Source organism: Lampetra fluviatilis, chromosome 7 (genome assembly GCF_964198595.1).
Source record: "Lampetra fluviatilis chromosome 7, kcLamFluv1.1, whole genome shotgun sequence".
NCBI lineage: Eukaryota > Metazoa > Chordata > Hyperoartia > Petromyzontiformes > Petromyzontidae > Lampetra > Lampetra fluviatilis.
This window is the reverse complement of record NC_136281.1, coordinates 7,588,418-7,809,266: the sequence shown is the minus strand read 5'-3', so window position 1 is coordinate 7,809,266 and position 220,849 is coordinate 7,588,418. Positions and strand designations below refer to the sequence as shown.

General features: G+C 42.2%; 3 protein-coding genes across 6 annotated transcripts; 2 read left to right on the top strand and 1 right to left on the bottom strand.

Moving 5' to 3' along the window:
• Positions 1-2,185: 2,185 nt before the first annotated feature.
• Positions 2,186-17,740, bottom strand: LOC144933521 (ribonuclease T2-like). Of its 3 annotated transcripts, none has more exons than XM_078858366.1 (11): positions 17,667-17,740; positions 15,432-15,496; positions 10,519-10,606; positions 9,988-10,051; positions 9,360-9,430; positions 9,115-9,172; positions 7,759-7,823; positions 7,549-7,662; positions 6,334-6,382; positions 5,864-5,938; positions 2,186-4,632 (listed from the first exon to the last, which is right to left on the bottom strand). In XM_078858366.1, the coding sequence occupies exons 3-11, from the start codon at positions 10,584-10,586 to the stop codon at positions 4,441-4,443; spliced, it is 756 nt and encodes a 251-aa protein (XP_078714492.1). In that variant the 5' UTR covers positions 10,587-10,606; positions 15,432-15,496; positions 17,667-17,740; the 3' UTR covers positions 2,186-4,440. The 3 variants fall into 3 exon arrangements, with proteins under 3 accessions (XP_078714492.1, XP_078714490.1, XP_078714491.1); XM_078858364.1 differs by having other exon boundaries at positions 17,549-17,730; XM_078858365.1 differs by having other exon boundaries at positions 17,560-17,730.
• Positions 17,741-27,269: 9,529 nt separating this feature from the next.
• Positions 27,270-211,119, top strand: PLCB1 (phospholipase C beta 1). Of its 2 annotated transcripts, XM_078858354.1 has the most exons (34): positions 27,270-27,579; positions 34,835-34,912; positions 68,599-68,667; positions 133,614-133,754; positions 136,483-136,562; positions 137,243-137,296; positions 139,434-139,509; positions 140,184-140,284; positions 145,290-145,456; positions 148,408-148,554; positions 161,328-161,485; positions 165,196-165,278; positions 166,632-166,716; positions 167,200-167,389; positions 172,532-172,630; positions 175,091-175,156; positions 179,706-179,776; positions 180,340-180,424; positions 182,072-182,156; positions 182,498-182,622; positions 182,992-183,146; positions 184,239-184,403; positions 184,862-184,961; positions 185,975-186,079; positions 186,924-187,030; positions 187,469-187,637; positions 188,776-188,823; positions 189,311-189,530; positions 189,684-189,873; positions 195,387-195,463; positions 196,925-197,023; positions 197,404-197,461; positions 198,854-198,940; positions 201,043-211,119. In XM_078858354.1, exons 1-34 carry the CDS (start codon positions 27,481-27,483, stop codon positions 201,277-201,279), a joined length of 3,876 nt encoding a protein of 1,291 aa, XP_078714480.1. In that variant the 5' UTR covers positions 27,270-27,480; the 3' UTR covers positions 201,280-211,119. The 2 variants fall into 2 exon arrangements, with proteins under 2 accessions (XP_078714480.1, XP_078714481.1); XM_078858355.1 differs by lacking the exon at positions 188,776-188,823.
• Positions 211,120-216,564: 5,445 nt separating this feature from the next.
• LOC144933262 (ankyrin repeat domain-containing protein 63-like) lies at positions 216,565-218,690 on the top strand. The gene has a single exon (XM_078857945.1). The coding sequence runs from the start codon at positions 216,905-216,907 to the stop codon at positions 217,649-217,651; it is 747 nt and encodes a 248-aa protein (XP_078714071.1). The 5' UTR covers positions 216,565-216,904; the 3' UTR covers positions 217,652-218,690.
• Positions 218,691-220,849: the final 2,159 nt, after the last annotated feature.

Below are 220,849 nucleotides of genomic sequence, written 5' to 3'. Positions count from 1 at the left end.
TAAGCAACACAAGCTTCAGTAATTACTGTAGTGCCCACTACAGTAATTTTGTTTCTTGCTGTGGTTGTCCCACCTGATGACGGAAGCTTGTGTTGCTTCCGAAACGTCGTTATTTAATTGAGTTGTTTCTACTTTTTTATGTTTTCACCTACGTGACTTTACCGAAAGAATCAAAGAGTATGGATCCTTGCAGTCACGAAAACTTCTAATCTAGAACTGATGTGTAGAATTAATGCAAACCAAGAAATGTCATGGATATAGGTAAAGGTTCAGCCCTGGTTGGACGAATCTTGCTTGCTCACGCCACCGTTGACGGGCCTTCACAAGATCGAGCACTCGTCTTTCCAGGGGTTAGTCCACACGAGATGTACACCACCAAACGAGTGTCATCAGGACTATAATTTAAAAAAATGTTATTGTAGATTACTGTACTGCGAATCGAACATGGTGCTAAATTGCTTATGAAATAACAATATGGACTCAAAACGTTTACACGTTATTGAAAATTAACAATCTGCAAATAATACGTTTTTTTGGGTTAGATTGCGTAAATGTGTTGTTAAAACCCGCCACCACCCGACACAGCCAACTAATAAGGGTTGGCTCTCCAACACACCGGTGTGCTGCGCTAGTGACGAATTGGCATGTTCTGTTTACGTGACAACCCTTGCTATTTTTATATTCTTGGTTCTTTCGGTAAAGTCACATAGAAGGGAAAAAATAAAATACAAAATCATATATAAAAAAATATTGTTTAATATTTTTATTATTTTGTTTTATATTATTTTTTTTTCTACGTGACTTTACCGAAAGAACCAAGAATATAAATCCCTGCAGTCACGAAAGCTTTAAATCAAAACCCTTACTAGTTGGCCGTGTCGGGTGGTGGCGGGTTTTAACGACGCATTTATGCGATCAAAACCCCCAAAAAAACCTCTTATGGATTGGTTGCGAAAGCCTCCGTGTTAATGTGCAAAGAGCATGTGATATTGACTGCCATTTAATTCACCTGTCGACCCTCACTACTCATTCTCCACACTCATGGATGGCAGATAAAGGACGTGTTGAGCCGGGCTGTCCTCGAGATTTAAATACTGAGATGAATTCAGTGTAAAAATCCATGTACTACTTGTGTACGTATTTCCCGCAGCGAAAGTGGCCACGTAAAACTCCGTTAAATCACCATTAGGCGCTATTGCCACGAGGGGCTATTGTTGCACCACACGCTTCATTACAGCGTATTAGTGGCTATCAATATAAAGGCGCTCTGTCCAATTGAACGGCAATTAATGCGCCCCCTGCTTGTTGTTCATTGTATCACAGCCAGTATCTCCTGAACTACCATGGTAAATTGTATTGATGCCCTCCCGCTACTATCCTTAAGGAAATAATACTGGTAAGAACCTCCTGGTTACACCAGCCCACAGGGGATTATTGTCCGTCCGTCGTGCAGGGAGGGGCTGGGTGGGGAGGAGAGTGGGGCTGGATGGGGAGGGGAGAGTGGGGCTGGATGGGGAGGGGAGGGTGGGGCTGGGTAGGGGCTGGGTGGGGCTGGGTGGGGAGGGGCTGGTCACCCCGTGGTGCCCTTATAAAACTCAACGTTTAACCTACTCATACCGGCTTGTGCCCGCCCTCACAGTCGGGAATATTTGCAGAATACACCACGCCGCCGTTGACCCTTGCCATTGACCGAGCAACCCAACGTTCCTACCAGCTCCCTCCGCAGAAATGTGTTATCCATGTGATTGACTGGGGAGTGGCGCAGTGGTTGACAGGCTTGGCTCTGAACCTGGCGACTGGAATTCGATATCCAGCCATGGCTAACTTGAGCGGTGAGTGGTATCTGAACCGGTCTTGGGTACCCCCCCCCCTCCCAAACCATACCGACCAGTGTGGGGTCAAGTATGGTCACACCACCCCATGACCAACACGATTTTACGAGGCCATCATCCAAAATAAAATAGATTGAAAATACATAGAAAAGTATTATCTGCAGAGTTTAACAGCATTAGTCACGTATTGACTGGCTAATCGCCTTCTTGTGTTGATAGTTGCCTCTGGTCATGGGCAGCAGTGTTCATTCCAAATTAAAGATTTGAAAAACAATAACAGTATTTTCAACTTACAGTATTGCACACATTACAAAGAATGTATGCAAACTTATGAAATCCAGTCCACAAGATACGACAATCAATCATTTTAATCAATTCTCACCCCAATTTCAATCAACTCCAAATTTAAGCAAAACACAGTAATATCAATAACAGAATTTGAAACTTATAATAAAAAAAATTAAAAACACAAACTAAGTTATGAAACATAACTTTGGACAAAACACAATCATCGTTTTTAAGCCCTTAATTTCACTCGGAGCAAAATGCTCATTTTGAAAAATGCTAATTTTGCTGCGAAATGGAGCAAAATCCCAACAGAAATTTAAACGTATTTATAAAAATACAAGGCACATATGCAAACCACAGAGTGCACAAAATATCCTCATCAATATTTTTAATTCCTTAATTTTAACTCAAAAAGCATTTTCCAAAAGTCCCAAAATGAACAAAACACACCAACAACTGCAGGGGCAATGCAGGGTATAAGTTTCCCAAGCAATGAAAAGACATTAAAGTGGAAGGTCCAAATATGCAGAACACTTCTTAAAAGCAACACACTTGCATCGCTTTCATTTCTTAAAATCGGTCCAGTATCACCGATGAAAATTGAATGTTACACAAAGGCACAATGCGCTTGATAATCGCACTCCGAAACGATGGAATTACTGTACCACCGTTGTTTCATTTAGAGATGTGCTCAGCACTGAATGTGAATGCAAATGTTGTCCCCTTCGAATGTATGGCGAACGGCACCAAAACTTAAAAGTTACAGGTACAAAGGTCGATCTGTAACAAAATGTCGAAAGATGCATCTGCATTGTTGAACCTCAGAATGTATGCACCCCTACTAATTATAACTGGTTTAATCTCACACTTATTCTTCTCCTTTCGAATGGTACGAAATTTGTCATCAACTTTTTATGTCGTCGAGCCAGCGTAGCCTGCTGAAAATCCGAAACGCTGCCGATGCATGATCCTTGCAGGCAGTGGTGGTACCGTGTGGTCTGCTGCTGTTTAAGATCGGTGCCCACATCAGTATTGGGAAATTTAACGTTCCAAATGTATTACAAAACAAATGGAACCGTCTGATCTCGTACATCTGCTGAGTGCCGCTCGTCCCATGGCTCTCCACGGGACTTCCGTGTAGTGCTGAAGTCAGAGAGACAGCGCCACCTCATGGTGGTGAGTGTTCTGCAAATGTTGTGTGTGCCATTTACTTCCCAACGCATGTTGTTTTCCTTGCATGTGCAAGATTTATAGCAGAAATATTTGTGCGTGTTGTTCAATAAATGTGTTTATATATCGATTACACATGAAATTAATATTGATCGTCTTGATTGTTTGGTTATTGATTCACTGATTATATTTACATTTATATCATGACAATTTAAGTTAGATACAAATCCCACAAATGAGTTTTTAGAAAAGTGTACAATTTAAACTTTAGCTTCATGCATAAAAAGGTAAAACATGACTATAATAATTACATTAATGGACCACTGAGATGACTGGGTATATCAAGTAAAACTTTTAAAGTGAATGTTGTACACATTAATAAAAAAAAACTGAAACAAGTAAACCCGTAAAAACAAAGTTTTTCACTATAAATCCTTTATATGCGTGGCATCGGGGCGGCTAGAGTCCTCTCGTCCTCTGGCAGCATTAAACAATTGGTAATTAAATATTGAAAAAAATTTCCCTAAACAGTGTAAAATTTTGGAAAAAAATTTCACGAAAATGCATTGTCACGCACAACGAGTCTGTGTGCAAAATGTCAGCTCGATTGGATCACGGGAAGTGGGTTAAAAACGACCTAAAGATTTGCACGGTCCTAAGCAAGCAAGCGAACTTAATATAAAGGATTTAAAAATGGCAGTGGTTAACACACTGTGCTCTTATTATGGAACCCGAGTTCAATTCCAGGCCGTGGGCTAACATCAGCGGCAAGTGATATCTGAACTGGCCCTCTCTACCCTTCCCCCACCCCGTCACCAACCTGCACTGACCAGCGTGGTGAAGTATAATAAAAACAACAATCAACAGGACAGAAGAGGCCTTCATCCACGAGAAGAGTGACAAACGAATGTAAAATAAACGTGAACATTTTTTCTCTCTCGAAAATATAAAAAATTGTCAGAGTATTAAACCAACACAAAAAAATTAATGACATGAACATCAAATCTTGTACCTCACGTTGAACAAGGGATAACGCTCTAATGTTGAACATCAGGCACAACAATACATTTCATATTGTGTATATGTTCATCAAGTAACCCAATGCACCAACCTTAAAACGAAAACTCCTTTCAAGCCTACACACTTGCATTTAGAATTTACCAATTAGGGGGTAGTGGATGATCTTTGCAGGATCACAAACAATATCATTGCTTGGGGTGACACTGTTGGAGTAGCTGTTTGGCATAGGAATGCCAGCTTCGGCATGCCGAGAGCAGTTCACAAGGGAGAACTCTCGGCTCCAACACATCTGAATCTGTCCCAGCAGCTGGGTGTTTTCCTCCTGGCAGAGAAAACACAACCACGGTAACACACAACAGTTCAGCAACGGTTCAGATCAACAACACTAAACAAGCAATGACCGCTCCTCTAACTTATTGTAAAGATGAAAACAAAGATGCTCATGCCCACTGCTGGTGAAAGGGCCTCCACTAGAATGAGCTCTAAAGAGGCCCTGCAATACACCTCCACGCTGACAAAATGTCTTCGAGAAGGTGGAAATGAACACACTTTACCCCACACCACACACGACCTGCCAATCGACATCCTGTGTTGTACCCATTCATACTGCTGCGTGGGCAGAGGTGAGGGGGGATTTAAGAAACTTGCACCACCATTGTGACACCACTGCCGTGCCGGGAGATTGAAGTGGTGACCCGAGTGTGATAAGCCGTTACACTATGGCAGCATCCCCAAACTTATTGTAATGTCAACAATATTTCTTAACATTTTGGCTTTTAATACATCCGGTATTCCTATTTATCCCCAACAAAACTTCATCCAGACATTCGCATCGCGTAACAATGAAGGCAGGGCCATGGACTGGAAACCGGAAAACCTATGCTGGCCTCTACTGAATGCCCCATTCTTAACCACAAATATAAGATATGAATGGGAGTGGTTTGCTCTGGTGGTCTGTCTACTGATACAGAGTGTACAACCCTCACAGATGGCATTAACACAACCATGTAACCAAATGCAGAGTAACTGAACAAATACACTGAACGCACATTGGAGACAATGACATTAAATCCACATAGAAACCTGTAAAACTCTTGGTGACCACCAGAGGATCCACCTCAGCACCTTAATCAGAGCAGCAACTCAGTGGCTTTCACATTGACATCACCACCCCGAGCCGTTTAGCCAAATGAATACACTTTTTGCATTCATAACCAAAATCAAATACCAGTCAATCTTCGCTCAGTGGAAGGTCGCTCATTCTCCTCTGCTCCCCCCACAGTCTGGAACTCCCTTCCCCCATCTAACTGTGCTGTCGACTCCATGCCCCTGTTCATGTGCAGGCTCAAGACTTTCCTTCTTTCCCTCTGCCTATGGCTGGCTGACTGCCTCCCTCTCTTTTTTACACGACATAAATCATTCTACTCCTTCAGGACATCCTCGTAAGGTACGGTTTCATTTGAGATGCTCGATAAATACAAATCGTTTAACAACTTTTAAACTGTTGTTACCACACGGATACCATTCTTTACAAATAACTTCTGTTGGCTTACCTGGGGAACTGTGAGGCACTGCAACTTAGCCTTGACACCAAAAGCTGTCGAAAACGCTTCAAGGATCTGTTCCTCCTGGTATAAAAAATAATTATTTTATTTAAATAGTATCAGTCAGGTCAATGCAGTATGTATATTTTCTCACAATAACATAAGATTTCATATCAGAAAATCATATTTTTAAAAAACACTTATTTTGTAACCCACTTTTTCAAGATTAAAAGTTAAACTGAAAAAAAAAATTTGAGTGATTTTTGGAGTCAATGAAATCTTTCAAATGTGTTGAAAGTGTTTAATATAATTTTATAGTAGTCACATCAATCATATTTTTGAGGTTAATGATATGCTCGTTTTATCCATCAACATTTCAACCTATTAAGCTGTGAATCAAAGAACTGCTGCGGCAAAGTAAAACCAATGCTACTGCTTAAAACGAGCATTCAACAGTGACTTCAGTATATTGATCTTACCTTGTAGAAAACTGTGTTCGATGGGGTCACACCAGCATCACTTAGAGCTCTGAGAACAAACAATAAATAACACAATATTACCTTTTTTATACCAGACTTGTAATAGTCCAGATATTAAAAACAAACAGCCTGTTTTTAAGAAGCATTTTGAGTTACATAAACAAAACAAAATAAGTGCAATGCCTGCTCGGCATCTACCAACAAATCGTAAATTTGTATCAATATTTGTGCTTGATACACATCAATTCGTACATGTTGTACATCATGGCTTATGTGGCTTCTGCGGCCACTTGAGGCCGCTACATTCAGCACAGACTTTGAAAAGAGAATCGTTTCTTGAATCAAATGAATCAAAACACTTAATCAGGAAAATGTGTTGAATCACTCGGAGGCCAGGAGCTGATTGTTTTAAAATACAGTTGTACACTTTGGGTGAAATTCGGCACCTCAAACTGCATATACAACACCAAAGTGGCTCGCAATTGAAAGCTTGCGAGTTAAAAAAACCCTCGCCAAACCTCCTACGCATTTCACAAGTAGTGCTAATCGCATATCTGCATTTCCCATAAATATGCTAAATTCCTCTTGATATGCAAATTATTTTGTCAAGACGCTCTTCGCTCCTCCATCCCAGGATAAATAGTCGCTCCAAGCCTGGAGCATGCCATTCAGACTGTCTACTTGACGGACCTGTTCTCCACCTGAGGACGGCTGCTTGCGTTGTGGCCGAAACGTCGTGAGAATAATTTTATTATGTTTTATTTTTATTATTTTATTACTTCCCTTCTACGTGACTTTACCGAAAGAACCAAGAAGATGAATCCCTGCAGTCACGAAAGCTTTAAATCGAAATTTAAAAATGCTGGTTGACAGTTGATTCAGACCATCATTCCTCCAGGGTCACTAAATTTAGCACCACTTTGTAGGGAGGTCAAGTCGGTCATCCTCTGAATAGACTCACCCCTGCCATAAGAATGTGAAACTTCCACCACAGGCTCAGGGCTGTACACAGGAAACGTGCACTGCCTCAAAGGCAAATTTTAAGCAAGAAATCACTTAAGCCTAATTTTTACTTTTTTTTTAACTTGCCAAAAACAAACCTGACACTCCAGCTTTTCATTTAAAATAATCAGATTTGCCAACAGTTCGCAGAAGAACTATATATCATCGTTAGCTCACGATATTCCTGGCTGCGGTGCGTTTTGGCGTTCTTACTTGCTGATGTCAAGCTTCTGGTAGAGCTCCATGGTCTTGCTGAAATAATTGTGCTGGGAGTTAAGGGCCTCGAGGGTGGCAGCACAAGTGCCATGCCTTATCCATTCATGTTTCCTGTAACACAGCAATTCAACAGTGCGCTCATTCACTTAAACTGCATATTAATTTGCATTATATGGACATGCTTTCCATTCTTAATGGATGGATTACCAAAGGTCGGTGCCATTGGTCTTCTCAAGGTCTGGCCAGAATTGGTCCAATTGTGGCAGCAAATCCTGTCAAGCAAAATAACACATTTCAATGATTTTTTGTGATGGAATTATATCATCGTCGTCAGCAGCAGGCACAGCAACATTTAATATATTTTTAGAAAATGTGATTTGTATTTTTTATTCATATAAATGGAGTTCAATACAACAATTAAAATTCTACAATGTTTTAAGTTCAAATTGTTTTCAACATGGTCCAACAAGAGCTGCTTTATAAAAATGCTTCACCTGGATGTCATTATAACACATGATGTTATTACAATATAGGTCCAAGTCTCTCTCGTAGTAGAAATCACATTTCAAGAATGGAAATTTTCTTGAAATGTCCCATAAAATGTTCACAATTTATTTATTCCATTCATTTTTGACAGCACAGGAGACCCTTGAATATCGCGGGTGTTACGTTATTGCAAAGTGCCACAAAAGTGAAAACCGTGATATTCAATACTTAAGCCTTACCTAAATAATGGAGTTAGGTACATGATAACCAAAATTAGACATCACAATTTAAATAAGTACTGTACTGTATGCCAAATAAACCAAAAACAAAATTACTGAAGTAAACATGTAAAAACCATATACAAACAAAACATTCCAAGACAATAACACTTCAATATAAATACTGAAGAAATACTTAACTTACCGATGATGACGACGATCCAAACCAGGTGTATGTTTGTCTACGACGGTGAGCACGCTGCACTACGAACTTGGCTACCAGTTTGATTCCCGCTCACGCCAAATATACCGGTGGTAAATTCTAAATGCAAGTGTGCGACGATTATTTGAACCAGTCCTGCGCCTCCTCTAGGTCGACTCAGTGTAAAATGAGTACCTGGTGCAGTGTGTAAACATCACCACTGGGGTGAAAAAGGCGGCCGGGCATCGCGCTGTGCCTGGCCAGCCTTCATAGGTGCTCGCATATAGCGCTTGCCCCAACAGTCGTTAAGGCTATACTGGGGGTCTGTCTTTGTCCGCAAGATGCTTGCATGGCAAAGGCCGAGGTGCAACCGACTGTCCTCAGGTCCCTCACCCGCCCCACACCACAGTACCAGCCAATGATACAGTACTTCCGGGTACAGCATACCCGACGAAAGGCCAAAACTAACCCCCACGATATTTAAATCGGTATACAAAGAGGTTTCCCACGATAAGTTGAAATCACAAAAGAGGAGCCCGGGATATTCAAGGGACTCCTTGTAATTTCTCCCCCATTATGAACTACAAAATAAATCACTTCATTCGCCATTAAAGAGTTTTTAGGCCTATTAAAGGATATGCAAGTTATTATTTATACCTCAATTTCTTTGACATCAAAATGCCACGATTTGTTGCAGAAAGTCCTGTGGTTAGTCCTGTGAGCAAGAGAAACAAGTAAAAGTTATTTTTAAAACTTTCCATGTCCTTTATACTTTTCAACCTTTATAGACTGAACATCGTTTTATTCCTAAACATCCATCAGCAAATGCTGTTATTCGGTTTATTGGCCTATAGATACTGAGAATAAATATTTGGACTAAAATATATATGCAAGAGACTCACCACAGGCCGTGGATTGACCAGCTCTTCACGGAACTTGGAATGGTGCAGTTGTGTTTTTCAGACCACTGGGACTGAGGTCGGAAAAGAAAACCACAAAATCTATTAAACAACGCACGAGAGAAAAGTACAACAACAAGCCCTCTCAATGCCAGCCTATGAATAATGTATGCGTGCAATGCATCACGGCGATGCACATATAACAACTCATCATTGGTCATGATTAGATCCACTGCTGGATGAAGGCCTTTGATGTAACAAACCATCCAGCACCAACACATGAGCATATTTCATCGCTCCACCTCTGTGGTGGATGCCATCTTGGGTGCCATCCTTCTACTGGCTCCCAAAGTTACTCTAATGGGATGATTTGTGATATGAAATGTATACAAAACTGCAATGTGGGCATCAATTTAAACATGCACATTTTCTGAATGTAAAGCATCCATTTGATGTTAAAATAATCGTACAGGAGTTGCATATCACACTCAATATTAAATATCAATACATATTAGACAAATATGCCGTTTCTAAGGAACGTTAATATTTAACAATAATTCCCTTTCGGCTCCTCAAAACAGGCACCATCCCAATAATCAGAGATCGCAATACCATACGTAAAAGGACTTGCCATACAAAAACTCTGGGGCCAGTGCTGTGTCAGAATGAGCTGGCTCCAGTCTTCATAACGCCTCCTGAAAAAGTGTTGCATATTGTGAACCGCCAATTACAAAAAACTGTGATTTCTTGCTCAAGATAAACATTTAGGTGGGTGCTCATTTCCTGGACAACCTCTTGACTTCCCCACAAAGTGGTCCCTATTTTATCGGCCCAGAGCAACGATTGGCTGAGTGAACCCCTACCCAGGATTTAAACTCACTACCATTTGATTGGCAACAACAAAATAATGCCCCCCCCAATAGTATTGATTATAAATTAGATGAAAGCATATTCTGCATTCACTTTACATTGGGCATATTTGTCTATGTATTCTCCTATGCTATCATTTTTTTTTATCTTGAAAAGGCACAGACAACTTGTGCATTTGCAGCTCAATTGCTTCCAGTTTTCCCAGGTCACCTTTGTAAATCAAGACATTATATCTTCAGGCACCCAGCGGGTTAAATAAAGGGCTGACTTATAAAAGCATCAGGGCACTTACGCATAAGAAGGCGCCGAAACAGCAGCAATGACAAAGATAGCAGCCAACAGTTGGATGTGCCCAGCCATGGTGAGATGTGCAGTATCAGCTGGAAACAAATACAGATTGCATGAGTCACGTATGTCCCATGGAAGCAAACCTTACATAAGTTGCACTCCGTATCAATCTTCCTTCATGAATGCTATATACTTTGTTTATCTTAACTTTTTTAGTAAATACAACACTCCAGATTAGCTATCCATGCATACAGTGAAAACATGACACGCAGACTTTCATAACCAATATTATTCACGATCAGGTTTTTGGGTTACATTACGTCAATGTAAATGTGTCAGGGAGGTTGCTCTACGATACATTTGCATGTATGCGATCTCACCGAAAAATGTAATCATGCATCGTGAGAATACTTCAAAAGTTACACTGCATTACTGTTGATTTTATCTACCAGTGCATTTACCATATCTTGCAAGCAACTGGGATATACAAAAGTTTGGCTTTGAAATATGGGTCAGATTTTTTTTTTACTCATTAACTTTATCCAATTTTAATCATGCTTCATTTTAGACTATGAAAAAAATACTGTTATAAAGCACATAATTACACGATTAGTACCCAGCTGTAAGGGGCATCAGAGCAGTGCCGAGACTAATTGCTGGGGATTGTTGAACAAACAGCCTTCCTAGCTTAGATTAATGGTCAGTGTGATTACACAGCTTTAAATTGCTACAGATAACCAGACTGAAATGCAATCAACATGGATGTGAAATCACACCCAGGAACAAAACTGGTGAAAACACTGGCCGAGCCATAACATGTTAAGATCACATTAGTCCACACCGTCTGATAGCAAACGAATTAAACTTTTAAAAAATTCCTAACTTCATTTTGTTGTAGATTTGTTTCCGCATTTATTCTAATTGTCCTGTCTGCAACAGATTGTGAAAATCTCTTCCCTGGGCCTGTCTCTGACAAAATAAGTTAACTCTGTGAGATTAATGAAAGGATGGCGTTTTTTGTGAAATAATTGAGAACCAGTTTGGAACCATCAACTTGCTCGACTTGAAATCCTGGTTTAATGACAGGCAGCTGCTTGTATTTGAAGCTGCTTGGATTGGAACCCAGAAACTCAGTCGTGCCAGCTCAGCATTTTGACCGCAGAAGCATACGACCTCCTCCATAAAAAACGAATGGCCAAAACATTAGATGCTCCCATTTTAATATAGATGTATTCTTCCAAATGACAGATACGATCTTAATTTTAGAACTTTCGTGACTGCAGGAATTATTATTTGTTTCTTTCGGTTAAGTCATTATATTACATTACATTTCGATATTTTACTAGGTTATTTAATTTTAGTGTCCTTCTCCTGATTTTCAGGCTTGCTTGCCGTGTCATCGCACTTGCAGCACCACGTTTTGTTGTCCACTCATTGATATGCTAATTTTTTCTCTAACCCCCCTCCCTCTCTCTGCGTCCGCCCTCCTCTGTCTATTTAAGGCCACCCCACAGAGACGACCACCTCTCTCTGTTACCTGTGTTGCTCTATGTATCTTGGTGATATCTGTCTGCTAATATGTCTGTCTATAGTTTTCTGGTTAGATTTTATGTCGCTATTTCATTATACCTGATGATGATTGCTTGTGTTGCAATCGAAACGTCGTATTCTATTATTTAATTTAATTTATTATTTTATCTTTAGACGTGACTTAACCGAAAGAAACAAATAATAATGACAGATACGAGTTTCATATTTTTACTTAGGATGTGATGCAATACAATGTAATTGGGAGGTGTCTAAACAACTATTTTAAAGACGCCGTGCTATTGCGGTGCACATCTATTAAAGTAAATGTGGTGGGTGATCAGTGGTGAGAGTTGTGAGTTTACTTTGTTTACCAGGTGAAAACTCAAGGAGACCATGATAGTTTCGTTTAAAAGAGTAAGCTGGGACATGTTTGACAATAAGGAGTGGTGTTTGCTATGTACGACCCCACTTGCTATGTATAACCCCACTGAGTTAGCAGACAGGGCAGAGTATTATTACGGTCATTACATCCACAGAAATAATCAGGGCGGACGCTCGATTTGTAACGTGCAATATATGCAACTCGTGGCAAACATGCTGTCGCACGGGCAGTGGAAATGGTGTAATGGAGAGGAGTAGTCAGTCATCGGTGAATGAAGAGGAAGAAATGTTTCCAGCACTGAAAGGGGCTGTTGCAGATATAATTCGTTCAAACATTGTCACACGTGAATAAACTACGACTGTAAATAACCAGTTGTACGTGGATGACTACATGGCAGTGGTTGGCACCCACTGCCCAAACCACGGTAAAAGCATGTAATTACATTCATTTACAGTATGTTTTTTTTTTATATGCTATTGCAGGGTACGCTTTTGTAGGTCAGATGGCATTGAATGCCGAATAAGATCATAGGGGGAGTGGTGTGAGACTCAGTAATTGATGGATAAAAAGCGGAAGGGCTTGAGGCGGCAGGACTTAAGGGAAAGCATTTTGCGATGCACGTTTACAAGGGCAGGAAGTTCCAGATCAAGGGGCGTATAAGGAGCAGCCTCCAAATGAGTGGTGGATGATTGAGTGATGCTTAAAACGCTTGTACATTATGTTCACAGGTCGAAACACATCAATAAAAAGTTGTATATGGCTGTTCTTGTGACAAAGTTTATGGGAAAGTGTGACAACACAGCTCGTTGGGTTTGTGTTGATGGCTGTATAGTGGTGGCTGGTGCTCAATGTCCAACCCAAATAACATTTTCTAACTTACATCCCCTTTGTCAAAGCACTGCTGCTTGAAATTCTCACCACACAATGTTCGTTTCATGGGTTGTGAACAAACCACTTCAGCTCATTTTTATAGTCATAACTGTTTTCATCTACCTATTAAAACAGCCAAGCCCATGTTGACTGAACTGGTAAAAGAATACAGGCACAATAATGGCAAACAGTTTCCTTGAGTAAAGTGAGGCCAATGTAAGTACCTGCTATCAGGAATACATGCCTGTAGATGGTGTTTCAGGTGTATATCATTTTCAGCATGAGGAATATTTTCACATTTGTCCCTCAATTATGAGCTTGCTGAAGTAGTTTAAACCAAATCAACCATGCAAAACTAGCTTAATAAAATCAACGTAGAAGACTGGATGATGTTACAATGGCAGGTTAGTCTGTTGACATAATCCCACAGAGCATGTGGGACCTTAACCAAAGCCACACTCAACACTTGAGCGACCAAATAATTTCACGCACTGAAGGCTGCATGGGGGCATCGATGTACGTGTTGGGGTGCGATTTCTCGCATCAGGGTTCGTCATTTATAACATAACAGTATTTTGTAGACGGTTTGGAGTCATTTATACTTTACATTTATCATCCTGACCAGCTGCAGAAAGCACAGTTGGCAACGCAGCAGATGCAGGCTCGAAATTGTGAGCACACAAGTTCAAATCCTGCCCATGGCTTACTCAGCCATTATTGCTCCGGGGTGTATAAAATTAGTATCATCTGCAAATAGTCCTTGGTGGTAACCCCATAACAGCGCGTTTGGCTATGTACGCCGTGAAAGACGTTCAACATAAATACATAAAGTGGTTGTCCTATGTTTGAAACTGCTCTATACATTATTAACCCGAACTCAACATTTAACCCATTGTGTTCAAGATGATCAACAAAGAATATGCAAAGTTCAAAATCTTATTTCAGCATGTACATGTTTTAATCGTAACATCATAGAAAAGGGTTTGTTTTGGATGTGTTCCATCAGTACATTGTCCAAGCCAGTAAACCCTGGACCGGTTTCTGAATGCTGTGGGTGTAACATATTACAACTGCATTGGCTACAGCCAGAGGGAACGCTACATCGATACCACAAACAGCACAGTATTATAAGATTTACCCAGAAAAGCATCACCGAGTCTCAGGACTCATTTTAAGAAGGGTCCTGGCATTCGGATATTTGTCCATTTCCATTACTGGATGTTTGGCTTCATGTACGAGACCATTACCATATACAGTATTACAATTGTATAAGTGCAACTACCGTTTTACTTAGTCTCATATCCATTTTGGTGATGTTAAGTTTAATCTAAATTTGTTCAAATCAAAAAAATGTGTAAAGCCCTTCAATTGTCTCGATAAAAAGCATACCTCGCTTGCAAACGAGGCAATACTGTTTCACCTGTCTCAATGGGTTTATTTCATCTCCTAGCTAAAGTAGACCTTCTCCAATCCACTTAACAACCCACATTGGCCTACAACACCTTGATCCGTCCAGATAAGGGTGCATTTGAAGGGCATTTATCTATATGGGCCGAAAGTGCGCAGTATGCAGAGTCCAACTGCTCCAGTAACTTCCTCATTTTTGCTGTAAAGTACTTTATCACAATACAGTAAAGATTGCATATAATCACACCTTATTTAAGCAACACATCGTTACATATTACAAGTGGTGGTGGGAGGGCAAATGTAACTTCTGGTAAAAGCACACATGACCTCGGATATAAGCACAGTTTGGCCTTGGGAGTGTTCTTATAGCCAACTTCCACCGACTGTATTCCACTTCTGGTTTAAATCCCAAACCTAAGAACCCAGTGACTAACCAGCACACGGCCATGACTCGCACTCTCGACGATTTTGAAGCGTACGCGAACCTTGCGTCCTCCTCCCCGTGTATAAACACCTACCTTCTTCTTGGTTCTTTCGGTAAAGTCACGTAGAAGGGAAGTAATAGAAATAAAACATAATAAAATCAAATTCTCACGACGTTTCGGCCACAACGCAAGCGTTGATTTTATTATGTTTTATTTTTATTATTTTCCTTCTACGTGACTTTACCGAAAGAACCAAGAACATGAATCCCTGCAGTCACGAAAGCTTTAAATCGAAACACCTACCTTTCGCCGGGTCACTGTTGCGAATGAGACTTGTTGTCCTGGATCTCCAGAGTTCTCTCGCTCGCCTGGTGAAACAGAATAAACGTGAAACGCGCCGTACAACTGGATGTGCGTTACTGCCACGAACTTTCAAAGTCGACAGACTGCGCGAGCCACTTATATGGGTGTTGCCAACCTTCTATTGGCCTGGCCATTCATTATTATTATTATTTTACAACGTCTGTAGGCTGTACAAGAACAAGGAAGTTCAGCATGCGGTTTCGTTGCAAAAGACAAAAAAATACCAAAGCGTTTTGCTTACTACCGGACGGATGCATCTTCTTCGTTATCAAGTCTCGCACACGCAACGCTGGTACACACACAAACACGCCGCGCGTGTAACATCACCAAGCCGCACGTTGTTTGTCGCAGTGGGCTACGTGCGGTGCGAAAGAAGTTCAACATACATGGAACGTCGGAAGCAACGTTGGGCCAATATTGGTGGAACTTGCTAAAGTTGGTCTCAACAAACACCCCGACGCTGAGCTAACGTTGGTTTAACCACATGCCAACGTTGGGCCAATATTGGTGGAACTTGCTAACGTTGGTCTCAACAAACACGCCGACGTTGAGCCAATATTGGTGAAACTTGCTAAAGTTGGTCTCAACAAACACGCCGACGTTGAGCCAATATTGGTGGAACTTGCTAACGTTGGTCTCAACAAACACGCCAACGTGGGACCAATATTGGTGGAACTTGCTAAAGTTGGTCTCAACAAACACGTCGACGTGGGACCAATATTGGTGGAACTTGCTAAAGTTGGTCTCAACAAACACGCCAACGTGGGACCAATATTGGTGGAACTTGCTAAAGTTGGTCTCAACAAACACGTCGACGTGGGACCAATATTGGTGGAACTTGCTAAAGTTGGTCTCAACAAACACGTCGACGTGGGACCAATATTGGTGGAACTTGCTAACGTTGGTCTCAACAAACACGCCAACGTGGGACCAATATTGGTGGAACTTGCTAAAGTTGGTCTCAACAAACACGTCGACGTGGGACCAATATTGGTGGAACTTGCTAAAGTTGGTCTCAACAAACACGTCGACGTGGGACCAATATTGGTGGAACTGGCTAACGTTGGTCTCAACAAACACGCCAACGTGGGACCAATATTGGTGGAACTTGCTAACGTTGGTCTCAACAAACACGTCGACGTGGGACCAATATTGGTGGAACTTGCTAAAGTTGGTCTCAACAAACACGCCAACGTGGGACCAATATTGGTGGAACTTGCTAACGTTGGTCTCAACAAACACGCCAACGTGGGACCAATATTGGTGGAACTTGCTAAAGTTGGTCTCAACAAACACGTCGACGTGGGACCAATATTGGTGGAACTTGCTAACGTTGGTCTCAACAAACACGCCAACGTGGGACCAATATTGGTGGAACTTGCTAAAGTTGGTCTCCACAAACACCCCAACGTTGAGCAAACGTTGGTTCAACCACATGCCAACGTTGGGCCAATATTGGTGGAACTTGCCAACGTTGGTCTCAACAAAAACGCCGACGTAGAGCCAATATTGGTGGAACTTGCTAAAGTTGGTCTCAACAAACACGCCGACGTAGAGCCAACGCTGTTGGTTCCACCACATTACGTCGGCCCAACGTACACGAGGCGACGTTTAGGGGGAGGGGGGGAAGGGCAATGTCCCTCCATCATACTGCCAATGGCGTAGTGCTGAGTGGTCACCGAATGTTGTATCGGGTACGACTTGCAACAAGTCGAGTTACCGTGACTGGCAAGCGCGGTTTGGCGTTACACAACTGCGACCCGCATTGCAAACGAAACGGCTAATTTGTCTAATGCACACGCAATCACCGTGACCTCGCGTTGTTGTTACGTGTAAAGTAACACCGTGCTCACTTTAAAAAGAAAATAGTTACATGTGGACCAGAACCATGACGAGGTTAGCCGTACAACAACAACAAAAACCCCGAGTAGTCGTTGTGGCCCCAACAAGAGACGCACCAAAAGTCGCACGCCGCGTCCCCGGATTTAACGGCGTGAAACGATGGTGGCCGGACTCGTCTCGGAAAGGCGACAACTCACGTTACATCCTCAACAAACCTTTCTCTTACTCTTGTTTTTTTCTGGCGAGGGCTTGCTGTGCTTGCCTGCTTAGGGCGCGCCGACGTCTCGGGGAGAGAAAGTGAAACGTGCGGAAAGAAATGGCTCCCGGACAAACCAGTTGTTTGGGTTGATCCGATCTCTTCCTCCCAGTGTCGCACACGGAAGCACGAGGAGGCTTCGTCAGCTGCGTGCTGACTGGCGGTTGTTAGTTAGCCACGCCTCGGGGTCGTCTCTGCCGTGCCGGGCCCACTCATTGGTTTGCTGGATGTGGTGGTGGTGGTGATGTGTGTGTGTGGGGTGGTGGGAATTGGGGAAAGTTTGCGTGCTGTGGGCTGCGAAAACTCCGCTGCCGCGTGACACGGGTCAAACGGAAGCAGGGATGAGCACAATTCAATCTTAGAGAGAGGTATTCTTAGGTTTTTTTGGTAAAGTCACGTAGGTAAAAAATTTATAAAATTAAAATTAAAATCACGACGTTTCGGAGGCAACACAAGCTTCCGTCTTCAGGTGGAACCGTCACAGCACGATAGCTGTATCAAGTGAGAGAAATTCAAAGAAAACAGTATTTGTATATATATACTGGTTGAGGGTGGGAGGAGCCAAGGTAGGCCCTGAATATTATTATTTTTTTAGAGAGAGGGTCTTGACCTTTGAGCCATATCTCACGGAGATGGTCCCTTGCCTCTTAACATCTGGAAGTTCACCGGCCAATGATTCAAGTGAGCAAGTGTGGCCCATATCTTGAAAGAGAGGTTTCCTGGCCTGGAACATCTCTGGCTTTTCACCGGTATTGATTCAAGCAAGCAAACAAGCCTAATCCTGGCCCATATGTTAAAGAAAGGTTCTTGCCATTAACATTTTGAAGTTCACCGGCATTAAATCAAGCAAGTTTGACCCTGACACATATCTTTCACATCTGGAAGTTTGACCCTGAACCGTATACCTTTAACATCTAATAAGTTTATCCAGCACTGATTTGAGCAAGCCTGATCCTGGCCCATATCTGAATCTAATTTTATGAAGCGCATTCACTCACCGGCATTGATTCAAGAAAGAAATCGTGTCTGCTGATGAGATTCTGTAAGTCAAAACCGGTCCAGAATCCATGTTACTGAAATTTACTCCCAGAAAGCCCGTGGAACCAAGAGAAAATCACTTTTTTAATGTGGAGATATATGGAGACATTAGATGCATATCTGTTTCGTTAAATAGGATGGGACATACAAAAAAACACTTCGATATATCAAACGCTGTTTTTATTGAAAACATTGACGTACACTAAACATATGGAAACTAAACATCGATAGACTTTCCATGTTTTCGGTGGGTTTTTTTTAATTCACTGCAGGAAAGAGCGACGTAAACATTCTAAAGAAATGTTGCTAATCAGATAAAGTAATGAATTACATTTCATAAAAAATATGATACTGGCTGTTGCAATACCAACACGACAACCACCCATCATCGTTATCAACTTTGTTCTGTCAACTGCTGGATGAAGGTCGCGCTGCGCCACGCTTGCCGTTTTGTCACGCTCCTATCGATGCCAACTTCCATGTTAGCTCCTGCAGATGAGCTGATCTCATTGTCACTTATCTCCCTGGTGGACCGGTGGTTGTCCTCTTGCGCGTGCATTGCCCATTTTGGCTCTTGTTTCATCACCAGTCTCGTCCATCTGCCGTCATTTCTACGAGATGATCCCTGTACACTTTCTGAATCAGTCAATAATATCATGTCATTTGGAAATTGTTTCTGATGCATTGTGCGTGTTCCTCTGTTTCTCGTTTTAATTCCGAGAATACGTACAGCAGTGCTTATTTGCACACTCTTCAGTTTCTGTTCCATTATATTTCATGTTTCGTTGTTCCTGTTTCCGATCCATATATAATGTAATGACAGATAATATGAAATGATTGAAAAGCGTATTAGGTTACTTTGGTATGTTTTTCATGATTAAATTAAGTTTTCCCTAAAGCGGTACACGCTACAATATATTATGTTTAAACTATTACACTAACTGCTGACCCTGATATTCAATGCCAGCCCTGATCATTTTACTTTCAGTTTCGTTGTTTAAGCCATAAGAAATAGTGAATCCACTGTTGGATGAATGTCTCCCCAAGCTGTTTCCATCTCCCACAATCCTACAATGTAACAACCCAACCCAGCATCTGCACATTAACGTATTTCATCACTCCTTCTCCTCGACGGGTAGCCTCCGAGATGCATTCTATTCCTTAGAATTATATTCCTTGGAATGCGTCTCAGAAGGCCATCATTCCTTCTCGCGATGTCTCCTGCCCAAGCTCACCTTTCTGAACAGTTAGCAAATAAGTAGGGCGAGGCGCATGAATGACATTTTATTTTCTATTTATTATAAATACATAATTCACTCTGTTAAAAAAAATTATACTTGATAATACAATATTCGTATTTTACAGCTGATGGACAATACATGTAATATTATACACAGCTGATTGTATTCGTGTGATCTGGAATGCGCACTGTTAAAAGTATGAGTTGATATATAACGTGTCATGCTGTCCGCACGGCCTTACTGTCGTACCTGGTAAACAGTGCGCTTAACAATACCATCACCAATCACATGAATGCAGAGACGAACATGAAACTGGTTTCCTCTTACAGTACAGTATAAAGAAAACCCTATGACTCGCAAGTTGAGAAGTTGTTTGACTTTGTCAAATACAGCACTCGTGCTTTTTTATAACTTTTCAGAGCAAAACTTGGAGGAAATAATCAGCTGAGAAAATCACAATCCCGACCGGAAGCGGCTTCGAGGTGTAATGACATTAATAGTGTTGGCCGGCATGATGACCTCATCCTAATCCTTTTCTATTATGAAAAATAAAATAAAAGTATTTATTACACAAGGCATTAGTCGAACGACCTTCTGGTGGTGCTTTACTTCAACAGCATTAATTCGGCACAAGTAAACTCTGAACCGGTTTCGACATGAGTTTCTCATCAGCAGTTAGGATTTAATCTTAGGATTTCTTGAACCATTGCTCGCCAACTGCTAGATCTTAAAGAGAGGGTCCTTGCCTATAACATCTGGCAGTTCACAATATTTGAATTAAGCAAGTATTCTAAAGAGCCACTGGATGTCGTTAACTGGTCAAATGGCTGCTTGTACTGAATTCATGCTGCTGAAACTGTGCACTCAGAGAAAGACGTTGGCCAACAGGTAGTCTTTGTTCAGGAATAGAGTACTTGTATTTTGTTTATGTGGCGAGACAGAGAAATCAAGGCGACGGCAATGGTGTGAATCCACCGTTTGATATTTTCCCCACAATGACCCTCGCGATTTTTCTGTGTTTATTCAATCATGTCCATGTTGGCGAGAGTAACATGCAGTACGGTACACTCCTGTAGGCACCACACATGAAGAATTGTTCAAAATAAAAGTTTTCATAGAGCCATTCACACATTCTTTGTGGCATCACTGGGGGGCGTGAATTGTTGCGATTCAATTCACAAGCCAGCTCGATTGCAGCTGCCAGGTGGATTTGGACCGTAAGAGATTGCGACGGCTTGGGGAAGGAACTTGATCCAGCAGTGCAGTGACTGGTGATGATGACGACGTTGAGCTGCACGTACATTTGTAATCAACAGAGGGCAGCACAGTGCTGCGGTACAGCACTGATGAAGCCCAATATGTCTATACGACATCTCGTCCAGTGGTTCTGAATCGGGGGTAGGCGGACCCCCTGTGAGGAACGTGGCAATGTCCCAGGGGGTACGCGTGGTGATTTATAAATGGGACATTATATCACGCATGAGAGTCATTGGTGAATAATCATGTATGAATCTGCGGATGTAGAATAACGGATTCATTTAAAATCCATATGGTAACCATATGGTCACCTAGAAAGTAAACAACAATATAATAGATGTAAAATATCTTTATAAACTCATAGATCGGAAACAATGTGGTTTCCAAGAGTCACCAGCGAGCGTGAACCAATCACGGCGTGCATGCAGAGCGTCCGTTGAATTAATCATTCGCTTGCCAGTTAGGAAACCTCACAAAATGGACAATTTGTTCAAATATTGATGCTCATTATTCATGCATTCGTTTCTCAGAACAATGTTGGGCCAGGCAAGGGGGGTAACTCGTTCGTTCTTTTCTCAATCCGCTTGTCCTGGCGAGGGTGTTGAGTCGGGCGTTCCAGACCTCCCTTCCCATGGCCACACGACGACACCACACACGACTATACACAGACACCAGCTCTTCCTGGGGAATTCCCAGGCCAGCCGAGCGACATCGTCCAGCCAGCGTGTCCTGGGCCGGCCCCGGGGTCTTCGCCCGGTGGGTAATGCCCGGTAGAGTTCCAGGGAAAGTTGTGGGGGGGCATCCTTACCAGGTGCCCGAATCATTTCAACTGGCTCCACTTTATCCGGAGGAGCAGCAGCGGCTCGGATCACGGAGATTGGTGAAGCGCGGCAACCCTGCGGAGAAGCCTAATTTTGGCCACTTTGTATCCGCGATCTCATCCTTTCGGTCACTACCAAACGCTCATGATCATAGGTGAGGGTGGGAACGTAGATCGACCTGTACACCGAGAGCTTTGTTCGAGAACTCTGCTCCCGCTTCAGTGCCCGCAACATTGCGGACGCCGCACAAATCCGCTGGCCGATCTCCCGCTCCCACTTACCATCACTCGCGAAAGAGACCCCGATGTACTTAAACTCGGGGTCTCTCCTTAATCCACTCGCTTGAAACTGAATTCAACAAAAGGATACAGTAGCCAAAAAAGATTGAGAAGCACTGTGCTGTAGTCTGTACATTGCGTTCATAACGCATCGTTTTAATCCCTAACGTGTTGCCCACAAGTTTTCGGCTCGTTAGACACACTTACCTGTTGATGTAGTGGAGTATTTATGCGATATAAACTCAATTATATGTAATCTCGTATAAATGTCGTAAATGCCTACGCCTATGAGCAAAGGTTTCAAACAACACACAACATTTGTAAAAAGCACATTTTTTATGATATCAGTGCCGTCACTATGAAAATACATTTCCATTCGGAACTCTCAGTTAGCAGTGCACTACCCTGTGGCAGAACAATCCCGGAATAAGACGCCACAGAATTGATGTCGAAGCCATTTTATGTGCGTCGTATACTAAACCATAAAAATATATATTCAGAAAAAAAAATTACACGCATTGCATTTTATGGCTTTGTGTGTAGGCATTGGTGACCTGGCTCCGACCATACAGCTCTCCACAATTCAGACACCAGATTTAATTAAACACCGGCGGTTGATGGGTTATATTGATGCAATGGATAACGGATCCGAGTCAAGAGTCTCATAAGTTGATGGCAATTGAGGACGAATGCTTAAAGTTAGGGCTACACATCTCTTCGCGGGTCAAGATTAAGATTCAGAGTACGGATGCTGGCCCAGCCGCGCCGAACCCGGCCATGAATGACCAGATCGTCGTAAGCGTTTAGCAGCTCATTTATCTTGGTAACCTGCAAGACTCGCTCAGCGGCTCTCGAGCAGAGATCACGCGTCGCATCGGATTGGCAGCGAGCTTGCATTAAGAATGGCCTTTCATGTGTCTCACGTCAAATGCATCGCTGCGTTCAGATAAAATTGCGGCTGTACGTGTGATCGATATTGTCGGTGCCGATTCATGCATCTGAGACATGGACATTAACTCAGTGCGACTTTGACCGCCTACAATCATTCCACATGCGCCACAAATTCTAAAGTGGTTTTGAAAGAATAAGGAATTTTGAGTTTGCTCGGTGGACTTGTGTTGCTCACATCGGCACGACATTTCAGCAGTGAAGTCGTGCGCTATTTGGAAACATCGCACGGATGGATTCTGCTACTCCGAATCATTCGGTGCACGTGTGGTTTGCACAAAACGGAATGCTGCTTAAATCCGGATAAAATCGGAGGTTCTGTTCGTTAGCACTCAGACTCAGGCGAAAACATTTGTGGAGGGAGCAGGTGGAGCGGTCGCACACTCCAGGATTAAGTTTTCTACTCATCTAAAGAGCCTTGGCACCATACTCGAAGAGAATGTTTTTTGATCACCACTTGCAAAATATAGTCAGGTCCTGCAATTTTCATATCAGACTCTACGACATATTTGCGACGTAGCCAACACGGTGGCGTGTCGCATAGTATCGACAAAGCTCGAATATTGCAACTCCCTACTCTACAGGACGTCTGGCAAAAACATTACAAAGCTGCAGGGTGTACTAAATTCTTTGGCACGTGTCATGAAGGGTACTGCAAGATCCGACCATGTCCTTCCAGTGGCCACCAAGCTGCATTGGCTTCCAGTTTCTGAACAAATACATTATAAGGCCGCACTCAATACACACAAAGTGCTTGTGACAAATTAAGAAATACCTTGCTGATCTCGTAAAGGAGCATAAACCATCACGCGAACTCTGGTCATCCTCGCAGCGGCTTTTGGCTAGCCATCAAACAAAGACGGCCACTGCATCGTGAACTTTCATGTGCACTTCTGCGGCCGTCTGGAAAGCTCTTCCGTCAATATTAGGAAGCTACTGGAGCTATGCAATTTTAAATCTCGATTGAAAACTCGTGTCTTTAGAACTGCTTTTTTGGTGTTTAGTTTGTTGTCCTTTCTGGTCGCCCACGTAACACCTTGCTGACTGTGCCAGGACGAGCAGGGCAATATGATCTCTCCTGATCGCCAGCGCATGGACTCGTTCCTCCGATCGGCGATTGTGCAAGGCGGCGACGGCCTCGAAAGACGACGCGGTTTAGTGAGTGAGGTAGCTAAAATCCATGGTCGAAGGTTTACACTCAGCGTTTAAGTCATGCTGGCTTGAAGTCTCTAACATGGATATGATTAGTCACCGAAGTCAAGCGATCACCTTCAATAAGCTACTTTGGATGCAGACATTACCCATATAGAATCCACACTGTTGTCTACTTTGGATGCAGACATTACCCATATAGAATCCACACTCTTATGTCTACTTTGGATGCAGACATTACCCATATAGAATCCACACTCTTATGTCGAAGCCGCTCCAGAGTTTGCTTGCACTTATTCAAGGCTGCAGAAATTAGGTATTTCCAGAAGGCCGTACGGCCGATTGGTTGTGTAAGATATATGTTTTATATGTTTACGTGGAGAGACAAATATATGAAGGAGACATAACTATTTTGCTACATCGAGAATGCATTCGTCATGCATCTAAAACTGTAAAACTCTTCATTTGTGTGCAGCGACTCAAAACCAATGTCCAGCTTTGCAATGACCGACTCACACCACTGCTGACAGAATGACCTCAACGATAGGGAGCTGTAGAGAACCTCTGTAGACGGAATTTGGCCTACTCCTCCACATATCCTGGATAGGTGGGAATACTCACACGCGAGGTGCCGATTGACGAACTGTTGCGTACCCATTTATACTACTAGATGGACGAGCCGAGGGGGGGAGGATTCAAGAAACTTACAGACTGATTTAACTGCCGCGCCAGGAGATCGCACAAGCGGCGACTTCTCAATTGCAAGTCCAACGTTGCCCTTAGCGATTATCGGCTACAGTATCTCGTGCAGTGAGTGACTAACGTGGCATATACGTAGGATTGGCACAGCTTTTGGTTACAATTTTTTAACACGAATTTGTTCAGTGGCTCAACCATCGTGCTATCTAGGACACATTAAATATGTCATCGATGTGCAGCACTCCCTATTATATTACCGTATTGACATATCCAATTGTTTCCAGCGCAATGATAATGTATAAAGGACTTGCCAATTATCTCGGCAGAGGGCGCGATTAGCCAGTGTTCTTTTATCTTGAGCAGCTGACAGATGTCACTTCTGCGTTCCCATAAACGCAATTACAGATACAGCCGTTAAGATGCCGCATTAGAATGCAAAATAGATTTCTTTATTCCAGACTTACATCCAGTACAATCTATATCGCACAATGTTCTATATATATTCGACTGACAATCGACACATACAAAAATGACCCACTTTTCCATTAAATGTTCTGATTGCACGTTTACTCCAGTTTTATGAAGGGGTTTTTCGTAGAATATTGTCCATTTAATAAACTAAAATTTAATTGAAAAAGAGCTGACCCATTGATACATACTCCACTCATCTATAATGGCCCTCTTACTTTGTTCTCAACAGGTGATTGAGTTGGCTTCGTATCTTTCGAGGATGGTAAAATATTCAAAATCGCATATTGAGCTTGGTGGGACACACGCAAAGAGACTTTGAAATACAAGTTTTCTCTATAATGTATCCCTATTATTTTAGACGGATATACATATTTAGAAATGCTTAACCGTATACTATGGCAGATTTAAATGAGTATTTTTAGAGATACAGCGTCGTATTTGATAATCTATATTTAACAAAAATTTTCTTAAAAAAAAATATTTTATATTGCGATTATGATTTGCGAGCAATTTTGTATTTGTATTGTCTGTTATTGTTTATTATTTATTGATTTTGTACTGTGACTTGTCGATAAGCGGTGTTGTTTTTGTTGATGAAGCCCGATTTAAGAGCTTTTTGGCTCACAGGGTACTTCAAAATAAACTAAACTGTATACGAAGATGTATATTAAACATTCCTACCGTGTCCTACCAAGGTAGAACAAACAAATGATGTGGGTGGTAATGGGTAATATTGACATGCGGTAATTGCAAACATTAACATAATTGAATATGATCGTTGAAACACGCGAATTATGTTTGTGGGTTCTAATCGACTTAGTTTTGAAATGTATTGATAGTCATAGAGGCTATAGTAGTTACGATGCAGTACTTTCTAATTTCAGTGGACTCGTAATGTTGTAACGGAGGAGGGATTCTCGCCTTAAGATATTTTCCATATTTTCCCAAGCACACACACCTCTACAAATATCTCCTGTATATAACCTAAACATACTCTAGGGACAAGTTCTGTCAGCAAACCACTCTACAGCACCACGTCCAGCCGCCTTTCTCACAAGTGACGATATTTAACACACCGCACCAGATACTGTGCTTATTTGAGGCTTTAGCCAACGTAGGGGAGGACCATGACCGGTTCGGATAATTTGTCACCGGTATTGGGTGGCCTTAGCGCGGGAATCGAACTCTGCTCGCCGAATTCGCAGCGCAACGCGCTAACCAGTGTGCCACCGGCTCCGCACAGGTCCACCACACACACATACCATCACAAACACCATCACAAACACCATGACAGCAGCAGCATCATCATCATCAGGACAATACAAATAATGATGGCGAGCCAAAATAAACACCGGGCCGCTGTTACGGTAACTATTTCGGGACTGAGACGTGATATCCCATTGAAATGCAGAAATCAAAGCATGAATCAAGCGGCCACCGACAGGCCCCGCTCACACACAGGTGTGCATTACAAGTCCAGGTGCACCACCCCGCTTAGCGTGGCGCGCGCTTTGATAACGACAGAACCTACCTACGCCGGGCTCTCTATTCCGTGTTCAATGAATGCAAACCTCACCAGCGGCATTACACAGCGACAACTGCCGTCGACAATGCACCGCCGATTGGAGCGACTGCGAGGTAGTGTGTGAACAACGTCAAAGAGGAGAGAGAGAGCTGGGGGAGCAAAATCACAGGTGGCGATTAATATTCATTGCGCGTAGGCGCATCATGAATATTAAGCGCGTTGTGACGAGCATGGTGGCGAGCGCCTCTGTAAGAGCGCTCGGGCATCCGAAGTGCACGACAGCCTCCTTCACTCGCAACCAGCCGTCATTGGGAGCACATCCTCCCCCCTCCCCACCCCGCTCGCTCTCTCTCTCTGCCCTTTATCTCTCTACAGCCCCAGCTCTCTCTCTCTCTGCAACTCCCTCCACGCTTGCTCTTTGCTCCTCGCTTGGCGGCTGCTGCTGCTGTTCGCCCGCTGACATGGCCGGGGCTCGTGCTGGTGTGCACGCCCTCCAGCTCAAGCAGATCGGCGTTCCAGACGCCCTCAAGAAAGGAAACAAGTTTATAAAGTGGGACGACGTGAGTAGCATTAGCCACCCACCCTGCCACCACCCCCCCTCCACCCTACTTGTCCGTTCTGCTGGCCGTCGCTGTACGCGACCTGAGAGAGAGAGCGAGAGATGTTGATGATGATGATCAATATCCCACGCCGTGGTGGCTGTGTGTGTGTGGTGTCTGGTGGTCGGTGTTGCGCGCTTCCGTGCGCTGCTTGTTGAACAACGCTGCCGCAGCCACACGGGCCAACACGCAAGCCAGAGAGGTGTGTGTGAGTGTGTGTGTTGGTTATTTTGGCGACGACTGTTGCGCTCGGGTTGACTTTGTCAAGAAAAACAACATTCCAAGACGAACCTTGCTGTCAGCTGATTTTGACACCGGTTTTTTTTGGCGCTCTGCTTGTGCCGGTAGTTTGTTAGTTTGTTGTTTTGCCCGGCGCGACAAGTGTTTGTCGACAGGATTACATGGCAGTCCGTCCCAGGGCGATACGAGGCGACCTTTTGCTGCGCGTGTGTGTGTCTGTGTAGCCGACCTTCATAGGTGCTCGCTAACGGCACTTGCCCCAAAAGTGCCTTCAGGCTATACAGGGGATCTTTGTCTCTGTGGGTAGGTCCCCCCCGTGTAGCCTTTAGAGCCCTGGGGGGATGGGGGGGCCTTTGTCTATGTGGAAACACAGAAACAAAGGTCCCTTCTTACAGACTGTTGGGGACAAGTGCCCTGAGCGAACACCTTTCCTGAATGCCGGCACGGCACACGAGCGCGTGTGGGTGACCAGCGCCACGCCCGCGCGCCTTTGTCTCCCCAGTGCTGATGTTTACCCACCGGCCTAGGTACTCTTTTGAGGCTGAGTTGACCTAGGGGAGGCTCGGTATTAGTTCGGATAATCGTCACTTGGTGTTGGCCGTGGGGGGTCACGCAGACGCACGCGGTAGTTGAGTGCTGAGCGCACTGCGCAACACACCCGCACCATGACCAACAACATCAGTCGCGATTCTCTGAACCGCTCCTGGGCCTCCCATAGGTCGACTCGGCGTTAAATGAGTTCCTGTTGCGGTGTGTAAACATCGGCAGTGGTGGTGGGGGGGGGGCGACAAAGGCGGGGTCCAGGCGTGGTGTTGTCCATCCCACATCTTCGTGTGGCCGTACCGGCCTTCGTAAGGTGGTCGCGAACTGCACTTGCTCCATCAGCCTGTTTAAAAGGCTACGTGGTGAATCTCGTTTCGTTTCGTTGTTTTTGTTTGTTTGTGGTCATGGACGTGACCGGCACGCGGTCGCGGTCGATGTGTGCCTTTGCTCGCCGTCATTCATTCGAACTGAATACAGCGACAATAAATCCATAGCCGCGATTGCATTATACCAGACCGCATCACGCACCGCGGCGGACGTAAAGGGTTTGCTCCGCTTAATGATTGTGCCCGCCTCCGTCTCTCGAAGAGTCCTCTTATTATTTGGTACACTTCAATCGCGCTGTACGCCCACGGTGATGTACTACTGCACGGACTGCCCGCTTCCACATTTGCCCTGTCCGTCTTGGCACCGCCAGGCATTTGCTGCTATTCTTGTTCAAGTGTTGAACACACAGTACGCCGGGATACTGTGGACGCCAATAAAGGCTATGAATAGGCCAATAAGCATTGTGCGCGCGACAGCTTTGCCTTCAAGCCTAGCAGTGGATAGAAAATTACCGATGGTGATGGACAGACGTGATGAGTGCAGACGACCGTGCCCCTTCACGAATAAACCGTTACCAGGGCCACGTGCTGCGCACGCATCACGAGTTCACGGAGGTAAACGTTGCTGACCAAATGTGAACCTGTCTTACTTAAGCGGAGCTATCCATCTCTGCTGAAAACAAGAAGGCGATTATCCAAAACGTCGCCTATTTTACATAGACATTTCTCTTTATGGCAGTGCCATCGACGAACGCGTTGCATTGTTCATAATTCGTGCTCATGAACCACTTGCCAACGCATTGTCACTGCACGCATTGCGAGCAATTGCCTCGAAACTTGGGACGGTGCTGATTGTGCGTCGATCAACGCGGCTCAGTCGTGGTGTTAAGAGACCCTTTGCAGGGGAAACCATGGCTTCATCAAACGCTTCGCATGACCAGGGGTGGCATAACCAAAGAAGCAGCTATTCTGGTTTCGCAGCCCGTTTCTCAAGTGCTGTTGTTGTGCTGCCAGTGGCATCTTTCCATTCATCCGAGGAGCGGCCAGATAGATGCCTGCCGCCGCGCTCTATGCAAGCGAACACTGCCAGAATGTGTGAAACCTCTCTACAGTATTTATATACCGTGCTGTACGTACAGGGCTTAATTTCTCTATCTCCCCCCCTCTCCCCCCATGCCGAACCTCCCGAAGCCCACGTCAGGAGGGCCGGGAGTATTTTCCGGAAATTAGTCCCGGACAGCTCCAGCTGAAATGAAACCCTGTGTGCATAGGCATATATACTGCATGTCTACTGTATAGGCAGACATTTCCATTGCATGTGACCATTTGATGTTTCAGAAATTGAAATGCGTGGTCGTTGCCCTCGCAGGAGTGTGAGCTGCAGGGCACCAATGGCATTGGTCGGAGAGGGGTCGATGATTTGTAATGCCCGCGACGGCCAACACTTGGCACGTGACGTCACAATGCACTGAAAACAAACTTCCGGCGAATTTGTGAATGCCGACTTTAAACGTTCAGAATGCCTCTAAATCGTGCAAGGATGTCATGCGCACACAAAGCGCTGTTTATTCGGCAAATCCCCATGAAATCTCAAGTATGCCATTCTGAGACTGTATTTCTTCGTGTAAAAAAACGAAAGTAACCAGAACAAATGTAACTGCCCAGCACTGATGTTTCCAGAAACATTTTTCGTACTACCTTTCTACCCCAACGGATGAATTTCCCAAGCACATGATCTCAACGCGATCCACCAATCCTGCCTCTCTGTTGGTGTTTTTATAGGCACACGTCACCACACCCGCTCATTTCCTTTGCACCGATGATGAATTTCATGAGAAACACGCCCTTCATTATAGTAATGTGAATCATCAACTGTCATTATCATCAGCCATGGTCAATCCACTGCTGGATGAAAGCCTCCCAAGCCAACGCCATCTCTCCCAATCCCGTGATGTAATAATCCACCTCGCACCAGTGCACAAAAGCGAATTTCTATACTCCATCTCCTTGCGGGACGTCTCCCATCTCGAAAACATTTCATCCCTCGGCTGCCAATTCGTCATTATTCTTGGCCATCAATGATATTTTTTTCTGTAATGTTCCCTGACTACTTATCGAGGTGAGGTTTTACATAGACAACGAGGTATTGCAATATCAATATGCAGCATCATGATTGAGGCATGCTTATGCATTGTTACTGTAATACTCGGCACTCGATGTTTTGAATAAAATAAAATTAAAAACGAGTTATTTTGGAGCGGTATAATCTAGTTATCATTTGTAACATCTTGTAATATGTGGATCTATGTCTGAATAATATCTGCACCATCCTCTTCTGTCACCGTAGTTTAACTATGTCAAGGGCCTTGAGTGAAGATGCTCTATAAATATAAAATAAGATATATGGATGTAGACAATTGTCATAAAAAGGAGCGTAAAATGCATTAGAATAGATGAGATAGCATTGATAAAGTAAGTACTATTAAAATGAAATAATTGTAGTCAGTAACATTGTTTAATGAATTCAGGTACAACATTGATGCATATGATGATACTGATGCATACACCATCGCATTGATAGCCTATACACGGAATGTGACTCATTGTAAGTCAACTAAACGAGCATTAAAATAAATATTTTCCAAGCCATTCTCAATCCGCCATGATTGAAGGCCTTCATATAGGGGGATTTTGACCATACTTCATCACAATGGTCAGTATTAGTTGGTGAAGGGGAGGCCGGATCGGCTCTGATATCACTCACCACTGATGTTAGCCGTGGCCGGGATCAAAACTTGGGTCGCCAGGTTCATAGACAGCGTGCAAACTACCACAACCTCCACTTCACCTCAACCCAGCAGTAAGTTACTGCTAAGATAAAAAAAAGCATAAATGTCATTGCCGCTTACTTTAATAAGTTAGAATTCTATTGTTAGACTAGGTTAATTACATCCCCAAAGGACAACAGCAAAATGTCCCACTCCCTGAAAATCTCAGACAAATACGAACGTGATTTGTTTGTGTTGTTGCCATGACTTTGTTTTGCAGTATTTAATTAAAAAGGGAATGTTTTGTCATCCGCGATTGCTAGGACCTGAATATGTACACTACTGTGACTGTTTTTAAAGGGAACACGACTACATCACGCACACATGACATTTTTTTCACAACTACAAATAAATGAGAATAAGAAATACAGCACATGATCCTTGACTTGTTTCCATGGTTGAAGGGCACTTCGACGTTTTTGAAAGCCAAAAATAATAGGGTGAGAGTGGCTAACGTGTGATGGCTTTTCATCTGGAAATTGAGTGAAGCGCATTCTACATGTTCACGTAAAAAATAATATACTTTAAAGGTTTAGTTGATTATATCCCGTGCTGTAATAGTTAATCCAACTGGCCTTGTAATCCAGAGGTCGCCGGCTTGTTCTTCTGTCCACCCAACGGTATAAATGGTACGCCACAATTAGTCGATCAGCAGATCGCGTGTGATAGAATAGAGCGCCATTACTCTGACCTCTTCCAAGACATCTGGGCAGCAGGGAAGAGCAGGATAAAATATCCTAAAGGGACTGTTTTAGAGCTCCCTCTCGTGAGGGCCTTTCTGCTAGCAGTGATGTGAGCAGGTTATTCTTGGGCTGAACCTTTACCTACAGCACGTTATATTTTCATGATGATTAAATGAGGCAGTTTCTGTAACTATTCATTCGCCCCCCCCCCCACCCCTGGTGATCTGAAGAATCGTAGTGCTTCAGGATCACAATTTAATTTAATACACTTTTTTTATTGTGGTGAATATAGCGGCCACTAGTCATGTGAACCAATTTCTTACAACGTATACGAATTAAATACCTGCAACATCAATAATTCCACCCGCACACTTGGAGGCATGTATAGCAAAGCTTAGTCGCTAATATTAATTGATAAATCAATGCAACATTTTCTGAATGATCTGGCATGCATGCATAACATAAACTCTTTCATCCAATAATCGACAAACGGTCACCATAATAATTGATTCAAACTAACAATTACAGGTAAAAAACAGACTACATGATTTGCAATGAGTTAACATTTCAAGAATGCATAATGTAACAAGCGCTAGTGTGCTCACCATTTACTTTATCGGTTCAGCAGAGCATGCTCCAAATACATTGTAGCCACACAAAGAAAGCTTATCAACCTCGGTAAAATTATTATCAACGTCGGTTTTCATGGAAACTAAACACAGGTCAAAGACAAGTTGATTTATTTAGCAAATGAGCATTGAAGCAGTGATCATGTTGGAAATTACACATTGTAATGTTGTGGGGGGGGGGGTCTTCCATTGGACAACCCACTGTTGACTTCCCCACAAAGTGGCACTAATTGTATCAACCTCGGATGGATGATTGGCCAGGTCAACAATCGACCAGGATTTCAAACTGCTCGCTCTAGCGCTTTAGGAAACGCAAGGGCGCGATTGAATAATAAAAAGTGTGTGTAATGCATATAAAATATGTATTATAGTGCATATATAGGCAGTCCGTCAGGTGTAATCATGGGGGATTCATATAGCTTGTGATGTTGGCTTCAGGGTTCAATTGCCTGACCTCGGATGCATTGTGGCTGTATCACCTAATGTTGTCACAAGACTTTGAGCTTGCCAAAACAAAAAAATAGCTTCACTCAGCCCTTTTTATATATATTGGCGTCATACATTACCTATACATTAGGTCTGTAAAGCAGCATTGACGAGCATGGCAGTCTTAATCACAACATCAATTGATGTATAAGCATAAACAATACATTAAGCCCTCCCAATGCTGCAGTCGTCTCACGATCCTCCAATTAACATCTCATAAGAATTCATATTATTTGGGTCTTTCGGTAGAGCCACGTGGATAGAAAAAATAATAACAATAATATCACGACGTTTCGATCACAAGACGGGCGAGTGAGTTAGAAAGCCCCGAAAGACCCAAAGAATATGAATGAAAGAATATGAATTCCTGCAGTCACGAAAGCTTTAAGTCAAAATTTATCTCGTAAGAATATTCAAATGAAGCCGTTGCTCAATTTTCATATGTATGTAAAATCGGACTTATGTGAGGAAAATTCACTATTTTCGTAATACGTATTTGCAAGATTAACTATACAGTATACCACTTTAAGCCTAGTTGCCGAACCTGTTTTCGCGATGTTGGATGTATTCAAGTAATTGCTGTAATGTGAAAGTATTCAAATAACTTTCAATTGCCACTAATCCATGCAATAAGCCAGCCCCACTCTGCCCCCTTCCATAGCTTCATCACCTGTGACCATCACCTCTCCATAACCTTGTTGGTTTTTAATTTTTTTTACGTAAATTATCAAATTTATTATAATCACTATACTGTCTTTATAGACATACAAACAAAAAAAAAATCCCCAAATATTTGTTTTATGCCACGTTATCGCACATTGTTCTGGAAAATGTAATAAATATGTAAATATCATCGCCGCTAAACACAAAATCACGAACTGATTATGATCACTCAAAATGCACCTGACCTCGTCAGACCTCGGATGCAAAGCAGGTTGAGCCTCGTGAGCGCTTCGATGGGTATCCACCGGGGCTTGCAGGGGTATTGTCGGCATGGTCAGGGTATGGCAGTATTGAGTTTCACGTTTTGTATGCATGGCTTTACTCTGGGTTCTCTGGTTTCCTCCCACATTAAACAAAACATTTATTAATGGTTTTTGCCAAAACATTGCTTTTTCAGGATCCTCCTCAAAACGTATTGAGACTCAATAAGGCTTTCTTTTGCTAAATAATTAACATATCAGTATGTGTGCTTACCCATTTCCTTATTTTGCCCACTCACTTTTATTTTTTTTTGCTGTACCCGACACCTCCATCTGCAATAGTCTCTTTCAGTGTCCAAACCTTAATATTTACATTCTGGTGGTGAAAAAACTTGTCGTTGATAGTTGCTGGAAAAAAATGGGTGAGGAATTCAATGAAATGTTTGCTTTATTATCATCATCATCATCATACAGTTTGGGATGAGAGAAGTTCAGATCGTGTTGCGGGGCTTTCTAACTCGCTCGCCCGTCATGCATCCTTTCACTTCTGTTCCACAGGATTCGACTGCAGGTGTGCCTGTCACACTCCGAGTGGACCCGAATGGCCATTTCCTATACTGGTTGGACCAGAACAAGGTAGGGGGGGGGGGTGTGACAATGGTGTAAATGATACCTCTAGATGTGTGAAATGATAACGCTTTTGTTTTGTTAACTAACCACCACAGCAGATTATCACCAAAACACACGTGCTATACAAATGTCAATATGCACATTCAAATAAGGCAATTTCCATACATTACCATTGATGCTGAGAAAAGCACGTGACTGCTAGAAGTTCTTTGAGCGGTAAAGTGAAGCTATTTACAATCTGTGCAAATGTTTTTTTTAGAAACAAGCCAATTATGGCATTTCAAGTACAAACTGGGATGCATGTTTTTTTACTGCAGTTATAAAACATCATCTGCAGTAAATATGTTCTGCTGATAAAAATCTCGCACCTCTCAGTGCAACATACAACTGTATGTACTTTGACCCCATTTGTGCATTGCAAGTGATGCTTTATAATACTTTAAAAGGGCAATTGAAGGCATTGGTGTACGATTAGTGTATAAATGGTTCGGTTCATAATGGGATCTCATCTGAACTAAATGGAAAAAAAATAACATCAGATTGGAATAAAATTAGACAGGTATTTGATTGTGACGTGTTTCAGATCATAAATCTGATTACGATTAGCTTAAAGAATGTTGATCAGATCTGATCAGTGCAGAGTTGTATTTAAGTTAAAATTGACAAGTGAGTTCCATCAAAATGAAGTCACGGAAATATATACTAAGCTATATTGGACACCTCGCTCCTTATACAGTATATATAAAATGATTCAACACATTCGTCAATACCATTGCCTTAAAATAAATAAATATTGGCCACATGTCAGGCATATTGCACGTGATCATATTTTTACGTAGCATTTTTGTATTGCACATAATCGTTTTTATTTTAAAACTTTTAGAAATAATTGTTTAATCTCACTATCAAGAAGGGCCATTTCCACAAACATTGCCGATTTTCTATATATACTTTAAGGCCACATGGTGTTATTGACGAATGTGTTGAGTTTTTGTTGATTGTGCTTGTGCACCACTGCCAATAAAGCATCCCCACATTATTTGTATATACATACATAATGTATTACTATAAAAAAAAATCAGTCGTTGATTGTGTAAAGTTGCACGTTAGTGGGATGAGTATTGGGACTCATCACTTGTGCTTCTCCGCGTTGCAAATGGGAGTGGTTTGTGGCAATTTCCAATTCAGCATTCGGCATTGACATTACGCGTGCAGAAAGTAGCTACCTTTCGATTTAAAGCTTTCGTGACTAGCTTAAAGAATGTTAAAGAAAGAACCAAGAAGAAAAATAGCTACCGTTTCATGGCAAACAAGGTTAAGGCAATTCTCTCCATGTCGAGATGGTCACCTGTCATGTGAAGGTAATGTATACGCTGCACATCTTTTGTACGCAATATTAAATGTCTTGAGATAAAATTATATGCGGCAATATTAATATAACCCATTTAATCTGTCAAGAGAAATGTGCATAATGAATATATTTCTGTCTGTTTAAATGAAATGGAGGAAGGTCATGGCAGTTATGACTTCCCACTCAAATAACGTTGTATAATCCTTCACCTGGCAATGTATTGATGAAGGGCTGAACATTACTTTTATTACTATGCTTATATGGCATACAGTGTAAAGAAATGGAAATGATTATCATAATTTATAATGTCAGCAATGATAAATGTTGTCATGCATTTCAGCAATACCAAGTATCACAGACCTTACCCGCTCAAATTATAAAACAATGTATTCCACCATCTTTTCCCACATTATCGTAAAATAAGATAAGTCATAAACAATAATGACCACCATTGAAAGGTGCAATTATATAAAATGACCCTTGAACATCATGATTTTCATCGGGAAAATAATATTGCCATGATTCCTATCAAGACAGCATTAGGCCAATCTACGAAAATATAGATCTATCATTTTTACTTGTTATTGTTGTCTTTTTAGAAAAAATGTAAAAATGTTGGTATGTGAATATTTGTTGTACTTATGTTTGCATTTTAAAAATATTCTCTGTACATTACAAATTGTGCTGTATCATGTAGTTTATAGATTTAGACGTTTCGGACACTTTACCTTCATTGGCATGGTATTAGAAAACTAAATTAACTTGGATTATCAATTATAACAGGGCCATTGATACATCTGCTTATTTAATATTATGTTGCAATTTAATCTATCAACCTGGGAAGGAGTAGTGGGTCTGGTAGTTAGCACACGATGCGCTACACTCGCGTTAATTGCCCAGCCATGGCTAACATCACATATTCTCAGTGATTGTTTTAATTGAAGAGTAATAGTTATCTCTAAAAGCAATGTAAATTACACTATTTACAAGGTGAAGTATTTGGTGATGCTGCATTGATAGTGGTGCAAAAGCACAAACAACAAAAAACTCAACACATTTGTCAATAAAAGTGTGCCCTTTAAAGGGAAAATGATACAATATGCACTTCAGGCAATTGTCCTTCTTCATAGCGCATGTGCTATGAAGATTTAGTTTTTTATGATTTATATTTGGGATAAGATTGCAATTTAAACATTTTGGATTTAACATTTTTTAGGACCATTGCAGATATAATGAGGGTTTTGGATCGTATACATTACGTGATAATTTAACGCGTCTTCATGATAACACTGGTGACGTCACCCGATTCCATGTGACACTAATTTGACAGGAACAAAACAAATGTGATGTAATATGTGGCGTCATTCCCTGTGATGTCATACATTCTGATGAAATCAAAACAAAGAAAACATTTTATCATACAACATTTCTGGATCGAGGCCAGATTTTCTGATATATATATTTTTTGGATTCATCTGAAAATCAGGAACATCCCTAGTACATGCCTAAACATTGGCGATGGTGCACAATCGTATAGAACGAAAACTATAACTAATACATGCCGTTATTTATTTTTTTAAACCTCGGTTTAAACAAAAATATATCCAGAGTGCCTCAAAAATTACATTTCTAAAACAACATCTTGTATGATTCTCTGTGAACAAATGAGAAAACCCAGACTATCCCCTGAGGTTTTATTTTAACAGACAGTAGTTGCCAGGGGCCAGTTCTGGGTTGTAAGGTGCAAGGCTGAGATGTTTTAACCCCACAGTCAAAGATTGCAGCCTGTAAACCGTGAGCAATGTGAGTGGAAGCATTGTTATGCAAGATAAAAAAACACCCATCAACATTTCGATTTAAAGCTTTCGTGACTGCAGGGATTCATCTTCTTGTTGGTTCTTTCGGTAAAGTCACGTAGAAGGGAAATAATAAAATAATAAAAATAAAACATAATAAAATAATTCTCACGACGTTTCGGCCACAACGCAAGCAGTCATCCTCAGGTGGAGAACAGGTCTGTCGGAAAGACAGCGTCTGAATGTTTTCCCGACAGACCTGTTCTTCACCTGAGGACGGCTGCTTGCGTTGTGGCCGAAACGTCGTGAGAATTATTTTATTATGTTTTTTTTTATATATTATTATTTCCCTTCTACGTGACTTTACCGAAAGAACCAAGAAGACCCATCAACATTGTTTGCATTTTTTTATCGTCCACATTGTACATCAGTTTGTACAGTATACACACATGGTGCATGTGTGCATCTGTACGCTAAAGATTAATGTGACGACGACACACCCTTAATTTGCTTCCTGACAGTGTCAATAGTGAGCTGGGGGTAAAAAGTTTTTAAGGAAAGGTTCAGTCCCGGAAATTACTTGCTCGTGCCACTGCTGGTGGAAGTGACTCCACTAGAGGAAGCTCACAATAGCCTCTCGAGATGGTATTTTGGCCTAGTCTTTCACACTGGCCAAACATATTGCAAAAGCTGGGAGTGCCCACACTTTAGCCCCCAAGACAAAGATACCCCATATTGCCTTAGAGATGTTTTTTTTGACACATGCTGTTAGCTACCGCCTATGACGACTGGCACCTGGCACCGCACACAAGGGACGTGGGTGGCCTGAACCATGCCCGGCCGCCTTTGTTTCCCCAGTGGCGATGTTCACCAGGTACTCATTTGAGACTGAGTCGACCTAGGGGAGGCCCAGGACTGGTTCAAATAATCGTCACTGGTTCGTTGCCCAATGCGCTAACCACTACTCTACTGCCCACCCCCACACACATGCTGCCTATCAACAAACTGTTGTTTACCCATTAATACTGCTGGGTGAACAGAGGCCGGGGTGGGACGGAGGGGAGGGGTGATTTAAGAAACTTGTACCATTGTTTCAACTACTGCGACCTCTGGAAGAGGTCAGAGTACTGGCACTTTATCCAACCACACGCGATCTGCCAATCGATTAATTGTGGTTTGCCCATTTATACTGCCGGGTGGACATTACTTCAACTGCCTCGCCGGTAGATTGAACCAGCGACCACTGCATTACAAGTGCAGTGTGCGGACCATTACACCCAGCGTTCTGAATGCGAGGGGCTTTGGTCACGAATCCTATTATCCGGGGAGATTGTTTGTGTCGTCTAGGCGCCTGTCTGTGGATAAACACAGAAAATATTATGATTTCGCTCCTGCTTCTGGGTTTTACTCCTCTTAACCACAGAAAACAGCAGATAACAAGATGAATTTGTTGCTGCCAGGAGATCACTTCTACTGACTCATTATCATCGGATAACTGTGGATGATTGGAATATTTTTTCACCACTTCTCGATTACGGTACTGCTCTTATCTGCAGATGAGTCCAGAATATCAGGGTCATACATTAAATGTGCAAATTGCATTTTCCGCAGAGAGTTTGAAGTGTATGGAGAAGAGTAGGTACTCGGCACATGGATACGATGTGTTTCACAATACAATATTGTGATAATGAGTGTGTGTTTGTTTATTCTGCCTCGGCATATAAATCACTTTAAACTTGCGACACGTATTAGGCTTGGTGAAAAAGCCCACTAATTTATTACAATAATACAATAATCACATGAAACTATTTCAATGTATCGAGAACCTGTTTTAAAAATTAGTTGTTCTCCGCCAACTTTAATTGCAGGATTTAATTCAATTAAATATTGACTCATGATTAATTCAATGTTTTCGCTTTAATGCGGCTGTTTTTGTTGTGATTTATATTTGGTTATGTTTTCATCTGATTTATAATTTATTCATTGTTGTACTTTAGTTTGTGTTACTGCTTTTTTTATTTTGGTGACCGAGGTCGATTTTTCTACGTTAGACTCCTGGTCTCTGTGTTCACAAAATAAACTTGAAATAATTTAACTGAATGACCATATTGTTCGTATTTTCACATTGCTTTTTATTTCTCACTACTGAAAATGAACATACAGAAATGTATTCATTTCATTGAGACACTCTTTGTCATTAATGTTTTCATTGTGCAGAACATGAACATTGGCCCTGCCATTGATTGTCAGGAAGTTCCCACTTACAATGGTGAATACAGAGATCATTAATCTAGTGTGTCACAACACTGGAAACTCAGTTGTTATTTCCCTAACCGCAGTTGCCATACGGAGCGAGGAAATAAGTTAAATTGCAGGTGGCTAGTTGGAGTTTTAATTTGTGTTGGTATCGCTGATATACTTTTTTCTTCTGATTTAATTTTTCTGTACAAGTGTTTTGATACACTGCAAATCGCACTTCTTAAAAATGGACATTGATTGATAGTTACATCGCAGGATCATGAGAGGTGTGGCCAGCTTGTAAGAGGCCTTACACCAGCACTGGATTGAATATTTGTAATGATGGTGATCATGATGAAGTTTCATATATTCTCTCTCTTTGATAAAAGTGCAATGTTATTGATATTCACGTAGACTTCTAGTTGGAGGGGAGTGGTGGCACACCGCTTAGCACATTGCGATATGAACCCAGCTACCAACATCGATATTAAAAAAAAAATGTGATTTTAAATGAGTTTTGCACGCGATATAATTTTCTCTTTTTACGTGTGATCTATTCGTGTTATGTACATTGTTGTTTGGTCCACTACAATGGCATTTATGAACGGAATTAAGCAGGGGATGAGGAAAGGACTAAATATATATTTATATTCTAATTGGTACATACTTTATAAAACATTGTATTATAACATGTTTTCATAAGCCATTATGAAAACGGTGCAATATTGCCGCTTCCATTAACTTAAAAAACAATGAGAGTTAATCGGTGAATTGTTCTTGTCAATGTTAATATTACAATGCAAGGAAATGTACAAGTTGCAAATGGTTCAGTACTGTGCAGTATCATATCGTGATCCAAGCATGGTCAATCCACTGCTGGATGAAGCCCTCATGCTACCGCCAACCCTCATGATCCCACGATGCAAAAATCTATGCAGCACGTGACTTGATTTTATTGCTCCATCTCCTCAATGGACTTCCTCTCAGACACGTTCCAGTCCTTGGCTGCCGTTATTTATAGCCAATTATTAAATAAATTTCCAAATCCATATTGGTTTTATAATTTCTCAGTCTATCAGGCCAGGTAGAGAAAAATCGGAAGAATGGCTTTAACAATAACTGTAATACGTTACCTGCAAATTGATTATCCTTCCTCGCATGAAGGTGTCTTTGCAAACTGAACACCATTGTTTTGCAATGTTTTTGAAAATCCACAATGAACATATAATTTCTACAAGCAAAAATATGCGGATTAAAACATATTTTAAAATATATATATTCCTTTTAATGCCAAAGTGTTATTGCCAAACGTGTTATTTTGTTATTTGCGTTGGTGGGCAACTGCTAACATATCAGGATCACCAAACAATTTGTTTAAGGTTATCTCTAAACACTGCCCAGCTCATATGTGCACAATGTTGTTACTACCCGAGGCTACCTCTTATGTCAAGTTACATCCCACTCTGGATATTGTATGGAGTAATTACATTATTTCACAGTGTGGTGGTGATAAACGCTTACCACGCATACTGGCGGTTTCAAGCGTGAGTGATGCACTTATTTTACTGTTATCTTTCTTCCCTTTGGATCAAATGAACAGGATAGTTTCTCGAAGAGCCATTGTGTTTTCAAGCCTTTATCAAAGAGTGAAAACTGTCTAACTTCGTGATTCTCCGCATTGTAGGCGAGGAAGAGTGAGGTCCCCTTTATATTCTCGTCTGTAGCTTGGCTCTTATTTTACATGACAACGCTGCGATTTCTCCACACTACTGTATATGACTACATCAATATAATTCCTTTACTTGCAACGTAACATGTTTTTGAATGGTATACGTCGGCTTTCACGACCAATTTTGTGATCCATAATTGTGTGTTTTTTTTATTTGAGTTAGATCATCGCGTCAGTGTATAATGTCCGTTTTTGTTTTAACTTAGCCTCAACCATCCGACAGAGCCAAGCAAATTAAGTTATCACGTGATGGACACACACCAATTGATTCGGTTTATCACCATAATCGGAGGAATGTTGAAGAACGAGAAACGCCTGACTTGATTAGCTCTGTATGGTGGTGAAGATATATAGTCACAAATGGTGTCACACCTGCACGACATAACCCAAAAGAAACCAGTTAGAAATAATGATGTTTCCTCAAGACATATTCACATGGGGTGCCACGGTGACGAGGTGCTAACTACCTCGCCTGGTATGCAGGCGGTCATCGATTCGATCCCGACCGTCAAACGCCTGTATATTTGGAGTTTGCATGTACTCCCCGTGGTCGTGTGGATTTTTCTCAAGGTTCTCTGTTTTTTCCCTCCACATTTCAGGAGCAATTATTCATTTAGATTATTTGGCTGCCGTCAATTAAAGACGTGATGAGATGCCACTTCGTTAAGCTATTATTCATGGCTTGGTCGCTTCTGAAAAAGAGCTATGGACCTTGCCTGGTAAAATAAAAACATAGTTTAGTTGATACATGCAGGTAATTATTGTAAAATCATGAAAGATACAACTCTGAAATAACAGAATATTGGAATAATTAGTGCAGTATTGAAGTAGCTGGGATTCGTAGACATTTGTATAACCAAGGGCCCATTCGTACAGGCAGGTGTAAGTTTAAGAGTTCAAATCCTAGTTGGGGGTTGGCTCAACCCAGACATGTCCAGGGTTGATGAAACGAGTACCACTTTTGCAGGGAAGGCAACAGTCGTTGTCCTACGAATACACTGGTCCCTGCCATCGGAATGTGAAATTTCTACCACTAATCAGGGCTGTGGACAGGCGCACTGTCTTCAATGCTCATTTGAGCAAGACGTTACTTAGACTTGTTTTTTTACGGCCATTTGAACCAGTGGCCCAATTCACATACATATGACTTTAACGTTTTTGTAAAATTCTGTCAAAATCCAGAAAGTCTGCAAACGTGATTGCACGAAACGAATTTAACTAATTATTTGCCTCAATTCACCAAGCAAAATGGCTGGAGCTTCATTCCTCAAAAAACCTAAAAACGTCAGCCAATCAACAGCTGGAGGAGTTTCGATAGAAATTTCGGCCTCGCAATGAAGACATCGCACACCCATGCACCACGCTGACCAAACCGCGATCTGTCCATCACGCACAAACAAAACAAAGACAATGATCCCCCTGTATAGCCTTCACGGACTTTTGGGGCAAGTGCTGTTAGCACGCACCTATGAAGGCCGGTCCGGCACACGAGGGGGGTAAGTAGTCAACATCACGCCTGGCCGCCTATGTCTCTCAGCGCTGATGTCTACAGATCGCACCAGGTACTCGTTTGAGGCTGAGTCGACCTAGGGGAGGCCCAGTACCGATTCTGGTGGTGGCCGTGAGCAGGAATCGAACCCGTGCGGCCGGTTTCGTAGTGCAGCGCGCTCACCGCTACGCCACAGCTCCCCATCACACGCGAACACGCACACACTCTCTCTACAATTAACGCTGCAATTCCACACCTTGGTGTCGAGCAGAATAACAACAACAGGCACCATTCGCCACTAAGTGGTGGTGACATAACCACAGCGCCTGTGCCAGGCCCGGTACACTCAAAGAGTGGAGCAACACACACGCGCGCGAGTGATTCATAATTGGGCTTTATTTTTTGGTTCACATCGTGTACATATGATGTCAGTTCGAAGTACAGCCCTCTGCCACCCGATAAAGCCTAGCAAATCAAGTTGTCACCTGGGCAAATGCGGCGATTGATTTTGGGGTTTCAGCAAATCGGAATTTTGATAAGGAAAGCGAAATTTTTTACAATTTTGTACGACGTTTCTTTGAACATTACAACCGGCTTCGCTAAAGTTTTGTGCCGCTCTGCAAAAGCTGCCAAATCCTGGCATAAATCCAAACATGACCGAGCGCTCCTTTTAACAATAATGCTGACGGCAATAGATAATGACGTTATATGACGATGAAAACAATTCGAACACGATCGTGGTTATAATCCAGTAATGATAATGTTTGTGGTGCTGCTGTTGCAGCTGATGATGATCCACCAACCGTTGCCTCCAAAGCACTGGGTTACAGATGTGTGCACACCGTCTAGACCCGAAAACCTGTTCTATATTTAGTAATAGGTTTTTACCCTTTTAAACTGGTACAAAACTGACACCTTTATTCAAGGCATCATGTTTGCAATAACCACAACACAAGTAGTAAAAAAAGCAAACAAAAAGAAGCAACTATGATAATGATAATAATATGCACTGTCCTTGAAGTTGATTGGTCCACACCCGAGACGGCTTTCTTTAGAGCCTAGTCCCCATTGGTGTTGGACCAGATGACACCAGAAGGCGTACAACTCAAACACAGTGCAATATCTATATTCGTTTGGAAATTTTGAAACAAGTTGTCGACTGGAAGGCGACAGGCAGCCACGTGCATTTGTGCGGACGAGGGCAACCACGCATTCTCAGCACGCTTCCCGCAGCCACTCTTCCGGAACGTGATTGATCCGATTCTGCACGGTGAAGGAGATTTACCTCCATCACCGGCCATGCCCCCTTAACCCTGCCCTCTTTGGGCAAGCCACTCTACAATCGTGGCGTGAGTGGCGGTGGAATGGATGGATTTTCGTGCAGAATTAACTGCACGTCAATTGCAAACTCGTGGAATGGATCCGATTTTACGCCAAAACGGCTGCGACTTTGCCACGTAGTGGTCTTCGAATGATGGCCATTTGAAGACCACTACTGGAGTTTAGATTTTAATGGAGAGTTGTGTGCAAATTGGTACGCATCCTGTAATTTACATATAATACATAGTGTGGAATGCAGTATAACCTGCATATTGGCTTAAATGTACAAATGTGCATTCGTTGCCAACTTTTTGGCAACAAAAATGTGTTTATTTATAGATGCAGTGATACCAAAGCAAACAAAATACCCCCCAGAGGGGCTCTGTAGAACTCACGCGAGTGAGAGCTCTTCCGCCAGCAGAGGTGTGAGCAAGTCATTGAAAGACTGCACCTTTACTAAAGGGAGTTGGAATGCCAAAGTTGTGCCATTCTTAATGGTTACAAGGTACAATACTGCATTTACTATGGATCATTCCTTTACCTTTTCAACTAATTTAGGCCATAGAAGGGTTTAATATAACAAACCGTAAACGAACTACACGAAACATTTTCGCCGATGTCATGTCACTATTCAAAGTACATCGTGTTGAAGCCAATTCCTCACAGGGCTTTGCGATGACTCGCAGGAACCATTCATCCAGCAGTGGATGGGTCATGAATGATGATGGTAATGATGATTGTATTAAGATAGTGGTCTGGGCATGCAAAAGCCCTCGAGTAAACGACAACAAATTCATCGCAGTCGGGTGACCTGACTGTGACACCAAGCGTGGGCTGTGTGTTGAAAACGGCACAGCATCACATGTGCGGAATACTCAATGCTAACACTGCGCCACCATGAAAATATACGATGTAGATGAACGTCGTAAGAGGAAAGCAATTTTGCGTGGAGCGTGTCGCATACACCGTTTTGTTGCTCATGTTTCCAAAGGAAATAAATTACGGTTGTAAAAAATATACCATCCCCTTAATTAAGTGTAAAATGTAAACGCCGACTCAGCTCTGCTTGTTGCTCTATAAGCGTCTGAGCTGGAAAATACTGTATACAGACCATCGTGAAGTCGTTGCATTACCCTGTAGGTTAATTAGAAAATTACAGGAATAAATGTAACACACTATCAAGCAGCATTTTGCACTCTAAAGAAGGAATGAGCTCCTGAATTATACATTCGCACATTTCTTCACAGAAAGTTAAAAATGCGAAATAGCGATGATAGAAATGTTTACATTTTATGTTTGTTGAGATACGTCTTATACGTCGTAATGTTGACGTCAATATTATAGCCGAATTGAGTCCTGTCGTCTGCGTCGATGCTTTTGGATAGACATGGATAATAGAATAAATTTGATGTAACGTTTGGGTCACTCCCCTCTTATCCGCAAAAAAAGTTGTGTATAATAGGATTAAGTTCATGCTTCTGGGAGACCACTTCCAAATGACTTATCCACGGATAAGTGCAAGATAATAAGAAGATGTGGGTGAACTGTCTGTGAACCACGGGCAAACACGCATAATGATATTTTGAGCAGTTTGAGTGCAGATAATTGGAAAAGCGGATACTGTGAGGCTTGGATAACGAGTTCAACTGTACATTTAAGGTTGTAAAACAATGCAGTCAAAAAAGCCACAACTCAAGCGGCACCCTTTTATCAAACATTTAAATTCTTATATGAAAACGCATTTACAGACACTGTTAGAGTCACAGCTTAATTTCTCACTTGCTAATTTTCTGGTTGCTGATAGACCGGAGAAAGACATCTGACATTGCAGTGACAGGTGGTAGACTGAATGTGGTGTGCATAAATATATTCCGAGTTACCAACCCGGACAAACCCCTGCTGAAATAAATCCCTGGATACATCGGAGTGTCGTTCTTGTTCCACTCGCCCAAAACACTTTGTATTTTCAAAATGTTACTTGTACCGTAGCGATATAATCTTGTGCCAAAGTACATGTGCACTTACACATTTATTTATTGATTTGTGTGGCTGTTGTTTAAGAGTAAAACAATAAACATACACACTAACCGGCACTTCCCTTCTAAAATTAAACAAAAGCAACAATCCGTTTGCATCGTAATCTGTAGGCGTCGCAGCATGGGTTAACAACGCCCATTCCGAGAACTTAATGGTTCATTTCGTCTATTGGACAAACGTCTGTTTTGGCTTTTCATTCAAATTGCTTACACTGGAGAATCATGTCACAACAGCTCTTATCACTTGGGTTCTATTGAAAATATAGCCTAAAAAAACACATAAAAGGCTTTGCATAACTCTGAAAGTTATTGCTTTCAAAAGTCAAGCATGTTTGCCCTGGTGGGTTGGTGTTTCAGCTGTACGCAAATTAAAGTAGCATATTTTATTCATTTTTTTACATTACCAAGTTCTTTATTCTGAAGCTACCTTGAGTAATACTGTAACTGTTCGTATGCCAATGTAAGACTATTCATCTAGAAACAAAGTGCTGTCACCAACTATTATTCACTCCATCTCTCTAACCTCTTTCTGCGATGAATAAGGATCACTGCCCAAAACGTCGCCCATCACAGGACATGATATTCATATTCTTGGTTCTTTCGGTAAAGTCACGTAGATAGAAAATAAAAATGAAATTTAAAAGGAAATAAAAATAATAAATTGAAAATAATAAAAGCAACACAAGCGATCGTCATCAGGCGATCGAAACGTCGTAGGTTTTTTTTTATTATTTTCAATTTATTATCTTCATAAACATTTTTATTTTATTTTTATTTTCTATCTATGTGACTTTACCGAAAAAACCAAGAATATGAATTCCTGCAGTCACGAAAGTTTTAAGTCCGGACAGGATATATACTCTTTGGTTCTTTCAGTAAAGTCACGTAGGTAGAAAATAATAGATCACGACGTTTCGATCGCAACACAACGGATCGTCATCAGGTGAGACAATCACAGCAGGGAAGCTTCAAATCCAGGATATGTTAAGGTTGTGATGCGGCCCAGTGGTCGCGCGTCTACCGTCGTTGCAGAGATTCACGGTTTATAGCCAGTGGTCACCCTGATTACTGATTATAATAATGACTGCGAGTATAACGACCCAAGTGATACTACCTGCCATCTGTTTTACAGTGGACGTTAAAAATCGCATGACATTCGCAAGAGTAGGTCATTGTGTGCAGGCGTCACGGTCAAAATTTGCCGAATTAAAAATATACTCGTAAAATTACTCCATTGTGATTGTACAATAATCACCCCCCCCTACTGGCAGACGAATGCCCCAGGTTTCTCTTGCAGTTATCATTTGGGACAAGCTAAATAAACATGCATTTTTCCTCTGGTGCAGTCTTATTCATGTACGGGTTACGTTTTTTTTATTTTGGCTTGAATAATACTGTGTTGAATGCCACTTGTGATTGCCATTATTATAACATGGTATTTTTTTTAAGCTCAATACTGAGGTGATGAACTCTATCAGGTTGTAATCTGATGGTATATTTCACAGCATTCTATGAATGTAAACAGCGAAATGCAGCATCTTATTGTGCAACTTTAATCATAGCCGCCCAGAGGTTCCTGGAGTCTCGGGCAGATTGCCACATGGTGTCTCCTTATTCATTAGCGACACAACAACAGGCTTGTTGTGACGTCCGCTTTTGTTCGAGGCCAGGGGAAATTTTCCCCCTTTGCCCCTGCCTCTGGATGGCCCTGACATGAAATGTGATGGGCGTTTTGTTGATGCGTGCCATTCTTTTGTCTAATTATTTGACCACAATGCCTGGGAAACCAGAAACCTAGCATGGATTTCTAGATGGAGAGTCATAGCCCATGACCTCTAAGAGATACCGTCTAACTAATTTGACATGGGACGTCCAATTTGTCATGAACGTATGTTACCCAATAATAAACACACACTCACGCACTCAAATGTTGTATTTGACTTCTTTTAAACATTCATGAAACATAATATTTAGCCCTTTGTCAATTGAATGCTGAATACAGGTAGTATTCCGACATTGTGTTGGTCCTGGGAGTTGTTTGACTGTGCTTCATCACGCTAGTCAAAGATGGGTTGGTGAAGTCATGTTCCCAAGTTCATAGTGCAATGTTATCCCCATTGCACCTTGGCTACATTGCCAGCACTGCATAAATAAATGTACTCATGTGAGCGTATTGTAATGATATACACGTGTCTGAAGTATTTTCGCGCCCATGACTTGCAATAAAACGCCAAAAGCCCAATTCATGTCCAGGTGGATAAACACCCAAATTATCCCTGCCAATGTATAATTTTTCCCCACTTAAAGTAGGAAAGCAGTACGTTACATGAACAGAAATCAAACCCAATGTGTGTTAAGTCGATTTATCTACAATTAGTTTATTTTTTCCCACAAGCAAACAAATAGCTTAAAGCTGTGATTGCACGTTTGTTGTACGCTACACAATATTTAACTCGGAGTCTAGATTTGACTAACTCAGAATATTGGTGTTATTTACATGAAAACAAATCGTAGTCTAAATATGTGGCTAAATATTACAAATATTACTTGAGAAATTCCAATACAAATTTGTTGTAGTCATTAAAAAATGTATCTACTATCTGTAGTGGCACGAAAGTTTAGTTTTGTGCTGGAATTACAGTTCTTGTCCTGGAGTATTTTATATAACTAACCTAATAGCCATGACATCAGATAATACTATAAACTACCTTTATATTTCCTTAAACTTTAAATCTGAAATTACCAGTACACATCTGGAATTAATTTGTTGTAGGACTAAATTTTGACTTAAAGCTTTCGTGACTGCAGGAATTCATATTCTTGGGTCTTTCGGTAAAGTCACGTAGATAGGTTCAAAGAAAATAACAAAAAATAACAAAAAACGATGACGTTTCGATCGCAACACAAGCGGTCGTCTTCAGGAAAAGGGGGGTTAGCTTCAAAGGCAAACTGTTTAAAGAGGTTTAAAATGGGCGTAGCCCAAATATCAGCAGCCAATTATAATGTAAGTGGTGGGTAGCCAACCCGACGGTGGTTGGTTTTCCACCAATCAAAGGGCTGCCAGGTGAAAATTAGCATGTTAAAGAGAGATTAGCATGTTAATGGCAGATCGCAGCGCCGCAACCAAGGGATCGGCGCGCGAAGTGACTGTGAGAGTGCAAGGTTTGAAATGGGTGTTAAACACAACTAACATCAGAAGGTGGTAGGATGGGAACATCATAGCCAATTATGACTTAAACTGGTTGATAATGTCCTTCCAATGATTGCTCAGTTTGTACTGTACACTTTCCTATATGACCTTGGGTTGTGGTCAGTATTGATTTACAGAAACAGAATCGATCTGAGAAGACACTGGTATTTATCCTTCTGAATGTAATTATTTTGAAAAGGTCTTTGAGTTCATGCACTGGCTTATACTATTGAATGCAAACTTACTAATGTACATTACACGTGTGTTTGACGTACTATCATTGACGTAATATGCTCCATGGGCTCAAATAAGTTGATATGCACCAGAGCTTTGAAAATAATGACAGTGAGCTCTGAGAAAATGCTTTCCAGAATTTGAGTAACATTAATTTTGGGTTGATAATAAATTCTTTCACCATTCACTTAAGGTTACTCATCGCCTGATTGTTAATTTGACCATGGAGATTGTCATATTGACGAGATGAACACTGTGACGTGATTAATTGTACTATTATTATCATCCACATTTTCCAGTTTATACTGTATTACCTTATTGACATGAGGCACAAGTTTGGGGTATGTCTTACAATCCAGAGAACATTGTATTTCTGTAACATTCATATTTCAGTGGTGAGGAAAATTAATACCAATTGGTAATCGCCACATCATGGGAAGTTAGCAATGGATCCATCTACAGCAGTAGCAGAAGATACGGTCAATGTACTGATGGCCTCCCCACTTCCACAAATCTCCCAATCCTGCAGTGTAATCGCCCATCGAGCACAGGATCTGATATCATCGTTCCATCTCCCCTGTGAATGTCCTCTGGAATGCATTCCATTATTTGGCTGCCACTACCATCAACAATGGATACTCTACAGATAATACGGGCACCGCGGTGGTGAGATGTAAACTACCTTGCCTGGTATATAGGAGGTCGTGGGTTCGATCCCGACCCTCAACGCCTGTATATTTGGAGTATGCATGTTCTCCCCCATGGTCATGTGGATTTTTGTATGGGTCGTCCGGTTTTACCCTCCACATTTAGAAACATGCGTTTAGAGTATTGGGCTGCTATAAACTTCCACATGATAAGCCACTTCGTCGAGCTATCATTTGTGGCCAGGTTGCTTCTGAAAAAGAGCTAAATAGCTCGGTGGGCCTTACCTAGTAAAATAAAAAAATGTTTTCGTTAAATCGATTTAAATACTGGTCCCGCCATACAGAAGTAGAATTCATATGATAGTCTTAGGGCTACTGAAAGAGATCAGAATCCATTAATTATTTGGGCATTGGAAGATTGGTAAGTGATGTCTGCATTGGCATGCTAATCTCTGATTTTACATTAACAGATTAAATGTCTCACTAACACAGCCGCCGTTGCTCGTGTCCTCGAGGTGGCGGCGGCTCTGCGATCTTACATTGACATGCTAATCTCTTACATTGACATGCTAATCTCCAGAGGTGTGGACTCGAGTCATGTGACTTGGACTCGAGTCAGACTCGAGTCATGAATTTGATGACTTGCGACTCGACTTGGACTTGCATAACAATGACTTTGTCCCACCTATGAGATGTGGACTCGAGTCATGTGACTTGGACTCGAGTCAGACTCGAGTCATGAATTTGATGACTTGCGACTCGACTTGGACTTGCATAACAATGACTTTGTCCCACCTCTGCTAATCTCTGATCTTACATTGACATGCTAATCTCTCACAATACAATGGCCACCTCCGTGCCCTCATCGTGGAGGTAGCTCTCCGATCTTACATTCACATGCAAATTTCTCACTTTAACATCACTAGCTCCACCCACTTCGTTTATGACCCTTGGGCTACACCCATTTCAAACCTTTAAAACAGCCTGCTTCAGCAGCTTTCCCCCTATTTTTTTCTCCTGATGACGATTGCTTGTGTTGCGATTGAAACGTCGTGATATTTTTTTTATTTTTATACACTTTATTTTCATTTTTATTATTTTAGTTTTATCATTTTTTCTATCTACGTGACTTTACCGATTAACCCAAAGAATATGTCAATCTTTTATAATGATAACATCACATTAATGACTAGTAATTAACATGCTTAAATATTGTTGCTCTTAAAATTTAAAGTTTTAAATGGCATTACAATCTCACGTTATGAAATTGTAACAACAAATAACAGATGTAATAACGACGTCTGGGTGCGATGTACTTTGTTCAGTATTGTGTGAGGTACCAGTTCTGTAAAGTTGTGATATGTGTTTTGTTTGGGAGCTCTTCCCTTGAGTATCAATTGACAAGAATGGTTCTGGATGGTGGGACACCGGTGAGATTGACTTAAATCCCACGTGCACTGCTCTCTCACCCTCTAATTGGTATAATTAAGGCCATCACTCAATTGGAAGTGGTGGTGAATGTATTCTGAGCATTGTGCAACAGTAGAAAAACATAGCGACATGTCTACTGTACAGACGTACAACAGGACACATCGTATCCGTCACCTTATTCGTATCTGCGGAGCCTGCATGGTTCTTGAACACTCATATTAACCATTTCCATGGCCTGCCTGTAATACGCAATGTTTTTCACGTGTCACTTGAGTACATACTCGGAAAACATCGTGGAAAACAGGATCTGTGATGTTCGAACCTCACATCATCATGGATGAGAGAAGTTCTACCATGTAGGATTCAGCACAGTACAGTATCCTGTTTCAGGCAAGCAGTTACTCGACATGCATGGTCACAAATGACTGGGGTGGTTGCACAGCCTTTTTATTCATGAGCAAAAAAATACATGCTGTGTATTTCATTCATGTGGAAATTCATTTTTCAATAAATCGAATTTTACTGATGCCATATCCATGTAACAAAATAGCATAATCCTCAATGTGTTTATGTATGTATGCTGTGAACTTCTTTCGCACCATACGTAGCCAACCGTGATAATCGGAGCTTTACTATAATGAAATATTCTACCAAGTCATTTAGGTAAATGTCATAATTGAGTAAAAACTAATATTGTTAGCTATTGAACATTTTGTGGCATTTCATGGCTGGTCACCTGTTCAGTCTTGGTTCGTAATTTGAGGCGTCAGCATTTGCATGAAAGCGTAAAGGTAAAGGTGCAACCCTATAATGTCTTGCTGTTGCTCCTGCTAGCAGACGGGCCCTCATGAGTGAGAGCTCTCGTGAGCCCCTTCTAGAAAGTATTTGGCCTACTCTTCCCCACTGACCAGACATCTTGGTCGAGGTGGGATTGCCCACATTTGACCCGATAAGAGCATGCAGCGTGCCGATCACCTGTGATGAACCCATTTATACTGCTGGGTGAACAAGAGGCGAGTGGAGGGGATTTAATAAACTTTCCCGGTTGTTTCAACTGCTGGGAGATCGAACGAATTAAACTGGCCACTTGGATTGCAAGCACAGTGTGCCAACCATGACACCACGCTTAGCATCCCGATAAAACATTCCTAAAACATAGGCTCTAAAAGCCAGTCCTGTACTCAAGATGTTTGGCCACCTTGGAAGAGTAGGCCAAACACCCTCTGGAGGGTCCCTCTCGAGCTTCCTCTCATATAGGCGTATCCACTGGCTGTGGCATGAGCACACTATTGTATGGCTACGCAATTTTCCTTTTTTTTACTGTATTGAATCAGTTGAATGTTGACTGTTATGTAGTTGATGAATACAAATCACCATTTCAAACCGTGTGGTTTTTTTCAAAGCCTTTACGCAGTTAAAATCCCCTTTTCAACACAAGTGCAGTGCTGCACACGCGCTCATGCTCTGATGTACAGAGTGGCCTGTGATAGCATTGTAATTTAGCAAAATAGTTTCAATAATCGTGTAGCGTTTGTTGTTGTTGTTGTTGTTTTAACATAGTGATGAAAAAATCCATACCCTCTGGCCACCAAATTGGATGAGCAATCACTGCTTTCACGTGAATACAAATGACCCTACGGTTTACCAGAGAGCAAGAGACGTGAATAGTGACAGAACGGGACTGCACAGACCATTGACGTCATTAAATTAGGTGGCTTTATTTGTGAATGACATGAATTATGTCATCAATACCAGTAGCAGTGGAGGAAAAGAATGGATTTACCCGCATATTTACCGAGCCTCTCTTTGAATCGAAACGACAATAGCTTTTTGGAGGAATCTGAAAGAGAAGGGTTAGTATTCTGCAGACACACTCGCTCCGCTTTTACGTGTACAGTATAATAATGAACATTTTGCCATTACGTGCTGCACTAAAAGGGTACTGCGCACGTTTGCAGATGCTTCTGCGGGGGAAGAGTCTATTTTCTATAATAATGCATGCTTTTTTAGTGTGCCTGCTGCTTTTTAACCAATTGTTAATACTTCGCAAAGCTCACGGAGAGATTAAACCTTTATTTTTTTCCTGGTATCTCTCGTATACACGTTTATGCTCACGTTTGTTTGTTTTCAGTCGGTGCGTATTACTTGCTGTGGTCTAATGGATCAGAAACACGGATAATTCTTGACTTAAAGCTTTCGTGACTGCAGGAATTCTTATTCTTGGGTCTTTCGGTAAAGACACCTCGATGGGTTCAAAGAAAATAACAAAAAATAACAAAGACGACCGCTTGCGTTGCGATCGAAACGTCGTAGTTTTTTTTGTTATTTTTTGTTATTTTCTTTGAACCCATCTACGTGGCTTTACCGAAAGACCCAAGAATATGACCACGGATAATGTGAAAGAGAATTGAACAAAAATTGAAGAAAATATGAGTACATGAAGAAGTATCGAGCGATGGAAGCTGGGAATTGCACCGACAGACGAACGGGAAACGCACAGATCAGAGACCAAATGTTAATTGGCGATGAAGAAAAGCAAGTTGGCTTGGGCAGGACACATCGTGGCTAAAAGGGGCAATGTCTGATGGATGAGGCTGGTGACAGAATGGCAGCAAAAGCAGGGAAAACATGTCTTGAGAGGATGACTACGATGGAGACATGCCAATAAGATTAGCTCGCGTACAGGAGCAAGATGGACAGTGGCATCGTGGGAGTGTGAGGGATGGTGATGACTTAGAGAAGTCTTTATCCAGCAGTAGATAGGCCATGGCTGCTGGTGCTGATGATTATATTTCAAGCAACCTTTGTTGCAGTACTGTAGTTTGAAATCCTTCATATTCTTGTTTTCGTACCACTGTAACAGCATGCATAATGTAACTTTGTAAGTATGTATGTTGAACTTCTTTCTCACCGTACATAGCCAACCATGCTAATTGCGATTGCAGTTCGGTAGAACAAAGAAGTATCCATTCTGTTATGGAACATACCTGTCACCAGATAAGTAAACTCTTGAGTGAAATAAAATTCCTTTGCTAAAAATTCATTGCTAATCCCATATTCTAAGAATACATTTTTCCTTGTGGGATGCCTTTGGTCTCTAATTATATTCTACCAGGTTCAAAGCGTTTTTCCAAGATGATGCATTTTTGTTCATAGATTGCATTGAGCAATTCACACAGTTTTCCCGTGCAGCAGAAGTGTTATTTTTACATCACCATAATGATTTAGAAATCCAGTACTATGTTACTTGATGATGATGACGATGCTGATATGCAGTATTTACTTTTTTTAAGGAAAAACAAATCCGACATCTTTATATATCATCATCATCATTAGCCATTGTCAATGAATGAAGGCCTCCCCAACCCACCACCTTTCACGATCCTACGATGTAATAATCCAACTATAACCTGCACACGAGCAGATTTCATTGCTCCATCTCCCAACTGATTCGTTCCATTATTTGACTGCCACGCCTGTTAACAATGGTTAATTTGATGATTGACATTTTTTTGATCTCTCAGTTGTTTAGCAAGAGTACTTACATGCAAAAACAATGTCTTCATCAAAATCAAGATACACTAAATATGAGCTTGGGTAAACAATGAGCTTTTAATGATTTATATGTGCTGATCTCTCAGTGATTTGCTTATTGAAAATGTGGAAAAAGATACGGTATTATAGACCAAAAAATATCCATAATATACAATCACAAAGCAAACATTGTGTGTCATTGCCGAGTACATTATATGACTGGGCAATGCAATGATTGATTCTCATTCTAATACATACTTGTGCACATCTGTGAATATTTTTTTTTAATCTTGCGCAACAAATACGTTACAAAATGTGAAATTAAATTTAGTATGTATCTTTCACACCGTACGTAGCCAACTGTGCTAATCAGAGGTGTGAAATGATTCCCTGATTGCATGTGCATCCATATGCTGCTTTGTGCTAGGATTGCTTTTTTTCATCGTCAACAGTTACAACAATAAACACACATCAGTGTTTTAATCAAGCATTCTTATTTCAGTGGTTATGGGTGCTGTGTCAAATTATTTCCATGCATTTAGGGCGAATCCGATTTTAACTGGGGACAAATGTTTGGAGTAGGTTACATGTTAAGACGTTATGGAAAGACCGTGAGAGGTCGCTTAGTATATAAACTATGTTGCAATTTTGACAAATTAAAGAAAGTTAATGTAGTTATGTAAAGAACAGCTTGCACAAGCTTCTGCCCCCCCCCAACACACATATCCTCCCAATCTCCACCTCCTCCCCCACTTCTCCCTTACCACCTCCCCACCAGTATATAACAGCCTATAAATGAAACGTGCAAATAAAACAATATGAAGCAAAATCTTGGTGCATGCTCGTTTCAAATTATTTAAATGATAAATAAAGCTTCGAGGGTTATTTTGCATGTTTTTACCATAACCAAGCAAATGTGAAATGGAATTGAGAGTCAAATGACTTATCATCAAAGTCATTCTCTATCCACTGCTGGAAGGCCTTCCAATGTCCATCTCTCAAGTGTCTTGCAAGTGATCAGGAACGGAACTCACACTGACAAATCAAATGTAACAATCGTGCACGTTGGGAATTTCGCTGCGAGACAGAAAGCGGAACAACATAGATGAGCACAAGTGCGAGTATAGCATATAAGTACAGTACGACAACGGATCCTTCAGCTGACCACCTTGCACCGCTGCAGCTGCCCATGCCAACCTGCTATGCGTGTGGTCACAACTGCCCCAGCAACATCCAGGTTCAAACCTGATTATCTTCTAGGATTTGATTAGATCAGGTACATTCTGGATTATTTGGGCATAGCTGCTGCTGATGAAGGATCAGCTGAGAGTAGCCTTTAATCAGATTGACGTGAACACCAACCGACCAGCGAATGCGATTTGGGAAGATCTCGCCGGCCAACTGTGCACAGCAGCAATGGAAGCACTGGGGCAAACTAAGCCGGGAAAACACTTCATTGACAAGCAAATATGGTGGTGGAACGAAGAAGTTCAGCTAGCAGTGAAAGAGAAGAAGCTAGCTTTCAAGAAGTGGCGCCAAACGCTCGCAGATCTGGATTACCAACAATACAGAAACTGCAAATCGGCAGCGAAGCGAGTAGTTGCAGCGGTGAAATTAGCTCAATACGACCAACTGTATGTCGAACTGGACACCCCAGAAGGTGCCTATAAGATCTATCGACTGGCAGAGGCACGCCATCGTTCGACTCAGGATATTGGTCAGGTCAAATGCATAAAGGATGAGAATCACAGCGCTCTCAGAGACCCGCCCGCCATCCTTCAACGCTGGAGCGACTACTTCTCTGGAATCTGCAACCAGGAATTTCCCCACCCACCGATTATTAGCGCTGAACACGTCCTCGGTCCGGTTTCACCTATCACCATCACCGAAGTGGAACAAGCTATCAGGAGAATGAAGAATGGGAAAGCGACTGGCCCGGACGATATCCCTGCTGAGGCCTGGAAGATCCTTGGCAGGCAGGGTGCTGCCCTCCTTACCCAGCTCTTCAACACCATCACGAGCACCAGTGAGGTCCCAGAAGCCTGGTCGACCAGCACGACGGTTCCAATTTGGAAGGGTAAAGGGGACGTGGCAGAATGCTCGAATTACAGGCCAATCCGGCTCCTGTGTCATGCGATGAAGATCTTTGAGCGAGTTTTGGACACGAGGATTAGAAACATCATCACCCTATCACCCAACCAATGCGGCTTCGTCAAAGGATGTGGCACTACGGACGCCATATTCGCGGCGAGGCTCCTGCTGGAGAGGCACAGAGAGAAGAACCAAGCTGTGCACGTGTCGTTCCTCGACCTTGAAAAGGCATTTGACAGGGTCCCCCACGACCTCATCTGGCACTCGCTTCGATCCCATGGAGTCCCTGAAACCTACGTGCATTGGGTGCAACTCCTATACAAGAACGTCACCAGTGCAGTCAGGTGTGCAGTGGGCATATCACCGCCATTTCCCATCAGCGTTGGAGTGCACCAAGGATCGGCCCTGTCACCACTCCTGTTTATCCTGTGCATGGACACGATCACTGCCGACCTGCACACGCCCCTTCCATGGTCAATTCTCTACGCGGATGACGTCCTCCTCTCAGATGAAGAGAGAGGAGAAGTGGAAAGACAAACGCGCCTGTGGAAGGAACGTTTGGACGAAAACGGGATGAGGTTCAACATCAAAAAGACGGAGTATATGGAGTGTGGCCCCCAAACCGACGGCACCATCAGTGTTGACGGAGAAGATCTGAAGAAAGTGACGGACTTTAAGTACCTGGGCTCCACCATCAGCTCAGATGGTAGCATCACGACTGATGTGAGGTCACGAGTCAATGCGGCGTGGATGAAATGGAGGCAAGTCACCGGAGTCCTCTGTGATCGGAAAATTCCGGATAGGCTGAAGGGAAAAATATACAAGACCATCGTCCGACCGGTGGCACTCTATGGATCCGAGTGCTGGCCAGCCACAACTGTACACGAACAAGCTCTCCACACCATGGAGATGAGGATGCTCAGATGGAGCCTCGGGCTCACTCGATGGGATCGTGTCAGGAACGAAGACGTTCGGAAGCGACTTGGTGTGGCCCCCATTGCGGACAAGATGCTTGAGGCAAGGCTTCGGTGGTACGGCCACGTGATGCGAAGTGAAGAGTCATCAGTGGCCAAGACTGCCTTGCGTATTGAGCCAGAGGGCCGCCGTCCACGCGGGCGTCCGAAGAAGCGATGGATGGACCGAATAAAGGAAGACATGAAGACGGTCAACGCATCCCCTGAAGATGCCCTGGACCGAGCCAAATGGAGAAGACAATGCCGAAAAGCGGACCCTGCGCCACAGCGGGAACAACGCTAGGAAGAAGAAGAGCTGCTGCTGATGATGATTTAACACATTCCTGCGGAGGGAGCTGGTAGGAACGTTGGGTTGCTCGGTCAATGGCCAGGGTCAACGGCGGCGTGGTGTATTCCGTAAATATGCCCGACTGTGAGGGCGGGCACAAGCCGGCGTGAGTAGGTTAAACGTTGAGTTTTATAAAGGCACCACGGGGTGACCAGCCCCTCCCCACCCAGCCCAACCCTCCCCACTCAGCCCCTCCCCACCCGCCCCTCCCCACCCAGCCCCTCCCCACCCTACCCAGCCAGCCCCTCCCCTCCCCACCCAGCCCCTCCCCACCCTCCCCAGCCAGCCCCTCCCCACCCTCCCCTCTCCACCCAGTCCGACCCCTCCCAGGTGGTTCCTACCAGTAAAAGTTTTTATCCTGTGAACACAATAGGCCCCTCATTATGGGAATGTGGAAATTTCACCTTGTTTGGAGCTGGCATTGGTGATGACAGTCACTCGATGCTTTTTATGTGAGCAAGAAAACACTGAGTGTTTTTTTTATGGGATTGATTGGCAAATTGTACGTGATTTAAGTAATATGAACAAACTGCCTTGTATTTGGTTTAACACGTGGTAGGCTTTTGTGACCAATATCATCCATAACACAGAATTGTTTGGGTTAGATCGCGTAAATATATGAATGTGTCGTTAAACCCGTCACCACCCGACACAGCCAACTAGTAAGGTTTGTCACGTAAACAAAACGTGCCAATTCGTTACTAGTACAGGTAGTCCCCGACTTACGATGGAGATGCGTTACGACGACCCCATCGTAAGTCGAAAATATCGTAAGTCGAAAATGGCCTAGCCTACCCAGGAGTCTTAAAGAATGGTGATAATTTAGCAAAACAGAGCAATTTACAGTACCGTACTGTATAAACTATATATTGTATGTATTTATTAATTACAATACCGTATTGCACAGTAAAATTTAAAGTAAAAAAACAAGATAAATTCTTAGCCTACCTATATGAACTGCAATTTCATAGAAAGCTTTTTCAGGAAACAATCCTATCTGCTATAAAAACGTTTAACATTCATTGAACGTATGTATCGTGATAACCAGAGGTGGGACAAAGTCATTGTTATGCAAGTCCAAGTCGAGTCGCAAGTCATCAAATTCATGACTCGAGTCTGACTCGAGTCCAAGTCACATGACTCGAGTCCATACCTCTGGTGATAACCCTAAAATGAAATCGCTAAAACTACGTATCATACATGTATTGAACGTATCGTAACGTATATTGTACTGTACCCACCAATATTCGCACTAACACTGAGACAACTTAACTCCGTCGACCGCTGGTGAGAGTGAGAGGCATCACCACACGAGGCGGGAGATGCGTACAGTACATCCCGGCAGCGTCCCAACGTACAATATCGTACCTCGTACGCTGCTGCGTTTGCCTGCCGCGCGAAATGTAAAATATTTTACAATTTTGTCATATCGCTATCGCCATCGTAAGATCAAAATATCCTAAGTCGGACCATCGTAAGTCGGGGACTACCTGTACAGCACACCGGTGTGTTGGAGAGCAAAGCCACAACATTTACAATCTGAGTACTGTTCGACGTTTCGCCAGATTAAACGCATTGTAATAACTTGTAATAAGTAATTACTGGTAATGAGTAATTTGAGAAAGACCTATGACTTATTAATTGAAAAATGAAAGTGGCTTCAGTCGCATTTCAGTTGCCACATGATTTGTCTTCAGAATTTAATTATTGGATTAGAACATTTAACATGTTCGGTAGCTTTATGCAGAAAATAAGCTACCTAAGACGATTGTGTCCATGTGGATTCACACTCAAACTTACTAACATGGTTACAAAAATACATAAAATATTATGTTAATCGTATTACATTTACATGTAAACATCTCTCATAACAGTCCGTTGAATGCCTTAATCAGTTTTCTTCTTACGTTCATTCTGCGTTAACCCAGATTTCTGCTGGTGTATAGTAGCACAGTCCTGGTGTAATAAAAAAATAAATTGTGTATTTTCATGCACAAGCATGTAGCGGCAATATTTAGATGCTTTACTTCACTCAATGTCAGCCACGTGTATAAAATATGACGATAGTCACACTAGTGTTTTTAACAATTGGAAACTCAAAAGGTGGGTAAAGTTATCTGCTAGCAAGACTGCTACGGAAACTATCCTTTATGTTGGAATGCTCATAAAAACATGTTTCTCACTTGAACTGTCACCCAAAGATCAATACATTGGCAACTGGAGTTGGAAAATATGATTTTCCTTTGGATATGGTCATTAAGTCATTTTTGCTCAGTAACGCTGCCATGTCGGTCATCGTGATTGTGCTTCATGCCTCTCCGAGGTGTTTTCAGGCGGTACCGCATGTTCTTCCGAACAATGTCCGACGTTCCGCTCCATCTACAGGAACTTAATTAAATTTAAACAAAAAATACCTTACAGAGTTATATTGTTGTGCACATCTAGAATTGGAATATTTAAGTTAAGATTCAACTGAAGACTAAGTTGGAAAATGTCAATACAGCAAATGTATATTTTATTAGCGTTTGTGTTCTTTCGTTGAATATAGTTGCTTTAATCCAGATTGTGTAGCCTATGGGTTTTCATAAATTCTCAATTGGCATGTGCAATGTCCTCATCAGCTATAATATTGCTTATCAATCCCCGGTGTGGCCAAATTATGTCATTCAAATGTTCAAAAAAATAACACTTAAATTTAGCTTTTAAAATGCATTCGTGGTTGCAAGGTTTTATTACATATGTAGTGAGTCCAACTGAGTCGCAGACGTTGTTCTTTAGAGGCAACACTTTTATTGTAATATCAACACGTTAACACGAAGGGGTAACTGCCCCTTCACCAGATACAGCCTCGGGTGGTGACCACCCAGCTAACGACTCTATGCGTAGGAGTTACAGCTACGAAGGGTCGGGCCCTCACTTGGGTCCCCGACCACGCGTTGATGCCTCGTAGGACGTAGAGCTTCCAGCTTGTAGAACAAAGAACCCCGGTCCCTCTCAGGGACCCGCCTTATATCCCCCCCACCCCCCCCTTGGGGCCGCTCTGCCCTCGGCCCCGCCCGCCTTCTCGAGCGTTCCAGCTCCCCCTCGACCCCTCCTCGGGAGCTCTTCCTGGACACGTGATCACCCCTAGCCCCCCCACCTGGGGCCTTCTCTATGGACACTCCGGATCACGTGTCTACGGGGTCAACCAGAGTGCCATGGCCCGGGGCAACCCTGCCCCTGGGCTGACACTCTCCCACTCCCCCTTGTGGGAGCCCGCACCACACGCTATGCGTGGTGCCCGCGCTATCCCAGCGCTCACCAAGCCCCGCTAGGGCTGGTACTACACCCACCGACGGGGTGTACGCGATGACGGTGCATCATGTGCCACGGCCCTCCCGGGCCGGCACCACGCAGTGACATCCATGATGTCACTACACATATAGAGTAATGGTTGTTCTTAAGGGCCACTGTATTTTGGAATTAGCCTGAAATATTTTTGAAGGGCAAGGTAAGGTTTGGGACAAAGTAGAAAAAAGGGGACTTTTGCTGGAGGAAAGCATAGCAGTGAACAACGTTCCTTTACCAGTAAAGCAGATTTGTAATCAGAAGGACACTTTTCTCTGGAGAGTTTAATACAGAGTGTATTAATTTACTTACGCAAGTCCATGGGGCTTTTTCATGATTTTTTCTTTATCTTATAAAGATATTAGATGTTAGATTGTTGTTGAGCACTACACACACTGAGCTGCAGTAGCTTACGGCAATGCCCAAAGCTTTCTGGACATACAACATTGGATTTCACGCAGACAAAAAATATGCTATACAAAAAGCAGACTCTACGCGTAATGGACAGGTTAAAGCCCCAAGGTAAACATGACCTTTGAGGAAAAACACAAATGTAAATGCATGGCACTCCATCTGTTATGCCTTCTGGCAGAAAAGTGACTACGACAGCCATTGTCTACGATATTGAAATCCCAATAGGGTATCTGACATTTAAGGAGCATATTCACATTACTTTTCCTATCCATTGATTTATTTTATAATTAAACTCCTGCTGCGAGGTTGTGAGATTATCAACAAATGAATTATCTGCAATAAGAAGGTACAACGATCGTTTTCGTCCGTCTCAGATATTCAGGCTGTGCTCATCTCCTCTTTAGAGCCCTGAGCCAGTAGTGGACATTCCACATTCCTATGGTGGGGTAAATCTGTCCGTAGGACAACCAGAGTTGAATTTCTCATGAAGTAGTACTTATTTTATCGACCCCCGAGGGATGAAGATGGGCTGCATCAACCCCCAACCAGGATTCGGACTCCCAACCTTTCAATTGCGAGTCACTCGCTCTACCACTGAGCCCACCTGCCTAGAAAACAGTTATTTCGTTTTGCAGGTACAGAGTTCAAAGGAAGTTTAATGAATGATGATCGTAGTGCCGCTGGATATTGTTTATGTAGCTGTGCAGAGCGTTTCTAAGGAAGGACCTCCAGCACCGTTAACATTAAAGACATGAAATGCATATTTTTGTATTATGAATTATACCACCATTCAGAGTGTTGAGTCAGATTGAGGATTTGGTTGGCAATTAGTATAGAATAATATCGGTGTCTCAGGTATAGCCTCATCTGAATGAGCAATGTGTTTTTCAAAGCTATAATTGAATATAAAATCCCATAATCTGTCAGTATGACGTCTATGAAATTCATTTTAATAGCATGCTTACATAGCTTCCACTGTAACTCTTACAGTTAGTTGATCGGCAGGTTGTGTGCGGTGGGGTGAAGTGTGGGCACTCCCACCTCTTCCAGGACATCTGGCCAGTGTTGAACAGTCGACCAAAATACCCTCCAGAAGTGTTCTCTCGAGTGGGGAAGCCTTTCTGCCAGCAGTGGCATGAACACCTTCGATTAGCACCGTTGGCTACGTACGGTTCAAAATAAGTTCAACGAGCATTGGCAGGGCTTCACCTTTACCTTTTGGGTTATGGAATCCACTAACGTATTACGTATTTTGTTTTTTATTCATTGCGACTCTTATTACACCACCCTGGTTTCAGGGTTCAGCGTTGAGCACGGAACAACATTATTGCACAGTTCACACTACCTTTGCAATGGGTTTCAAGAAGGAATGGTGACTTGATGAAATAATTGTCACCCAAGGAAAGTACATTATTGCCGCTGGTGAAGTTTGCTGCTTGCTTTGGAGGTTTGTTTTCCCTTGGCTCTCAACAGAATCCCCTTGCTGCCCTTTTCTATGTACTTCCCGGTGAGACTTTGGGTGCTGAGTGAACAAATCTCACATACAGTCCTGGGTACTTTGACTTCAGGGTGTCTGAGCACAACTCTTCAGAATCATCACAGCCACTCACCTTGCCTGTCCTGCATTTTCAGTTGCTGTTGCCATTGATCATCTGCCCAACTTACACTGTTATTCCTCTACCGTAGCGTGCTGCCTGTACACAGCTGAAACCGACTTCTCATATGCATGTTGCAAAATTTGACTCCAAATCTAGATTTGAAGTTTTCGTGCCTGCAGGGATCCATACTCTTTGGTTCTTTCGGTAAAGTTACGTAGGTATAAAACAAAATGAATTAAATCATGACGTTTCAAATGTTGTCTGCCCGTTATTAACACACACACACAAGTACTCCGCAGGAGGATGGCTGCAGGCAGCAGCGCATGGCCATTGTTTGAGGAAATTTACAGCCTGAAGCCCCAAACCAAAAACCCGCACCTGGCTCTGTCAGTTTGTTACACAATCTCAGTCGACCAACAACCCTGCCTTCACTGATATAGGGTACTATTTATTATGTTGTTTTCCCATCAGTTGTAGTCGATATGCACGTGCATTTAACATGTTTGCCACTGTACTGTATTAAATATGTCCGACGTATAGTCCTTTATTTATAGCCTTGTGCGAGCCCCTTCAAATTAAAACTCTAAATGTTAACAAAGATTGGCAAATGGTTGAAATCCGAGGTAAATCAGTGCCTACTGAAGGTTTCCAGGTGGTTCTCAGAGGTCAGTGTGCTGTGCTGGTACGACTAAGATCAACTCCGTGTGTCAGCCAGCTAGGATTAAACCGGTTCTTAAGCAATCACGTTAGATTTGAATTTCGATTTAAAGCTTTCGTGACTGCAGGGATTCATCTTCTTGGTTCTTTCGGTAAAGTCACGTAGAAGGGAAATAATAAAATAAAACATAATAAAATAATTCTCACGACGTTTCGGCCACAACGCAAGCAGATTGGTGTTCATTCAGACACTGTCTTTCCGACAGACCTGTTCTTCACCTGAGGACGGCTGCTTGCGTTGTGGTCGAAACGTCGTGAGAATTATTTAATAATGTTTATTTTTATTTTCCTTCTACGTGACTTTACCGAAAGAACCAAGAAGACGTTAAATTTGATCGAGATATTTTACTTAATTTGGCTAAATTCCAGCTCTGAAAATATCAGTCGAATTGTCATGCGACAAACACCCACCGCAAGAGAAGTGTTATGGGAAGGTTTGCACCCGACTGTGTAAATTATTGGATGCACAAGGGTCACACTGCTCTGCAATATTTCCAAATGGATTCACTGTCACAGCACAAGACATCGATAGCACACTGGAATGTAAAATTGGGGAAAAGTTACGATGAAAAAAAGCATTAACATTTTTTTTTCATGGCATTCATTTCAGTGGGTTTAGAAAGTTTATTCTATCAGCTGGGTTGGTGATTCAGCACGTTTAATTAGGACGTAAATAGATTTTTGGAGCAGAGAGAATACATGTAAATGTGTTCCCGACCTCTTGGAAGTAAAAGGAATAATTATTTATTTATTTGATGAGTTATCCAATCTTTATCACCAATGAAATAACAATATATAATATTAACAATGAATAACAATATATAATATTAACAATGAAATGACAATAGAAAATATTAACAATGAAATAACAATAGAAAATATTAACAATGAAATAACAATATATAATATTAACAATGAAATAACATTATATAATTTGAATAATGAAATAAATAGCTACAGAACAAAATATACTGAAATTAAATGGTTTCGATTTAAGACAATGTGAAGAAATTTGAAACTTTAGTTCATGCAGCGATATAAACATTAGTAATGTTTGTACTTGCTGTTTAAATGTATTTTCTTTGAGATATTTGCACTTTTCCCCCATCCGTCCCCCAGGACTGTTTTGTATGCTACATCTACCGGAGAAAATTATATATTATTTTAGTTTTTCAATAAAAAAAAACGAATTGCAAGAAACTCAGAAAAAACTACCACTGCAATTTATATGCCATTAAATTATAAAGTTTAAAACTGTATAATGATGTGGAATGCAATAAAACAGTTCCTGAATAAATAATTACGGTACAAAACTTTATCTGCACTTTGCATTTAAAATATTCGCAATATAATATATATAATTACAATACAGTAATGTAATTCGCAATTTAGCAAAATGCCTATGACGAAAACTTCCATGATACACCGATGCCATCATATTTCAGAAACTAAGCAGGATTGAACCGAGATAATGCTTGAATGAGTGACCACCATGCATTAAAAGACTAGTGTCCGTTAGAGTTGTGGGCATTAAAGTGCAGTGCAGCAAAATCCATTGTGGCTTTGAACTCCCCACCACCTTTGCACTGCACTGACCACACCAGGCACAGGGAAAGCCCTCATTCAGCAGTGTATTTACAAAACGGGCTGTACACACGTGATACGTGCTCGAGCGTAATACTATCACACACAAGTTAATATATAATGTCAGCGATATTGGCCTTTCTTGATAAGTGGAATCACTCCAGCACGTCGGCGAACTCTAGAGCTACGTTGAGTGCTTTGCCAAAACGTAACTTCATTAAGCTTGCTGCACCTTGTCAGCACTCAGCGGCTCTCTTAAATTATTATACATCCGTAAATAATGGGGGGGCTGTAATGAGGATATAATAGATTGTGCCGGCAATGAGAATAAGGTAGGATGTGAATTTAATAAGTATAACCTAAGAACGTCCCAAAGGTGATTAGTTAATTGGTAACAAGCTGCAGGTCAGTCAGGAACACAACATAGCATCCTGATTGAGGTGCCATAGCCGTTTATTATTGAATGTTGTGTTTCTAAACAACCTCAGGCCATGGAAGTATAGTTTAATCCCCTCTATACTGTGCACGTGATTTGCTCGCCTGACCTGTTCACATGCTGCCTGCCCTTAGTGCAGGTCCACCTTGATGTTTGTTGGGGATAAGTCTTCATTTAGGCAATGGGATTATCTCACAGCAACGAAATCTCAATACAGTAAATAGAAGATAGAATTATACAACAGCTCCAGAGTAGAAGTTACATTTGGCTGGTATTGCATTGACCAAATGATAAGTGTATGTACTGTGTATCAGGGGTCCCCAAACCCTGGGCCGCGGACCGGCACCAGTCCGTGGCCTGTTAGGAACCGGGCCGCACAGCAGGAGGTTACTGTGAGTCCACGCGTGACCCGCCCATGATTTTATTTACCACTTCCGTCCGTGCCTCTTTCCCGCACTGCGCACTTGTCGCAGTTTTGGTAAGCCCACAAGCTCTAACCCCTAGCCAAAATGAGTAAAAAACAAATGTCGCTGGAGAGCTTCTTTGAAAAGGGCGAAAGACCCAATGATGACCAAACCCCCGGTCCGTGAAAAAATTGTCTTCCACGAAACCGGTCCCTGGTGCCAAAAAGGTTGGGGACCGCTGCTGTATATAATACATTTTTATTATGGAATCCCCTATGTTGATTCCCTCTGATGTTAAGCACACTAGATATGCAATTCAGAGGTCACGATATTGACGATCTCCTGGTGCAGCAGATGAAATAATGGGCAAGTTTCTTACATATCCCTGTTTCAGGTTCACCCAGCAATATAGTCAATCGGCGTTTTGCTTGTGGTCAGATAAAGTGTGAGTTCTCGCACCTCTTTCAAAAATATCTGGCCAGCCGGGAAGGGTAGACCAAAATACCCTCGAGAGACGGTTCTCTCAGGCTCTCTAGAGTTCCCTACGGTGGAGGCTCTTCTGCTAACAGTGGCATGAGCAATGGCTGCCTCTTTACCTATTAATAACAGAATCCGCTAAAGTATTAAAGTGAATTGGTATTTATAAAAGTTGACAAATAATTAGCCTTTTTGCATAGTCATGCCGTGATTTAATAAAGCCCTTGATGTTCTTACAGCTCACGGTGAATGTTTACCTTGTATGGTGCACAATTTCCAGTGAAAATGTCTACTTTCTATATTTTTTGCTGTTAATGTAATGAAGCCGTTTCTCTATTACATTCCAGGAGACGGAGTGTCTGGATATCACCAGCATCAGGGATACGCGCACAGGAAAATCCGCACGGACTCCAAAGGTAAGATGTGCTAAATTCAAGGGCAGATAACTGCCCTTGTCCTCACTTCTCATGCCTTCTCCCCAGCCCACAAGAAGCAAATGGCACGCTGACAACCAGAGCTTTATTCCCCCTGGAACATTCTGGAACACTATTCCGGAATTATTTTAGCACGCCATATCCATCTCATCGGATTATAGAAATACAGGGTACAATAATATAGGATATTATATTCCAATAATGTAGGATATTAATATAGGATATTATTGTATGGATCGGTGTACCTTACACTGTGGTGGTAATGCCTTATGTCGATAATTCATACTCCAAGGCAGCCGAGCAGTGATCCAGAAAATATCGAGTGACATTAATCCCTGCTGACCATAATTTGTGGTCAAAAATATAGATTCCAATATTTATTTACTTATACAGTATATGAAATGTTTGACTATTTATTTTCTTCAGTTTTTATTTTTTACTTTTTGGACAATTCATACACTCAACCAATTCAATTGCTTTCATTGAGAAGCAAGTTGGAGCACATTGAGATGAAGGTTACTTGTAAGGTAGACCTGGGGGAAAATGCAGAGAGACAACATTCACAGTACACAAATGTATTGCAGAAAACAAAACACAAATGTCAATAAAACAAAGTGAGCACGCGTACATCTAAAGAGTAATAAGGTTTCTGTCAAGATTAACACCTTGTTTTCTAGGAATTGTGACATAAATGTGATACGTTCTTAATTTTTTCTTAATTTGTGCCCAAATTAAGTTGTGCCCATGTTGTTCTGCATGGGATGAGTTCGGGACAGACCAGGTCACAATAACTCGCTGGAACAGCATCCTCATGTCATGTGCTGCATATATGCCTTATCACAGCTTTAGCAATATTGACTTATTACAGGTCAACAATCTAGCTATATTTAAAGATTCTCTTTTCACCACTAACTAATTTGCAAGTACTCCTTAATGATAGCAATTACGAACACAGAATGTATACATACATTACATGTACTCGCACAATTACACAATACAGGCTTAAATTTCATATTTTCTCATATATATTTAATATATTTGCCATTACATCGACATAATTAAAAGAATACAACACCATTTTTATTATACATTTTCATGGGAATTATTACAATGTACTGATATTTGTAGACACAATGCTTTCAGTGTTGAATTTTTATCAAAGGAATGCCAAGGAACGTGTTTTTTCCCTGGTTTTAAACATGCTTGAAAATGTGTACCTTTTATTTACTTTGCGTGATTGGCTCAGACCTGGACGTATAGGAGGAGGCAGTGCACATTCCTCTTTACCGTCGTTCAATTCATTATTATTTGGGTAAAGCCACGTGGCAACATTGCCCCCTTCCAACAGGCTAATGCCCACTTGCTGCGTTCACCTTGTTCCGCATAGGGACAGCTGCCATTCAGGGGCATCCCATCGGTAAAAAAAAAATCCTGCCCTGAAATATTGACGACGTTATGAGCACGTCATAAATGCCAGTGTGCCGTTGTTTGCTGTTCTAAGTTTAGTGTCTAAAATAGGATCATGAAGAAACGTATCGCCCATCTTTATCACATGTTGCTGTAAATGTTCGCCTGTATGTAACATTAAAACACTATAGCGGGTGACAGTTTTATAATGCAATTGCATTCCTGTGTTTAAAAATACCTTCTGATTCAACAGTTAATCATGAAGCCAACTCTCTTTTTAAGTCACTCCAATTATTAATAGCAAAGACCGAAAAGAGAAATGGTGCTCTTTGCATTTAATGTTAACATCTCTTACACACGCTGGATAATGTGGCCACATCTGCTAAGAAGGAAGAGGTTACAAGGTTCCATGCAGTTAAAATTGGACCTGTACACCGGCTGGAATGACTCCAAATCACAGCCAACTTTATATTCTTTCTTTGACAAAACATAATGTTTACCCTGACCATAATAACATTCCTCTAAGACTTTGCATAAACTGTATGGATGTGTTGGATTTAAGCATATCTTGCCAGAATGTGAACAGTCTCAATACTGTAAACAGTAACATTGTGAAACATATTGTAAACAGTTTCTTTTTGTTTCGTACTTTTTTATATTTAAAGGATTTGGTTTTTAGTTAAGTACATTTTCATGGTACAAAAATATATTGATTTGGTGTCTACCAGTAAAATGAACGTGCACTCTGAAACTTGTGATTAGTATATAAATACTTTTTGATTTAAAGCTTTCGTGACTGCAGGGATTCATATTCTTGGTTATTTCGGTAAAGTCGCGTAGAAGGGAAATAATAAAATAATAAAAATACAAATAAAGAATTTTATTGTTTTATATTTTTATTATTTTATGATTTCCCTTCTACCAAAAGAACCAAGAATATATAAATACTATCATCATCAGTCACGTTCTATCCACTCCTGGATGATGGCCTCCCTATGACCGCACAATCCCATCGTCTTCTACATATATGCTACTCATAGTTGCTCCATCTCTGGGGCCCATTGTCCATCAACCCTTTCTTGCAATGTATCTTGCCCAATCCAACATTTCCTAACAGTGAAAACGATATTATCAGATTCATGTGTTGCGTTTTCTTTCTCTCAGTGTATTTTCCAGTAGCTGTCTCTCCCTAATTTTTCTAGACTTTCAGATTTTGTGCCATTTTCTCGATAAGTTTAAATGTAGCCAATCCACGTGTGTAGTTTGTTGTCCTTCCCCCACACCTCCGATTGGCACAGTTGACTACGTACGGTGCGAAATAAGTTCAACATGCATGCATATATACATATCAGGTGATAGTCACTAATTGAAAACTCTCCGTGTTGGGCGCATTGGTTTGTTGTTTTCATTAAGAAAAATTTCCAGAAGCACTTTCAACTGCTCTCTCATACTCAATTAAATACATTTTCATACAATGGTCAAGCGGGATGGTATGTGATAATCACTTGTTTTTGGTGAGAATCATAATGATATGTAATTGTTTAATTGTAGAAAAATAGTTACTAAATCTAGCATGTTAGCATGGCGGGTCGGCCTCTTTATTGTCTATTGTTCGTTTCTCTGATAAGAGGCGAATGCATCTGCTGGGATTCTTCCCATCAGTTTTGTCTACTGTGTTTATTTTAAATGCGTTTAGGAAACATTCCAAGATTAAATTAATTGATTCCTGTGTTCGTTTGTAACACACGCAGATGATAAACAAATAAAAATGACACATGCACTCAGAGAGGAAAATAAAAATGAGTGTGATACAGAAATAGAAACATCACTTTGTGTATCTGCACAGTAGTTGTGTCGTTATTATTGTTGTTTTTCCAAAAAGGCAATGTTCCAGTTTACAGTAGTATCCACAGGTATTATACAACATATCACCTAGCAACTACTCTAGGGGGCTTCAATTTTTGTGGTGTTCCGTAGGTGACAGTTTTAAACTGTGAGCTATTTTGTAAAATGTAGCCTATTTTTGCAATAAAAAAAATAGAAATTGCAAAAAAGAGATTTAATATTTTCACATAATAAGCACAATACCATGTTGGTTCCTTCACAGAAGAACTCGTAATACTACCATTATGTATAAGAAACCCAATATATTAATTTGCTTCGTGATTAATTGTAAATTATGGTTTTAACGACGTCCATTTCACTCGACATTAGTTGCAGTGTTTAAGGTGGAGCTAAAACCCTTAACAGGGGGGCCCAGGGTGAGATAAGGGCTCTCGTCTCCCACCCCGTATTGCCATACGCAAGAATAAATAGAAACATAATATTGGCGTAATTCTTCATTTTCACGTGAAACCGACAGCATATTTACATCGGAGCCTTTGCACGAGTAACACAATTAACGCATAAAATGAGGGTGATTTTTTGCGCGAGGTTGTATTCACGGCATTGCCATACCGGCACAACGTCTCGTAAGCACCTTCATCCCCAATCCCACTCAGGTCACGGGGAGCGCGAGCAGCAGCGCGAAATGTGCGGTGTGCGTGCTATAATAATAGTGAAATGTGCGGTGTGCGTGCTATAATAATAGTGAAATGTGCGGTGTGCGTGCTATAATAATAGTGAAATGTGCGGTGTGCGTGCTATAATAATAGTGAAATGTGCGGTGTGCGTGCTATAATAATAGCCAACGGCTTGGGGAATCGTCCTCCAGGTGCGACAGAAGCCGCCAAGGATTCCGCACACTTTCCTCGCCGACGATGTCCGTAAACGAGATGAAATTGCATATCCTAATGCACGGTATTTGTTATCCCACACAACGCTGTTTATAAAATGCAAGGCTTTATATCGCATCATATTCTTCACCGATCAGACCAGCCGCGATCAATCAACTTGCCTTCCTGAGCTGTCGGCATCTCTCACCATCCTGCGTGGTAAACTATTAAGCTACTACTATATTTATTTGACCAACTAAGGTCCATTGAGCTATATAGCTCTTTTTCAAAAGCGACCTGGCCACAAATGATAGCTCAATGAAGTGGCTTATCATGTGGAAATGTATAGCAGCCGAATACTCTTAAACGCATGTTTCTAAATGTGAAGGGAAAACCAGAGACCCGGAGAAAAAAAATCCACGTGACCACAGGGAGAACGTGCAAACTCCAAATATACCAGGGTCAGGGTCAGGAGCGAACCCAGGGTCAGGGTCAGGATCGAACCCAGGGTCAGGGTCAGGATCGAACCCAGGGTCAGGATCTAGTTTAGACATCTCTCCACGACCTGCCAAATGACTAACTGAGAGTGCACCCATTCGTGCTCCTGCATAGACAGAGGGGTGGGGATTTAAGAATATTGCCACATTTGAACTGCTGTGCCAGGAGATCGAACCGGTGACCTCTACATTGCAAGCCCAGTGTGTTTATCATTACACTGTGGCAGAATCCTGTGCGTACTTTACGTAGCTTTTCAATAGTATTAAATAGCAGACATGCAATTACATAAACATGCATGGTATAGGTTTAATGGCTGATTAGTGGCATAAAGAATATAGATAATTATTATTGAGGAAATCCACCAACTATTCCAAAAGGTGGAGGTTTGTATTGTTTGTTGTTTTACGATGAATACCTCACAATAATTTTTGATATTTCTCTCAAGTAAAATTTTTTTGCTTTTGAATTCCTGCAGTATTTAATAAATTGGCCATTTATACGTAATATATAAACATATACTTAGACTATATTAATGTATTTTTATATTCAAATAAGTGACTACATTTGACCGTTCAATGATAAATTGTTTGAATGTTGTATTTATTTTTAAGGCAGCACAGGTAGAAATGTAGTTTGGAATTCCTAATGAGGGAAAATAATCTTAAAGTCCACAACCCTGAGTCCAACACTCCAAACAGCTCCTATCTTTCTCTTGCAGAATTTCCTCATAGCACCAATACTTTGAGCTTGTGAGGCCTGCATTCTAACGTATCAATCACTGTGGAAATTGGGGGGTGGGGGGGTAGCCTTTTTATGCACACATTCCTCTACGCATGGGGACCTTGTTAAAATTTTGAGCAATATTTTTAATGTGAAGTTTAAATTCACCATTTGTACAAACACTAAAGTCACCGTTTACCCACAGGTGTGAAATGCATGATAGAAAAATACTAAAATATTGGAACGAATGGTGGAAACTAAGTATGTACTTTGGCATATAATGGGCATAATAATTGCAGAGAAAATATTGTGTGACTAAGATGTCCATTCTATTACATTAATATAAATAATAAGGTTGGTTATTTTATTTTCACTATTTTATTTATTTATGTAACTATCAAACAGTGTTGTTGAGGCATTTAGCTGACCATTACCCTTCAGAGTTTATTAAATCAACATATTGCTTTTTAATCAAATGTCAGTAAAAAATTTTTTTTATAAACAAATGGCTTGAGTTTCTGGTTCAAAAAGTGTTTTTTTAATCGCATGATTCCTCACCTTGCTTGTAACAATCTCTTTGCTGGAGCCAAAATGCAATCTCCTTGTCAGTAGCAACTGCTGGTACTACACACCAGATAACATTGATCATACTTGGGGACAAAAGTTAAAATATATTATTTTACTGTGCTACGGAGTTCAAGACTCATGCTCAGAAGTTTGAGTTCAATTTCCAGTCAGGGGATGAGTGCAAATCATCCCTTTGGGAATGAATAAATTGAGTAGCACTTTATTGAAAGCCATCTGTGGTTGTCCTTTGAGAGCACATGCTTGTATAGAATTTCCGCTCCTGGCTCGGGGCTGTCCGTGGAGATAAGCGCCACACAATAGGGATACTCTGACTTTTCTTTTTACTTTGAGTAAAGTGAAGAAACACTATCACCAAACAACTTCGTCACATACTTGGAAAGAGTGATGGATGCCATTCAGGACGGCACAGTAATATGTGTGCAAGGAGAAAGAATAAATGACTTGAGATTTGCGGACGACATAGATCTGATGGATGAAAGTTGCTTAGTAGTACTGCAGGAAAGTGTCCATACGCTGAATAAGTCAAGAAAGGATGCAGGACGGAGGATTAACGTGGAAAAGACAATTGCAATGGTGTCAGGAAGGGAGGACATTGAGAAAGAAGTAATGATAGAAAGCAGCAAGGTTGTGAATGTGAAGGAGTTTGTATACTTGGGAAGTCTACTGACATGGGGCAACGACTATAAGAAAAACGTACGAGTGAGGATTACAAAATGCTAAATGAGTAATGGTGGATTCAATAACATCTGGAGAAGCAACATGCGTGTTCAGTTCAGCTTTGTATGCCTGCGAGACTTTGACATTTAAAAAGACTAACAGAGAGACGATATTGGCACTCAAAATGTATTGCTAGAGAAGGATACTGCATCTAAGCTGGACCCAAAGATTGACCAACGTGGTAGTAAGAAAAATGTTGCACACAGAAGAAGGCCAGATGCAGGCAGTGATGATAATGTAATTGGGACTATTTGGACACATATGTAGGATGGACAATAACAGAACATTTTAAGTGTGCTGTTTGGAAAAATGGAAGGAACCGGAAATAGAGGAAGACCTAACAGAAAATGGCTTGACATTAGAGGCTGGTGCCAGAAAGATGTGGCACTCCTTGAGCATATTGGCACAAGGCAGGGGAAAATGTAAACAAATGTGGAAACGTGCAATGGACACCTACGGGGCTATCTGCCCATGGGTCGCAATGACGATGATGAAAGTGAGAAGCCATCACAAAGCATGCACTATATTATGTGAAGTGACAGCCCTCCTAGAAATGCTCGCTCACTCCACTACTGGTGGAAACACCTCCACGAAAGGAGTAACCGCTCGAGAAGAGGTGGTAGGTAGTACCCACACCACACTTTACCCCACCACCACACACTACCTGCCAATCGACTACCTGTGGCGTATCATTTGTACTGCTGGGTGAAGAGAGGTGGTGGGATTGAACCGGCGACCCGTATATTGCAAGCGCAGTGTGCCAAACATTACAACATTGCAGCATCTTATTTGAAATAATGCAGCACGGAGCTTTGTGGCAAGGCAACATCGGGCATATGTGTGCAGGCTTGGTCAACTGTGTTTCCGAAATGAAACATTGTGGAATAGAGCAATTCTAGCTTGTCTTCATTCTCTGATAAAGTAATTTTTTTAGTCCATCTCATGTGATTTCCTACATGCACCGTGAATTATCCTTTAAAATAAAAAAAATAACAAACTGAGATGAAGCTAAAACATAGCACTTTATTACATTTTCTGGTGAGGTAAATTTCCTCGAATAAAATTGTAAATAATAGCAATTCACATGGACAAAAATATCAAGGTTGGGGTGGCCTTTATATTTAATTTAATTCACAACGTAAGTGACCGGCAGAGCACTGCAAGCAAATTGCATATTCCAAAATGCTTTACAATGGTACGTACGTTGAAAGAAAATTCAGATTGAGTTGGTGTTTATTGGTGCCTGTGGGTGACGAGCACAGCGTGGGGGAGGTGGATGCCTCATCTGTTTTTATTTTATTTGACGTCACTAAGGAGTCACGGGGTTCAGTCGGGTGACACAGTCCTAGTGAAAACTGACAGTGCAAATAATGGTATGGCAAGATAAAATGCACGCGTGTGTGCTTTCCACTCGCACTGTGGACAGTCAGCAGCAAAAAGTAGATTCTGTTTTAACCAAGCCACTTCCTTACCTCTGGTCCAATTGCCCTGAAAGTCAACCTGTTTTGCCTCATTCTACCCCTCTCTCTCTCTATCTAAAGCCAAAATCTCACCCCATTTTTTGTATCTAATCATAGAATTGTTAGTAAAGATAATGGAGCAACTCACAGCCTTTCACCAATCTATTGCTGGATAAAGCATTCCACATACCATGTCAGTTATGGGGCATATTGAACTATACTTCACCACACTGGGTCAGTGCTGGAAGCAGAGTTGGGGCGGGGTGGGGGCAGAACTGGTTCAGATATCACTTTCCACTTTCTGCTTGGAAATTCCTGTAAGTATCGTATGCTGTACCTTCGAATCCACCCTGAATGATTACTTACGTGAGTTATTCCCATGTTAAAACATTTATACATCTGTGCGTATGCATAATTTATCTGTCCGTATGCTACAGCAGAGGTGTAGAGAATTTCAACAGGCCCTGCATCTCTCTGATTTATTGACCCGGTCAAGGCCTATGATAACATCAATAGACCAGGGCTCTGGATTATTCTTTGTGCTTTTGAAAGTCCCAGACCGTCTGCTCACAATCAGTAAAGACCTTCAATGGTGGGCAGGCCTTGGTAAAGTTGCATGGCCGGGTGTCGTAACCATTTTCTGTTCACCTTCGGATGAGACAGGGATGTCCTCTCACCCCAACATTATATAACATTGTCTTTGATCATGTAGTTTGAAAAGGTTTCCATGGATGTAACAGTGGAATTTCCATCTGGTATAGATACAATTGGAGGCGGATCGATGCCTGGGTGTGGTCAAGGGATGGCTCCCTATTGGTCAACCATATTATGTATGCGGATGATCTGGTGATTGCTGTCCCCTCTGAGAAAGAGTTAGAGATGCTCCTGCCGAATCTGGAGCATGCTACTAATATTTGGGGCCTTATCATCAGCCCCACAAAAACAAAGCACCTATCTGGGTATTTTATGTCATCAAATGCTCCCCTCCCTCAACTCCCCATGAGGGAGGGGAGCTTATGACTAGCTCCGGTTTGGCAGCCGGGGTCTCATTCTGAATCAGTCGAGCGACATTATCTTTTCATCAGCTGCATAACACTGTTTGGAAGCTGCCTTGCTTGTCGCTTCATGCAGTTATGCCATTCCTTGCTTGCAAAATGTGGAGTCCTCTCAAGGATAATCTGCTGGTTTAAAACATTCCAGGCTAGCCTGCCTACGACCCATCCTGGCTTTAACCATACTGGATTGTGTGAGGAGTTCACATATCCTGAAAGATCTGGACACAGTCCCATGAGTGAGCTCCTCTAGCAAGTGAAGTTGTATTGGCTGGCTCATGTACCCCAAATGCCCAGCCAACACATGACCAAGCAGCTTCTGTTCAGCCAGATAGATGGGGCCAAAAGGACGTGGCATGGCTTAGAGAAGAGATGGAATGATGCGGTACAGAAGGATGTGAAGCCGAGTGGACTAGCCGATGACTGGTACCAGCAGTGTCAAGATCAGCCTCTGTGGATGAGGTTCGTTAAGGATTCTGCTGGGGAGTTGGAGGCAGTTGCCCTCCAGCAACAACGGAGGGCAGAGAAGTGACGCTCACAACAATGTGCGGGGCACTGGGTAAATTAAACGCAGACAGTTGGCAAAGTGGGGCGCACAGTTGGTGCATCTGCCAGTGATCTCAGTCAACCCATGGTCTGTTCCATGACCTCCTGCCAGCAGGCCTTTGTGGTCTCAAAGTGCACCTAGCATGCCGCAGGTGCCATGATAATGTCACCACCACTTAGTGGTGAACCGCGGTTGTTATAATGCATAATTGTGTGAATGAGCATCTCATATTTTGGTTCTCCTGGTGGTTTCAGCGGTAGTCATGCTGGTCCAAGTGTGCCTGGTAGTAGTTTTGGTATGCAGATTGGCAAGACCCATTGGTCTTCATCCTGTTAGAAAAATCATATTTGTTTCTAAAAAGGAAATCGCATTTCTAGTCCAATAATCATAAAAATTGCCTAGCTATGCTCACCACTAATGCCTGGAAAATCAAACTCAGGTAGCCAGATTCATGGTGTGGTGTGCGAACCACCACACCTTTTCTCCACTCCTTTGTTAACGTATACACATTGTTAGTAGTATCACTTATCCTACCAACCACACAGACATGCATTTAGAGGAATAGGTTTACTTTTGAATTCATGTCAGCTCAAATGCATGTATGCTTACGTTATAATAATAACCTATGCAATCATTATTGTTGAGGGTTTACTCGAATGTTACCGTGCCCTGAAAATTAGTCTGTGCAAAAGATATAAAAGACAATGCAACCATGCGTTCAAGTCCCATGATGAGCCAAGCAATGAGCCAAGGAATTGATATGACACCTGTTAAGCTGCCATGCTCTGTGTTGGTCTAAAGTGGCATATATTGGAGGTATGTGGGGATTCAACATCAAATGTCGTTTATTGAAAAAGAGACGTGTCGGCCTCACGGTCACAGCGGAACACAGATGAGAACACAGACTGCCTTTGCAGCACCATCTTCTACGGGAAATAGATTTTCTTTCATCATCCGCCACATCAATTCGTGTGCCTCCACCGATATTAAATTCTTTCACTGGCTCTAACCGCAAGGACTATATTGTTGATAGAGTCCCCCCCTTCCGCCCCCTGCTTATTGGAATACACACAAGTATCCTTATGAATTCTGCAATAAAAAGATTTTAGAGGGCCCGTTTTTTCGTTATTTTTGCTAAAAATTTACATTATTTAAGCCAGTTTCATATTTCGTACACCTCGGTTTGCTTCTATTCAACAGTAAACGCTAACCAAAGGTCTCCTTAATGCGTGTGCACCCCCAACTGTGAGTGAAGGCAGATACTTTAATAAAATATTGTTTCTCATAAACCATTGGCCAAAACGAAGTTTTCTTTGAGGTCAGAGAGCTGTTGTCCTTAAATGCTACAAGCTGTTTTGCATTGCAAGAGGCTTCAGCGCTGCAAAGCTGGGGAGCTTAACAAGGAACGTGTCTATTGGAGAATGTGGGGCTCTGCAGTTGAGGGCATTCAAAAGGGTTCCCTGAACCAGAACGAATTTCCATTTGGTCACATCCCAATTGGTGTTGTCCTATATATGGAATGTTGCACTCTGATTCTCTCGAGGGAGATCTTATTACAGATCACACTTTTCAGTGGATGTGTTTCAGTGGGAGAATTTTTGACATGTACAGAGACGGTGTCCACAGTATGTCAGATGAGAACATTTGAAACTGTGACTCACTGTGATGGCCTGGAAATACGTACTTTGTTAACGTTGTGCAATACCACGAGATCATGGATAATGTTTCAGCACGTTTATACCCAATGTTAATTTGTATTCCGCAAACACTTGCACTACTGTGCGCCAAATTACAGCGGAAATACATTTCAAACGTTTGGTAGCTAAGATCGCTATAATGGCGGAATGTGCTTTATAAAATTACCATAATAATTTCCATTTCACATAATGCAGATATATATAATAATTGACTCAAACGGGCACATTGCCCAAAGCAACACTTTTCCTATATCCCATAACTTTCCAGTTATCCAGTGGAAATTACGTTTTTCAACAGGAAGATACATTCCAATATTGTGACTAAAATGCTCTTGCTGACGCAAGTGAACATCTGACGTAAATTTGTCTTTTCCACTGTCCAAATTGCGTGCTTGCTTTATCCATACTCTGTAAGGATAAACAATGTAATACATTTGTAAAACTAGAAGTCATTTCAGGATTTTAGCAAGAAAGTTTGAAGAATTAATCCCCATGATTTGATAATTTAATGAGTAAGTTGAAAGCATAGAATAATTCATGAGCAATCATTATAATGATGACTGACCCCATAATCCTGTAACGTCATGAACCCCGGATTATTATTTCCGCAGCGTTCACTCTCAGTATCCATGACGTCGCAGGGAACTTTTTATCTTTCTGTGTACATCCTCTCTTTGTACTCCAAACACTTTCCTTCCTCTAACATTATAGGATGCATTGCAGCAGAGGTCTATTCCAGCATGCATTTATCTATATTACTATTCTGTATGCACTGTACAATAACAATAACTGACAGCCCTTGGTCAATCCACTTCAGGATTAAAACCCCCGTTTGCTGTTTGGTCAGAAGGGTTGTTCGATCCTACGAACCCATGCTGGTCAGTGTGATTTGATATCACTTGTCACTGATGTTTTCCATGGCCAAACATCAAACTCAGCTCACCAGGTTCATAATGCAGTGCAATAACCACTACACTACCGGTTGACTGCATATACTGCATTTAAATATATATTCATATCATTTGCTTTATCTAGAATTTGACTAATATTATACCTATGGTTATTAGTAGAAAAACTGCATTCTAAATCCAGCTTGCTCAAGTGATTTTTTTTTTGGCCACTAAACTTTCCAATAGTCGGTTCTTTGTAAATTTTTATCTAAAAAGGATTTTTTTTTTACCAATCTGCGAGCAAAGAGGAAAAAATGCAATTATCGCGCATTGCCTACAATTACCCGATACAGGAACATGGACAGAAACTGAAAAATAGTTTTTTAAAAAAACATGGAGAGAAAAAGGAACACGTGGATCTGAAAATAAATGCAAATTAGAGAAATCATATTAACTGTTAAGGTAAATAAGTGGGCTTGGGCAGGATACATCAACAAAAGTATGATGGCTAATAAACAAAAATCGTGATGGAATGGCAGCCAAAAGGGAACGTGCCTTAGAGGACAACCACCATGGAGATGGGTCCATGAGATCAATGCTAAAGGCCTTTGTCCAGAAGTGGATTGATGGTGACTGTTGATAATGATTATTGTATTTAAATAATACACTTTTTTATCAGTCCCATATATTGGCATTTTTGTGTTTGAGATCAATAAACAGGACGTATACAATATATCATAAATTGCATAACAGCCTGAGGAAAAGAGAGAATGTTCAATTCATTTGTACTTGGGATGCTTTCTTTCCGATATTTTATTTATTTTTACAATGTGCAATGCCAGCTGGAATGAATAATGTGGCATGTTTTTTTTGCAAGCGTGGAGATTAGACAGCCAGAATGGGTTTAATTAAGGCTTGTCAAAAGGGTAGGCACATTCACCTACCTTAAATGTCAGGGGTTGACAGAAATTCCATGGGTTTTTCTCAAAGCGAAAGCAAAAAAAAATTCCTATTATTATTATGACAGTATGGAACTGAACACATTCACCAGCACTAAAACATGCATGTGAGGGCACAAGCTCGCTTATGCAGCCTTTAATAAACCCAGACCACCTTGGTCAATGATCAACAGTTCAACGCATTCCGTGATTAATGTTCCATGGATTGCAATTTAAAAGGCACTTTACATCTAAACCATCTACAGTCAGTTTTGCGTTTATATATTAATGTTTTTGCATTGTTTTGATTTGCCAGCTATACATTTCACAGGACCTAATTGAAAATGAGGCTTGTTGTCTCTACGGCTCTTGCGTGGTTATATATATTATTTTTAATGTGATAGACCATGAGACTCTCTGTATGCAACCATTATGAAGGAGCTTTAGTAGTTATTTTAAAATGTTGAGGTGATAGAAATATATTGCATTGCAGCTGAAAAATATATATATATACCAGAATAGATTTGTTTTTATAATCAGGTGGCCTATATAGCTGCTATGTCCAACACCTTTTTATCTCCTATTGTGCATGAGCAGTTAATTGATGAGTCTGACATTACGGAGACAAGCTTAACACTTGGCAAAGTGCCTTAAATTATAACGATTGTATTCTTAAAATGCAAAAATCACTCACCACACTTTCTGAGCAGTCTTGTTGCAGACTAGAATCACAGGTGGAATATTTAATCTCTGCACTAATCAATATGTCAATAATGTATGTAAGCTGTTGATATATATTTTGCCATCTGAATAACTCTGCCTAACAGTTATTTAAGTTGCATGTTGGGTCACTAAAAGCAGTATCAAGGAGACTGCTAACCCTAACATATAGAACAATGCTAGTTTGTATTTCTCATTAAAAAATACAAATGTACTTTATCTTTAAACACAACTCTGGAAAGGAGTCAGAAATTATATTCTTGGTTCTTACGGTAAAGTCACGTAGAAGGGAAACGATAAAATAATAATAAATATATATAAAACAATGATCATCGGGTGTGAAATCCACAGCAAGAAAATGTTCGGATGATGATTGCTTGTGTTGCAGTCGAAACGTCGTGATAATTTTATTTTTATTTTTTTATTATTTCATTGTTTCCCTTCTACGTGACTTTACCGAAAGAACCAAGAATATGAATCCCTGCAGTCACGAAAGCTTTAAATCAAAATTTGAGTCAGAAATTGTTCAGGAAGTCAGCCAATTTAAGATGTTACTAATATACTACGACCCAGATAAGGTTAGGAAATTAATAAAGGGTGCGTACATGCAGAACACAATTATGCTCATTGATTGCAGTTTTATCGGTTTGATGTCCTTATTTGCTCAGTGCTTTGGCACATGAGGGCATGCATACTGCCGCAGCGTGTCAAGGTGCTGCCGGGCAATCACTTTGCTCACTCCACTGCTGGAGGAAGGGCCTTCACTTGAGGCCCTTCCTCCTCTTTCATGCTGTTACGGTGGCCACCTCTTTCAATGCTGGCCTTACATCTTGGAAGATGTGCGGGTACCCACACTTAATCCCAACACATACAACCTACCAATCAACTGTGGGTGGACAGAGGTAGGGATGGGGTGGGGAGTTTAATAAAATTTCCCCAATGTGTCAACTTCTGTGCAGGGGAGAACAGGCGACCTGTTCATTGTAAGTCCATTATGCTAACCATTACACCATGGTAGCATGTACAGTATGGACACAGTACATTACATTAAATGCATAGAATTAATACATGTATTTAATGTTAGTGAAGATAATTTGACAGCACATCACATTTGCTTTGGCTGGAAACTATGAGAGTAGAAGAGCTGTGAGTTCTGTAGTTATAAACATGGCATTAGACTTGTCTTGGGGTGTTTGGCAGATTCCAAAAGCCATTTTGCTGAAATGGCTTTTTCCATTACAAACGTCATGCCATGTCAGATGCCGTGGACAGACTTGAACAGCATTTTTTACAAAGTATTATAAGAACAGCACTTTACAAGGTGACATTTTTACGTGAAATGGCAGGAAGCTACGAGTGTTGGTTTTTGTAAGTTGCACCTTTCAAAGAGCAACTGAAGGGCGACTGGACCCATTCCGTTGAGCCCTTAGGCCAGATATTTATGTAGGACTCGTACTCTCGTTGTCTTTCTCGTCTCGTTTATTCATGCGTAGAGTTCACACCTCCTCATCATCGCTCCGGGTCTCTCCGTTCGCTCCGATGCACGACCCGCCATTAACAACACTCCATGTCTCCCCGTTCCTACCGTACACTGTATTCTCTCTATCCACTGCTACCGTACACTGTGTTCTCTCTATCCACTGCTACCGTACACTGTGTTCTCTCTATCCACTGCTACCGTACACTGTGTTCTCTCTATCCTTATCGTATCTATTCCTGCTCACTGCTGCCCGGTCTCTCTTCCGGGCACCTACCACTCCTGCTCCAATCCCAACCAAGACTCCCGTCTCTCTGTTACACTGTGCCCTTTATCCCCGCACCAATCAGTCCCAATCAATTATCTCGTCCCCCACTTTGCTACTCGCCCCCAGGCCCCCAGCCTCACGTGACCATGTTATTGCCGCCAGGCCGGCGCCGGTCATTAGCCACTCACCCTCCTGACCAATCACCAGCCTGCGTCCTCAGTCACCCCTAACACCTGTCGCGTCTCTTAACGACCCCCCCCTTAATGCTACGACAACAACAACCGTGTCCTCAGATGCTCCCACTGTACTCTGCTCGCTTGCCTAGCAACAGAACGCGTGGCGCGTGATATTTCAAGTCCTACATTTATAATCACATGAATAGTACCACAACACTACAGTATGCATCAGGCTACTATTAAAAATTATCTATGCCTCAATTTTCCTGGCTGGCTGCTGGCTGGGCACATCTCCACCCCAACAAATCCGTTGCTCGTGGCTGCAGGACTTTGCCAATGAAACTAGCTGGATAACTGGCTAAACGGGATTTTCCCCATGTGTAATGCGGGCGTAAAGGGCTTGGCGGATGTGACGTCATGTGGGGAGGAGTCAGGGTCACGTGAGAGGGAGATGGTATAGCGGTGAGACAGGAAGAGATCGGGGCAGTCGGGCGAGGGAAGAGTGGAGACCGCGTTGGGTGGTCGCCGTGCCCTCAGCCTGGTGGCTGAGGGGCTCGGTGACAGCGCCAGCCAGCGGGATGGAAGAGAGTTGGTTGGAGACTGGACGAGGGTGAGGCCAGGGAGGGCGAAAGCTGGGAGCAGCGACAGCAGCCGGAGAGGCTGCGTGTGGGAGACAGCAGCGAGGCTGCTAGGGGCTACAGCAGCCGGGGGCTGCAGAGCAAGAGGGCTACGGGAGCGACAGCAGCCGGAGGGGCTGCGTGTGGGAGACAGCAGCGAGGCTGCTAGGGGCTACAGCAGCCGGGGGCTGCAGAGCAAGAGGGCTACGGGAGCGACAGCAGCCGGAGGGGCTGCGTGTGGGGGAACAGCAGCAAGGCTGCTAAGGAGCTATGGGAGCGACGGAGACCAACAGCGGGGCTGTTGGCGGTGACGGGAGCGACAGCGAAGTCGGCACCGTGTGGAAGGAGCCAGATAAAGGACAGCCGTGTGGGAAACAGAAACGAACCCGAATAAAGGACACCAGACCAGATACTGTGGTCGAGTCCATTTATTACACATGTAACAAAACTCACAATTGAATTGAAATGGTGGGAGAAGTTTGAAAGACTTTTAATAATGGATGGCGACACCAAAGAGGTGGAAGTAACGAATACAGACAACTGATGACGGTTCATTTAAAATTGCTCTAACTTTTCAGTTTGCGCTATGTAATTCTTTCACCAGAATATTATTTAAATCCTAGATAATATTTATGTAATGGGTTCAATCGAGGCGCACACTTGAACTTGGAGGCAAAACGTTTTATTAACTAACATTTAGTTAACTCTTAACACGAACGGGATAACGACATAGGGTGGTGAACCATCAAGGCCGTAATTATAATATATATTGGGGGGGGGGGGGACACCCCCCCCCCCCCCCCAATATTCAAATATGCTCAAAATGTCCCCCCCCCCCCAATATACTGCTATCAAAAATATTTTAAAATAATTGCTATACTACGTAAATAAAAACAACAATTTGCTAAACCTTGGCCACAATATCTGGACTTGTCTTCATATAACAATGCATAGATTTGTTTATTATTGTGGTTATGGTTGTACTTTATTCATCCCTAATCTCTGCCATTACGTACAATTAAACAAGAAAAGGTAAAAAAGAAAAACAGAGCAATGTAATATAATACACTATTAGACATTATTGTAAAAAATAAATAAAAAGTCCATCCCATGTGTTAGTGAATTTTTTTTATATTTTAGGCAGGAAATTAGTTTTCAAATTTAGATTCATTTTTTTCTGGGGGGGACCCCCTGGAAGATTTGGTCCCCCCCAATGTTGACTCCTTGACTACGGCCTTGCTAACTATATACACTCGGGGGAGATGGCTATTTACAGCTAACACACTACTTGGTCCACGTGCGCAAAGACCGGAGACCGAAGACCACGATGGTGGCGGTTTCTTCCCAGCCAGGACCAACCCGGTCCCCCCTGGGGCTCTGCTTTTATCCCTGCGGCGTGACCAGGCCCCGCCCTTGGTCACGCCCCTTTTCCAGATCCTTCGTGACGGTTCAGGACCCACATCACGTGTTCCTCGCACCCTCTCCCTGGCCCTCTCGTTACCACCTCATCCGGTCACGTGCCCCCTCGTGTTTGCTCAGCCTCTTCCCTGGTATGCTCGCCCAGGTGGCAGGGAGAGGCTCTGCACATACAGTACCACTCACACGGTACTGTCGCTACACTATTATAGTGCCATCATCAATGACACGACATATATATAAACCTTAGAATACATATTATCATGGCATTTGATTACGTAAGAAATATTACTTTGAGTGCATTTCATTGTTTACGTAATAACTTTAAAGCTATGGGTTTTTTATTTGACGTTGCATCACGTGAAAGTTTATTTTTCTTGTCGAACTTTGCAGCTCTAGTCCCATCGGAATAAAAGGCAACCATTCCAAAATCTCACGTTCATTCTGAATTAGCAAGAGAAAATGTGCCTACTCTGGTGGGAGTTCTTTGGCTTGAACACAGATGCTCCTTTGTTGCCCGTAAACACAGTGGCCAGTGTCCTCAGATTCCTCGGTCCTTTGTTTAAGGGTATTTTGTAACAAATCCACACTCCAAGAAGGGAGCTTTCCCTTTATCTGGGTCTGTACTACCAACTCTGCCTCTCTAAAGCAAAGGCAAAAATAAAGATTTGTAAAGCAGAACCCTTTTATGGCCAGGAATGCCTTTGCTAAAAGATCTGGCTTGGGAGAAGCTGAATGTGGTCTCTCAACATTAATTACTATTGCTCAGAGGAAACCATTCGTCCTCTTTGAGTTACTTCTGAGCTTAATGTTTGGCATCTCTTTGCTTTGCTCTTAAAAACGCGTAAATATTCACATCCAAAAAAACCCGTCTGGAAGTGCATGCGTTGAAGCACTGTGTCGGCTAAGTTTGGCTCGTGGTATTGTTTGACCTGAAGTAGTACAAGTGGCAAGACAGGTGTGACTGGTAAATGCAAAACTTCTCCTAACAAGAGACTTCCAAAATAAATAATTGTAAACTTCTGTAAACACGTACAAAAAACGAAAATGAATGTGTTTACAATGAATCCATCACCGTAAACACACACAATCGACTAAACAAGCATGTATAAGTCACTTCTCTGGTCTGTAGTTTGGAAATGTCACGTATTATTTTTTGTCGTATCAATGAACATGTAGAGCCCATTTGTGAATCTATGGCTGGACGAAAGCCTCCCCATGCTACGGGGCAGTATGAGTAATTTGATCATACTTCACCACGCTGGTCAGCACGGATTCTAATCCTTTCCTAATGTAATGATAGGAAATGTCCCGACAATTAAATGTGCGTACGTAAAACAAAAACAACGTCTGTTTGTGGTCATGGAGGAATATACACATACATGGAAAGTGAGTGGAACATAAGCTTTACTGTGGAATGACAGCATAAATTGTTATCTGTCCATATGAACATCTATTTTTTGCTTCACATCAAACTTAAATAGTCAATGTGTTTTATCGGGCAGAGAATGTTCATGTGTATGCGTATTGTTGTGTACTACGTTGCATTACTTTTGTTTTAATCCATCATGAACATGTGGTCTCAATAACTGGTTTCTCAATGTCAAGATCACTGAAGGTTATACATGTTTAAATTGCCATACAGTACTTTGTTTTGTTTTCCCAACAACCCCTCATGTAAAATCACTACCAGGCCATGACTGCTATGTTATGCAGGCTATCACTACTGCGTGCGTGTTTAATTCTAAACATGAAATAGAAACCATGGCAACATTATGAATGGCGTTGAGGTAACCAATGTGAACTTTCCCTTGTGTCAGTGCAACATAATGCAAAATTCTCCAACGTGATGCGAACAGGAAGTTCTGTATTTCTGAAGAAAGTTACATTTCACGATGTAGATTCACATATATGATGGGTAGAGCAATGTGGCTCGCAATTTGAACGTTGTGAGTTCAAATCCTCGTTGGGGTTTGACTGAGCCCACCATCCTTCTGGGGTGTACCGTTTTGTGGTGGGAACGCCAACAGTGGTTGTACTAGGGGTAGACTCGCCCCCACCATAGTAATGTGGAATTTCCACCTCTGGTTTAGGACTGTAAGTCGACACGAGCACGGTTTTACTGTTCATTTGAACAATCCATAATTTGGCCCATATAGTGCAGGATAGAGCAGTGACGGTTAATGGAAGTCCTCGCACATCATGCCATCAGCTGCTCACATGAGACCATCTTCTCAGATGTGATTGTGAATCACGGCTACGTCCTTTCTCTTGGTACTTGGCACTATTTCCTCAAAAAGTATCCACTTTCAAAAAATCCTATAAAATGAATACAGCTGTGATAGATTATCTTCCTTTCAACTAGATGTCACTTAAGAACGGGAAATATACTTTACTGGGGTTCTTACATGATGATATAAAATATTGATGACACTGATTTATGAACTCATCAAATATTAAAATGTTATTTCCTATGTGCAAAAGCAACGTACTTAGGAGTGCAATTTCATATCCTTATTAACGTATCAAGTGAAATATTATTTTCACTGTCATCTTTCAGTTTTTGTTTCAAATATTCAGAAAAAAAAATCGACAGTGGTCAATTAGAGCCTGGTGTTCATATTGTCATGGTGGACGAGATGTTATATATTCCAGTAGAGATGACATTGGAACATAAAGCAAACAATTACAATGTTATTAAACCTGAGGCTCCCCAAAGGTCCCAACTTCTGAAGCTAAGAACCTCAATTGAACTGCACATAGTCTGGCTGTTGCACTGTAGACTGATGTTCAAGTGCCTTCAAACAAATGTGCGTTTGTTGAAATATATTTGCTTAGACAACAGTGCCGGGAGAGCAGAGCAACCTTAATAACAATCATATGAACTCCAGGGGGCAAGTTGCTTCCCATGCCAAACGTAAATAAACACAAACAATGATATATGTCTGCCTTATTGCATCATTTGCCCATTTCATCTTAATGACATTAATATTCATAGTAATAAACAAATTGGGCAGGTATTTATTTACAAACATTCGGTAGGGTGGCTCAGCGATAAAGGTCAGTGAGCACGATCAATCAGGAAGTCGCTCGTTCAAACCTCATCGGGGACTCGTCTCAGTCCTTCATCTCTCCAGGGTCAATAAAATGAGTACCACTTTGTGCATGAGTCAACAGTGGGTCAGACTGACTCCCGCCATAGGCCTCCAGGTTTGAGCATGTGCCTCATTGAACCCACTACATCTGGTGTCAGAAGTGGTTAACCTAACTAAGTGATAGTCCTAGACTAGGTGAAATGATTACTCGAAGACGACACCCTACGAACACATCGTCGGCCGAAGAGGACGAGAAGGGGATCATTCCCCAGACAGCCCACGCAGTCGCAACCCCGGAGAGAGGGAGCGGGGCAACGGGAAGAACATAACGCTGCCGCTTCGCCGCTGTCAGGGAGAGACCGCAGGGAGCGCAGCGCCCCCCTCGCCGAGCTGCTGGCTGCCGCGGCAGTGCTGGTCTCTGAGCTGGACCGTGAGGAGCCACCGACAGAGACCGAAGCGCCGGAGTTGAGGGGAGTCGATGCCGCAACTGCCATTTTCCGCGTGCGGGAATCTCCGGATGTACAGCCTGCGCGTGCTGCCGCCATTTTGGCGGACGGGTGGGAAGATTTTCCCGCTAAATCTGAGTTTCCACCAACAACATCAACTGCAGTTTCACCTCTCCGGCGACAACTTCCATTTGTTAAAGAGCTCGCGGCATGGGGTGGCGACTGGGAAGCGTTCAGGAGGCGCTTCACGGCGAATTATGAGTTGGCGGGTTGGACTGAGATGGAGGCGCTGCGTGCGCTCCCCACCGCCCTAGATGACGATGCCTTGGCGGCATTCTACGCCATCCCAGGTGCCGACAGGGATACACTGCCACGGGCTTTTACGCAGATGGCAGCGATTTTCAATCCACCGTCCAACGTTCATCACAAATTTGCCGCGTGGATTCGAGGGGAATCCGAGACACCTCTCACATTCCACAGCGTCTTACTGTCGTTGGCACAGGCGGCGTTTCCAAAAATGGAGCAGGACGGGTTGGACTCGCTAGTGCTTGAGCAATTGCTGGCACTGGCTCAGGAGCTTCACATCATCCTGCCAGCTACAGAGGACAGTAACTTGTCTTCTCTTCAAATCGCGCGATAACTCCAAGCACATCTTAATCTGCAACGCCGGGCAGGGGTGGCGGAGCGCACCGATCCTTCCGAGGCTCCTGGTGCACCCAAATACATGGAAGATCCCCAAGTATGCGATTCGGTAGGCAACGGACGTTGGAGGAAGGACGACGTGGGGCGACGAGGAGGGCAAGACTGGCGGAGATGGACCTCCTGCCCTAGGAGCAGCACCATCGTTTGCTACGACTGTGACCTGCCGGGGCACATTGTGAAGGGATGCCGCGCTGCGAGAGGGAGACTCTCCGGACCGACGTTGTCCTCCACCTGGCCATCCTCCACTCCACTGAGCCCCCAGGCAAGTTGCGATGCACCATACACTCGACCCTTGCTGCCACCTCATCGGTTTCGAGCATCGGTGCGAGTTCGTGCGGTGTATGCTCGGGTCGGGTCGGGGAGCGTGGGAGTCCAGGGTTGCCAAATAATAGCTGGCCATATCGGCCTGGTCAGTGGTCGGATTTAGCCCATAGGGTCGTCGCCGCGGTGGCTGGGTCTTTGGCCGTTGTGGGAGCAGTACAAGGGATTAAAGTACGGGTGCTCATCAATACCGGAGCATCCTCTACTATTATTTCAGAGTTTATTTTGAACATCTTGCCGAAACACTCTTGTATTCTTCACCCTGTCACCATTCTGTGTTTTGCCGTGAACGGGGATCCCTAGGTATCATCAGCCAAATTACTGCAACAGTATGCATATGTGATATCCAGTTGACCTGGCCAGTACTAGTTTTTAAATCCTTGGCTCTGCTCTGCCTACTGGGCACCGATTTATTAGGAAAAATGCTCTTTCAAAACTTGATAGATCAGTGCTGCATCGAGTTGCCATCGGGCCGCCGAATGGTTTTTCTGCCTTCCCCAACTCAGTTGGGCATGGCTGACGCCACGGTCCAAGCTATGGCGAGCGAGTAGGACTGTAAAAATCCCACCCGGGGCGCAGATGCTGGTACCTTTGCGACTGCGGAAGTAGCTCGATCAGGTGACGACCGCCGAAGGGATCCTACTGGGACACGCAAACAAAGCGAGCAGAGGTTTAACACTAGTGGGGGCACAGACTTTGCTGTCCTATGACCAGGAACCATTCATTCAGGTCCTCAACGATGGGTTGGTCACGTCTGTTATACAGGCGAGAACCGTGTTAGCTCATGCATCTGCTGCGAGTTGCGGTGAGAATGTCATTGGTGAGGTGAGGGTCACGTCAGCTACGGAGCAGGGTACACCATGCGATGAGAAGTGGTTAGACACTCTCTGCTCCAAAAACCCAGATTTATCAGACACTCAGAGGGCTGAGTTGCACTCACTCTTAAGGGAATTTTTTGACGTTTTTATGAAGGGAAAATACGACATTGGTCGTACGACATTGCGGCACCACGCCGATACAGGAAACGCCGCCCCCATCCGTCAGAACCCTTACAGATTGAGTCCCAAAGAAAAGGACCATGTCCGTCAGGCGGTCGATGAGATGTTGGCTGCTGACATTATTTCACCATCAAACAGTCCGTGGGGTGCTCCCATAGTGCTTGTCAAAAAACATGACGGGAGTTAGCGCTTTTGCGTTAACTTTCATAAACTAAATAAAATCTCTGTTGGTGACGCGTCCCACTCCCGCGTATGGACGATTCCTTGGATGCCTGCTGTCGGGGTTCTGGCAGTTGCCTTTGGACTAGAGTTCAAAGCCCAAAAACACGTTTCGGACACTACAAGGGTTGTTTGAATTCAACCGTCTTCCGATGGGGCTCCACTCAGCTCCAGCCACATTCCAGAGGCTTCTCACGGCCTATCGAATGGCCCCCCATACTTCCACCGAGTTCTCGGCATTTATTTTTTATGTACAGGAGGGAACAGGATCCCCCGATTGATGTTCAACTGAACACGAGGCCACCTAAGTCTAAAGTTAACATACCTGGCCTCATGCGCCTTAACCTTCAGCGAGTGTCGGAAGCACGGGAGGCTTCCAGGGGGAATTCGGCCTTGCGGCAGTCGGCCAATGAGAGGTTAAGGGGGCTACGCGTGTCGGGCATTAACTGGACCCCCGGTGATAGGGCTTGGCTGCACTGTCCTCAGGTACCGGTGGGTACGTCCCCCAAATTATACAAACCATGGCGAGGCCCGGTCGACGTGATACAGGCTAACAGACCACAATGTGTGTAGATTCAGTTCGGTCGCCGGGGTTGGTTTGTACACCCTTCGCGACTCAAACCATTTGTTTAGCCTTGCGCGGTCCCCTCATCTCCACTTTCCAAGGTTTGGGTGTCTGGTGTGTCCGACGAGCTGGGGTGGGCGTCCGCTGAACTTGTGCCTCAGGAGGGTTCTGTGATTCCGCCCACAGGACCAAAGCGCCTAATGCCCTCGACGTCGCTAGTTACGCCGGCCACGGACGGACTACCAATTGCTGAGCGACCATCACCCACCCGCTCTACAGCTGTCGTCATCGATTCTCGGGAGGGTCCGCGCCCGTTAGGCCATTGTCAAGGTCCCCCCGGGTCCTCCAGGGTGCTCTCATGCTCACCTTACTTGGAGGCCCGGTGACGAGAACTCGTTCAAAGCCTGCCCGGTTCAAATGGCTCTCCTCCACTGTGCCGTTTTCCCCTATGCCGTCTGCTGCACACTCGCGAGTCGGAGGATTCATTGGCTGAACCTGGTTCTTCTTGTGTTTGTGGGTGTTGGTACACATACGGGTGTAGGGTTGTGCTGGAGGTGGAAGGGGGGGGGACACCAGTCCTTGTACATTGCTAACTTTTTTCTTGTTGTCTCTTCCTTCCCTCTCTTCTCTTCCCCCTTTTTCTCGGTAATTGTATAATTACTGTATATACAAAGCGGGGGGGGGGGGGGGGGGGGTGATGTAGTGATATACAAGGCGTCACTATAGGGCAGCAACAGTACCAAGTGATGAATGGTACTGTAGGGGCAGAAGCCTCTTTCTTACACCAGGGTGTGGATGCAATGGAAGGGCTCTCTAGGAGGCATAGCCCTGGCAATGGTGAGAGAGATTTTTGGTAAGCCATTCATAAGATGAATGGATATTCAGCCTACACAATCCGTAAAGCTATCACCCAATCGTTGGGAAAGAACCATATGATGGACCCAATCAAAACCATCACCTTGCCAAACATAGCAGGAGTCACTAAAAGTATTTCCAAAATCATGAGCAAACACAAGATCCAGTTTCGATTTAACACAGTACATAAAATAAGCGGTGTCTGCAGCAGTAGTTACATTGGGGAAAGTAAGCGACATGTCTCGGACCGTGTTTGTGAACATAAGGCAGATCTGAAAAATGGTAGGACCAATAACTCGGCCGTGGCTGATCATTGTTTTAATGCGGTGGGATCACACGAAATTGATTTATCTAAGACGAAGGTTCTTTGCAAGCCCACTGGTTATCAACAAAGATTCGTTCATGAAGCCATCTATATATAGACACGGACACAATTTCAACCGAGAAGATGGGTACAAACCGAGCAATCATTGGAAGGACGTTATGAACCAGTTTAAGTCATAATTGGCTATGATGTTCCCATCCTACCACCTTCCGATGTTAGTTGTGCTTTACGCCCATTTCAAACTTGCGCTTTCACAGTCACTTCGCGTGCCGACTCCTTAGTTGCGGCTCTGCGATCTTCCATTAACATGCTCATCTCTCTTTAACATGCTAATTTTCACCTGGCAGACCTTTGATTGGTGGAAAACGAACCACCGCCGGGCTCGCTGCCGAACACTTACATTATCATTGGCTGCTGACATTTGGAGCTACGCCCATTTCAAACCCTTATAAACAGTTTGCTTTGGAAGCTAACCCCCCTTTTCTTGCAGACAACCGCTTGTCTTGCGATCTAAATGTCGTAGTTTTCTGTTATTTTGGATTATTTTCTTTGAACCTATCTACGTGACTTTACCGAAAGACCCAAGAATATGAATTCCTGCAGTCACGAGATTTAACTGAAACCAATCACTGAACCCAATCAGGTGCAGAGATCAGAGGCGGAGGAGAGGGTGTTATTGTAATTATATACTAGATTAGTAATCAGTTAATTAGTATGTTCCCCCTATAAGGAATTGTAATTGTAATATTAATTACTGAATAATACGCTTCCAGGCTGTACTAAGCCTGTAGCTATCAGAGCGGTTAAAATTATTTGTATTTCTCCCAATTTCAATGGATCCTCTAATTAGTCTTGGCCAGTCATAATTAGTTTTACATAACACTTCAACGTTATCAAAATCAATTGAGTGTCCTTGTTGGCAAGCATCTGCCACTGTCGACAGTTGTGTTTGAGAGAATTTCATATTTATTTGGTGTTCTTTTAGTCTTACGCTAATGTTATGTCCCGTCTGTCCAATATAACATTTACCGCATAAGCAATAATCAACCTTCTGTTGATAACTTAGTACAAGACACTATTTTTTTTTATTTTGTGTACCATACCAAATCTTACTTTAATGTTTTGCTTTTGCAAATCACGGGATAATTTGTCAGTTACTCCTGAGATATATTGTATTTTACACTATGAGACCTCCTTTACCAGTGGCAAAATATAGTAATACGTTTTTACCCTTTCAACTGGTACAAAACTGCCACCTTTATACAAGGGATCATGTTTTCAATGACTGCTTGTGTTGTGGTTATTGCAAACATGATCCCTTGTATAAAGATGTCAGTTTTGTACCAGGTGAAAGGGTAAAAACCTATTACTATATTGTATTTTATTTGTTTTAATAATCAGATCACTTTCAGCAGTATTGTTGTTCGATATTGATTTGGCATTCAATGCTCTGTTAATTTGAGCATTATTGTAGCCATTCAGTCGTAGTTCTTCTCTAACATGTTTAATCTCTCCCCTTAGACTTTCACCATCTGACACTGTTTTAGCCCGATGTATGAGCATCTTGATGAGAGAGGATTACTGTGCGGGGTGATGGTGCGAATTTGCATTCAGATAGGCATCAGTGTGCATTCCCTTTTGGTGAACGCTGTGTTATTTTACTATTTAGGCCGCGTCCAAGCAAAATATCTAGGAAAGGAAGTTTGTTATTCACCTCCATTTCCATTGTGAACTGAATGGCCGGGTTTTGTGCATTGAGGTGATTTAGAAATTATTTAAGTGCATTTTTACCATGTGGCCAGACAACCAACGTGTCATCAACATATCTAAACGAAAAAGATGGTTTTAATATGCTTGAGGCAAGTGCTCTTGTTTCAAAGTTTTCCATGTACAGATTTGCTATAGCAGGAGATAAAGGAGAACCCATTGCTGCTCCTTCCTTTTGTTTAAAGAAATCACCTCACCATAAGAAAAAAGTGTTATTTAGACAATGGTCAGCTAGTTTTGGAGTATCTTCTGGTAAACCTATCTTCTTTACTAGTGTATCAAGTTATTCGAGCGATTTGTTAGCTGGAACCTTAGTGAATAGAGAAATTACATGAAAACTCAACAGAATATCATTAGGGTTAAGTTTAATATCTTTAATGACATTCACAATATGTTCTGAATTTCTTATGAATGAAGATGTTCTACCGATGTAGGGCTGTATTTGTTTAGTTATATATTTTGTTAATTTACGTGGCAGAGCCTATTGTACTTACTATGGGTCGTAATGGGATACCGATTTTATGAATCTTTGGTAGCCCATACAGTCTAGGTAGTTTTTATGCCCTTGGCTTAATTTAGCATTGCTCAGTCTTGGGGATTAATGAATTTGCAATGGTTGCAGTAGTCTTATGTTCCAAAGTATTAGTTGGATCTCGTTTAATTTTAATATATGTACTTTCCTCCAGTAAATTATCATAATCTGCTCGTGACATCACTACAGTAGTGTGGCCTTTATCATCTGCCAGAATTTGAATATCTTTATTTAATTGAAGCTCTCTGAAGGCTTTTGCTTCGTTAAAGCTAATATTTATTTTTGGTACTTTGCTATTCTCAATTATTTTGGCAACCTCGTGTCTAGTCATTTCTGCCTCATTATGCGGACGGTGTCTTACCACTTATTCTTACTCAGCAATTATCTCATCTACTGGAATTGGGCGTGGGGCAACGGCAAAGTTAAGGCCTTTAGAAAGGATGGAAATCATGTCGCTGGTTAAATCAGTGTTAGTTAAGTTCATTACATTACAGTTCATTACAGTTTGTTTTAAAAATGTTCGTTATTAGTTGGGAATTGTTTGTTATGAAGTCTAGAGAATGTATTAATTTGGTTAGTTTTAGTTAGATTGTTGTGTTATAGTATCGATTATATTCCAATAATGTATGGATACTAATCTAGTATATAATTACAATAACCACCTCCCCTCCCTCTGATCTCTACACCTGATTGGGTTCAATGAAGACGTCGTCCTGCACTATTAAAGACCAGAAGCAGGTGGATGGCTGCACTATTCTGGCAAATCGCCTGATGATGCTGGATGTAATTGCCAGCGAAACACCGTACTCAAATTGTAAATGTTATGGATTCACTCTTCAATACGCCAGTGGGCTGAAGTAGTAACTATTTGTCGTTTTGTGACAAATCCCTTACTGATTGGCCGTGTCGGGTGGTGGAGGGTTTCGATACATTTCTAGTGACATCGCGGATGTGGCTGTGTGGTGCCGGCCCTAGAGGGGAACGGCGTGCGATGTACTCACATCGCGGACATCACATACGTAGTGACATTGTGTATGTCGCTGGGTAATGCCGGCTCTAGCGAGGCACGGCGTGCGATGCATCGTCATTGCGGACACCCTGTAGGTGGGTGTAGTACCAGCCCCAGAAGGGGCTCGGTGAGCGCTGGGATAGCACGCAGTGGCACCATGCGTGGCGTGCAGTGCTGACTCCTACAGGAGGGAGTGTGAGAGTGTCAACCATGGGATGAGGTTACCCTAGGCCACGGCACTCTGGTTTACCCTGGAAGGCACGTGACCAGTAAGATCTACACTGGGGCCCCAGGCTTCGGGGTGGTCACGTGTCAGGGTGAGATCCTACGGGAAGGGTCGAGAATCGACAAGAGGTTTCTCGAAGGTGGTCGTGGCCAAGGGCGGAGCCAGCCACAACCCAGCAGCTTCTACAAACCGGGTCCACACAGGGGACTGGGGTTCAGCGTTGTTGCCATCATGTGAAGATCTACGATGTACGTTCTACGTCCAACAAGAAGTCACCAACACGTGGACGAGGACCCCAGCTCGGGTCCTGTCCGTTGTAGCTACTCCCAGTAACAAGCGTAGTTAGCCTGGTGATCCACCACCATAGGTTATCTGGTAAAGGAGCAGTAACCCCTTTGTGTCAATGTGTTGGTGTTAATAAAGATGTGTTATCTCCAAGAAGTACGTCTGCGACTCAGTTGAATCCACTACACATTTATACTTACGCGATCTCACCCAAAAACCTTTATTATGAATAATATTGGTCGCGAAAGCTTACGTGTTAAATATAGTTCAAGTGTTTACTTGACTCTGAGTGCCCTCATGTCCAGTATAACATTCCTTTCACCATGACCTCAGGCTTTCCCCAGACAATAGTATTGGGTGGCAAATGGAGGGTTTCTAACACTTACTTGCATTGTACACTTTGCCTGTTTGACTATCTGGTTTCAGCTTGAGGAATTGCAGAACTATATTGATCCTTCTTGATTTGAAGCTTTCATAACTGCAGGAATCCATACTCTTTGGTTCTTTCAGTAAAGTCACGTAGGTAGATTTGTGAATATAAATGAAAATAAAAAATATAATAAAATATGTAATTTTTCTTTTAATACTTTTATTCATTTCATTATTATTTTCTATCTACGTGACTTTTCCGAAAGAACCAAAGAATAGTGTACCACTTAACACGTGCGTATAGTACATGCACTTTCTCTAGTGTGCATTATTTACGTATAACTAATATACATGCTTGAGGATAACGAGGCATGCAAATGATTATCATGGGCGTTACAAAAGGAATGGAGAGAAAGCATCACTTTAGCCAAATGCTTTTTTCAGTTCACCTTAGGGGGGAAATTATAGCACAAAAAGTAGACCCCTTGGTTTTTTTTTACAAACAAAAGCAACCGCAACAATATGCCAATGGTGTTCATGGTGTTGTACATTATATTACATGTAAGCTTTCGCGACCAATGTTATGATTCATAATTGCATTTTAGGATAAGGTCCTTTTTAAAAATGTGTCGCTAACCCTCCTCCAACCCGACACAGCGAATTAATAAATGAATCTAACAATGTATAAAAATCAGCGGTGAGAAATTTGCTGACTAAAGTTAAGCATTGTGTGTCATAGTATTTGAAGACGCAAATATTTGTTGATTAAAATCATCAACACATTGAGAATAGTAGGTTTTTCTTTTTTTATCTGGCAACAAAACAGGTGTTAAGTTGTTAAAACACCAAACTGAAACCGTTTACAAGGAATCATGTCTGCATTAACCACAATACTTGTGGTCACAATGCAAACAAAAAAAACATACTCTGATAATATTTGCATTGTCTTTGAAACTGATTGGTCCACACACAACACATTTGTCGACACCGCCTTAAAAAGAAAAAAAGAAATGTGTAAGTGTGTGTGTGTGCTGTGAATAACTGCCATTGCCCATAACGTTGCCTTTCATATACTTCTCCTTAAGCTAGTGTAGACGAATGTGTTGATTTTTTCTTGTTATTTGTGCTTGTGCCGATGCATCATCACCAAATAATGTGTTAAATATTCGTGAATGGAAAAACATTTCCGAGTGATGTGATGGAATTTGGCGAGCATATTTTATACGTGTTTGAATTATGTTGCTGCTGAAAAGACAGAATGAAACCCGTATTTAATAATTTTAAGACATGCAGAGGGTTCATACCTGGGTTACAGCCACACAATACGAATGGAGCATATTCTCTGCTGTATTCAGTCGATCAGGCATTTTGTGTGTATGCCACAAATCTTCCACGACGAACAGTTTTCATTATTTCGGTTACTGCTGAACAGAAATATACGAAAATTGGTTGTTATTTTCAAAATCGAAAGGTGCATTTCTTTTACCATCATAGACTAAAAATGGCTTAATACGTTTAACTGTGTAGGATGATTGTCCGGCCGCCATTATTTACTGTGAGAACATCACAAAATAGTGAAGGAATCGACTGCAGCCAGCCCTCGGAAGTTCTTGAATTATTATTTACACACCGTGTCCAGTGGGTTTTAGGTACATTCGTTCTTTGATTATTCATTTACTCAGATCCAAACAAACTTAAAAAGTGCTTCTTCAGACGTTGCTTGGTGCTGCTCGGGGCACAGAGAAGCTGCGCACGTGATGTCCTTGCCAACTTCCATTACATCACACGAGGAGTCGAAACGCGTTGGCCCCGTCCAACAAGATTTGACTGGTTATGCATTGCCTGGCAGGTCTGCGTTAACTTTACAGCCAGTTTCCCAACATCAACATTCACGTTTCGACACATTTTACAGGAATAACTTTGTGCAACACAATTCGGTGACTGGAAGTGTTTACTGGAAATGTGAGTTTTCAGTTTTCACTCGAAAAGTAAAATATGGAAATTACGTGCAATGGGCGTTTCCTTTGTTTTGTTAAGATGTGTTTTAGCTTTGCTGCATTTTGTCCGTATTGTAATTTAATTAAAAATTTCTTGTCAAAATAATTACAAAAGCACAATCACGTGGATATATACCAAATGGGGGTGGGGGGGGGGAAATATTGTGCTGACAATTTAACATCTTTTAATGTCACCTTTGCTTTACAATACTATCAAGTCATGCAAAATTTACAATGAAAATAACACGCAGAAAGCAATTGTAAGAGAGGAAATGTGCATCTGACGATTTGTCAAGAGGGCCCATTTTTATCAAGGACGACAGGGATATAAATAAGACTCCTTTTAAGACATTCATTGGCACCGAAAAGCAATAACAACTAAATGCATTTTACTGTTTTGACTACTTTTGAAATCCACAGCAAGTGTAGAATTAGGTGCCATCCAAAAGCACCCCGAAGCCATATATATGTCCCTCATCCAGTTAATTTTGCCAACTACATCGTGAAAGGTATTTCATTCTGATGCACTTTTCACGCAACTTACTGGTAGGTGCTTGCCCTGCATTCCTTGGAGACAAGCCAATGAATTAAATGTAAAAGATGGCCAGATTTACCACCCAGTGACTTTAAAAAGAAATCACCGGGCGGTAAATGGATTTTTTTTTCCAAAACACAGCCAGACGCACTTTGGCGAGGAATTTCTGGCTGAGCTGATTATTTTTCACGTGTGTTTAATAACGTACCACAGATTTCTTTTGTAAAAATCAGGTGTTCATGAATAACAACAATTTAGCAGCACTGCATGTCCCATCAGGCAGGAAAGCAGCATTGGAGAGATTATAAAACCAACATGTCAGACCACTGCTGACATATTGGTCTCACAAGCCATGAATTTAGTTAGAAAGGCTTCCAACAGATGTCGCGTGAATGTATTGCAAAGTGAATGACTTTGGCAGCTGAGTGTATTGTGCACAGGAATACAGACACAAACTACTCGTGCTAATTCAGAATGGGCCGTTTGTCATTTTTTCTGAAAATGTCCCAGTTTTCTCAGAGCCCCCAGTGTGATCTCTGACTGTCAGTCAATCTAACTGCTCTCTCTCTCTGCTCTGAAACAGAGCTGTTACCTGAAATTTCAGCCTGCTAAATGTTTTCTGCTATCAAGGAGTCCTAATGATTAGTGTTAAGAGTGTGTTTATTTCATGCAATTCAAAAAAGGTTGAGGACTTTAATGCAGCAGCTCAGTCCGTTTGCCATTATGTCTGTCTAAAGACGAATTAAACTTGAGCGTGTAGTTACGTAGCTATTAAAGCTTTGCCATGAATAAAACAGGGCTCATTTATGAAAGGGGCTGCTGAACGCTTGGACACACAAATCGTCACTAAATTGATTCTTCTTGGCGTTTGCGTCGTAGCGGTCGAGGTGCCCGCGCCTCTGCTCGTCCCTCGCTTCCCGATGACGTCGCTGTGCACGACGTCGCCTTCTCGTCGTAGGGTTTGAAACGTAGCGTTATCGCCGCTTCATTAAATTCCTCCTTTCGGAATCCATGTATTTGCATGTTTTCTTCTTTTGTTTCGCAACGAGTGATTACCATTGCACATTAGAAAGAAATACATTTCCTTGAGAATTGCTGGCACTTTCCCCGTAGAAATGTAAATAGTGGAACATTAATCCTTGTGATATTAGTTTATGCTTTCAAATAACCCCCCACACCTTGGTTGAACCACGTTTTACGTTCGAGTTGAATGCTTTTTCTATTGTGCATTTGTGAAAAAGCCCAAGTGAAAAAGGGCCACGTGAAATGTCCTCTTGATTACGAGTTGCACGTGCAATGCGGCAAAGACGATTATAGGTGGGACTTTACATTGTCGCGCTGATGCCATACTTATTGTTCTCTGATTTTGATTTTCATGTCGCGGCTCACGAGCCACATGGGCTGATGTGAAGCTCTTGCCTGGTCATTGAATAGTGAAACCTGCTAGATAGTTTCTATTTGTTTCGAACACCTCACTATGAAACACCAACATGCTTTTATCAATGTGGAACCAATAAGAATACAGTTGGATCGCTACAAAATCATACACTGCTCCATCACAACCAAGAAACCCCTCTTTAAATTTGAGAATTGAAATGTCACTTTAGTACAGATCTGTGATCGTGGGCTGTTTTGCGTTGACAGACATTACATACTGTGAGATTTTAATTTACGACATTATAGCTATGATACTCTGGACTAAAAACGATATCACCAGTGAATTACCTATACACATTTGACTGAATATAAATGTAATCCATTTTTCTTGCTAAAAAAATGTTTCATGCCTGTCAGTGTGTTGACACAAGCCTTGCCTATTCCTTAAATAAATAAAAGTTGCACATTTATGTGACTCTTTCATCGTAACATGTACTGCTATTTGTATTGTAGATAGTGGCTGTTATTAGATCAAATGTGCACTATACAGTATTTAAAACATAATCTAGATGCCATGACATTTTACAAATGGCATGTTCGTGCAAAAAAAAACCGTGAAAAAAATTAATTTTGATTTTATCAAGTAATCATGATTACTGCAATTTATGTAAATCATTCAATCGCTTAGGCATCAAGGAGCGACACTAATAATACTCAGATTACACCAAATGCCAGGATCTCTCAGGTGATGGCAGCCACTTGGGCATACCTTTAACCAGCAGTGGCCAAGGCTGATGATGATAATGATGAAATACTAGTTCACATGAACGTGTGCTTGCGTTTTATCTTGCAATGGATTGGTTTCGTGCACACATGGGTCCTGGTATGCCAGGCAACGATTGCTGCACACAACCTTTAACTTGCTGGGAGATAAATTGCGTGCACTGAGCCCTGTCCATTTAAATGTTGGTGCAGTTCAAGATAAGGATTGGATATACTGTAGCTAAATGTTTCATTAAGTAGAACTAAAGCAATTTATTTAAATTGTCTCCCAGCAGATATCGAACTTAAAAGCAGGCAAAGTAAATGATCTTACCGCTAACATCAGGATATAAATTACCCAATAGAGTTCCATGAATACATTAATAGGGGAGGGAAGAAAATTTACCGTGGCGAGATGAGGCAAAATGGTCAGGCCATTCCAGGTCTTTCCACAGTCACACGTATACATGCATAATTTGTGAACAGGCAATTCCGCTGGTTCCAGACATTAGGGGAGAAAAACAAATTCTACTAATTACAGTACATATCTGTGTGACCTAAGCCGGGGGTTATATTTAAATTTGTATAAGCAGGCAAGGGAATCGGCTCACTGTGCCTGATAGAGAGGCTTTGCAGTGGCAGAAAGGCATATGGTTAAATTCATTAAATCCATTAACATGCAGCCATCCATTATCACAACCTCATGCTTTTACGGAAGTGGTCAGATAATACCGCGTGTTGTAAACGTGTGATAGCAAAATTGCCAATCTAACTTGGAGACTATGCAAAGGAGATGCGTTCATAAAAAAAACGTTTACGCTTTACGCCATTCTTTCTCTATATATCATCATGGTCACCATGATGGCTTTCATTTTGCATGTCACATTTGTGTTTATGGGACAGCTATTGTTCAGCTTGGATCTTCACTATAAATGGACTTGAATAGCAAATTCTGCGTGGGCAAACTCGACCATTACCTGTCGCTTTTACACAGTGCCAGTAGCATGTATAGCAGTTAATCATTCAATTCGTCAATATCTGCATCAGGTAATAGAATTCCAGGAGCTCCCTTGGCAGCCTTACTTCTATATTCAGACTGACTAGCTGAGCACTTTAAAATGAAGTCATTATCATCAGCCACAGTCTTTTCATTCCCAGTTGAAGGCCTCCCCAAGGCGTCACCATCTGTCACGGTTCCACAATCCCAACAATCTACCCAGCTGCTGTACACAAGCTGATATCTAATCGCTTTGTCTCCACCGTGGACGTCCTCTCGGGCATGTTCACAACGTTGGCTGCCATTTCTGTAGTGAGCAATGCATCACACTGTGTCAGAGAATGCCCCCACAAAGATGATGTCTCAGAATTACTTCTTGAAGTAACTTCAAATACGCCTCGAGATCCACGCTCGAGGTTATACCTTTCACATGCCTTGCAAAGTGTGTTCGTTGTGTGTCAATCAAGCCAAAATGTGTAATTTTCCTATCTGAGAATAAACCAAATCAAGTGAAAGCCCATATTTAATATTGTGTCATTTGTGGCCAGGGTGAGGCCATCAACTAACTATAATTGAGAACTTGGTTGAATCATTGGGTGGCTACATGGATTTGAAGCTCGGATTTCAGTAGTGGGAACTCGGTCTGTTCATTGCATTGGAATCGACAACCCTTGCCACTGTGGGTGGTGCTGCCTGTCCTGGTGGAATCTGTCACACCTGTGTGGGTTGACAGGTCGATGCGCGATAGGCCATTGCAGTTGCGTATAATTCCATCTCCTTCAATCGGGTATTGCGTTTCCCGATTCGTCTTGGCCGCATTGATCCGAACAGCTGGGATAACTTTGCAGCAGATAGAGGTTGTGGTGAGCACAGATGCATGAAGGCACAACAGCCTTTTGAAGAGAGTCGAATCATCTCCCACCGACAACAAAAGAGAAAGCCGACTTAGTTCTCTGGCATGGGATAGCAGCCTCAATCGGCAGCCCACCTCGAGTTTATCTGGTTCTCAATTCAGGCTAACGCGATAAAAAGTATTGAACAGTTGTCAGATTGTTGAAAGCACAACCAATTTCTATGAAATCATCTTTACTCAACGTTTTGTCTCATTCAGTTATGTATTTCTCATGAAAGGACACACCTGCTGACATTTATTTATTTTATTCGGCGCTTTGACAATCCACTGCTGGATGAGTGTCTCACCACACCGTACAGATTGTGGGGGGGGGGGGAGGATATTTAACCACAATTCACGCTGGGTTAATGCAGGCTGGTGAAAGTGGTGAGCATAGGTGAATATGAATGCAGCAGAACGATGGATGTTGTTGCGCTGCCCTCCGCTCTTCCGTGTTAACCCCGCAGCCTCTATAACAACCTCTCTGCATCTGGTGGGTTCTCGAGTTAATTACGCTTTCATCAACATTTTATACTGAAATTAATTATTTAATCGACTACACACATTTATATATGTAGTCTATTTATTTATGTATATGTGGTCGAGTAAATATATATATTCACGTGTATGCGTATATAACATCCATTGCGATATTTTCAAAATAATATTGCCTTCGTGTTATTTTATAATGAGAACAGAACGCAACCTACAGTTGTATCGCTTGTGGAATACCCCGTTCAGACAACGTGCCCTTGCACGATCCGGACGGAGGGTTTGTCGACGGCAACCGGCGAGGATGGCCGAGCGGAGTGCCAGCAAATGGTGAAGCACGTCGGTGCAGTAGACGCGTCCACCGCCGGCCTTGGGTTATGTGCACGTGCGCGTGACACGGTCGCCTTCAGGGCACGCATCGCCGGCGTGAAGATGGGAGATCACCATGTGAGGTTAAAGGGGGTAGGAGGTGGGGGAATGAGATGTGAGATACGGTGGAAGGATTTTCGGGGTGCACGGTAGACGGCAGGACAGCTAATTGCAAAACCGTCTAGTTTCAGAAGCGTCGGAGAAAGCCTGTAAAAAAACTTAAATTCACATTTTTGTTAAAAATAATGAATTTGAAATTAGGTTATGGATCGCAATGCTGTAACTGCATTTTGAACGGAAAAGTAACTGTCTATATTTAATTCGGGCTGATTTGTATACTACAGATCCATGCAGGCCAAAACGACATCCACAACAATCGTTTAACATGGATAAAATCACACCTCAATAGCTCAACAAAACCTCTGCTTAGTTTTCCAATTTTCGTTATTACATCATCTATTCATGGGACATGCTGCATGGGAGGTAGAGAAAAGGTCAGTGTAAGTTTAGCCACGTATAATTGTGACAGATCGATCCATTAACCTGTTGTCATAATCCCCACCTGATACATTATACATGCTTAACAGTGATGTGTATGAAGAGCAACTGGTCCATTCTGTTTCTTTATAAATTTTAAGTTATTATGTTTTTCTCATTTGGTATCAGTAAAATAAAGCATTATTTAGAATCAATAGGACTTTAGTGAATAAAAAATAAAGAAAATACATTATGTAAAAAAAATGTACAGGTACATGTATCATTTATAGCAAACACCTCAAGGAAGCATGAATAATTATATATGAAAATGGCCTAGAAATAAAATGATATGGAAAATATATTTAGTTACCATTATATGATTCGGGGCTTTTCATAGCGAACATCAAAAAGCCACGATGAGATGTTTAGTCTTCCTTTAGTAATATTGTGCCGCATTATTTACTGTTGTGCAGCTAAAAGAGACCGGTGCTGTTGATGGATACAACAGAGAAGAGGTCTAGAAAATAAGAAAAGAGAAATATATGACCATCAGATCGATGAGATGCCAGACTGGCGTGATGATTTGCAATTTATTCTGCTTTCACCAGTTGTGAGCCAGAGGATATATATGAGGCGTAGCACACAATTCAGCTCGCCGACCTCCACAGCTTCAAACCATCATATATTGTACGGGCAAACTGCAGTGAGTGAATATTACTTATCAAATGTGGAAACGATATGATTTATTGTGGTGTGGCCTAGATTGCCCTTTTGAAATGAGAGTTTTATGCCTGTTTCCTAAGTACTTACTGATCAATTCATCAATGTCACCAGGAGATTATATTTAGAGGAGTTGTTAAATGTTGTATTTTGAGGTTTTGAATGGTTTTTATTTACATCGGACATGAGCAAACTTTTATTTTAAAAAAAATTGTTTGATTTAATGGTGAAATATAAAATATCGTCACTATTTTTTAAGTTATATTGTCATGTAGAATATGCACATTTATATTGTCATCTGCTCTAAAAATATGACTGTTATTTAATGTTTTACATCGAATGTATTCGAGTTGAATATTTACAAACTATTGCTGATATTTACTAGGTGAGTATTCAATACTTGTATTTTTTCCAATGTATATATTATCTTTTATTCTATACACCTGTCATAAAATTCACAGTAATTCCATAATAACAGCTATGAAGTATGTGGTATTTTCCAATTCAGCATCAATGTTTTAAAAGGTGCATTGCATTAAAATGTATGTTGTATGCAATTTTAATTCATGGTGCTATTGTGGGCAAAACAATATTCTCACAGGACTAAACCCCATATATTTATTTCATGCTGTGAACTGTATTGGTAGATCAAATGAAACTTAATCTACTGAACACCATTTGTATAACATATATACTTTTACTACGGATAGTTTTTCGCAGTTGTGCTGTATAGCACTCCAATGTGTTTTCTCTTTGTACTGCATGTTGTTTGGAATTACATCTATCATATAGCTCCGCATATATCTGTTCTGTGACCTGCTGCCAGCAGACCTTCGATACTTCACGTGGCCTCAAAGTGCACCTAGCACAGCACAAGTGCCGTGGTGAACGGCGGTTGTTATATATAATTATACACACACACAGAATTCCGTGCCTGAATGAGCTCCCAGCACATGGAGAGAAACGTCGGACATTTGAGAGAGACACATAGACAGACACACAAGTAGAGAGATAACACACATACACACAAGTAGAGAGAGAACACAGTGTTCAGTGTTCTCTCTCTACTTGTGTGTATGTCTACGTGTCTCTGTGTCTGTGTTTTGTCTCTCTCAAATTTAGCATTTTTTGGAAGAACGTTAATCAACCAGGTAGGATGTTGACCGTTGTGTTAGCCGACTCTCTGGGTTATATTGCATTATATTTCTAAGTTTGCTATGTTTGTTTTCTCATTCATTCGTGTTGCAATCGAAACGTCGTATTCTATTATTATTTAATTTATTTTCTCTCTACGTGACTTTACCGAAAGGACCAAAGAGTAATACAGAAAAACATTGTTGGTTTAATGACATTTGGGGAGTAGGTGAAAACTTGTAGCAAGGTAGAATTGCAGGCTCTCTTGGAGGAAATTCTCTGTGTTAGTCACTTGCGCATCTCAGAAGGGGCACACAGAGACATGTGGAACACAGACCGCTACAGCCGATAGCCTCTTGTCACATTTGATTTTGGTCCCCACTTACAAAACCGCTTGCTTTTTGCATTCCACGGGGGCGTGTTCTGTTGTAAACAACAATACTGCACTCAATAACATTCACGTCTTGATGAGCAAGGCAATGCCTTCGGCTTTTGTTCATGTTGTCCGAAGTATATATAAGGATTCTTTAAATTTAAAAGGAGAAAAATGTACTATGGTTTCAATTCTACAGCTTCTAAACAAACAAAAACATGCGATTATACGCAGTCTCAATGAGATTCCTCCACGAACTGGCCCACATTTTTGGATAATTATTTAAGTGGGCATACATGATTGATACCTTGTGGTTTGGGTAAAAGCAGAGCAAAGTATGTTGACCTTAAAAGTGAAACACGTCCCTTTGTCTGCTTGTTAACAATAAATAGTCTAACGATGTAATGTGAAAGCGAAACTCATAGTGTGCCACTCAGTCTCGAATTAAATGAGCTTTATAAAGTACACTGCAGCATATATGATAACACGGTAATAAATTATTTAAACAATGCATTTTTAAATCTGCGTTGCAGCTTATCTTCCCTTTGCATTCATCTGTGTGTAAATTCCATTGCAATGTTTAGATTTTCTTTCGGCGTGTGCCGATTGCAATAAATACTTGTGGCACATTTCGGATGCGATTTTGTACCACTTTGGCGAGATAACCAGTATGGGGAAAAAACAATACGACGATAAACCACTGTCTTTGGAATGCCCGCGATACGATTTCCAGCAGCACTGAAAGCCACTGAATGTGCCATGGTAATTTGTATTGAGCAATCTTCTGTTCTCCGAAAGAAGGCTGTTTAGCACGTTGTATCAGTCCGCTTCACTGTCTTGTAGTTTTCTAATCTCAGCTTTTAAGATTTAATATCATTTCGAAGGTGGAGTTTCCAGCTATAATTGACACTTGAGCATTTATTTGATTGTGTATTATGCCTTTATTCAGAGCTTCAGGTCGCATCCCATGTACCGCATCCGTTTAACGTGTTTCGCCTATCTTCACGCAGTACGTTCTGATTTTAGTGTTTGTTGTGACAACAATTGCTGCATTGTATTTTTTATTTATTTAGCTTTTGTTAGTTTGGTGATCCAGGTCTAAAATGAGGCTTCATTCTGGTCTCTTGAGTTGAACTAAAATTTAATTGAAATTTTGATACATATTTACATGTGGAATCGGTGCCAACACACTGCTCGACTTTGGGGTTCCCTATCCATTGTCTCTTTTCCCAAGTTCTCATAACATTGGTCAGTTCATAATGCAGTATATGTTGTATCTTACGATTAAAACTTCAACAGTGCCGTTTGTTGCTGTCTGCTAGGCATTTAGTGCCTTTTCTCAACAACTTAGTTTTTTTTATCTCAAGAATACGAATTCCAAACGGAATGCTACACTCTTGTCCTGTGCAAAGCAGCAAGTGATGCTTCGTAAAAACAAAACGAAAATATGATTTGAGATATTACACGCTCATAAGACAGAAATGCTTTCTGAGCGATTTAATTATTCAATTGGACACTGTTCGATTCTCCTCAGTGGGTTTTTGACAGCAGGTCCGATCAAGCTGTATTACACCGAGCTTGCACTTCATTGCACTTTTAGTTACGTGCATTGATTTTTAATGCCAAAACCTCCCATGCACAGCCATCACAAGGAGCTCAGGTGTCGTGTCACGGCAGAGTAATTAAATCACGAATTAAATCATCTATTTTCCTCTGAGTTTATTCCCTACATGAAATGTATACATACACTGCTTTCGAGCACCACCACATATACATGGAATACAGCCACTGGATAGACTCTTCCCCTGCCAAGAGAATATGGAAATGCCACCACCAGTTCAAGGCTATGAAGAGCAGATGAACATCGCCTGAAATGCTCATTGGAGCAGAACATAATTTTGACTAGCTGTCCACTTTAAGCAAGTCTGCAAACGTTTATTGAAGAGTTTTCAGTTCGAACACACAAAATCGCTGTGCACTTTGTTGAGGTCAACATTGAGAGGAAAGAGAAAGAGAGAATCCGGCTAAATTCTCAACCCGCAAATCCTCATGAAATTGGTTTAGAGGGCAAAAGTGGCTCAGTTCTTTTAAATCCCCTCCTATTCTTTGGCCAAAAGGCCTCAATTACAGTCATGGTTTTTGCGTTCCCCAGGCACTGTGCCAAATGCAATGACAGTCTGACAATCCACCTTAATCTTTCTGCTAACTGTATTTCTTGCTTCCTCTCTCTCTGCTACGAAGAAGACACCCATTGCCTGAAATTCCGCCTATCATGTGTTTTCCTCTTTATGGCAGTATTATTCATGAATGTGTTGAGTTCATGTATTTCAACCATTTGGAAATGCTGTTTGGATGTACATACACGATGAAGCTTTTATTCAAATGTGGCCTTCTTGTCTCTTCCTCCTAATATCCATGGGGTTGGGTCGATCCACGATTATCCTATGACTCTTCCCAAATTAGCACTCCCATTATCTGTAATTTCACAGATAAGAAGACGGAGTTGTGGAAAGGTACTAAATTATTCCTCTGTCCGTGGCATTCGTGAATAGTACAATGCTGCCAATTGCGCGGTGTGAAAGTCATCCCTTTATCCATAACAGCTGTGCATAATATTAAAGCCACGGTGCTAATTGTTTTGTTTTTTCACACCGCAAGAGTTGGTACAGTACGCAGAGAAGTTGATGACCATTCGGGAGTTGAACCAAAACGCACAGAATCCACGTTCTGGGATAAGCAGGATGTTTCGGAGGATGTTGCTGATTGTCTAATAGTTGCGGATAATGATGATGATGATGACGACGTGTGATTAATGCTTGAGGACATTCTGTTGAAAATTGTTGCCACCATCTGCACTGACCACCTATGCCACCACGGCTACAAGATACAGAATACAACCTACACTGTACTAGAATACACTTCACTCAAGATAAAATTGATAAAATTATCCACATGAATTATGAATTAAATATTTTTCTGTTGATTATAGGACAAATACATCTACTTATATGTGATTTGCCTTGTCCACTATTGAATCCAATCCGCTGTCATGGATGAGACGAGTGTTATTGTATACATGTGTGTGGTATTTAATCATCTTAATTATAATGTCCTTTGCTACATACAATACAGTTCCAAATGGATTTTTTTTCTCCATACTATTTAACCTAAACGTGTTTTTCTATCATTAGCTGAATGATATATGTAGGTTATCTTGAAGCATGTTAGGACACAGCAAGGTCAGCTAACATTCTGGGGACCTGACCTCAGGAAGCTAGAGGCTCAAGCAGACCCGATAGTTCGTGGAAAAGTGATAATTACGAGTGAAGTATAAAATGTATGTGTCACATTTTAATACTTTACAATGTTTAAATCTTTTTTTACGTGTTTTTGACCTCAGAATGTATAATATATTTGGTAATATTTGATCTCCATTTAAAGTAAGGGCTTTTATTTGTTCTTATAACATGACTTATGTTAGAAATATATATGCAATTAATCAAACCATTAATAGTGTCAACTAGCAACCATACATCTTAAAAGAAAATTTATTTTACCTATCATTTTAATTTAGATGTACAGTATATTTACAGTCATTAAAGATATATCATTTGTTTCGTTATATTTTTGTATCAATAATTGTGTTTTTTGTTATATATATATCAGAACACACGAGTGCAAATTTGAATGTGCAGCCTCATCATTGGCTATTTTACAGGCAGGTGCAAAATTCGCCATCCATTGTTGACGTTTAAAAAAGGACATTGCAGGTGCACAAAGCACCTACATCAGATTGCTCACCACGGCACCTTGAGACTAGAAATGTAAAATCACAGACTGGAAAAAAAAATCCCAATGCACTCAGACTCCATGTTGAGACCTGTCCATACTTGCTGTGTAATCTGGAGATTAACCCTGAACTGTTACATGCCAAAACTGTCCTGAAAACATCAAGAACTCAGCCATTTTGAAAGGATTTTTTTTATTCATGCATTTTTGTGAAGTGAAAATCTTTTGGGGGGTGATTCCATAACGGTTTTACAAATACCATTGCATGGGGAAAACATGACATTTATAGAATGCTGCAGACCACGGGTATTTAAAACACTTATTAATATTGCACCATTATAAGGTAAAGGTGCAGCCCTGGTATTGCTTTCACAAGCCTCTGATGCTGGCAGGGGCTCCGCGAGAGGAAGCTCTCCAGTCCCTCTCGAGCAGTGGTTCTGAACCTGGGGTGCACGAACCCCCTCGGGGTGTGGGATATACCATCTCTTTTATAGGGTAAACCACAAGTCAAGCACGGGCACATGCGTACAACTACTTTGTTCCATCAAACCTGTGTATTTATTAACATGAAACATATTTTTTTACGATTGAGAACCAAAGGGGTGCAAGGCCGCAGTAAAGGTTAAGAAGCACTGCTCTAAAGGTATATTTTGCCCTACTCTTCCACACTACTCAGACTTCCTGCAAAAGGTGAAAGTACCCACCCTTTGCCCCACACTGATCGCTCCGCGAAATGTGCAGCGTTGAATGAAATTACATTGAATAAAATGAATCTAGAGTAAAATGAAAAATAACAACACAAATGTGTAACAGTATACAAACGTGAATCTAAATACATAGAGCAGACCGTACAGAAGGAGGCATGTTATTTTGTGTTCGTATGTTTCTTCATATAAAAAAAAGATCCATTGAACTGTTCCTGTGACAGGTCACCCAATTTCAGTCCGGTACAGTAAGTGAATGAAAAAGTAAAATAAGAATTTTGGACCCTAGGTACATATACATATAAAAAATGTCCCTTTCCTTCAGGAATTACCTTAACCTGGAGGTGGCTTGCTTGTTAGGAATGCTGTCCAGTCAGGACCTGCCTGATAATTAGTTTGATAACCGGGGCTTATCGCACCACACAGCCGAGCACACGGTTTTTAGGACTGAAAAATGAGCCAATTAGCCCAGAGAGGATGGGAGTGGCGCTTGTGGTCCTTAGATAGCAGCTCAGCTGAATCTATCCCAATGCAATCCCCCTAGGAATAGGAAAAAAACACTTACACTTGTGCATTCATAAACATATGCAACGATTGTACATTGATTGCAATCGAGGTCGTTTTTTTACAGCACTAGTTATTTTAATGTAGAGCATACGTATTAATAACACACGGATTGTCATTGGAGGTGTTTCAGTGCTGAGAATGCTACGATGTTTTTTGGGATGTGAACATGTGTCAAAGTGCCAACTGTGGATGACAGAGCGATGCTGGATGCAATTGGGTTCGCTTTTAAGAGAATATTGCAGGGGGTCTTGCCTTGGGTGAATGTGGCAGGATCATAATTTTTGAGCGTGGCATTTTTATTAGTAACCAAATGTTACGAAATAATATTCCACATATTTCATATGGATTAAAAAGAAAATTGCTAAATATTACAAGGAGCATTGAAGGAAAAACATTAAATGCACCAAACACATTGTCACCAGTCGCCATTGCTCTGAATTTGTGTTCAAGCAAGTAAATGCTACCGCACAACGCTTTTGAGACAACGGTGAATAACACATTGCCTTTACAAAAAAACATGTTAATTATAATTTAATAGCTTGTTACGAACATCTGGCTTTATTATAGCAGATTAATTTTGGATGTTGTGTCCTCTACACAGTGGACTGAACGTGTCGATTTGAGTGAAAACGTCACGCGAATACTGTAAGAGAAGTGTTGTTGCTATTTAAATTGCATAATGCAATTCATACAGTAGTCATAATAAAGGTTTTTTGGGTTAGATCGCGTTATTTATAAATGTATCGTAACCCTCCACCACCCGACACGGCCAATCAGCAAAACATGTGTCTCGTTTACAAAAGACAAATAGTTCACTACTTTAGCCCACCGGTGTGTTGAAGAGTGAATCGACATCATTTAAAAAAAAAATCATAAAGTAGTGTTATTTATTTATCTGGGTATGCTTCAATGTTCAAGTAGGGTAATACATTGGTTTTGCGTTGCTTGTAAATGTCACAACACTGTCAGTAAATGTCGTAACAAGCAGATATTTACTGGTCTTTTATTGCAACTACATACAAAGTAGTTTTTTTTCATTGTAGATTACGATCACAAATATATTTTGTAGATGAAGCATTTAGAAATGTGTTGCTAGGCAGCATAGACGATGACCAAACTGACCAGAATGCACTCAGTATAATCAGATTTTGGGAGCTCAGCAGGCTTGAGCCTGAATACTGCTTGGGTGGGCAACCACGATGCATGACAGGGGTTATAGGCTTCAGAGCCAGATTGTGGACAACAGAGGGTAGTCCATCAACATCCATTAGTAGTACTGTGCTTTTATGCTCCCACGTCCATTGCTCTCTGCCTTCAACAACCCACAATTAGCAGTGTCGTGAAGTACGATCAACTTACCCGCATGATCCGCACGGCGTGGAAGAGACCCTCATCCAGCAGTTGATCCACAAAAGGGCAGCACACGCACATGTACAGGCTAAACAGTTGACCCGTGACATATATATCCCCATGAACGTTGTGTAATTCGAATACCCAGGACAAAAGGGACACATTTAAATGAGGCAAATTAGGGAGCCGTAAATTACGAGCCATCGCATTCTACAAGTTGGCTCGCGGTGTTCCACTTATAGCACCGTCAACGACGGGAGCCAGCAGCACATTCTCTACGGCAGGGTAATTAGGAGCATAGCTTACAGCAGAGACAGCAGGGACAGGCAGTGTTGCCCATGCCATGACATTGCAGTGCTATTTACAGACAGGTCTGCAACCACAGCCTGGAACTTGGTTTGCAGCGACGGACACTGTCGCCTGTGGTTATGTATAGCAGCAGCAGAGCTAAAGGCGCAGTTCACTGATGCGGCCCGCAGCACAATCTACAGGGCGCTTTGGTGGTGCCCGCTTGGCCCCCTTGGTGTGGCTCACACGGCTCACCAATTGATCCTTATGGCGGTTACCTCGGGGTACCAAATAATACAAAATGGCCGAGGCAATTCAATCTTTTATTTCTGGGACAATATTTTTTCCAGGGGTGTTACTTAACTCCGCGACTGGGGTACCAATCAATCCGAAATCAGTGCTACTCCGTGATGTCGAAACGCCAAACATTGGCATAAAAATTTCGTTATCGAAAAATTCAACTTTGAATAGTGCATCGTGGACAGCTCGTCGAGATGAGTCGATTGCCACATCGCCGACCATCAAAAGACTAAAAATGATTACATCACAGACATTATGCGAGAGCCGGGGTACCGCCATAAGGTTCAATTGCATTGCAGTATTCTTGCCCGCCTTGAACTTACAAAACTTAGTCAAGGTTCATCTTCTTGGTTCTTTCGGTAAAGTCACGTAGAATGGAAATAATAAAATCATAAAAATAAAACATAATAAAATAATTCTCACGACGTTTCGGCCACAACGCAAGCAGCCGTCCTCAGGTGAAGAACAGGTCTGTCGAGGACGGCTGCTTGCGTTGTGGCCAAAACGTCGTGAGAATTATTTTATTATGTTTTATTTTATTATTTCCATTCTACGTGACTTTACCGAAAGAACCAAGAAGATGAATCCCTGCAGTCACGAAAGCTTTAAATCGAAATTTAGTCAAGGTTAATACCGCCCCCATCAAAGCAGTTTCACTTCTCACAGTTGCTATCGGGGTGCATGGTGTTTTACAGAAGTGGGCAGTTTCCGCACCCTTACATATGCCCTTGCGTAGCTTCATGTGCATTCTTCATGCGTATTCTTATCATCATCATCGGCCATTGCCCATCCACTGCTGCATGATGGCCTCTCAAAACTGATGGCATATTTTGCGGTCCTACGATGCATCCCATCACTCGAGCTGATGCACACGAGCTGATTCAATGGCTTCATCTCCGGTGGACGTCCTCTCATGTATGTTCCCTGCTTTGGCTGGCCATTCCATTTGGTAGTCTCGACCACAGACCGTCATTCTGTCGAGCAACATGTCCGTCCCAATCACAATCTGTTTTCTCATCAGTCAATGGGATATCTCTCACTTGCAGAATCTGTCTACTCTCCATGAACGTATGCATGTAGTGAGGTCATTTGAATAATCAAAAAAATAGATGTATTAACATGATAGGTCAAAACTTTTTTAGAATCTTATTCTCAAAGCATCTCGACTCTGCAAATATTTCGTATGATTATCTTTCATTGGGAACTTAATGGAAATACGTACATACATACATTTCATTGTAAATATTTATAGTAAATAATATAATGGGCTACTGGAAAAAGCACGTATGCAAGGGTGGGGTTACAAATGGTATGGAACTCTTAAAAAGATGTTACGTAAGTTGTTAAACTAAAAATCATATAAAAATGTGTTCAGAAATCTGCAAGTTTACCGGAAGTTTTTTTCCTTTCTCAATATACGATTACATTACAATATGAGCAGATATTTAATAGTTACTTATGTCTTATGCATGCATGTGTAGCGTGTGTAATTACGGAAGCACACACACACTGTTCATCAGAGGCAACTCTTTTGATAAACAACTAACTGATCACCGGGTTCTATTGTCTAGTGTGGCTTTGCTGCCCTATACTGGTCAATGTGTGACTGAGCTAGCGAACGGCTCTGTAGCTCACACGCTACAGAACCCACGATAACTCGACACGACGACGAAGAGCGGACCACCGAAGAGCAAAGGGCGAGTCCTCTCCCGTTGATCCCCAACACGAGCCCCGAATCCCCTCGGAGCTCCCCTTTTATCCCCTGGCCGCCGCCTCGCGCCGCCCTTGGCCACGCCCCCTGCTGTGTCCCGACAGGAGCTCTCCACTCTCGGTCACATGTCCTTCCATCCTCCAAGGGAGGCTCCCGGTGCTCAGCATCCCTCCAGCCCTGTGGTTGGCGCAACAGCGTAGAGACCACGATATGTGTCTCTACACATGTGTAGCTATAATTTGTGGCCAGGTTGCTTCTGAAAAAGAATATAACCGCTTAGTGGGCTTTACCTGGTAAAGTCAAGTAGTTTTGTATTTTTTTGTGATTTTCCTACCTTTCCTACACTTTGCGCTCCTATCCTGTTTTTGTATTTGTTGTTGTAACGTTCTGACCCACTCCTACTGGACACCTGTGCAAAAGAGCTTGATAGCTCATTGGATTCCTCCAGTATGAATACATATGTGATTTTGTATATTATATTGTTAGCATAGCTAATTATGACATCCGTATAACATAAGTACACTATTGTATGATGAACTATACATGAGATGCATGCTGAGACATACATTGAGAGGAAGAACATATGGAGATCTAGGAAGACATGCAAATTAGAGGCATCATTAGGACTGTTAAGAAATGTGAACGGGCTTGGGCAGAAGACATTACTGGAAGGGATGATGGACGATGAACGAGACTGGTGATGGAATGGCAGCCAAATGAGGGATCGCAATGCTGAGAGCACAGCATTGCAGACTAAGGGGAATGGCCATATGACATGGGTAGGCCTTCATCCAGCAGGGGATAAAACATGGTTGGAGATCATGATGAATTATACAATATAGATGTGAAAACTGAATACATGTGTATGATGCATTTACATATAAATATACTGACTCTATATACTCTGTAGTATACATATGAGTGTTTCATATTATGCGTTAGCCTGTATTATTCAAATTAATCTATATGTTCAATAAACAGTGTTATACTATTAAATAATGCAATTCTGCTTCCAGGCAGGCAATCAAAATATCACAAATAATCGCACACATTCGCGTTTAGCAGGCATTCCTGAGTGATGAAGGTACATTTCCTCACGTAATTTCTAGAAAGTAAATTTAAGATAAAAAAAAATCACAGCCCATTGTCAATCAACTGCTCGATGAAGACCTCCAGATTGTGTGTCGGTGATGGACGTCGCTTTGGCCATACTTCACCACGCGAGTCGGCACGCCGTTGGGGAAGGGCAGGGGGCCAGGAACAGTTCAGATATCGCTCACCACTGACGTTCTCCACTGCTTGGAATCGAACACGGGTGGTCGGATTCAGAGCGCAGTGCGCAGGCTTATCACTTGTGACCACCGCTCCATCCGCGGATGGAATATTTTACAGAGGCCCACCATTCTTTGCACGCACGTGCATTCAGCAGCGCGTGAGCATTCGAGCAGGATATTATTTCAGCCTGTGTTGTCAGGTGCCGCGCTAACAATGCGGTTGCAGAAGAGGGCGGCTGTTTTACACCTCCACAACCACCATGTCAGGTTTTTTTTACACTTTAATGACGCTTCTTGTGACTGCTGAAGAGAAAATACTTTTTTTTGAGTCAAGGTCTTCTGTACGGGACGAAAGGTGGAAAATTAGAGTACAAAATAAAGAATGCAATGCTTCTATTTTAGTTTCTGTAATGTAATTTGAAAATGAAAGCATTACATCTGCAATATTTTTTTCCAGTTGAATGAATAGTTATATCTTAGAATTTCAACATGTATTTTATAGTTGGCGGTTTCTTCCTATTAACTGATTTTTTTTCAGTGACTGTACTGACACTGAATTTTCCCAAAAAAATCCGTTGCATAATACTTGGTACGTATATCGAAATATTTGTTTCATCTGTTAATGCTAACATTCATAAATCTATATGTATATGTAATTCACCGAGATACTGTCTGTTTCTGTATGTACTGTATACCCAACATTTTAGGTAAAGTATTTGCATTGTTAAATAGTTCTGGAATATATCTACCAAATGTTCAGCCATCTAGTTGACTAACACATTACACGCATCCCATATAATTAGCATTTTGCAATCAGGAAATACAAGTAATTGCTAATCCATAGTGCTCACCTTTCTTACCAATGCTATAATTTCAAACCTTTTGAAATCTGCAATGGTATTCTCTCAGTGTTCGTGTATCACTGTGAAAACAGCTCCATGCAATTAAAGGTGTTAGTAGAACCCCGTATATGTTCTATAACTAATTTTAGACCAGCCACCAGAAAAAAAACAGTCTAAAAAAATGAGCTGTCATCTATGCTTATAAATATTCATGTAGAAATGATCTCAACCAAACTCAGCGTAGCTCCATTTTGCTTGAGTCTGATTGGTTATACGGTGATGTCAGATATGAAGTTAGCACTGTTGACTGCAGACTCACGTTCGTTATGAACGCTCAGTGCAATTGGGTCGTGGTAAGTGTGAAGTCTTGCCCAGGCAGTGCTTAATTAACAATTCAAAGAGTCATTCCACAATCTGTAAGGATAATATATTGTTTCAGAATGCAAAATGCATCTCCGTGTAAGCTCATACATGGGTTGCTAAGCTCTTTAATTGCTTTCTAATATACTGGGCTACATAGACAGATGAAAATGTGAGTGGTTAGCAAACTTTCCACGAGGCGATTTGCACAGACATTGGTTCAATTACCACAGCTGCCCATTGATTTCTGCCGGGAATCACTGAACTATGAGCACTTTCTAAAATGCAAATATTAAATACCCTTTGACATAATACCCATTAGTAAGCTTGTGTGTGTAGATCTCGTAGCCATATTTTGAAAGTTGTGACCCTACACAGCTTTGTTTTATGAGGTCAGCGTTGCTAAAATGAGTTCAGTGAGCTAGCGCTTTGTCGACCGGAGGAGAGAGCATTAATGTCAGTTAAATAGCGACGGCTGAGAGGAGAGAGGTACATTACACTTGCCACCCAACAATGAGAATCTCATGAAGCAGGCAACAAGCTGATGCTGTTGTCAAGCTCGTTGGAATTACCTGGGGAGCAGCAAAGTTGCATGACCGACAGAAACAGTGACGTGCTTGATAGGTTCACATTCACTCGATTGTGAAAAAGTGTTGCTCATTTATGCACAAATTTAGTGGGAATTGCTCATTATCCAAGCCATTTTTTTAACTCTTTGACTTGTTGAGCGTTGAGAGAATATGTACACAGTATATCATATGGCCACATTAATGGTGTGTGGAATGATTAGTAGTTATTTTCCATATATTTTGATAACATTTGTAACAACAACATATTTTAGAGACAGCACAACAACTTTTGCCTCACTCTTGTTGAAATGAATACAACTTTTAAGAAAAAAATCTAATCATGCTCGCATTTTTGCCCGTCCTAGGACGGAAGCTGTAATATTTGCGCAAAAATTGAGCAGAGTATAATTGTATCTTGTGTAATTTTAATGGCAATGAATCTTGCACTAAAGTATGTCATAAAACATTTCACTGCATTTCACCGTAACACTATTAATGGCAGTGAATCGGGCACAAAACGAAGTCATAAAACACTTCACTGCAGTTTACTGTAGCACTGTATTAATGGCAGTGATTTTCGCACAAAACGATGTCATAAAACACCTCACATCATGTCACTGTAGCACTGTATATAACTGACCTTCAATTTGTTCAAATTCACTGCTCCGATACTTTATTCTCTTCTGCTTTTGGTCGCTGTTTGAAATAAATTGGAAATCGATACAATATCTGCAAAATCAGAGAGAATTATCTCAATAAAGAAGGGGCAATTTGCGCCTAAACAAATTATATTACCGTACTTTAGGTGCAGTGCTCTGAGACTTACTTATGGTGTAATGTAGCTCGCCGGAGTAGCAAACTATTTGAATAGGAGGCAATGGTGGCAAAACAGCAGAGAAATGTTTCTTTTGTGCATAATTTGCAAGCGTAAAGTTCACCTTGCTTTAGTTTGACGTGGCGAAGAAATAAATGAAGGCAGTGGGATGTGGCGTGGAATTGTCTGGGAAGCTCGAGATTAAAAGGGGACAATGGACGTAAAAAAATGTAATTGGTGCCTAAACAAACTTTCATTTCCGCTCCACGTTTCTCCTTGCTGAGCGCTGTCAGTCGTTAACGATTATAAATTAGCTGAATGTAATGGCGGGGAATATTGGCAAAAAATATCATAAAGCACCGCACTGCATGTAACTGTAGCACTGTATTAATGTGAGTCCATGTAGCACCAAAGGAAGCTATAAGACACCTCACAGCATCAGACTGCAGTGATGGCAGTGAGTGTTGCACGCATTAATGTGATAAAACAGCTGACGCAATGCCGCTGTGCCACTGCATTCGACGGACACTCAAAGACTTTAGGTGCAGTGCTCTGAAACGTAGTCGTGTCCCGCTTTAGCTCGCCGGAGTTGCAAACAATTCCAATTGGAGTCAATGGCCGCAAAGCAGCTGAAAAATTCTAGATGTGAAGTTGTAGTGACTGCAAGGATCCATACTCTTTGGTTCTTTCGGTAAAGTCACGTAGATGAAAAATAAAAATAATCAAATGAAAATAACTAAATTAAATCACGACGTTTCGGAGGCAACACAAGCGTCCGTCAGCAGGTGCCAAAGGCCGAAAGAACCAAGTACAGCTGAAAAATTTCGATTTCAGCATACATTTTTATTTCAGCATAATTTGGAAGCGTCAAGTTGGCCTCCCTTTTGTTAGACGTGGCGAAGGAGGAAATGAAGCCAGGAGATGCAGTGCGATGTGACGGTGCGTTAATGTTAACTCTCGATAAAGATGGATGAATTGGCGTTACAAAAGCAGCAATAGTTGCTCCAACTTCCTCGGCGTTAGTAATGAAATGCAGCGACACATGAATATGTATTAGTGGAGGGGCCGCATGTGGAGTGACGTGACACGCGGGAGACACACACACACACAGACGTTTTCGGCACGTTACATAAGGTTACTTTATAATAGTGGCAAAGTGCAAGCAATTGTGCCTAAACAAATTTAAGTTTCCGCTCCTCCTTTCTGCTTGTGGAGTGACGTCATTATTAATGGGGGGGGGGGGGGAGGTTCTCCATATTGAGTGACGTCACCCGCTCATGAGTATGAATAAGGGGTGGGTGGGTGTCCATTTGGAGGACGTCACCTGCTCATGAATATTAATGAGGGGGGATGGTCGATGTGGAGTGACGTCACGAGCATTAAGGACATTCCAGGGTGATTGTAGCAGGTATAAATTTTACATTTCGTGCTAGCATTAACCGTGCGTGTGGTCTTAACGAAATGTAAATTGTTGGATTCCCCTGGTCGTATTGTCCTCTCAGGTACAGAGAATTTGATTGGCTGTCGGTTGGCCTGTCATAAGCCTGTCACTTGCATTCATGAAGACAACCGACTCAACATCTCGTCACTGGAATTCATGCACTTGTGCTTGGTGTCACATGGAGGTTAAAATGATGGAATAACACAGGAAGAGTCGCATACCAAGAATCCTGTCAAACGTATTATTATTATTTGTGACAAACTCATTTCAGCACATTTCTTACATATCAAAGCTGCATGTGTAGTTTTTGGTTTTAGGAAAGCTTTCGAATCAAATAGGCTATTCTATAAATTTCTGGCATGTGGCGATATGTTCAGCAGCTTTATGGCAGTGTGTCTCGGTCTGCGCGCTGCGACAAGAGGTCTTTGGGGGAGAGAGAGTTCGTGTCGTGTTACTATTTGAAGGAGCACAGACTGCAGGTGGTTTGCTTATCTGGTCGATAGTTCGCCAAGATGACGGTATTAGTTCAAGTTCAAGTTCATTTATTAGGTATAGCCCTGTGAGCCATTCGGCTCTTGAATCGGGTGCAACCGCAACAAACAAAAAACAAAAACATGAACAAAAAACATCTTAAAGTTAATATGTGACTAAGTGCAAACAGAAAATCCAAGAAAAGACGATTATATCTTCCAGCTATTTAATATTATCCACATTTGCAATGCTTATTATTTCCAAATGTTGTATAACTGCCTTTATTTTTTAGCACAGCCCCTTGGGGAGGCCTTAAAAATGCAGTTGGATGAAGAGTGTAATGATAATAGTGAAGATTTAATACTTGAATGAATTAGAATCCTCATGGCCTCTACATAGCCTCTACTGTTTATGATGTAATTAGTATGAATTGTGGCAGATTATGTAAATAAATGTCATAAACATTTTAGAATCTGCATAAATGTAATTGATATTTTGTGAGGGTCAGTCACTGCTGAAGAGAATATGGTATACCCAGAGGGGGGGGGGGGAAATATCAATTTCAAACTCTAAATGCCATCATCCAAAATATACTGATGGTTTAGAATAAAATGTTAATGTTCCTTATGTACCTTTTAATTTCCACTGTTTGACAGATTGATTGTAACATAACAAGCACTCCCTCAATCCACCAAACTGAAAATTGTGCTGATCAGCAGAGCTGTCACCACTGAATGTGTGTGCAGCAGTGGAAGGACGAAGCTAAATATACACCTTCATTTGCCGGCTTTTCAAAACGTCGTGAAAACATTCGTACGAATAGATGCGAGTTCAGTTTCCTTCAATGAAATGTCAACATTTCTCTTGATATCATGGGACCTCCTTTGCCAGTACCAAAAGTATGATAATAGGTTTTTCCCCTTTTTTCTGGCTAAAAAACAGGTGTTAAGATTTAAATTTAGATTTAAAGCTTTCGTGACTGCAGGGATTCATATTCTTGGTTCCTTCGGTAAAGTCACGTAGAGGGGAAATAATAAAATAATATAAATATAAAACAAAAAAATTCTCACGACGTTTCGACTGCAACACTAGCAATCATCAAATATATGTCTTAAGATGTTAAAACACCAAACTGAAACCTTTTACAAGGAATCATGTCTGCATTAACCACTGCTTGTGGTGAGAATGCAAAAAAAGACACTCTGATACTATATGCATTGTCCTTGAAACCGATTGGTCCACACCAGATATCTTTCTTTTGAGCCTCGTCTCAAACGGTGTTAGACCAGAGGACGCCAAAAGGCGTACAGCCCAAAGACATTGCACTATCAGAGTAATGAGTGCTCGGGTGAGCTTCTACATGAGAGCTCGGGTGAGCTTCTACCACCCGACACAGCCAATTAGTAAGGTTTGTCATGTAAACAAAACATGCCAATTCGTTACTAGTACAGCACACTGGTGTGTTGGGAAGTAAACCCACAGAGAGAATGTTTTATGTTGTGAGTTTACTCTCCAACCCGCTGGTGTCCTGTACTAGTAACGACACATTTATATTTACGCGATCTAACCCAAAAACCTCTATTATGGAAACCTGTTTTTCATTTATTTCATTTATATTTGAAAAACACAATGAATTCCGGCAAACATTACATTTATTAATACGAGTCCCGAGCCGTGATCTCAGGAGTGATAGAGAAATAAGAGGCAGAAAAAATAAAAAGAAGAGAAAAATAGATCGAACCTATTTTAATTCTGGATAGGAAGATGCAATGTTCCTTGAAAAGAAAAACACCCAAGATTAAATTTTCGATTTTATTATGTTTTATTTTTATTATTTTATAATTTCCCTTCTACGTGACTTTACCGAAAGAACCAAGAAGATGAACCCAAGATTTAACCACATACCAAGAATCAAAACTGCTATTTGTTATTCCATTGTAATGTGGTATTTTATTTACATTTTGCAAGCCCTAAATAATTCTCAGGCGTGCTTTTTTAAATCCTTTATATTAAGTTTGCTTGCTTGCTTGCGTGCTTGCGTGCTTGCTTGCTTGCTTACGACCGTGCAAATCTTTCGGTCGTTTTTTAACCCACTTCCCGTGATCCAATCGAGCTGACATTTTCCACACAGACACGTTGTGCGTGACAATTAATTTTCGTGAAATTTTTTTTCTAAAATGTTACACTTTTTAGGGAAACATTTTTAAATATTTAATTACCAATTGCTTAATGGTGGCAGACAATCATCTGACCCATAGGTGGCAGCCATCTCAAGCCAGAGGACGAGATGACTCTAGCCGCCACGCATATAAAGGATTTAGAGTGAAAACTTAGTTTTTACGGGTTAATTTTTTGATCATGGAGTTATTAACGGCAACAGACATTAAAAGGAAATGTAAACATAGGAAATATGGCATATAAGTGAATGCACTCCACCATTAGTCATGGCCCACACTTCTTCTTCCATATCTGTCCGTGTTATAAATCGACATCATATCCATCACAGGTACATAGAGGTCAGTGGATATTTATATTTCGGATGAATTGTTTACACTGCACATAATACCTGTACATGCCCAAAGGTGAATGTCATAAAAGGTGATATAATACACTGTTCATACACCTTAAATGGCAGTGTTACTCAACAACAATTCACCTCGCTAATATTCACGTGTTTTTTTTATCCTTTATATTAAGTTCGCTTGCTTGCGTGCTTGCTTGCTTGCTTAGGACCGTGCAAATCTTTCGGTCGTTTTTTAACCCACTTCCCGTGATCCAATCGAGCTGACATTTTGCACACAGACTCGTTGTGCTTGACAATTAATTTTAATGAAAAAAAAATTCCAAAATTTTACACTGTTTAGGGAATTTTTTTTAAATATTTAATTACCAATTGCTTAATTGTGGCAGACAATCATCTGACCCATAGGTGGCAGCCATCTCAAGCCAGAGGACGAGAGGACTGTAGCCACCCGTTTCATGATGACGCAAATGTTGACTAACCACATGGCATGAAATCCCTGCCCCCACGCTGTACAATGGAGACTCTTTATAGAGCAGTTAAATTGAAGCCGTCAGGTTCTTGAAAGTGGTAAAACGGGTCAACGCTAGTGCCCTCGGGAATATACGGGGCATGTCAAGAGGTGATCTTACATATAAAGGATTTATAGTGAAAAACTTTGTTTTTACGGGTTAATTTTTTGTGATTCTTATTTGAAAGTATGCATTCATCACCAAAGTTCCACCTGCACGTTATCTCACGTGTGCTTTGAAAGTCAACAACTTATGAGGAAAAGACAACGTCTCGTTTAGATTAATTCCAATAATATCTGAACGTGTGTAAAATAACACAGCATTGGAAATCGCTCACACCTGCGTTATAATTCAAATTCTGTTATAACCGTATGAATTACTTAACCAAACGGCACATTTTTAGAGTTTATCTCCCACCGCAGCGGACGTTGCGTGGCATTTGATTAGACGCTGCATTTTCTAAATTCGCATCGTCCTGCCGTGCAAAATCCGGTGTACTTCGTAGAACGAGCTAACGTAGTCTGTGAAGGACGAATAGTTTGGCAATTAAACTGACATTATTCCTTAATTATATGCTTATTTATAGAATAAAGAGAAAAACTGAAACAATAAAAAAAATTCAATAAATTGTGATGCTGCATTTGGCAGTGGTGCGTGAGCACATTCAAGAGCAGAGAGCTCGGCTATTTGAAGGGGTGCTATTGCTCAAAACCCGAAATAACATTCGTGCACGAGCAATGTGCGTGAACATTTTGCACGAGTGAAAGGCGGCGGGTACGATTCTTTGTCCGTTTGTGAAACGTCGTGTGTAGGTGAGATAATGGATGCAGATGCTACATTAAGAGCTAACGGTTTGCAATCGGTGAACTCTGATTCTTCGCTGGAAGCCACCCGGGCAGCTTGGTAATGGGGCTGACGGTGCAGCGAGGCGCGTGCCGTGAATACAGAAACGCCGGACGAGGTCTCTTATTCTATCTGTCACGGCAGCTGGATGCAGCGGAGCACCCCGCGTTGTATCAGCCAGCCAGCGGTTTCAAACAAACAAACTTCAATCCCACGGAGATGGCACCGATTCGTCAATACATTCATGGGCGGGTGGCAGACAGAATTCCGGAATCACGCGTACGGTAAGGGGCCATCCATGTAGTGGGTAGCCAAAAATCTGTCAAAACTTGACCCCTCTCCCCCCTCCCTGTACGCACGCGGACTTTTTAAACCCCTCCCCCTCCCCCCCCGAATCCTATAGAACGGCCGATATTTTATCCACGCAGAAACGATCAAGGATTAATAATATTGACGTGTCTAAGCAAACAGATAGTCCACCGTCGGACTATCTAACTAATTTGAAGGCTAATGTAGACAAATTATTATCGAGGCTTCACCCCCCCCCCCCCCCGTTTCCTATGCGTACGTACATTGTCAATAGACCCCCCCCATACGCAAGCGTACGCATTTGGGTTAACCCCCCTTCCCCCCGCCATGCGTACGAGCTAAATGGATGGCCCCTCACCATGAAACGCGGCCAAGTCGACCGCACGGAGAGATTCCGCGTTTCCCCCCCCCACCCCTCTCATTGTGCACGGCGCGTGTGTTACGACCGTGTGCAGACGTTAACGATCTTGCGATTATAATTGGGACTGTATAGAGATCCAGTGAGAGTACATAATGAATGGCGTTATGCTTTACGATTCATATGTTTACAGGCGATTTTATTGTAGCCACGCTTCTTCAAAAGAATTAAAAAATAAACACATTTTGACATTGTGAAGCAAAACGAGTTGCCCTTTTATCTCTCTCTCTCTCTTGCGCTCCTTCTTGTCCTTGGCCAGGTGTGACTAATATATTTAATTCATTAATTACTAGCTTCCAAGGCAATTAAAATTAAAATAGCTTTGATACGCTGCAAATTCCAAAAGTAATTTACTCCATTGGACCATTGCGTGCACAAGCTACCGCTCGCGTTCCGTTGACAGACCAATTTTGTGTCTCTCTACGTCCTCTATTGATTCTGTGATTTTCTGTTGGGGCTCCTCTCTGTCAGCTGTTGGTAAAGTTGTAGCTTTATGGGTAATTAAGTTTGAATATGTTATACTTTTTGCAGTTTATTGTGGCAACATTTCTAACCGAGTGCATTTTTTGAGCGGTAATATTGGACGGATAATTCAAAAGACAATGCTCGTACATTACATGTATTTGAAATGTTCAAGAAAGTTCTATTCAACGTGTTTTATTTTTACTGAGTGTACACTTCATTCCCAGAGCTCATTATATCATCTCTGTGAATATAACAAAGTGTTCAGTACAACAGTAATCCAAAAAGAAGCTTTTTATAACGAGGTACATCTCATCCTGACAACACATTATCACCGTCTTTGAGTGTGAAGGGTACACCGTAGCCATTTGTAGCAATTATAAACTTTTGCGACGGTGACGTGTTATACCCAACAGAACTTACACGAAGCACGACTTAAAATTAGCCGTCTTCATTTTTCAAATTGTAAGAGTTTGAATGTTTTTTTTTCCACACAATAACTTTCATCAGTTGTTGATGAGTGTAAATGGAAATTCGTTCAATCAATTTAAATGCTGGAATATCTCACGTTATCGTATAACACGTATCGATCATCATTTATGCTGATAAATCTGTTCATTCAAACCGTGAATATCAATCAAAACGCTCACTTAATAACTTACTTAATCAAAACGTCAGTTGTCAAACTTACTGTATGACTGCATATGGAACTCGTACGACAGTATTGCAAAACAATTCCTGTTTTCATTCAAAGCAAGTCATCACTGTCAGCCATTGTCAATCCACTGCTGGACAAAACGCCTCTCCATCGCGCCATTGCCATCTGTCAGTTCGCACAATGCCACAACGCAACCCACTTCCACAAATGAGCTGACTTAATCGCTCCATCTCCCCTTTGGGTATCCTCTCGGTTATGTGCGTTCCTTTGGCTGACACCATCAGAGACGTCCATCAGCCATCATCCCTCCAGCAATGTGTTCTGCCCAAGGCTATGTACTTTTCTTCACCGTCAACATAATCTCTTTAACTTTGCATTTGTTCTGTGATCCACGTGGTTTCTCTTTCTGTCTCTGAGTGTAATTCCCACCACGCATCTCTCCAGTATTTATTGTGTACTGTTCAGTTGCGCCAAATTCTTTGTCATCATCGATGTTTCTGATAAAAAAATGTCACAGTGAACAAATTATTTGATGATGATGCTGCTGCGTTTGGCGGTGGCGCACAAGCACAATTAATGAACAGAAAACTCAACACACTCATCAGCAACACTGCCCTTTAAAGAAAATATATAATCGGAGACATTCAGGCAATGGTCCTTATTCACAGCACATAAACAGAGAGGCAAGAGAGAAAGTTAATAAGGGTTGGAGACTGCACTTAACACCATGGGGCCTGATGTGAATTAAATAAATAACACACTTTTCTGATGACCAGTTTTGAAATTGGCATGTGAATAGTACGTGCTAATTGGCGGGGAATGACAAACTAAACACAAAAAGTTGTTCTAAAGAAATGAGTTTTTTCAATCTAGATTTAAAAGTGCATCGTTCCAGTAGCTTCTTAATGTCGGAGGGAAGAGCATTCCAGACGCCCACAGAAGCGCATCTGAAATTACGTCTTTGTTCGATGGCCAGCCAACGTGAACGCTTTATCTTCACGACTCCTCCTGTTAATCTCACAAGCATTGGATGTTGGTTTCATTGTAATCATTATCAACAATCTCATCGGCCATGGGTCAGTCTAGCGCTGGATGAAGGCCTCCCCATGTTGTGTTGGTCATGGGGGTTGTTTGACCGTGCTTCACCACACTGGTCAGTGTAGGTGAGTGAAAGGGTAGGGGGCCCAGGACCAGTTCAGATGTCACTCGCCGCTGATGTTAGCTGTGCATTCAAGTTGCAGGATGCATGGTGCAGTGCGCTAACTACGACACCACCGTCCTCCTACCCCCTCCCCCCTCCCCCTCCATGTTCATTTACAACTCTCTCATGTGCTCTTACGAGTCTAAATTTAAAGTGCGTACACGAGGGTATGTTTAACTGGAACATCGCCGTAAGTCTTTTTTTGAGACTCATCTGGTGACAGTAAACAAAAAGCGGTTCTGGAGTAACACAGCATGAGACGGCATGACTTTGTCAGTGTTTTGACAAGTGTTGCCAACAGAGATGCAATTTCAATTCGACAAGTACCTACCGAGACTTTATGAAAAGGGGCTCTTATGTGCAACCATGCTTGGAAAATGATTGTAATCATATTCTATTTTATCTGGATCGCAATAATTTTTACAACATGCCGCTAATATGGCTGAGCCTCCATGTCATGAATATTAAACATTATTGGACAAATGAGCATTTGATTAGAACATGACCAAAGGTTGAGAATGAGCCATGCAGATCAAAAAAGCCCATAATTACTACATGTAAAAATGACAGCCTTCCTTTGCAAGGAGTTGCCAGCATGCACATGAAATGTTTTGATTCCTGATTTGATGATTTACTCAGGCCTTGCACGAACTATTAATTGCGGTGTAAAATTGCTTTAGAAAACTTGTTTTCAACTGAATGAGCTCTTCGGAAATATAATTACCTTGTGCATATGTTGATAACAAAATAAGTAATTACATATAGTGTGTGATATAAATCATGGAGATAAATAAGTTTGTGTGGCTCTTTGTCCGTGAAATTATGCTTCATTGTGCAGAGAGGTTAAAATATTACGTAATACATACTTCAATAATGTATGGATCTTTCCAATTTATACTTCATTTATTGTACTCAGACTTGCATGTGTAAACAGCTTTTTAAGTGGCACTCATTCTCAGCGTAAATTAAAATGATTTTTTACTAATATCACACTGCATACTTCTCTAAGGTATTTGATAGCCTCTTCATGCAGCTCCCAGCATTTTCTGGAGAAGTTCCCAGCACCTTGAGCGAAACGACAGGCATCATGCCAACGGCATGTGGTGCAACCAGAAAGTAGAAGCCTAATATTGGCGGAGCGCTCCAAAAGTCAGCAGTAGGGGTTTTTTTTATTCCATAGGTATTGTGTCAGCCGAGAGCTAGCACATCACACACTATCAGTATTTTATTTCAGACAAGCTTTTAGTATATACGTTTTCATGTAGTTTATTCATGGTTAGTTATGTATGGGTTACGGCGGTGGTGCAGTGGGTAGCACACTGCACTATGATTCCGGCGACCTAAGTTTGATTCCTGACCACAGCTAACATCAGTGACGAGTAATTAGCTTGACTAGTCTTGGTATCCCATTCTCTTAGGTTTTTCGGTAAAGTCACGTAGGTAAAACATCAAAATTAATGAAAATAAAATAAAATAAAAACAAAAATCACGACGTTTCAGATTAGCTGCTAATCTGGCTGTGACGGTCCCACCTGATGACGGAGACTTGTGTTGCCTCCGAAACGTCGTGATTTTTGTTTTTATTTTGTTTTATTTTCATTAATTTTGATGTTTTACCTACGTGACTTTACCGAAAAAACCTAAGAATATGATTCCTTGCAGTCACGAAAGCTTCAAATCTAGAATCTTGGTATCCCATTCACCAACCCTTAATGGCCAGCGCAGTGAAGTATGGTCAAACAACCGCCATGAACTTCACATGCTGTGGGGGAGGCCTTCATCATGCAGTGCTTTTACAAAGATCTAAACGTGTATTGTTTATTATTACACTATTTTCAGCACGCATATAACAGGAATATCCAGCCCTGTAATCTGTTCTTCTCTAGTATGTGCGATGCAAATCATTGTGTAAAACGGGTTATGTGACTAATTTCCTGTGATTGTGACCTTACAATCACAGCAATGTTGAATGAGGTTCTCCATTTATAAAGTTGTTATGTCAGCGTTTGGAATGATGATCGATCACATATGCAAATACCTGCATTATTTTCACTTCTGTGGATTTCAATTTTCGTCCAGGCCAACTGCAGTTAAGACGAAATACACACGACGCAATACTTGTCACTGCACTTGCTGGGTGTGCACGTGATTTTTGTTTTATATATATATAAATAAATGCCGTTTTCAAAATGTTCACCAGCGTTAATAGTTCCAAAAATAGTTCTGGCACAAAGCGTAATAACTCTGCATGTATTATGGATCGTAATTTTACTCTTCTTCACTCCTGAATTGTGTGCTTTTTCAAAGGAATAGATTTTTTGCCTTTGTGTTTGTGTTTTCTCAATACAGAAGGGAATAAAGGACGCACATTTGAATTACACAGTCCATTGTGCGGCTTGCAGGGAATGCTATTTTCAACACTTTCAAGAGTACTTATCTTCCTTCCGAATCGTCACTTAGAAAAAGAGCCCCGTGGTTAATGTGAGTGCAGTGTCTCACGACAAGTGTATTTAGACGAGAACGTGACCAAAAAAGACATCACTTTCAATTCGTAAGGCAGCTGAGGCAACAATACCAGTTTCCGTAATATTATGACCGAGAGAGGAGGTAGTGTAATTAAATTAACAAAATGTAAGCTAACCCCTTTGTGGTTTGTTGTGGGTTTTTTCTTTCTAATTTGGACTGAAAGGGTTATTGACGTGTTACGAGCTTTTGTCTGTGAATGCCAGTCGCTGCCTCTGTCTTATTGTTGTTTTGGCATTGACATACGTGCCCTGCGCTGGGAGGCTCTGTGGCTCACGTGTGCAATGCTTTTGTGCCACATCTCGAAGCCGTTTGCGGTTGTGTCCCTGTGTGCAAAGCTGACATGAGTAATACAATAAGGGAAGATACCCCCTTGCCAACTATTACACAACTCAGGCCTCACAAAGACAACTAATAGACCGTGGCTATAAATCTGGAGAGCATTGCCTTTCTGATTTATATGCACTGTGTAGTTATCTAAAGTGTAGTTCACTGAAGCAATGTTGAAGTAGGAATTCGCTGTGAAAGTAATATGTTATTTACAGGTCAATGATCTCCAATATCAGTTAGACTTCCGAAGACGTTTGATAAATATAGTGAAACATTGCGCAATGGCCTTTACTCTTTGAGAGTGCCGAATGCGATCTGTTGTTCAATCAGCATGATGCGTCCCTTGAAATAATGATTTATTGTGTCTGCCTAAAAGTTCAAGTTGAAAGTTTTTATTTGTATACCGATTTCATAGCCGGTGTTGGTGGCGACGGAGTTTCCAATTTATCTTGAGACCTCAGGGTGCAGCTTTTAGGGAAAGGTGCTTACGGTGTGAGGAGGCATCCTACCACCCAGGTTGTGTTGACGCAGAGGCGTAGCTAGGGGGGGGCAGGGGGGTACATATGTCCCCGGGCGCCAAGGTAAAGGGGCGCCAAAATGAGGCTTACAACGTTACATTAAAACTTATTGCGGCGGGCGCAGCAGCCTGAAACTACTGCACAAATCTACAGCTCAAACTAAAAGTTTATATATCCCGCCACACACAGCCTACATGTCATGTAATTACATTTTGTATGTGATTAAACGGGGGGGGGGGGGGGGCGCCAATTTTATAGTTCGTCCCCGGGCGCAAAATATCCTAGCTACGCCACTGTGTTCACGCAGACTGCCCATGATGGAATGCCACGGTTTTCATATTGACCGCCACCGTTGTGATGTACCGTGAGGAACACTAAGACAGACGTGCCAACATTCCTCTTCTGTGTGCAGGACGGCAAGCTGCGTGACGTCTTCGAGAGCGGGAATGGAGAGGGCCGACTGGAGCAAAAGACGGTGACCGTGGTGTTTGGATCAGACTTCGTCAACCTCACTTTCCTGAACTTTGTGGCCTTCTCTGAAGAGATTGCCAAGGTAAGATATGGAACGACAGACAAATAGGCCTCCGGTACTGTGTTCAGTTTGCTCCATGGGTTAAACACCGGTATAATCTGACATAACGGACAACCTAGGATAATGGGTATAAATAATAAATGGAGGGGGTGAGTGATTGCAGCAGACAAGCTAAATGCCAGAGACTAGAAATTTATTTTATTTATATGCACGCTTTCATATTCATAGAATGCACTGTGCAAAATACCTGATGGATGTATATGGCTGCCTGTTCAAAATTAGATTTATTGACTGCAAATGATGGTTCAAATCACATTCAAAGAACAGCATTAAATTGTTTTTTCTTTGTTTATTGATCACGCATTATTATGCCAGTGACCTCTATGAGGACGATTCTACATGAACCTAAATAAATTTTCGTCACATTTTGCAACGACAAATCTGCACGTCGATATATATTTCAACGTTTGTGTAAATCCTAATAAAAGCTACTAATTTCCTTGAGCCCAAAGCATTAGGCTTTTTAAGCCGCAGAATTTGAATGGCTCACAGCGTACCAATTATATTTATAGATCAGAAAAGAGGGCAGCAACACTGCCCTGCACTATACTTAAACCTCCGTGGCTAAAAGAACATACCCCCAGCTATGAGCACCCGTCAGCCATAAGAACATTTATCAGCTATAATAACATCCCGCCTCTGTCGATGCACCTAAACTTAGAATAGAACAAAGATAATCTACTCTTCCATTGTCAAGTTCGCTGTACTTCACATCAACTTGTCTCTATTCTTCCAAATGTACTCTGCACAGAAATGTGGTTCACAGCGCACGGGACTTGCGATCCAAAGGTTGCCGGCTTGATTTGATCTTCCGGTGGTGATAGATAAATAAAGATTGTGATCCTGATTGTTTTTCGATTTAAAGCTTTCGTGACTGCAGGGATTCATCTTCTTGGTTCTTTCAGTAAAGTCACGTAGAATGGAAATAAACGTCGTGAGAATTATTTTATTATGTTTTATTTTTATTATTTTATTATTTCCATTCTACGTGACTTTACCGAAAGAACCAAGAAGATGAATCCTGATTATTGTTGTAACTTTCGGACCCGCCGCCGACTGGACGTCTGTGAAAAAGAGCTTCATAGCTCATCAGATTCCTCCTGCAGTATAAATAAAGATTCTGATTCTGTTTACACATCGGGAAAGTTTCTTAAACCCCCAGCCCCCATCCGCCTCTTGTCGATCCAGCAGTACAACGGGGTCCGCCACAGTTAGTCGATCAGCAGATCACGTGTCGTGGTGTAAAGTGTGGGTATTCCCACCGCCAAATACCCCCTCAAGAGGTTCACTGGACCACAATCTAGTGGAGGCTTTTTTTGCCAGTCGTGGCATGACCAAGTAATTGTCAGGCTGCACCCTTATCTTTGCTGGGTTTTAAAACAGGTTTTGGAAATAAAAAAAATTCTCTCCCATATTCGTCGTGAGGATTTCGAGGCTTTCTGCCTGTCAGCTGTGTCTCGACGTTGTATGGAGGTTGTATATGATGCCTAAAGCTTTTAAACAATGCTGATTGAAGTGTAAGATGGTAGTGTTATAAGTGGATTTAACTGACAGTTGTGATCTTTATTTATATATTTCCAGTCAATACCACAATCTCTTCAATTTTTGACATTTGTACATTATTCTAAATCAACACCTTGGAGCATTGTACTTTACAATATGTCACAAATCTTTGCATCTTGACATATCTCGCTCTCACACACAACAGAACAGGTACTCTCCCATGGTCTGATGTCAAATCGGAGTTTGATGAAGTTTAAAAAAAAAGTTGGTCCAACCGAACTCCCACTGTTTGTTTTAAGGGCTGTGTCTATTATAACAATAGCTTTCAGGAAGGAAGCAGTGTTATTTTATTCTAAAATATAAACCAGACATTCAATAGGGTTTGCTGAGTAAACTTAACCCCGGGACCAGGAAGAACGTTACACCCAGAAAAAAAAGTGTCTACACAAAACATTTCACAGCTCAAGGGATTTACATTGGCATTGTTTCAAACCCAACATTGCCAGTGGGGGGTGGAGTGAGGATAAAGGTGCAAGGAAACTTAGAACAAGATTTAGACTTTTCCTGCCCGCACTTTTGTGCGAGTTTCATAATTTTGTTACGCAACTCGATTGACCACCATCTGGTTTGTCCATTTTCTAACAGAATGCTTCACGTGCAAAGCATCCAAACTTTCTCATTTAATATTGCTCATGTTTAATGATTTTAATTGTATGAAAAAATAGTTTACCAGGAAAATCCGATGAGATGTAACATCTCATTTGCCACATATATGTCAAGTTTCACGAATGTCGAAAAAACGTCAAGACACATACAAAAACGTTTTAAAATCTATAACTTACCCAGTGGTGCCCGTTCATATGTCGAATCCATTTACATAGCGTCAAGAACGGGAAGATGACGGCCATAGGCATTGAACTGGAACATCACAATGGTACAGCCAAATGCATAAATCAAATGGTGCACATCACCGGTTCATACGGAACATCATGATTGTAAATTGTGGGGGATAAAAAAAACTAAATCCACATTCATAAATTATTTTTATTTATTTACGGGCATGCGTGTATAATCAGACACTTTTAAGAACTAGCGTTGATCACGCACATGTGTGATGGGAGCCAGGGGACGCTTGCTGCAAGTGATAGTTTCCATGTCACGTCTCCCTCTGTTGTGAATCTCCCAGGAGTGGGCGACAGGAATCTTTCAACTCGCTTCAAATCTCCTCTACCACAACTCCTCCCGGGACATCTTTCTGGATAAACTGTGAGACAGTTTTGCACAATTTCACTTTGGCTTTTGAGCTGATGTATTACGGCAAAATAATTCACAATTTGGCGATCCTGCCACTGCGTAACGGTTACGCGCACACCAGACTCTCCATCCAGTTGTCGCCGTTGTGTTCTCCCATTGAACGAATGCCGCGAGTTTCTTAAATTCCACCCACATTTGTGTCCGTCCAGCAGAATGAATGGGTATGGCACAGTTAGTCTATCTGCAGGTCACGTGCGGTGGGGCAAAGTGTGGGTACTCCCACTTATTCATTGATGCCTGGTCAGCATGGAAGAGAAAGCCAAATTCCCTCTCGTGGAGTCCTTCCCACCAGCAGTGGTGGGAAACAAGGCAGTGCAGGGATGGGCATTTATCTTTGTACTCATTCACAATTGCTTCCTTGTTGGCCTACATACATCCCTATGTGATGTTTGTATTTTTATTTAATTTACAATATACATATTTCATTTGCATATACTATTCGTGTTTGGCTTTTCAAACATGACAACCATTTTAATGGTAATATTTCAGCTATTCAGTGACTGTAATTAACTCATAGCAATGAAGAATAGTTCCAGCTGAAAGTAAATATAAATGCATGTTATGATGGATAAAGAACTAACTCAAGTCAAACATTTAACACGTTTCATCCAGTGCATTATTTTTCTCCCCAGGTATACAAAGCTGACTCTACAGCTGAACCAAGATTCGAAGATTCCAGTTAAGAAGTGAGCTCTGTTTGCCCCTTTTCAGTTTCATACGTTTATGTAATAAATGCATTTTCCTGTACAATAATCACAATCGTCGTGTGGCAACTGTTTCATGCCTGCTATAGCTATATTGTAAACATGCAAAATGAAGCTTTGCCTTCAGTCTGTCAAACAATTGCAACAAACATACAATATAGATTACAACATGATAAAAAAAATGAATTTGCACTGCGTCTAAATGTGAACACATATCAAGGAGCCGAACACTTAGGAGGAAAACGTGCACAACTTGACTGATTGAAGAAGTGGGCTTTTTAGGTGTTTTTTTTTACGGCAAGTTGAGGAGTAAGAGTTGGGTGCTTTGGGCCGGAGAGCGAGTTGAGATGACATTGTGGAAAGTTCAAGGGAAGAAACTTCATCGACAGACAGTAATAGGTCAGAGACACAAGCAGTTTGGCTTCTGCGTGTGCTATTAATGCAGCTAATCAAGGCAGCGCTGCCTGATGCACTTATGGGCAGAAGGCAGCGCACATCTCCATTGCCCCTCTTGAGTCGTTCCTGAATATTCCACATGCCTGTGGCCGCCACCGGGATACCCCGAGGATGACCTGGCGCTGACTTTGTGCCAGGTGGATGCTCAGCAGGCGGTGTTCGTTTCACCAGTCGCAGATGAGAGGTGACCGTAGCTGACTTTGGCGGTGGCTGTGAGCTCACAAAGTCACGGATGCACGTGTGCTGCCCGACCGGCTGAGAGATCCAATCCTTTTCTTCTGAGGATATGAGAGAAGCGCTGCTTCCTGCCGTCATACAATGAAACTCGGCTGAGAAATCGTGAAATCTTATTACATTACTGTTATGGTCGACTATCTTTTTCTTATAAATAGATATGCTTCCTTTTTCCCAAGATGCCCATGTGCCACTGTTTCTGTGCAGCGTCTTGAGATGGGGTTGCATTTAGACTCCGTGTGACTCCAATTAGTTTCTGTTATTGAAGTTTAGTTTGGTGTAAAATAATTGCATAAACTTGCCTTATTAATTTATGGATGAATCCGAATGTTCCACACTTGCCAGAGTTAACAGTGAAAGGTTTTCCGGCTCAACAGAAGGTATCAGCAGGGTTTATCCTTGATCTTTGCTGGCAGAGAAATGTCGCTTCCGGATTTTAAATCCCTTCCACGGTCACTGAAAGCTTTTGAAGTGGTCTGGGGACCCAACTTCCAAACTTTTGTCTCACATGGGGCCCCATTCAACTTTAAACATTCTCCACAACTTCCGAAGATTACTCTCTCAACATGGCAACGTGAAGAACAGTTTTTGGCCCTTTGTTGGCCATCGCCGCAACGGTGCAATTTAGCGTTACGTTAGAAATGCAGCATTTTAAAAACACTGGGAGTCAAGTTGTGCCGTGATTGTGACATGCTGTGTACAAATAAAAACCACGATTTACACATTTGATATTGGAGCATCACATGGAATATTGGCAAGAGTCAACGGCTGCCTTGGCCGTCAGTGCCTACGTTGATAAATGTCGGTACAGGAATGCAACAGTGTGTGCCTGTGTTTGAGTCGGTATAGTCACGTGAATATGTTTATTTGATCATTGTTATCTCATTACCGGTGCTGCTAAACTCCCATCCCATACATTTTTGTTCCTTTCTTTATTCAACATGAAAAACTATCTTCTCTGATTTTACTGTCTCTTTGTTAAATACTCACATCCCACATTTCCTGCTTCTGTAACTCTCTTCCTCTACCCCACTTCCCTAAAAGTTATTTTCTTTTCTCTATCCATCACTTATGCCTTCTGCTCTTTACCTACTAACACCTTAACCCCATTAACTATTTCACCCTAATGTCCACAACATACATGCCAACCTCTGCCTTCTATTGTCCATCTCTTAACCTCTCTTGCTTACCCCCTAATTCCTATACACACAAACTCTTATCTCCTGACCTATTTTTTTCATTCCCACTCTGTGCCGCACTCTACCCCGAAAACCCACCGACACGTCGTGTAACACTTAACATGCCCTCATTATGCCTGAAACACCTACCCTGTGCATTGCTTCAATCTCCCCCCCCCCCCCATATCTCTAATAAAACCGTTGCTGCCTCTGCTGCGAACCCACTCCACCCGCCCACCCACTGCGTGCAGCATTTGCCGGCTATTCGCAGCAGACCGCAGGCGGGTGGAAACGGCGCTGGAGAGCTGCGGACTGCCGAACGGCAGGGTACGGGATAGTGGGGTCGCACACCGGCGAAAGGTTATCGTGAGGGGGGTGGCGGTAACTTGATTTACAGCCGCTTGCAAAAAATTAATTGCTGGGCTCGGGAGTGCGCTGCGCTAACCGATGCGCCACCCGCTGTACCCACAAGTGACATTCGAGTTTGGAAGATGTTATAACATCAACCATGTTGGGGTGAACCTGTAATATTAATACAATGTATAAATGTTTTTGCTGCTTAGTAGCTTCCAATTATAGCAATCCCATTTATTAAAATATTTATATTCTCAGCAAATGTACGTGTGTGTTATTACGTTTCATGTCTATTGGAGAGGCTCTCATCAAATATTTATCGTGAATGGTTTTTCCTTTTCCTGCATAATAGCACTAATTGGGCTTTAGATATAATTTAATATATGCTACTATTTCATTGATTTAAAAATAAATAATATCTCAAACAATTTAATTATGTATAGCATGGGACCTTCATATTTTGTTGATCCCAGAAAATTAAGAACATATATAATTCATCTGATATCCCTTCAAGCAATATCAAATGTTAGAATGACATTCACTTACATATTAATTAAGGCTTCACTATGTTTTATTCATCGTAGCTGCAAGGTTGTATTATGAGGTTTGTATTTTAAAACAGCATGGCTTGCCGTTTGTTCATGCAGAATGATGCCATCTACCCGGCAGAGTTTGGACCCGATGTGTTCAGACTTTTCATCAAAAGCATTTGCCCTAGGCCTGAGATTGATGGGATATTTGCTGAAGTGTAAGTACATATTTTCACGGTCATCAACACTGCGTGCTTTGCGTTAGCATTTCCATCGTTGTCTCCTTTTGTTTAGACATCCCTGTTCCGACGTTATAAGTAATCAGTAAACTTGTAATGATTGCTATCCACTCCCTGCTGTTGTACCCCCCTCCCCCCACCAAGATAAGACATTGTCAGATATGAATGCAATGATTTGAATCAATTATTGATTATTTTTTGTCATTTTTTTCCTTCTCATTAGCTTATTCACCATGAGCATATCATTCGATGTGATTTGCAAACATAAATAATCAATTCTGACATACACAAATTCCACGCTCGTCTGTGTCTTGAGTGTAAGAATATATTACAATTATGAATTCATGCACCATTACATGCCTGATGAACAGCGGCACTCAGTACAAACTAAAATAACTAAACAACATGAAACTATAGCTTTACAGATCTCGACTTTACAGCAGATGCGATGTAAAGTTCATCACTGTCAGTGTTTTTATTTGTTCAGCGAAATGGGTTTACCTGTGTAACTACGGTTTAGGTGTCTCTCATTAATACCTCTGATCATTGACCTCATTAAATTAATTTGATCTGCTTATATATACTTGGCGTGCCTATAATGAGACGCTTATCAGAGACCGCTCAAAGGAAAGGCTGACGAAAGTAGCAGGAGCGTAGATTGGAATCGACTTTTGGATTGCGTTGATACAAGACAAGACTTATATACCAGTCCATTAAATGTTTGTCACTCAATAGCCCATCACTGCCATTGTTTTGCTTGGTTCTTCACACACACACACGTGACAAATCCATCAGAGCAAAGCAATATTGTTCAGACGATGAATGATACTCCCATCGGGTGCCGATGGATGACAACCCAAATTGCAAACAGATTATCCATATTAAACCAAAATCGTCATTTTCCTTGTTTTATCTATGGGACGTTGTTTTTCCAGTATCAAAATAATAACAGGTTTTGCCCTTTCTGGCAATAAAACAGGTGTTAAGCTATTCCAACACTAAATAGATACATTTTGCAAGGCATCAAGTCTGCATTAATCACGCATACTTGTGGCAAAACATGCAAACAAACATGCTCAGATAATGTATGCATTGCCTTTTAAACTGATTGGTCTTTCACACCACCCCGCCGGGTTGACTTGAGGCCACAATGCAAAGAAAGATCACATTCTAGATTTGAAGCTTTCGTGACTGCAGGGATTCATATTCTTAGGTTTTTTCGATAAAGTCACGTAGGTAAAAAACATTAAAAAGTAAAATAAAAAATAAAAAATCACGACGTTTCGGAGGCAACACAAGCTTCCGTCTTCAGGTGGTACCGTCACAGCCACGTGACGGTACCACCGAAAAAACCTAAGAATATGAAAGATCACATCTCTACGCCTCTCGTCAACGTGGTGTTAGGCACTTGCTTCATGTTGCAAAATAAGTGTGTTTTGTGCTCTCCGCACACATTTTTTATTTCTCCTGCATGGTATCCACGCCACAGCCTACAACCCGCAGGTTGAGAAGGAAGCCTCAATTCGAGGACAGTGCACAAGAGCACTGAATGTATGCGGCATCGCACAGCTGCTATAGATGCTCCAGATGAAGAGAGAGAATTACTGAGGCCACCTGTGCCATCCCAAGTCCCTGACTTGTATTATTCACAGTGGGAGATTAGATTGTTGGACCATGGATTGCTGAGAGTCTATAATATTGCATTTAATTAACATATTGAACCGAGATTAAATTCCACACACTGACCATGAAATATGGCTCATCTTTAATTTGAGGAAAATTCTGAAGTAGTACACCTAACATTTTCATATTTTCATTACCCCTTGGTTCATCTTCATAGGAAATATAATTTATTGAAAGCAGGTGTTTGTAGATGCAAAACACCTTTGTTTTTACTTGGGAATTTTTTTAATGTATGTATTTTTTCCTTGGAAATCTACTTAATTTTAACATAAATATATATTCATTTTCATCAGCCATGATCTATCCACTGCTTCGTGAAAGCTTTCCAACTTTGTCGCCACCCGTGACAGTCAACATGATGCCACACAATATAAATCAGGAGTTAGACAAGGCTCTTAATCAAGGCTATTCAAGGTGAAATTGCAAGATATCTCTCAACAACTAGATTGTAGAAATATAAAGGCATAAGCATAAATATTGATACAACCTGTTCTCCTATAGCATGGTAGTTGCGTTCCTGAAAAACACAGAGTTATGGAAAACTCGCGCGATAATTATTAATATATAATATAGGGTAAAGGACCATTCGCGATAACTCGTCAGATGCATATGCAGGCTGCACAAAGACTGAGGCACGTGGGTAGCATCTAGAAGCATCCAGCAGCATCCCAATGCCTCATGTGATGCTCCGCTGAGGCAACCCTACAACCGCTTATTACTATTCTTAGGTTTTTTCGGTAAAGTCGCGTAGGTAAAAAATAAAAATTAATATAAGTAAAATAAAAAATAAACTAAAAATCACGACGTTTAGGAGGCAACACAAGCTTCCGTCTTCAGGTGGAACCGTCACAGCACGATAGCTGTACTTTTATTAATTATGAATTTTAATTTTTTTACCTACGTGACTTTACCGAAAAACCTAAAAATATGAATCCTTGCAGTCACGAAAGCTTCAAATCTACGCTTATTACTACTCGCGCGACGTAGTTGTGGTCACTCAATCGCATTAAATCCAATTCGCATCTGCGTTATAAAAAATGTGTTCCCCAATACAGCAATGGAAATGAACTACAATAAATTATCGAAGAACTTATGAAGAAGGTTGCAATGTGGGGCTCGAGAGATATAGGACCAGAATAGAAGTCACAAGCCGAACAGCAAAAATAACTGTTGGAGAGACACGACTGGAAAACACAACAGAGTATTTATATATGTCAGTATATATCTAGGGCAGTTATTGAAGGTGGAACGGGATCAATATGATGAAATAAAGAAACAGACGAGAGCAGGTGGGAGTGAATTTGGCAATTTTTATTTAATAAAGCGGAATATACCAATGTGCCAAATATTGATGGCTAAAAGTACCGATCGTCTTTGCAATTACATATTTGTACAAACCTATATTTCAGTTTTAAAGATGCGATTAACAATATAGGTAAGTTTTCGAAAAGGTATTTAATTCTGAAATGACATTTGAACGATATTAAAATTACTTTCAATGACGGCAGAGTCCTATGGGAATTTGGCCGGAGGGTTGCGTGTATTCTATGAATGTTTTCCCATCAAAGTCACTCTCCAATTAACCTTTGCTCCACTTCTATTAACCCCAGTAAGGAACATACATCAACCTTTACTGTGATGTCGATGCTACCGTGATGTACTGGTCAGCACACTTCACTGACAATCCAGAGGTCACCGGTTCGACCTCCCGGTGCGGCACTTGAAACCATTGGGCAAATTTCCACAATCCCCTCCGCCTGTCTGTCCAGCAGTGTACATTGGTACACCACACTCGATTAGCAAGTCACATATGGTGAGGTAAAGTGTGGGTACTCCAATCTCTTCCAAAAACGTATGGCCAGCATGGAAGAGTAGGCCAAACTATGTTCCAGACGTGCTCTGTACAGCTCCTGCAAGCAGAGGCCCTTCTGCCAGCAGTGGGATGAGCAGGGAATTGCAGGGCTGCACGTTTACCTTGAACAGTGTTACCTTTCCTCTATTGCATTTGGCACTTATAAAGGCAGCTCTGGTTGATATGTTTTTGCTGAACAAAACAATGATTGTGCCTGGTTGCCCATTTCGAGAACATAATTGCAACTTGTATTCAGGCCTCTCCTGGGTGAATTTGAAATGTCATCGTAGATTCTGCTGGCCAGTTTGTATTCGTAAAGGTATACACGGCAAATGTTATACACATTTCTGCTGTCACCTGGTTCGCCTAACGTCATCGCATGCCATCAGGTCCATGACATCTGTCGCACGTGATGTTCCCTTTGTTTTGGGGCTGCAACGATTTCCCCTCCTGAGTAGTACGATCGACTGGAATTGGTCACATCCTAGCATGAGGCTGATTGAATTTGGTTTTACTTTAAACAACGGTGAAACATTACAGCGCAGTCTTATATTATTTTGGACACCAAATTGAGATGTTCCATTGCAATGGATTTTGTAGATATAATAATTTAACTGATAAGTAATTCATGCTTCGCCATTTGGTCACTTTCATCCATGCATTGTAATTTATAATAGTTTTTTTACATTTCATACTGTAGATTTTATACCATTTTTGTTCAGGTATTTTGATAATCTATGTGTTGTGGATTACTACTACTATTTTTATTTTACTAGGTAAGGCCCACTTAGCTTTCTAGATTTTTTTCAGAAGTGACTTGGCCACAAATAATTGCTGAACTTAGTGGACTATTTAGCAGCCAAATTCTCTAAAAGCATGTTTATAAATGTGGAGGAAAAACTGGAGGACCCGGATACAAATCCTCGTGACCACGGAGAGCACATGCAAACTCCATATAAATAGACCTCCTTTATACCAGGCGAGGTAATTAACATCTCGTCACCACCGAGTATTGATTGGCTATGTTTGCTGAGGAATTGATATAATACTGCTGCGTTCTAGCCAGAACCTCACTGGAAATATGAATCTCAAGGGTGTCATCTGAGTTGAACAAATATAATACAGTACTCTTATTTTGCCCAGGAGACATTTTCAATTTCTTCATTAGTGTGCATGCTTAGCCCTAATGTACTTCACATCTATAAATATTGTAGACACACAGCATGCACTATGCACATGTTTGTATATGCGACAAAGTGGGCCGGGGGGTTCTTCTGTGATAGATTGTGTCAGTTTATTTCACCAATTTGCACACAAATCCCTACAGGTTATATCTACGACTGCAAACTGCAGGTCCATTACTCAAGATGCCTCACCTCCTGTCCAATCCTGAGATACTCCTCCCGCCCTCTAAAATGACTTACCTCCTCCACTTGCGTCCGTTGGCAGGGGGGCACGCAGCCGTCCGTACTTGACAGTGGACCAGTTCACAGAATTCATCAACAACTGTCAGCGTGACCCCCGCCTCAACGAGATCCTCTACCCTCCGCTCAAGCCGTCGCAGGTTCAGCTCATGATAGAGAAGTACGAGCCCAACGCCAGCCTGGCAAAAAAAGGTGGGAGCCAACTCCTTCTCCCTAACCTCCTTGCTTTAATTCACTTGAACACCAATCTATCCCTTTGCACTAATTTTCCATTAGCAAACACCGTGTTCACGCTGTTTTGGTTCTTTAACCTCTTCGTCCAGATTCCCATTGTCAAAAGACGATGTTTACGTGACTTCGGAAAAATTTGTTCCACTTTGTTCTCCATCAAATCAATATTCCCCTAGAGCAGAGCCATCTTCTGTCCAGATGTATGTCATTATTTTCATTGTTATTCCATGTATATAGCTGTGTGCATTTGATATGATACACATATATCACCTGTAAATAAAATGACTCTCTTTCTGTAATAGGACTGTCCTTTCATGCTATAATTCGGCCATTTGCACTACAATTTATGGCCACGTTTATTCAAGGTATAATGAAGGTTTCATGGGATGCTGCCATGGTGTAATGGTTAGCGCACACTGGACTTGCAATCCAGAGGTCACCGCTTCTATTTACTGGCACAGCAGTTGTAACGATGGGCATGTTTCTTAAATATGCCCGCTTCTGTACGCCCAGCAGTATTAATAGAAACACCGCAGTAGATTCGATTGGCAAGTTGCATGTGGTGGAGGCAAAGTGCAAGTATTACCGCCTCTTTCAACGTATCCCCTAGATTGGCTCTCCATATCACCCTCAAAGCTGCAGAGCGCACAGATCTAGCAAGCAAGAGCAAACGTCACATTTAATGTTATTCATATTTTTGGCCGATACATGTTGCACAGTTTGTGGCTTTTGTTCAGAACTGTTCACAACACAACGTGCATTGTAACGTGCATTGTTGTAATGGCAACATGTTGACTACAGCATCCAACTCATCATGATACCTTCAGTCCCACATTTCACAGGAGTGTTGCGAACCTTTCACACTACAACATGTTTTTTGTTGGTTCGTTGGTTATGAGACAAACATCTGCTGAATCGTAAATTTTCTCACACTCTTGGCAATATCTACGTTGACAATGTTTCTGTTTTCCCTGATCAATGGAGCCTGCCAAGGCCCTGCAGTCGGCTTACCAATTGCCCGAGGGGTATTTATCCATTAGCTTGACAAAGCTGTTAACCTTGTCCTTGTAGGCAGAAAGAACTCACATGTTTATTCTTGCAGTGAATTGGAGCAGCAATCAAATGAAATATACATGCACTCCATTTGCACAATCCTTCTGGTAGACAGATCCTGTCGTTTAAGGTAATAAAGAATCCAATAAACACCACGCTTATTATTACTGAGGCATTTCTGGATTACAGAGTATGTCTTATATGGGTTTAAAAATAGGTTTCTTGCATGGTTATTTTTTACTTTACATTACTGAAACAATTATGCATTGGTGAAAAATTGCAGGGTTTTTCAAGTAAAATTGGATATATGGGTTCTATGAAATCCAGGTGACACTACCAGATAAGCCACCGTTTGCGAATTACATTAAGGTATTCCATGTTATGTTGGCTAGTCATTCCAAAAATATTTTGTTATCATTATTCTGATTGCTTTATGCTCAGAAAAGTTTGAGTCAACTAGTATGAATACACGTAGCAACCAGGTTACAATTATTAGAAAAAATGTTGGCCTCATTTTTACCATGAAGTCAGATTTGTATTATTTAGTTTTTGTACATTATATATTTTAAAATAAACTACATTTTATAGCTATGGCATGCTATATATATATGACACGGTGACTATTGCAGTACTCTTAAAGTAAATATGTAGCTAAAATCATTGCATTATATGATAATTTGACACGCAATGTTTAGCTTTTGCATGTTGATTATTATTAACGTGAGACACATTGTGGACATTTTGTCTGTCATCCTTGTAGATTTCGGAAAAAACTAAGCTTTTATGGTTGAACATTCCATTCACTCCTTCACGTTCACGAATGTGAACCGCGAGTAAATTCACAAGGGGAGTATTGTATTTACACATTTCTAAGAGATACCACCAACAGGTTTATTCTACAAAGCCCATTTCAGACTTGCTGGTTCACAGGTCATGCCAGCATTGAGCAGCGCATGAGATGATGACTTAATGTATCTACCATCCTCTGAGTGTTTTAACATTCTTGCATCTCATTTCAAACGTCTTCTTTTGTTTTATGGGACGCTGCCATGGTGTAATGGTTTGCACACTGGACTTGTAATCCACTGGTCACCAGTTTGACCTCCCGGCATGGCAGTTGAAACAATTGGGCAGGTTTCTTAAACCACGCTCCCTCTATCCACCCAGCAGTACAAATGGGTGCAGAATCATCATTTTTATCTATTTTCAGAATCATAATCAGACTATTTAATTATTCTTGAGGAATCCGATGAGCTATTAAGCTTTTTTCCACAAATGTCCAGTAGTTTCACAGATATTCAGAAGACCGCAGTTAGGTTGCACCACACTTAGTCAATCAGCAGGTTGCATATACTGGGGTAGAGTATGGGCACACCCACCTCTTCTAAGATTCATGACCAGTACCGAAGAGTAGGCCAAAATACCCTCTAGACTTTAGAGGGACTCTCTAGGGCTCCCTCTCACCCTTCTGCCAACAGTGGCTTGAGCAAACAACTGCAGGGTTGTACCTTTATAAGCATGTGTTTAGAGTATTTGGCTGCTATACATTTCCACATGATCAGCAACTTCGTTGAGCTATTATTTGTGGCCAGGCCACTTCTGAAAAAATATAGTTAAATGGGCCTTACTTGATAAAATTTTAAAAATTGTTTTAGTTTAGACCTTCACTGACAGAGAGGTATGCATGTGTGTAGTTCCACATTTTCCACATTCCCACAACCACTTGGAACCAGGCTCAATGGCTCGTTTCCAGCCCTGGGCCATTCCAGGATCGGCAGCACAGACCGGGACGTGAGTTCCCACCCCCCGAATAGCCGTGCTCCCTTGTTTACATGCCCTGCTCTGTTTGTGCTTGGTAGGCCACATCTCAGTGGGAGGATTCCTCAAGTTCCTACAAGGGGACGAGAACTCTGCCATCCCAGCCGAGAAAATCGACCTGAGTGACGACATGATGCAGCCCCTTTCTCACTACTTCATCAACTCGTCCCATAACACCTACTTGATGGGTACGTGTCCAACTGCACTTGGCAATGAGCGCGGCAGTCTGCGGGTGCCTTGGGACTTTCGTAAAGGTCCTAGGGGAGCAGCAGCTCAAGTCTAAGTTTGCTTCAATATTTCATGAGGTGTGCTCATTTCTCAGTCGCTTGCGCAACCGTGTTATCCTTTAGCAAGATGCTTACAGGGGTTTTGATATTGCAAAAAGCTGTATGGTTTAGTTTCATAGTAACTTGAAGGTGGGACACATTTAAAATGAAAATGAGGACAACCATCTTGAGTTTTTTTTGTTACCAGCACCTTAACATTCTCATTATCATTGCCAATTCTGCAAAGGCTCTAAACTTACACAAGTTAGGTGGATTTATTATTATTACTGTCTTAATATTTTCTAAAGGTGATGCACTCAGCATAGTGGACATGGACTTCTTTATTTTTCGAAAGTCATTTTGCAACAATTTCTGAATCCAGAGAGACTAATATTCTAAATATAGCTTTGTATATCCAGGCTTTAAAAAAAAATATGTGACGGTGATCCATTTCAAAAATGATTATATGTAATTGGGACAGAAGCTAATTGTCAGGCAACCCTTTTACCCCGAGTGGAATCCAAGTCTGGAGCTAATTTCCCCCCTTACCTGCCTCATGAGATATTAAGCCACTTGAATTACTTCAAAGTAAATGAAATATGTAACGTTCTCTTGTTGAATGGATCTATAAAACATTCCCAATAAAAAATGCCTGCCATCACAAGCCCTCGTCAAAAATTGACGCACGCCATTTAATCAAGCAGCTCAGTCTGTAGATGTGTACGTCGCATCATGACGGAAACGCATGATAATGCACGGCACTAAGCCCTGTTGATAATTTAACTGTGCAGTGTGTAAATATGTTTAGATTGTGCACCACCATCAAGTGCATAATGTGAACAAAGTGGCAGCTGTGTCCACTCTCGGTCTGTGTGCGTTGTGTGTGTGTGTGCACGCATCACATAATCGATGTTTGAAAAAGTGGGTTAACGCTGTCAAAAAAGATCGAAGCGAATGAAATAAATAAGTGCCGGCCGTAATTATAAAAAAAGAGAGTTAGTTGGAATTCAGCATCCAGTATAGAAATCAATATCTTTCTGTTGGCCATCAGCGCAGGCAGGACTCGGCACGTGGTGTGTGTTGGAAGGAGCCAGGTAATCTCTCTACAAGAATTCCTCTTTTGTCTTGCCTCCTTTTAAATTCAAAGAATGACCTCCACATCCAAACCAATGCATAGCTTTGTTCTATTAAACCCATATCAGACAGTGCATTGAATCTGAAGACGTGATACCAAAGTGTTAGTTGTTTCTGAAATTTAATACGCATTTTTTTCCCCTGTAAATTTAACCAACTGGAGAAACTGTATTTCTTTGATTTGCTTGAGGACTTATGGAGACATTTCAGCTGATAGCTTTGATATGTTTGCTAGTCAGATGTTATTTTGTTGCTTGTAACATTTTAATGTATTGCTCATGATGGAAAAATGGACCATAGTCTATTGCAGAGCCGTGCGAATGATCCAAATACATAGCAGCTGTGGTGCGTGCTTACGCAGGGTGGAGTTATTTAAGTATGGCTCAGTATGATGACTTTAATTGTTCTGCGATTCACATCAGCAGAATGCAACTGCATCTTACACATTAAAATGGTCTTCTGTCATCACGTCCTGTTTTTTTGCTTTCATATCATCCCTTTTCCTGCCTCACTATCAACATCAGCCATGGTTCCTGATCAATCCACTCCTGAATGAAGGCCTCCCCACGCTGCTGCCACCACTTGACAATCCTGAGCAGTAGCAATCCACTTAGTGCTTGCACACAAGCTGATTTCAACGCTCCTTCCCCCTGGATTGGTACTCGTCACAATTTGAAATAATATCATCTGTATCAGTAAATTTTTTGTGACTATTGATACATTATGTAGGCATATTCCGGCTATCATAAACATTAATTTGCTTTTGCATTGCTTTGTGAAAAATAAAACAAAATTGTAATTATATGAACAAAATTATGAGTTTTGCTATAGTGCCTCCAGAATATCAGTTTTAAGTTCTATTTGTGCACGTTGTAATTTTAACAATTAATATAACACACATTTTAATATAGCACACATTTTACAGTGCTTAAAATATCTTAATGCGGCTGGCTCACACATGCAATTGATTTCTCTAAGACGATGGTACTTTGCTAGCCTACTGGCTATCAACAAAGATTCGTTCATGAAGCCATCCTTATATACAGACACAGACACAATTTCAACCGAGAGGATGGTTATAAGCTCAGCAATCATTGGAAAGATGTCATCAACCACTTTGGGTCATGACTTGATTTGTGTTTTCTTGTCAACCTCCACCATCAGCAGTGTGGGTGTGTGGAGCGAGGTGCAATGATTGCCTGGCGGCCCTTTGATTGGTGTAGACCTACTGCCGGTGTCGGGGTTTTCTCCTACATTAACATTATCTGCCCCGCCCATGCTGCTGACACACTTAGGCTACGCCCATCTTTAAACCTTTATAAACAGTTTGCCTTTAGAGGCTAACCCCCCTTTTCCTGATGACGACCGCTTGTGTTGCGATCGAAACGTCGTGGTTTTTTAAAATTCTTTTTTATTTTATTATTACTGAAAGAACCAGAATAAGTCTACATTATAGACTACCAGTGCGCTCACTCAGGTTAAGAAGCAGGCTACAGTTTGCATTATAGACTGCCAGTACAATCCCCAGCTTAATAACCATTGCTATAGTCTATATTATAGATTGCCAATACGTTCACCAGCTTAAAAACCAGGCTACAGTCTACATTATAGACTGCCAGTACACTCACCAAGGTTAAGAACCAGGCTACAGTCTACATTATAGACTGCCAGTACACTTACCCAGCTTAATAACCATTGCTATAGTCTACATTATAGACTGCCAGTACACTCACCAAACTCAATAACCAGGCTACAGTCCACATTAGAGATTGCCAGTACACTCACTCCGATTAAGAACCAGGCTACATCATGGGACCTTCTTTGACGGTATCAAAATATGAGAATAGGTTTTTCCCCTTTTTTCTGGCAACAAACCAGGTGTTAAGATGTTAAAACATCAAACTGAAACCTTTTACAAGTACGCCTTTTGGCGTCCTCTGGTCTAACACCGTTTGAGACGAGGCTCAAAAGAAAGCTGTCTCTGGTGTGGACCAATCAGTTTCAAGGACAATGCATATGCAGTATTATCAGAGTATGTGTTTTGTTTGCATTCTGACCACAAGCATTGTGGTTAATGCAGACATGATTCCTTTTCTATCTACGTGACTTTACCGAGAGAACCAAAGAATATACTCTCAACTAATTACATTTTGAAATGGCTTTTGCTGCTCTAACTTATTACTGTGTTCAAACCAGACCCATCTCAGAATGTGCATTCATTAAAAAGCATAAGTCAGTCTACAAATTATAAACGATCTCAACCAAAAAAAAACACTTATTCTTCGCAGTCAATGTTTAATGGTATGGTCATACATATTCTCTATACATACGGGGAGGGATAAAACAAAATCCTGCAAAATCCACGGCATTCATTGACACATAAAACACAATTGTACTGTAGGTCCATGCAGCGTAAACGTAACTTGCATTAAATAATTCAATGCAAATATATATTCAGACAGTGTCCACGGTTTTACATAACCTTAAATATGACTGCATTGAATCGTACAAAACACGTATTCAAAGTCACTAATATGTTGGCTAAGGGAATGATACATTTATAAGTTCATTGACTTATGCTTCCCTGTCCAATGGACTGTGAACAATGATGTTTGTACAGCTTACAGCAGTGAACAACCACAGCGAGTTCTCATAGCATGAAGGGACGTGGCCAGGAGCAAGTGATCAACAGTTCTGAGTGAAAGTAAATCTGTGTCCTATATCTATTTATTTTACAAACACCAGTTCGTGCTGTAAAACATGTATTGACTCGAGCGTTTTCACTTAATGCTTGCAATTATAACATTTCTGATATAGCTTATTTAAATAATGAATAACATTGACCACTAAAGTTATAGTTTTGTTTGCCAGTTGGAAAAAAATACTAATGGTATACTAATAATTGACATTTTACCCAGGAAAGCCACACTGAGTTCAAGGAATCTTTTTGTTCAAGAGGGTCCTGCTTTGAGATGTTTGGCCGACACCAATTACAGTGTTTGTGTGTAGCTATGGGAGGAATCTCGAACCCGGAGGAAACCCTTCCAGAACAGGGGGAGAACATACAAACTCCGCACAGGAAAGATGCTCGAGTTAGGAATCCAACCGATGTTCTCCTCGCTGTGGGGCACAGGCGTTACCATTGCACCACCCTGTTATCCATTGTGTTTCAGCTATTAATTTGAATAAAAACAACCACAACAATGATATATATTCTTGGTTCTTTCGGTAAAGTCACGTAAATAGAACGGAAAAAAATCAAAATTAAAAGCAAAAAAAAACACGAGGTTTCGATCTCAACACAAGCGGTCTTCATCTCTCCACCTGATGAAGACCGCTTGTGTTGCGATCGAAACGTCGTGGGTTTTTTGCTTTTAATTTAGATTTTTGTTTTCTATCTACGTGACTTTACCAAAAGAACCAAGAATATGAATTCATGCAGTCACGAAAGTATTAAGTCTAAATACAACAATGATATGTTGCAATGCACAAGCAAGATGAATGGTTCAATTTGCAGCAGATAAATACCGTATTAAAAACAACCATTTGACAGTTTTCTAAACAGTAAACCGAGCAATCAGGAAGACAGAAGCGAGCTTGTATATCGCCAAAGCACTCGCAGGTCGAGGGCACGTTCACCTTGACGGGCACTGAAGCGGTATATCGCTCACCGCCACACAGATTATTACACGTGAAGACGCAGCTAATGATCATGACAGCATAAATCATGGCAGCAAAGAAAGACATCAAAGTTATCGGACTGGTCGTTTAGTTCCGAATGCAAACGATATAATGAATTTCCAATTACCAAAGTCGCGCATAACCCATTTCACAAATGATCAATCCCCTGCAGAGGTGTGTCGCGGGCGTTGGAGCTGATGTGTGCGCGCGACAGCTGGCCAAGCGCCGCCGCAGCGGCTCCGAAAGTTTTTACTTTGACGCAGCGGCCACGGCCAGGGATGTGAATGTCACCTGGTGAGATAAATGGGCGGCTTGTGAAGCAGTTAATGAGGCATGGAATGGATCCTCGCCACCGACAGCCACTGCCGGCTCCCGGCACTGCCTCCTGCATTTAATGCCACTAACGAATATTTGCTTGATTGGATGTGATACTCTTATTTGGTCATATTAAACCGTTATTGCTACGAGGAGAGATCATCACCCAACAAATAAGAAACGTAATAAATCATAAGCTGCGGTGTCTTCCTCGTTGATTAATGTGGATGCGCGCGGTATATTTCACGAGCGCTGGACAGGGCAGGGGATGGGCTTTCTCACATCTGTTACCCTGTTGCAGAGGCTTTGGTTAGCGGCTCACCAGAGAGTGACTTCAACACTTGTGTATCAATGTGCGAGCATCCCTGTATTACCAATCAAATGTCCATGCATCGTTAATCACGAGGGCAGGGCGGGGTATGCGAAGCGGCCAAAAGCCTCGGAACGACATCTAACAGCTGTAGAACCCGTCGGGGGGAAAATGAAACCGAATCTTTGATCTAAATTAATAAATAAAATGCTGCTATTTTGAAACGTTATTAAAATCATTAGGTGTTCTTCTTATATAATTTTTTTCACTCCTCGCTTGCTTTTAGTATTAAAGTCAGCCAGGTGGAAAATGGGCCCTATCGATTTATGGCACCAAGTCACAAATTACGGGGGGCATGTGCTCTCACGATCGCACCCTGCTGACCCCGCCGTCATTAGGAAGCGCAGCTGGATGAATCAGTGCGCGCAGCCAGAGTGCCCAGCGGCAGGCAAAATGCGCGTTGCACGTGAGCTGCAAAGTTACTCGACGGGCAATCGTCGTGTCCTCGCGCGATACCGCTGATGAGATCAGCAGGCAGTGCATTTGAATTTCAGGAATTTTATTCCTGCACCAGAACCGGCCAATTGGTTAATATTTCATTGTCGCTCTGATCTTTCTTTTTATCCCGTACCATCGTGTAATTGTACCAATATGTGAACTTGGGAAAGATGCGGCAATTTTTGATACTTTGCGCCTGTCACGATAATATAGCAATACCTTTTACTTCCACGTTTTCATTTTCTCTAACCACGGGGGGGGGGGGGGGGGAATGTACAATTGGTTGTTCAAGCCCGTACACTGTGCACTACACACTCACACATATGTCTATATATGGGGCTGTATTGCCTATCGGGGGGAACAGTGGTGCAGTGGTTAGCGCACTGCTCCATGAACCCGGCGACCTGAGTTCAATTCCTAGCCATGGTTAACTTCAGTGCAGAGCAGAGATAACTCCTTGTTCCACACCCACCCCTTCACCAATCTCTACTGACTCCTGTATGGTCAAGAAACCTATTGCTCAACATGTTGAGAAGCCTTTATCTGTCAGTGGATAGACAGAGGGATGTAAGATAGTTAATTCAATGATTCGTTTATTGTTCCTGATACATCGTACTGCATTAGTATTACTGCCGAGTCCAGGTGTATTTGTGCAGCACAAAGGTGCACTGCGTCTCGGCATGGCTGTTCTTCAATGGGATCACTTCTCAGCTAATTCGCGTATGTGGGAAGATAATTGCATGCACAGGTGTCTTAACCATCGCACTCCACAAGCGAAGAAAAGGTACTAATTGAAGGTGCATAACAAACTAGCACTCATGCCCCATTGAGATCAAATTGGGAGCGTTGCTAACATGCAATTGAGTAGTGCTCGCTTGTGTAGAGCACGCATTTATTTGTAAATGTTAAACAAACGGTTGTTTCTCAACACTGATATGGCTTAATCCACATAGCCGCACGGTTGTATAATTTACAGGGCTGCAATTGTATTCTTGACATTGTCGTGTTTTTAACATCTAATTGGTTACAATTGTGCCAAGTGACTCAGACATTCCACTTTGTAATGCACTACAAGCAAGAGAATTAAGGGGGGGGGGGAAATAATTGTGCAATGTTAGAGTCTGTCCAGCCTGCTGAGCTGTCTTAATGGGCTTTGGCCTTCATGAGCTTTGGGCCTTTATCGGCGGTGGACCATTAAGAACTTACACCATCTTGGGGGGGGGGGGTCTTTTATTCATTCCTGACTCACAACCAGAGAAAGGGACACGCCACAGGCAATGCCTGATCTCGTTACAGTTTATCGGACATTCTTTGTAATCTTGAGTTTGTATAAAGAACACACGCGACCTGCATGCACGAGGGATTCCCGTGTGAAATGCCGGGAAACAGGAGTGAGCGGTCAGCATTCTTTACGTCACGTGACTATATCTGACTGCAGAAACTCTGTTCATGCCCTGAGTACTTTTTTTTTGTTACTCCAAAAGAAAAAAAAATGTCCATTCTAGATAAGAAGCTTTTGTGACTGCAAGGATTCATACTCTTTGGTTTTTTAGGTAGAGTCACGTCGGTAAAAATTGAAATAAAATAAATGAAAACAACTAAATTAAATCACGACGTTTCGGGCGCAACACAAGCATCCGTCTTCAGGTGGGGACAACCCCGTTCCTCACATCGTTGCCTCCCAGTCCACAGCCCGCCCCCACACTCACCATGGCCCCTCCCCTCCCTCCATCCCCCGCGACTATATAATTCCTCGTCACAGCCGTCTCTTCGACACACTTAAGCGGTTTTGCTTTCGCTACGTTGTCCCCACCTGAAGAAGGACGCTTGTGTTGCGCCCGAAACGTCGTGATTTCATTTAGTTGCTTTCATTTATTTTAATTTTTTACCTAAGTGACTTTAACGAAAAAACAAAAGAGTAAAAAATGTCCAGTTGCTGTATAATACTTGTTTGACTTTATAGAGCAAGATATGATAACCGTATCATATATTTGCATGTTCAATTAGCTGATGATTTAGTGCAGTGATCCTACTTGAGGGTATTGTGCATAACCAACATCTTTCAAGTATGTGACGTTCATCTTACGAATAATTATGTAATCCGAGCAATACAACAAAGGAAAGATAATTATGAGAATATGTATTTGTCCCAGAGTAATTGGTGCCACACGCAGATTGTTCAACTTGCGATCCGAATGTTACGAATTCAAATCTTAGTTATGGCTTGACCCATCCCTTAAACCTGACATTGGCATCTTGGTTCTTTCGATAAAGTCACGTAGAAGGAAAATAATAAAATAATAAAAATAAAACATAATAAAATAATTCTCACGACGTTTCGGCCACAACGCACTGAAGCTAACAGGTCTGTCTTTCCGACAGACCTGTTCTTCACCTGAGGATGGCTGCTTGCGTTGTGGCCGAAACGTCGTGAGAATTATTTTATTATGTTTTATTTTTATTATTTTATTATTTCTCTTCTACGTGACTTTACCGAAAGAACCAAGAAGATGAATCCCTGCAGTCACGAAAGCTTTAAATCGAAATCTGACATTGTCAATAAACGTGTAACTTCCACTGCTCTCTGGCTTCGGTCTACCAGCGGATATGACGTCGCATCCCTGTAGCTCACCGACTGATACAAATTGACAGATTTTTACCTTTACATATTCAAATGTTGTCAATATGCAGAGCTCAAGTACAAATATATTTTCCAAATAGCAACGAATGTGGCAAATAACACATCAGGATTTTAAGATGTTGCTTCAAGCTTAGGCACCTCCTACGCTATGTCCACTGGACTGTGGAGTTAATGGAAATGATTTCCTGTAAGTTGGTGGGGTTTTTTCCCAATGCAACCAACTTTCGTGTCAAGCAAAAGTCATTCATGCATTGAACCTTGAACTGTTTTCAGGACATATTACAATTGTGTATAATGCCCAGCACTCGCGAAAACTATGGTCCATGTCAAACTTACATAATGGTGCATCTGTCAGCCCTGTGTTGTCCAAAATATGTTGCCGACAATGGAAATGACATAGTCATTACATTACATCTGAGAGCCTGAGACCCGTATGTCTCAATGCTCAAATTACAAAATGTTCAACCTTCACCGAGCTGAGGGTCAATAAAAAAAATGTCCTGGCCCACGAGAGATGAAACTAACACGGAGTAAGTCAGCGGAATTGCCATAGCTATGAGAGGTTTTGTGAGAGACCAACTTGTAGAAGAGGTGGCTTTTCCAAAACAAGAAGTGGCATTCGCCCTCCCCTCCCCCCACATGTCCACTCGTTTCTGAATCCCTTGGTGTGTCAGAAAGTCGTTTTCCAAGTTTAAGGCTCACTATTGTTGTTGACCTTTTATCCCTGGCGTGTAGCACGCACGTAACAAAGACTTTTTTTCTGAAACTGTAAATCCATTTGGCTGGCTCTACATCATATACGTGTGGTGAGAAACTACACCTTTTGTTGAAATGCTGAGAACATCAATGATCAAAGGCTGCAGTGTTACGCCACAAGAAGAACTGCAATGTGTAAACTGTTTTTATTATGCAGTAACTAGGCAATGCAAGCCATGGCATCCATTAATTAGATCCAAAAATACCTACACATAACACATTCCAGAGCTGGCATATCTTATTTCAAGTTTTTGAAAAGGGCCACTGACAAACACTGAATGTTAATAGTCTAAATCATAATTTAGTTAAGTTGTTTACCACTCGAGTTGCCAACATCTTACACTTGTTTGTTAATTTCAGTTCACATATCTCTTTAATTTGCTTTCAAGTACAGATAATAATCCGGAATTTATTTATCGATATACAGAACAAATACAGCAATGGATAGCTTATGGATGATGATAATAAACAATTAGGAACAGATACGAACGCGTTGGTATTGTTTTATTTTATTACGTAAAATGTATTCTGATCAGTGGTTGTGTTTGCGTGGTTTCCATTGCAAGACGCAATTGTGTTTCCCCCAACACCCAATGTGTATCCCGGTAATGTTGGTTTAAAATTAGTTAAACAACAACATTTGTTGGACATCCATCCACCAACGTTTTCGATCTCACATGGTACTTCATTGATACTTACCAATCATGAAGTGATTGTAATTAGCTTCAGTGCCTTTAGGATCTGACAAGTGAGACAGTGGAGATCTCTCGATCTTGCCGACGTTGAACATTGGCTGAACCTGATGCTTGAGGTGTGCGTACTCGGATGTCTTGTGTGTCTCTCTCTCGCGGGGCTTACCGTCTTCTATAGGAAGGTGCAGACCCCTTGTGATCAACCACTCCTGGCTTGATCATCTTACCCCGCTGTGTACCTATCGCTTATCACTCTTTCTTCTTTCACCTTCTCTCAATCTCCCCTCTCTCTCTCTCTCTCTTCCATTCCCTCTGCTCCTCATCCCTGCCTTAGATCACAACTGTTTTTCCTTTACATTCACTCGATTATTATATCGATGCGGCGAGCCTTTGTAACACGGATCTGTCTTTACACATTCGAGTTACTGAAAATTAGAACGTCTAAAATAAAATGTGAAGTAACCGTTTGTAGTACTGTATAATAGACCATGCACATGGCAAGCTTCCATTGCAATACATGTCTATATAAACAGTGCCATAGCATAGATCTTATATATTATTGCCCTTGGGACAAATGTCCATTCCAGCTTTCAGTGTTAGCATGAATTGTTAATCTATATGTAAATTACGTTCCCTGTTTATGTAAATTCAGTGAGACACATTACATGGAACTGTTGACTGGTAGACATATAACTTAGACTGGCTGATAGTTTATAACATTTCATATGATGACTGTCGCCATACATCAAAAGGAAAATGTCAAGATTTGCATAGTTGGTAGACTTTGCATGCATATTACTAAACACAAGCATTATTGAAAAAAGCATACGTTTAGAGCTGCAATTAGTGCATAATTGTAAAATATTTGTTGTGATGTTACAATTAACTCACTTTAATGACATTACCAGTGTAAGACGTCATATTGACTGTAAAGAAAGAAAAGCGCGCGGGCTTGGGCAAGACCCGTCGCTAGAGGGGTCGAAGGCCGGTGGTCAAGACTAGCAACCAAGCGGCAGGCAAAAGAGTGAAATGGGTCAAAGATGCCGTTCACTGTGAAGGCGGAGTGATGGATTCGGGTCATCTGCAAGTGGTGGATGGATGGTTGCATTACGATTATAGCCGGCAACGGCTTGGAGAAGCCTTCTTCTGGCAGTGGATAGATAATGGCTGATGATGGATTACTTGAGGTGCCAATAGATGGAACTGCGAGTGTTGTTTAAAATCCCTCCGCCTGAGAAAATGTCACTTGTACTGATGGAACGGCGCTTTCTCGATCTGTTTCTGCATCAGTAGTTCGTGATAGCTCAACTGAGTTCATGGTTATCTTGTCAGCAGCACAATATTGCAAATACTAGCAAAAATATCGTGTCTGTTCAACTATCTTGTACTTTATTCCTGAAAGTCAGATTTTCTTTACGATATCATTCATGAAACAGTGTAGATATATGGCAAACATTAGTGCATGCAAGTTGCCGGTTCTCAGATGATAAATGTGGCCTCACCTGGTATGCAGGAGATCGTGGGTTCGATCCTGACCCTGGCACATGTATATTTGGAGTTTGCATGTTCTCCAAATGGTCACGTGAATTTTTCTCCGGGTCCTCCGGTTTTTCCCTCCATACTTAGAAACACGCGTTTAGAGTAGTTGGCTGCTATAAATGTCCACTTGATGAGCCACTTCGTTGAGCTATCATTTGTTGCCAGGTCGCTTCTGAAAAAAAGCAATACAGCTCAAGTGGGCCTTTCCTGGTAAAATAAAAATAGTTTAAATAGTTTTTTTTTTACGTGAGTCAGTACTTGACAAAAAGAGGGGAGCCTCGCAGTAAGGGGCACATTTCTTACATCCCCCGCTCATGGTTAGTCTATTGGCAGGCTGCGTGTGGTGGTGTAAAGTGTGGGGTACTGTCACCTCTATCAAGCCAGCATGAAAGAGTAGCAAAAAAAAAACTTTAGAGGGGCTCGGTGGAGCTTCCTCTCGTGAAGGCCCTTGTGACAGCAGTGGCTTCAGAATGAAATTTCAGGGCTGCACCTTTACCTTATACCAGTGCAATGTTAAAAATAGTAAGGATGAAGATTTATGAACCTGGAAATTGACGAGAAAATGGAACAAAAGCTGAAATATGTGCAAAACAGCACGCAGAGGTGCATGCATGGAATTACACTCGCATCTACCAGTATGAGCATCAAGTAGCACGTCTGCGAGTATTTTAAGAGCATGTGGGCATGAAGCTTTACACCACATAATACATTTCAGATAACATAATATATTACGGGTGTGTTAATGCTTTCCAACTAAGAATGAAAGCGTTAATTCATTAGCGTTGTCTGTCCCTCCGTCTGTAATTGGGGGGGTCACAATAAAGATGATCCAAAACAGATGACATTTGTATTTAAAGCTGTGTTGCTATGAGAGACACACCCTATGGAAAACCTTGCCAAATGTATCATAGCTAAGCAAATTATTTGGTGATACTGCATTGACAGCGGTGCACAAATGTTTTTTGACAAATTGATCAAAGGGCTGCCTACATGCAGCATGCAAAAATCTGGCTGTTGGGGCTCGGAAGGTCACGTTATCATCATTTTAACGAGACACTTTCGAGGACTAACGCATGCTGCAAACCATTGGATAAAACGTACTACTTTTCTGTTTGTTGTTTATTGTCAGCCGGTCAGCTGGCCGGGAGCTCGTCGGTGGAGATGTACCGGCAGGCACTGCTGGCCGGGTGCCGCTGCGTGGAGCTCGATTGCTGGAAGGGACGCACGGCTGACGAGGAGCCGGTCATCACACATGGCTTCACCATGACCACGGAGATCCTCTTCAAGGTCAGCACCTGGCCCCTGTCAGTGGTGGTGCTGCAACTCGCCCACTGGAGGGCCCACAGCTAAAACTAATTATTGGGCAAATTCCTCCTCCTCCTCCTGCCCCCCCCCCCCCCCCGTTTCCTTTTCGATGCATAAACTCAAAGTGAGATGACAGAAGAAGAGATGTAGACAAGAGATTACTATAAATTTCGATTTAAAGCTTTCGTGACTGCAGGGATTCATCTTCTTGGTTTTTTCGGTAAAGTCACGTAGAAGGGAAATAATAAAATAATAAAAATAAAACATAATAAAATAATTCTCACGACGTTTCGGCCACAACGCAAGCAGCCGTCCTCAGGTGAATACCAGGTCTGTCGGGGACACAGCGTCTTCAGACCTGGTCTTCACCTGAGGACGGCTGCTTGCGTTGTGGCCAAAACGTCGTGAGAATTATTTTAAGAGATTGCGATGTAATAAGTTGAGAGACGAGAGATGCACATGAGAGGGAGATGAGAGATGTAGGCAAGGGACACAAGATGGCATTACAGGAGAGAGGAAAGAGATGCAGAGAAGATTGGGATGAGAGAGATCATTCGCTTTTTGATGTGCATTCGCTTTTTTTTATGTTGATTCACATTTGAATTCGTGCTGGGACTTGGTTTGCTCCAAATATGTTCTGATTGTGAATCCAGGGCCCCATTGTGCTGCTTTGATCCCTTCGCTTGTGCTCAGTTTGTTTCTGCCTAGCGACTACCCCTGGCCTCCATGACACATAATTATGTTTTGCCAACATGGAATGCTTTTTGTAACGTTGGTGTAAAGTGGTTAAGGTTAAAGATGTTTTAATAACATTTTGTCGTAGATGACTACAAACTCGAAGTAGTGATGTGTGTGGATTTACCGTGACCACAGAGATGGTCTTCAAGGTCAGCACCTCGCCCCCGCAACAAATTCCCATCCACGGTCAGAATTGGGTCTGGCGAGATGGATTGCCAGTGCCGGTATAAATTGCAGCTGTGTGTCCGACGCTGAACGATTAGAAGTCTCCAAACGGCTTATCTTATAATTTAACACATGTGCATGATGTCTACCTTTTCTTCGTCCACTCTTAAAATGCTCCCACAGACATTCACTGCAGTAGCAATAGTTATGCACGTACAAGTGCACGCATTCGCCAATGACGTACCTTTAAAGTAATGGATATAAAACAAGCAAAATTTTACATTAAACAATACGTTTAGAATGATTGAGTGACAATTTTTTTTTTATATATATAACGGCAGTTTGTAAGAAGTGCATTTTGACAAAACGAAGGTAAAAAAATTTACTTTGGTGCTGAAGGTTTCATTTTCAGTAAAGTTAATACAATTATGCTACATGATTTATCGTATCAAAATCAATTGGAAAATAATTCCGAGCCTGAAATAATAAAGAAGAAAATAATGCTTGACCAAACTAAATACAGATGCATCTATACGTTTAGCACAGCATTAATTAAAAATCCTTAATGTGTATAAGTTTAAATATATAGGCAATGAAGGATTAGCATTACATAGCATAAACTGTGATCACCAGTGTTTCAGTCCAAACATTGCGGCACTGTCATAAAAGGACTCCATCAAAGAGGATTTGATTCAAGCAAGCATTACCGGGTTTGGGGTTGGGGGGAGTTGATTTGAGAACGCGAGGAAGGATGGTTGGGGGGAGGAGGGGCGAGAGAGGGTGGTGGGGGTGGTGTAAAGATGTTGGTGGAGGGTTGGTTGGTGCTGTTCACCATTCATCCCACTTGTGTTGTAAACGGATTTCAATCAAGTGTTCACCAACAGCACTTGCCCAATCCACCTGACAATCACGTCCGAGGGCCCGCGGTCACACCTTGGCTTTCACTGCGGTGCTTGCGAACACCATTAGGACATGGCGTCAATGACAGGTCAGGCGGACTCTGGGGCTTCTCTGGCCACAGATGAGCTGCTGCTGCTGCTGCTGCTGCCGGCGTTGTTCACACGGCCCGACCGCAGCAGAAAATGGCAGTCTCGCGGTGATGGACAGAGGTGGCCTTTGATGACAAATGGCGAGCGTATCTCTGTCTGTGCCCAGGGAAGCCTCGAGCCCTTTACATTCGTTCAGGTTGGCCACCGTTGCGATCCTAAATTGCCTTAAGAAACCTTTTCTCTTTTTTCTTTCTTCTTTTCTTTTCTTTTCCAAAAACGGCTTTTGGCTTGAGTATCATGCCTATTCATTAAAAAGCCGTGCCACTTTTCAGAGGTGTCTGCCGATCATCTCCGACAGCTTGCCGTCTCGTGAATGGAAAGGGGATTTTGAATAAATGTTTTTACATGCGATCTGTATATATATTCTTGTGTCAGCATATGCTTGCATTTTTGGCTTAACCCAAACTCCCCTCTTGACCTCCAATAGCTGTAATGTTTGACCTCCGTGTACATTTTATCACCTTGCATTCCACCCACTCTGTCTGGTCATTAAACTAAAACGTAACTATTTTTATGTTTCCAGATGAGGCCCACTGAGCTGTATAGCTGTTTTTCAGAAGCAACCTGGCCACAGATGAAGTGACTTGTCGTGTGGAAATTTATAGCAGCCAAATATTCTGAACGCATGTTTCTAAATGTGGAGGGAAAAACTGGAGAACCTGGAAAAAATTCCACGCAACCATGGGGAGAACATGCAAACCCCGAATGTACAGGAGTCAGGGTCGAACCCACACCCTCCTGTATACCAGGCGAGGTAGTTAAAATCTCGCCACCGTGGCACCCCATTGTTAAACTATCACGTCAATCAACCTCAGCACGACTCTTAAATCTAAGAGGACACTAATTAAATTCGCAATTCTGGCCTCAAATAAAGATTACAACGTGAACAAGGTATTTCCTTATTGGTGAGGATTACGCTTTAACACAATGTAATTTAATGTTGGGTGAGAGTAAAAAAATAAGTCATTAAGCTGCTTTAACCTCGTAATGTCGAGAAATGCATTAGTACGTTGAAATCTGACCTTGAGTCCATTTCCTTAAGCTGGATCATTCCCCCCCCCCCCTCAGAGCTGAAGGCCATGAGCAGTGTTAGAGTTCCGGAGCAATTTCAATCATTTTGATTGCCATCAGGTTGCGTGCTCTGTTTGCGAATACTTTGAAGCGTCTGAAGGGAATTGCAAGGGTCTTGCCAGTGGAGGAAGGGAGTTGGGAAAGAAATACGGTTACCAGTGGCCGGTTCTAGCGATTGATGTGCGGTCACCATGACAAAGCTCTTGAAATTAGCATTCAGCTGCACGTAACTGTGTGCGCGATGAATGGTTTTCAGCAGCAGCAGAAAACTGTCAAGATGTGTGGATCGCCCCTCGTAAACATATCTCGAAGGCCAATGTGCCGCACATTTAACAAGGTGGGGAAAAATACATAATTCGGGAGAATATTAACTTCGCAAGATAAGGTTGGAAAGGGTTTCTTCATGATATTGTTTGTCTTATTTACAAACAACTGACTTATTTCTAGATTTGAAGCTTTCGTGACTGCAAGGATTCATACTCTAAGGTTTTTTCGGTAAAGTCACGTAGGTAAAAAATAAAATAAAAATTAATAAAAGTAAAATAAAAAATCACGACGTTTCAGAGGCAAACACAAGCCTCCGTCTTCAGGTGGAACCGTCACAGCACGATTGCTGTATCAAGTAAAGAGAACTGACTTAAGTCGCATGGCACTGTTTTTGCTGCATAGGATGTGATCGAAGCCATAAAGGACTGCGCGTTCAAAACGTCACCGTTTCCTGTCATCCTCTCCTTTGAGAACCACGTGGACTCGTACGTATCGCCGCTGCGCACCTCAGTTCACATTGGCCTCTATGTTCACATTACGGGACGGTTGCAGCTCTTTTCAGACGAAAGTGGTTCATTTTCTCAAAGCCATGCCCCCTCGGTATTTTCACGTATTCAAATATTAACACAATATAAATAATGTGGAATATTAATGATAATTCTCTTAGTGCTGTGTCCATGTTTCCTGAACTTATGTCCTCGTAAAAAGCAGAGGTAGTTGCTTATGCAGCACATGTACCGTGCTTATCTGTGTTTATTATGAGTATTATTATACGTGAGCATATAAATGCACATACACGGAGGTGGTCAGAATTTTGTTTTATTTGCACTGAACCAAATGCTGAGATTGCCTATCAATGGTTTAATATAACAGTGGAGTGGAAACTGAACATAAAAACACCGTATATGACCACATTTCTCATGTAAGCAACACATGCTTACACTACACTCGTGAAGGGAGGGGCAAAGGACAACTTCTGATACAGGCACACGACTTTGGATATAAGCACATCTGGCCTTGCTCTCAAGAGGGTGCGCTCATAGCCAGGTTCTACTGCATGGAAAAATAAATCAGCAAATAAGTTAACAAATTCATGAATGGCTTTTACATTTCTTTTTAAAATATGGTGGTGAATGTCAATTTCTCCACCCCAAAGGATTACGGCCTATATGTATATGCTACGACAAGATAGGGGCAGAGTTACGTGAAAGTCATGAACACTCTTGACACATTCTGTTTCTTTACTCATGGACATGCTGTGTTTCGAGTGAGTGAAGTTAGCTGAAAGATTTGACATGATAATTAATTTAATAATTAGTTCGCCCCCCCCACCAACCCAAAGATTATCATGAAGCTACTTACAAAAAAGGAATGGTCTTCTTTACCATAACAGTTTATATGCAAAATGTTATTTTATGACAAACTTCCCAACCCCCACCATTACAAACGTAAGACACTCTTGCTAAAAATGGAAGTGCTGTGACAGTTACACGCAGCATGTGGCTTGTAATTCAGCACTCGACAATGTGCGGCGGTCCATTCACTTCGTGCGGGGGCGTTCGGGAGATGCGTCCTCAATTAGCAGCCGTGCCGCTGCACGCGCTAAATTTCGCTGGGAAGTAAACGATGGACTTGCCCCGCACAGCAGTAATGTCCGACCCGTTCTCTTCGCAAGCGGTCGAGAGGTGATGGATGCGGAATGCAACCGAATTATGCACCACGTTTCAATGCGCCGCTTAGTATTGATCACGTCACTTGTAAGTTTATCAACCCTGCTCACGTACGTTTTGTGTGTGTGTGTGCGTGTTTGCATATGCATGTGTTTACCCATCCTAAAGCCCCAAACAGCAAGCGAAGATGGCAGAGTACTGTCGGACAATATTTGGAGATGCTCTGCTGATGGACCCTTTGGAAAAGTACCTGGTAACCTCAGCCTGGCGAGAGACAACCATTGCAACAACAAGCACCATGGCATCATTGCCTACGACCATAATGCACTGGCAGCCAAGAACTGCAATCAATGAAGCGTCGACCATGTATTTTCTGTTCCGGACAAAAAAACAAATCCTGTGCAGCCACATCTATGGATAGAGAATCAATCCTGCCTCAACTGGGAATGCTTTATTTACATTCACCTCTGGATTTGTGCTCCGATTTAATTTTGGCCCAACAATCTAATTTTCTTCCAAATGGTGCGCTGACGTTTGCCTCGCAGAGGGGCCACGGATTGAGAGAATGAATTGACCCCTTCCGCATGTTGCTTTTTATATTCTCGCCATCCTCATGGCACCAAGGCCATTATCACGAGTAGAGGGGTGGGGGGGGGTGTCACGTGGTGTTAATAATACGTAGGTAATTTTTTACTTTAAGGCTAATAGCATTTACCCTCTTGTCCATTGTGTGCAGCTGGAGTCTGGGATTCCCCTGCCCAGCCCTCAGGACCTCATTGGCAAGATCCTCATCAAGAACAAGAAGAAGAAGCACCCACCCAAGGGGGCCCAGGAGGGCGGTTCGGCCAAGCGTAGGGCAGGAGAGGCCATCTCAAACACGCAGAGCGACTCCTCCAGCGTGTGTGACCCCTGCTCTCCAAGCACAGGTGCTTGCAAGGACAAAGATGTCTCCCCCCCCCGTATAGCCTTAACAGACTCTTAGGGACGAGTGCTGTTAGCGAGCACAATACGAAGGCTGACACGGCACATGAGGGGGCGGGTGGCCAGTGGAGATGGTTACACACCTCCGATGAACACGGTTGGCTACTTACGGTGTGAAAGAAGTTCAACTTACATACATACCACACCAGGTAGTCATTTTAGACTGAGTCGACCTAGGACAGGCCACAGGAATGGTTTACATAATTGTCACTGGTGTTGGCTGTGAGCAGAAATTAAACTCAGGTCACAGGGTTCATAGTACAGCTTGCTAACCGCTGCACCAACGTTCGTTCCCCAGGTGCTCACACTCACTCATTATCAAACGATTGCAGTTGAGCAGCAGCCAAGATTTGTGTAGGGAATTTTTGGCTGACATTAATTCGTAAGGATCTCACACTTAAATTTAATCCAGCAGCCAATTGACCTTGGCTGATGATGATAGCTGAATGGCGAACACAATGGTTAGCAGCAGACTGGTCGATTCTCCCAGCATTGTAGCTGAAAATTTGGCAAATGTCTTACCCCCCCCGGCCTCTGCCCATCCAGAAGTATAAATGGGGACACCACAGTTAGTCGATTGGCAGTTTGCGTGGGGTCGGAGAAAGTGTGGGTACTTCCACCGATTTCAGTACATTCAGTCAGTGTGGAAGAGTAGGCCAAATACCCTCTACAGGGGATTTCTAGAGCTCCCTCTAGTGGAGGCCCTTCCGCCAGCAGCGGCCTGAGCGAGCAATCTGGGGGCAAGTTGCCTGATTATGCACGTGTGTCACGTGTGAAATAAACACATTCTTTGCATCCATTTGGTCGCTTAGTTAATCTTTAACAATTAGCACCTTCCCCATTAGAGCCACGGGACATGGATGCATAGAGAGTTTAGGGGTGGGCACTGAGTGCATCAACCATGCCGCCCACCCCACTCCCCCCACCCACTACCCATGGGCATCGATGTTTCCTTTGCATCTCCGGGCAAACCGCAGAGTTTTAGCCACAGCTAAGTACATATATTTTTTATTCGCACATAGAGCCTCCAGACAAGCAAACACAAATTTACGTAATGCACCTTTCTTCACTCTAAGTGCGTCGTTTTCCCCTTCTATCGTGGAGTTTTCATTATTATTTGCATGTGTGTCATGTGTGAAATAAACACATTTAATTTCGTTTACAAAAAATAACCAATGGGCACGAGCTTCAAGCATGCTAAATCAGTCGTAGCATTTTCTATGACGGGGATATGTATATATTATTGCAAGGCTGATATGAATGGAATGCATCCTGTAGGTGAAGCAATTCAGTCAGTTAATGTGCAGGTGCTAGGCGGATTATTTCATAGCAGAATCGTCAGAGGTGACTGTGGTCGCTGGGGTGGGGGGAGGCCTTTACTCAGCAGTGGATCGACTATTGGCTGATGATGATGATGATATGACAAGCTAATTTTAATGGTAAATGAGATGAAGACAAATGCAAGCTTCCCACCGCAGTGCATTTTCTGCATGCTGCTTTTTTTCTGTGTTTTATGAAGACAAACTTGCCAAATCACGTATTATGAAGCCGCACTTATAATGGTGATACATTCCACACGTGCAGCTGTGCAAAATGAGAATTTAGTCCGGCGAAATGGCTTCACAAGATTTATACGCCTTGGGCAATGTTTCAAAGCGAGATACAGATTAAACATGGGTGCTGGAATAAGGAAAGATACCTTTGCTCTGTGGGTTTGCTTTTGGGCAAAGAAAGGACATTTTCCTCCAGGAACATGATGCACCGCCACATGCACCCTTGCGCACATTTCTGCGAGAGTAATTACCCGCCTTATGTTCGATGTTAGAGATTTCATCATTGCAAAAAATAAGCACTTGACTGCAGCGCTGACGGTTTAGTACACTTTATAATATACATGTTTCAGCCTGTAGTTTATTTCAATCGTTTGATAATTATCGTCATTATTTTCATTGCTGACCTACGTTATACAATATGGCAGTTGTGCCACCTCATAAAAAATGCAGTGAAAATCGCCTGAATTATTTCTATCATATTTTCTTCGCAAAACGTGCATTATTAGGGTTGAAGGACTGATGTTTTATTGAACACTCGTCGTGGATGAAAAATGGATTATGCCTTTCACACTCGATTAACAGGCCACGAGTTACTGCAAGCAGGGCCAAGTGGTAACTCTAAGGTTTATTAAAATCACGTTTATAAAACCCCCACATCGCAAAAAAGTGTTGACAAATCAACTGTGCTCCACGCCTTTATTTCCCTGCAATGCATTTGCACGAATATAGTCAAACTAAATTAAAGATGCGAACAGATTTTTATTCAAAAGTTTTTTGTGGGAACAAAAACTAAGTACAGTAATGGAAATAACAAAAATAGTGAAGATGGAAGCGTAATCTGCACGTTTTAATCCTCACAAGCTTTAATTTTAAAGATAGGTGTGTCTTGCTGACCATAGCACAGTTGGTTACGTACGGTGTGAAAGAAGTTCAACATACAAAACCTTAATCTTGAGACGATATGGAATGTTTTACCCATGATACGGTGATACAAAGCTCAACACCGAAGTTGACATTTTATACTCCTATATTCTAAAGTACTGTATTCACATTTAATATAAAATTCTGAACAATATAATGGATGCTGTCATGTTGTAATGGGTAGCACATTGTATTTGCAATAGGTCTGGAGCCTCTGTCCACCCAGCAGTATGAGTGGCCACACCAGTCAGTCAAGTGGTAGGTGACACGTGGTGGGGTAAAGTGTGGGAGCTCCTACCTCTTTCCATGACATCTAGCCAGCATGGAATAGTATGACAAATACCCTCTCGGCAAGCATCTGCAGGCATTGACGCGATCATGCAATAGTAGAACTGTATCTCTACTCAGTAATGCATGTAAACAGTAAAAAAAATACTTCGGAATATGGTAACAGGTCCATTATTTTCTCTCCTGCAGGGCATTTCACAATATAAACCTTAACATTTTAGCACTCGGCTTCGAGAGAATCTGCGGCGTGAACGCATATGCAAAGTGACACTCCTTCCAGGTCACTGTGTGTATCATGCCTGCAGCGGCATACAGATGAAAGTATTCTATGCACAATGAGCAATTTCAGACCGCAGATGTCCTGTAGTGAAAAGAACAAAACACAAATGTGCTTAAATTTCGATTTAAAGCTTTCGTGACTGCAGGGATTCATCTTCTTGGTTCTTTCGGTAAAGTCACAAATGTGCTTACTTTGTATGTACACGTCTATACGTCATAGTCTTTCCACATACAATTGTAAGTGGTAAAATATTAAATGCTTTCTAGAAACATAGGAGACTAACACGGTAAAATTCAGATTCAAGGATGAAGCCATCCATATATACAGACACAATTTCAACCCAGAGTATGGGTACAATCATTGGAAGGACGTGATAAACCAGTTTAAGTAATAACTGGCTGTGATGTTCCCATCCAGCCAACCTCCGGTGTTGTCATTTTCGGCTCTCCGATTTTACATTAATAGGTACAATTTCTCACACCAACACAGCCACCTCCGCGCTCCGACCTCAACGTGGCGGAGGCTCTGCGATCTAACATTAACATGCTAATCTCTCGCATTAACATAGCCACCTCAGCATGCTCGCCATGGAGGCCGTTCTCCGATCTTACATTAACATAATCATTTTTACCTGACAGCCCTTTAATTGGTGGAAACCCACCACCAGCGCCGTCGTTGATCATCACTTAGCATTAGCTACCCCACCCATGCTGCTGACACTTGGGCTACGCCCATTTTAAACCTTTATAAACAGTTTGCCTGATGACTACCGCTTGTGTTGCGATTGAAACGTCCCGTGGGTTTTTTGTTTGTTTTTTCTATCTACGTGACTTTACCGAAAGAACCAAAGAATATCAAGGATTACCAACTTAAGAAAGCTGAGAGAATGGTAGAATTGTAGTTCTTATCCATTTGAACCTTATGGCGGGACCCCAGGGTCCCATAAGCCCCTGGCTCTCGCATAAACTGCGTTGCGACGCCATTTTATGTCTGTTGAAGGCGAACGATGCGGCAATCTATTCCTATCGACGAGCTCTACACGATGCGCTAAAAGTTTCAAAGTTTTCTATATGACTACGGCAATTTTGGCAACGACATGACAACAGATGGGTTGCGGCGTTCATGTGCGCAGTGGGACGGATTCGCCAAAAATAAATGTATATTTGGGACCCCAGAGTCCTGCCATAAGGTTAATTAAACCATTGAGATGAAATGGTCATGTGACTGTGCTCAATCACTGAACTTCATTTTCAGTCACAAGTTTTATGGCAGGTGAAACTATTTCCCCAATTTGCAAGGTGGAGACAGATGGCAAATATAGGTTGGAATCTATAATAATACGAACAATGCCCATGCCACGTTAGTCACGAGTGTTATTTAACTACACTTTGATCTTGCTAGCCAGTGAAGACGAGTGAAGGGGAGGGATGCCCAGGAGCTGGTCCAGATTTGCCACTGATGTTAGCTGTGCTCGGAATCAACCTTAGATCACCGGTTTCAGAGCCTCGTGACAATACCACATATCCCCATCTACAGTACTGACATAACAGTTATCGACGTTTCAATAAGGTAGCAGTGAGTGGCAATTCCAGTTTCCCCTGCTTTGGATGTAGGTTATTACAGCATGTAATTATTCAAACCCACACCACTCGTGATTTAAATAAGTGTGCTTATTTGGAGTCTTAATTGTTGTAGAGAATAATTTTTGCCCAATACCATCTCGTTTAGATCTGTCAATCTAGATTGAATTGTTTAATTGACAATGAAATCAGAATATTTGACTTTACCAACTAATCGTTCCAGCTCTAATCATGAGTATAATAATAAACTCTTTGTGACAATGTACATACCCCTAAAGGGTATACTTCTAAAAGGAGCTTGCTTCACTTTATTTGCGACTTGGCTTAATTTGACGCAGTCACTGCGGCTATGCTCAAGGCCATACAGTGAGATTATAAGTGGCGAGTTAGATGTTGTTGGATGGTCTCGCGTGTTGTTTGGCTGAGCCAGCTATGTTTCTTGACCCTGCTGTCTCTGCCGTTTAGGCTCCGATCTGGCGCAGACACCCCAGAGCAGCGACAGCCTGTGTGCAGGCCTGGAGGCCGATGAGACCACACAGCCGACCCTGCTCAAGAAGCCATCTGGTAGGGCCACAGCCTCACGCTCTGCACCTCTGCCGTGATCAAACCCTCTGCTGCATGAAGGCCCCCGCAAGGAATTCGCCACCACTTGTGATCAATCCGGAGATGCAATCATGCATCCAGCACCTTCATAAAACGTTGGATGCTAAACGAATTGGGATTAAATCTTAATTTTAGAACTTTCGTGACTGCAGGAATTATTATTTGTTTCTTTCGGTTAAGTCACGTCTAAAGATAAAACAATAAATTAAATTAAATAATAGAATACGACGTTTCGATTGCAACACAAGCAATCATCATCAGGTATAATGAAATAGCGACATAAAATCTAACCAGAAAACTATAGACAGACATATCTGCTAATATGTCTGTCTATAGTTTTATACCTGATGATGATTGCTTGTGTTGCAATCGAAACGTCGTATTCTATTATTTAATTTAATTTATTGTTTTATCTTTAGACGTGACTTAACCGAAAGAAACAAATAAGAATTGGGATTAATTAAAACAAATGTTATGAGTTCATAAGGGACGGTGTATTTTCAGTTAATTGCCAAATGTAACATTTCGATTTAAGGCTTTCGTGACTGCAGGGATTAATCTTCTTGGTTTTTTCGGTAAAGTCACGTAGAATGGAAATAATAAAATAAAACAAATACAAATAATAAAATAATTCTCGCCATTATGTTGTATTTGTTTTATTTTATTATTTCCATTCTACGTGACTTTACCGAAAGAACCAAGAAAATGTAACATTGTGCAATGGCCAGGGCTTGAATTCAGCTATATCTGGCTGGGGCTGAGCTCCATGGATAACATTCCATGAGGAGTTGTGTGTTGGGGGGGCGGGCCTGGAATATATTCCATGAGATATTAAACCCCCATTATAGCCACAAGTTTTACTTTTTTGCAACAACAAATAGAAAGATAACGTGTCACTTACGGTTGAGGAACGGATTAAAAAAATGGCAGTGCCAAAAAGGTTTCTCAGTGTCACATCCCCTGATATAAATTATGGTCCCAAATCTGTTGAGCTTTTCTTCAAGGCATACAAAAAAGCCTTGGTTCCATGAGAAATATAGAGTGTTGTATAATGAGCACTTTTGATGAATTACTGTAAAATGCATGTGTCCTTTTTTCGTCTTATAAGATTTCGCGTTTTTATATCTGGAGGTGTAATGTTTTCTTATTGTCCTGCTCGTTGTGACAGCTTAACAAATTACTAATATAATGAGCCAAGAATGTGTGTGTCCCACGCGTGACGGCACTCCACATGAGGCCCCCCCCTCATTAATAATCATGAGCAGGTGACGTCACTCCACATGCCGCACCCCTCTCCAATAGCCATGAAGGGGTGACGTCCCTCCACATGCCGCACCCCTCCCCAATAACTATTAGCGGGTGACGTCACTCCACATTGGACAACCCCTCCCCCTCATTAATAAACATGAGCTGAACATCTTGGTTCTTTCGGTAAAGTCACGTAGATTGAAAATAATAAAAATAAAACATAAAATTATTCTCACGACGTTTCGGCCACAACGCAAGTAGCCGTCCTCAGGTGTAGAACAGGTCTGTCGAGAAGACAGTCTTCAGAGTCTGTCGAGAAGACAGTCTTCAGAGTCTGAAGACTGTCTTCTCAACAGACCTGTTCTACACCTGAGGACGGCTACTTGCGTTGTGGCCGAAACGTCGTGAGAAATTTTTTATAATGTTTTATTTTTATTATTTTATTATTTCCATTCTACGTGACTTTACCGAAAGAACCAAGAAGATGAATCCCTGCAGTCACGAAAGCTTTAAATGAGCTGAACAATTTGGCTATTTAATATTTCAGATTTACTGCAATATACACCCGTCCTTGGACGGGCAAACAAGCTAGTTAAAATATATTCTCGCTCTTCTGCATATCAATGCTAGTAATCCTTCAGTGCTGTTTGAAAAATCTTTTTTATTTTTTGAGACTGTAAGTAATTACAGATCCAATCACTGTATCCCACTCTCTTTCCATCTTGCTTTCCCAGACATATTTCAACTGTGTTTGAATAGTCAGACAAGACAGCCACGAAATATTTGATAATGTAGTTAATAAACACAGCACAAAACATGAACAAAATTGTTACTATGTGAATGGTACATACCATACGTTCTATTTTCGAAGCATTAATCAGACCTCTGAATGTACATGCATGTGTCTCTCTCTATAAGCATGCAGTGGTAATGCAGCGGTCAGTGCGCTTCGCTACAAACCCAGCGACCTGAGTTCGATTTATTCTCAGACTTAAATGAGTACCGGGCGCAGTGTGTCAACATCCCCATGAAGGAAACAAAAGCGGCCGAGCGTGGTGCTGGCCACCCACTCATCCCATCATGTGCCGTGCCGGCCTTCATAGGTGCTCGCTAACAGCGCTTGCCACAAACATCTTTTAAGGCTATACGGGGGGTCTTTGTCTGTCTCTGTAGGTGAAAGCATGACCAATAAAAGATCCCTGAGCCTAATGACCGGCATGGGTTCTGCACAAGTCTCAGGTGAGGAATGCTGTTGGTAAATCTGTTCGAGTACCAAAGGGAATTTGTGGATTTATTGACGTGCCCTCAGCTTTGGTTGGACAACTGGGGAGGGATAAGCGAGTGTTTAGTTGCTGGCCTCGGTGTTTAGTTGTGTTACCATGGGCATCTGAGAAACCAACATGGGAAACACGAGGTCACAGCTGCAACTTGGTCACGACATCAGATGTTGGCGCAGCTTCACATAGACTAAATTACACCGTTTGTTTGGCTGCGAGGGGAGCGGAGGAGGATGGAGTGAGATCCCCTTTAATTCACGGCTGAGTGGCAGAGACTAAAGCTAACAGAACTAAACTAAGGCTCCGATATGGATTTGGTAAGGCTGGTACAATATGATACACACACAGCAACCTGGGATATATCACAAACAATAAACAAAATCACCATAATAACACGCCCTTAATGGCGTATACAATAAAACACAATTCATACATAAACTAATTATTAAGCCATGCATAATAAATACCAAATTCATCTTTCATCCAAATTGTCTTTTTATATAAAATTATCACAGGACAAACACACTCCTTTGCAGAAAGTCATCGAGCGATAACATTCTTATTTTGTTGCGATTATTTTCACTCGCTTTAGATTTAGCTGTAGCCCACTTTTATTTGATGGTGCAGGTGATTGGAGACCATCTAATGTTTTCTGGCAAACAGTTCTATGTGAGTGGGCTGCCTGTCCCCAATCCCCACTCAAGCCATCACTGCGTCTATTTAGCTTAGTGTCACCGTCAGGTCTCTTGCAAGCACAGTGAGTCACACTCAGGAGAGCCGTTCCTCTCGGCAGTACGCAGATTATTTTTTCACCAGACATTACCCACAATGCCATCCAAGGACATGTTCGTCAGGACTGTCAGGATGAGCGGGTTCCAAAAAGCAAGTTTGCTGGCCCTGCAGTAATTATGTGAGTGGCACTCACTTGTGATTTAATATCCAGACCTCCCTGTCAGGTACACAATACAAACACACACAAAGACAGAACCCCCCCCCCCCCCATAGCCTTTTAACAGACCGTTGGAGCAAGTACTGTTAGCGAACACCTATGAAGGCTGCTGGCATGGCACAAGAGAGTGGGTAGCCAAACACCAGGCCCAACTGCCTTAGGTTCCCCCAATGCTTATGTTTTATACACCACACCAGGTAGTCGTTTAAGGCTGAGTCGACCTAGGGGAGGCCCATGATCCGTTCAAATTTTAGTCACTATTAATGGTCGTGAGTGGGTAACGAACTCGGATCACTGAGTTCTGAGCGCAGCGCGTTAACCACTACACTCCCGCTTCCCAGAGCAGCGCCCACACACTCAATCACGCAGACACACACGTGGCAGAATTTGAAAATTCTACAGCAGCAGGTGTTTTTTAATTAGGGTGAAAAAGCACTGCAGCTGTTGAGGGAGGCCTTCATTTTGTACAAGCTTAGTCCGCATATATCTGGCCAGGTGCGGTAGGCAGAGCGAGCAGCTCGCAATCGGAAGGTTGTGAGTTCAAATGCAGGTTGGAGGTTGACTCAGCCCATCATCCCTCTGGCGTCAATATAACGAGTACCACTTTGTGGGGAATTTGAGAATGGTTGTCCTCTGGATAGAATCGCGCCCATCATAGGAATGTGAAATTCCCACCATGAGCTCTGGGCTGCGCACAGCAAACGAGTAACCACCTCAACGCTCATAGGATCACAAAATCACTTTGACTGTTTTTCATACAACCAAACTCACACATTTGCAAATGTTTTATGGAAAAAAGCTTAAATGTTGAGTGTACTTCTTGCGCAGGGCCTAAAGCATGTTATTGCTGAGTTTAGAAACACGTGTTTAGAGGATTTGGCTGCTTTAAATGTCCAAACTTCGCTGAGCAATCAATTGTGGCCAGGTCGTTTCTAAGAAAGAGCTACTTAGGTCAGTGGGCCTTACCTGATAAAATAAAAACGTTTAGTTTTCGTTTTTAGTTTAATAGTTTAGTTTTAGTTCAGTTTGTAGCTTTAGTTTATAGTTTAATAGTTTAGTTTGTTGTTTCTGATATACAGTCCTTCGTATTTATACAAACACGTGCATAATTTACTGGACGTAATAGCCCATACTTAGAGTAATTTTAACAAATTTTTGCGCTCAACATCTGAATCTGCAATTTGAGAATTGCTAGTCCCTCTTGTAAACGTCCTATATATGTTTGCCGTGTTATTCATTGGTTGTCATTGAGTTAGGGGCAGAACGGGAACATTTTTGACCTGACCTTACAGACATGGAAAAAGGCAATTATACCCCGAGGGCATATTTATGCTCCTGCTTCTGAGCTAAACATGCAGTTTGTGGGATCCCCACTTGCAATATCGGTATTGCTAATTTGTAATTGCGTTAACCACTTAATGGCGGTGGGGCCTTAACCAAGCCATGTTGTGATTGAACAAAATGATAGTCCTCTTTGTATTTGTAAGCAATGAAAACGAATTCAGAATTAGGAAGATAACGATTCCTGTTTCTGTTTTGGAACATCTTCCCAAAGGAGGACGTGACTTGTGCATTTGGTGGGAATAATTGTTTTCAATGCAAATTGTAAAAAAAAAACCTAGCTATAAGTGACCAAACAATAGTCCTTTTTAATGTATCCTTTAAAATCATTATATGAGGACGTTTGTATGCGACATCTATGAGCTAATGTTGCATATAAAATAGTTATGAGAATTATCCATTTAGACTCACTCAATTTGCGTTTTTGATGTTGGTCAGAACGTAATTATTTAAAGCAGTATTGTCTTTGTATGCACTTGCCTGGAATGGTGTCACTGAAAACCCAAGATTTATATTTGAGATTTTACTTACATGGCAAGGAATGAATGCTTTAATGCTTTAATACTCCTTGCCATGAAGTCATAAATAATACACACACATGTAATATATAGTGAAAGCCCCCAATACCAGTGAATTTCCTGAATCCACTGTGGGAGAACTGCTATAAAATAGTCATATGAAAGGGATTTTATTTTATATTTCATGGAGTTAAATAACCTATCGCATCCATAAAAAAAAGTTTTAGAAATCACCTGTCCTGCCTTACAAAAGCTTAAAAATAGGGCAATTGACAGCACACTCGATTGTTTGGCAGGGGAACATCCCATCGTCATCCGTTGCTCAAGGCAATACTTGGCCTGAATATGTCACTGAAATATTCGCCTATCCATAATAAAATAGGGGTGCAGCGACTTGAAGAATATTTGAATAAATAACGACCACAGTACTCAATGAACTCACGTCGTAAAATTGTCAATTTAACTCAACCCAAAACATTTGGCACAAATCGCTACGCCTCTTGGAATATATAAAGTTCCCTTGAGGATTACGTTCCTGACTTTGAAGTGCCTTGCTGATGTTAGCCGGAGGAAATGCGATGAAAGAAACAATGTCTGTGGTTACCAGAAAGACGTTGCTCTGATTGCACACGAGTGAGAGCAAGAAATTAACACGACGAACATTACTAACGTAACTTATGGGCCAACGTCTTTACACACTGTGCCCCGCTGTGACACATCCCAAGACTAATATCGCCATTGTTTCCGAGCAGTTTGAATGAAACCCACTCACCAGTCTGATGCAACACAGCAGTTGCATAGCGTGGAGCATATGGCTGCCTGCAGAACAAAAAAAATAGGTTACGGTGGTCAGCGGGAGAGGGCACAAAGGAAGACCTTGAATCTGAACTTGCACATGGGCAGGTTGGTTTGGGGAAGAGATTTCCAGACGAGGCAATTCATTTACTTTTTCTTTTCTGATTTCCCCAACCCTAGAGTTGCTTGATCAACTGGCTGATTGGTTTCAGAACGTTATGGTAAAAATCATAGGATGTGCATGTTCACAAAGCTGAATTGTAGATCCTGCGGTTTTATGTAAAGCGGGGTCAAACATTTGGTCCTTCAGCGGGTCCCCCAGGTTAGGTTTGTGCAGCAGGTGCAACTTGCATCAAGGCGTCGATTGAATCGAGATTCTTAAGTGTACAATACACACATCAATTTGCACGTGTTGCAGTTGATGTTGTTTTTCTTCACACGTGTCATTTCACAAGATATTTGCAGGCAAGAGCGTTAAAAAAAATATATATATATAAAATTGAAACCTTGAATCGAATAACTGATGGCGGTGAATATAATTATTGGCATATATTTCTTTACAGGAATATGTTGTTACGGAAAGGTAAAAATGTAGAAAGTCCAATGTATTTGACACGTGTGTGCTAAAACAACAACAACAACAACAAAGAGTTTATGTTGAAATCAATAAGTGTTTCATATCAGGCCATTACTAGTAGGCTTGCGTGACACCTTTATTACTAGTTTCCATTACGTCCCAGATCCTTATTTAATGTTGTTCCATTGCCAACGGATTGATCACAAAACTGCGAAGCTTGGAGTTGAGATAGTCCTCAGGTTGTTGATTTTATTACCTCTGCGATTCCACAATGCCTGTTGTGCTCTTATCGAGTTCGGTGGTGATGAGTTCTCAATGCTTGCTGTGGTAGGGGAGGGAGATGGGGAGAGCGAAGAGGAGTACGATGAAGATGACGATGCCAAGAAAGGCTCAACAGACGAGGTAATGCCCGACATGCGCGACACAGATATTACTGCAGTTTTTCTCTTTGATTTAAAGTGTGTATTTAAAGATAAAGCTTATTGTTGAGTATATAAGAGTTTGTTGAAATCAATACGAATAACACAGGAGAGCAAAACTGTAGCATCTTAATTCGCAAAAAAAAAGGTGTGCTCGGACTTGTATGTACGGTATTGAGTTGAACACGTTCGATACACAGTTTACTTGCGTGTCTGACGATTAAACGTGAACCGAGCACCTGCGACTGGATATTGCATCCGACAGATTATTCACGCGGAAACTTTGCGAACGCCGCTGCGGTTCACAGAATTCGGCGTATAAATAAAGCACCTTCGCAAAGACGTATGAAAAAAAAAATATTTCGCCGGCCGCGGTTACTTCTGAGGGTTCTTATAACTCAGCGTGACGAATGCTTTCGCTCCATTTTTAAATTGCCCGACATAGTCAGCGGACCCCATGCAGCTCCGTGCGCATTAGCACGGCCACTCCTGGGCGGCGCGTGTGGGTATTTGCAACGTTACGCTGGGGTGGTTCTGTGCTTGCAGAGCGAGGCCATCGCCACAGAGGAGATGTCCAACCTGGTGAACTACGTGCAGCCAGTCAAGTTCACCACCTTCGAGGCAGCCAGAAGTAAGCGAGACGGTGCCACGCAACAACCCTCTCTCTACCATTGGAACCTCATTTGCCAGTAAAAAATATGCTAATTGGTTTTTTACCCTTCCATCTGGCAACAAAACTGACACCTTTTTTACAAGGAGTCATGTTTGCATAGACCAAAATACCTGCAGTCATAATGCAATCAAAAAACATAACTCTGATAATGTGCACTGTCCTTGAAGTTGATTGGTTCACACCCGAGACAGCTTTCCTTAGAGCCTTGTCTCACATGGGTTGGACCAGGGGCTGGAGCAGATGACGCCTTCTGGCATCATCTGGTCAGTTTTGTTGCCAGATGGAAGGGTAAAAAAACAATTATCAACTCTCTCTCTACTTTGATATTTTGGCTTGGCAGTACCGTAGCGTATTACAGTCAACACGTGCACTTCCATGCCACTCACCTGCATACGTATCGCGAGTGCCTGTGAACAGCTCAATCCACCGATGGTGATGTCTGCTTGCTGGCAGTCCCATTGCGGATGCACACTCACATGCAAATTCATTAGAGGGTGGCCTGTACAGAAACTCATGCAGGGGCACGACACAGTCAATTGTAAACAAACACTGCACAAATGTGAAACGCCAAGCAGAATGAGTAACGATACGATCTGCCGTCTACCTATCAAGAGTTCCGCTCTGGCTTTGACCCCGCTTTTTATTTCAGGAAATGCTGGCCATCACTTAATTGGCACTGCTGTTAAATATTTTACCAACATTTTTTATTTGAAATTAGAAGGGGGGGGAGGGGGCTGCACCTTCAGCAGCAGGGGAGGCACTAACGGGTGACCATTGCATCCTCAATTGCAAAACATCAAAGCATTCACTCCCACTCACTCGCTCGGCCACAGTGGTTAAGATGCATTTTAAATCAAAGTTAATGTTTTGGGGAGGGCGGCTTTTTTTCTCGTACACATTTCTCCTCGCTTCAAAGCGGCACTAGAAAATCTCTTTTCCAAGCCTCCCACTTCATTAACTTAATTAGAACGTCTAGTTGTGATCTTTACTTCCTGCCGGTTTGCCACTCTTCATGCATCCTGCATAATCATGCACACCCTCTAAATATGCAGTCATGTTTGATGCTTGTACGAGCTCTGAATGCAGATCCCGTGGGTCGCTGCGATGTGTGTTGATTTTGTCAAGCCCTTAAAGTATGCTGCATTAAGCACGTACACCCTCCCATACAGTGCTGAGAATTAGGCTATTACCATTATATTGGTATGTAATCAGCACCATGTAAACACTGCATTTATTCACCACAGTGAATGCAGATGTGATGCAGTGTAACGTAGCAAACATGGTGTGCCATCTAGTGTCGCAAAGAGTTGTTTACATACCCAAGCGCATGAGCGGACGTATTGTTGCGGCAGTGGTAATGTTTGCATGCCACATGGTGCTCCAATGTATGCCAATGATACTGCACAAACAATATCTTCAGATAAAAGCTCCCATTGCCTGCGCTTACACATTATTTGAATCACCCCACAAGTAATATAAATAAACACTATTTAATATTCCTTAAGGGATTCGCATTACACGTGGAACATTCAAAATGTTGGACCGGTCTGTTCGCCAGTGGCCTGTACCCCTTGTAATGGTTTATTTTGTTGTTGTATTCTGCAGAAAAAAATCGAAGCTACGAAATGTCCTCTTTTGTTGAGACAAAAGGCATGGAGCAGCTCACCAAGTGCCCCGTGGAATTCGTGGAGTATCCTTTACATTTGAACATTTGACCACCCCCGCATTTAGAACATTCAACGGGCAGCTTGAATAGCCTTTGAGTCTATGACCTTGTTACATTTTTTCTTCTTCTTGTAAATACAATTGGAATCACTGCGGTAATACTTGCATGCAGCCCATGCACCACCATTGCTGGCATGTGAGGTGCAGATGAAAACTCATTGCTAATTTACCATCAGTTGGCATGACATTTGAACATTCAGTCCCCGTTTCCGTCTTGAAGCAGCCCAGCTATTTTTGTCCCGTTGAAGCCGAAGGCATCAACACTCTCTGCTGCCCACACATTTCTTCACTCGCACGGCGGTTCAGATACAACAAGTGTCAGCTGAGTCGCATCTACCCGAAGGGCACGCGTGTCGACTCTTCAAACTACATGCCGCAGGTGTTCTGGAATGCTGGCTGTCAGCTGGTTGCCCTCAACTACCAAACAATGGGTAACCCCTGCCCCTCACCTACATCAGCACACGATAGCATCCCACGGCATAGACAGCGGGTGGCCTTCAAAAGTGTGTTCAAGGCAAAAGTTTCCCCCCACGCTATAACATGAGCACAGGGGCCATGCTCACCTCAGTTTGGTAAGCGTGATAAAAGTGGCAGAAATTCCACATTGTTATGACAGGGCCTTGTCCGTTCACGAGATAATCACTACTGGTGTGTATTATATCATGTTTAATATGTGGACATTATTAATTAGTTCCTTCGGTGCACAATTCATTTCCAGATGTTTAATGAAAGAGTCATTTGTCTTCAGAAACACGATGCTGCAGATGAATAATAGCCTTTGTTTTGTTTCTGCGGAACAGACCTGGCCATGCAATTAAACATCGGCATGTTCGAGTACAACCGCAGGAGCGGCTACATCCTCAAGCCAGAGTTCATGCGGCGTTCAGATAAGCACTTCGACCCATTCTCTGATAACACGGTGGATGGGATCATTGCTAACACCGTCTCTGTGAAGGTGAGGCCAGGAGGGGGCATCTACCGCTTAGCACGGATACAGCACTTACGATTCTCTTACCCAACACAGTGAGCACACACCTTTGGCCCGGCTTGGCGCAGTGCTGTCCTGACATGCCACTTGTCGAGAGAAATGCTGGGCCCTCATTATTGGCTGCCCCCTTCTCCCCCCTTATTCATTCCCATTCCCCATCCCCCCATTCCCCATTCACCATTCCCCATTCACCATTCCCCATTCACCATTCCCCATTCCCCATTCCTCATTCTCGAATGGCGCAACTTTGCCCAGGCTGTGATTGTACGTTTTGGGGGCACGGCGGTGCCGAGATGTAAACTACCTCTCCTGGTATACAGGAGGTCGTGGGTTCGATCCCGGCCCTGATGCCTGTAAATTTAGAGTTTGCGTGTTCACCCTGTGGTCTTGTGGACATTTCTTCGGGTGCTCCGGTTTTCCCCTCCACATTTAGAAACACGCTTTTAGAGTATTTTCCACATGGTAAGCCACTTCGTTGAGCTATCATTTGTGGCCAGGTCGCTCTTGACCAAAATTGTTATCTAGCTCAGTGGGCCTTACCTGATAAAATAAAAAATAATTTAGTTTAACTAAACACGTAACTTTGCTCAATTTTACTTGGGACAAATATTGCCATGAAGCAGGTGGCTGAAATATTAAACGACAAAATTAAATCGCTGTGTACCATACATTTAGTATTCACCATAAGAGTCGGTTCAGTTTCCATGATATTCATTGCTTGACTCCAATCTCCCAATTGTATCCTATGGACTGCGCATTACATGTACATAGTATGACACATTGGTCAATTAGGAAATTACTATATGTTTGTGATTCATTTACAGGCCTTCCCCGAGCTTGGAATGCCAGTACAGTTGTACCCTCCTTCCTCCCAACACTCAAGTCAGGCCTGTGTATCGGAATCAGAATGAGAACCTTTATTTAGACTTCAAGAACATCCGATGAGCTATGAAGCTCGTTTTCACAGATGTCCATTGGGGGCGGGTCATAAAGTTTGTTGTTGCCGATTAAACAAATATTTTTAATGGTGAAACTTACCCGTGACGTGGCCGTGTGCAGGTGATTTCAGGACAATTCCTCTCTGACAAGAAGGTCGGCTGCTTCGTGGAAGTGGACATGTTTGGGCTGCCTGTCGATACGAAGAGGAAAATTTACAAGACCAAGACGGCACCTGGAAACTCCATCAACCCCGTTTGGGACGAGGAGCCGTTTGTATTTAAGAAGGTACCATCACACACGCGTTATGTAATGTGCATTCAATCCACGCAGAATGCAAATCACGCCTGTGATATACATTGGGTGTTGGAAAACTATACGGGTGATTTTAAATGTGTTTTTCAACTGATAAGTAAAATAATACAACTTTTTCCAGCATGTCTTTAATGGCCTCATGGTGTAATCGAGTCCTCTGAGGCAACAAATTCGTCATTTATTCCTTAAACATCCAAGCGTAAACATTTGTGTACATTTTGAAAATCTAAACTGTCACGCACATTGCATGTTTGTTTGTTTTTGGTTTCTTACGTAATCTTCGGTGTTTTTTAATACGTTTCGCATTCAAGTTTAAAGAACTGTTGCTCATCGTGTTTACCCCCCCCCCCCCCCAATACTCGGCACCGTCATGCCACGTTCCTCTGCCGTATTAACCCCTGGGCCCCACCCCTCTGTGACTGGTGCCGTAGGTTGTGCTGCCCACGCTCGCCTGCCTCCGAGTCGCCGTATTTGAGGACGGCGGCAAGTTCTTGGGCCACCGCATCATGCCCGTGTCGGCCATCCGCCCGGGTGCGCTTGTGTTCAGAACAAAATTATTTTGGTGGTACTGCATTCGCAGTGGTGCATAAGCTCAGATTAAAAACTAAAAATTAACACATTCGTCGGTAACACTTCCCTAAAAGGAAAAAATATATAAATATGCAATAGATACAATGGGTTGTTGCAGGCATCGTCCCTATTAATATCACTTATGAAGAATATTACCCAAAACATTGCCAATTGTACGTGTTGTTTTCCATTTTAGGGCAGGTTACTTATGAATCTTTTGAGCTTTTGTGAATTTTTAAGAATATAATTGTATGTTTTAATGCCTAGGATTAATTACAATATTTGGGAATGCATCCTGGCTCATCATATTAAGCAGAAGCCAAGCAAGGTTTAACCTGGATATTGCTTTGATGGGTGACCACAATGCATAACAGGTGTCATGGGCTGAGTTGTGGGCAGCAGAGAGAAAATGCATTAAAACCGTTGATGCACTTCGGTGTTCCCTTGTCTCTGCTCTTTGCTTTAACTAGCCCACAATGAACCAGTATTGTGAAGCGTGATTAAATAACCCCCATGACGTATACAGGGAAGGCCCTCATTCAGCAGCGGATCAATAAATGGCTGAACATGTGCATGTTTAAAGCTCGTATTTGTTCGATACATTACATTAAATGTTCTCTGTATAACAACATGTTAATTTTAAGTGGTGGGAAAGCTATAATTGTGCCTAAGTGGCCTGACTGCTATAAATATCCTATTTTATATAACAGCATAGGTTTAAACTCTTTTGTAATTATGCGAGGTATTGAAATTGTGCAAAAATTACATCTCCAAGAGAGGCTTGTGGTAATCATTAATATTATGCAACCGGTTATGAAATAAGAACATTACGCAATCATAAATGTGTGCGAGGGAAGGATTCATTTAATTAACATTTTACTTGGGGGGGGGGGGGTCCTTCATCCAGCAGAGGCTGGAGAATGACTGTGGATTGACACTGGAAATGAAAATGAGATGTATGGTTTTGTGTTTAGGTTATCGGCACATCTGTTTGCGTAACGAAAGCAACCAGGCCCTGGCCTTACCAGCCATCTTGGTCTACATACAAGTCAAGGACTATGTCCCCGATGCATTTGCAGGTTCGTGTCCTTTACTTCAAACATATGAGCGTTCATAACACGCACGACTTACTTTCGGTCGGGGTCAGCGACCAGGAAGACATTTCCATGCCCAGCACATGACATCCACAGTAGATCTCACTGTCGCCGTGGCAACGAATCATGTGCCAGCCCCTTCTGGTATACCAAGCTATGAGGAAAATATTCGGTCGTAAATGTAGCCCCTGATTACATGGGTGCTACACCCAGCTCTCCTTTGCATTGAAGAGTTATTGTTGAGAGTGTGCTGTCACCTGGTGGCAATGAACACTGTTGGATAATAAGGGTGGAGCCGTGGCCTAGTGTTTACCAAATTGCGCTATGAACCTGAATGGGCCCAATTTGACTCTTGACCACAGCCAATTAGCTCACATCAGTAGCGAATGATATTTAATCCAGTCCTGGGCCCCGGCACTCACCACCCCTTCTCCAACCTGCACTGACCGGCGTGGTGAAATATGATCAAACAAACCCCTCTTAGACTGAAATACCATGGGAAGGCCTTCCTCAAGCAGTGATGATGATCTTTGGACGAAAAACTAATTATGTTAGAAAATAAACGTAATTTATCTCAACACGTATTATGCAAGTTCAAACAGACAAAAACATGCGTTAAAAGGACACTCTTCCAAGACATGCCGATTGTATGTTGCATACGGACTACGGCTGTGTGTTGTGTGTTGTTTGACACGTACGGGTTTTCCGGCCCGCATTATTATCCCGACACACCGGGGTTTTTCCCCTCATTTCCAGGTTTGATCGAAGAGGTGCTGCTTCAGTATAAAAACCGCCGAGACACATTTGCGTGCCGCCGTTCCCTCCCCAGATTTGACGGAGGCGCTCGCCAATCCCATTCGCTACGTGAGCCTCATGGAGCAGAGAGCCCAGCAGCTGGCAGCGCTCATCGGCGAATTCGACGAAGGGACTACGGAAGTGCGTATGGCTCATGGGCCTCGCTGCCCTGTTGGAGATGTGGCGTATTGCTGCGAATGTATACAATCTCGCTTTGCCATACAGTGCGAAATATTTACATGCAGTTTCTCCCCACCCACCCACCCCGCTCACACAATGTTTTGCAGGTTGCTCATTTTTTTGGCCCACTTACAATATTGAAGATGTGCATACATGTGATGTGCCTGACAACTCTGAGTAAATGAAAGTGCACGTATGGCAGCACAATCCAGTCACCTGTGTATGGTTCTGGTCAAGTGCAATTTCTTTTAAAGCATTGTTTTGTTTCCAGCTTGTAATCCCCGCTTCGTACGTACAGTGTTGCGCGTATTCAACCCAAGTTGATTAGCAGATTGGCGAGTGTGGCCCATTGCCAAGGATGCCTCCGGATTGATTCGCACACTGCTTGCTTGTTGACAGGAAGTCGTTCCCAAGATCATTAAGAAGGAGGAGAACGGCGTGAGTGCTTTGGTGCTGAGGCAGATTTCCGAGGATGGGCCAATATCCATGCCCCCTGCACCGCACAAAGTGGCCGCGCCACCCGGAGCTCTGCAGGGATCCGGCCCAACCGACACTGTCAAGTCACCAGGTACAGCGCCGCATGCGCTCCATACAGACCATCAGCAATTCACCACACCTCCCCAGCAATTAATTGAACTTTCAAGATTCAAGGTCAGCATGTGGTTAACGAAGCGATACCTTGTCTGATTTATTAGAGTCTCGTTTGTACTGTTTCTCATTTTACAACTTTGTTCTCTCCGTTAGTGTAGATTATAATTTCACCACTGATTTGCATAAAAAGCATGGCCAAAACCTACTGGAGGGGCTCTACAGCTTTCTCTAGAGCAGGCCCTTGCACCAGCAGTGGTGTGAAACAAGTAATTGCAAAGCTGCCCCTTTGGCCACGATACATACGCATTCCAATCAATTCATGCATTGTAAGTGCAACACATGTTGTGCTCTAAGTCGATCACATTGTTGCATGGCTAGTTTCATATTTGTATTTTAACAACCATTAATATTTCAGCAAGGATAACCCCATCGATGTTTGCCCCTATTTAACCTTCATAGCCAGAGTGCATTTTAATCTTATCAAAATTGGTAACAGTATAACTCACAATTTTATATATTAACTATTGAAATGAGGGCACCTTCGTAGCGAGATGTAAACTACCTCACCTGATATACAGTAGGTCGTGGGTTCAATCCTGGCCCTGACACCTGTTATATATTTAGAGTTTGCATGACTCTCTCCCCATGGTCATGGATTTTTCTCCGGGCCTTCTGGTTTTCCCTCCACATTTAGAAACATACGTTTAGAGTATTTGGTTGCTATAAATTTGCACATGATAAGCCACTTTGTCGAGCTATCATTCGTAACCAAATCACTGCTGAAAAAGAGCTGTATAACTGTGGGCCTTATCTGGTAAAATAAAAAGTTTAGTTTAGAAATATGTAATCATTTTAGCAAGTGAGGGATAGTTCGTATGCAGCTCCAAGTCATGTGCACTGTTCCAGTGCATCACTCACACTCTTATTATCGTTCCTATGCCACTTTCGACATTTTATTTAATTTTTGCCAAAGCAAAATTTACGAAGAGACTTCATGAAGATGAAATTATCCCTGTCGCAGGCTAGGCTTAGTATGTTCAGCCTCAGTGTCATTACATAAAGTAACAGTTCTATGTGCACTTTAAAACATAACTTTCCCCACATTTGTATTGCAGCAAAACCACCACCACAGAAAGATGACGTCTTGGCCAGCATCTTGAGAGGTAACCTCTTGCCAACTCAGCTTTTTGTTTTGACATTTGCCAAAAAAAACGCCCCTTCAGCAATATTTAACTATATATCCCTACATTTGTTTAATTAAAACGTGGACCTTTAACATTTGAGTAACTGAAGATTATTTACATTCCACGAGAACTGCTGGGATCATCATCTTCGATGGAGATTCAGTCCACAAATTTCCGTGGTACATATTGTACACATGAGAGGCACGCCTCGAATTACACTGAAAGACGCATGAATTGGAGAGCATATGCGGGTGAATAACATCAGTCAAACTGTTAAGAAAAGTGAGTGGGCTTTGGTAGGAGGGTTGATGGCCAATGGTCAAAAGAACTAACAAAAGTGGCAATTTATGTTTCTAAGATCTGTCCCTCTAATTTGTCCTCAACGATTAAGGCATGCTATCTCGCTGTTAGTGTGTGGTCGCCGTCGTGTGGAAACGGGTTGATCTCCAGCAGTGTCTCTCTGCAGGTGTGGAGGCTCTCACGGTGGAGCAAATAAAGCAGCACAAGGCCATTCTGAAGCTGCAGTTCAAGCAGCACAAGGAGGCCAAAGACCTGAGCAAACGGCACCAGAAGCGCATCGCCGAGCTGGCCAAGGAGCAGATGGCGAGGCTGTCCGACCTTCAGGCGGAGCTCATTAAGCAGAGGGTCAGCTTGGAGAAGGCCCTCAAGAAGTCAATTAAGAAGAAGTGAGTTTTAACCGGCATGCGGCCAACTCAATTTGCAAGGCAGGACACCGGGTTCAGTCCACAATTTCCATCGATTGGATTTTCAGGAAAAGTGTCACCCGACCTTAACTTTTCGTTTTTGTCCCTCTGTCAATTTTTTGTCGTCGGCTGCAGGAGCAGGTCACTGAGCATGTCTCCAAGCATGAGCCCCTCCGCCAGCCTGGAGGGGGAGTTGTCGGCGCTGGAGGGGCAGGGCGGCCGCCAGATCACGGAGATGAAGCAGCAGCAGCAGGAGGAGATGCTGCACATGCGGCAGGACCACTGCGAGCTGGAAAAGGCGCGCAGGCAGCAGCACATCAAGCAGGTGCGCGTCCGACGTCCGATATCGCGCGGAGGAAGGTTCAGAGCGGCCACCAGGCTCCCGACGAGAGGTCGGAGGAATACCTCAGCTTTTTCGAATCAAAATGTGCCCCTCTGAAAGTCGAGAAGAACGGCACTGCCAAGGCCTCGATCATTTCAGACGTTCACCAGGCTACTCTGAGTCGTCCGCTGGCTCGCCCAACTAATCTCAACACGAACGTACAGATGTTGCCGACAGACTCCCTGCCCCTGAGAGAAAACATAAGTATATTCTTGTTTTCCAGGAGGAAATCTTGTCTGTGTAATGGCCAATACTGGCGTTGTATGATGTCATTTACGGTGTTTTTGCAGTAGCGTCCTGATAGTCGCTGTCTGTAATTGGATGGAATCCATCGCATGGAGCTTGTTTCCAGCGAATACTCATTGATTGTCTACTAATTACAAAATATTTTACATTCGCACTAACTTTCATTCGAATAAATGTCACTTACTGAGATAAAAAAAAGTTAATTGGAAATATGGTCATTAAAACTCCTCTTATCACTATACCTATTATCCGCTCTTCCTATTGATCATTACCCTAAATCTATCCACGTAAATTAATGGTCTGGTCAAGAGTTATTTTTGTTATTCGAGTCTTTGCACAGATAAGAGGAGCGACCTGGAAGTTGTTAATATTTAACGCAATTATCCAAGCTGTTTGCGCAAATGAGTCACTGGAGTTTTGCCCCCCCCCCTCCCCGAAACGCTGAATTAATTCCATGATATGAGCCTTTGCTGGAATGAAAGAAGTGACCAAAAAGTGGCGGAAAATTAATCCAATTATTCAGCATGTGCATAGATAAGTCACAAGGAAGTGGTTTCCCCTGGAGAAATTATTTGCAGAGACGAACACAGATATAATCTTCATCTTCTGCATTTACATGCCAGCGCCTTTCATCACCTCTCAGCCCAAACATCCTAAGGGCATCCACAGTGTGGTAGTGGTCCCTGTGTGACACAGGATGACTCCGCACCCAGCCTGCCAGTGGAGACTGATGATCGTAATCCCAATTGAGTAATTTACGGATAATACTTTGGAATTTGGCAATGTTGACGTAAAACAAATATCCCTGCAGTCGCGAAAGCTTTAAATCGAAAAGTAAAACAAATACTTCAGGGGATATTTACCATCCACGTTGACGCATATATATGGTGAATACAACTGTAGTAATAACCAGGGCAGCCTGCTAGAATTGAACCGCGAACCTCTGCGAAATGGCAGGTGTCAGTACTCACATACTAGGCTCTGCCCCAGAAACTACTCCACAGAAATAGTTTAATGATCATTTGGCAGTGGTGCACAAGCACAATTTACGAACAAAACTCAGCACATTGTCAACAACACTGCCTTAAAAAAAATATATATACATATTATAACGAGAAACGTTTTAGGCAATTGCCCTTCATCATTGCACATGTGCTATGAGGAAGGGCCACTCCCCACATGTCAATCAGATATGTATTTAGAACTTAATTCGCACCATACGTCGCCAACCGTGATAATAGGTGCGGAGGTATGAACATTCCCCCTGTCATTGCAACTACCACATTTGCCAACAGGCCTATAGGAGTCAAAAAAAAATAATCCACTCACATACAGCACGCACAACCATTTCCTCACCAGCCTCGGTGTGCTGTGAATGTTTTCTTAATTCTCTGGACCTCGCTGATGGTTACGGTATTTGTTCGCCCTCTTCTGGTGAAAAGGAAGCGGTGCATGTAAAATCGCATGAGTACCGTGTAATATTAACACACTGGTACAGGTGTAATGATCAAAATCTAAAGAAAACATACAGCACATTTTTGTTGCACAATTAAGTTAAATGTAGAAAATGTCCTGGGTTAGATTACCGTTAAAATTAAGATTTTCCTGTCTGACTTGGTCAACCCAATGTGACACCTACATTTACCAAGCCAGACACATCAGAATATACACTATGGGAACCTCATTTGCCAGTAAAAATATGATAATTGGTTCTTTACCCTTCTATCTGGCAACAAAACTGACACCTTTTTACAAGGAGTCATGTTTGCATAGACCGCAATACCTGCAGTCATAATACAAACAAAGAACATAACTCTGATAATGTGCACTGTCCTTAAAGTTGATTGATCCAAACCCGAGACAGCTTTCCTTAGAGCCTAGTCTCATATGGGTTGGACCAGATGACGCCAAAAGGCGCACAACTCAAAGACAATGCACCATCAGAGTATGAGAGCTCGGGGCAAGCATCTACACTATGGGAACCTCATTTGCCAGTAAAAATATGATAATTGGTTCTTTACCCTTCTATCTGGCAACAAAACTGACACCTTTTTACAAGGAGTCATGTTTGCATAGACCACAATACCTGCAGTCAAAATACAAACAAAGAACATAACTCTGATAATGTGCACTGTCCTTAAAGTTGATTGATCCACAACCGAGACAGCTTTCCTTAGAGCCGAGTCTCATATGGGTTGGACCAGATGACGCCAAAAGGCGCACAACTCAAAGACAATGCACCATCAGAGTATGAGAGCTCGGGGCAAGCATCTACACTATGGGAACCTCATTTGCCAGTAAAAAATATGATAATTGGTTCTTTACCCTTCTATCTGGCAACAAAACTGACACCTTTTTACTTTTGGCGTCATCTGGTCCAACCCATGTGAGACTAGGCTCTAAGGAAAGCTGTCTCGGGTGTGGATCAATCAACTTTAAGGACAGTGCACATTATCAGAGTTATGTTCTTTGTTTGTATTATGACTGCAGGTATTGCGGTCTATGCAAACATGACTCCTTGTAAAAAGGTGTCAGTTTTGTTGCCAGATAGAAGGGTAAAGAACCAATTATCATATTTTTACTGGCAAATGAGGTTCCCATAGTGTAGATGCTTGCCCCGAGCTCTCAAACTCTGATGGTGCATTGTCTTTGAGTTGTGCGCCTTTTGGCGTCATCTGGTCCAACCCATATGAGACTAGGCTCTAAGGAAAGCTGTCTCGGGTGTGGATCAATCAACTTTAAGGACAGTGCACATTATCAGAGTTATGTTCTTTGTTTGTATTATGACTGCAGGTATTGCGGTCTATGCAAACATGACTCCTTGTAAAAAGGTGTCAGTTTTGTTGCCAGATAGAAGGGTAAAGAACCAATTATCACATCAGAATATGTTGTGCAGGTCTTTAAATATCACGAAGCATTGCACTGAAAGTGTGATGCATGGAGCACCTACAACCAAATCAACCTAAAATGTACCCAATCTTGTCAGATCTCACAAGCAAATCAGACTGCAGCTTGGTTAATGCTGCCGATGAATACCAGATGTTGTCGGCTTGGGCTGCACGGTGGCCAGTTGATAGCATTACAGGAATTGATTTGCGAGTCTGTTCGGAGCTTTGAATGTTATCCCTTCGAACAGAAGGTGTGGGCTTTCTCCGGGTACGCCAGTTTCCTCCAACGTGCCAAATCCCCAATGCAGGAACCCTCCTGATAAACTATCTTAAAACTCAAGTATTCCTGCGCAATAAAATTATTTCTGATTGTAAAAGTGTAACGACAAAATCAAATTATGCTTGATTTGCAATGGAAGAGGACCGACCAGTGCTCGGCTGCTTTTATTGCATTGCTCGCATTATTCACCACGCACTGCTGCACCAGTTTCCAGTCTGGTCTTGCAGGGGATGGAATACAAGCCGTGCATGCTTATCTACACAAGTGTTTACACCGAGCCCTGCGCTGTCCTATCTCGCTGATTTGTGTGCGGTGCCAGTCGCTGCCTGAGCCAGTGTCGTAAACTCCGGGCAGCAGCAGCAGCAGCACACGATGACCTGATTGTTCGCACACAGACGTCGAGATAGCGGGCCCCAGTAGCTTTGCAGTGTCCAGCCGTCCACTCACGCACCCACCTATTCAATCACTCACTCACCCACTCACTCACTCACCCACCCACTCACTCACCCACTCCCCCACCTACTTGCCTCACCAATTCACCCGCTTGTTCACTCAACCGGATCACACTCAACCACACTCATCGACTCGCCCACCTACGCAACCCGCTTACTCACTGATAATTATGATTGTTATAATGATCAGTGTTTTTATACCGCATCATTCGTGCAAATTGTATCTCAGAATGCTGCACAATCTACGACATAGAGGTACATATATATTATGAAACCCCTCTTGACGACGGTAATTCGTTCCACGAAACCGGTCGTTAAGTGATTTGGTCGTTAAGCGAGTATAGGAAATACACGTTAAAGGCTTAATTCGTTCTGATAGCATCGAAAAGTTACCCTTTTTCGCCCAAAAAACGTACTTTATAATATTAAAACTATTGATATTAATACATACAGATACTAACAACATTATAAATACATAATATTAATAGCATGGTTAACCCATGCATTAATTAATATTTACTGTACCTATATCAGCCCGTCATTAACATGGGAACGGTCGGTAAGCGAACACATTGAGCTCTATGGAGGTCCGTCGTTAAGCGATTAGTCATTAACAGGGGTGGTCGTTAAGAGGGGTTCTACTGTATGAAGGTGTTTTCAGCCACAATTAATGTTTATAGGTGTGGGAGGAAACTGGATCACCCGGAAAAACCCACGCATGGCAGCGGCCAACACTCGCATAATGCTGACAAAAATAAATATCGAGATTAGTCCACACCTAGTGCACCGCATTCTACTGGCAAGCCAGGATATTGCATCTCTACACCCACCCGAAGGGAGTTTCACAAAATGTATGTGATGCCGCAGCCCTCGCTTTCTATAGCGCTGGGTTACAGCTGTGTGCTGCCACCCCACGGATTCACCGACACATCCATTCACCTGCTCACCCACCCACTGATTATACCCACTCACACACTCACCCACTCACACACTCACCCACCCACTCACTCACACTCACACTGACCCCAAACTTTTTCAGTGTCTGGCCCATTTACGTGGAACTTATTTCCGATCACCGTCTGGGATTGGTCGTAGTCAGCCAGTTCTGCAGTAGAGTCAAGACGGAAATTATTTGTAAATCGTTTAAAACATAGCCAATGTTGTGGTAGACTGTGTGTAATAGGAACGGTGTTAATGGAAATTGCACTCCGTGTGTGTTGTGTGGCGTGTGGTGCAAGTGCCCCCAGATGGTTCAGACAATGCACTAAGTTGGCAGAGGTAGTGTCGTGGTTAGCGCGTTGCGTTACCAACCCAGAGGCCCGGGTTCTATTCCCGATCATGGCCAATACCAGTGACGATTATCTGAACTGGTCCTGGGCCTCCCCTAGGTCGACTCAGCCTCAATTGAGTACCTGGTGCGGTGTGTAAACATCGCCACTGGGGGAGACAAAGGCGACCGGAAGTGGCGCTGCCCATACGCACCCCTCATGTGCCGTGCCGACCTTCATCGATGCTCGCTAACGGCACTTGCCCCAGAAGTCTGTTAAGGCTATAGCGGGGGATCTTTGTCTTTGGTGCCTTTGTTCCTAGATGGTGCAGAAACTGCACGAAGTTGCCGTGGAGTGCCAGGCTACTCAGCTCAAGAAGCTGAGAGACATCTGTGAGAGGTGAGGCTGCACCTCCTGATTCATCACAAACGATGAATGTGAACTAAACGTGGTATGGGTACCTGTTTTAGAAAAAAACACATTTTTGTTCAAGTTGGTTCAATTACAAAATACAGCCAACACAGAAGGAGATAACCATTCTCTTTCTGCCTTTGTTATTAGAAACTGATGCCAGACTACACCTGCCTTGTCAAAAATGGTGTAGCTTTTTTTAAGTACCCAAAACTATTTATTGAGAAGATTACATAACAGTATTTGTTTTGAACGCCCTTCACAAAAAATGTATTTAAATTTTAGGGGGCCCAACATAAACAAATTTTTATTTAAGGAATTAAAAAATCTGTCGTATTTGGTTTCAGGATCCTTTAAAACCTCTGAATGCAAATGTTGTAGGCCTAGACTCGAATACTAAACAAAAATATCCACCTAGGGGGGGGGGGGGGGGTCCCGCAAATTGTAAACTTTTCACTTTCAGATTTTTCCTGATATGAGAACAGACTCAATCACGTTTGTACCAAATGTCAGATCTCTACACCATAACCAAGTTCAAGTTAATTTATTAGGTATAGCCCTGTGAGCCATTCGCTGCTCTTGAATCGGGTGCAACCGCAACAAACAAAAAACAAAAACATGAACGAAAAACATCTTAAAGTGAATATGTGACTGAGTGCAAACAGAAAATATGAAAAAACTCAACTTCATCAATAACACCACTTGCCTTAAGAGGAAACATATAAATAGGCGACATTTTGGGCATTGAGCCTTCTTCATAGCACGTAAATATGAGGCTGAATAGGAGATGGCCTCATCGCGTGCTCAAGATTGCCCTCTATTGAAATCGTCTGGTATATTTGCCACTGCTGTTAAGAAAGCACTGGGGGAAAAAAATCAAGTACAGAATTGCAATAATATCAGAGAGGCTTTTTAACTTATTTCAACTTGAGCACTTAAAAAATTGTAACATTCAAAGTAAATAAAATAAATACTAAAATTCCCATTCTTCGGGGTGAGCAGCGACAAAATGGGATCTTTTTTGCCAGCATAAAAGTATGAAAACATAAGAATCGGTTTACCCTTTCTGGCAAGAAAACAAGAGGTGTTAGGACGTTCAAACACCATTCCTTTCAAAAGGTTTATGTTTGGTGTTTTAACGTCTTAACACCTGTTTTATTGCCAGAAAGGGTAAAACCTATTCTTATTTTTTTTATATTCCCATTCTTGTTCATAATTCCTCGAAACTCGGGGCAATGAAGGTATCAGAAAAGGTGGCAATGTGCAATCTAAAGAAGTAGCCTCCGCTTCACCGTTTGTTGTGTGCGAGCGTCAGTCCACGTGTGACAGCAGCGACTTGCCACGCTTTAAGAAACGACGCGAGACCGCTCGACACATTCATCTTCGGCTCTCCAAAGCGACAAGACGGCGCCGTGCGCAAACAACATCTGCTCTGGTTTTTTTTTTCAGAGAAACTAAAGAGCTGAAGAAGAAAATGGACGGCAGGCGGCAGGAGAAGATCACAGAGGTGATGTCCAAAGACACGAAGGACAAGCAAGAGGTGGAAGGGTACGAGTCGGACCCGAGGGATTGCTGCAGATTTAAAATAATTCCACTCGTGTGTACTTTTTGTTTCTCAAACGTTAATTTATTAAGAGATCGGTGATTCCACAGTAACTGAATTGTACAAGCTATGCAGGTGTATTGGACACGGTGATTAAACGGAATCTCTAATGCTTCACATCGACCTGCCATGTAAGGACATTCAGACTTCAAAACAGCCCAAATTATATTTCAAAGAAATATTGCGATTATCAGGTTCTGTGTGGCGTTGTGTCATTCCGTTACCGTTGGCCACAGACAACACCAGATTCAAATACGTAAGCGTTTGCAGAACAACGCAGTGGCATCTGCTTGTAATAATTGTTCTCAATTCTTTCCTTTGATAGGCTCAAGACTGAAATCAACAGGACCCATATTCAAGAAGTGGTGCAGACAATAAAAATGGTATGTACACACACAGACAATAAGCAACAGCTGATGTTTGTTTTTCCTCAAACACTGGTCTCATGAATTCCCCGTGCTTGTACTGCTTTTGTTATATTTTTCCAAGGATTTGTTTGATTTGCATGATGCATGAGAGTAGAATGACAATAAAAAGGAGCTACTTTATCTTAAATCACCACAATGAGACAAATAACATCATGGGACCTCCTTTGCCAGTACCAAAATATGATAATAGGTTTTCCTCTTTTTTTCTGGCAACAAAACAGGTGTGAAGTTGTTAAAACACCAAACTGAAACCTTTTACAAGGAATCATGTCTGCATTAACCACAATACTTGTGGTCAGAATGCAAACAAAAAACACTCTGATAATAAATGCATTGTCTTTGAAACTGATTGGTCCACACCAGAGATAGCTTTCTTTTAAGCCTCGTCTCAAACAGTGTTAGACCAGATGACGCCAAAAGGCATATTATCAGAGTATGTTTTTTTTTTACATTCCGACCACAAGTATTGTGGTTAATGCAGACATGATTCCTTGTAGAAGGTTTCAGTTTGGTGTTTTAACATCTTAACACCTGTTTTGTTGCCAGAAAAAAGGGGAAAAACCTATTATCATGAGACAAATAAATAATATAAAGTTACTTTCTAAAGTCAGTATAGATTGCATCACATATAGCAATTCGGAGGATGTGGATGTGTAAAAAGGTACTGGCAAAAGAGGTCCCATGAAGTAGCTGCTCACCCCGAGCTCTCATTACTCTGGTAGTGCGTTGTCTTTGAACTGTACGCCTTTTGGCGTCATCTGGTCGAACACCATATGAGACTAGGCTCTAAAAAAAGCTGTCTCTGGTGTGGACCAATTAGTTTCAAAGACAATGCATAAATTATCAGAGTATTGTTTTTTGTTTGCATTTGACTGCAAGTATTGTGGTTAATGTAAGCATGATTCCTTGCAAAAGGTGTCAGTTTTGTTGCCAGAAAAAAGGGGAAAAACCCCTATTAGTATATTTTGGTACTGGCAAAAGAGGTCCCATGATGTAAGGTCAGATATGTTAACATCTATCGAAAAATCACAGCTACATCATGCACAAATAGGTTAACGGACAAAATTAAGTGAAAAAATGGCAATACTTGCATGTGCCGTACTTTAGAAGTGAGTGATTGTATGTGAGATTAAGAACGCATTGCCGTGTCTGGAAAGGTGTGGATTTGTGAGCATCAATACAAAAATGACAGTTACGCCATGCACAAATACTGCACTGGTTGATGGCAGATTAATTCATCAGAGCAGGTATGCGACATTGTATTGTAAATGCCAGTCTATCACATCTCTTAAGCAATGGACGTCCTCATGATCGATGTGGCCATATCTCTGTGCTCGTGTTGCCCAGCTGACGGAATCTCAAACCAAACGTCAAGAGAAGCTGGAAGACTCCCACAAGGAAGTTTTACAGCAGATCCTCGAAGAGGAAACCCAGGTAAGATCAATGACTTCCAAAATGTATTTCGCTCTGAAGCCCATGAGCATTCCATTTCTATTTTATTTTCAAATTCATGTACACACCGATTTTAGAATTTGTTGTACTACTGTCTTTTTTTATAGCTACATTCATTTTCTGGATGTAGAATTGTGGACGATTGCATCACAGCATTTCAATATCATCATTATCAATCAGACATGAGCAATCCACTGCTGGATGAAGGCCTTTTCAAACCTGCCACCATCTCTTGCAATCATGCGATGTCGATGCATTTCGTTTCCATAAAAAAACACATCTACGTCTCCTGCACACAATTTAATTCCACGTCACACCAGAGGCACTGTTGATATGCAATGTAAACTCAAACGACATTATTGCATTCAAATGCATTCAAGGTCAATGTTAATGCATTCATGCAAATGTATAAGAGTGTACAGCTAACAACAGGATCTTTACAAATATAACTTCATCCCACCACCTAGATGGGTGGTGGGGGGGGGGGTTTGCTAGGGTGAAATAGCTTCTCTTCAAAGCACACTCTCGTGGGAGCCTTTCCTCAACACCTTCTCTCCCCCACTCTCCCCGGCACAGTACTTGCAGGCTGTAGCGAACGAGTTTTCTGAGAAGGTTTCCCAGCTCACTGAGCAGCCGTCTCTGCGGCCCAACTAAGGGCTGCCGAGCTGTAGTAAGTACAACGTGGCTTGTCATGGCACGGCATGGGTATGCCGTGGCATCAACAATCACCACCACCACCGTGCAACGTTCGTGGCTTCACACACATTCCACCGCGATGAACCCATGCGGCCAACTTGATGGCCGCGAGCTGATTTGTGTGCCTGACTTCTTTGCCTGCCCAATCTTTTGAATTTTTGTGGCTCTTATTGTTTTAAAAATGGCATGAGTGAATCGGGGGCAGAGATGTTAATGAAAGTCAATTTCACCTCCGAGTGGAAATGCTTGTGCATCACTGCTGTGAATTCAAAAGCATGTTCACACATTGCACCCTACTTCAAATCAAAACTTATCTGACAGTCGCGTGATATAAATATATTGTTTCTCCATAGTCTGTGTCATGAACGCATTGGTATTCACAACAGGTCTGTGCAAGAGCTGAGCTTCAAGAATGTAAAAAAAAGATCCTTTTGGGTGTCCATGCATTATTTACATTATAGCCCAATGCTCATTATTATGAAATCAACCTGAAGTGCATTTACGTAACATTAACGCTTCCACAGCTTTTGATTTAAAACCAATCCTAATCAATGATCACGCAAACAAATTTCTGTTGTGTTTTCACCAAATAAAATAAATTGTGATTATTTATGATCATAGCAACCGGAGAGAGAAGATCGATTTTAAAATGTGATTCATCTCGAACATATTTGTTTTGCGATTTGAGATGTTCTTTTCGTATGAAGCAGTGGTTCTTAACCTTGCACCCTTTTGTATAATGTTAATAAATACATAAGTTTGATGAAACAAAGTAGTTGTACTTAGATGCCCTTGCCTAATTTGTGTTTCGATGATTTACCTTCTAAAAAAAATCTGGCCATGTCTCGCACTCACAGGGGGTGCGTGCACCCCAGGTTAAGAACCACTGGTATAAAGCATAGCAGAGAGAACCAATATAATAAAGTACCATGTGGGTCAAGGTGACATCACTCTGCTGGGTTTTAAATTGTGCTGCTACAGTTGTTTAGGAATAATATGGCAAGTGTGTTCATGGGAACTACTTCCTGCACTCGGCCAGGCTTGAAAAATAACTACAGCTTAGAACATTGTGTGAAATTGAAAATCGAGGTCATGTCCAATTCGAGTGCCTTTGATTCATCTCAAGGTATATAACGTTCAGTCGAACAAGGTTCTTTTAATTTTGTTTTATTATTAAGAACCACTAGAAAAACATATCGCTTATTATATGGCTTCAAAGAGCAAGTCAAAGATGTTATCACACAGACTCAGCTGTCAACTTGGAGCTCAAAATTTGAAAACCCTAGATTTAAAAAAAATTCTATCCACTGCTGGATTTACCACCGATCCAGTGTCGTCACGGGTGTTTGTCGCGAACGTCTTAAAGAACGCTCACTTTATCGCCACAGTACTCGCAGCAGCTGGAGGTGGATCACTCGCGCAAGCTCCAGGCACTGCCCCAGGAGGTGGAGCAGGACATGAGAACGATGATTCTGGATCGTTTCACGGTGGATCCCGTGGAGCTGTCGCCCTCTCCTGGCTCGACGGACGAGAAGGTGGTGGTGCCGCTGGGGGACGGCGGTGGCGGCGTCGAGAGGGAGGCGTTGACGATGGTCACGGACACGGACGACGTCACGAGGCTATAGAGAAGTCCCTCGCAACGAACAAAAACGCTGGGCGTTTGCGATCCTCTGTGTAGTAATTGGCAGCGTGTGAGATGGGACCTCTTGTTAGAGTGGACTTCTTCACGGGCAAATCCATATTCTGTAAACGCTGCTTGGAACTTTCGACATTAATTGCAAATTGCTAATTCTCCTTTATTCGTGAATAACAAGGCTGAAGAGGGAATCGAGAAAGTGGGATTCATCCAAGAGATGCGAATCGAAACCTTTGGCACTAGTGCGGATAAAGACCTGAAGATGCTGCGGTTTTCTCCGAGCAACTGGCAGTCCAAACTTCACCGTCATCTCCGGTAACAGCCTTCGCGTTTCAATAAGCACCTCCATAACGCAATATATTTTCTGTTGCTCCGTGCCACCGCAAGCAACGAGCACCTTCAAGCTTTAGCGGGAGCTGGTGAATTTGTGGTATAGCTTTTGTTGAATGAGAGCAACGATTAGCACAGTTTGAAGTTCAACATACATACAACGCACGTTCATGTTTCGAAGTCATGCGTCGTCATTTTAATACGAACATTTCAAGTACAATACATGATATGAAATAATCGTTTTAAAGATGTCACTTCAGTTTTTAGTTTTATTGGGAAATTGGCAAAACGTATTTTGACATGGGCTAAATTGTATACGGAATTGTTCTTTGAAGAGCGCCACAATGAGAGACGTTTAATGCTGTAGACGTGAAAGTGACATTTGGTGAAATGTAGAAAATGCTGTCAAACATTATGAGCGCTAAAAGTAATCGCCAGCGGAAGCATTGGGATCAATCTCATTACGATGCAGAATTGAGCAGCAGTCACAAAATACACGAGGCCATGTGAAAACCTGTACATGTCACAAGGCAAAAGAAAAAAATCAGCATGTTGTACAAGATTATTCACACAAGTGGATGTTTAGCAATTCACACTCCAGCCAACGCTCACCACTCAGACTTTTACACCTCACGGATGGGTCATTCACACGCAACCGAGTACAACAAAAATTATATACGGCATTGATAAAATAATCAATGCAATAATATTGTTTGCATAACACCATTATCAAACCTGAAACTAATAACAGACCAAACAGAAAAAATACGCCACGCTGGACACAGAAGCATCTCTGTAAAAACTGTTTGAACTTCAACAACTCTGTTAGATCACTGTACACATGCATGGCACATTGAGTAAAGCGGTTCATGAGTAACTCGCTAGAACTCATAGGCACTTTCCTTTGAAAATACCGGGGCCAAATGTCTACGCGGAAACTTAAAGTTTGCTCACGACATGGAAGAGTGGTTAAGCAGTTAAAATGTTCTTACACGAATCCTAATTTTAGCTGTATCGGTTGATAATTGGGGGTGGGAGGAGCTAGGATTTGGGTCCCATTTCTTAAGCCACGAGGCAGCTTCTGAAATTACATTGTTGCAATCACTTATCTGGTTCGAGCGCCACAATGATGTACAAAGTGAAACGGGCCTCTGTGATAACTGTGGCAACAGATAGTATGGTCATATATTAATGGTGTACATATTTTTTTCATATTATCCACCAACAACTTTACCAGTTCTTGTTGATTAAATACAGCCTCTAATTGACATTCAGGAGAGAAAGCAGTACTTTACTTTCATACTTGAGGAATTTGCTTTTCTCACTCAACATTAGATTAAATAGCACTTAATTCGCGATAGTAACGGGTTGAAATGCTAGCATTTTGTGACAAACCCACAAAACGTAAGTTCCAACACCAAAAGCGTCCGCACGCTCACCACGATGTTGCAAAGTGCATGTTACGGTCAGGTTCATGAAAACCGGTATTCTTTAGTCCTATGCAGTAGCCTATATTTTTTGCATTCTCAAATTATGCAGAAGATGTGTAAATGTATACATGTTCAACACGATATATACCTGTGTGTGCTATACACAATGTTCTTATGTTCTTTCTCAAGAAACTGAGTTCCAATGTTATGCTGAAACGTGTACCGGGGGCAGAGCGTTACATAGACACGCCCAGCCCAAGGTGATACACAGAGCGGAACGTAGACAGGTCCAGTCCTATCGTCACTCTACCGCCGAGTGAGGGCCACCTCACGCCGTTGTGGGTCACGTGACCCTCACCATGCTTCACCACGCCGGTCAGTGCAGCGTGAAGGCGGGCAGCATAGATGTGAGAGCATAGTACAACACAACGATGGATTTTGCTGCACTGCCCACAAAATAGCATCTGCCAGCACTCTATGGCAGCCTGTTTTATTCACGATGGTTGCCCATCCAAGCACTATCCAGGATGAACTCTTGCTTATCACTCGGCACATGCCGGGTGATTTTGTCGGATATATTCACAGAAATTGTTAGTACTTGAGGAAGTTTAACACATTGAGCACTGCTCAATATATATCTTATTTTTCCCCCCAGAAAAATCTTACGAAGCTGAAAAAGTGCGAAAGCTCATTTAGTTTTTTTGGCTGTGGTCTTAAGTGTGATTAAAAACCTGCATGCCTGGAGAAATCCCACTAATACTCTGCACGGATTGGTCAAAAACCTTGCTGTCTTACTCTCCCCCCCCTCGCCCGCCCCCCCTGAGTGGCACGTCATGTACCCTCGTGTGGGTGTTTCACACAGCCAAGTGCTGCAGCCAGATCACATACCTGCGACGTCGTGTGTTGTTAAATGACATTCAAAACCCGACTTGCATGCCACGAACAGATTCGAATAAGTCATGCCTGTTTTGGTAGTGTACATTATCCGTTTGAATATATTTTATACTTTAACTATTGCATTGAGAGTTTGTAGTTTACAATCGGGGTGACCTTTTTGGAATGTCTTGTACGAAGCACCGTTGCATGACACAGCTTGTGAGTTTTGGAAATGTCGGTAATTATTTGCATAGATAATTAGCCAGTATTGTATTGTCGAGCATTGGGCCTTTCATGTAAACTGGTGGCTAAACACTGATATTGTAGCTCCAGAGAAGGCTGAAATGTTCGACGCTAACGACAAGCATATTTGAGTTTTTAGGTCAATGAGGATGACAGATTAAAGTGCGGCCTGTCATTGCACAACATTCCATATCTGGACATACATTAGTCCACGTTAACCAAGTCTGATGAAAATCTCGAATTTCTTGCTTAAAACTTGTCATCTTTGTATACGAGGTCTTTGTACATATAACACAAATGGTGAGGTGCCATGTAATCACACAAAATTCATTAACGAGTATTGAACATTAGCTTTGTTATTACCTCGTGTATTTTTACTTGCAAATGTTGACTCAAATAATCAGAAGCGTCTTTTTCCATTGACACAGCCAAACCATGCCGGGGCCATGCCGAACAAACTCGGCATAGCTCAGGAGGCGCTATAGGTTATTTTTCACGACAGAAAGCCCCGAGCTGTACCTAGTGACGTCTGCATCACACATGACACGTGCGCGTATACTGTCTGAAATAACGTAATGACTACAATGATACCCCCCCCCCTCTCCACCCCTGGCCCTGCTTGCCTGCGAGCCAGACTCAGAAGTCTTATAAGGTCAGAGTTTCATAGTTTGGTTCTGGCTCAGTTCGGCAAATAAGCAGTGGCATAAGTATAACCCATTAAAACAAAGTTTTTTACTATAAATCCTTTATATGCGTGGCGGCTAGAGTCCTCTCGTCCTCTGGCTTGAGATGGCTGCCACCTATGGGTCAGATGATTGCATTGCACCATTAAGCAATTGGTAATTAAATATAATATTTTTGTCCTAAAAAGTGTAAAATTTTGGAAATAATTTTTCACGAACATTCATTGTCACGCACAACGAGTCTGTGTGGAAAATGTCAGCTCGATTGGATCACGGGAAGTGGGTTAAAAAACGACCAAAAGATTTGCACGGTCCTAAGCAAGCAAGCGAACTTAATATAAATGATTTAAAAACCACCGGGACCGCGAGGCTCTCCCCAGGGCTGGCTCGGCTCAGATGTGCCAGTGGGAGGGCAAGCCAGAGATTGTCATGCAGTGCTGGCGCTGTTCATATATACCCTGGATGCTGCAGTTGTTGGTCACCGGTGGTCACGGTTAGTGAGGTGGATAGTGGTTTCGATAACTTTCTATTTTGAAAAGACCTAGCTTCCCCAATCTACTAAGCACCCCACCAGGTTTTACAATGAGGCACACATGATGGCTGTGGAGTATTGCAAGTCATTTTTTTTGCAGGATAGAACTACTGCTTGCTCCGCCGTCTTCGTTACTTGTCATTAAATACGCAGAATGGGGTATTAGGAGTCACCGATGTAATTCAAGCCTGCAAACAGAGATGTGTTTCAACATACCAAACACATTATTTTTCTCAATCAATCTTTATTTTACGTGCCAATATCGCCCTCCATAAAGTAGACATCAGTGCACATTACAGCAGAACGGGGAAGGTACAGGGGCATATGAAATTATAAAATTACAACATACAATAATCACTGGGTCTACAACGAGGCCCCGCCAAATCCATATATGCCGAGATGAAATATGATAATTTGGTCTGCCATTGCTAGAACTAAGGGAAGATTGGATCATTATCACCAAGCGTCATACATTCTTACAACGCTATACGTCATAGGGAATAGAACACTTTTGGTAGGAATCATTAAAGAAACAATTACTTGTTCGATATCTGGACGTGGCTGACTGTTAGTACTGCTTCATGAAGTATACACACTGATCACATGTTGACGGCATAGCAGAGGTGGGCAAAATACATTCAAATTACATATTACTTGAGTATCGTTGCGTACATACAAGTATTTTACATACCCATTACGTATGTAATGAAATTACATCTTTAAAGTACGTGTGTACTTTATAAAACTGTACCACCCATCTCTGCAACACCAGCTGCAACGAGAAGACAGCATGACCAGTGACAACCAGGCATGAATGGCCTTGGCCACGACTCAAATGTTTGCTTGGTAGTTGGGTCTCCATAACCCTATCCTATGTAGAGGCAATGTTCAACATTTATTCGCTACACTAAATAGACATAGGCTTAACAAAGCAGTTATTGCTCTACTCTCTGTCGTCTATATCTAAGAACTTTAAATTTGTTACATTTGTACTCACCTTTGTTCTGCACGTTTTTTTATTTATTTTTTAGTGGGCATTAATGCTATGCAAAATCGCGTAGCATTAAAATGTGTTGCAGTTAGTTACGGTGCTAAGATAAGTTGTGGTTTTTTTATTATTTCTGTCGCTCGTAAAAATGTTTAGTGATACTGTTGTATACTACTGTGCTGCATTGCAAATGTTGCTAAACTTAAATTAATTCATGATATTATGGGGGCATGCATGTGGTATTAAGATAAATGGGTTTTCACTGCTCACTACTCATCACCTTCAGTAGATTGAATGTATGGGAAATGGCATATCATAGTCACACTACTGCACTGTAAATAGGCAATGCACAAAATATACAAGACCCAGTTAACCACAATGTGTGTGCTCCCCTTCAGATAAGGAATCTTTTAAATGCACAATCAAATTGAAACAGACATTTAGTCGAAATGAAATTAAGACCTCGTGTAGGCCCACCAATACGTATACCACAATTTTAAATGTATTGGTGTGTAGTATTATTATTCAAATACCACCTCTTGTGGACATGCATATCATTTGGTATTTGAATAAGTCAGTTTGTTAATAAAAACAACATTCAACAATCCATAACCTTTTATGCATAGGGTGCAATGCATTGATATGATCGACAGCTCAAAAATGACAATGCTATGTTTATCACTTGGACTTTCATCACCAATGTGAGGATTCTTAATATATTTTTTGCGTCAGATTGTGCGAGTAACATCCCCACGTGTGCGGTGCACTCTCCAGCACATCGGTGTACTCAAGCAACAATACTAGTTTGGCATGTTTGCTCGTGTGACAACTTTATTTTGCCGTGGTGGGTTGAGGCGCGTGCACGACATTTTTTTTGCATGCGGCGATCGGTCCAAAAAATAAATTAGTCTCTCCTTTAAAAACCTCGATTGCTTCATTTGGTTGTCCCCAGACAATCTTGTCAGACTCTCGTGATAGCCAAGCATGCCCACATCACAGTACAAGCCGTATTCTGTTGACGTGTAAATTGTTGTTATCATTGTTATACAATGGCATAAGTGCTGTTCACAAGACTATTTTTAGAAGCTGCGTGCAAGGTGGACCCTTGAGCTAGATTCGTAATAAAATGGGATTTTGTAAAAAGCGACACAATTCCGAATGCTATGACGTGAACTTCAGGCAGATGTATCATGCAGTCCACTCAGAACGCCCCTTACGTCAGTAATTCCATGAGCTTTGGATCAACTGGAATGGATCATTTTTAAAATGTCACATTCGTCGCTGTTGACGGTCACTCTTTCATCTGGATGCTTTTAGGGAAATCGATCATTTTTATGAGGCAATACAATAACTCACGTGTATGTGTACACAGCATATATTAAAAGTAGTGCTAATCACTGTAATCGCTCATGGATAATGTCTACCTTGCACTTTGTAAATGTCTCGTGTTTTTTGTTCGTTTTTTTTCTATCGGCATGATTAGGTTCAGTTAAGATTATGGTATTATATGCAAATGTTACAATTACACCAGTTTGTACTGCAGCATCGACTGCTCTACGCTATCAGAAAATTTAACAAAACCTATATTATACACGTCTTACCGTGTTACTCTTTGAAGTTAGTTATATATTACAGATACGTGTTTTAAAATGACAACAATTTTGACAATTCTAGTTTTAAAAAGATGCGTTATTGTTGTTGGAATTATGACCAAACATTAACCGTGTATATCGATGACGGTTATTTTGAGGTTCGTACTGTATAGTGGCTTAATTAAAAGAATATATTTGCAATATGATTTTCTGCACTTAATTAAAATGAATTATTTAACATTTCCGTAATATTACCGTATACATTCATGACTATATGCACTGTGAACTTAGATTTTTTTTTATTCATCTGGCATAGATGGGTATAAACACTGGTAAAGAATGCATTTTTTTTTTCAGCAGTGCTTCAGCCACTATCAAAGCCTGTCCGTCGTATCTTTCATGAAACAAATGTGTATAGTTTGTAAATGTTTTATTAGATTTTTATTATAATATTTAAAAATGTCAATATATAATATAACCCCCAGGATATGTAACTAGTGGTTAAGTTTGACGTGCAGACAATTCTGGCTTTGTCGCAAAAAAAATCACTAAATATTTTCGATTTTACAAACATATACAACTATACAGAAAACTGTGCTCCCTTAAAATGGATTAAACAGTGATAATACCGAGCACCCTGCACAACCAGATCTTATTTTCAGTCAGGATATATTTCTGCACCAGTCACACCACATCCAGTATACAGTACCTCTCTTCCTGTGGCTTACTTGGAATGTCTTCTCTCCACACGACCCGGAAAAATATCAGAGATAAATGAAGCCCCTGTATACAACAACACAATCATTGCAACCATCCGCCACTTCTTAAAGGACTGCCAGCGTAATACGAAATAGCAAATAGTGCTCCTGAACCGTTTCTCCTTCAAAATATGCACTTTATAAGCAATGCTCACATTAAGTCTTAAGAATGTTTCGATTTAAAGCTTTCGTGACTGCAGGGAGTCATCTTCTTGGTTCTTTCGGTAAAGTCACGTAGAAGGGAAGTAATAAAATAATAAAAATAAAACATAAAATAATTCTCACGACGTTTCGGCTACAACGCAAGCAGCCGTCTTCAGGTCGTCAGGTGAAGACGGCTGCTTGCCTTGTAGCCGAAACGTATTCAGGTCTTCAGGTGAAGACGGCTGCTTGCGTTGTAGCCGAAACGTCGTGAGAATTATTTTATTATGTTTTATTTTTATTATTTTATTACTTCCCTTCTACGTGACTTTACCGAAAGAACCAAGAAGAAGTCTTAAGAACATTGGCCCACACGCTTTAACACTGTTCATTAACCTTCACAGCCCCTTCAGTGAGCCTGTTGCTGTAACCCTCGACTTGTATTATGAAGTGCAAGTTGTAGGGGGGAAATGGGACATTAAGTTGGTTTGCTGTGTTGCTCAATTATTTAATCCTTTATGGTGAAACAAAATAATTGTCCACCGGACTTTCAGTCCAGAGGTCACTCGTTTATTAACTCTTTACCGTTCCGATAACGTACATGTACATCATCAAAATGAAACCGGAAGAAAAACTTAAACAAAATAACTTTGTCGGTACCGAGGCTGCCACAAGGCCTTGCGGGGGAGGGCACGTGGCACAGTTTGGTGCCAGCTATCAGAGTGCGGACGTGTCGCTACAGTTTTCTGCGGTGAGTACAATGTCTTTAAAAACAACGGCGAGATTCGGGGGTGAACGGGATCCACCCTGCAACTTGCAGCCTTCTGGGAACGGGAAATGGTTAATCTTACAGCACTGGGGTGCCACTCAATATATGTAAGGAAAAGTGAGGTTTCAGTTTTCTTGGATCACACCCTCTCAATGTGTTACTTTTGGTATAATATTGACTATATGCATTGACTGTAATGCAGCTTTCAACTCTGTTGAGCCAACAAGTAAATATGAAGTAATTGTCTTTAAGCTTGCGGTGCATCAGTTGAACAGGGCTTGTGACCTTGAAACTAGCATGTGTGAATTTCTAGTGACAGCCTACCCCGGAACCTTATGAAACACAATTGATTTGATAATGCAACAATGGAATTCTGTTGTTATTATTATAATCGGTGGCGAGGTCAGATTGGTTGGATATTTCCCAATGGATACAGTATTCTTTTGCAGATGCAGAACACGCTGCTACACTGTCGAGCATGCCTTTTGAAGTTTCTTTGAGTGAATTTTACTCGTTTTGCAAACTCCGTAACATTAAATACTACTGTGCGTGCATTTTTTATGCATAAATTCCAAAACACATTTTTATTCTAACGTTACATTTAGGGATTCTGACATGAAGTTCATGTGCCAGAGCAGAAATCGGTACCACCTAAGGTAGCAAAGCGTTGTTTGATAACCCGCTAACTTCACGTGGTTTTCCCTTAACTCACTGTGTTATTGGCTACCTCAGCTGGCATCGACAAGCGAAATATCTGGTCTGGGCTCTTGGTCTAGTAACGGAAAGCGGTTAAAAGGCAGGCGATAATTTCTAGACGTCGTTGTGAAATTAAAATGTACAAAGTGTATTGCTTTTTTTAAAGGTGAAATTTTATAGTGGTAAAGTATCCGTATTAACATTTTAAGAATTTTACCGTACAAAGAGCTTCCAATATAATTGCATAGTATAAGTAACTGTACAGTTTTTTTTGCATTCTAAAATAGTTAAACAAACCTCTGTGTGATGTATGCACCCCCAATGAGGTTACACTCGGTGTAAGCACTCCACAGGACCTGGGGAGTCGCCGTTTCTGATTTTGAATGTGCCATAAAGTGCACACGTGTATACTGTGGTGGGTGACCTGTGTTTTGCATACCTTTACGTGAATGTTTCAAATTTACTACCACAATCGTATTGCGCACGGGTCCAAACATGGCTTTTTGCATAATGGTGTGGTGTTTGCAACTATCCTTTGCTCTTCGCGCTAGCCAGCTATCTGCCTTCGGTGAGTGTTGGTGTTAACGCAATTGATTGGGCTTTGTGCAGTGAATATTGGCAGTGGCTTAGTGTCTCTTCTGTATATAAAGGTTTGCGTGAGCAATGTGATCGTAACACACGTGTGTATTTTTTTTTTCTATGCAACACTAGCATGACGCCCTATGCCCCTTCCCAACTGTATTGTACACATTTTTTTTAATTGACGAAATAAAAGGGAAAAAAACCCGTAAGTTATGGTATCAGCACTACTTTTTTTACATCTGTGTGTTGTATATGGAATTGATCATTATTACGCTGGTATGGGGTTACAGCGTGTATCAAATAAAACAGTGTTTTGCTTGTGTCAAGGATTTCCCATGTTTGTGAGCTTTTTACAGTCCGGATAAACCTTCGTGTATTCCGCAAAATACCCTTGGCAACGTTCAGTTCCATTGCGATGCACAAAGCAAAATGATCAACAACCGAAAGAGCCCTCACAAAGACGACAACACTCGTCCAGTGGCTCAGTAGCACCGGGAACCCCAAGTTTGATTTTCTTGCCAAGGCCCTCATGCCATCTCAACCAGTTCCACATCACACTCTCGCTGACCAGAGTGGTCGTAGAAGCACGCTCTGTACAACGTTTTCAGCTATGGTTTTTTTTTTAATGGACTTTCACATATTTTGATTTGAAGCTTTCGTGACTGCAGGAATCCATACTCTGGTTCTTTCGGTAAAGTCACGTAGGTATAAAATCAAATAAATCACGACTTTTCGGGCGCAACACAAGCGTCCATCAATCCATCAAAAGCAGTCTGCCTCAGCAGCAGACCATGCTTTCCCATCTGATGATAGACGCTTGTGTTGCGCACGAAACGTCGTGATTTGTTTGATTTTATACCTACGTGACTTTACCGAAAGAACCCAAGAGTATTTCGTATATATGTTTTGCATTACCTATGTCATTGCCAGCACTGAAAAAGAGAAAGGCACGGGGAGTTGTTGATCATTTCTTGGACTGCAGCTCCCAAAACCCAGTCAGGTTCAAATGTTACCCTTTTTTCTGGTAAAGTTGATGTGCAACAAATTCACTCGCAATTATGAATTATTATTTTTTTACGGAAAATAGTCTTCAGAGTGGCCGTTTCCTTCACTTAATCGTGGTGCCAAACGCGGCGGTCGCCCGTTGCTCTCCACGAGATCCAAAGCCACTGCCACAAAACCCCCGTTGCAGATTGCGCAAATCCGCGGGGCGCGTGGCGCTCGGTCTCCCGGCAACTCCTCCAGCCGGAACACCTCCGCCGGATGCGTCACGCGGACAGGTGCAAGGAAGAGGCGCGTGGCGACGCTTGCACTCTACTTCGTCGGTGCAGGGACACCGGCAGCGCCAAACAAGGGGGGGCCACTTTCTGATGCTTCGTGCCCCAGCCTCACTGGGTCCTCCTTCCCCCCCCCCAGCACTACCATGCACGTGTGTGTGTGTAGTATGCTGCATTCTAGATTTGAAGCTTTCGTGACTGCAAGTATTCATATTCTTAGGTTTTTTCTGTAAAGTCACGTAGGTAAAAAATTAAAATTAATAAAAGTAAAATAAAACTAAAATAAAAATCACGACGTTTCGGAGGCAACACAGCTATCGTGCTGTGACGGTTCCACCTGAAGACGGAAGCTTGTGTTGCCTCCGAAACGTCGTGATTTTTATTTTATTTTTATTTTACTTTTATTAATTTGAATTTTTTACCTACGTGACTTTACCGAAAAAACCTAAGATTATGCTGCATCTCTTTCGCGCCGTGTGGAGCCAACCGTGATAATCGGAGGTGCGGGGGGAAGACACCTAAGCACGAAAAGCAGTTCTAAAGAAAAGAGTGTTCAATCTGGATTGTATCTGCCCCATGCCCCGACCCCACGGACGAAACAGAATTCCAGACGGCCGCAGAAGCGCACCTGAAAGCGCCCGATGCAGCGACTGCCTTTGTTCAATGGCTCGTCATGGTCATTAACATTATAGGCTGTGGGTGGCCACACTTCCTGACCCTACGTGCCATCTGCCAAAACCTTCATATAGCCGAGAGCCACAATATAATACATTATACTCTACATCATTAGTATAATTGGATATCATAGCCTAGATCTGGGGTTGGCAGTCTGCAGCTCCGGAGATGCATGCGGCTCTTTAAGGACTGAAGGGCCACCAACGTCTCATATTCACGTGCATTGCCGCTCTTGAAACATTCAAGTTTTTTACCGAATTAGAAAGAAAAAAATGTCTCTTCTTGTGATTTTTATTGCCGATCCCTGGCCTAGGTTATCTCTGATTGGACATCACAGAATACAAGGCTTCATTTCTCATGGAATATTTTCTGGGGCACTCCAACCCCCAGCCGCCTGACAGTGAGGGGTCGGGGCATGGGGCAGAGAAATATTTTCCAGAGCTCAGTCCCGGACGACGCCATCTCAAATTCAAGCCCGGCTGCTATGTAGACTATCACTACTGCGTGTCGCTCATGAGGCACGCAATTTAGCCACAGCTGGTTACAGACAATCGCTGCAAGGGAATTTTTTTTACAAAAAATGAAAACCTCAAGTTCGTCGATAACACTGCGTTAAAATTATAGATCTATGCAGCAATAGTCGACGTTTGAGGCAACATATGGCCGACGTTTCGGGAAATCGCCCTTCTTCATAACACATATCACTGCAAGGATGTTGACCAGCGCTCACACTTTGGGGGCGCTGGGGTGGGCCCTGAACCACTAAATGCCGTTTTGGCCCAAGCAAGGTAGTAGTGTTGGTGGTGAACATCACTATTACAGTGCCACCCTGCCTCCCCCATCCAAGAAGAGCTGGAGCCGGACCTGAAGCTCGTCCTAATGAGAAGTGACGCTGACAACGCATAGCCAAGATGAATATTGAACGCGTGTCCCGACATCTGCATGTGTAGAGGGCGTACACACACATAACAGCATGTTATGGAGGCGTGTTGACCGTTAGGAACTGTAGACCATACACAAAGACGAAGATCCTCCATATAACTTGAACAGACTCATGAGGTTAACTGCTCTTAGCGAGCACCTATTAAGGACAATATATACCACCGCCACACATATCAGGATAGACGCATTTTCATAAACTACCGCCGTGATAGTCTTGAAACTTTCAATTGATCTTCATCCAGATGTGACCAGAGCAAGTAACATCATTCATCCCGCTGCAGGTCGAGAAGGATGAACTATGTAGGATAAAAAAGGCACAGTTGAAACGTCTGAGTCCAAATAAAGATACCCAAACCCAAGGAGTGTCATACTATTAACTTACGCATGTGGATTCATTTGAAGCCACACCGTCAGCACCGTAAGCTCCCTTAAATGTATCGGTATAACGATGCCATTCCGGAAACCAAGCGAGACGTTGCATAGTTGAAGCTACTTTAAATTGCATTTGTGGCCTTATTAATAGCGGTGCCGCGGTGGCGAGATGTTAACTACCTCGCCAGATGTACAGGGCGTGAGTTAGATCCCGACCCTGATGTTTTTATATTTGGAGTTGGCATGTGCTCTTTGCCCGTGGTCTCCACATTTAGAATCATGCAATTAAAGTGTCTAGCTGCTCGATATTTCCACGTGATAATCCACTTCGTTAAGCTATCATTTGTGGCCAAGTCATTGGTGAAAAAAAATAACTGTATAGCTCAGTGTGCCTTACCTGGTAAAAAATGTAAAAAGTCAATATTTTAGCTCTCAAAACACATACGCACACGGTGCCCGCAGTGTTATTTCTATGCGAGCCAACGTACGTAAGCGTGTTATTCCTGCGTGAACGAACGTACGCGGTATCGTTTGGCAATGCGTTCAACCAATGACGTACAACGTATTAAAAACAACAATTTAAAAAAAATCACTGAAAGTTTATCCCATTCTAGCAAAGAAATATCCTCCGCACACAAACGTTGTGAACGTAGACAGGATATATTATTCATCGTTAAGTTTTCGTTTTGTGCAATCAGGGAAGATACCTTGTGAAGCATTCGCACATATTCTTGAGACTCGCGAAAGCCATGATGCTGGTGGAGGATCGCTGTATCTGCGTGGGGTACATCTCGTCGTGTAACAAGCGACCGTCCAAACATTAAAAACCGTGATTATTCAAAAGCTCCTAACGACACGCACACCATGCTAGGAACATTGCGGTGCTTGCCGCAGTGTCGACTCGTGATGCTCTCTCGAACAAAGAGCAGGACTAGAGTGACCGATTACAATGCAATACCTGCCATTCTCGTTAATCTTGTTTTTTGTTCATCGCCCATCGTTTATTGACATAGCCAATGATGATGATGCAGATGATGATGATGCAGATGATGATGATGCAGATGATGACGATGCAGATGATGCAGATTATGATGATGCAGATGATGATGATGCAGATGATGCAGATGATGATGATGCAGATGATGACAATGCAGATGATGATCATGATGCAGACGATGATGATGCAGATGATGATGATGTAGATGATGATGATGCAGATGATGATGATGCAGATGATGATGCGGATGATGATGATGCAGATGATGATGATGCAGATGATGATGCAGTTGATTCTCATGTGAAAAATACACCGCAGCATTGCAGATATACAGCAATGGCTTAAATACGCAATTGGAGATACATGTACACGTGTGTATGCAACCCAACGTGATTTTTTCCAACCCCTAATTCAGAGCATGCGAATGAATTAAGCAAAACAAAGAATTGGCATTGTTGTAAAGTGCAGAATATGACTCAACCTGAAAAAAGATCGTGAATGATTCAAGTATTCTTTCTTTTTAAATACGAATGAGTGGATTATTGGACGTGGGTCTGTGAAACCATTTTCCAAACAAGAATAATACACATTGACGACTCGTTCATCTTCGAACAATAGTTTCAACTATCGAGCGTATGCAGGACACTTTGTCTGTACACCTTCTCAAAAATCCGTATAGATTCGAATGATTACACGGAGGATGAACGCGGGTCTCTCTCTCTCTCTGGGTTCGTCGAATCACTTCCACGCTATGACCACGCCCTACCCATTACCAATGCGTCATCATCGGCGGAGAAATCACAGCGATACACTCCGCTGATCCTGACGCCGTTGGTTTGGCTTGGCCACCAAAATATGAAATTGTAGTTGTTGCTCTGCCTGTAAATCAGCCATACGAGAGAAGAAGATTACCATCGGGGCACCGCTCGTACACGAGGACCACCCGCCCCGGAGACTCATTTGCGACTCACACGTGTGCGTCAAACGCGCCCAGAGGCTGAACGAATTGTTAAGTTGCTTGCCGTATGTAACCAACGCAAAAGTGGCACATTTTTGCGAAACCAAATCGTACACATTTTTACTTGAATATTATATATATATGGCTATAACATACATGCTGGCAAATGTTTATAATATTCACGGTACCAAATTTGAGTTTAATACAAAAAAAATTACAACCCCGCTGTTAATTTAGTGAGCCGACGAGAACACGCTTGCTTGTATTTTGCCCTTTTTGTGATAGAAAAAAAGCGTGCATGCGTCATGTTCTCGGGTCTTGTTACACACGGCATCACCAAGGATACTCACCTTAGCAACACGAATAATGAAGGGCACGATATATTTTTACAGACTTTTGAATTTCTGCCCCAGCCAACGCAGAGAGGCGTACGCTCTCACCACACGCAGTTATAGCTCCTTCGACTATATATCTCCCTCCCTATCTCTCTCTGCCATTCATAGGTGGACTGTTTTAATTTAATCGCACACATATATATTACACCCATTAATAGTTCAACACTGCCCGTTACGATCATTCGCTGGCAGAAGTTTCACACATTCATCAGGCCACCCTTGAAGCCGTCCCCACTCACCAACCTCGACATGAACACAAACACGTGCTGCTGCTGAGCAATTCCCCCACCAAACGAAAAGAGAAGAAGCAGAAGACGAACAAAACCTGCCATTCATCAACACGACCATCGAGCAAGTGGGCCAACGAATCACACAGCCATGATGCAACAGCGACGATCAGTTCTGGAGCAGAGCGGCACACAGGCGCTGCTCGAAGCCATGGGGAAAGGAAAGCTGCATTTGGCGCGCTTCATCCTCGACGCGTTGGACCGCAGGATCGTGGACGCCCAGGTGGCCTCTGGCCAGACCCTGCTCACCCACGCCGCCTCGGCGTTGGACTCGGGCCGGGCCGCCTTTCTCCGTCTCCTTCTCGACTCCGGCGCGGACGTGAACGCGCAGGACAGCGAGGGTCGCACCGCGCTCAGTCACGCCAGCGAGAGGGGGCACATGGACGCCGTGCGCCTGTTGGTGCAGCGCGGGGCCGACCCTCGCGTCTCCGACCACGGCGGCCGCAGCCCCATCGCGCACGCCAGCAGGGCCGGCCAGAGGGACGTGCTCCAGTTTCTGCTCAGAGCCTTCAAGAGGTTCGGTCTGCAGGAGCAGCAAAGCGTGGCCGCAGAGCCAAGGCGATGCGCGCCGGCGGGCGCGGACGGGAGCGAGGCGGAGACATCGTCGGGGTTTGGTGCAGACGCGGACGAAGAGAAGAGCGAGATGGGATGTGATGTTGATGATGATGACGATGTGGACGATGGACGAGAGCTGAGAGAGTTGGGCGCCTTCGTGAATGCGAGCAAGAGGCGCTATGACGACGACGAAGAAGGGGACGAGGATGCGCACATGGAGCTGGACACAAACACGAGCCCGTGTTCTTACTTCAGTGCAGGCGATGTTCGAGCAGACAAGTGATCGATGTGGAGGAGCAGCGAGGGGCACAATCCAAGAGTGCCCCTCTCTCCCCCAACCCCCCAGTGACAACTCCCCCCCCCCCAAACCCCTTCCGCGCCCCCACGGCTATGAACAAGATTGTTGTACAATATGAAATGTTTTCACCTCGAATTTTAACATGCCACGCAATGCCTTACCTATCTTAACTCCGCTCTCCGACTTGCTGTTTCCGGTTGTACCGCGTGTTGTTTTCCTTAGCACGATGTCCGACGTTTCGACGCTCGTGCTGGGAGCTTCTTCAGGCTCGTTACAAGACAAACACACACAGACACGCCAGAGTGCTGTCCAGCGCGACCATCGAAAACCTACGCAGTCGTTGCCTCAATGCCTCCGGTTTCCGTTACTCTGCCAGACACCGCTGTGCCCGTGCAAAGCTGTCAAGTCGAAGTCAGACTGATTTCAAATAGTCGGTAAACTTTTTGTTTACAAAGCCATTGCGGCAATGCTCACGCCCAGCTAAGATCGTGACGCTTCCTGTAGTGGTGTCGAGAACTGCCCGCCCGCCCGCTCCTTGCTGCTGCCTTTGACCATCGTCACGGGGAATAAAGCGGCGGGCAATCCACGGCGGATGAGACGCCGTGCTTGGAGTCTTAAATTCGCAGTGCCCCGTCGTTTCAATAGTCCAAGGGCCAGAGCACTTATTAAATAATATTATTGCATAATTCGCGTTTTTTGGGGGGTGTCATATAAACAGCTTGGCACAACTCAAGTGTTATTATCTCAAGGTGGTACCTAAAATTATAATATGTGATTCGGGGCCAAGGGGACTCATGCTGCATAGCGTGACCTCACGTACCGGAGCTGCTAAAATAACCGCACAATTGCCTATACATAAGTGTATGGATATCAATTAACTTTCAGCCTTTTGTTAATCCACTGCTGGATGAAGTTGTGTTCCCCGCCCCGTGTCGGTCGTGGCTGTTGTTGGACCATACTCCACCACGCTGGTCAGTGCAGGTTCGTGAAAAACGAACGATGCAGGACCCAGGGCTGAGTCTGAAATCGCCGGCTCCCGGCAAAGCGTGGAATGCAGGGAGGTGGCTGGGAGGTTCATCCAGCAGTGGATTTACAAAATGCTTAATCGTTTTCGGTGTATTGATATCATTATTATTGTTAATTACCAACTTCAATGAAACGCTATTGTCTGTATATAGCCGACAGCTGAATCGTAAGCAAATGAGCATGAATTTCACTCACTGCAGATATTTGCGTGCGCATCTGTATACGGCGGCAGCCACTTGCCTTGTTGAGTTAGATGCACTCGCCAAAGTAACCCATACAGATAGACACACACTGTATGTCCACAGACCAACTGCGTGTACACGTTTTCCCCAGGATAGCTTGTGTATGTACACATAGCGACCCGTACTATATGACATCGTGTTCTCTGCATTCATTCAAGTCATGCTCACGGCATTGCGGAATACATTGCTCAATTCGCTCACGTTTTGTTCCCTGCATTCATGCACAGCCATTGCCTTGTGTACGGTGCAATTAAATACGTGTGATGCAATGAGATGGTGGACTAATGCGTCGATGTTTATAAAGTCGAATAAGCACACTGTCACGCTTTACTCCAGCAGTGGATTGGCCGTGTGTATGATGATGATGAATGGACACTCGGAGGTGGGGAACGATGTCATCAGTGGTTAGCGCTCTGCGCTGTAACCATACTCAGCTGAGTTCGATTCCCAGCCAGGGGCTAACATCATCCGCGGGTGACTGCCTAAACCAGCATCTTGCCCCTCACGCTCTTAGGGGCCATCCATTTAGTACGTACGCATGGAGGGGGGGGGGTTAACCCAAATGCGTCCGCTTGCGTATTGGGGGGTCTACTGACAATGTACGTACGCATAATAAACGGGGGTGGGGGTGAAGCCTCGATAATAATTTGTCTACATTGGCCTTCAAATTAGTTAGATAGTGAGGTGGTGGACTATCTGTTTGCTTAAACACGTTTATATTATTAATCCTTTATCGTTTCTGTGGGGTTAAAATATCGGCCGTTCTATAGGATTGGGGGGGGGGTGGGGGTGCGTCAAGCGTACGTACGCAGGTGGGGGGGGGGGGTGTAAAAAGTACGCGTGGGTACAGGGAGGGGGGGAAGGGGTCAAGTTTTGACAATTTTTGACGTACCTACTAAACGGATGACCCCTTATCACATATCACCGGTTCCACACTGACCGACGTGAAGTATGGTTAAACAAACCTCCACGGACAGACACGACGTCGGGGAGGCTTTAATTCGGCGGTGACTTGACAAAGCGCGTGTGTGTTATTGTTATTAATAAGCACACATCCTGGCTTGCATTGTATGCCGTACGCCTCGAGATATGAAATGTCAGAGAATGTCATCTTATTGAGGTATGTTTGTATTGCTGCGGCGTTGAACCAGTACACAAACTGCTCGAAGTAATATTGACCCTGCATCGTATAACCAGGGTATTGGCCCTTGATATACGATGGGTGTCACTGTAAAGCAGCAATGTTGTAAATGCACTATAGATTATTTTACAAATTGCGAGAAGCCATCGTGAAGAGTTTAGCATTGCATGTTGGAGCTCTTGGTAAACATACTTTTATTTGCGTTCATATATACAGCTCTTTTTAAATCCTTTATATTAAGTTCGCTTGCTTGCTTAGGACTGTGCAAATCTTTCGGTCGTTTTTTAACCCACTTCCCGTGATCCAATCGAGCTGACATTTTGCACACAGACTCGTTGTGCGTGACAATGCATTTTCGTGAAAAAATTTTTCCAAAATTTTACACTTTCTATGAAAAAATTAATTATATTTAATTACCAATTGCGTAATGGTGACAGGCAATCATCTGACCCATAGGTGGCAGCCATCTCAAGACAGAGGACGAGAGGACTCTAGCCGCCCGGCATATAAAGGATTTAGAGTGAAAAACTTTGTTTTTACGGGTTAATTTTTGTCAATCCACTGCTGATTGAGGGCATCTCCACCACGCCTACGATTTCACCAAAGTCTGTTCAGCGCGGGCTGGAAACGGGGAGCATAGAAGTAGAACCCACGCCACCCCCGCTCGAGTGACCGTCTCGTAGCAATGCTACGTAGCCTCCATATGACACCACCAACCTGGCGTGCGTTCTTGGTCATCCGTTCGGTATCTATGTATGTTGAACTTCTTTCGTG

Excerpts from the sequence above, each read along its gene's own strand:
- LOC144933521 (XM_078858366.1), bottom strand. The coding sequence starts at position 10,586 with ATGGCTGGGCACATCCAACTGTTGGCTGCTATCTTTGTCATTGCTGCT. Across the intron at positions 9,431-9,987 it reads GGCCCCAGAGTTTTTGTATG|TCCCAGTGGTCTGAAAAACA; the intron begins GCAAGTCCTTTT and ends TTCCGACCTCAG. Across the intron at positions 9,173-9,359 it reads TGGTCAATCCACGGCCTGTG|GACTAACCACAGGACTTTCT; the intron begins GTGAGTCTCTTG and ends TCTTGCTCACAG.
- PLCB1 (XM_078858354.1), top strand. The coding sequence starts at position 27,481 with ATGGCCGGGGCTCGTGCTGGTGTGCACGCCCTCCAGCTCAAGCAGATC. Across the intron at positions 140,285-145,289 it reads GATGGGATATTTGCTGAAGT|GGGGGCACGCAGCCGTCCGT; the intron begins GTAAGTACATAT and ends GTCCGTTGGCAG. Across the intron at positions 179,777-180,339 it reads AGAAAGGCTCAACAGACGAG|AGCGAGGCCATCGCCACAGA; the intron begins GTAATGCCCGAC and ends CTGTGCTTGCAG.
- LOC144933262 (XM_078857945.1), top strand. The coding sequence starts at position 216,905 with ATGATGCAACAGCGACGATCAGTTCTGGAGCAGAGCGGCACACAGGCG.